Source organism: Solea senegalensis, linkage group LG19 (assembly GCF_019176455.1).
Source record: "Solea senegalensis isolate Sse05_10M linkage group LG19, IFAPA_SoseM_1, whole genome shotgun sequence".
Taxonomy (NCBI): Eukaryota; Metazoa; Chordata; class Actinopteri; order Pleuronectiformes; family Soleidae; genus Solea; species Solea senegalensis.
The window spans coordinates 13,719,995-13,982,795 of record NC_058038.1 but is presented as its reverse complement, the minus strand read 5'-3'; the positions used below and the strand labels follow the sequence as shown (position 1 = coordinate 13,982,795).

At 41.5% G+C, this 262,801-nt stretch overlaps 15 protein-coding genes and 1 long non-coding RNA gene across 62 annotated transcripts; 6 read left to right on the top strand and 10 right to left on the bottom strand.

Moving 5' to 3' along the window:
• Positions 1-13,365: 13,365 nt before the first annotated feature.
• ier2a (immediate early response 2a) lies at positions 13,366-14,494 on the top strand. The gene has a single exon (XM_044050534.1). It carries the CDS (start codon positions 13,502-13,504, stop codon positions 14,075-14,077), a length of 576 nt encoding a protein of 191 aa, XP_043906469.1. The 5' UTR covers positions 13,366-13,501; the 3' UTR covers positions 14,078-14,494.
• Positions 14,495-19,312: 4,818 nt separating this feature from the next.
• cacna1aa (calcium channel, voltage-dependent, P/Q type, alpha 1A subunit, a) lies at positions 19,313-89,695 on the bottom strand. Of its 31 annotated transcripts, none has more exons than XM_044050501.1 (51): positions 88,755-89,695; positions 74,786-74,891; positions 73,980-74,119; positions 66,255-66,346; positions 65,517-65,669; positions 65,126-65,313; positions 61,763-61,866; positions 61,534-61,649; positions 60,748-60,792; positions 60,524-60,607; positions 59,620-59,826; positions 58,789-58,901; positions 58,536-58,648; positions 58,292-58,423; positions 58,091-58,163; positions 57,595-57,712; positions 57,287-57,354; positions 57,066-57,172; positions 55,969-56,019; positions 54,963-55,131; positions 54,058-54,692; positions 53,569-53,918; positions 52,530-52,665; positions 52,207-52,336; positions 51,688-51,747; positions 51,487-51,593; positions 47,797-47,805; positions 46,263-46,362; positions 45,965-46,125; positions 45,741-45,881; positions 45,445-45,646; positions 45,121-45,285; positions 44,816-44,926; positions 43,806-43,889; positions 42,176-42,178; positions 40,687-40,803; positions 40,449-40,514; positions 39,804-39,901; positions 39,560-39,710; positions 39,305-39,432; positions 37,888-37,984; positions 33,595-33,709; positions 33,046-33,153; positions 31,931-32,034; positions 29,688-29,803; positions 29,476-29,608; positions 27,507-27,620; positions 25,943-25,981; positions 24,031-24,247; positions 22,501-22,784; positions 19,313-21,226 (listed from the first exon to the last, which is right to left on the bottom strand). In XM_044050501.1, exons 1-51 carry the CDS (start codon positions 89,078-89,080, stop codon positions 20,420-20,422), a joined length of 7,593 nt encoding a protein of 2,530 aa, XP_043906436.1. In that variant the 5' UTR covers positions 89,081-89,695; the 3' UTR covers positions 19,313-20,419. The 31 variants fall into 31 exon arrangements, with proteins under 31 accessions (XP_043906436.1, XP_043906439.1, XP_043906452.1 ...); XM_044050504.1 differs by having other exon boundaries at positions 25,943-25,978; XM_044050517.1 differs by having other exon boundaries at positions 29,688-29,779.
• Positions 89,696-94,617: 4,922 nt separating this feature from the next.
• On the bottom strand, positions 94,618-96,850 carry alkbh7 (alkB homolog 7). Its single transcript, XM_044051833.1, has 4 exons — positions 96,244-96,850; positions 95,423-95,596; positions 95,129-95,253; positions 94,618-94,988 (listed from the first exon to the last, which is right to left on the bottom strand). The coding sequence occupies exons 1-4, from the start codon at positions 96,508-96,510 to the stop codon at positions 94,868-94,870; spliced, it is 687 nt and encodes a 228-aa protein (XP_043907768.1). The 5' UTR covers positions 96,511-96,850; the 3' UTR covers positions 94,618-94,867.
• A 1,178-nt stretch (positions 96,851-98,028) lies between these two features.
• On the top strand, positions 98,029-108,312 carry LOC122785846 (GDP-L-fucose synthase-like). Of its 2 annotated transcripts, XM_044051831.1 has the most exons (11): positions 98,029-99,528; positions 102,861-103,046; positions 105,405-105,519; positions 105,615-105,743; positions 105,876-105,949; positions 106,254-106,387; positions 106,498-106,562; positions 106,723-106,789; positions 107,641-107,720; positions 107,908-108,007; positions 108,100-108,312. In XM_044051831.1, exons 2-11 carry the CDS (start codon positions 102,892-102,894, stop codon positions 108,153-108,155), a joined length of 975 nt encoding a protein of 324 aa, XP_043907766.1. In that variant the 5' UTR covers positions 98,029-99,528; positions 102,861-102,891; the 3' UTR covers positions 108,156-108,312. The 2 variants fall into 2 exon arrangements, with proteins under 2 accessions (XP_043907766.1, XP_043907767.1); XM_044051832.1 differs by lacking the exon at positions 98,029-99,528 and having other exon boundaries at positions 102,793-103,046.
• Positions 108,313-112,359: 4,047 nt separating this feature from the next.
• Positions 112,360-117,591, bottom strand: LOC122784854 (GDP-L-fucose synthase-like). The gene is made up of 10 exons (XM_044050245.1): positions 117,145-117,591; positions 116,051-116,165; positions 115,827-115,955; positions 115,593-115,666; positions 115,211-115,344; positions 115,037-115,101; positions 113,979-114,045; positions 113,802-113,881; positions 113,470-113,569; positions 112,360-113,377 (listed from the first exon to the last, which is right to left on the bottom strand). The coding sequence occupies exons 1-10, from the start codon at positions 117,297-117,299 to the stop codon at positions 113,322-113,324; spliced, it is 975 nt and encodes a 324-aa protein (XP_043906180.1). The 5' UTR covers positions 117,300-117,591; the 3' UTR covers positions 112,360-113,321.
• A 5,868-nt stretch (positions 117,592-123,459) lies between these two features.
• Positions 123,460-128,744, bottom strand: gtf2f1 (general transcription factor IIF, polypeptide 1). 2 transcript variants are annotated; one of them, XM_044049952.1, is made up of 14 exons: positions 128,606-128,739; positions 128,015-128,085; positions 127,789-127,835; positions 127,517-127,589; positions 127,156-127,349; positions 126,806-126,976; positions 126,497-126,699; positions 126,252-126,399; positions 126,104-126,159; positions 125,838-125,969; positions 125,678-125,748; positions 125,298-125,451; positions 124,787-124,925; positions 123,460-124,259 (listed from the first exon to the last, which is right to left on the bottom strand). In XM_044049952.1, the coding sequence occupies exons 2-14, from the start codon at positions 128,024-128,026 to the stop codon at positions 124,055-124,057; spliced, it is 1,605 nt and encodes a 534-aa protein (XP_043905887.1). In that variant the 5' UTR covers positions 128,027-128,085; positions 128,606-128,739; the 3' UTR covers positions 123,460-124,054. The 2 variants fall into 2 exon arrangements, 1 of the variants encoding a protein (XP_043905887.1); XR_006362209.1 differs by having other exon boundaries at positions 124,010-124,259; positions 125,298-125,464; positions 128,606-128,744.
• Positions 128,745-130,273: 1,529 nt separating this feature from the next.
• LOC122785550 lies at positions 130,274-131,805 on the bottom strand. Its single transcript, XR_006362297.1, has 2 exons — positions 131,262-131,805; positions 130,274-131,108 (listed from the first exon to the last, which is right to left on the bottom strand). It is a non-coding gene; the product is annotated as an uncharacterized LOC122785550 (long non-coding RNA).
• Positions 131,806-132,800: 995 nt separating this feature from the next.
• On the bottom strand, positions 132,801-136,824 carry fbxw9 (F-box and WD repeat domain containing 9). Of its 4 annotated transcripts, none has more exons than XM_044051404.1 (8): positions 136,133-136,824; positions 135,900-136,050; positions 134,615-135,413; positions 134,305-134,453; positions 134,017-134,220; positions 133,873-133,938; positions 133,641-133,761; positions 132,801-132,829 (listed from the first exon to the last, which is right to left on the bottom strand). In XM_044051404.1, the coding sequence occupies exons 1-7, from the start codon at positions 136,219-136,221 to the stop codon at positions 133,687-133,689; spliced, it is 1,533 nt and encodes a 510-aa protein (XP_043907339.1). In that variant the 5' UTR covers positions 136,222-136,824; the 3' UTR covers positions 132,801-132,829; positions 133,641-133,686. The 4 variants fall into 4 exon arrangements, with proteins under 4 accessions (XP_043907339.1, XP_043907340.1, XP_043907341.1 ...); XM_044051405.1 differs by lacking the exon at positions 132,801-132,829 and having other exon boundaries at positions 133,341-133,761; positions 136,133-136,314; positions 136,429-136,824; XM_044051406.1 differs by lacking the exon at positions 132,801-132,829 and having other exon boundaries at positions 133,341-133,761; positions 136,133-136,487; positions 136,632-136,824.
• Positions 136,825-137,010: 186 nt separating this feature from the next.
• dhps (deoxyhypusine synthase) lies at positions 137,011-143,941 on the top strand. Its single transcript, XM_044050040.1, has 10 exons — positions 137,011-137,197; positions 137,784-137,980; positions 139,380-139,532; positions 139,612-139,733; positions 140,616-140,712; positions 140,890-140,976; positions 141,196-141,301; positions 141,396-141,499; positions 141,624-141,749; positions 143,140-143,941. The coding sequence occupies exons 2-10, from the start codon at positions 137,786-137,788 to the stop codon at positions 143,233-143,235; spliced, it is 1,086 nt and encodes a 361-aa protein (XP_043905975.1). The 5' UTR covers positions 137,011-137,197; positions 137,784-137,785; the 3' UTR covers positions 143,236-143,941.
• Positions 143,942-163,811: 19,870 nt separating this feature from the next.
• Positions 163,812-190,503, bottom strand: LOC122785329 (Na(+)/H(+) exchange regulatory cofactor NHE-RF2). Its single transcript, XM_044051073.1, has 6 exons — positions 189,799-190,503; positions 188,173-188,466; positions 173,221-173,448; positions 166,979-167,132; positions 166,270-166,388; positions 163,812-166,181 (listed from the first exon to the last, which is right to left on the bottom strand). The coding sequence occupies exons 1-6, from the start codon at positions 190,018-190,020 to the stop codon at positions 166,017-166,019; spliced, it is 1,182 nt and encodes a 393-aa protein (XP_043907008.1). The 5' UTR covers positions 190,021-190,503; the 3' UTR covers positions 163,812-166,016.
• Positions 190,504-195,607: 5,104 nt separating this feature from the next.
• Positions 195,608-200,743, bottom strand: LOC122784810 (somatostatin receptor type 5-like). The gene is made up of 4 exons (XM_044050166.1): positions 200,426-200,743; positions 198,282-198,959; positions 197,844-198,188; positions 195,608-197,636 (listed from the first exon to the last, which is right to left on the bottom strand). Exons 2-4 carry the CDS (start codon positions 198,945-198,947, stop codon positions 197,571-197,573), a joined length of 1,077 nt encoding a protein of 358 aa, XP_043906101.1. The 5' UTR covers positions 198,948-198,959; positions 200,426-200,743; the 3' UTR covers positions 195,608-197,570.
• A 1,171-nt stretch (positions 200,744-201,914) lies between these two features.
• Positions 201,915-205,196, bottom strand: LOC122785552 (myeloid-associated differentiation marker-like). Its single transcript, XM_044051407.1, has one exon. It carries the CDS (start codon positions 204,954-204,956, stop codon positions 204,102-204,104), a length of 855 nt encoding a protein of 284 aa, XP_043907342.1. The 5' UTR covers positions 204,957-205,196; the 3' UTR covers positions 201,915-204,101.
• Positions 205,197-205,540: 344 nt separating this feature from the next.
• Positions 205,541-207,389, bottom strand: LOC122785441 (myeloid-associated differentiation marker homolog). The gene is made up of 2 exons (XM_044051228.1): positions 206,964-207,389; positions 205,541-206,629 (listed from the first exon to the last, which is right to left on the bottom strand). The coding sequence occupies exons 1-2, from the start codon at positions 207,228-207,230 to the stop codon at positions 206,042-206,044; spliced, it is 855 nt and encodes a 284-aa protein (XP_043907163.1). The 5' UTR covers positions 207,231-207,389; the 3' UTR covers positions 205,541-206,041.
• A 2,644-nt stretch (positions 207,390-210,033) lies between these two features.
• On the top strand, positions 210,034-215,760 carry LOC122785836 (cell death-inducing p53-target protein 1 homolog). 3 transcript variants are annotated; one of them, XM_044051813.1, is made up of 5 exons: positions 210,034-210,218; positions 211,101-211,147; positions 213,124-213,343; positions 214,796-214,940; positions 215,052-215,760. In XM_044051813.1, the coding sequence occupies exons 3-5, from the start codon at positions 213,139-213,141 to the stop codon at positions 215,155-215,157; spliced, it is 456 nt and encodes a 151-aa protein (XP_043907748.1). In that variant the 5' UTR covers positions 210,034-210,218; positions 211,101-211,147; positions 213,124-213,138; the 3' UTR covers positions 215,158-215,760. The 3 variants fall into 3 exon arrangements, with proteins under 3 accessions (XP_043907748.1, XP_043907749.1, XP_043907747.1); XM_044051814.1 differs by lacking the exon at positions 210,034-210,218 and adding an exon at positions 210,634-210,869; XM_044051812.1 differs by lacking the exon at positions 210,034-210,218 and having other exon boundaries at positions 210,901-211,147.
• A 5,441-nt stretch (positions 215,761-221,201) lies between these two features.
• LOC122785837 (LITAF domain-containing protein-like) lies at positions 221,202-224,302 on the top strand. 2 transcript variants are annotated; one of them, XM_044051816.1, is made up of 5 exons: positions 221,202-221,354; positions 222,249-222,363; positions 222,515-222,538; positions 223,218-223,362; positions 223,468-224,302. In XM_044051816.1, the coding sequence occupies exons 2-5, from the start codon at positions 222,264-222,266 to the stop codon at positions 223,571-223,573; spliced, it is 375 nt and encodes a 124-aa protein (XP_043907751.1). In that variant the 5' UTR covers positions 221,202-221,354; positions 222,249-222,263; the 3' UTR covers positions 223,574-224,302. The 2 variants fall into 2 exon arrangements, with proteins under 2 accessions (XP_043907751.1, XP_043907752.1); XM_044051817.1 differs by having other exon boundaries at positions 221,202-221,358.
• A 1,596-nt stretch (positions 224,303-225,898) lies between these two features.
• spag9a (sperm associated antigen 9a) lies at positions 225,899-247,654 on the top strand. Of its 9 annotated transcripts, none has more exons than XM_044050767.1 (33): positions 225,899-226,377; positions 229,884-230,004; positions 231,728-231,798; positions 231,982-232,070; positions 232,279-232,429; positions 234,552-234,638; positions 235,601-235,736; positions 235,945-236,041; positions 236,131-236,252; positions 237,489-237,500; positions 238,022-238,036; positions 238,321-238,378; positions 238,503-238,655; positions 238,762-238,813; positions 238,901-239,037; positions 239,184-239,240; positions 239,396-239,401; positions 240,514-240,669; positions 240,792-240,921; positions 241,333-241,422; positions 241,553-241,660; positions 241,896-242,082; positions 242,176-242,391; positions 242,519-242,729; positions 243,001-243,117; positions 243,280-243,360; positions 243,451-243,518; positions 243,631-243,782; positions 243,923-244,094; positions 244,294-244,407; positions 245,911-246,087; positions 246,603-246,740; positions 246,851-247,654. In XM_044050767.1, exons 1-33 carry the CDS (start codon positions 226,078-226,080, stop codon positions 246,967-246,969), a joined length of 3,900 nt encoding a protein of 1,299 aa, XP_043906702.1. In that variant the 5' UTR covers positions 225,899-226,077; the 3' UTR covers positions 246,970-247,654. The 9 variants fall into 9 exon arrangements, with proteins under 9 accessions (XP_043906702.1, XP_043906701.1, XP_043906707.1 ...); XM_044050766.1 differs by having other exon boundaries at positions 234,549-234,638; XM_044050772.1 differs by lacking the exon at positions 239,396-239,401.
• Positions 247,655-262,801: the final 15,147 nt, after the last annotated feature.

Below are 262,801 nucleotides of genomic sequence, written 5' to 3'. Positions count from 1 at the left end.
CAAAAACCTCACAGTATAGTATGTCATAAAAAATCGGTCAAAAAACTCATAGTATAGTATGTCGTCCAAAATCGGTCAAAAACGTCATAGTATAGTATGTCCTCCAAAATCGGTCAAAAACGTCATAGTATAGTATGTCGTCCAAAATCGGTCAAAAACATCATAGTATAGTATGTCGTCCAAAATCGGTCAAAAAAGTCATAGTATAGTATGTCGTCCAAAATTTAACAAAAAAGTTAGCCGGACATCTGTGCACCTCTGGTTTTGAACTGATCACCTTGCAGATTACACAACTTTAGGGTCATGAATAAAGGCAGCACGCCACCTAGGTTTGGTGATAGTAGGACCTTTCATCTCCTTTCAATCTTCATTTTGGATGTTGAACTTTAAATGTATCTTGCTCTTTATTAAGAATTGAACCCATGAGATCAGGATTTCACAGCAGCTTTCTTGTGCTTTCTTGTGGTCTAAAGGTTTAAAAGCGTGTTTACTTCACTTCATTGAAAGATTAAAACTTATAACCTCAGAGATACAAGTCATCTTCTGGTGGACTGACATACTTGTCTTCATGCTCTTACTCTGAATTTTTTACTTTCTCATCTTGGCCAGAGTTTTTCAACAATTGAACCATTGAATTACGAGGACAAACTGTTAGATCCTTCATCAGTTGACTTATTTCATGTGATCCTCTGTCCCTGTCGGAAACATTACAAGCGCTGAAGATGGTCCAGTGGACAAGGACGTCGCATCATGACTCAAAACACCGTGGGTTCAAATCCCACTGGAGGTATGTGTCTACGAATATATATGTGTGTGTGTGTCTGTCTGGGTGTCTCAAAAATAACAAAACCAAACTACAAACCATAAAAAGCAAACAAAACAACTTCCAAAAACCAAACTGAAACACTCCGTTGCGTGCATGTGTTTGCGTCATTTCAATTTCAACGAGGATTTCAACTTCATCATCGATGACTGCGATAAAGGGAGGAATAAGCTAGCCTTGAAAAGGCTTGAAAAAGCCTCAAAGGTGCTAGCTGGTGTTTTTTGTTGACTAATTTCAGCAAAAACATGAGTCGTCTGATGAGCAAAGAAAATGTGTTAAAGTAGATAGTTTGGGTCTTTGAAGTGTGGTTGTACGAGATTCTGAAACAAACGCAACACTGTAGTGCAGGGTAAAAGTCATACTTTAATACGTTGTCCAAAATGTGACAAAAAAATCATAGAATAGTATGTCGTCCAAAATCAGTCAAAAAAGTCATAGTATAACATGTCGTCCAAATTTTGAGTGTGTCTGACTGTCTGTTTGTGTTTCCGCACTTGCACTTGCCAATATGACCAACAGAGGCCGACAGAGGCTTGAATGGGGTGAAGTCTGCCATCTCTGATTGCCTTGTTTTGTTTTTTGCTTTCTTTGCTTCATGTCACATTGTCATGTTGGACTGGTGCTTTGATAAACTCTTGTGTGTCATGCAAAGTCCCTTTTGGACAATACAGGTTTTTATTCAAAGTGTGTCTTTCTATGTTAGATGAACAAAAATATATCCACTTTCCCTCTTGATATTACCTGAGAATGAAGATACTTATGTGCTGAATTAATAATTAATTTGTATCACTTACATTAAGATGCTATGATAATCAAGAACGGGCTAACTCCTATATATATAACGATGTAGTTTCTGATGTAAATGTGACAAGTTCAGTAAATTCAGATTAATGCTGTGTAATCAGTCTCTTACGTTCTTTTCTTAGAATGACTGCATGCAGTAATCTTTCTCATTTTTCATACTATTGCACCACCCAGTGTTGAGAAGCTGCCACGAGACTGCAGGACATCATGTGGATGAAGACTGCATGGCCACCAGCTCCACAAATCCTTTGGTTGATGCTCATTTGGACTGAAGGAGCCAGAATGCAGTTAGGCCACACATCTGTCTGTCCATTAAAGTCAAAGCAGTGCTAAATGACCCACTCGAAGACAGACCACATATGGAAATGAATGCAAGTCACCTATCAATAACTGACCCATACAGTACAAATGACTGAAAGATATGCTTGCTCCATTGATTGTTCATGAACTGTGTTGTGAGGAAATTAAATTATGGAGTAAAGTAAAAACATAAATCAAAGAACATACACAATACAAATTTTAAATAAATATAAGGATGATGAACAGCACAGTATCTATCTATCTATCTATCTATCTATCTATGTGGAAATATTTTCTACAGGTACGTTAACCCACAATTTTAAACATAAAAAGCTTCCAGTGTCTTCTTTTGGTTTACACAGTACAAATGTAACATTATAACACACATCATCAGGCAGCATTTTGAAGCGTTTCTAATGTACAGTATATACAGTAGACAGACACATATTCTGCAAAAGAATAAAACAGAGATAAAATAGTTTTGTCAGTCTTAACAGAATATCAGTAAGGGAGCAGTAAAATGCATATCATAGTGTTTTACTGCCCCCTAGTGGAGGGACATTAATGAATAATTGTATAGCAGGGCTATTCAATTACAAACTCAGCTGGGCCACATTTTCAAACCGAATTTAAAGTTTAAAACCAGCTCAAATGCATGAAAAATAATAAAAGAACTGCACGTAAACAGAATCTGAGGCAGTAGCAATAACGTTTTTCACCTAAACTAAAAATGTGCGCTGTAGTAGCCGTCACGGTTGTTCCTCTTTATAATTTCAAAAAAGGTGCACAATATCAGCAACGGCATTAGTTTCCCCTTTTTTAAGATGATTTTTTTATTTGTCACATTATGACCTATACACGTGGTCAGTGCTACGGTAAGAATATTTGAGGGACAGTGAAAAGCGTTTGTCTTGTTTTTCTCATTGTTTCCAGTGGGACACTGACTGGACCACTAAGAGGTTGATTTTGGGCCATGTGTGGCCCGCAGGCCACCATTTGAGTAGGCTGGTTGTATAGTATAGGTGTAGTACAGGGTATACCTTTATATACAGTATGTTCACACACACAAACACTGACCTTAATACGTCTGAACTGATTTCACTTGGAGCGCTTCGTTCGATCTTGCTTGACAGACAAAGAGGTAAACAGTAAACTGTGCCTGTGTTTCTAATTTATTACTGTGACCTCAACTTCTGCACTTTAACATGTCATGCAAACATTACACACTGTCATCTGGTCTCGATGTAATAACAAGCATGAACAAGCTTTTCAGCATCCTTTAATGACAGGGTGTTTCAGATTTTTGTTGTGCAGGTGGAAGAAGGCTGACTTATCTGAGTCAATTACAACTCCAAGATCCTTCAGCAGAACTGGAGGCCATGGTAATGCCATCCAGTGTGACTAGGTGTTCAGGTAGAGCTTCCCTAAGGTTTATAGGGCAGAGGACCGTTACTTTTATCAGTGTTAAGAAGTTAAAATTTATGTGTCATCCAGGTCTCAATGTCTGTGGGACATTCCTGGAGCTTTATAACTTGATGACTGTCATACGACTTCATTGAAATGTACTGTACAGCTGCGTGTCTTCTACGTAACTTTAGATTGTGTTTTCTTTTTATAATATTGCCAAGAGGAAGCATGTATAAGGTGAAGAGAATTGGTCCGAGAACGGAACCCTGTGGAACTCCATGTTTAACTCCAGTGGGTAAAGAAAATTCATCATTAAAATGAACAAACTGGGATCTCTCTGATAAGTAATGCAGCTCCTTTGATCTCAATAACGTGCTCCAGCCTCTGTAATAAAATGTGATGGGCAACGGTGTCAAAATGCAGCACTCAGGTCTAACAGTACCAGTATAGATACAAGGTCATTGTCTGAGGCCAAAAGAAGGTCATTGGTGACTTTCAAAAGTGCTGTTTCTATACTGTGATGTTTTCAAAATCCTGACTGAAAGTCCTCAAACAGATCATTTTTCAAGGATATTAGAATTAAATGGGAGGTTAGATATGAGAGTAATTAGCCACAAAATCCAGGTATAGGGTGGGTTTTTTCTAAGTAGGGGTTTAGTGACAGCAACTTTCAAAGACTGTGGCACATACACTGTATGTAAAGACAGATTTATTTGATACAATCCAGCTACCATTGTATTTAGCTCGGATATAATATTGTAAGGTTTCTGCCTTACTATGTACAGTGTGATTTGGTGCTATACATATAACATTGACTGAAATTGATTTGACTGGAATTTAATCTGAAATCATCAGTTGTCTGAAGGCTGTTCATGTCTACTGATGGTTTGTATCATTGAGTCTCTGGCACAGTAATACACTGCAGTGTCTTCAGGCTGCATATTCTGTCCATTCAGAGTCACTGTGTTGCTGGAAGTGTCTACGTCAATACTGAATTTGTTCTTCAGTGAATCTTTATAGTGTGAGCTTCCAGTGTATTTAATTCCAATCCACTCCAGTCCTTTCCCTGCAGGCTGCCTGATCCAAGCTGTGTAATGGCTACTAACAGAATAAGAGACCTGACAGGTGATGGTCAGACGTTGACCTGGCTGCACAGTCACAGAGGCTGGCTGTGTCAATGTTTCACACTTCACACCTGTTAAAAGAATCAAATGTTGAGTTATAAATGATCAAGTTTTCCTGTAAAAGAAACATTTGTTGACTCTGACAAATCTAGAGAGACTCACAGGATCCAGCTGCCAACAGCAGCAGCAGCAGCAGAGCTACAGGAAACATGGTTTATGATGAATCTAACGTGCTGTGAGCTCCACTGTCAGTCTGATGTTGACTTTTTATAGGGTGATACAACATCCTCATCACATACAAAGCACTTAAGGATCAGTCTCCTTGTTTATCTCTAACCTAGTTTGTGCCTTTCCTTCCTGTCCTCTATCTTAGTAGCAGTAGTATTATTAATATTATTGTCCTGACTAAACCTAAAACTTGATACAACTGTTATTTGCTCCTGGTCTCTGTTCTCTGTCTCTACCTTGTGTGCCTGTCTTCCTTTCTGTCCTCCACCTCTCCTCTGTCCCCATTTTTTCCTTTCACCCCAATCGGTCGAGGCAGACACTGCACATATTTGCTCTGTCAGAGATTTCTTCTTACTAATAGAAAGTTGCTTTTTTTTTAATGCTTAGTCTTTCTTCATTGAGTGAACTGTTGTGTTTCTCTTCTCTGTAATATTGAAAGGTTCCTGCCTTACTATGTACAGTGCATTGAGAAAAAGTACATTGTGATTTGTTTTTGTTCATGTCTACTGATGGTTTGTATTATTGTGTCTCTGGCACAGTAGTACACTGCAGTGTCTTCAGGCTGCATATTCTGTCCATTCAGAGTCACTGTGTTGCTGGAAGTGTCTAAGTCAATACTGAATTTGTTCTTCAGTGAATCTTTGTAGAATGTGGTGGATCCTTGTCTCATTCCAATCCACTCCAGTCCTTTCCCTGCAGGTTGCCTGATCCAACCTGTGAAATAGCTACTAAGATCATAAGAGACCTGACAGGTGATGGTCAGACGTTGACCTGGCTGCACAGTCACAGAGGCTGGCTGTGTCAATGTGTCACACTTCACACCTGTTAGAAGAATCAAATGTTGAGTTATAAATGATCAAGTTTTCCTGTAAAAGAAACATTTGTTGGCTCTGACAAATCTAGAGAGACTCACAGGATCCAGCTGCCAACAGCAGCAGCAGCAGAGCTACAGGAAACATGGTTTATGATGAATCTAACGTGCTGTGAGCTCCACAGTCAGTCTAATGTTGACTTTTTATAGGAAGATCACTGAGTTTGCATGGAGTCAAATATGTGAAGCATCAGTGTTGGTGTAACTGGAGCCAATAAAAGAGTGTGTTCAGAGTTATTATAGGAACAGAGTGAAAATCACCTCTGCTTCAACTTATTCAAACACATTTACATTGTGTTTAAAGTGATAAAATAAATGCCAGTTTTGCTTTTGCTGTGAATGATTTAGACCTAATGCACTGAAGTTTAATATTGTTAAACGATATTAATAGTTATATGTTTATTTTATTCTACTATAATTCTTGATTTTTTATATATATATTTAACATTCTCCTCATGTACAAAGCACTTAATGATCAGTCTCCATCATACTTGTTTATCTTCCTAACAGATCACTTTGAGTGCAGGATTACTTGTGGTTCCCAGAGTCTGTAAGCGCAGAATAGGAGGCAGAGCCTTCAGTTACCAGACTCCTCTCCTGTGATAACAGCTCTCAGTGTCGTTTCGGAAGGCAGACACCCTCTCTGTATTTAAAGTTAGACTTAAAACCTTCCTTTTTGATTAAGCTTATACTATGAGCTGGCTCAGGGAAACCTAAAGTGTCTCCTGGTTATGCTGCCATAACCCCTGTGGTGTACTCACACTCACTTCTTTACACTCAGGGGATGAATATAACATTAATCTTGTTTTTTTCTAACCTACTTTGTGCCTTTCCTTCCTGTCCTCTATAGCAGTAGTATTATTGTCATCATTGTTATGCTATGATTAAAATTTAAAAATGACAATGTAGTTCTGTAAACATGTCATAACCAATTCAGAACTGTCCAGACTAAACCTAAAACTAGATACAACTGTTATTTGCTCCTGGTCTCTGTTCTCTGTCTCTACCTTGTGTGCCTGTCTTCCTTTCTGTCCTCCACCTCTCCTCTGTCCCCATTTTTTCCTTTCACCCCAATCGGTCGGGGCAGACACTGCACATATTTGCTCTGTCAGAGATTTCTTCTTACTAATAGAGAGTTGCTTTTTTTATGCTTAGTCTTTCTTCATTGAGTGAACTGTTGTGTTTCTCTTCTCTGTAATATTGAAAGGTTCCTGCCTTACTATGTACAGTGCCTTGAGAAAATGTACATTGTGATTTGTTTTTGTTCATGTCTACTGATGGTTTGTATCATTGTGTCTCTGGCACAGTAATACACTGCAGTGTCTTCAGGCTGCATATTCTGTCCATTCAGAGTCACTGTGTTGCTGGAAGTGTCTACGTCAATACTGAATTTGTTCTTCAGTGAATCTTTGTAGAATGTGGTGGATCCTTGTCGTCTCATTCCAACCCACTCCAGTCCTTTCCCTGCAGGCTGCCTGATCCAAGCTGTCCAATAGTCACTAACAGAATAAGAGACCTGACAGGTGATGGTCAGACGTTGACCTGGCTGCACAGTCACAGAGGCTGGCTGTGTCAATGTTTCACACTTCACACCTGTTAAAAGAATCAAATGTTGAGTTATAAATGATCAAGTTTTCCTGTAAAAGAAACATTTGTTGACTCTGACAAATCTAGAGAGACTCACAGGATCCAGCTGCCAACAGCAGCAGCAGCAGAGCTACAGGAAACATGGTTTATGATGAATCTAACGTGCTGTGAGCTCCACTGTCAGTCTGATGTTGACTTTTTATAGGAAGATCACTGAGTTTGCATCGAGTCAAATATGTGAAGCATCAGTGTTGGTGTAACTGGAGCCAATAAAAGAGTGTGTTCAGAGTTATTATAGGAACAGAGTGAAAATCACCTCTGCTTCAACTTATTCAAACACATTTACTCTGTGTTTAAAGTGATAAAATAACTGTTAGTTTTGTTTTTGCTATAAATGATTCAGACCTAATGCACTGAAGTTTAATATTTTTAAACAATATTGATAATTATATATTAATTGTATTCTACTAACACTCTTGATTTTTTATTTAACATCCTCCTCACGTACAAAGCACTTAATGATCATTCTCCATCATACTTTAAAGAACTAGTTCTATCTTCCCAACAGATCACTTTGCTCCCATGAGTGCAGGATAGGAGGCAGAGCCTTCAGTTACCAGACTCCTCTCCTGTGGAACCAGCTCCCAGTGTCAGTTCAGGAGACAGACACCCTCTCTGTATATAAAGTTACACTTAAAACCTTCCTTTTTGATGAAGCTTATAGTAGGAGCTGGCTCAGGGAAACCTGAACCACCTCCTAGATTTGCTGTCATAACTCCTGTGGTGCAATCACACTCACTTCTTCACACTCAGGGGATGAATATGACATTAACCTTGTTTTTCTCTATCCTGGTTTGTGCCTTTCCTTCCTGTCCCCTATCGTAGAAGCAGTAGTATTATTGTCATCATTGTTATGCTGTGATTGAAATTGATATCCGTATTTTATTTTCAACTATTGATGCTATTGCTTGTATAAATGACAATGTAGTTCTATAAACATGTCATAACCAATTCAGAACTGTCCAGACTAAACCTAAAACTTGATACAACTGTTATTTGCTCCTGGTCTCTGTCTTCCTTTCTCTCCTCCCTTACATTCCTCCAACTCTCCTCTGTCCCCTCATTTTTCCTTTCACCCCAACCAGTCGAGGCAGACACAGCACATGTTTGAGTCTGGTTCTGCCAGAGATTTCTTCTTGCTTATAGAGAGTTGCAGTTTTTTAGTGTGTGTTCATTGTGTGAACTGTTATGTTATGTTATGTACAGTGCCTTGAGAAAATGTACATTGTGATTTAGTGCTACAAATGTTCATGTCTGTTCATGTCTACTGATCTGATGGTTTGTATCACTGTGTCTCTGGCACAGTAATACACTGCAGTGTCTTCAGGCTGCATATTCTGTCCATTCAGAGTCACTGTGTTGCTGGAAGTGTCTACATCAATACTGAATTTGTTCTTCAGTGAATCTTTGAAGTATGAGGCTCCAGTGTGTTTCACTCCAATCCACTCCAGTCCTTTCCCTGCAGGCTGCCTGATCCAAGCTGTGTAATAGTCACTAACATCATAAGAGACCTGACAGGTGATGGTCAGACGTTGACCTGGCTGCACAGTCACAGAGGCTGGCTGTGTCAATGTTTCACACTTCACACCTGTTAAAAGAATCAAATGTTGAGTTATAAATGATCAAGTTTTCCTGTAAAAGAAACATTTGTTGACTCTGACAAATCTAGAGAGACTCACAGGATCCAGCTGCCAACAGCAGCAGCAGCAGAGCTACAGGAAACATGGTTTATGATGAATCTAACGTGCTGTGAGCTCCACTGTCAGTCTGATGTTGACTTTTTATAGGAAGATCACTGAGTTTGCATTGAGTCAAATATCTAATATCTATCATGACGTGTGCTGCTGACTTCTTGGCAGGACAGTCCTTTGGAAAAGAGAGTTAGATCTCAATGGGTTTTTACCTGGTTAAATAAAGGTTAAATACATTTATTTAAAAATATTAAAAAATTAAAAAAATCATTCCGTTCATCAGAATCAGAATCGGAAAATACATATTTATTTAGTACATATACACCGAAGGCATTTGAGTTGTTTTGGTACATTCAAAAATAATTAACCAAAAAAAATAAAATAAATAAAGATATAAAAAATATATGCAGTAACACAAACACAAAAAGGAATTAATATTATAATAATTATTATTATTATTATTATTATTATTGTTATTATTATTATTATTTTGTAATTTTGTGTTAATAAGACCCATAAATCTGAAAGATTCTCTAATATTCTCTAATAAAAGGGTGAATAAATTCAATGTGTGAATTGTTTCGAGCATTTATGTTGCAGTGTTTAAACTGGAATAGGGTGTAAAACAACAGAGACAGACAGATTCAACTGAAGCCTGTGCAAGTCTCCAGTTGCTTTGTTTCCAGAGAAAACTCCACTGCTTGTTCACATGTTTATTTGCCTCTAGTGTGTCTTAAAATTGCCTCTGTCAGTCTCTGAAATTAGAGGGCCCCCAATAGAGTGTGGAGAAAACCAACAACAATTTAACATATTAAAGAAATGCAGATATCTTGAGATATATATTTAGATATTTAAATTTTAAGTTATTTATCTTGCAGTTGAAGAATACTCATTTAGTACACATTTGTACAACTCATTAAACTGGTTCCATTTGTTTAATTCTAGTGCTTCACTTTGAAAAGGAAAGTCCACTTTTGGGATTTTACTAACCCTCTAAGGTAAAACAAAGAATGTGTGAGACTGGTTAACACTATACTCGAATTAATGATTTTTTTTCAAAATGAATTTCATTTTGTTAATATTGTTCCATTTGTATTAATAATAGTCAAGCAGGAGCTACTCCGAGGTGGTGAATCTAATGCAGTTTAGGGCCCCATAAATGCTTGGACCGGCACTGAGATGTGGAGTACGGGCATCTCAGCAATTCAGAAAGGTGCCATCATTATATCAGTGCAAGATTTTGCATGGGTATGAGTGAACCTAGATCACAGTGACATTTGTAAAATTCAAGACAGTATTCAGATGTTTGATTCCGACTGGGTTTATTTAAAAATAAACACATTTCAGATCAGATCTAGAAACAAGTTCAGGTTCTTTCCAAAGTGCACCTACTGTATCTTAAAGTACAACATTTACTGTACTTAAGTATCAAATGTAATTGTATGATTTAAAATGTACTTACATTTAATTTAATTTATTTATTTATTTATTTATTTGAATCAGGGACAATGCACATTTATGAACATTTCTGTAAAAGTGCCAGTTTTAGCTGCAAAGCTAGTTTTCAACTGTAGTCCCTGGGCGTGTGGAGGTGTGGAGATGCCAATAAAAGACATATACATTAGTAAATAAAAAAGTAAAAGTTAGTACATTTCATAAATATCAACAGCACAAAGTGACAAATTACATTCAACAAGTGTGACATACAGAGACATAAAAAAAATAAAAATAAAAATCTTTATCATTATCTTCTAATGAGTGCAATGTTGGTTAGATTTAAGCCAGATTTTCAGTTGATTTTTAAAAAGTGTTATATGTAGGGAGTTCCCGTATAGTGTGGGGGATACTGTTCCAAGTGTGACCGCCTCCAACAGAGAGAACAGATTGTCCAAACACAGTCCTTCTATAGGGCACCTCACAGTCACCTCTGGACACTGCGCCAACTGCAGACTTAAACTTTATATTTTCACTTAGTGGTGGAGGTGCGAGTCCATGAAGTATTTTATATATTGAACAAGCAAATTTGAAATATTTGAAATTCTCAAATAGACGTAATAGTATCAAAAAAAAAAAAGTGAGGCATTAGGATTGAGCTGTGGTGAGTTGTCTTTCAACTGGAGGGTTGTGGGTTCAATTTCTGGCTGTTGTGTAAAGCAGCTCATCAAGACTAGAAAAGCTCTATATAAATACAGACCATTACCAACTCCTCTTCTGATTTTATTTGGTAGTAAGTAACAAAGATAGTTAGAGGAAATGTAGTGGAGTAAAGGTAAATACATACATATATCTACTTATCTATATACACATACATACATACATATATATATATATATATATATATATATATATATATATATATATATATATATATATATATATATATATATATATATATATATATATGAGTGTATAAGTAAATAACAAAGTAACTACAGATACGTGAATTTAAGTACAGTCACATTCCAACACTGTTTTGTAGCTCATGCCACTGCAGCGGCTCCACATCTGCTTTAGTGCCGTTAAAGGACCACAGGGGGGCGCTGCATCACAGAGATGAAATAATGATGAAGTGAGCAACCCCGGTTGTGCGCGCTGCAACGAGGGAACGTGTCTGTGGCTTTCCTGTCGATTTCGATGCATTCCTGCAACTCGTTTTTAGAGTTGAAGCCCATTGAAAATGCTACTCTCCTGTGTAACACTCACGTTTTGATAAAACACAGCCAAACTAGAAACAACAATGTGGACATAGACTCACCATAGCAGGAAAAACTCTAGAATATGTAGAGGCAATGCACCTTTATAGTGTAGAATGGACGGACCACACAGTTGTGTGTTGTCACATTCAAAACGCTTCTACTGAAAATCCAGTGCTGTCTGATCACAATACAGCCTGGAGTGATGATATTTATTGCCCATATTTGGTCTCAGGGAAGTGGCACGCCCTGACGCAATCCTCCCTGCTGTGGCTTTAAATGGCTTCAGGAAACAAGGGCTCCCACTCACGTCATGGGTTTTCCTCTGACTATAGCTCAGCAACAGGATGTGCTGAATATGGGCATCTGTCTTCAACCTCCACCCCTCTTTTCTTTTTTTTTTTCTCCCGCAAAAGGAAGTAAGACAGTGGGGGATGGGTGAGACTGGAAGAGAGGCTGCTTCACATAGCTGGGGACTGAGGTTCTTCATTCCTGGTGGAGGAAACTGGACATAAATATCTGTCCCTGGACACATTGTTGCTGCTTCAGTTGTCTTTTATCAAACAAGCTCTTTGCAGTTAATTTGTATTTATAAAAACGTGTCTTACAAATCAGAATCACATTTATTTACTTGGTTTGTGAAACTCAGTTTGTTTGTTTTTTAACATCAAAACTGATTACAACTGACGTGCTATGACGCTGTATGAAACATTTCACCATTTGACCTTTGTGTGTCTGGTTTATCAATAACGACACACCGATCGTCTACACTAGACGCAATGCAATAGACTTAACAGCTAAATGTACCTTCAACAGCTGCAAATGGGTGCTTTATTAAAATGGATATGTATCACAGGAATTTTGTAAAATCAAATTAGTTGGATTTTTCAGTTAATTTGGGGTACAAGCTTACAAATGCATTATCAATGAGGTCACATTTGAAGATTTTTACAGCAATTGATATTTGTAATAATAATGCATTACTGCATGCAACTGCCGTGATTTCGTTTTATTCGTGACACACACAAACTAGTGACTTGTAAAGCAGTTGTTTTCGGTGTACTGAATCAATAGAATCACTTCATTAAAAAGATTAGTTCAGTACTTCCGGTACGACACAGTCACCAAACTGCAGTGCTGACACTAAATACTCCCGACTCCCCAGTTAAATATTGAGATTTCAGACCTTTCCGTGCTAAATGTTGGAGATTAATGCGAGTTTGGCATTGTTCCGTTTGATTCTTGTGTCAGGCGTCTTGCTCATGACTCTTTCAGTGTCGGCTCGCTTGGAACCTCGCCAGAGCAGGTACTAAAAAAGTACCAGATATTATCGCTGATGGAAAAGCGAGGCGAGTCGAGTGGTAGTGGAAACGCGGCTTATGTGTAGGTGTTCACATAAATGTATGGTATGTACTGTAGGTCACAACATACAATCCACAATAACCGCTATTGTAATTGCTAATGCCTCAAATGTGTGAACAGCTTCTCTTCTTTAGTTTGCTCTGTCCAAAGAAAAGTTAAAAACCACAATTAACTGTCACGCAGACTGCAAAACATTTCATCGTGACAATTTTATAAATATTTTGACAATTTGGCCGTATTGCCCAGCCCCAAAAGTTATGCACTTCAGTTTTAATGTAATGGCTCCGGAAGATAAACAGCCACAGTTGTTTGACCAGTTGTTACCGAAACAGCGGGTGCAAGGCCAGTGGGCGGGGCTATGGTATGACGCAAGATGAATGACGTCAGCGAAGTGATAAGTACGTGTCGCGGGCCACGCACGCAGTTCGTATTGTGTCTGCGTGTGAGGTGAAGTCACGTCCCTGAGGAGAGAACCGCCGAACTAACAAATAATCCAACCTCCAGTTGAGTGACTGTTTACCCGCGGACTCAGTTTGAAAACAAGCAGGAACATGGAGGTCAGCGCCGAGGCCAAGAGGATCATGGTGGTGGCTCTGGGGAAACTGTACAGCTCCCGGAGTCAGCGAGGAGGTCTGCGCCTGCACCACAGTCTACTGCTCACTCTAGTGATGAAATCCGCCCGGGATATTTACCACGAGGCCCAGACGACGACAAGAGAAACTGTTGCACCAGAGTGTAAACAACAACAACAACAACAACAACAACAACAACAACAACAACAACAACAGATTGAGTTGACCACAGAGACCAATCATATGGAGCCCCAGGGTCACGGAAAGCCTCATACTTCACCACGGGAGGACGAGGTGGTCGTGGGTCCATCCACACAGAGAAACAAGGAGAACCAGTGTCCCAATCGCCAGTCTCCACAGTCCAGGAAAAGACGAGGCAAAGCGGCCGCCGAACCGGATTTCTTGCCCTGTAAGAAAGCTAAACTGGAGCAGGGAAACTGCCACCAGCAGCTTCTCGTCACTCCAGCCTTGGTGGACTACGTGAACTGCGGCGGCGGACTGGGAGCACGTCCTTCCCCCATGTCTCTACACAGAGCCGTAGCAGCGTGTTGTTGAGACTCAGACACTTGCGTAGCAACAAAACTACGGGGCAAAAAACTTTCTGACACGGCCAGTAGAGTCTGACCTCGAGGCAACTGGAGGAACCAACCGCCCGGGGACACAGGGTCCTGAAGAGTCCCAGCCATTGCTGTTAAGAGGACGGAATTACGGAAGTGGACGCGAGGACGCGCCGGTGACTTTAAGCCTGGAAAAAAAGTGCTGCAGCGGTGAACGGGGACTGAGCTGAGCCGGACCGTGCTGAACGACAATAGCGGTCGATTCACTTGAACCAGACTTTAATGAACATTAGTTCTAAACTGTGAATGTGTGTAAATGCTGACTGAAGATGGAAGATGTACTCCTGCATTCAAGTGTAACATACAAAGACCATAACTACCTCAGTATTTATTAAACCTTTTGTACTTCAGTAAATATTCTGAGTCTGAGTTGTTTTTAAAATACATGTCACTTTATTTATCAGGTCTTCTTTTAGCTTCTTCCTTTAGGAGTTAAATATGTCCTGAACTGGAGTTATGATCAGCGAGAATCCTTCACTTCATTTCTACTTCAAACACAAATAACAGATATAATCTATATTTCATATCCAGGATTCACATGAACTCATTATTCTAAAGACAACTAGAATTATGGCCAGTCAGAATTGAATTGTAGTTATCTCTTTGGACATGGATTGTAGATATCTTCAAGTGAATTAAAATGTCAAACACTTCACATATAAATACATTTAAAAAAAAGTGACACTATTTTACCAATAAGAATGGAAAGAATATCTGAAAAGACACTTGTGGGTGGGAAGATATGAGTGGGTAACTGAAGTGTTGATATCAGTCATACATGTCAGGATATCTATTAAATGTTAAAACACTTTGATATGGGTTTTAGAAGGATAATGAGGGCTGCATGTGAGCTGTCACTTACAGAGAAAACATGATATGATTGTGTGGAATTGGTGGGAGATAAATCACAGGGACAGTGGGATGTGGGGGGGAGTGTGAAAGTGCTAGTGCTAGTCTGGGTGTGAAGAAGTGCTTCCTTCCCCCACTGATTTGCACAACAAAAGCAGGGACACTTCACTTTTTACTCTCAGGACAATTGAGATCTGGCTTTTCTCACGATGTGGTCTGAATTGTTTGGTGGCAGCAGGCCGTGTGGGTCAGACCTGCAGCTGTGGTGCAGGAGTTGTAAGAAAAGAATTGACTTCTGCAGGGGAGTAAACATATACATTTAATTAATACTAAACCACTTTTTTTAAGTTTTAAACAGCTGTAATATCATTTTTCAGCTATTCTGCACTGCACGACCAGTTATTATAAAGGTTTATTGTCTAAAACACTCTATATAAAAATGTATTTATTCCTTATAAATCCTAATAATTCCTAAATTCATTTGAAAAATTCCTTTGTATTTTGATTTTAATTATTTTGCCCCCTCCTGTGTAGCCCAGAACAGATATAGCAATACAGTCAAGTGGTGGAGTGGCGGTGTGTGACAGTCTCTGTGTGTTTGTGTTGGGGGAAGGGGGCTGACCTAGGAAACAAGAGCAAGGAATGTAGGGGGAGGAAGTGCCCATGTGAGGCCCACCGGCTGAAACCAGATCACCCTAGTCTGTGTACACAGAACTGAGAAGGAGTGCCTGGAACTGTCTGGACATGCCTGTGAAAATACACACATCATACACTTGCAATATGCTGACACACGCATGTCCTCTGCAGAAAAGCCACTATTTAAAGACAACTGCGGCCCAATTCACGGTGTACTGTATATCAGGACAAGCGCAAATTAGAGCACAACATTCCTGGCTATTTTTACTGCCATTTCTGCAACACCAAGTGTTATTTAGAATAGGAAAACTCTTCAAAACAGATCTCAGTCTGATAAATGAATCACAACTTCAGGTATGTTATTTCATAACTCTTAAGTTTTTACCCGTGGGTCCAAACTAAAAAGTTATTGTGATACATATGAGATCAGTTCATGCAACTGGGCTAGTCTATGTTTTACTTAAAGATATACCAAGACATGTTTTAATACTATCAAATAGATTACAATTACCAGACAGATGGCAAATGGACTGGACAATCTTACTAAACATTGTTTTGGTATTACAGGGCCTGAAAGACAAATCTGTAACCTGCGAGGTGCACTTGCTACATCCTCACTATATGTCATTCCAATATGCATCATATCTGCTACGTTAACACTCATACTGAGCTAAAACCCTTGACTGAAGCGGGATTTATTTATTCATATATTTTACAACTGTAACAAGTATGGAAAGGAAAGGAGATCATCTTTATTGTCATTATACAACCAAAATTGCGCCACAAACTTTCGAGGTCGGATGGAGGATTGGAGCCGCTGTGACTGAGCGCGACGCCAACATGACCGAATTGATGGTGAGAGGCAACAGTCCTAACCACGACTACCCACTGTGCCACCACGCCGTAGCCCTCACAGGGCCACACACCCACAGCAACAACTGGCTCAATATTGTAGATAAGAAATGAGGCAAAGCAGTGTGCATTCTCTCTGATTTTATTCTTTAGGAAGAGTTCTGTTTGGAATTACAAAATGCACTGGTAGAAATAGCAGTGAAACAGGTTCAGAGTGCGACAGAAAAGAGTGTGTGAGAGTTAAAGAGTTAGAGAGAGAGAGAGAGAGAGAGAGAGAGAGTCAAAGGTTCCATAGGCAGTTATAATGAGTACATCATCAGATGTGGCTCGCTCCTGCATCCTCTGACCCCAACAAACAAAAGGAGAAGGGAGGATACACCATTTTCTGAACTGCACTTTCTTTTCTTTGTATATATATCTTTTTTTTTTTTCATTAAAAACAGTTCTCTTTTTTTTTCTGGTGTCCTGAACATGGTTGTGTTGTGCCTCAAACCCATGTAACAGAAGACAAAAATTAGACTCTCACCAAAGTCTCTTTTGTGTTTTTATTCTTTAGATTTTTTTTTTTTTTACTTTTAAACCCTTTTTGTTCTCAAAAATAGAAGGAAAAAAAGGAAACGTTGCTTTTTAAAAACATCTATCTATTTATATCTTTTTATTCCTCTGAATTCATTAATCTGCTTTTTCTTTTATGTCTTGAAGATGACTGTTAACCCACGGTGTGGCATGCACATAGCACATGCATTTCTGAAACTAGATATTTTTTATTTTTTTTTCAATGTTTTGTACTTAAAAAAAACTTCTTTTTTTTCAGTTGCGGCTTTACATTGCTTTTGAAGACTCTGTGTGGTTAATCAGCGTGTTAGTGGATTTCACTGCAGCATAGACACAGATGGATGTGGATGGATGGATGTTTGGGGGGGTTAGTGAAACACGCACATAAGCATTCGCACACACATGCGCACGCACACACACACACACACAAACACAGAGTCCAAAATTGTAACAATGATTTGATTCAAACTTTATAAATTTCAAAAAATTCTCTGAAGACATGGAACAGAAAGAAATGCACAAGACACGCACGCACGCACACACATGTTTGCGCAGCATTCATAGTGAGGACACTCAGACATAGACACTCCCTAGCCCCTTCCCTTAACTATCACAACTATAACCCTAACACCTAAACTAAACCCAATTCTAACCCTAACCCTAGAACCAGGTCTTAACCCTGAAAAAGCCCTTTTACGGGGTGACAGAATGTGAGGACCAGCCAAAATATCCTCACTTTCCCAAAAATGTCCTCACTTCCTTAATTTTATATAAGTTTGGTCCTCACAAAGATACCCATACAAGAACATACACACACATACACACGCACACACACACACACCACAACCAGGAGCTACATACCTAGTGTGCTTTCTGATTTTAAGTGTAGTGATGTGAAAAACACTGGTCTGTGACATTCCACTGAGGTTGGAAAGACACTAATAGGCAGTTTTTTTCTTTTTTCTGTTTTTCTTTTTTTTGGTGCGTTTTAGTCCACATGTGTTAGGCCTCCAGGTAAAACATTGGTCAAATCGTTAAAATGATGAGAATAATAATAACAACGTTGGGGCTGACAGTGGTGTGTGTTAGTAATAGTAAGTGTTAGTTTGAGGCACACTGAGAAACACACAGTTGGAAATAAAGATATACACGAGTGATACACGCACAACATATCTCCCGCACCCACCCGCCCGACCCCCCAGGATCATAACAAGGCCCGTAAATCTTGTTTTCCAACCCGTCACTGCACTGTGCATCTCAGTCACCTGTCTTTATGCATGGTGTACACAGATGAGGTGCACTGGTCTTGTGTAACAGCTCTGACTCAAAATAAAGAGAGAGATAAAAAAAGAAAAGCAGAGGGGCTTTGTTTGTCCCATACTGCCACCTAACGGTCGCATGCGGCAGTGGTGGAACTTCACTATAGCAGCTGTAGGGTATAAAACACTCATCTATAATATACTCTTCAGTAAGAGAGGAGAAACCAACGGTGAAGTGGTGTGATTATCCGAATCCTTGTCCTCAAATTGAATTCATCAACTTTCAAAATTCGACATACATTCTGTTTGTTCTGGATCGTCCGTGCCTCGTGTTTCGCCCTCCAACAAACTAACACAACGCGTGGGTGGTTTGGAAAAACGATTTGCTGAGCACGAAATTATACAAAACAACGAATAGGTATGGAAAATACGCCTCATTATCACAATCGTCACGATCATTACAGGTTATTTTATAATCGGTTTATCCATTTTCGAAGGTCAGTGACAAAGAAAACAATGCTGAAGAGTTTCTCTCCTTTCTCCACCTTTCTATTAGTCTCTTTCTCTCTAATGTTTTCTATTTTATCCCCAAAAACCCTGGAAGACGTGAGAGATGTTACTAATTTGTCACACTGGCTCACCAACTTGGATACCACTTTTTTTTTTTTCCCCAGCTTTACCCTGCTTTCCAGTATATCGTTGTCGATTTACCACCTTAGTTTTACAAAAAGTTACTTCCACAAAAATATGTGCAATTACTGCTGTATCAGTGGCAAGCATTTGGCACAGAACATACAGACAAGCGAGCAAAAAGTATCATTTGTTCTGCCTATAGATGCATATAGTTTCCATCCAATCACCCCATATGCTTCTGTCACTTGATATGAAAGTATAGAGAGGAATGTCGTACAGATGTGAGAGAGAAAGAGAGAGAAACAGAAAGGCTTTTTTTTTCAAATTTAAAAACAAAGAGAAACCCAACAGAGCACAACAGAAAGGACTGAGGAACCCCGCCCCCCCCCCACCCGCCCGCCCCACATACAGTAGATTTTCATTGTTGCTATTAATATATATATTTTTTGTACCATTCATGCAGTATTCCACAGGGTGTACAACTCTGCAAGTCTAAGAAACGAAGCGTGTGTGGGGTGCAACAGAAGATTCAAGCTTCAATGTTTTGAAGAAGTAGAAGAGGAGGAAGGGGAGGAGGAGGAGGAGGAAGAAGAAGAAGCAGCTGCAGGAATAGAAGAAATACTGCAGAAAACAGTTGTTGGTTTTGTTTTTTTGTTTCTGACCACCACAACATTTTTGTTTTTCTTCTCTTATAGGTCATTGGTTGAGGTTGGTTAAATGGATTCTGGGAGGAGAGTGTTCTCCAAGGACAGGGGTAAACATCCCTAAAACACCCCGTCCTGTGCACTAGATTTTGACTGAAGGACTTGTCAACCCCGTGCAACAATCCCCAACTCTCCCACCCACTTGGCCTTCTCACCTCATACAGGTGGAAGGCTCCTTGTCAGTTTTGTTCTTACTTAAAAACACAGATGATAAAACTCATCAATATTCAACTGGTGGCTGAGAGGGTTGGATTTGATTCTCTTTTCTTTTTTTTTTTTGCAGCTAACCGAACTGAAGTTAGCTTTGAGGAAAAAAAATCTCGTCTCTGACTGTAAAGTGTCTTTTGTCGAGTCGCAACTCTTGACATCTTGTAAGTGGCTGTAGCTCATTGCCAGAGGCATAATTTAAGACACACAGAGACAAGTGTTCATCACCCCTTCTGCTTGCAATCCTTAAAGACTACTTTGAGGTTGGTCTTATTTGGCATCAAGAGATGAATGCAACAACAACACAAGCAGAACATGGAGGTGCTTTGTGACCTCCTCTCACACCATGTTTCTCCAGATCCTGCCTCAGCATTCTTGTTCCATCCCTTCATCCTGACACCTATCTCCGTATCTAGCCCACCATCCCCGGGACAAGCCAAGCAGTGGAGGAAAAATTGAATACAGAATAATGTAAAAGTCAGTCTGTGCTCTGGCTGAGAGCTTTCCTTTTCCATCTTTCGAACCATCTTTTAGTTCGTTTTTTGTTTTTTTTAACTCCTTATGCCCCTCCCCCTTCCCTAGAGGCTAGCACCAGTCATCGTCCTCCGTCTCGCTGTAGGGTTCATGCAGGCCCTTGCGGGGGCCCCTGGGATGCCCAGCTGGAGGGGGGACCTTGTGAGGCCCAGTATGTGGGGGTCCATGTAGATGTGTTGAAGGTGATGAGGAACGATAGCCGTTGGGGAGGCGTCTCTGGGCAGCTGGTTGCACCTGGCCCTGTATGGGCCCAGTGAGGGCAGTGGTGGGAGGAGGTGCATGGTGGGCAGTCCTGGGAGAGGTGCGACTGGGCTGTGGGTGTGGTGCGGGATGAGGGGGGTGGTTGTTTACAGGGTGTGTCTGGGGTGGAGGGAGGGGCTGGGGGTTATGTGGCTGTTGAGGTGGTGGCAGTGGGTGGTTTATCAGTGTGTGTGGATGAGGGTTGCCACCCTGTATGGCGCTCTGCTCATAGGCAGGTGGTTCATGGTGGGGCTCGTACTCCTGATAGTCCTGGTTGTGGAAGCAGCCATCCCCTTCTATGGAGCCCCCACCACCACCTGTGTCTCCCCAACGAGGTGGGGGATGATGACCCTGGCGGACATTGCCATGGTGGGCCAGAGGTGGAGCGGAATGGGGAGGTCCCTGGCCTTGGGGAGGCTCAGGAGAAAAGCGGCGAGGGGCTTGGGGTCTGCTCTGTGGCCCCCCGGGCGGTGTGGGTATGGCCTTACGGACCACAGGGGAGTAAGTTACATGGGGCCTGGGTGTTGCAGGTGTCTGAGGCAGCTGTCGACGCCCTCGACGTGGCGTACTGGTCCCCGAGGTTGAGGGGACAGGACTTCCGCTGACCGAACTACTGCCCTACACAAAAAGTGAAATAAAGCAAATAAAAAGAACGAACCACGAATTCAATGATGGAACGTGTTGAGTAGAAGAGAGGATGGGAAAGAGAGAGCATGTGAACAAACGGAAGAGAAAAGAAATAGAGAGACAGAGAGAAAGCAGGAGATTCCAGACAGGAAAGCAAGAAAAGGACAACAATAAGCACAGCAATGATAAGAAGAATAAAAGCACCAGTCATGACAGAAGTGGAGGAGAGAGAGAGAGAGAGGTGGAAATGAGAGGCATCAAAATGTAACAGAGCAGATGTGGATAAAAGAGATGAGATTTCAAACAGCACCATACATAGAGAAGCAACATGTCACGCAGAGGAAAGAAAACAAAAAATGACAGGAGAAAAAAAGGGTAAAGGGTTGATTTCTGGAGCAACAAATGTGGACTAGGGTAAATATGGTCACTAAACAAACAGAACATGCGTTTGCATTTAAAGCAGCACTATGTAATGTTCAGTAAGCAACAGTCCCCCCCGCAGCCACAAGTGGTTGTTACATCTGTTGAGTTCAGAGTCCTTTGTAACCAGAAAACAAAACCTATTAATCTCTTGGCCGGAGCTTCAACTGAGCCTGAAACAGAGGTGCTGCACAGACACGTCAAACTTACCAACGTTTTCCTCACTGACTATTGTAAGATGCATGCTATGCTTTGATGCCTTGATTTATTCTACAAATTAAAATAATAAAACAAACAAATAAATCATATGTTAGTACTTTAGTCCTATTTTAATGAACAGTTGTAAAAGTAAAGGTAATGGGGGAGCAATTCAAAAACATTTAGGCGGGGCAGATATAGGGACAGCAGTCACGTATGCAAATATACATTTTTATGTATATTTGTTGGACCATTGGAACTTACATATTCACACCAATAACCCCACAATAATGTGTATGTTATGTGCATGTGGTCAAACATACAGTATATATACAGTATGTGAACATATAAGGTTCACACTGTGCTATCTTTATCATTTTTCTTGAACACATCTCTTGACCTCTAATCTGAGGGCAGCAACAAATAGTTAAGAGCAGCCTTTTAATAACAACGTCACTGTGTGATTGCCACTTTTGCTATAGCCACAACATTCTTCCTGATCAATAATGCCTTCACAGTCATTGTCAGAGCTTTGTTGGCATTGTTAACTACCATCAAACTACAGGCTGCTGAAAATGTGTTTCACCACTGCATTTTGTGTTAGTAGACGGTAGACACCGCATGCACACGAGTACCCAGAATCCCACCTGTCTGTGCGTCATGCACTCGCGACCCTCGCTGGGCGATCGCGACCAGCGTCGGTCCCTTTCTCTCTCCCTCTCTCGATCCTGCTCTCTGTCGCGGGAGGGCTTGTGCCCGTACTCGCCCCCTCGCTCTGCTACGTAGCGCTCCTTGTCCACAGAGCCATGGTGGTGGTGATGGTGATGGTGATGCTTGCGGTCTTTGGACCGACCGCGATCTCGGTCACGATCCCTTTCTTTGGACGTGAGGTCACCCGACTGAGTGGTTGTGCTCAGGTCTGTGCCCAGGCCTGATGGGGGAAGTTTGTTGGAGACGACATTGCGGTGAAGTGTGGTGGAAACACGAAAGAGTGCCATTATAGTATATAACAATATGACATTGAAAGGTGAGGTGCAACATTTTTCTTATAAATGTGACACACATCTCTCCCCCACCTCTCCTCTGTCCCCCATTTTTCCTTTCACCCCAACCGGTCAAGGCAGATTTATTCCTGTTAAGTTTTTCATTTCTCTCTGTCTGTGTGAACTGTCTTCTCTCTCTTATTGTAAAGGTGTATGCATTACTATGCACAGTGCCTTGAGATCATGTATGTTGTGATTTGGCACTATACAAATAAAATTGAATTGAATTGAATCCTTGGCCTGGTTTGTTCATTCAGGCTGCTGTAGAAACATGGTGGTGAACTAAAACACAACAACATGAACTAAAACACAACGACATGAACTAAAACACAACGACATGAACTAAAACACAACAACATGAACAAATGTTTTTGTTTTATTTTATTATATTTTATTCTATATATATATGTATATATATGTATATATATATTATACACTTAGAGAAACATACATTCTGTATGGGTAATATATTCTGCCAATTGCTATGCTCCTAAAAGGACCTTCGTGTGAAGCAAATTCAGCATTTCGTATCCTCAAATGTTAGAAAATAGTGGCTGACGTGAAAAAAATACACATGTACTGTTAAAATTAACTGTACACGTTTCCCTCCAGGAGTCTTTTCAAAAATGTTTTAGGCGTGTCTAAAAATATGGCTTCATGACACAGAGGAGCCACAGTGAGCATAACTCCTCCCCAAACACGGTGTCGATATAAAAACTCTTTTACTGCACGAGTCCCGCTAATGTGTCTAACGTGGATGTAAAAACAGAAAAGCTCTGACGGCTTTTTCTAAAATTCCTAAAGATGAGGAAATGAAGGAGTGGAGACGAACAGAAAGAGGAGCAGTGTGACTGCTGATAAAGAGGAAGAGGGAGAGAGAGGGTGGAGGGCCACTGCTAAGCTTTTAAACACTTAGCAACCTTTTTAATCACTCAAAGGTGGTAAGGATGGTTACTAACACATTTTCCTGTTTCCTATTTCTATCACTTTACAGGGACTTTATAAAAGTACCTTTTAAAGTTATACAGGCTCACTTTAGCTTTTTCAATCTTTCTCACTGCAGAGAATACTTGTGTAACTGTGGTAAAGTAACACTGTACATGGTTGTTTAAGGGCAAATGTTGTCTTTCCTACCTGTGTCAGCCTCCGTGTAACGACAGAGGGAGCGCTCAGACGCACGATGGCTTCGGTCTTTTCGTCGGTGTCCATGCCTGGACGTTCTGCCCTCCTCCGGTATGAGCCGATCCATGTGGTGGTCGTTCGCTCCTCCTTTGTCTCTGTGGCCACGCCCAGACCTGCTGTGGCCCAGGGATGATGCCGAGCGTTTCATGGGACTGTTGTCACAGATGGTCTAAGAGCAAAAGAGAAAGACCAGAAGACAGACATGTTGACTTTGACTGTCGGGTATGTGCCTTCAGTGAGCTGTGTAATAAGACATGTGTGTGTGTGTCATAGGTGCATATGTGTGAATGGACATTTTAACTGTATGCAACAACCCCACCCCACTCCATTCTCTAACCATATAACTTTATAAAACAGGGGTCGGCAAAAAAACAGCCCATGGGTCAAATTTGGCCTAACATCACAAATATTTGGCCCTTAAAAAAACAAGCAATTTTCATAAATCCTCTGCATTTAACTAGATAAATAACACGGATAATTCCCTCAGCATTTAAATGAAACCGTGTCTAACCTTCATAACTGAAACACATCTAATTGCATATTCACTTCAACCAAAACACACGTCCACACTGACTTGCAGTTATCAGCGAACTGTGTAATAGTTATTAAGTGATTGGATTATTAAGTAAACTCATGAATCGATGGCATTCACCAGAACGTTAAGTTCTTATTCAAGGGCCTTATATTCAATTGTAGCTACAGCTAACCTGGACTCACTCCACTGCACCTGCAAATCTGTGCTAGTCCCCACATGTACACTGCTAAAGAAACCATCTGAAAACCACAGGAACTGCCGACCCCTTACTCAAAGAATTGAGACCAAAAGAAAAAAGTCAAATCAAACAGATGATGGCAAATGTCCATGCCGTCCATGCTTCTGTATGTTGCGTTGTAACAGAAAAAAAGAGGGGTCAGTACGACTTGCAACACTGCTCTATCTTCGCCACCTATAAAGCCCCCAATCATGGCACATTCCAGGCTGAACCACTCCTCCTGTTCTCTCTCAGCGTGCTTTTCCTCCAGCCATGCAGGTTCATAGGTGTTGTCCTGAGTCCTCTGCCCGCACGAGAACGTCCTCCTGCAGCGTCGAGGCGGGACAGCAGGACAGAGCCTATGGTGCCATGGGAAAACTGAAAACTGCATCAGGCTACTTCAGTGCTAGATCCTTCAGGCAATTTTTTCCCTGTTTTTTTTTTGTTTTCCTGTATTAGTCATATTCAGTGACAGGTGTCAGGTTGGCAGGTGGGATATATCTGGCCTAATAGGAGTAGCACTGAGAATCCCAACAACATATCCATTCATGCACGCAGATACACAACCATCCTCTGTCTGCATAACTCTCTCTCGCGCTGTTTCTCTCTCTCTCTCTCTCTCGCTCACAGACACTGCACTTGAACACATTTCTTGCATGCAGGTGGGCAGGTGCACATGGAGACATGGACATAGACGGGGAAACATTGACAACATCGTTATAGATGAGCACGCAGGCATGAAGACAAAGACCAACAAAGCTACAGCAGCAGCTGAGACAGAGAGAGAGACAGAGAGGGAGGGAAGCAGTGACTATTCATGATAAGAGGGCACATGCAGAATGCAGGCCAGTTACAAACCCACTATGTTATAAGTGCATTACAGACATGGCTAACAATGCGAACTAAGATGGGTTTTTTGGGGGCTGGGCTTACATTGCACTTGTTCATGCTGAAAAATATTATCCTTAAAAGTTCAAATCAGCCCTCGAAATGACGGAGAAACCACACGACAACGTGTAAAAGAGGAAAGCTACGCGTTTACGGAGCATGTGAGAGTGAAAGGGAGAGAAAACAGAGAAAGAGAGATGAGACCGGGAAGACAGTGTACATACACTGAGGTTACTGCCACGTTGTTTCCCTCTCCTTCGCTGCTGTATGAGCACAGAGAAGACACACACACACGCAGGGCCACAAATACACGGAAGGTGTGGTCACACATGAAGCATACATATAGAACCAGAAAGGGAGGCAGAGGGAAGGGAGAGGGAAATAAGTAAGGGAAACAAGGACGGATTGGTACACAAGGACAAAGAAAAGGGGGTACAAAGGAATAAAAAACCAAACAAAGAGTGTTAGTTGGAGGTTTAACCCAAAAAGAGATGAGGTGTGACAGTGAAAAGAGGACAACAGAAAGAGAAGGAGGGACAGAGAAAGAGAGTCTAATTAGACACTGAAGCAGCAGTGAAGGTGGAAGAGAAACACTTACCACAGACACTGCAAGGTGGTTGGCGTCAAAACACTGTTTTACAGACAAGGTCACCATGAAAATGCTCAATCAACAGCACCACGGTCACAACAGCAATGACAACGGCAATCAGCAAGAGACGCACAAAAAAACGGATAGGCATTTTCAGACACGCGCATGACTCAAAGTCGACTCAAACGGCAGACGACAATGTGACGGGTGTTTCAGGGGCACAGAGAACGGTGAGAGCGCAGAGCAACGACACGCACACAATCTCACACACACACACACACACGTAAAACGCACGTGCACAATCACACTTGTAGCATGCTGGTTCCAGTCCTGGTTCCCCAATTAAAAAGGAATTCATTAAGAGTTTGGTTGAGGCAGGAAGGAAGAGACAGTTTAGTACAAAACAAACCAGAAATAAACCAGGGTTTCCACAAAATAAGGGAACAATGGAAGCGCTTAGAGTGCATGTATGTGTGTCAAAGTGTGTCTGGGTTCTTACATAGATCATTTGTGTGCATATGACGACCAGAACACCCATTGGGATATGAAAACATATATAATGAATGAGTGAGTTGGGTGGTTAAAGAAAAGGGGACAACCACAGATGGAGTCCTCCATGCAGGTGGGAGAATGAGAGACAGACGAGAGGAGAACAGAGAGAGGAAGGAAACAAAGGAAAACAAACTTTGTTTTGCTGTGGTTCTTGTGAATTTAAGTTTGGATGTCAGCGTTTCAGCAAACCATCTCCACATTTTGGTTTGAAATAGTGTCATGATGGGCCACACCGGTGGTGTAGTGGTTAGCACTCTTGCCTTTGGGTTTGCTGCGGGTTCTCCAGTTTCCTCCAACAGCGCAAAGACATGCAATACGGGGATTAGGCAAATTGGACACTCTAAATTGACCAAAGGTGTGAGAGTGAATGGTTGTTTGTGTCTATGTGTCCCCGTGATGGACTGGTGAACTGTCCAGGGTGTACGTCACATTTCTGCCCTATGTCTGCTGAGATAACCTGATGTGAAATGTATCTCAGTGTGGCCTGTGTGGAGTTCTCCACTGTGCATTCAAATAACCACAGCAACAAGGCTTTCAGCCATGAGTCAGACCTCCATGAATCTGATCATGTCAAACAAGGGACGATGAAGGACACACACACGATGAAGGAAAGAGAACGAGAGTGGTAAAGTGAGAATGCTGCTCACTTGGTTGTCGCCTGGGAGGCGGGGCATGGAAGCGGCCCTGCCATGGCCTTCCATTGGTGGAAAGTGCTCAGTATCCGAGTAACCATCCTGCCCCATCTCTCTCATCTCTACCGTCTGCAAACAGAGCAGGAGAGCAGGAGATGGTGTGACTGGCTGCTATGATATAGGGGTGTGGTGGGGGGGGGTTGGGAAAGGTTGTTATCCAAAGAAAGCAGAGAAGGGATGGTGAGTGACTTTTTGGCTTTTTTTTTTTCTTCTTTCTTTCTTTGTTTGTCTCAGCTTTAAATTGTGGGATGAATGGACAAAATTAAAGCCGCCCTACAGACTGTGAGATTTCTGCAGTCTTTATAAAGATCTTTACAAATCACACTGTGCAACATGGATCGAAATACCTCGGCTAAGACATCACGTATGAGGCATGCAGACTCTACGATGCTGACACCTGTTCAGTTGCAGGCTACAAGGCAAGTCACCGGCCATCTCATCAGCTGCAATGCAACGTTGGTAAACAGCAGAAGAGGATGAATCTGGCCATTGTTATGTTCATGTCCAGTGGCTGGTCAGTAGTTCATTTCTGACACCATGTGGGAGCCACGATCAAAGGCATCGCCACTATCGTTTCATGTTGGTCAGTCATATGATGCCTGTGTGGAAACGTTAACAAAATGCTATTTCACATTTGCGGAGGTTGCCGTTAAATATTTAAGCAGCAGGCAAATGCTGGCATGCTCACTGCTGGAAGGTGATGGATTTGAGAGGAAGATCATATGCAGCCCCAAAGGATATGGGGAAACACAAACTGATCACATGATGTGGACCAGTTGTAGGCATACGTTTATTTGCACCTCCATTTTAAACAGAGGTGAGCACCTTCTTCATTGTTGTTTCGGTCGTTATTTGAGATGCAGTGCTGACTTTTTTCAGCAGGTTATTAAAAATTGACTCTTTAGAGGACAGAAAACATGCTCATGGCTTCCACTATAACGATCTTGTGTCTAATCTAAGGGAGAAGGGAAACACAAACGTGTCAGCCACGCATGGAGGTCCACGAGCAGAGAGGTATAGCATGAAGAGAGCGACATGAAGCATTCAGAGGACTGCGATAAAACTCTGAATGAAAGGTGCAAATGTGCAGTGAAGGAAAACTGCAATTAGGAGAGAAAATTACACAAGAAACGGGTTTGAGGTAAGGAGCAGTCAAAGGAAGGTCAGCACCATGTCACTCGTGACTTAAGTCCTGAGATGAGACAGAATAAATTAAATAAAGAAGTATAAACACAACAAGAGAGACTGTACGAGACCTGCGCCTTTGTTAGAGGCTCAATTACAACAGTAAAAGTACAATTTAATGACTTATTTTCAAAATTGTTAAACACTAAGAAGAAACAAGGAACGAGATCCAAGTCGGTGTCCTGATCAACAACTGTTCTTAAACACAGTTATAATAAAGGTTGTCGCAGACATGATGTAATAGCCCAGTGGCTTTATCTGTGTAATTTTCAATCTCAGCTCTTCTTTGGTTTCAGTTTATTTGGTAGCGATGACATGAGAGTCAAAACAAATGTATATGGAAGTGTGTGGGTAACGCTTTATATTAAATTACAATAACACCGCGATAATAGTATGGTAATACCGAGTTTAATTTCCAAAGTAATGTCACGGCTAAAACCTGGTAATGACAAATACAACAGGCTAATGTTAGAACTCAGCCTCCTACGTGTCTCACATACTTTCCATTGTTGTTGCAAAGCTAATTACCACACTTTTACTTCCCTATTACAAACATATTACCATACAATTACCATAGTGTTACTGTACTGTAATGTAAAACGTTCCCAGTGTGGGTTGTTGTTGACACAAACCTGATGTATAACGTATAGACAGATGTATGCAATCAAATGTATGTATGCGTGTGTGTGCGTGTGTGTCTGCGTGTTCCTCAGTGTGTATGTTAGAATGAACGTTCTACCTGAGAGTTGGTCATGCTTCCTAGGCCGTCCTCAGGGTGTCCCTCTGGACTCCAGCTGCCAACTTTCTGAGACATCTCCTGGGCACGGGCAGTCACCCAAGAATGGCTCTCTGGGATCCCCCCCTCCACTGGCCTATGAGACACACACACACACACATAAAAAAAAAGCACTTCCTGCAAAACATCAATCATTAAATCAACCTCCAACTTACAGACTGTTAACAGTGTCTGTTGTCTCTGGTGGTGGAAGGGCGTTGTTAAGTCCCGGGCCCCCGTCCTGAGCAGGGGAAGGTGGCTCCACGCGCTGAAACAGTAATGGCGTTCGATTCTGTGTGAGATAATACAACATGGCCGTCGCCAGCTATCAGGCAAATGGAAAATGGAGGGAAAAGTGGCAGAGCAGGAGCAGAGCTTTTGAAAAAGGGACTGGCAAGACAAAAGAGGTGATGGGAAAGGAGCATTAAGGAGCGGGGCTGATTGAGGGAATAGCGTGGTGCACTGCATTCTGGGATCTGGAGACCACGTCCAGGACAAAGCCACTCGCTCAACGGCTTCAGGTTGGAGGAATGATCAGTAATCAATGATCAGTAATCATTCAGAATTACATGTGACGATGGATGTATATACTGTAATATTGATGGAGTAAGCCCAAAACAATACATTTTAGCTAGAGGTGGAGATGTTTAAGATGGGAGGAGTGAGACGGGGGCGTCATTCAAAAGAGGGATTGATTACATCACGGATGATGAACACTACAAAAGTCCCGTTGAGGGCCACACATGGCAAATTAAACACAGACGTGGAAAGAAATGAATTACACTTACTCACGTGACTGTAATTGAGTGAGTTTGTTTGTGTCATTTTATAAAATGTCTAATTTTACTTTTAATCTAATGTTTTAAATCACATCTGCTACTGAGTAAAAAAATGAAATAAAAACATTCACGCTTTGGCAGTGAATGATGACGACAAGGGAATTGATTAAGGTCCCTGAGTGAGTGAGAAAGTCAAAGCATTTCTGACCTTTGACCCATTTTGACTGACACATTATGTGTCTCCATATTTTATTTTGTCAGTACTTTGATTTGTTTAAGGTTTGCCTTTAATTAAAAACAATTCATGGGAGATTTGTGCCCCCTTTTTGCACGACACAAGAAACCTTGTTATTAAAATAACCAATTACATTTTAAACAAGCTACTTTTTTACTTTAACTGGGGAGTACATTTTTAGTACTTTTAATTTTGTTATGGAAATAGTGGTACTTTTACTTGAGCAGAATATTTCAGTACTCTTTCCACCTCTGGTTAAATATGAAATGCTAAACATTCAGCCATTCATCTGCACCATGTTGCAACTGTACTGCTACATAAACACATTTCCTATCTCATTGCAGCCAAACAACCTTCAGCACAAGCCCTTAATACAATTTAATTGAACGGATATTTACATCCGCAGGTTTTTTGTTCCTACAACGTACAAAAGCCCTTTTTTTCACACAGGTGGAGACATGCATGGCGGAGATGATGCTGGTGTTGGGTAAAAGAAATAGAGAACGAATGGTAATTAAACTGTTTGATGAGTGACACCAAGAACATGCGCGTGTACATGGTTAAAAACCACAAACCTGTTGTTTCACACAAACCTGTTCACCAAATAAGAAATGTAACAGGTGACGACCTCTGTCACTGAATCTCCTCTACCAAGGGGTGAACTAGAGGACGGGATGCAGTGCTTGCTATAATGACGGCAGTGTAACAGTCCTTGGCTAAAGGCATGGGTGATGGGGACGGGGAGGGAATGTTTGTACAAGCAGTCGCTGCAGGAAAGAGTCCAGCTCAGCAAAATGAGGTAAAATAAAAGGTTCCCATGACGCCGAGGTATAGGCACCTTTGGGGCTGTGACAACATTCCAGCCTACAACTAAATTCCTGTAGTCACAAAGCATATAAACGTTAAAATAAAACATTACCTACATTTTTTCTGCATAATGTCAAATACTGCAAAAACAATAAGTGACAAGGTCTGCCCAGCAGGTGGCAGCAGCGTCGTTAGCAAAGAAACAATTCAGGTAGGAGATGGCAGATTGCAAAAGACTGCTGAATTAATATTCTCACCTCCCCCCTGTAGGACACTGAATAAAAACATCAGTGCTTTGGCCACCTCTACATGATCATTTATTTCAATTTGCCATTAATCATCGTCACTCACATCATACCTGGGCAAAGTAAGCAAAAGCTGCAAATATCAATAATGATATTTGATACGAGTACTTTGACTGTTTGGAATATGGGCCATGCTGTTGTGACGTCCTCATGGACACCAGCACAACAGTTGTCACAGCCCAAACTTGCATGAATGGGGCCTGCAGGCTTGATGCCAGTGCGTCAATCTGCCTTACAAGGCGCAGATGCAGGTTGAATGGAGGTCTTTTTTTTTCTGGCTGAGAAAACAATACCTGCTCATCACGAAGAGCCTGCGAGCGCTTGATCTTGCTCTGGCGGTAGTACTCCATGATCATCATGGCAGCGTAGATTTTGCCCACTGTCAGGTCTGTCGCTGCTGAGAGAATGACAAGTTACCCTGCAAGATTAGACCCGTTGGTATGGACCCTGAGCGCAAGGGATGGCAGAGAGGTGTGATGTGAAAAAACACTCACACACAGATCTCATGCACACATGAACATCGAGCAAATGGTCTTTTCACAGACAGATTTTTTTTTTTTTCTGTTAAATAAAAATCACATTTTCCTTTTTTTTCTTTTTTAATTTTCTTTTGTTTAGCTTTATAATAACATATGATGTCACAGGTACACTATTACATCAAAGCACCTCATCTCCAAACAGGCAATGCTCAGTATAGATTACCAAACAATAACTAAATAATGCATCTAGTTGCTCCAGGAATTTGTAATTAAGCAAATAAACACAAATTTAACCAACATACTCATTAAACAAGAGAATGATAGCAAAAGGATCTGTGATATCTGATTGACACAACGTGCTACTCAATTTGAAATCCATTTCCTAGCTGTGCAAATATCTGTGCAAGTGTGATTCATATTTAATACACTGTGTACAGTATTTTTCTATCACAGGTGACTTTGGTGCACAAAGCTGGAGTGAAAAGACATCTATAGAAAGTGGATCTATAGTGGGGCACCCTCTGATCTCAGGCACAGACAGAAACTGGTGAGTGTGCTTACTGTCGCTGGGAGAACAGATGGTGTATTGCATGGTTGTGTGCACAGTTGTTTTGTGTCTAACGTGCCCACTGTGCCTTTACTTTACACTTCTTGTGCCTCTGTTTGTGTTATCTGTTCACAATGTACATATATGTCGTCACGGATAGGTGGCGTGTGGGTGTGCATGAGTGAAGTGATGTGCCAGCTGATTCAGAGGGTGCAGCAGTGAGAGGAAGAGAGAGAGAGAGAGAGAGAGAAAGAGAGAGAGTCTGACTGAGAGAAGCGGTCCTCAGGTGGTGTGAAGAGAAACACTGTTGGAGCACAGGGTGGCGCAGGGTGGCTGCATCCAAGCCGCGTCGCTGCGCCTGCACCCACACTCTGCAACTTACACTTGTGCGGCGTAACCAGCAAATCCAGAGCCTTCTGGGAGAGGTTGGGCCAGATTGCCATCATCTCTTTTCTCAGCTCCGCGTCCATCTGATGCTTGTCAATACCACCTACAGGCATAGACGACAAACACACACACACGTGCACACACACATACGCCCGTGCCCAAGCACATACGATTCAGACACGTGAACGTAAACACACACACACACAAAACAGAAAGGACGTCGCTCAAACACACCAATCAGTCGCACCCATTCACATTGACACAGAAAGATATTGGAGAAAACATAGAAACACGAAAAACAACAGAGAGAGCGCGTTAATACGCAGTAATAATAAATACAGGTGTAGTAATAACTTCAGTGGAAGCTGTGCTCATGCTGAGGGATTCCACAGGACACCAAACTTCAGCTTCACACACAACTCAGCACCACCCTAAATGCACATTCTGGTTCTGGTGTCCTAAAAGAGCCCACTGTAAGTAAGATACTGTAGAAGGGGCTGTGCTGCACAAATAAGTAGATTAGAGGGAAAGCGGGATTCCAAACCTTCCGTACCCTTGGCGATCTTGATGTCGAGGGCTGTGCGGATCAAGGCCATGAGGGTGGAGTTGAAGTGGACCGTGTTGTCATCTGCCACAGGCAGATCCATACGAAGCAGTCTCTGTGGGAGAGCCAATCACGGTGAGGAGTGAGAAAACTGGGACGTCATTCGGACGGCATGTATAGTGAAACCTCCAGGTGACAGAGGGGGAGGGGAATTGAGGTTTATGGCAGGAAGGGGAGTGAGGAGCAGGGAGGAGGGTTTTGGGAAAAGGAGGTTGAAGGAGCTGTGCTTAGTATCTGCAGTGTGCTCTGCTTGTGTCTGTCTGCCTGTGATGACTCACTTTCATTTAGATTTAGGAAACTCTAAGCTCAATTACCTCTTGTGACGTCAAATTTACACAATTTTCAGTTGTTTTCAGCATGAAAGAACCTGTGAGTGTCAAGGTGTAGGATGAAAGTGAATATCCAGAATTGTATATTATATGTTACTTTATCTTTTTAAAGTTACGATGGTATGTTTTTGAAGCGCTAAAGATCTCACAGGTTGGTTGAATGTGCAGCACGGAGCCTTTCGATGAGAAATCAGGAGAACAGGCTGAGCAGCAGCTACTATGATCCACAACTCCCTCTAGGGGTTTGGAGGTTCACGGTGACGACAACAGAGACCAGATGATAAACCAATGAACCAAAAACACCTCTGATCTAAGGAGGAGGGCCACTGTGGTTTTTGTTTATTGGTTTGAAACGTTATTGGTCTTGTTGGTTTATAACAGAAACAGAAGATACACAGACACACACCAACTCACAGATGACAGAGTGACGTTCGTGTGTGTTTGATGACAGAAGACGGCGACAACCCAGACGTGCAGCAATTCATGCTTCCCATCTTATCCTGGTTTGTTGTTTTTCTTGTTTGTTTGTTTGTTTGTTTTTCTTTGCTTAAGTCAGCAGCTTTTTCTTCAAAGAAATCTAAAGTACCCCAGTCAATTACTGCCCATCCCAACCTCATGCGGCATGCAATGCGCACACAATATGCCTCACAGGACAAGCAGCTGCGCAGCTGAACACAGAAAGCATCCCCTGTTGACAACATTAAAATGAGTTTGTGAGCTGTTTTTAACGTGGCTGCTCTTGGCTGGGAAATTTATACATGATGAGGCTGAGCTGCAACAATAGAGCACCGAGCTCTATCACTAATTATCCGATGTGTGAAAAATGGGCACAGACTTAAAGGTTATTAGGTGAGAGAGAGCAGCATTCTGTGGAAAAAAGACAGAAGAAACTAAAGAAAACAAGCATCATGGATGTGTCGTTTTGGTGCTGTGCTGCGTGATTGTTCGGGTGACCGTCATCCACGTGTAACATGTGGCGATAGAATGAAAACATTGATTCTGCCAGACAGTAGATATAATAAAGGTTGACAGGGGAAGTGTGAGGAAGACAGATGGTGGGAAAATAAAAGTCAAGAGCTTATAAGCTAGAGCATGTAAAGAGAACAGGTGCCTAAAAATAGACAAACAAAAAGACAAACCATTTTGGAGGGGACGAGGGGAAAACAATACGCCATACTTTGTTGGCTGAGTCTTAATAAAAGCAGTCCTGCCTGTAGGCTCTGCTGTCTCACTTCAGCACAGAGACGAGTTTAAAAGCAGTGGAGCTAGGAGGGTCATTGTTCTGTGGACTGGTGGGAAGGTTGAATGTAAAGCTTTGATTTCTCTCATTGGCAAGATGCTGAGGGAAGGGGGAGGGGTTTATCTGTAACAGATATCGAGGAGCAGATAAAGATGTTTTGGAGGTTTTGCCAAAACCATGCATGGTGGGGTTTTAGAGCAGTGGGACTTTAGGAGTTTAACTCCAGGGAGGAGGCTTTTAAGAAAACAGGGTGGGGTTAAACTTAGAAGATAAAGGAAAGAAAGAAAGAAAGAAAGAGAGCACCCGATGAAAGGATGGATGAGGTTGATTATTACGAAGGAGACAGAGCTCGAGGTGTAAGAACCTGGGTTAAATAGTACATTTAAAAACAAAAAAGTGGGATTCCTTGACTGTTACATCATAAGTGACTCTCCAATTTAAAGAAAAAGAAAAAAAAATCATCCATAAAGAAGTATAAACGGTGCAAAATGTTAGCACTATTTATTCCAGGTCCGTTGGGAAAAAAGGAAAACGAGGAAGGATGAAGCAATGATCTCCTGTGCCTACAGGCTGTTTGGCCGGCTGTCCCCTGAGGCTCACAGTGATCTGCCAATGACTTGCCATGATGTTGTGGTGTGTAAAAGTGTTTGTTATCACACTGTGCATTTCCATTCTGATAACAATTTATGCCTGCGTTGACTCTGCTATGACAGGCAGGGGCATGTGCGGGTGGGAGGTGGTCGTGGTGGTTGACGGCCATGCAGAGGGCAAATGGAGTGCATAAGTGTGGACGGAAGAAATATGCAGAGATGAAAGGGGGGGGGCTGGAAACAGAATAGAACTGCATTGACGACAGAGCCAAAGGACAAAGAGAAGATTGGACTTGCAGATAGAAAAGCCTGCTCGGGGGCTTGGAGCTGCTACATGGAGTGACAGAAAAAGAACGGCCTCTGTATGGCAACCAGAGGCTCTCTGAGGAAAACACATCACTGACACAAGCCCTTCTGCTCTCTCTACCATGAGAAGTAACAGCAAATGTCTATGTGTGGGTTCGATACGACCTCATTCTGGGTTTGCGTGTGTGTGTAAACGTGTATGAGTTTGCCCCCCATCCACAGGACAGAAAGAGTCAGAGGACATAAGTCTGGCGGACCTTCCAAGCCCTGCTGCACATGCATATTTAGTGGAAGAGTATGTGTCTACATTTGTGCTTGGATGTTGAAATCATTGTTTTTTTTGTTTTTTTTTTAACAAACACACTCACTATATACTGTGTATACTGTATATATCTAAACGAGTGTCCATGATATACAGTACAAACGAGCTGAGAAGGTCCCTCTTCTCGTCCCCTCCTGTGGATACACAACCTTTGCCTGACCCTTCAAACTGATTGTCTTGCTTACCTCCACCCGTCAATCCCATACCACCACACAACGCCACAACACCAATAAGCCCACCCCCACTTTCCACGAAAAAGAAACAGAAACAGGAACAGAACCAAAGAAACAACGACACTAAAGTTTACACCACGTTGAGCGCTTAAGTCCCACCCTCCCACAACCCCAAAAGCCCTCCCAACACCCATAAGAGACTCGATGGGGGTAGATGGGGTCCTTTCTGACCTTGTAGGCCACCCGAGCTGGACACCTCTTCCCAAGGCCTAGAGGAGGACTTATGTGCCTCAGCATGTCATACATTTCCCTGCAACTGATCCTGCCACTGCATCATCAGCCAGTGTCACCAACCCGTTAACAAGAGCACAGAAAAGAGGGAGAGACAGAAATATTGATAAGGGGGAGAAAGAGGAGGGCAGGAAAAGAGGAGGAGGAGAAGGCAGATGCGATGGAAGGAACGTGGAGGAGATGATTGGTTAGAGGAGGGGGTTCAAAGGAGGATTGGAGGGGATAGAAAGGGAGAGACCAAAACAAAACAAAGTAAAAGAACAAAACAGAAAGACAACGTTATTGGGCTGATTTGGACAAAATGTGACCATGTGGCTCCTCTACGAGCTACAGTACTGTAACATCCATGTCAAAGACAGAGAGGGAGCAAATGACAGGGGGAAGGGAGACAACAGGAGGAAGATAAGGACTGGAATTTGAGAAGTTAATGTTCAGAAAAAAAAAAAAAAAAGGTTGTGTGTGTGTGTGTGTCTGTGAGAAGAAGAGCAAGGCAGAGCTTGACAGCACACACCAAGCTGCTCCTGCTCAGACGAAGAAAGAGGGGAGGAAGAGGTAGGGGTGTCAATGCAGTTTCTGTCTTTCCCCCAACCCCCAAAAACCAAGAACAATGCAACACTACAGTGGGCAACCGTAGCTTCCTACATTATAGCCATGGCTCCACAGCAAGCAAAATAAAATAACATTTTATCAAAAATAATTTAAAAGAAAAGAAGACTTATTTTACAGCATGGTAAAACGTCTTAACGTGTATTTATTTTTAAATTTTTTTAATATCATTTATTGCATTTAACATGCTTCTCTGGGTGTCTGCATTGTCCCACACATTCTCTCAGCAGTTCAGAATGCAAGTCGAAAAATGGTGGAAAAGAAGTTTCAAAAGATCAAAAGAAAAACTAAAATATATAAAGCAGCATTCATTCCATTCCTGGATGCTGTGGCTAGCAAGTGTGCTTTAGAGATTTTGTTTGAATGGAAGTCAAACCTTGCAGGCCACCCTATGAGGGCATTTCTTGCCTAAGCCGAGAGGCGGGTCGATAACTCGCAATAAACTGTACATGTCCTTATAATGAATGCGCCCGCTGCAAGAAGAATACAGGGAGTTAAGAGACACAGATATACACACAGGAAAAACACACACACACACACAAACGTCCAGAAAAAAGAGAGAACACTGGGAGGAAAAGCACAAGATTGACAAGTATACACACGGTCTCTAAATAAACAATATGTTTACTTTAAATAACAGACTTTTCAGACACACTTACAAGTGCAGCTATGCAAACAATACACACGCAATAAACACACACACTTCCCTTTTTCTGCCGTCCTCTTTACACCCATCATTGATTATCTACACAATATAATTAAGGAATCCCTAACAGAATAGAAAAGCATATACTTTGGTAAACAGTTAATAGCTGCTTGTGTTGTGCAGATCACCTCCCTCTTAAATGATGTGTTCAGTGTCAGCTTTGTGTGTGCGTGTGCGTGTGTGTGGGTTAAAAACAGAGTGCACGTTTCTAGAAAGGCAATTACTGTATTTACGACATTAGGAAAAAGTGAATTTGTCTGGCTAAAAATGGCACTCAACCCCAAAAACCCAAAAATAACGGAACGAAAATAAGAAACATTGCAAAATCAAGTCCGGTGCTTTGTGGCCGACGGGGAGAGTGGTGGAGAACGGCGTCGCAAAAAATCACCGGCGTAGTGGAGGCAGAAACACGTCATTCAATAAATCACTAGTGCTTGTAGACTGGGACGAGGGCAGGAGTCCAGGCGATCGAGCTCAACTTAACTGTGCGTGGAAACATACTGAATGTCTCCAACAAAGGCAGATTTAACTCTTCTTAACCTTTGATTTATTTCCTCCTCCTTTTCATTCCAATTTGTAATGTTTGAAGGATCCTTTTGTGCACTGCAGTCTACAGGAGAGCATGAGGGCAACACACAGGCACTGGAATACAGATACCATGAAACTTAGCATGTCTACAGTATATAGACAAGGGGTGGGAGGGGTTCATCTGGGAGTGTAGACGTTGCTACGTTAAGTTTTGGCAGTATGCAGATTCCAGAAGAGGGACATAGTTAAGGCTGAGGGTGGGTGACAGTGCTTACAAGAAAAGGGTGACGGAGGGAGGGGTTGTATGACATGAAAGAGATAACTGAGGTTATTCTTAAACAAGTTACAGCTCTATTTGTGTGCTGTCACCTAGGTAACCAAATAAGAACACAAAGGAAAGTCACAGCATTGTGACTCTGTGTGGATAAGCATCACAAGAATCATATGCGTCTTGTGGTTGTACGAAGACTATCAAAAACAAAACTGAGAACCAGAATATTTCTGTGTGTGTGTGTGTGTGAGTGTGTGTGCGCCCGAGGGCATGCATGTTATTACGCACCAGGCAGCAGGATCATACTCGGCCCATATCCTGACATACTCATCCAGGTGGTGAGGTCCCAGTATAGACGAATCTCTCGTCAGATACTCAAAATTGTCCATGATGACGGCCACGAACAGATTCAGCATCTACACGCGATGACAGACCCGAGTAAAAAGTACAAGTAAAACATATATATGTAGATCAGTTGAAAATCTCAGAGATAATTGGGGAAAAACTCATTCTATCTGATCTGAATGTGCAGTGTCTGCTCACCAAGAACGAACAGAAGAAGATGAAGGAGACAAAGTAGAGGTAGGCAACCTGGCTGCCACACTCTGGCTCTGGATTCCCTGACAGAGGGTCACACTCCTTACCCCCCAGACATGACAGCATGATGTCGTGCCACGCCTCCCCTGTTGCACTCCTACACACACACACACATGGAGATTATTTGATTTATGAAGGACTTATAGATAGTTTTAAAGTTTAAAGTTTAAGAAAAATAAAAATAAAGCACCTGAAGAGAAGCATGAGAGCCTGTATGAAGGTCCTGAAGTTGTTGTGCTGGTTGATGGCACTCTCGCCGTCTTCTTCAATAGCAATGTTCCCAAAGAGCTGTCAAACACAATCGTACGATCAACACAGAGCCGATGAGTCACAGATTTGTCTTGATTTGATGTCCTCTTGAAGCAAACCAGGAAATAAGAATACTTCACAGTCATAGCAGAATAGAAGTCCATGGGAGATTGAGATTGCGATCGAGTCGACTTCTCACTTGATTCATAACGTCAGTAACGACATTCACCCGAGGGGTTAATGGGATCGCTCGCTAGTTTCAGAATGTTACGTCAATTTTGTGAATGATGTTGCCATTTAGAGAGAAACAGACGATTCTTCTGGTGGCAAAATCTCTACATGCACCGGAACTCAAGGCTTCAAAACAGGAGTTTAGGTTTCTGTGCGTACTTCCCCACCACTTTTATTATAATAATAATAATAATAATAATAATGATAATCTTTCACCTCCCATCTTGCACCAAGTCCTTAGGATGATTATCATCATCGTCACTCTCCTTGGAGCCACTCATGATCATTACCCTATGAAATGTATTGCTTGCATCCCACAAACACTACAGCATGTTTGAACATCAGGCTCTCCTACCTGCATCCCAATGATGGCATAGATGAAGAACAGCATGGCAATGAGGAGGCAGACATAAGGCAGTGCCTGAGAAGAGACACATTATTCATATGAGAACTCTGTGCATGGAACTAGGCATCCTCTATGTATATATCTAAATATAAAACATTAGGAGATGTTTAATGTTAGTCAAATTCAGGCAGATGAAATCACACTGTACAGTTTCTCTGTGTGTTATGGGGAATAATTAGGTGTAAACCTTGAAGGACTGAACGAAGGTCCAAAGCAAGATGCGAATGGTTTCTCCCTGCCGCAGCAGCTTGATGAGTCGAGCTGCCCTGAACAGCCTCAGGAAGCTTAGGTTGATGAAATTATTCTACAGAAGAGTAACGACATAAGAAGAGAAAGAGAGCCAGAGAAAGAGAGGGGGTGTGGGAAGGATTAGGATTGAAAGGTGAAGCAAATAGGAAGGAAGGAATTAAGGGCAGGTGAAAGGGGGGTAGGAGTAGTGAGTTGGGGTTTGAGGGTCAGAACAAAAGGAAAGTTAGTTCACGTGCAAAGTGCACTCTCTTTCAACAAACGATAAAAATGAAAAGGAAAACCAAACTGAATGAGATTCAAACTCAACACAAACAGAAAAGTCAGGAGCCAAACAAGTCAAAGCAAACCAAACTCAAATCAGCAAGGCTCCAACAAGCTTCTCATATCATTAGGTTAGACAAAACCAAACCAACAACACAGGGAAGGGAATTCATCCAAATCTAGTTTCATCCAATTGGTTTATGTAGGATTATTTGTGGTAGGAGTAGTGAGTAGTTTATGTGCAGGGACATTTTCTTAGGACAACCAAATGCACTAATTCTCTCAAGGCAGAATATGCAATATCTCAAAAATAAAGCAAGCACCTAGCATGCAGATGGGCACTAACACACGGCAATCCTATAGGATTGGCTAACAAAGTCATGTGACATACTGTAGTGATGTCACAGTCAAATAAGCACTTACGGGTGGCCGATGGACCAATTCAGGTCATTACATCCTGTGTGAACTCCTTCAGGGTTCATGTACTTCTACTCTCATCGTTATTATTATAAGTTGGGCTGAGACACCTACATGGCCATATTTAATAAACGATGCCAAGATATAAGGCATAATGACGTTATTTGAAATCTGCAACCATTTATCACAATAAAATAAAATAAAAATCACGGCAGTTGTGGACTCAAAGTGCTTAAAAGGATCTGGCAGCAGGCACGTGCAGGTCACAATACAGCATGTCTTACATTTGCTCTGTGTGTTGGGGGTTGGGGCCGGGGCTCGGGGGGGGGTGGTGGTGTGTGAAAATAAAGGGTTCCTGTCAATGACATGCAAGGTTCCTCATGCTTCACTTGTTCCCTCTGCCAGGGGCGCAGCTTTGGACTCGCTCCATCATTGCTGAAAACATTCTCCCAGTCACTGTCGGATGTATGGCTCTGTATGCTGGAATTTCTAATTCCTTACAAAGTCAACACTAGTTTTCTGTACAGGATGGGCAGGATCTATGGCTGAATATTATGTAGCAATAAATACACTATACAGTGACTGAAAGAGAGGTTTGTAAAAAAAAAAAGAATTCATATAATTATAGTTGAATAGTTCTAGGCGGTGGGGGTCAAGCAACACATGCATTTTTCACAACCACAACATTGGCTGGGATGCATTTCAAACAGATGCAGTAAAATAAATAATCTCCAAAAAAAATTACAAACCATCTACATGTGGATGTTGCAGACATATGGTTTATAGCAGCAAATGTTTGGATTTTTGGTTGGTTCGAAGAACAACCAGAGAGATTGACCAATCCGGTTGTCATGGGTGGACACAGAGGATTCATAGTGCATTTTGATTGGGTGGAATCACAGGAAGTAGTAGATGTTGGTTGGGGAGAAAGGGGCGGGGCGAAGTAGATTAGAGTGGATCGTCGTTAAGTTTGTAGACGATTTAAAGAAAGCATGTGAAAAGATAAAAAACAAGAAAGAAATCAGAAAAGAGACATTACAGAGGTAATTCAGCACAGCAGCAGGTGTCTGTCTGTCATATTCTGTCCATACATCCATACAGCACTGATACCAACGGTCAACGGGGTTGTTTGAAAAATGTTTCAAATCAAAATCATGATTAACGCAACAGTATATGATGGCACAAAACCCCACAAACATGTTTATTAGAACCTGCCTGGTGAGGAGCATGAATCTAAGCCTTGAGTCATTGATTCCTCACACAGACCTGGTAGATTTGACCATTATTGTGCAGCTGCTAAATTGGCTCCGACACATACTGCACTAATTAAAGTGAAATATTATTGGACATTCATTCGTTAAATTGCTCTGGATTAAAGCTTTCCAAGAGGTTGTTACATGTCTTAGATACAGTTGGAGCTTTTGCCCTAGTACCAGACCTGTGTGTCAGGGCGGGGCCAGGTCCAGCTTTCGACATTCGCGTGTCCGCAGAGGTTCATATGATGCACATTTTGTCATTTGCTCATTATAGGGTTTTTTTTTTTTTTGGACGAATGCAAACCCTTCCTAGTCCAGCTGGTGACACACTCTTGAGACAATAAATACGATGGTAACCATGGAAACTGGCTTGAGGTTTCGTGAGGAAGTTACCCGCACATGTGCACGTGGAGCGTGCATGAATGTGCATCAGTGGCTCTCCGTGGACACAGAATGCAGGAAGTGTGACCTGACCCGAAATATGCAAGATAAACTCTCATTTATTTGCTCGGACAGAACACAAAGTAAATGTTCATCACATATTAATGCAGGTTAACCGCCGCGTGTACTAAGGAGAGTTAGCTTCAACCTGGCAATTTGTCTTTCATTTGCACTCTCTTTGTGGCGTAGATTTGTAAAGCCTCAGGATAAGTGCAAATAATTTGACTCCGTGCTACATTATATGAAATCCCCTCTGTTTTTGTCTGGTTTCATGTGAAGTAAAGAATTATCGTGCCCGACTGATGCCTGATGCACTCTACTGACCACGCGGGCTATATCCTATAATCTAAATATTAGATTTCTTGCAGGAACACGCTTCCTTAGCCGGAGTCCAGTCATTTCTCGTCCCACCTCCCAACTGGGGCGATTATATAAGACTTTCAAAAGACGTTCGCGCATGACTGAGCAATGCAAGCCTCAGCCGTGGCCTCTAACTTGTGCTCTCCCTTTACTCCTCGTCTCGTCTGCTGGATGTTTTTCAGACAGTGTGGCAGATGTGCCAAGAACACAGACAGTCCTACTTGTTCACCAAACATACACTCAACTGAAAAATATCTATGTTAACCGCCCTCCCCCCCCCGCAGATCTTTCAAACACACATGGTTCAGAACTTGCTACTTACCCCAAGCTCGGTAACCAGAATGTCAGTGATGCTGCCCAGAACTGTCACACAGTCAAAGATATTCCAGGCATCTTTGAAATAATTCTGTATTCAAGACAAGAGACAGAGAGAGAGAGAGAGAGAGAGAGGGAGAGACAGAAAAGGGAGAGGAATAAACAAGACAGGGGAGGATGTTGTGGAAATATGGGGAAGACGAGATGGTGATGAGTTGACGTGGATTAACCACAACACAGGAAACGATTGAGAAATATTGACAGACAAATGAGCATAAGTCGACCACATTAAAACAACAGGGAAAACAATATGGCAGCATTCAAGCGATTTCAAAATTAAAAAAAAAAAAAAAAAGTGGAAAACAAACAACGCAATTGAGAGTGAGTAAATGAGACAGAGAGAGAACGAGCGAGAGAGAAGAAAACAAAGTGAAAAACGAAGACATGTCAGTATTGGACAGGAACAGGAAAGGAGTCAGATGAGACAAATGGACCATCAGTGGGGGCATGTGGGACGGATGCCAGCAGACAGACTGAGGACAAATTGTACTGCATCAGAAGAATAAAGCAGCCTGTATATATTTGTAATGTATATCAGAAACAAATCCATTAACGCACTCGACCCGTACATTTTCCCTCTCCACCATGACTGCAGGAGCCATGAGTGTGCGTAAGGGTGCACGTTTAGAAACCTGTCCAGCTTCATTGTAATTCAATGTAATCTGTGTTTCTTTTGTTTTTTTGTTTGTTTACCACCCATATGATCAGGAACAATTACACTACAGAGAAATAGAAATATAGAGAAAGAAACAGCGGCGTAGTATCAACGCTTTTGTGGGCTTATTTTCATGACTCTCTTTGTTATTCTTATTATTGGACTGAAAAGACAGCCTGGTCTGTTTTTGTCCAAAGTAAAACCAGAATGCCCTGGTTCGGCATTAAATTTGTCCGCGGCAGCCTTTACTCTCTGACTAATAATAAGCTATTGTGCACATAGACCCACGCACAAACACTCACCAGTGCTCCAAAGGCGATGATCTTGAGTACACACTCCATGGAGAAGAGGGAGGTAAACACTATGTTCAGGTTTGCTAACACTGCTTCATAGGTATCAGATGCTCCATCATACTATAAACAAAAATGCACACACAAGGAAAGTGAGTGTAAAGACATAGAAAGAGGCACACAGTTCACCTCAAACTATTCCAAATTAGACATAACACAACATGTTTTTTTTGTTTTTTATCACAGGAAATAGTGCAAACAGTAACTTAAAAAAAAAAAGAAAAAAGTTTTTGTTTTAAGTGAAAAATGCGGATTACCTTCATCATCAGCACGACAGTGTTGAGCGCGATCATCGCCATGATAGTATACTCAAATGGCGGCGACACCACAAACTCCCACATCCGGTATTGAAAGCTGAGCTTGTTCTGGGGCATGTGTCGCGTCAGAGGTCTGGCATTGATGGCAAAGTCAATGCAGGCTCTCTGCAAAAAAAACACACAAAGCAAAAACCACAGTTTTGTTTACAGTATCTGGTCATATCATTCCTCTTTTACTCCATCGCTCTCTCTCTTTTTTTTTCCCACCCCCAGCAGTTAAAACCTCCCTCGTCTTCCATTCCCAATATCTCTGTGATCCTTCACCTCATTCTTTTCTAAACTGTAATCCTCCATCATCTTGTCTCCCTGCTCCTGGAAGGTGATGATGATAAGAGCCACAAAGATGTTGACGAAGAAGAAGGGGAAGACCACGAAGTACACCACGTAAAAGATGGACATTTCCATCCGGTATCCCGGGCTCGGGCCCTGGTTCTCGTAAGTCGCATCGACTGAATGTTTCAGCACTCTGTTGACAAAAGAAGGAGGTTTTTTTTTATGGGTTGTCAGAAAATCATGCAGCGTCAGCTGTATGTGGCTGTGTTTCGTGTCATAACACTCACTGCGGCCACCCCTCTCCAGTAGACACAGTGAAGAGGGTGAGAAGGGCCCAAGCCACATTGTCGTAGTGGAAATCGTACTTCTTCCATTCCCGCTTCTGCGCCTTCACTTCGTTATCACGTTCATACACAAGATATTCGCCCCTGAAAGACACATTTAACATGTTCCTGAGTAGACGCAAAAGATATTCAGATACCCTTGATACCCTTGTTTTTTACCACCTCACCTGCAGTCGCGCTCAAACTCTTTGGATTCATCAGTGCAGTAAAAAAAGCGTCCCTTAAAGAGCTGCACGGCCACCACGGCGAAGATGAACATGAAGAGCAAGTACACGATCAGGATGTTTAACACGTTCTTCAGGGAATTCACCACACAGTCAAACACAGCCTGGGTATTGGAAGAGAGGGAAAGGCACAGGTTGTAATTGTGGCATCAAATGCTATTAAATGATGAAAGTCAGAGATTATGTAAAGCAAACATTTCCGTTAAAGACAGAAAAAGAACTGTAATCTGAGGTCACGTACCTTGAGTTTGGGAAGACGTTTGATCGTCTTCAGAGGTCTGAGCACTCGCAGAACCCTCAGAGATTTGATCGTGCTGATGTCCTTTCCCTTGCTGCTCCCCCTGCATGTGTACGCACGCACACATATGTACAAAAACAAAGAAACAACAAACACAAAAAGGTCACGCACAGACAAAGCAGTTGAGTCCGCAGGATCAGGGTGAGTGTCGGACGCTCGTGCCCCGGATACCACAGCGGCAGTGGGCAGCCATTACATGAAGGCATTTGTGTCCGCGTTAGCTCAAAATGAGTAACTGCGTCTGGGTTAAATACAGAATATAGCAACGCATGCGGCATTGCTATCATATCACAGTATAGCCTTGTTTTCTAATGTGTGAGGTTAGCACTGTAGCTACATGCTAGAGTCTGAATTATTCCTGGTCGCTATACACTTTTTTTTTTTTAATACTTCGCAATGTATTTCAATGCTTTACAAAGACGGTTAAAGCCTTGTCTTGCACATGCCCAGAAATGTATTCATGCTGCATTGAAACCTTGCTCTTCCATGCTGCAATACTCAATTTATTTTCCTGTTTAACCAGCAGCTTGAATGACGAACACTGTTCTACACAGAGACATTTGCAGAGAGAGTTTAGTCGAGGTCTCACTCGAACACATGAACATATTTGTCGGTCTGCAGCGGAGTGGCGACCTACAGTCAAGTGCAGCCCTCCAATTAAAACAACGACACTTCTTGTAGATTGTTTTAAAAAAAAAACTAAAAACATTTTTACATTTTAGTCGAAATGTGACTCGAAATACTAGACTGAACTGCCAAACTCTCTCTTTTGATGACTCGACCAGATAATAACTGTGAACTCTATCCTACAGCTGGGACCGGCTGGTTTCACAGCATTGTTCAGACAGCATGGAATCTTGTCTTGTTGATGGTTTCAGCAAAGACAAAGATTTTTTTTGGCAAGCATTTCTTACCAAAATGCTGAGCCAAACCTCATTCTTATTTTTAGATTTCTGGGTACATGAATAAGAGGAGAGGAAGTGCAATGAACACTCAAAAATCAACAATAAAGGAGGCTGTACAAAATCGAATGTAATATATATCTATCATATATACATATGTGTGTGTGCGTGTGTTTTTTCTCCCATAATTAATTACGGTTAAAGGTCACCAAGTGTTCCTTTGGAAACAAGGCAGCTGTGTGTAGCGCCGCATGTGTCTGCAGCTGTTAATAGCAGATGGTAGACTGCTGCTGCTTGTGTGTGAGTAGGCTTGGTCTGCAGACATGCAGCAGGTGTGTGGTTGTGTCTCTGTGTGCGCATGTGTGTAACGGCGCGACATAAAGTTCCACGGCATCTAACATAACTAACTAACTCGAGGTTTGTTTTTGCGTTCCATGGTGAACAATGAACACAGGAACGTACAGGAGTCAACTCTGACGGAAAGGGGAAGAGATGTGTGGTCAGGAAAAAAACAACAAAACGAGCACAGAGAGCGGGGAAGGAGAAATGAGGAGGAAATAGAAAGAGAACTTTACCCGCCGCCGCTGTTGGTGATCCAAACGGAGAGATGAGAAAGAGGTGAGAGACAGTGAGACAAAGGGAGAGAGACAAAAAGACAAAGGGTGGGAGAAAGAAACGGAATGGGACACAGAGAAAGGAGGGACTTCAAGAGAAAACATCCACATGAACGACAGAAAGAGAGAGAGAGGAAAAAAAAGAGAACACAAGGCCTGTTTCTTGTTAAATCAACCCTCCCACCCACAAACTACTGATACCAACTCAAGTATACACATGCAAATGCATAAGTTCATTCAGATTTGCTATTTCATTAAAGTATAACCTTTAATATCTGTAAATAAACGCTGTGTTCAAAGCCAAATATGCAGTGTGAGCTGCAGAAATGCCAGAGCAGCGTGGTCACGTATGACCCCATTCTTATAACACAAAAATAATATACAAACTAAAACAAACAGCCCGCTGAAAAGACATTTCTAAATGTCAAAGCATCCCTTAAAGCTAACCACACATTATTGCCAGTTAGCATGTAGCCAGTGTCTGTGTGGACATAAATCTCCGTGCAACTGCAGTAATGTGCAGGACAGTGGTTCCAGACACCAGCAGTCCACAGATCAGGCTAATCAGATTTAAGGAGCGATAAACATCTCCAATGAGACTACTGATCCTTTTTGAAATGCTGTTTGATTTACAACAATTGGATCACGGTGGTATCTGGACGTGTACGGGACTGTTCTGACTGGTTTTGGTCTCCCCGTCATGGATTAGTGTCATTAATCCCCATTGTAGACAAATCAGATTGTATTGGTTAAACATGGATCAATTGATTGCTTGTGAATTTAAACGTGTAGCAGATAAAACAATCACTCCGATCAAATAATTGTACTTATTATACAATTATGTAAAAGTACATGTTCCGCTGCTGTGCTGCTTTTTACGCTCTATTGGTTTGAATTTCCCTGTGGGATAGTTTTCATTTCACTTTTCACATGATGTCACTGCGTACATCTATGTTGTGTCTATATGTATACATTGTTCGGGAAGTGCACGAGTCGGAGCGAGAGCTGCGGTCACCTTTATCACTGACCCACCTACAATTATTGAACACAAAGAGCTCAGAGGGCACAGAGAGAAGGACAAGCACACAGAAACACACATGTCGTGTACCACATTAACAATTACGGGGGGGAAGAGAGTTAGTGAAGAAAGCCCACACATAGAGATGATTTGTAAAGGAAGACTGGGGTAAGAGCCAGTTTTGTGGATGTGGCACCATCACTAGAACCCTGGAGCACCTGCCATGTTTGGGCTTCATTTATTCAAGCTGACCTGGAATCAGCAGTAGATGCTGTTATAATAGTCAACACCATGGAGTCTTAATGCACCGTCATGGACTGAATGGTGTCGGGATGCACAAACAGACATTATCAGTGCATTACCTCACTGGTGAAAGCAATGCAACAGAAACCACAATGAAAACACGCCTCTGGCCTCTGGACTTCAGTTTTTGGAGGCACCAGATTCATCTCTGAACATGACTTCAGGGAAGTGAAAACCACAACATGTTAACAGTCATTACTGAAATACAGAACATGTCATCATATCACACTGTGTTGCACTACAGTTCACACCTATGGATATTGATATTTACAGCCGATATAGGCTCATAATATAGCACATTTGATTTTAAGAGAAATCACTGCTGGTCACTTGATACAATGCAATGACACTTTCCTCCTCTTTTTCTCTTTTGTGATTAAAAAGGCACGTTCTGCTCAGACAACAAGCTGGTACATTTGGGTGGACTAACGAGAAGACATATTTTAATGCTCTCTCAGAGTGAAATATTCTACACTTCTTGGGTGGTAGGGATAGACTCGGAATGGCACTCAATATGCTAACAACTAGCCGCCAGCTAAACGAGGAATCACCTTATACTAACAAGCTGAAATGGGCGTATTGCCACCTATAGCCTCATGAAGGTGGATGCACTTCATTTAGTCATCAATTGATTCCCCACTTGTATACTTGGACAAGGACAGTCGTCCATTAGCATAGTCATGCTGGACAGTCGTCCAACAGCATACTTAACCTTGCATTGAAAATGTACTGAATGGGGGGCTAAAAGTTACCATCAGATTATTGCAAAAGGATGGAATCACAGCAGACCATGACGCCACACACTCAAAGAACAAGTCTGTTGTTATGTGCACATATAATAAGACAATTAAGCGACGTAGTCCAACCACTGCCAAGTGCTCCTAACCCTTGCCACACTGAGTAACAAGTGGTAGTGGTGGAATTCTAGCCCTGCAAAATGTCAAACCCCTTCAAGACGATGGCTTTTTTCTGAAAAAAAACTATTGCTGTTTTTTTCTCTTTTTTTTGGAAAGGGTCAGCTAAATCAGATAAATAGATTCTTCCCAGCGACATCTCCTTGGCTTTCACAAGCTAAATATGCAGCTAAAGGGACTTATGAGCTGTCACAATTAAATGAGCCCAACAAAGACTTTCCACCTTCCATACAAAGCAAGGACGGTCTCCTTTTTGATGTGACATTCCCCTTTAGTGTACTCGGAGCGTACAGCTACTTTATCTGTCTTTAGTTGTGCATGAAACATAGATAGATGGTATCAGACAAAGCTTTTAATGCACTAAACCTCTAAGGTCCTGATTTTGCTCACCCCGTCTCTACAGCTACGCCTCGAAAAGACTTAGATTTTCAAATGCTCTAAGAGTGTTCATGGTGGGCAATGTTCAAACAAACAATCTATTTTTTGAGGACCGTATCTCCAAAACTCATTGCATCAATCTTGTTCTCCCTATCGTTACGTTGTCATCCATCCATCCATCTTCTACCACCTTTAGCATGACACTGTCCAACCTGGACCGAGTTTCTCTTCACTGTTTGTGCCAGGCCCCTTCATAATACATGTCTATACATACGTCTATACATTTGGTTATGCAGTTAATGTCGACGTATTGCATGGTACACCTTCATACATTCACAATATTGCATTGAATTTAACACTGCGGGTCTGCTTCAATCCTCTCAACTGTGCAAGAGATGCACAGCATTGGTTGAAAGACTGAAAGCATGCTTTGCACATTGCACAGTTCTCATAACCTAAGCCGTAACTTAGCACTGTAAACTGTAATAAGCACAACGGGCATGCAAATTCATTTATAGTACCTGAGTTGTCGTGGAAAAGGTTGACCAGCATGACCTGGCCAGGCTTTGCATGGGGCCTTTAATTTTAGAACACCCTGGGCACTAAAGGGTTACAAGTGCAAAGGGTGGTCCTCACGTCTCACGGAGGGAAGAGGGGAATGCTGGGATAGGGGTTGGTAGTGGTGGGGCTTAGAAAATGGCAGGGACTAGAAATGGTGGGACTAAAGCGGAATGAGAGAGAAGCTCATACAATGACCAGCTATAGAGGGTTGGCCATCTGTAAGCACAGTATGTAAGAAAGAGTGTGTCGGAGGAGCAGACAGAGAAGAGAATGAAAGAAATGCTCAGCAAAAGAAAGAAAATGAGTGATAGGCCAGAACAGAGAGCATAGAGAGAGGAAACACTGAGTAATGGTCAATGGAGAAGAGGAGGGGCTGTACTCCAAGGTGCCAGTGAGGTAGAAGACGGGCAAGACAGAGGGAGGAGCGAGAGGAAAAATAAAAGGAGAGGACTGGGCCAAGGCAGGAGGGAGACTTACGTGAAGGCGAAGGCCACCAGAGCACCACTAACCACAATAAAGTCAAGGATGTTCCACAAGTCCCGGAAATAAGAACCCTGGTGCAAGACCAACCCCAGGTCCACCATCTATAAGAGGCGAGAGGGGTACAGTTCAAACGCGGTATACAGGACAAAGAGGGTGATTTGACCTGAGGTTTAACCACAATTTCTCTCTTTTTACCTTTATCAGCATTTCAAAGGTGAAAACCCCTGTGAAAACATAGTCAAAATAGCGTAGAACCTGTATGAAGAGAAAAGGGGAATGATTTACTAATGGAAAAGAGTGACAGCCTGGATGTTTGAGGATGTTTGTTTCACATTGGAATGTGATTTTCTTTTATATATATACATATATATATATATATATATATATATATATATATATATATATATATACATATATATGTATATATGTATATATATATATATATGTATATATGTATACATATATATGTATATATATGTATATATGTATATATATATATGATTTTCTTTTATACATATATATATATATATATATATATATGTATATATGTGTGTGTGTGTGTGTGTGTTTGCTATATAAAAATAATCTACATGTTTTTCTCACTCTGGCTTAAATTGAAAATCCGTAGAAACGGCACAACAATGATGACAATAAAAAGGAAAGTATAGAGGCAGCATGTAAGCACTGATGCATAACATTTGCAAAATGTCTTACATTGTTGCGCGGGGAATCAGGCCAGACAGGGTCCTCAGCAGCCAGGGCCATACTGCTCATGGCGATAACCAGCAGGATGCACATCTCAAAATAACGCAGGGTGCAGATGTAGTGACACGCCCGTCGAAACCTAGAAGCAAATGTTTGTTTGTTTTTTGTTGTTGTTGTGTTTGTGCCATGGATACCATTATGAGATGTGTGTAAGTATAAGGTTATTTGCTAAAGCATCAGCTGCCACTTCATAGTAGATTGATTTTTCGTCACAGATTTAGCTCTGAATCCACAGGTAAATGAGAAATATTGTTTGTTATCCTTCCACTTACGGGTTGGTGGTTGATAGGATGAACATGGAGCTAAAGGGAGGCATGGGCCTGGGTCCTCCTTCACCTCCCTTCTCATCATCATCGTCATCCTTATCCTCTTTTGCAGGCAGAGGCTCTGTGTTGGCATTTTTATTGACTGAAAAAAAATCTTTAGTTAAGGGAGGTATGTGTAACAATGTCTAACATGACCATATGTCATCAGAGATTATGGAAACATGTCCATTTGAAATACCGAGTATGTGCACACAATACATGCTCTCTTTGAATATGTCGTTTACTCTAACAAAAATGCAGCTTGTCGCAATTCAACGGCCGGGTTGCGAGCAGAGCAGCGACCTGTCGCTACGGGTTGGAAATGCAGACCATCATTAACCCTGGAAAGCCTCTCTACCCCTTTAAAAAAACATCTGAATGAGAGAATAAACAAATCAGGGGTCTGCAGTGGAGATGTGTTCAAATTTCGACAGCAGAGTAGTAAAATGAAGTCAAATGAAAAGAAGGTCATCCAAGGTTAGCCACTGCTCTCTCATATACTTTGTCAGTTGATATTTAACATCTCAGCTCATTTCAGGCCAAGTAATCTATACACCGACCAGCTATTTGTCTACAGACTTCCCTCAGAAAATCCACATAGGACTGAGGCAGAAAAGGCTTTCAGAAAGTTCCTCCAATCATCATCATGCAGAAGAAGAAGCTTCTGGGTTAGGGTTAGGCGAAGAGAACAATTGAAGCTGAGCTTCAAGTGGCTTTAAAGCTGCTACGGGAATGCGAAAATCACGTAAGACCATCCGATAAACAGCTGATTCCGAACAAAATAGTGGCGCGTTCCAATGGCGTTCTAGCGCACGTTCAGTATCGAAATGTAAATACAACACAGTACATACTATCTGACGACGTTTTAGAGGAAGCTGAGCTTCCCTTGCTGTCTTTGAGCGATCACCACTGGTGTATGTGCATGGACACGTTTTACCCAAATCATTTTTTAAGCTAAAATAAGACAACACAGTCAAAAAGAACACACATTCATGTTTGCTTTTACCCTGCAGTATGGCGTTTGTGGAGGGAAAAATTGGCATATCTACAGCTGTGTAGTCAGGGTGGGGCAGCCCGACGACACTGTTGGCACGGTGATGTCCGATGTTTCCATAGCTATCTAATGTGACCAAACTCCCGTGAGTGCCATTGTTGGCAAGGTGGAGGGCAGATCCATAGCTGGGAACAACAGTGTGACTAGAAATTGGATTGGGGTGACCCTCGCTCAGTGGGGTAGAGCCAGAGACCAGTTTGGTATTCATGAGGTTGTCCATGTCCTCGCTGTACTGGCTGTCTTGCCTTGAGAGGCTCTTTTGGATGGGCCGTGTGGTCGAGAGGTTAGGGGCACTGCAATCTCTGGACAGATGGATAGTAAAAGAAAAACGGGGGAAAGACCAGCACAAACATCATATTATTATCCAAGGACTGTGACATAATCAGTACACATCCAAAAATGAATTAGCATCATATCTAAAACCATGTGCATTGGACTTACTTTCTTCTTTTCTGGCACATTCTCTTCCCTTCACCATCCGTTTGGTTGCCATGGCGATTTCTTCTTGACCTCCTCTCGCGGCCATCACCAGCTCCCTCCTGCTCTCCTCCTTCTCCACCTCCATCTACTCCTTTGCTCTTGTGTCTCCCCGTTTTGCCACCACACCGACCATCCTCCCCATCCTCTGCAATCTTTCGATGTGACCTGGGCTTCCTGTGCTCTGATTGCCCTCCCCCTCGACTGCCGCTGCGAGTATGATGATGGCGCCTGGGCGGCCTCTCCTCTGACCCCGGCCCAGGTATCACTGTGGCATCCAGTCGGATGTGAGAGGAGTGGTGGTGGTGGTGGTGCTCACTTTTACGGCTCCGCTTGCTCTCCGTGGACTCCCCCTTCTCCATGGGAGGCCTGACCGGGCCCACGCCCCCCCCACCTCCACCTCCTACTTCTCCACTGTGCTCGTGGAGGTGCGTTTGCCTGTGGAGCTCATTAGCAGGATGGTGCTGGCTGAAGCAGAGGTCGGAATTGTTGGCAGTGGTTTTGTTGGTGTTGTTGTTGCGATTCTCGTGGGGGTCAACCACCAAGGGTCGATCCAGGTGGGTCTTCATGTCTGGACGGACTTGCCGAGCAAAGTTCACCTGCAAGGAGAGGAGAAGACAGAGAGGAAGCCAAGAGGGAATGAAGATACAGAAAGGGAAGGAGGGAGAGTTACGTGGAGTTATACTGTATGTCTTACTAGCCCAATAAAATGTGGGAAACGTTAATAACAATTAATAAACTCAGTACATGGGCAAGGTAAGGAACGTGTAACATGATCTTTCATCATCATCATCAACATGCAGTAGTTGCCTTCACTTGTGTACACTGATACCACAAGTCTAGTGGCTTTAGTTTGCCTTGTCCTTTACATTGTTGTGCTCCTCCCTCCCTGTCCTTGCCTTCCAGCGGTCGTCGGAGTCCAGCTCGTTGTACAGGGCCTCGCGGCTGGTCACCAGAGTCTGCTTCCTCAGCTCCTTGGTGCGTTGTTCCCACACTGACTTATTGATTCCCTTGTTGTGGTTCTTCTGTTGCTCCTTACTGCAGAATGTAACAGGGTGGAGAGGGAGGAGGGGATTGGCAGCATTACAGACCTGTACAGCACATGGACACGTCTGCGCAATACTGTACAAACAAATACATGAGAAGGATGTGAAAACCATCACCAAAGTATAATATGTAAAATAGCCAGGACATAGAGACACACTGGGGACCACAGACATTTAACGGGTTATTTGGCTGGACCTACAGCAAGGCAGCTAAACCAAGATTATGGGTGTCTACACAGCTTGCCAAAGCACAGGGCAGCCTCACTTTGGAAAACCATGATGGGACACAAAATGGTTTAAAAATTTGTAATAATAATCTATAATTAACCTTCCACACCTTAATATTTACATTACACATGCCTAATACATGGGGCAATAGGCCAAAAGGGCCCCCCTCCCCCTCCCGAGTCTAACTGGATGTCTGTTATTGGCAAGACTGAAAAAGTTGCCATTTAACCCACGTGGTACAGACTTTCACAGGAACTGCCTGTGACCACCTCCTCCTTTTTTTGTTCTTTTTTTTTTTTTTTCTTAAAACCATCCAAAACATCTATGAGTAATCGACTTTTAACTTCCCCAACAGTCAACCACAGTAAAGCAACAGCCATACTGCGAGGTGCAGGCAACAGAAAATATACTGGAAAAATAAGCCAACACAAAGGAGAGCTAAAGAAAGCCAAGTATGTGAGTTGTAACAAAAGAAAAAAAAGAGTTTAAAAACAACGCAACAAGGAAAAGGGGTGTTTTGAAACACAAAAGAAAGCGAGGAATGGTTGTAAAGTCATTAAACAGAAGGGTATCAGAAATTAATAAACAAATAAATAAATACCAGTCCAGAAAGGGGTCGGTAGCGTTGTGACACTCACTGTGTACTTTGTTGCTGAGGAGGGAAACAGCTGGTGAGTGAGATGGCACGAGAGAACAGAGGGAGGATTTCATTCCAAAATGGGCTATCCATCCACCATTAAAAAAACAGCCTCTCTGACCTGACACAGGTTACTACTTCAATGAAATGTGCTGTAATCACTGACACACTCGAGTAAGCAAAAAACGACACTCCTGAAATGCAGAAACTGAACAAATACTAAACAAATGGGAACAATTTTAGCCAAGACGATTCAGCATTTTGGAATGCAACCACCCTTCACACACACACACACACACACACACAGAGACACACACAAACACCTGCACTGTATTACACATGTTTAACCTGAACAGTGCTGCCAGCTAAAACAATGCTTCCTGAGACACAGACACAAATGCACACAACATGGTGAACTTACAGCATAGAAAGTAATAACAAGTACATGATGATGATGTTTATGATTTTGCATGGTTCGTTGCATCCGTGCGGGATCTGCTGTGTAATACCGTGTGTGTGTGTGTGTGTGTGAGATATGTGGAGTAGGCAAAAGGTCAGTGCTGTCTTGAATTTTTTTTCTTTTTTCTTTTTCCGGACGGATCAGTGTGGATTGTGTGTGTCCCTATGAGTGAGCGTGTGTGAACTTTACCTGGAGTGAAAGGAAAGACCCTCGTGTACACAGAGAAAAGGGATCAAAGTCTCGGACTCTCCTGGCCAGGGGAAGAGCCCAGATCAAACCAACACTATGTGTATGAGTGCGTGTAAGAGTGTGTGTGTGCGTGTAAAAAGAGGCAACACATTTTAAAGGACTGAATCATTATAGTAGACGTATTCCAAATGAGTCGTGGACGCTAAGTTGCACCACTTTGTACGACATCATCCCTCGTGTCAGTCTGATGCCCGATGAATGTGTAAATGTGCTAAGGTGACGGATGACGAACTGACTGACTCCTCGTCAACAAGTGAGGCTCTTCGAAGATTTGTGACATAGAATTCCTGCCATGTGCAAACACGTTTTTTTTAAACTAACACAAGAACGAGCATGCGAGTCAGGAACTCACGCTGCAATGGAGAGGTTGGCGGCAGACAGGGGGCTGACTTCAGCCACCTCCTTGGCTTTCTGCATGGCAATCTTCTGACTGGCAGCCTCCTCCTCCTCCTGTTCATCCTGCAGAGACAGTAATGGATTGGGTGGCAATCCAACACATTTTTTTTTTTTTTTTACGATTTCAGAAAGCAAAAACAATATTGAGATGGTGGGTGAAAGTGGACTGCAGTGAACCTTGGTCAGTTCCTGTGCGTTGGCCAGATTGTCCACAGCGATAGCCAAGAACACATTTAGCAAAGTGTCTGAACAAAGAGTCAAAGAAAATCCAGCATGTGGGTATTTGTTTGAACATAATATGTGTACAATTCACACAAACATATTTTCATCGTCTGGGTTAGAAAAGTAGCTGTGTATCTGTGTATGTGTGTATGTGTATTCAGTCAAATGTGAAGCTTAACTGTGAAGAGTAAGCATGTCTGTCTGCATCTGAAGTGTATGGGTGAGTGCTTGGTGTCCTCCTCATTCCCACTGTCAAGGGATACAGTTGCCAAAAAGTGTGAGGACAATGAAGAAGACAGAAAAGGCCATGCCCTTGTTGACTCCGCCCTGAGACTGGATGCCGTCGTACATCACCATGTTCCAGTCCTCACCGGTCAGGATCTGAGACACGCACACACACACACGGTAACACAAAGCCACACCACTCCAAGGTTATTTCGTGATATGACGACTGAGTGGCGTTTTCATTTAACTGCACACGGTAACAATACACGTGCATCACCTTGACTCTCTCACAGACACACACCTTGGAAACGTAGACAAGCATAAGTGCATGTTCTTCTTCTGACTCATGACATTAAAGAATTCAGAAGAAGAATTCCACATTTAATCATATCCTTTCCTCATGTGCAAATCATCTTTAGTCATTTAATCATATATATAAAAAAAAAATCTAATCTCCTAAACTAAGCTAAGATAAACCTAATCCAGAGCTTTACTCCCTCCTTTAGCCCCCCCGTCACAGTACATCGTCCTCACCTGGAACACTGTCATTATTGCTGCAGGGAATGTATCGAAGTTGGTTGGAGGAGTGCCACTTTCAAAATTAAACCTAACCGGGAAAAAAGAAGAACAGGAGAGTTCGGAAGGACAGGTGTGAGGACAGAGAAGGAGAAAAGAGAACAGAAAGCATCTCGCAAGCACAAGAATCATCTGTCGAAAGGGAAAAACATCACTGACTGTCCTCCGAAGAGCTGCATGCCCAGCAGGGCAAAGACGACGATGAAGAGGAAGAGCAGGAACAGCAGGCTGATGATGGACTTCATGGAGTTGAGCAGAGACACAACAAGGTTACGCAACGATGCCCAATACCTGTCAAACACAAAGAGAGAGCATGTGTTGTAGTTAAGGTTCACATTGTGTCCTTTTATATCAATACAAATGAGAAATAATAACTATTTTCAAATGAAATTCAACAACTCACTTGGTGACTTTGAAGATCCTCAATAACCTGAGAGCTCGGAGCACGCTGATGCCAAATGATGTGCCTGGCTGGATGATGGACCACAGCACTTCAAATATACTGCCACAAATCACCTGATAAAAAGGCAAAGCACATGCAAACATGTGGTTATCCACTGTGGCGAGCACCCGATGCGCCAACATCAGCGAGTCGTCAGTGCGTGACCGCTTCTTTGTGTGTGGGCTCGTGTCCCAAAGCGTCCGGTGAGACTCACAATGCAGTCGAAACAGTTGAAGGAGGAGTTGAGGTAGGACTGTCGGCCCAGTCCATACATCTTTACAAACATCTCAGTCAAGAATATCCCGAGGAAGGTGAACTCAGCAAAATCTACACGGAGGGAGGAAGATGAGAGGTGAGGAGGAGGAAGCAGAGAGGAGACATCAGTCGGCCTGCTTCACCCTGTAAACCATCCATCCATCCACACAAGGGCAGTGCTTCTAATTATGCATTTGAAATATTTTTTTAAATGTATCTTGAAAGACAAATTTGAATCTGAACTTAACTTTTCCTCCATTTTTCATGTATTTTATGAGTAACCCATGCATAAAAACGGAGGTCAGCAGCAGTCAGTCACATATTATTATGTGACGTGTGATGCGTCTATTTTCCTCTAAATGGGAACATCATTTACATAAGAGCTGAAACTAGCTCGTGTTAGTGTTGTTAACTGATGTTATAAATGAAGTGAAAACTAGGCTAATTTTTGATTTTGCAAGGTTACACTGCTACTTATTGACATACTGTAGTCTATTTAAGTTAAAGGTATTATTATTCTCTGAATGAAGCATGAAACTATGACTCAATCTTTCTCATCTAATATTCAAAACACATCTCACTCACAAAATGGTTTAAAATTAAATTCATTCTTTTGCAAAGTCAAGTTGCACGCATACCATACTACACATTCTTGTGCATTATTTTGTTGTTTATATCTGTTATTTTTTCTTATATCTATTTTTATATCTAGGTATGCACAGTATATAGTGCAGTATCTGCGTAATCTGCACACGCTTGCATTACATATCCCTCTGCCCCTCCCACTCACACAGAAAGTCTGAAAGCGGATCCGGCTGGTCATAGTGCACGACAGCCACACACATCGTGTTGAGGCCCACCAAACACAGCACTGTCCAATAGAAGGCTTGGGATTTCACAATGCGCCGAATTAAGAAACGCAGACGTCGCTCCCGCCGCTTGAAAGTTGATCCTTCGAGCTTGGAGCTCTTCAAGCTGGCACGGGCAAACGGTGAACCTGGAAGGGCAAGCAAGGTACATGGTGTGCAATTATCTGTGGCCTGCAAACGTCGCTTCAGACGCTGTCCGAAAAATAGTCCTGCCATTTAAATACAGCGGGGAAATGTCCAGCAAGAGTGCAACTGAGTGCGCTTCATGCCTCCTGCTTCACGACTGAAAACAACTTTACTTGACACTAGTGGAGACACAGTAGATAACAATATCATACATTGTTCCATGGTTTTGTATGACTTAATAGGCGGGTTGACACAAGTCTAACAGACTATATCCTCTCTGATGTGTTGTGTAAGGATGACAACAAGCACACCTGCAGTTTGAGTCCATGCAGAACTAGTGGAATGCTAGCTTTTAGTACGAACAGAACTATGTACGTGTGCATGTGGTAATCTAACATACAGAATCTACAACCACGCAGAGGCTGTGGGTGAAAAAGCTGGAGAAAGAGGGGGTTGGAGGAGAGACGAAGGGAGGAGGCAGCAAGTGCAGTTTGGACAAACAGAAAGTGGAAAGATGAGGGAGATTGAAAAAATTGTAACATGAGCAGAGAAGTGCAGAGCAGCAGAGGAGAGGAGAGGAGAGAGGAGCAGGGTCAAGTAATGCTGATATGCAAGATTAGATAGCATCTGTTTGTACCTGTGGTTTGCCTTCCAGTGTGTGTGTGTGTGTGTGTGTGTGTGTACGTGAGGCTATCTTACCAACAGCCAGATCACTCTCTCCTTCCTCTGGGTTTAGAAGCTCGGCTTTGCTCTTATGGTTCTTTGTGGCTCTCCTGCGGGATCCTGTGTTAGAATAAAAATAAATAAATAAATAAATAAAATAAAATAAAAGAAGATTCTACGACTATTGTATTAAATACATTTGTATAAAAATGAACAAAAGTGCATGCACAAACATTGCCAAACGAAGAGCAAATTCTTACCATCATAGTCATTTTCATTCTCATCATCCGCCAAGATGACCTCTTCTATAAAACACACACACACACAAACAAAAACATGTCAACGTGGTGCATTAGCGCTGCATTAAAACGCATGTGCGATGACTTCCAAAATATAATTCAGTTCTTTTCTTTGTTGTTTCCATCACCAGCACCAGAAAACCTCTTTGGCCCTGCACCTGTGCTTGTTACTCATACCGCCCCGCCTTTGTTTTTAGCTTCTTTATTGTTATGCAGATTATCATTTCAAGAAGATCAAAGATCTCCCCTTTCATCCGCCCCGTTATCCGCTCCTCCCAGCATCCAACATCCAACACTCACCTCTCCATTAAAGGGACACTTCAACAAAAAAAATGCAGTTTTTTTTAACTTATTTTCAGAGATAAATGTGATCGTCAAACGGCCACGCTGAGGACGTCGAGTCGAAGTCACTTCCTTCAAAGAAAATAAAAGCCCTACACCAAGCTTTGGTAAATTATAACAAGTGTTATGAGTAAAGGACCTTCAATACGAGAATTAATAAATAATATTCCAGCACTGTAAGAGAATGTGAAATAAACAAACACAGCGGCATCACAAGCCTCTTAAAACTAAAGGTGAGATAACAAAAATCAGATTTCAGCAAAGTGAGTGAGAACATTACAGGATGGATTTCCTGCATTTTATTGTAGATTTCTTGATAAATAAATAAATAAATAAATGTAGAGTGCTAATATCTGAAACTGTACCGCGATTCAGTGTGTTTTTCTGATCTTAGTTTGCACGTACCAGCTTTGCAGATCCACTCGAGGTAGCCATTCAGTTCCCGTTCAATCTGCTGTTGTCGCCTGAGCTTCAGGAACTCGCTCCTGTTCTCGACGCGCTCCCTCTCTTTGGCAAACTCCCTGCAGAGACACACATTAATGGACATGTCTCAGTGTGCATTCAAATGTTTCACCGTGTCGTTGAATGAACCATGAAATAAACTATCCTTGTAAAAAAAAAAAGAGACACTTACCCGGACAAGACACCCAGCACCAGGTTCAGCATGAAGAAGGAGCCGATGATGATGAGAGGGATGAAATACATCCAGTTCCATGCGCTCCCTGAGGCATCGTTGCTCTGGAAACACACACCATGTAACATATAATAAATTAGTGAACTATAATATTGCGCAAAGTAACTGCTGCATGAATCAACTGTGACGTTTCGGTCCCCCTATGTTAATGTCTGTCTCTGCTGCAGAAAATATCTGTGTCATTTATTAACAAATTAAGATGCATTTACAGGATTTGTACCTGAGTACTCCAGACAGTCTGTACTCTCCTAAATGCGAATTAACATTTGGAGTGACCATCAAATGCAAGTGTCCAGTAAGTGCGACAGAAAGACGAAGGCTGGTGCTCTCACAAGTGCTGTCCACTGGTGTTAGGAATATAAACAACAGCAGGACTGACATGACTTTGCTCATCTCAATAAGTAAATGCATATCTGCCACTCTACTTAGCTGCTCAGCACAGAGTAAATAATGTATAACGAATGCTTTGCTCCCTTCCTCTCAGTCTCTACCATCCTCCTGCCCAGACACACTCCATTTTCTTTATTCAATCATTGTTTACACTCTTTTCGTGCGTCTTCTTCACAACTCTCACAATCCCCGCTTTTACCAAATTACCTTATTCGTTCATTTTCGATTCTTGCCCGATACATTTTATTTCTCCCTTCATTTCTTCCCTCTTACCAATCGCTCCTGTCCTTTGTGCAACCTCTGCATTTCTCCCCACTCGCTGCACAGACATTGATTCCCCACTTGCCATTTCTCACCTCCTGGCTCTCAAAGCCGCCACATTTCTTTTCCGTTCCTCCATCTTCCCTTTGTCCTACATGCAGGCGGGCTTCGCCGCTGCCGTGTGCCCGGCGTATCACAGTCCCTTTTTTCAACCATTAAACTTTTATCGCTCCCCTCCCCGCCAGCTGTAAGAATAACTTGGGCTGAACAGGCCCTTTTTAAATATAGAGCAGCACCAGGAAGAAGGGACATGGGTGGAGAGACAGCGAGAGAGAGAGAGAAGGACAGAGAGGAAGAAATGGAGAAGGAAAAGGGGAGAAGGGATTTGAAAGAAGAGAAAGAGGAATACAGAAGAGCAATGGGATGAATTACATTGATTGGAGCGAGGGAGGGGGGAAAAAAAAGATGACTACAGTAATACTGAACCCTCATCTACCTCAGGTCTCCATGGCAACCATTGCCAGAGACAGCAGGGAACGATATAGTCCTGGGCATGAGCAATGACACTATTCGAATTCTGATGCTACACTATGCACGTACATTTGATTTGAATAAATCTGGGGTAAATTGGTTGTGATTTTGAAAAGTGACAATCATTACGTCCTTCCTTTCAGACATCGAATGGCAGTAAACTGATTATTAACTAGCTATTGACTATCTGGTTTAAGTTTTTGGGGGTTGCAGTCCTTCCAATTTTTCATTGGTTATCAGCTTCACGGCATGATCCCTAATCTTCTGGCATAGAAACAAGGAATTTTAAGGTTACACCGTGGCCAGGTTTCCAGTCCATCACAGGGCCACACAGAGACAAACAACCATCCAGACTCACATACACGGCCAATTTAGAGTGTCCAATTTGCCTAATCCCCATATCTGCCTGTTTTGGGAATGTGGGAGGAGAAGCAGAGAACCTGGAGAAAACCCACGTAACACACACACAGAGGCTTTTGTTCAGGGTCTGGTCACCAAACAGCTGTGCTGATCTTATTTTGTAGCATTTTTCCAAAGGTTTAGGAGCAGAAAGTATGTTTTTTATTCTTTCGAAAATGTCTGAAATTATAAATAACACAATAATATTAGGAGTTGCATTTCAGCGACTTAAATAAATGGCAGTAAAAGTAGAAATGGTCATGATTTATATATTCATCAAACACTTGGGAAATACGGCTATTAAATGAAGACTTGATGATTTTGATGTCATGGGGACTTCAACTGTCTTTGGAGGAGAGCCAAACGTACAAACCAAAGGTTGCCAGAGGCATGGTAAACAAGTGTGTATAGCACTATTTAAACAAACGGCAGTTGAGCAGCAGTGCTGTACACAGAATAAAAAAAAATAAATAAGAACGAGAAAAGTGCAGAATATAAAATAAAAAATATAAAAGCGATTAAACAACAATAAAAAAAAAAAACAGGCACACAACAAACTAAGAGACGCAGGTTCGGCGAGCAGAGGTCAGACTCAGAGAGCACAGAGTGACAGCAAATGATGTTCGCAGCTGTGGCAACAAATGAGCAATGGTTACTCGAGTTCAAGAGGGTAAACAGTTGAAAGTGGAAACAACAAAGCTGATTCTAAATGAGTTACATTAGCATCTGTCACATTGACAGCAAGTGCTCTTTTAAGGGAACAAGTGCAGCACACGCTGGATCAGTCAACAGGAAGAAACAAGACAAAACGTGGATGCATTTTGATCTGCATGGCAAATGGCTGAAGGCCATTATTCATTAGGTAAGACATCAAGTGAAGGTCCGGTCATCCACTGCACTCTTGAAGTAAGACACAGAGGTTTGTTGTAATGATTAAAATGAATACTAACGTGTTACTGGCAGTCTTTCTGCATGGAGTTTGCATGTTCTCCTGGTTCTCCGTTTTCCTCTCACAGTCCAAAAACATGCAATATTGGACACTCTAAATTGACTGTAGGTGTGATTGTGAGAGTGGATGGTTGTTTGTCCCTATGTGTCCCTGTGATGAGCTGGCGACCTGTCAACCGAGATTGGCACAGCGCCCCCCGCGACCCTCATGTGGAGGACAAAGCGGTAGAAGATGGATGGATGGGTGGATGTTAATGGTAATCACATGTGAAATTGATTATCACGTCCGTGTCTGCTGGCTCAGTTTGGGTCTTGGATCTATATAGGTCCAGAACAGTGGAAGTTCAGCTTCCTCTAAAATATACTGTGTTACATTTGAATACTAAACGTGCGCTAGAACGTTCAGACTCAGCTGTTGGTCACGGATGACGAATCGTCATGTCTCCGCATTTAAACTCCTTGATGCTCAGCTTCAACGACACAGAATAGGTTTTTTTTCTCACTGTGGTGAGTTTGTCGGTGATTGGACGAATACGGCAAAAACGTCACTTCCAGGGAAGCTCAGCTTCTCTGGGAGTCAATGGGGCAGTGGGCAGGCGCTGGGCGGAGGAACTGTCAAATATTTTCATTTGTACATAACACACTGTAAATAAAAACACTATTATAGAATTCAATTTTGACATAATTGTTGCATTTCCTTGTTCTAGTTGTTCCAATTACAATATAGATAGTATAAGATGGTCACTGGGTGTGCAAATGTGATGCAGTACATACATAGTAAAGCAGTTCAGTCCAGCCCTCCATGGTGATACACTGGAAGACGGTGAGGATAGCAAACAGGATGTTGTCAAACTGGGTGATGCCATAGTTTGGTCCGAGCCAGTACTTTCTACACGTGGTGCCTTCTGGACACAGCCGTGACGGAGGTTCCTTCCCACATGGAAACTCCTCTCTGATTTCATCTGGAATTACATGTTTTGGGCAATGACTCATAAAGTAATAGCAATAGTACAACATAATTTAAGACAATTTATCACCAAATGTGTTGGTTTTTTTTTACCTCTGTAACTACCCCAACCAGAGGTCACATGGTTTCAAGTGAGGCAAACAGTACAGTACTAACAAGCAAACATGCAAACACAGACACGGCAACTCAGTCCTGTACCTGTGTGATTGTCAAAGCAGGTCGTGTGGAATTTGCCCATGTAGAACTCCAGGCCGATGATGGCAAACATGAGGATGGCAAAGAAAAGCAGCAGGCCAATTTGCAGCAAAGGAATCATGGCCTTCATGATGGATTTAAGCACCACCTGTAAGCCTGGAGGAAACAGTTGACACGGTATTGACATTTCAAGAATCATCGTGACATTGTGTATCATCAATATAACACAAGACAAAGACCATTACTTTGTGATGACATCACAATCGTTCACCGGGACTTCCTGTTCTTTCAAAAAGAAAATGTGCTTTCTAACAAATCAAATGTTGAGAGTAAAAAAGTCTGCAGTGAGTTTTCACGTCATACCGGATACTGCTTGGTGGAAAAGTGCCCCCCCACCCCCTTCAAATATACATCACATATTGTAATAGACCCCTAATTTGATTTTCACCAGAAGCTAAGTGACTTTTATGATGAGCAAGCTTGTCGGTTTGCCTGTTCAGACCTGTAGAGGAGTCAGAGATATTAATAACACTGCAGTGGTGCTGGAACGCACCATTACAGTTAAAAAATGGGCAGAGTGCATCGCTTCGGTTGGAACACTTTGGGTGCATTATGCAGAAAACACAGAAGCTGCATCAAACACAAAATGCTTCTCTGTGCTATTTTGATTCTTAAATAAAACCTGAACCTGCTCTGCACTTAAGAAGTCTAATGTACCCAAGGAATAAGCTGTGGACTTACTGGGAATACCAGATACCAGTTTGAGGGGCCTCAATACACGCACCGCCCTGAGGGTCCGCAAGTCGAAGTCTGAACCCACAGTGGACAGGATCCTAGAGGGAAAGAGACAAATCACACAAACGTGCGCAGAGAGAATCAATATTTAGGATAATAAAGCTTCTCACTGTCAATCTCAGTTCTAACCCTGAGCCTAAAACCACGTCTTAACCCTACAAAATGTCCCCACAAGGTCAAAATGTCCCCTCAAAGACAGGTTTTATGTTTTCAAAGATATAAATACAAGCACACACACACTCACACACAGTACAGCATTCTTAGAGATGACAACCAGACATAATAACATTACATTAACATCACAACTACACATCTAACCATGACCCTGGGGACCAGTCAAAATGTCCTCACAAGGTCATAATATCACATTTTGATGTCACAGCTTCCCACAGACACACACACACCAACATGTTAACACCAACCAACCAGTGCCAGGTCATTACAAGCATGCGGGTGAGCACTGCATGTAAATCCCATAAGATGTCATCAATACAGCAGGGTATCAGGATGAGAGAGGGACAATAAAATGAAAAGGGGGAGTGATAGGGTGGAGAGAGAGGATGGGAGGACAAAGAGGGAGGGTAGATGGGAGAGAAAGTTAGAGGCAAGGAGAGACAGAGCGAGAGGAAAAAGAAGGACAAAGAGCAAGAGAGAGAGAGAGAGAGAGAGAGAGAGAGCAGTGGCAGATGGGGAGTATCAGAGATGCTGACTTGCTTTTTTTCTGCTTATTTTTAATCTCGGTACGTTTTAAATTATTCCACTACGCGTAGCTGTCAGACCACCGCGCAAACGCGCCGTGTTCCGTGCCACAGCAGCACCTGTACGGCTACTCGTCACACGCACAGAGAGCTGTAAACAGCCAGCGTGTGTGTGTGTGTGTGTGTGTGTGTGTACCTGTGAGGGTTAAGATGTTCCCATGCGCCACCAGACTTCCAGTCAGTCCAATGGTCTGACGCACGGCATGAATCACCTCCCCACCCCCACCCCAGCCCATCTCTGACACATTTCTACTTTCCACTGTTCCACCGCTAAGAGGCCCAGTGACACTGCACAACCTTAATCGTGGGTTTGAAGTCAGCCTACTTTGCTTGGAAACCCACGAAATTGACGAGAAGTGAAAAGTAATACCGGCCCAGGATCAATGGATAAAGGCATACTCGGCTGTGGTTTTGAATGCAGCGTTGCATTAGCAGCAAACGCCGCCCGGTGGCAGGTGCTCCATCACAAGTGTAGGCCGGGGTCCTTGTAATGACATTGCATGATATCAAATGCCTTATCAGAGGCTGACTTAGAATGGAGAGGGTATTGGTTTGGTCAAAATGGCATTACTGTATTTCAACTGTATGTAAACGCTGTGTCAAAAAGTGCATCGTATTTTATACAATACTTTCTGCCATTAAAGAAGTCCAAATATCCATGTTAATTGCTATAGCCAATATAAATTAGAGCCAGACCGTTTAATTTTAAAGTAAATGCAATACATACAGCTCTCCACATCACTCAAATATGGTTTAGAAAACAATTTTAAACAATAAAAGGGCAGTTGTTTATAATTTACTGCATGATAAAATACTGTTTAACCAATTTAAAATGAACAAAAACAAAAGGTTTTACTCTGATTCGCAGGCTTCTGGCAACAGCGCGAGTGAAATTACCGTGACTATGATCACTTCTCAGCTTTCAGAAGCCGCTGGAACCGCCGCGTTATGGCCGTACTGCAAAGTGCGCTTGTGCAAATGTGTTAAAGGGTTTAATATTTAACACAATTGTGTCTTTTACAGTTTTGGCAAGTAGGCATAGAACGTCACAATTTGTGGTTTGTTAATTCCTCGTTTAAAAATCGCAATTGCTACGCGAACGCGATTAATTGTTCAGTCGTAATTAGAACTTCCACTATTTAGCCTAATGGACTATAGTCTCTAAATAGAGGTAATACAGTGTAGAGTACAGGATCTCCCTGTGTACTCACACACACACACACACACACAAGTATATATATATATATATATATATATAAATTATAGTATCTCTACACACATAGTGTATCCATTTGAGTAAATCCCTCACGCAAGAATGATGAGGACAATAAAGACGATGATGGTCGTAACGATGATGAGGAAAGTGATGAAGAATTTTTTAATAGCATCTGCTGTCACAAACAGTGTCATTCCGATTAGGGCAGTTCCTCATTCAAACGGTCTCCACGGTGACAGGGCCCTCTCTCATTCATAAGTGTTTCCATGGCAACAGGGACCTTGGCTCATTGATAGGATCTCTGTATCACCTTGGTAATGGGGAGGAGCCTGATTGATTGTTCTCATCCTTTTGCTCTTCTCTCTCTTTAATGTTAATGTATCACAACTCACACAGACAGTCGTACGCCACCGGTGACAGAGAACACACGCGGAAGGTTCTGGTTGGAGATCAAACGTATTGAGTGAGAAAAATGTTCCTTTGCACGTTCACAGTATAGGTCATAACTAATAGAAAGCAATGTTTTCCTTTGTCAGAGACAGGATGTGTCAACAGGCAAACACAGAGGCTTTATCCTGAGGAACACAAATGATTAAGGGGAATCACGTTAAAAACCCTTTAACCACATTTGCGTCGCCGCAATTACGCAACGTTATTATGGTTATTTCACTGACACCGACTGACCCACACACATACACACACACACACACACACTGAGAGCGGAGGAGACAACACATTTGATCAAATATCACAGTTTTAGACAAATACTTGAAAAACTCTAATGTAAATATGTCTATATTGTAAGACACCAGTATTGTCAGTATTGTAATAATGTTCAAATGTCTCTTATTCAGGTACAACGTTGTTTTCTTGACCTTAAACTGTGAAGACACTCTTTTAACATGGAGTAAATTGTAAATAACTGCCAGGTATTGGAAGTTGGAAAGAAAAATGGGCAAAACAACTTACTCAAAGGACATTTGCTGGCCCTTTTTTTGGCCAGACAGACATTTTGAGGCGTAGGTGTTAAAGGGTTAAGCAATACTGTTATTACACAATCTCTCACTGACCCCTTCTCTTGGGAATCCAACACATTATACAAACACAATCTTATCTGTTCCCTCCCTCCGTCTGCTTTCCTGCCGACTTCAGCTAAATGTAGCTAATTATCTTTGTCTGCATCACTGGCCAACCTGCTTCATTTCTCCAGACTCTCAGCTTTTCTTGCCTCCGTGCGTTCCTTTGCTAGCATGATTCAAACATTTCAGACGTATACCCTAATGTGTCTGCATAATTTCGAATGCTCTCTCGCTTTACTGGAATATTAACATCATTTATAGGTGATAAGCTATAGGTGCAAGTGATTGTGTGGCTTTTACGCATCAACCACACACCACTAGCGAATATAGCACATCACAATCGAATGAGCGCAAGTGCACAAGGAGACAGAGAGGGAGGGGAGGATGCCGCGCACGAATATCTGTAAACTAAGGCTAATTGGACTAATAATCAATACTGAGCATAAAAAACAACTCGCTTATTCCCAGAGCCAAGTCTCAGGATTTACTACAACAAATAAGCCAAAACACACACACACATAGAGGTTGTGGAGTGAATAGTTAATCTTTACAGACATGTTAAATGTCATTGTGTGTGTTTTTTAAAGAGGGGGCTGTCTGAAGTAAAGTGTGTGTGTGTGTGCGTGCGTGTGTGCGTGTGTGTGCTTATCAAAGGCTTCAGCCAGAGGTGGGTAGAAAGGCCAAGTAGCCTTTTGATCTTCAAAGAGCTGTTCAGCTGAAAACACAACCACCATTCATGCCTCGGTCCATACAGGATGACAATTCTTAGAAGAGGAGGAAAGAAAGGAAAGAGATGATGATGAAGCTAGAAATGCAGCATCAGGGAGGCCAACTGCTGTGTGTGTTGACTTTACAGTGTATGTAATGTAGAAAATGCACCAGGGGAATGCACCGCATGTGTCTTAACGCAGCTTTAAAGAAGAAAACAAGACCATAACAAGCCCAATGCGACATTTGGGGGGGCCCTATTTCCAGGTGGCACCGCTACTACACATGTCACATGCACGCACACATGGGAGTGATTGTGTCTCTCTCACACATCACGTCACTCTCCCTTCATTCCTAATGTTTTACAAGTAAGCAACAGAATCTTTTTCATTGTGGACATAAAATATCTGCGCAGTGCAAAATAAATCAGCATCTAAGAAATTACAGCTGTAGGGGGCGCTAGCATAGACATTTTAGTCAATAGTAATAATCGGCAGATCTTGGCGTGTTTGCCGATATCTGATATCTGAATACATTTTAAAGTAAACATCTGCCGATACCGATAACGTGCCGATAATATCGTGCAACCCCTTAAAAAAAACAACCCTAAACCATAAAATACATAATAATTGACGATGATTTGAGTGCAGCGCCACCACGCATGGGTGGCAACAGCAGGAGTAGCACAAGGTTTATTAGTGCAGAGTTTGGCAAACTGGTGTGTCATGACTTTTCCTATTATTTATTTCAGAAACCCAAAGAAAATCAAAGTCTGTAACCTACGACACAAAAATGGACGATGCTTCAAAGCTCTCCCTCAATGCCCTCAAAGTGAGCTTTCAGGGGAGCTTGTGTGCTATTCAGTGCTCCCCTGTAATCCGAACCAGGATAACAAGACTTATTAAGTGTGTTGTGTGTCTGCTGTTTACACTGTAAACACAAATAAATGCATTGTTTGCATAAAAACCCTTTGAATTAGCATTTTATTGATGTGTTCTTCTTTAAACTCAACTGATTATTTTATATCTCTTCATTTTTAATTCTAAATCTGTTCGACACCACAGGACGTGCGGTCAACCACACTTCATGTCCTAGGTACTGGACAGGACATATATATAAAAAAAAAAATAATAAATAAAAAAAATCTATAATTATTAGATTTAAACACTAAAGTCAAGCTATTGTCTGAACTGGAACGTCAAATTACTGTAATTACACACATCCACGTCCTGAATCCCGCCTGCAGAGAGGGTTAAAGAGCCTCCACATGGCAAATCTTGTCGTTTTTCCGCCCAAATCTAACACAGGAAGTAGCTTACACTGACAATATTCACAGGGTTCCTAGGTAGTTCCTGGAAACATGAAAGCTTTAATGTGGTCCACACATTAAGGGAGGGAAATAAAGTGATGTAGCAACATCTCCACTATACAACACCAGTAATGCCTGTGCCTGGAGCAGATTACTTAACTGCTGCGTCATGCTTGCTCAGAGGCTTACATTTTCAAAACGTAGAAATTTCCCATTCTAGGGGGAAGGGGGGAGGGATTAAGTGAGAGCTAAAAGTTTTAAAGATGGCTTCCCTTCCTTCGTCTCGACCTCTCCCTCCGCTCTCTGCCTCTGCGGCTGTTGCACTGACACTCGTCTTCTCTTTTACAGTCACTCTGCTGTGGCTCGCTGCGATAAACCTGACTTCATGATTGCTCTTATTAAAGCATCTGGATAAACCTGACTGTGTGTGTGTGTGTGTGTGTGTGTGTGAGTGAGGGGCAATCATGAGTTTAACTGGAGCTTTTTCAGCAAAGACGCACAAGGTTTGTTAAGTTCATGTTAACCCTGAAATCACCACATGCACATACAGTACATGCAATGACTTCAAAACAACGAACAATCCTTTCCATTTCCCACTGTTTCACAGCTACTAGTATTCAACTACTAGTATAAAAAAAGATGCATTCATTTACTGCCACAGTTTTAAAAGACAGAATCGATGTCATTTGAATTTTTGCCTTTTTTTTTACAGTTTCAAGTGGGAAATCAGCTTTGTATTATGTCAACATTACACATTTACCGAGATTGATGACCATCGAGTACTTTAAAATATGAGTTTTTAGCGTGACCTGCTATTATAGTAATTCCTACTATTTCAGGTTTATTCAACACATCACACACTTTCAGTCACATCGTTCCGATCCAAATGTCAATGATCACAGAATTTGACAGACGGAAGCACAACAAGGCTGGCGGTGCCCTGGGACCTTTGCACAGTGATATACTGCACATGCACATTCTAAGGCCTTAAGGAAGGAAAGCCATTTCATAATTAGCTCTTATATATGAAGAGAAATCAAAGACATTGAGAATGCATTCATGAGTAATTCTATTAGTGTGTCATGCTAATCCCATCATGTAAGTCGCCTTGTTGACACCGCAGTCCTCAGACTTCATCCAATTTCATCTCGTCGCTCTCAGCTTCAATTAATGGTCACTTACGGTGCCTGTCTCCATTGTCTTCAATCTGTCAGTGGTGTACAATACAAATGTCTGTACTATAAAGTGCATACATGCTACACTGTTAGTAGTAATAGTAGTAAATGTTTTGTTTAATCATATCTTATGACATAAGATATGTCATATCTAATCATATCACGTAAGTTTCTTTTTCTTTTATCATATAGCTTTTTATCCACACAGAAGTGGCGTTGCGGGGGCACTGGAACACTATTTTTGGAAAATGACTCACGAGCGAGGGGTTCTCAAAACGCCAGCCTTGCGTTTTTTGCGAATATACAACCAATTTGCGACTTATGGTAACTTTTCTTCATTTCTTCCCTTACTCACCCTAACATGGCTCATTCCGTCTCTGTTTCTGTGATCGAGTAGAGCTTTATTTAAAAAGCGTGTGTATGCAGAGGACACACGGTGTGTGTACTGAAATCCTTAGTTCAATCCTTGAACTATTATGTACATGCTTAACACATTCCACGTAATCATTCTGATAAACGACAGATTTTCTGAAGCAGCTTTTTCCAACGCTCACGTCATCTTTTCTTACCTTCTTCCTACTTCCTGTTCCCTGTGTACCCCTCCACCCCCTGTCTCTGTGAATATTGTGGTGACATTTGTTCACTACCCAGGTTGCTGGCTGCCTGTAGTTCTGCTGTGTGATCTCGCTGCTGCCTCGCCCAGAATGGGGCCATTCATTAGAGCAAAGGAGCAGGGAATGACTGTGCGTGCACAGACACACACAGAGAGACAGGTTCGCACAGCTGTCCTTTTAAGGACTCTCTTTGATTTTCCATTGTCTTAGCCGTTAGCCTAACCAAAGAGTTATCCTTAAAATAACTATAATACAAATGTTAGCCCTTAACCCTTAGTACTCATGTGACCCAGATCTCTGCCGCAGGTGCAACCATGGTAAATTGCCGTGGGAATAATACACAACTCAATATGGACATCCTGTGCGTGTGGGGTTCTTTCGCCTTCATATGTGTTGTTCAGTCAAAGTTGTGATTCATTTTATATCACATTTTGAGTCGTTATATAGAGTAGCAATAATTGTGGCGTAGTCACAAAATTATTCTAATTGTTCATCATGTGAACTTTGAACTGTGACGTATTTCCAAATTTCCCAAATTTGACAAATTCAATCAGATTACTTTTTGCTCAGGTGTGTTCATGTATTTGGTGAAAATTAAAAAAAATATACTGTATATGCTGTACATTTTAACATAGTAATGGAAAAAAGCCGCCGAAATGCTCTGTGTAGGACCAGGTTTTGGTTTCCATGAGGACTCCTGGTCCTGACAAGCTCAGTGTTTATGCCAGAAAAGGTTCTAAAGGGGTAACAAATACTAGTACACACACACACACACATATATCAGTGTGTGTGTTTGAATCATGTCTACTTACCCTGTGAGTACCACCACAAAGTCCATGACGTTCCATCCGTTCCTTAGGTACGAATTCTTATGGAAAGCGAAACCAAGTGCCAGGATTTTAATTCCTGACTCGAAACAGAAGATCCCAATGAAGTACGGCTCTGTATCATCCTGAGGGGAGAGAAGAGAGAAAGACAGAGAGAGCAAGTGAAGGAGAAGTGGAAGGAAAGAAGACACAAACAGCAGCTTGTTCAGTTTAGGTTCCCAAAATGCATTTTCATACATTTCTGAGGACAATACATTCATTGTGAGGTTTTTTTTCTTTTGTAACTTTGTAACTCGATACACCATTTTACATTCAAATAATAATAATAATAATGAAATGTATTTATTTCTAATGGGAAAATAAAAAGTCAAGAATGAGCACATATTAATTACACTATGATGCCCCTGGACACAATGCAGCGTGTAACAGTGCTGTGGCAGATGCCGTCCACCTGTGTCTGGTACACCTTTTGCTCTTATTTTGTTGACACTGGGAAAAAAAGAAACACCTGTTCATTTCCATGTGTGTTTCTGCCGAGGATAAATCAGACCAGAGAACTGCAGGCGAAAAGGAATCCCATTTATTCCAGGGAAGCCCGCTATGTTGGGGAAACATGTACGTACCTTCTGTTTATCTTAATAAATCCTTACATTACCCTACATATTTTTTTGTTGCAGCTCAAAGAACATTTGTGTCATTAGATTAGATTAGATTTCAGAGAACATCCTGAACTCTGAACTTTGTCATGTTTGCGTAACACCCACACACAATGCGGTGCCTTTTAAACTTACCAGGCGTTCAGACAGCGGCGTCTTGTCCCCATCGGGTAAATGTTGTTCCAGAGCCAGGACGATGCAGTTGGCAATGATGGTGGCGAGAATCATCCACTCAAATGGAGTGAGGAAGGTCAGTCAAGGATTAAACACTTCACAACACATAAATCGAAACAGTTTGGCAAAATACTGCTCATCACGATGAGTAATGTACTTAATCGGGACACAATGTGCGTCACCTTTCATTTTTCCCAACAACTTATACTGCGTTTAATTCTTCGGCTGTGCTTCGGTGACTAAGTGCTTCAGTGTGTGTCCACCCAACCAAAAGTGGAACACCATTTGGAATAGCGCTAGGACTTAAAAGTGTCAACATTTCCACCTTAAATTGGGGGTCAAGTGACAAGTACGCCTCCATGAGAATTCCTATTAAGCTTTCTGACAAAACACCTCAAATAACGACGATGACAATATCCATACTCTCGTGTCCAAGACGAGAAGAAAGGTGCGGGCCAGGACAGGAGCTTAAAGAGACTGCAGAACGGCCTCACGCTTTTTTTTGACGCACACATACCTGGTCCTGACAAGGTCAGTGTTTATGCCAGAAGAGGCCCTAAATAGAAATACAAGTACACACACACACACACACACAAACCGTCACAATGACTCAGTTCAATATTTTCTGGTCACACACACACCACCCACACAACACAAAACAGAAACACAGACTATATGAACGTGTGTGATATTGTGCCTGGAGCACGAGTGAGATTTGTTGTGACTTCACCGTTTGGCTCGATGTACATAACGTCTGAGCCGTTAACTGAGAGAGGAGGAAGTATCTCATTGTGCATCTAATTTTGTTCATCGCATTCTCTACCATCCACATGCAGCCGCTCTCTCGCTCTCACACACACACACACACACACATACAAACACTAGCAGTGTCTTTTTTTTTTTTTAAATCAATCCATCCGTCTAAGATAAGGAGCTACATTTAACAGAGGAGTCAAAGCGAGTGGACACAGTGAGAGCGAGAGAGACCAAGTGGAAATGATGATGAACGAGGGATCGGGGGTGGAGTGGATAGAGGAAGGAAAGAAGGAAAAAAAGAAAGAAGGTGAGGACAGAAATTATGATAATCATAATGAATTATTGCCATGTAGTATGTATACCAGCAGCACACAAATGAGGCACTTTGTTGCCACTCTCCCTCCTCTTCCTCTCCTTTTTCCTACTTGCTTGCCTCCTTTGGGAGCAACCATTCCCACGAGAGTGGGGGAGGAGGGGGACAGAGTGAATGGTGAAAGAGCAGCTAGCTATTTATGGATACATTCATTGTGTGTGTTTGTGTGTTTGTGTACACTGTGTCTATTTCATCATGCACAGGTCTCTGTTTCCTAAACGCTGTGCTAGTTTTGTGGGGGGATCGGAAGGAAGTGAAATGTGGCTCAGGCCTGCCTGACCCTCACCCGCCAACAATGTGAGTGGGTGTTTGAGTGGGCATGTGTTTGACCATCCACACAACACAGGAGCACCACAGGCACCATAGCCCCGTGTGTGTGTGTATATATAGATATAAAAATGTATATATATATATATATATATATATATGTATATGTATATGTATATATATATATATATATATATATATATATATATATATATATACATTAGATATATAGATTAGATAGATACATTTTTATAGAATCTATTTAAAGCATTTTTTTTAAATGACCATGACATGTTGTGACAATACTGTGGGTGTTGAAGAAACATCAGTCGCAAGGGAGTGACGCTTTCCTGTGGCCCAATCAGCTGACTGTCGTTGGTCTAGCTCCACCCATATCATACCATTACTCTGGTACACCAAGGAAGGGTACCGGAAAATGGAAAAATATGTACCAAAGAGAACCATTCGTCTTGATGGAAACACGGCTGTTGTAACACTGGGTATAAAGGCAACTCCTTCCCTGTTTCAGAGCCTTTCTGTGGGTGGCAGCCTACGCTCTCCATTGTTTTGACTTTGAATTGGAATGAAGTCATCGTTTCAAATGCTAAAGGTCACCGTTGTCCATATTTTACATATATCCCCTTTGAAAGGAGTGTTTGGGGCAGCAGAATAACTTGGATTCCAGCTTGCAGCCCTTGGCCTTTTTACTCTCAATCTGTCCTGTTAATCAAACGCAAGAATGCCCAAAACATATTTTTTTCTTTTGAAAAAAACTGACCAAATTTTATAATTCCTTGTCTGACCCTTGCTAATCTTTCATTGCTACAGCGATATAGGAGCTGTGCTGATGCCATTTTTGGCACGGGGGGCGGAGTGGAGCTAAATCTATTAGTAAGCACTAACTGGTAACAAAGGCTGGAAGTATGTGGTGGCACATTCCTGGTACCTCATCAGTCGAAATAAGACATTTCAAAAGAATCCAACCCATTGGTCTGGATCCACTCTCTCAGTTTCATGCACACGTTCCACAACAAATCCGCTAAGTTAGACTGAGTCACGTACACTAAGATACAACCGGATGAATCTGTGGTTTGAGGGCGAGAGAGCGAGATATGGAGCTCATCACTTCATTTCTCACCACTCATGTTTTCTTTGTCCCCCACTCTTCTGCCTCTCTCCTGGCCTGTAGACCTGCATTACGCCATCGCCATTTGATAAAAAGGAATGTGAGAGAGAGACGGAGCCAGAGATGCCGTGTCAGCAAACGCATGAGGATGCTTACAGCAAGATGCAGAGAATGGGGGTGGAAAAAATCAGGTTGCATCGGGTAATATACGGAGAAGCTGAAAAGGGGGAAAAAGACAGAAGGAAGGACAATTTCCTGTGGGCACAAAATGATTGAATAGAGTGAGTGGTGAGGAATAAAAAAAGAGACGGAGGAGGACAGCAGAGAAGGGGACGCAACGGTGAGGAAGAGGGGGGGTGGGCAGAGATGAAGAACAGGAGTGCTGAATGAGGGATAAACTGAGAGATTGAGAAAGAATCGCATTTGTTTCTTTAGTTTCTTCTCCTGTGCGGTTTACAGTGTGTGTGTGTGTGTGTGTGTGTATATATACTCTCCATATACTCTCTGTCAAAAGTAGGTTAGTGGAAGAATACACATATATACACCATATGCTGTAAAAGGAGGGGGGGGGGCAGGAGAACGTGTGGGAGACGATACATCATACTGTCACATACTGCCTTCTTTAACCTGCAGATTTACAACTGGAACACGGCCGTTCCATCACATCAGCATTACATGTGCGAATGTTCTTCATCATCTCAGAACAAACGCGCGTTTGCACGATAGAGACACGCATGCTACACACACACCGTAGCCAACCACTACACCTCAAAAGCAGTATGTGCGCACACACACACACACACACCATCACTGCAGTTCACGACATTACACTCGTCTGCCACTGAGTCCAGACCAGCTGCTTCCGTTTGGGTAGGTGCTAGTTTTTCTATTAATAAAACAAAGCCTGATGGCCCAGGCCTTTCTCCCTCTGGCACTCACTAACTGGAAACTTGGTTTCTTTCTAATAAACAGCAATTACTGTATAATGTAGTGTTCCCTCGTAATGTTTTGCAAGGAAAATGGTGGATCGATAATGCCGAACACTGTATTATGAACTTCAAACGTCACAGTGGGCCTGGCTTTGCAGTTATACGAACGAATGAAGCCAGAGAAGTGAGGACAAAATCATCAACGCCTCACACATTTTCCTCTATTGTATCTATTGTGACAGTGGTGTAAATGACTAACTGTTCTTTCTCAGTCTCATCGGGCTTTCTTAAGAAAAAAACAAAGCTTCTTTAGTCGTCTCTTTGCTTCGTAACTTCTGCTGGCCAGTTACTCATATGATTACTTCATTTTCTTGTCAGCAAAGCACTGATTTGATCAAATGAACGGGATTTAAACACGTCTAATTATTTGTAAGTTGCAGGCACAATGCTGCTGTAAGTCGTAACGCCATTTTAAACATTCTTATGACTGCGGTGCTCTTGTTTAGGTCAGGAAGTAACGCCACTCTCAGGGAAAGATATTCGTTTTAAGGTTTCCCTCCCTATCATCAGATGAGTAGCAGAAATACTTGGGTGAAATTGGGTTTATTACAGTTGCTCCAGCGTAAAGATAGAAACTTAAGAACAATACATACATTACAAGTGCGCTGTAATGCAGACACAAAACGTAGGTTGGAGAGTCATTGTATATTTTATAGAAGTTAAATATCATTGTTATTATTAGATCTCCGGGGCCTCTATCGCCCCCCTGTGGACTTCTGATTAATTAGCATAACATTGCGTTCTCCATGACCTACTTTTTTCACCCCCCTCCCATCCCTAGTATCACACAGAGAGAGAGTTGTCTGCTTTTTTGCTAAGAACTGTGGTAAGTTATGTGTTGCTTATCTATGTCTTTTACTGGAGCGATACTCCTGGAACCTGGAGGCAAACTGGCACATGCAGACACAGTCAGACGGGGAGGGCTGTTGGCGGAGCACGCATTAACAATAATTGGATTACCACGTCCACGATTGTGAAGTTCTGACACCCACGTCTATTTTTAGCAGCAGAATTCACCTTTTTTCTTCTTTTTTTTTTTTAAATGTGTGCATGTGTGTGGTGTTTTCAGCCGTATGAGGGCGCATCACTTTACTTGCACTGTGGGCTTCTTCTGCATCCCCTGTCATTGCCACACTGTGTGTAGACTGACACACAAAGATTATCACTAATCGGGATTAAAAGCAAGTAAACAATAAATGAATGAATCGTGCTAATCGTGAATGAAGAAAAACATCGACATTTCCCGCGAGCGACTTGAAAATCGAACTCACCGGCATGCAGTGCTTGAGATCTATTTCTTATGGGGAGCTGCGTCTTTCGGCGTGAAAAATGACCACCGAGAGTTTAGACACGCAGCTGCACCTGTTTCAGAATCTCAAAAGAATTCAGTCAGCACTATACTACCGTTAATCGCAAATAATTCGGTCGGGATAATTGTGATGATAAAGGCTTTTGAAATTCTCAATATTGCGCTGAAAACAAATTGTGGGACTTAAGCATCGTGTTGGGCTGCGCTGCCCAATAGATGGGAGTGCCTGAAGGCCAGTTTAGCCCTGCTTGGCCTCCCTCATTCTGATTCCTCATCAGTCAGTGTGTATACAGTCACTCTCTCCTCCTCCTCCTCACTGCTTATTCCATATGGCATATGTTGTGTCTCTATCTCACCCCTGCCACAGCCTCTCGCTCTTCACCCACATACACAGCCAAGCTGTCATGTGTGCAAGATGCTGCTTCTGTTGTGTGTGTGTGTGTACATCTGTGTGTAATGTATCAGTGTAACACATGCGACATTTTAGTACAGAAACATGGTGCAGGTGTGTTGCTATACATGTTTATCACACCTGACGGTACTTACTGATTAACCTGCATGTGTAACAGTTGCAACACCTGACTTAAGAACACACACACACGCAAAATCAAAATCACTTTTACATTTTTTCTCTCTCTCTCTCTCTCTCTCCTCATATCCCATATGCCAGAAATAGCTCTGCCCCCAAGTCCAAACTAGCCTGCAACAGAAACTGAATTATTCATAAAGCGCCAGAATGCACAGCTAAGAGAAAATGGAATGAGAAAAAAAAATGGAAAGATGGAAAGAAGAGAGAGGGAGAGACAATGAGAAAAATGCAATCTGCATGGACGAGCAAATATGACCTGTGACTACAACAGGTTAAAGGGTGGTAACCATAGTAATAAGGATGTTTGTTTACATACAGCATCATTTAAATTGGTTTTAACTTGTATACATTGGAACAGACTCTCCATCCTCACTGGAACAGGGCTTTCTATGAACAACCTCGATACAGACCCCTGTGTTTTTTACTTTTAACTTAACTTAAATCAGAGAGATTTCAAAATGGAAGTCCATAAAAGTGCAATAATGCACTAAGACTGAAACGTATGCACACACACACAGGGTTTGACTCAGCCAGTCAGCAGATTTTGCCAGTAGCAACTGGTGCCAATATTCCTGTTGAGATTTATGCCCTAGTTGCTACGCAGCAAGCATGTTCCCATATTGATTTTGCCTCCATGCCTCAATTGCCATGTATGTTATAAGCGCAGTATATCAAAAAAAAGAAAAAGAAAATGGCAAACGCAACACATTTATCAGATTTTCAGAAGCTCAGTTTACAACCTGAGAACAGTGTAGCTTTGCATTCTTTACCCCCTTCCACCTCCCCTTCACTAAATTGCATTTAATCACTCTTAACCTCAACGTAACCTCGCCCTAAGTTTATTTTAAATACCCTTTCTTCTTGACAGTGGATAGAAATCACAGCCACAAACTATTCCATATTTGTATTATTTAAAAATCGTATCTACCCATCCATATCTACAACATCATTTACCTTCAGATAAAACATCAGCTGAGGTGCTGTGTGATGAGTAAGTTGAAAAGTTAGCAATCTGCCTCAAAGTTAACCGCATTGCGTACAAAAACATCGCAAAAAGGATTTTAAGATGAAAACAAATAAAAGCAAAAAACAAAACTGAGTTCACAGTGACAGGAGAGAGGCAGAGGAGGGGAAACAGAGAGAGATGGGGGCATGTTGATTCCTATAACCTTGGGTTACCTCAGTGTTCCTCCATCTCAGTGTACGAAGGGTGGGAGGACGGACAGATATTTCAGATGATGATTGGTTACATTACCCTGCAGAGGATTCAATTGAAAATATCAGACTCTATATTCTAAAAAAATAAATGCAGGTTGTTGAATAGGTTACTTTTGTCGAAGAGGGTGGGCGGGGGAAATGGCCTTGTGTGGCCTTGTGTGGAAGTGTGGGGAAAAACAAGGAGAAAAACAATGTAAATAGATTAAGTTTTCTTATAAGTTCAAATTTGAGTGTTTGTGTGTGTGTTTGTGCGCACACGCGTGTGTGTGCTCACATGCAAACCTGCTGAGGCTGCCTGTAGGGACTCAGGATACGGATCAATTCACACATTTATTACCAGACAGTCAAAGGTATGAGGTAGGCAGATTGAGCCCAGAGGGCTCTCTCTCTCTCTCTCTCTCTCTTCCTCTCTCTTCCTCTCTCTCTCTCTCTCTCACACACACACACACACACACACATGTTCAGACACACTGACACATGCACTTCTCCAATAGTTCTGAGTAAACTAAATGGAAGACATGAAGTTGTCAAGGTACTCCCAAAATGTCAAAATCACAATTTAAAAAAAAATGAATACATTCATAACAATATCTTTACAAAAGGCTAAAGAGGCCAAATCGATGCAGTGTGGCGAGTGAATGAAATGCAAAAGTGCATGACAACGACATAGGGTAAGAAATCATGAATACTGTGACAATACTGTGTGTCCTCTGGCTGCGGTAGAGCTGCAACAAACCTGAGAGTTTGTTTCTGCACCGCCTTGTGTTTAATGATTTATAAGCAGACAGGCAGGTTTATTCTCTCTTCCTCTCCATTGTTTCTCATTAGTCTATCCCTCTGTATAATGTCTCTGTTATACTGACTCTCCCCCTCCTTCTTATTTTCTATCTCTATAGTCCCCCTCTGCTCTCTCTCTCCCTCTCTCCCTATCTATGCCACTTATGTGAAAGTGAAAGGGGGTAATATATACAATCAGCACTAACTTTTTCACTCCCTCTCAAAGGGCAAAGTCGTCGTAATAAACCAACAGCCTTCACTGTATGCAATACATACAGTAGCATATCTTAATCTTAACCAATTCCCCCGGAACAGAAATTAGTTTCTGCATTCATTTGGACCAGGTTTTGGTTCTCCATGAGGACTGACATGGTCAGTGATTATGCCAGAAAAGCTCCTAAAGAGGTAACAAATACAAGTATATATATATATACACACACACACACGCTGATATTAAGTCTAAATAATTTAGATTCTGCAGTGAACGTAGACTCTCCACAACCACCTAAAAACACCCTCTGTGTCTCTTCATCTAACTCTCGTTCACCTTTGCTTTCTCGCTATTTGTCTCTTTTAATCAATATACATATATATATTATAAATTATATAGCAATTAAATTGTGTATATATATATATACATTTATATATGTATGTATATATACATATAAATATATACATATATACACACATTTATATATGTATGTGTGTATATATATGTATATATACATATGTATGCACACACAATTTCATTGTGACGGCTGAGTGAAACAGCCGAGCCATGAGATTAATCTCAAAAGTCTTGAGCGGTCATTTGTTCGCTCATTGATTCTGGGTAAAATAGCATCAGACAAGGACGGAAATTCACGCCCCAACATACAGTAAATGTGGCTTATGCAACATTCACGTCTTCGCACATTTCTCCTGAATCAAGAATATTTTAAATGACTTCTGCAACTGAACATCCCTCAACATAATGTAATTCATAAAAGAAGAAAAAGAAACAAAGAATGAAAGAAAAAAATAAGAAATCACTAATATTGTGTTTCATATTGAACACTTTCTTACTATAGATAGCTGGAGCATATATTGACTTACTCTCCTTTTTCAACAGCAGAAGATATGAGGCATCTTGTGTGTGTGTGTGTGTGTGTGTGTGTTTGTTTGTGGGTCTATGTCCACGTTCAAATGTGCTACACTCTGTCCTGCAGAGTTACACACTACGACATTTGGAGATGGTTCCTATTTATATTTACACAGAAGCAACAGAGGATGCATTAAAACCCTGTAGGGTTACAGGGTTTACGGTAACCCTTATGGATTTGCCAAGGTCAAATGGACATTTAGGGTCAAAGGTAAAAAGGACAGCCAATAAGGATTTCATTTCTTAGGCCCTTTGAGATTACACTTTTAGTCTCAGCTTTCCGCTTGCATGTAACATGATATATGTCGAAGAACATTATATAGACCCTGGGAGCACAATCGCTACATATGCTGAACGCCCCACTGCTCACACAGTAGTGCAAAAGCTGTCACCAGAGCCCAATAATACTGCAGCAGTGTATGTTTGTCTCTTTGTCCGATAAGTAGGTAACATGGTCGATGATACAACATCACATACACGTTTGTTACAAGGCAGAAATCAGAACGATTTAAATACGAATAAATAAATGGCTGCTACGTTCAAACTAACGCCAAATGAGTTGACACAATGCCGCTCGAGTCTGTCAGACCCGCTCTCTTTGTTTCGTTCACATGCTGCGCACAGGAAGTGATTCATTTTATGTAAAGTCGCACAGCGGTAACGACAGCATTGTGCAAATGGTGTGAGTCAGCTGCAAACATGTATTATTATCCAATATTATTGGAAGGAAGAGCTCACAACAACGGTCCATGAGTGAATTCTACTGCTGTTTGCTTCTTGTCTCCGCCTGCCACTGCGGTGCTGCTGCACACAAACAAACGCTCCCTCAATCAGGCCTGATAGTTGTACAAACGTTCTTTCTGGTCATGAACAGAGGCCGAATAATAACATCAACAACAACAACAAAATCACCCAAAGTTACACGCCGCACCTTAAATGTTGATTTAGATAGAATTGAATAGGCCCGTGCCTATCGTCTCCGAGTCCTTTCATTTTAGCGGTGAACAGAATAATAAGAAATATGGATTTTCATTTTACAAGTGTTCTTCTCCTGCCAAATGACAAACAAGTAATCATCACCCGTGGCACTGTGGATAACACTGAAATACAGGGTGTTGTTTTAACCTCAGCACAATAACAGACTCAGCACCGTCCATCTGGACAACACAGGGCCTCAGTTGCTGCCTTTGACTGGCCCAGGTGTAAAACTAGATGCTGACGGTATAGTCTTCCTCACTTTACTTGACCAGTCTTTCTGGTGACTTTATGAAATTGGTACTAGTAACATTTAGGGACTCTTTTTCTCGCCCTCTTAATCTGATAGATGCAGACTGTCCTGTGCAGCATGCATATAGCAGATTTGTAAGGAAGGTCACACAGTAATTACCACATAAAATCACACTGCTCTTCAAAGTACCCACACTACTGGTGAAAAACCTCAAAATACCAACTTACAAAAATAAATAAATCAAACATATTAAATAAACTATTATTACTATCAATAGTCCCTCATTGGCTAAGGCTGAGCATGAGCCGTGTGGCCACAGCACATATACAATGTTTGTTAGATGCAAGAATGAGGGTGAAAAGGACGGATATTATATAAAAGAGTGCACCATTTATCAACTAAAATGAAAAGGGCTGAACTATGCAGTGGTAATTCCAATTAAATAATGAAATATCCATCTGCCGTGTATAAAAGTGGATGTAAGCAAACAGTTACATTTATATTTTATTCCCATGGGTCCAGGGTCTGAACACAACTAAATAAAGCTGCGGGTCATAATTCTGCTGAACAGTGATTCCACTGAGACTCACACATCCGGTGAAACGAACAACAGTTTCAGCTGAGTCCACTAAATCGCCATGCACCTGCCGTAACACTCTCTTGGTGACTGTAGGAGCTAATTAATCAATCAGTTCCTTCATATTTTTAATGAGCTTTGTCACTGTTCTCAGCAACAAGATTAATAGTTAAATGACCATTAAACAGTCAGAAACAACGACGACAACAACAACAACAACAACAACAACACAACACTTACAACTAAAAATAAGTAAGACATAACCAGAGAGTGTACAAAAAATTATCTTAAGCTCAGTTGCAGTACTTTAAATCACAAAATGTTACATGATATACCATTTCTGAGTGGCAGTTAGTCACCAGGGGGCGACTGAAAAAGAATTGAAGGAAGTCTGCGGAAAAAAAGCAAGAACATTTTCATGTCCCAATCTCTTGTTTCAGCTTTTCATCAATAGAACATGATGTCAATGTTGTAAATTATTTCTGCATTTAGAGGAAAATGGACACCAAAGCACAGCACATACTGAGTGGACACTGTGATTGACAGCTAGTATAATATGTCTTTTTTATATATAAAACCTGAGCTTGCTTAGGTTCTTCATTCAGCCACGTAATAATATCATCTCTATGACAAACTTAGGCTGTGCTGCAACAGAGCACATTATAGAGAATATACATACATACATATATATATATATATATATATATATATATATATATATATATATATATATATACATATGTATATATATATATATATAGAGAGAGATAGATATAGATAGATATAGATATATTTTTATATATAAATATATATACATATTTATATATATGTATATATATATGTATTTTTTTTGTTCACCTCACAGTTTATTACAATGCAACAAAAAAAACAACACCACAAAGAGCAGCCTCAGAAATCAGAATCAGTACCTTGACATAGACTCAGCAAATATTGAAATATGAGCTTCCCAATTGTGAGAGGTATTACAGAGCCATTATGTTGAGTTGTCATGTCTGACTCATTGTATGAAATACCAGCGGTGTGCATCGGAAAAGACTGCACAAATGTCCTGCATACATACAAAATGATGTTTCCACATTTCAGGGAAAGCATAAATTGATTATAACATGAAACCATCCTCGACAGCTGCTTTCCGAATCAGGAACAACCAAACTAGTCCCACTCATTCACACCTAACAGTCACGCCGAAATCTTACAATGAACTACGTTCAGTTATGTATATCAAAAAAGCTATTTAGAGAGCAACGCAGCTTAGCTTATTCATTTCACACTTTTACACAGTACAGAACACACATACGGCCCTACTTGTGTTCACAGTTATTTTTCACACAAACACTGGCGGATGCGGTGCCCTGGTGTTCTGGGTCTAAGTCTGACTGGACCTTCACCACCATCATCCCTCATCTCCCTCTCTCTCTCTCTCTCTCTCCCTCTCTCTCTTTCTCTCATTTAATCACCTTATTCTTCTTCTTACGTTACATGAAGATGTTAAGATCTCGATCTTTTACTACTGCAGACAATGTGTCAAAGAACAGTAACAACCAGTATGTTTACATGCAGTTTAATCAAGCTAAGGCCGTAATCTGACTAAGACAGGCAACTTGAATACATGTGGAGGAGAAAGTCAATTTATTGGCCGTGTACATCTGACTCCACCTCTGTAGGGGGCACTGTATCTCTCTATAAGCTAGTGCGTGTTGAATCAATTTCCAGAAAAACAAACAGCGAACGGCGAACCATGATACAAATTAGACGGAGCATGGCTCTTGTGGGTGCTGCGTTGTCCAAAGAAAGACGCCGCCATATGATTTCCAGCAACAGTAAAACACCAAGTCCAACTCCAGTCCGACTAAGCGTATAATACATGCACAAGTAGTCAGACTATGAATCGCAATATCCAGGTATGTTAGTTGGAGTAATGAGTTTACATGACATTAAGAAAACCAAATTATTGCATTGACTGTGTACTTTGCATGACAGAAGAGCCAGCATGCACATTAATGGAACCCCGAATCCCATGCAGCTAAAGGGAATTCGTCCATCATTACACACACATGCTTTTCATTCAGTAACATCTCAACATTCACTATAAATTCACCCCTTCCTATGAAAATTAACCACACTATGGCCAGCTGGAGTCACTTTAGACAGTATTTCAATTGAATATGAATACACAACATCAACATTCCTGCATGCACTCGCTCAGTAACGCAACGCTGCCATTTAGAATGGTGAATAGATGTGATTGAAGGGCAGTTTAAATAGCTCCTGTATTTCACCCCATCAGCCCAATTAGTGCGTGTAGTTATGTCACGACTCAAGCATCACAATGGATCAATACAATCATTACTCCAATTTCCGCTCCCGTCATTAGCACACGGAAACTTACCTTCACAGTTTCAGACAAACACACACACAAATTCTGAGAATGAAGAAATCAGCCAGTTATTTACACTATCGACACACGCACGCACAGACACACACACACACACACTAATATCCATCTAAGAAGGGAATAGAAATTAAATAACCTATTATTGTGTAAAAAAAGAACCCTCCATTAAAACTGGCACCACACAACTCAGTAACAGTTTCTTGCCTTTGGACTTAAGGCTGTGGAAAACCCTTACAAACAATAAACAGCATTTGACCAGTGCAATATTAACGGAAATATATTTGTTGTTAGTAGTGGCAGATTTTTGTTTGTAGCCATGGTCCACCGATGTATGTGACTGTCTCTAATTTTTTATAGAGGGGTTTTACAGCACGTTTAAAAATAAATAAATAAAAATAAAATAAAAACATGCACTGACCAGTGGAGCAGCACTCTGTTTTCTAGATTTTATACAATGGCAGTAAAGATTGTGTTATATCCTCACACTATATCTCAACAACATTGTGTTGTGAAGGTAGTTCTGACCTTACCTGAACTGCAGGTCTAAGGACAAATGATGACCTTATGTGAACTGATGAAAATGGAATTTGTGAAATTGGACTGTTTATAGATTAAATGTGTTTTGATGTGATCTGAAGTAGAAAGACACCTGCATCAGGCTTACATGGAAGCACACACACACACACAAACACCATTGTACCTGTGCATGCAGCCTGCTAATGCCTCAACAACCAGCAAGAGGCCTTTAACCTAGTGTAGCCTACTTGCTGACATCAGCAGCGCACGCGCACACACACACCACTACCACCACAATCAACGGGAATGTATATCAGGCAAGTGCCAAACGACTGTGACATTAAATTACTAACAAACAGTGATCCACAGCCTCATAAAGAGAGAACCCCCCTCCCTCCCCCCATGTCCCCTTCCTCTTAATTAACCATAAATTAGCTGACATGAAAAGCATTCCCTGCCACCCTATGACTCATAGGCTCGTGTTGATGCATTTTACACCTTAGTCATTTTGCATCAATGTAAACCCTGCGATGTGTGGAATTACAGAAGCATTTAGTCAGACATCTGTCTGCACTTTAATCCTACCTGATCCTATAGGGCCACAGCACAGCTTCTACTCACAGTACAATGTCAGGGAAAAAAGGATATGGCCATTCGGTGATCTTTTTGGCGTATTTTCTCACGAAGTTATCCTCGCTGAAGATGAACAGCGAGCGGTTGACTGTGAAGCAGTTCTGCCGCACGGGGATGGGGTTGTAGAGGGCCATAGTCCGGGCTCTCTGCGCCATCGACTGCTTATACATTCTCTGGCCCCCGGGCCCACCGGGTGGACCGTGGCCATGTCCGTGGCCATGTCCGTGTCCGTGTACGTGTCCGTGAGCGCCTCCTTGCCTACTACCACCGCGGCCACCTGGGCCCCCTCCACCGGGGCCTCCGCCATACCTGGACGGTACCTCGTCTCCGAACCGCGCCATTCTCTGGACACCGAAAGCCAATCTTCACGAAGCAGCGGAGAAGAAGACCAATGCTCAGCTGTGCAGCCACACAACATTACATCCCATCCGGATCAGAACGTCTCATATGCACAACGGGTTGTCTTGTGAGATTGTGCTGAACACAGTTCTGCAGCTGTCGGTGTCAGCAGACGAGGACGCCCATGTACCGTCTCAGCCAACGGCCAATTGTGGGTGTGAGGAAATTAAATGTGTGGTTGGCTTGGCTGTCAGGGTGCACTACAGCGATGTGTGTGGTGTCTCTCAGTCCTGGTCCGTTCGTGTGTCCGTACACAAGATTCGCCCCCAACATGAAATCACGGGGAGACCGTAGTGAGTTAACATGAATGTTCCATGTTCTCCGGGGTTCATGCCTGTATCAGAGCGCACCACAGCCTCCTCCACCTCCGTCAACGATTTATTCCTTTACTGTCATGATGGCGTGTATAATGACAATGTAAATATCACACAGGCCTCAATAAATCAGATTGTGAGAAACGAATCTGAATATAATTAACAGCCTATACATATAGCCATAAGCGCTGACGTTCAAGTTGTTGTTTTGGGGGAAAAAAAAGTCGCGTTACCAAAGACTTAGGGGGGCGACTACTGATATTTATTTAATTATTTATTTTTTGAAATATCCGCAATGTTTGCTACAGTACGTGGGAATAATGTGGCTCCTCGGCGTTGCCGTTCTACCAGCGCGCTCTGACAAGCCCTGAGCGCAGGAACAGTGTTGCATTCATTCACTCGACATTAACGAGTCAAATTTCTAAACGCATAATGTCGACTCGACAAGAAAAAAGGGGGACAAAAATACCGTTTCCCTTTGCAATGTCGGTGTCATTGTTGTCTCGCGCCGTGGATGAAATAATTGCCTCAGACGATTTCGGCCGCGTCCTCCTTCGCTGCGACCGCAATCTTCTGTCCGTCACCTGGCTGCGCCGCCATCCAGGAGATGAGGAAGGGACACACGGACGGTGTCGTCAAAGACAAGGGTATAACGGCCGCTTCTCCGCCGTCTTACACCCTCTCATGATCTTGGTTTGGCTGTTCGAGGTGCAGCTGTGCCGAGAAAGTCCCTCACCATCCCCGCCCCGAAAGGTCTACCTACGTCCGCAATAACGCGTCCTTCTCTCACACACACACACATACACTCTCTCTCGCTCTCGCTCTCTCTCTCTCTCACTCTCACTCTCTTTGGAGAACGGTAGCGCGCTCTTCACGGCCTCCTATCTCTCTTCCTCCGGCAGCCTCAGGGGGAGGAGGGGAGGGACAAACAGACGGACGGACGAAAGGATGGATTGATCCGTGAAGGGACGGAGACAAGACAAATAAATAAATAAAGAAAGAAAGAAAATAAATCGCACTGCGCGCGAAACCGTCGCGTGCTTGGCGGGTTCTGCGGCTGCAGCACATCACATGACGCACGCGGCTCGTCCAACTTCCAGACCGTACAGTTCACGGATGGAGGCACCGTCTATCGCCTGTTTATTTTAAGGCGCTTCGGGTTATCGCCCTGCCCCAGTTGGACGGGACGTTATGGACCCGTCCAACTGCAAATCACTTTCACGTAATGCGTAAAATCAGCCTGCTGGCGCAGAGGATGATGGAGTGACATGTACAGCGGTGCCAGTGTGTGGTTTGTTATTCCCTTCCATTTCAGGAAGACTTCGTGTGTTCAGCCAGGTGTGTGTGTGTGTGTGTGGAGGGAAGGGGGGGGCTGTTGGCATCATGCAGCTAGTGCAAAGACAAAACTGCAGCCCAGGCTGACAATGACTGCGCTCACACAGGGGCGTGAGTATACGCGCGTCAGAGTGAACGCGCGCGACTCTGTCTGTATTTGTTAGGGAAGGTGGAGGGGGAGGCTATTCTTAGCAACAGTCATTTGGAAATTAATGGACGAAGAGAACTCACTCTTCCATCCTTCCTTCCCTCCCTCCCCGAAAACGAGTCGTTTTTTCCTCCTCTCCTATCCCCTTTCCTCGCCTATCCCCTTTCCTCTCCTCCTTGTTCCACCAGAACAGTGGCTCCTGTTCAAGGTGCGATCATGTGCTATCACAGGCAAAACACATATTTTTAATGGCATAACTGAACACAGGCTACTGCAGGCAAGGCCCGTGGACACTGTTTGCAAACGGACAAATATCACTATTTTAACCTCAGCATTCTGAACAATGTGCCTCTAAATACATGGTTTTATTTCAGCTATAAACGGCTATACATCTATACTACAGTAGTTTTGTTCAACCCCCGAAGAAGAATCGAACACATCACAGGACATTGTCTTAATCTATTATGTGACTTAATTGACTGGGTCCAGAAATAGCAGTCCCTGTGAATGGGAAATGATCATTCACATACACAGTGTACAGATTTAAGGGTGACCAGGAGAGTTGATTCACCTCTCCAAGAGACCGAGACAGGAGAGAAACCCTGCATGAACGCAAACGCCAATCGATAACAGCACAGCCTTAAATGTCTATCTGATATGTCAGAACGGGATCGTTTTGCTTTGTGTCCACTTACGCGCTGAGAATGAGACCGAGCCCACCACAAGGGCATGCAAAAACACACATTTGAATTCCCCAGCTTTTCCAAAGGCACAGAACTAGATGACAGTGAATTAATCATAAGAGGGGCAAATAAATCATGTTTCGTCTTTGTGGTTACATCCGAAATCAAGCAGCATGGCAAACCGTAGTGTCATTGTTTCAGGACCATGGATAGCGACCAAGAATAAACTGTGTTATAATGTCAGGGGCATGGGCAACTCTTCAACATGAGATATAATCTTCTAATATAGCACTCATCATATGCAGCTTTTTCGTCCAAATAGGTACCACAAGTACTACAGCTGGTACTTGACTAAATCACATTGTGTAAAAGGAACGACTAAGCCTATGAGCTGCAAAAACTGAGGGAAGGAGCGCTCAGGGGAGTTTTAAGGGGCTTTAGTCCAGACTCTTAAGTCTCTCTGTTCAGCCATTTGCAGTGTTGTACAACTGGTGTGACAAAATGCCAAGACAGTGAAGATTGTTGCAAACTGACCAAAGAGATCCCCATATATTAGGCCCTTGTATGTGTGTTCACAACTGTATGTTTTTACACTTGGGTGTGATGATGCCCTTACCCTGACGAGCTGGAGCCTTTGAGGAGCAGCAGCAGCAGCCTGATATTCCACACAGCCAGCACAAGAAGCAGTGGAGAGCAAGCCATGCATAAAACATCGCAGACATTCTGCAGATGGAAATACACGATAAACATGGTATACATACATCATGATAAGGCATCTTTGTCTTTTTGTGTAAACTCTCCTACATTTGTCATTGACTAAAATAATATCCCTCTGCATCATCTGAGGGAAGGAAAACATGTGATGCAAATATAGCAAATTGCCCAAACTTAAAGTTGATAATGTATGGTTTGATTTTATAGAATTAACAACCATAATATCATAAATTTGAATGCAGCAAAGTGTGACGTTACTCTCTTGTGTGCCTTTCCCCTTCACAATCCTAATCATGATACAGAGAAATACTGAAATTCCACGATGGAGGTTATTGGCACATTTTGGAACCAAGTAATGTTGTAGGCTCTGTCCGGATGCTTAAAACTGTGATAAAGCAGTAGTGATGACACCCTTCTATAATCACGTCACGATTACGCCCAGCTGCAGGAAGATAATTCAACTTTTAGAACTCAATTGAAAAAGGGACAGCAAACAAACGAATCATCCCAACTTAGGGTTAGGGTCACAATTCATACGAAAAGACTTTAAAATGCCCATGTTCTGTAAAATGAAATACAGTATGTTTTTACATGCAGTGGAACCACATTTCATTTTAACCTGGTTAAAAAACATGACAAACCGTATCAGGATTGTTTGTCTGATTGATGTATAAACAGTGGTTAGCTGTGAGGCAGGAGCTCTGAGGCGAGGACCTAAAAAGGAGTTTCGTGACTCAATGATTCATAAGACTGAATAATTCAATGGCTGGATGCATGTAGAGCACTCCACCCCTGCTGAACTCCATCCTCCACCAACCCAATGCAGACTTATATGTGAGCCTCTGCAAGATCAGTGCTGCTGACGTATTAAACAATTGGTTAGAACTGTGTTATTTTACTGCTGCAGAAATATACACCCTTATAAGGAGGGAGGTGATGATGATTCCTTTGCCCAGCATTAAAAAAAAAAAAAAAAGAACTGGGTCAAATGCTGGATGCTGGAAAAGAAAATTGTTTTAAAGGCAGTTTTAAGGATGATTTTCTTGGCAATTCAATTTGAACATTATCAAAAACGTGCAAGAGGGGGCATAGCAGGCAGAATTTAATAAATAAAGACGTGGGTTTGATATAACACATGATTAATTAAATAGAATTCATATATGAATAGGACATCACACTATATCAACCCAAACAAGCTTCAAAGGGGGAAGCCTGTAAAATATGTACAACAGTGACCTGCGGTGTTTAAAACGGTTACTGCAAGCCAAATTCAAAACCTGTGGTTGCCAAAGTTTTCAGAGCACGGTAACCAAGAGCTGCACGGATAAGTGGAGTTGCACTGTGTTCATAACTTTCCCAAATATGTTTGATTGATTTTAATTTGATTTTAAATATTTTTAAGTACTTTAACATAAAAAAATTTGGCATATGATCAGATCTGGGTTTTTTGCATAAACAAAGAACTAAGCTAAGTATTGACCTTATACATTAAAAAAAAAACACACACTCACATGGCCATTTTCTGAACTTAAGTTGTCATTAAAGCAGAACCTGCAATTTTTAGTGAGCTCATGATGTTGATTGCATGTTTTTGGACTGTGGGAGAGAACGTGCAAACTCCATGCAGAAATGCCCTTGTTCCAACCTGGGCTCGAACCCGGCTCTTTTTGCTGCAAAGGCAAGAGTACCAACCATGTGGCCCAGATATTCCTGTGTGTTTGACAAACAGAACATCGCAACTTTTCAACTAACCTCTGTTCCGTTTATGGAGGCCATTACCATGTCAGCAGCTATGAGTGCAGTCAGTTGATGAAATGGATCATAACTAAGACAAACATGAGACAGAAAACTCGTCAGAGAAACACTATGAAAAGCCTTGAAAAGAAAATGCAGGAAAATGTGAGTGGAGAAAAATAAAAAAAAACACCTTCAAACAGAAATGCAATTAGCTATGTATGAAAGTGTGTTTGGTGTTTTTATTCCAGATGTCCACACTATTATTTACTTAATTTTAGATTTACTTCTCTGTATCTCTCTCCGATCTCAATTGACTGCGCCGGGGTCATCCTCTCAGAGAAAATGTTGCAGCCTGTCGACACGCATGTTTGCAGTTCCAAGTAAGCGGCGATAACCTTGGGGGTTACGATATCCAATTTTAAGATCATTGGCATTTGGAATGGAATGATGTGACTTTAAGTTGGTCTTACATATTAGCCAGCTGTGCGTGAGTTTGTCTCGTACAATTTGTGTATGTAATGCTCAAGCATAGTAATAAAGAGATGGAATAGGAGAATAAATTAGAATTTTTAATTTAATAAAACCAGTCATACACATGACTATTAGAATTTACTGAAATCAATACACAAAGTCGTCTTCGGCCTCCTCAGTCTCATTTTTTATGAGCTCACAGTGCTCAGGACAGCCCACGACAACTCCCTTCCCAACATGTCTTTCTGGGATTTCTTCAACAATGAAGATCCCTGACACAGTCCTTTAAATTCAAGTTACATTATCCTTATTGCAATAGTGAGGGCATTAGCCTGGAAGATTTCGACAGATCACCGAGATGCGACGGTGCCGAGGCACTCTCTGTCCATTGAAAACAGAGTCCTCGTCTTTCAGGATTTCATGAGTGAAGTTGTATCTGACCTGGTCCCTGTGAGAGAAAAGACTATGATTAAAACTGTAGTGCGTAACTTTTAAATATAAACACATGTCCGCTAGGTTCAAAACATTGTCAAATTAGTTCACACAATGCAACATCAAGATATTCTATTTATTAACTGCAGTGGATACCTCATTATATATAGGGAGCGTCGAGGCAGCATAAGGTCCAGCCATTCATTGTTAGCATCCTCCTTCACCAAACGCATGACACTATCCGACAGAAGACTCAACCCAGCAATAGTGTTGCCACAAAACTAAAAATAAAAATTAGAAGACGGACAGACAACATGACAGAGTTAAGACCACAGCATTAACCTGACACATTTTTCCCCAAAGAATACCATCCATTTTTATCATTTGTAATTGACATGATAATCTTTTATCATAAGACGTTTAGCAGAGACAGAAAGAAAAATGAACTACCTTAATACTGTCGATGTGAGGCTTGATGTAGCCCTTCTCGTCCAGATCTAGAACATGGACAGGTCCGAGGAGTGGACTTCCCTCAGGAAACGCTACAGATCGGACACGATTCAAGACCTCCTCGCACATTGCTGTCCACCTTACACGCTCAGTCTCTCTGTAACCATGGATGGCCTACATGTTGAGAAGTAATTGAAAAGCAAACAAAGTTGGCATCACTGCTACTTTAAATGCATTTGTCATTTAAATCTGTAACTGTATTTCAAGACGAAATCATGATGTTACATGTGACATGTCCTTCTTCCTGTTTCATACAGACATAAGTATTTGGAATATAAATTACTGTCTGGTATACAGTATTCAAGTGACTCAGTGAGTGCGAATGTGAGTGAATGCGTTTGATTTGAGTGAGTGACAGCATTTGTGGGTGTGTATACGAGTGATTGTGATGGTGTGAGTAGTGACTAATTAATTGAAAGTATCTTTCTTTCTAAATGAGTGGTGAAGCATAATCCAAAGAAAACATGTGAGGTGTGGGGTAGGTTTAATGGCAATACACTGCTGTATTCTTATGAACTATAAACTTATTTTCGGGTGTTACACTTTGTAGATGGTCCCTGCGCTCACGTCACCGATGACAACACGTTTCTTCAGCTGGAAGAATAAGGTTGTAGCTTGCGGTCTACCTCACTATTAAGATTCAAAATATGTGTCTCAACAACGTTACACTTAAACGTTTTTGAAAGCGTAAATTCGAATGTGTGAATAACTTTATTAAAGACTTGCCATAAAGGTGTACAGACAGATCCGCCATGACTTACATCGTCCCAGTGGTCGTATTCATAGCGTTTCTTCTTCAGGCCCGGCTCCAGCTCTCGTAGGAGAGCCGCCTCCTCCTCCTCTGAGATGAAGGCCGTCCTCACCTCCACCTGTGAGACGATACTCTGCACCAACTCCCGGCTGGAGCCTGAGATTAAAGCCTGACCTCCGGAAGCTAACGGGCCGCTGCTAGCATGTGAGCTCAGACAAGGCTGAGAGCAGGTGTAAACGGGTTTATGGATTCGTTTTAACAGCGTCAACAGTCTCATCCTCGTGTCTGAAAGGTTGTTGATCCACCTCGCAGCACAGCCCCCCTTTCCTTAAGTTGCGGCGAGGTCTTGTTGGCGGATGTTGTTGTCACAAAATTTCGACAGACGCCATGATGGAAGCGCAATGTATTGTGGGCCTTCTTCTTCTTCTTCTTTATGGCGATTGCAAACAACGATATGGCGCATTACCCCCACCATCTGGTGTGGTGTGTGGATCAAAACGTTAGTTTGCATGTTCTCCGGTTTCCTCCCGCAGTTAAAAAAACAGGCAGATTTGGGGATATGGTAAATTTGACACAATTGACCATAGATGTGAGTGTGCATGGTCGTTTGTCATCAGAGCCGGACCATCTGGTGTGGCAGTGTGGATCAAAACGTTAGTTTGCATGTTCTCCGGTTTCCTCCCGCAGTTAAAAAAACAGGCAGATTTGGGGATATGGTAAATTTGACACAATTGACCATAGATGTGAGTGTGCATGGTCGTTTGTCATCAGAGCCGGATTAACGCAAGGGCAAACTAGGCACGTGCCTATGGCCCGATTGGCAGGGAGCCCAGACAGAGGGACAATCAAAACCTAAAAATGACTTGGTCCGCGTTTCAAGACGATTTACGCCCCTCGTCCTGATGACGCGACGCTGTCAGGGCGTTCTGAGGACAGTCTACTCCGATCGACAGTCGCGCTGGGGGCAGGTGGGCGGGAGAAGCCGTAGCGAGTGCACATGTCTACGGCGAGGTCCGGCCGGGGGTTCGCTGTAAACCACCTTCGCCCCGAGCCCTTCCAAGCCGATCGAGAGTCGGTCGCGGCGCACCACCGGCGGAGGAAATTTCATGTCAAACTTATGTAGTCTAAAACTAATAAGCGTTTTAGTCCAAAAGACTAAAACTAAGACTAAATCTAGAATGGCTTCCAAAAACAACACTGCACAGTACACCATCCAGAGAAACATCCAGACCAGTGGAGACAACTGCTGAACAGTCCAGACCAGGAGCTGAGCTGCTGGGTGTTGAAAGCCAGAAAATGGAAGAGAGGTGATGCTTGTCCATGAAAATAAACCTCTTTACCACGACAGCACAGTTTCTCTTACTGCAAATTGTATTGGTCTTTGTATATTTGACTACTTACTATTCACTATTCAATTTAATCAACACATTTAATTAAGATTTTCTGCAAAATGCAATAGCTTACAACATTTATCTTATTTGCTCTGTTTACATAGCAATTCTGACACCTATTGGTGATTTACTGGTACTACTGCCTTGACAATGACACTTGCAATGGATAAGATAAGGATAATTTAATAGCATTTAATAGAGCCTTGTAGTAACGTATAAATACGGTAATAAAATCAAAAAATAGACTGTTTAATATACGACACATGACTTATTTTGGCATACAAAAAACCAAGTCGTAACCAAAGACTACGCTATGTAAAATGTGAATTAACTTTTATTAGTAACTTTGGTAAGTTTCAGATTTCAATTCATAAATAACATCGATGGAGGGGGGCCCAAAAAATATAGTCTGCCTAGTATAGTCCATTTATTTAATCCGGCTCTGCCTATGGATGCTGTGTCTGACATCACAGGCTGCATTAGCGTTAGCAGAGGGGTAGCTGCGTAAGTTATGCAGCTATCGCAATATCATGCGCAATATCAATCCTTGAGAGAGGTAGCAAACAATTTGTCCGAAGTTTTTTCCAAAATGTAAAGTATCATTGAATAACATCTGACACTTTTTTCAAGTCTATCATCTTTAGTGCATTGTAATAACTGCAATGTATCAACGCTTTAACCCAGAGAGCCGCTTAGGCCTCTGGGGAAACAACAATGTGCCCTGTCCGCTATGCTACTAACTCTTGTTATAGGGATTCCACCGATTCTCTGGGAAACGTTGTCTGGGCTGCACGACCTACGACCTGACTCCACAACTGAGACCCTGTTGACCTCCTCCTTTCAACCTGTAAGTATAATGTACAAAGACTGATCAACCTGACATGAGACGCAGTATAAGGCCAATCTGAACAACTATCCGCTACTTCCTTCCTTAATGACTGTCCAGAACCGCATGGCCCTTACTGTACGTTTATTCCAATTAACACTGCCCCCGACAGCCCTGTGACCAGCCCTGGCAGGACTCGAGCTGACCAAATGGCAGGAGACTTGGGCATGACCTCCATGTTTGGCAAATGGAAGGGGCTGATTATGTCCATTATGGTCTCCCTGGCTGTGTTCATAGCTGTACTGGTCCCTTGGTAGGTTGTTGTTGCATTCCCTGCATCCGCACACTGACCAACATGGTCATTATACTGCAATGATGAAAGAAGCTGACCATGGTGATCCTCCCCCCTACCAAATGCCCCCTACGTTGACCAAACCAACATTGACATTGGAGACGATAGCAGGGCGACCTGGACTACTTTGTGTGAGTACTTTTCTTTTATACTCAGGGGAAATCTTATTATCCTCATCTTATATCTCATCTAAAGGAGGAAATTGGATTTTTTTTTGCCCGCTCACAACAACACCATACCAAATAACAGTTCATAAGGAAGTCCTACAGTGCAGCCGCTGGCAAGGAGGGATCAATCTGGGTGCAGCTTACTCGTGTTGACATCGTGCCAACAGGCTGGCCACCAACAAGGGACTGCTAAGTCTTAACCATGGCTCATGTCCATCTATTGGTCCATCTATTGAACCAATCACACTTACCTTACAATAACACATACCCGTAGACTACAATAAACCTTAATTCTCCTTATCAGGTGCTCTTCTGAAATTATATTACATGTCATTTTAGAGAAGTACAGCAGCAAGTAATTTCACTTAGCGGAACCCACAGCTGTGTTTTGTATTTTGCTCGTTGCCCGTTTGTTGCTTGCAGCAATAAACCTTTTAACTATAGCGAAGTTTCCTCTCCTATCTCAAAATACGAAACAACAGAACCTGCCTACGGCTAACGACTTTCGGTGATTTTGGATGTAAGTGTACGTTCGCCACTACACCGACTGTACCAAAAAGTAAGTGCAAGCTCAGAGGAGACCTGTGCGTTTACAGAGGAATGACCTGCATGTGCACGTGAGACAGGCCTCTTCCCTGTCTGTTTATAAATCTCTTCGTAAACTCATCTCTTTTCATCTTTTCATTCACTGTTTTTGTTTTTATTGTGCTTAATTCCACAGCTGCTACTTTTACCCATGTTTTATGTAATTTAACCTTTTTTTTTTTTAGATGTCTTTTATTGCCTTGTGTGGTCTTTTTTTATGTCTTTTTTATTTTGTCCATCAGACAGGTGCTAAACCTCAGAGCACAATGGTAGACTGGAGTCGAGGACTGTAGGCAGCTGTTCGAGGCACACATATGAACAATATCGCCATAATCAAGTAGAAGAAGGAAGTTGATATCATAAGCTTCCTAGTTCTGATGGGAAAAACATGACTTGTTACTGTAAAAGAAACCAAGCTCCACCCTTAATTTAGAAACAACATTTCTAACATGCACTTTGAACAGCTCCCCATCAATATTTAAAAAAGGTTAAAAGATTTTAAAAGGGACAATAAAAACCCTGTTATGATAGATTACTTGATCGTTTAACAACCCTCACTAACAGCTGTGACAGAGAGTAAAAACACTCACATGTGCTTGAGGCCATCTTGGATTTCTGTATAAATCTTGACTCTCTCGTTGCAAAGAAATAAACAATGTTTCAACAACTCATTTGAAGAAAATCCCTAATCTTCACCGCTGGGATCCTTGTCTGGTGAGAGAAAATTTATTTTTAATCATTTGGATAAGTAATTTAAGAAATTAATTATTATTAATAGTTATTTGGGATAAAAGTGTGCACACTACTCAGGAAGAATGGGGCATGGACTGGCCATCGGACATACCGGTCAATGCCCATGGGGCCGACGCACATTTTTGGGCCGGCCTGGGGAAGTCATAATTTTATCAAAAAAGTTTATTTATTACCCAAGTGAAAAAAAGTACTTTATTGTATTTCAAGTATATTTATATTTCTGATAGTATGTTGAAAATGTACTTACACAAACTCTCTTACTCTTTGTAAATATATAAAAAGTATACTAGTGTCACGCGGGGCCACACGGTGGTGTAGTGGTTAGCACTCTCGCCTTGCAGCGAGAAGACCCGGGTTCGAGCCCCGGTTGGAACAAGGGCCTTTCTGCATGGAGTTTGCATGTTCTCCCCGTGTGTGCGTGGGTTCTCTCCGGGTACTCCGGCTGCTAACACTTTTAACATACTTAACAATAATATTATTATTATTATTATACTATATTACACTTGATAGAAATATATTATCTTAAAATGTACTTTAAGTGAAAGTTATGTGTACTTTCTAAAGTGTACTTTTTGATTTTTGATATATTTTAAATTGTATGCTCAAAATTGCCATTGTAACATACACTGAAAGCACATTTCAAAAGTACACATTTTAATATCAACCCTGTAATATTATGTTTGAGTGTATTTTAAGTTACATTTTAGTCTAATTATGAAGTGAAGTTATTCATGCTAGTACTTCAGGACATTCTTTTAGAAAGTGTTCAATAGTATTACTATAAAAAAAGGCACTTAAACCCATTTATGAAACTTTGTGTTGGTGTAAAGTACACAGATAGCAATTATTGCAGCTGTTCTGTAATATGTAAATAGCCTATTTCTACAAGGTGTACTAAAGTACCAATATTTGAAAATGTTTAAAAGCCATAATGTAAATGTTCATACATGTGTTGGATAACTTTGAAGAGATAGTACAAGTTTTTTGTGTTTACAATGTACTGTTCTAATTAAGATATGGTACAAATACATTAAAATATATTTTTTCACCTAGAAGTATAGTCCCACATGTCTTTCAGCCTTTAGTATACATTTGCAAGTATATGCAAGGTAGAAAGTAATATAGCAAAGAAATAATAAAGTATATTGACTATTAACTGCAAAGCATCCTTTTTTAGTAATTGGAATGAGCCAAAAGTATAATTAAGCATATTATTAGCACAGTAAGAATATATTCAAAGTATAAAGCTTATATATTTTTAAGACACGAACAAATATTTTTTAATTTACTTATAATCTAAACATAGTACACTTTTATTTTACTAATTACGCATATATTAGTACATATAAAGCCATATGCTTAAAGTATACAAAATATACTTTAAGTTGTTCCACTTTAGCGCATAAAAGTACACTAAATACACTTCAAGTTGAGCTTTTCTACACTTGAAGTATAATGATTAGTGTGGCTTCAAGTACACGAAAATATCCTACATTTTAGTACACTTAGCGCTCTTATTTTTCAGCTGGGTAAAAGTGCTTTTTATCGATTTGAGACACGAAACGCGGCGGAATTGGAGTGACGTGAGTATGGATCAAAAGCGCAAGGGGGCGCAGCAAAACTCAGGCCGTTACAACGAGTTCTACCTCAGCTGTGGGTGCAGGACCGCCGGCGTCATCATCATCATCAAGTGCAGAAGTGCAGGGGACTGTCGGACTGGCCCATGTGCATGTAGATATTCAGGTGGATTCAAATAAACAAGAGAAATAATGCTATGAGTAGACTTGGTGTCCAATTTACAGTGTTATTTTTAGCTTGCCAGATGTTTGCAGGTGTTACCGCTTACAGTCATGTAGACTAATATTAGTGAAACATTGCTTTGCCGAAATGGATGTTTAATCACCAGTGGGGTTGCAGCGATTACTAATCATGACTAGATAAATCAATAAAAATAAAAAAAAACATATTGATTATCTATTTTGAAAAATGCAATTTTTTGGTCCCAGTCCGGCCCTGATCACCATGTCTGTCAGATTTTGTTGCATCTGTATTTCAAAGTTCTATTATGTCTTTACTGTTGTGTTCCGTTATAAGGGTAATACCAAATGTTGACACTTGTGAATACATCAAACCGGAAGAGCTTTACACGCTATGCAATGTTGTTGTTATAAAGTGAAGAAAACGGCACATACGAGTATTACGAGGTAGCGAATACTACATTTACCATAGTCTTTCGCAGTCTAGGTCATTCACATGAGGTCACACTCAAATGGAGTTGACAAAACAAATGCTCTTTTAATGAGAACAATGGCCTTTTTGACAAGGTAAACAGTCAAAACATACAGCCATTGTCGGTGACTCCTGATCTGGGTTGTACCATACGTCAGGACATCTGAATTGAATATAAAAGAGAAAAAGACAGCCTCCACTATTTTAAGGCTTTGCATAATATGATCTCCTTCATAGGTCTATGAATCTTTTTTCTTTCTTCCTCATCTGCTCACTAGTTTTTTCCACCAGTATTGTCTATTTATCTATTTTGTCTTTAATCAGTCCCCTGGAAAAGACAGCTAAGAAATAGAAGATGGCATCAGGGGAGCAGACAGAGCCGATGCGTGTGCTGGTGACAGGTGGATCTGGGTTGATTGGCAAAGCCATTGAGCATGTGGTGTTTAAGGAAGGTGGGAAACGTGAGGGAGAAGAATGGTTCTTCATCTCCTCAATGGACGGAGATCTAACGTAAGTTGCCAGAGTTGTAAGTTGATTTTTCACATTTTGTCCTTACCGGGTGTGTGTTTTTTGCTCTTTTGTCTCTTGAGAATTCATAGATGGAGTTTATGCTTACAGAGGCCCTTATTTATCAAATGTGTGTACACGCGCACGCTAATTTTCACGCAAAGATGCGCATTTATCAGTGTGGAAAATATCAGCTCAGACCAGACGGTGCACGCAAGTTTGAAATAGCGGCGGACTCGGAGCGCAGGTTGTGACTGTTTGGATAAATGTTATCGCATGTTCAGAGGTTCCAAACTTGTGGATTTTGCCACAACGGGTGGCACTCTGCGGCATAAACACTGGCACGCTGGCACCTCAGTGGTCCTCACTGTCCTCACTTCATGGGTTTGAGTGACAGCTCCTGCCGCGGCAGATACAGGCTTTAAGACAAGGTACTGTATAGTCTCAGTTTGGACTAACTTCCCAGACAAAGCAATACGTTTATTAAACGCAGTGTTTTAAAGATGTTTTTCTTAAAAATATTATTATTGTTAAGCCTGAGCAGATACAGCACTGAGATGTGCTCTATGAATCTATAATTGCTGCTCTTTGCACCACAGGAAGTCATTCCTGAATGTGGCTATTAAACTGTACAACTCCTCCCTCTGATGATCGGACTCCTACATTACATTACATTACATTACATGTCATTTAGCAGACGCTTTTATCGACTTACAATAAGTGCATTTAAACATTTGGGTACAAATAAGAGCTAGAAGTAAGAGCTTCAAGTAAATGGTAATCTATAAAACAAAACAAACTAAACAAACTCATCCTCACTTAATTTCTAACTATTTGTATATTGTATATATTTCCAGATTGTCTACTTTATTATTGTATTATTATTATTATTATTATTATTATTATTATTATTAATAATAATAATAATATTATTTTAATATTTTATTTTATTTGTCGACTGGCTACAGGCAGAGATGGACTGGCCAATCGGGAGCACCGAGAGTTTTCCCGATGGGCCGATCAGTTATTTTTTTTATAAAATCGTAAATTTACGAGATTAAAGTCGTACATTTATGAGAATAAATTAGTAATATTCTAACCTCTTTTTAGCTGGAAGTGGTCCACTGCAGGGTTATCGGTGGATGAGTCAGCTGCTGCTGTGCTTGCTGGACCTGAACTCCTCCTGGATCCGAAGTCTTAATCATCAGTCGGATTGTTACTTTAGAAACCACAAAACCCCTCTGAATGGAAAAGCAGCGATTTCCTCCAAGTCCGCCTGGTTCTTTATCCATCGGTGGAAAAGATGCATTTTCTAAAACAACATGTTAGAATATGACGACCTTAATATCGTAAATTTACGACTTTATTCTCGTTAATTAAGATTTTAATTTCTTTAATTAATTCTTTAATTTCGTTAATTAAGACTTTATTCTCGAGGTCTGTCTTTAAGAACAAATGTTTTTTTGTCAATGTGGCCACAATACTCCGTCGTACTTTTAGTGTTATTACAAACAGACAGCGATTTGTATGTCGGTAATCAACCGGCAAAACTAAACCCAAAGTAACAACATGAAAAGGTCGATAGGATAAACCGGAATCACAATTACCGCAACATGGGATTTCTCTGGGTGAACTGACGATCTGACACAGCAGCAGTGACACATCCAATTAACCACACTGAGAGCAGCTGTGCAGGTGAGCCAGAGCTGCCACGCCCAGCCAGAGAGGGAGAAAGACGAGGAGAAAAAACAACAACAACAACAACAACAACAACAACAACAATACTCCACCCACAGTCACAACATCCTGACTTCCCTTGATCCCACTTTTCAGGCTGAAGGACACTTTTTTGTTTGAAATTCCGACGATACTTTTCAGCTTCTGAAGCTTCTCTTCGTGGTCTCGAAAATATGAATATATGGGGGCTTGGAATTCAAATTACAAGCATTTTCAGCCACATAGGCCGCATGTGTACAGTTTTTTGCAAGTTTGCTAAATGAGGGCCAATGTGTGCCAAAAAGGAAAAAAAAAAGTAGTGAGCACAGTCTTCAAAATACAGATGTATTATATTTTTACATAGTATAGGTCTATTTTTATTGTTATTATTATTATCATTATTATTATTATTGTTGTTATTGTTATTATTATTATTATTATTATTATTATTATCATCATTATTAATAATAATATCATCATCATCATTATTTTACATATTTCCTTTATACTGTTTACTTCACGCTCCTGCTTGGACAAACAGGAATTCAAACAGACAGTTATCAAAGCTGAGTTTCTTGTGATCTTTAAACAAACAATTGCATAAAGTCTGTCTGCCTGTCTGTCAATGTATTCAAATATAAACAGGGATGTTGAGCAGACCAGAGCTGTGTTCGAGAAGTATCATCCCACTCATGTCATCCACCTTGCTGCCAAAGTGGGAGGACTCTTCATGCACTTGAAACAGAACCTGCAGTTTTTGGTGAGTTCATGAACCCCCACTGTAAAAGTGAAGTCTTGTATCTATTGTCTTTGAACTGTAATGGCCAGCGAGTGACAATCTGACTTCTTTTACAGAGAGAAAACATAAAGATCAATGACAACGTCCTGCATACTGCCCATGAGACGGGTGTTAACAAAGTCGTGTCTTGCCTGTCCAGTTGTATCTTTCCTGACAAAACTACATATCCCATTGATGAGACAATGGTAAGTGCAGCTACACGTGTGGAGTGTTTTTGAGTTACTGAGTTTTTAGAATGTTTCAGTGACGTATCTCAGTGCTGTGTGTAAATGATAAGAAAATGTAAAAAAAAGATTGCCTTATTCTCACTCTCCAAGATACACAATGGGCCACCTCATGAATCAAATTACGGATATTCGTATGCCAAAAGGATGATTGATATTCAGAACAGGTAAGCACCAGGTGTGTGTGTCTAATGTGTGCATTCATCTGACACTGAGACTAAGGATAAATGACTGGAGGATTAGTGCTTGACCAGATAAACCGGTTCAGTTGTCTTTTGTTGCTTTTATTTAACCTGTGCTTCCACTGCTCTGTTGAACTTAACTGAATGTATACAATGAGCATGGTACCCATGAACTACTTTTTTTCATGGATATGACAAATGCATTTGTGTGTCATTTCTGTTTTGGCAAAAGACAGAAATGAACAACTACAAGCATCTGAAATCTTCTCTCTCTTCTCTGTGGTGACAGGGCATACTTTCAGCAGTATAAGCGTTGTTACACATCAGTCATCCCAACCAATGTGTTTGGTCCCTATGACAACTTCAGTCCAGAAAATGGCCACGTGCTCTCAGCACTCATGTGCAAGACACACAAAGCCAAACGTGTGTAACTCACAACCACAAATCCATCTTCTGTAACAGTGACTACAACCACAGATAAAAAAACCACACAATAACTGTAGAGGGTTGTTTTTCTTCTTTGTCTCTCACAGAAGACGGAACCCATGTGAAGGTGTGTGGCACTGGAAATCCACGAAGACAGTTCACCTACTCTCTGGTACAGTCTCAGTGTGCTACTGTCAGATAGTTCACAGTATACAATTAATACAAACAATATATATATATATATATGTTGCTATTTAAATATCTTACAACAGTATGAACGTATTCCAGCATGTTGACTAACAAAGTCTTCCCATTGTTATGTTTATTCTCAGGACTTAGGCCGTATACTTGTCTGGGTCCTGAGAGAGTATGACGAGGTGGATCCTCTTATCACTTCTGGTGCGTACACTTCTCACTCTGAATGTACATTACGTGTATTACACATTATAGTCATCTTCCATAATATCAACTGTCTCCGGCCCTCTCTCACTCCTCACACCACTGCCATCCTGATCCAGAGCCTTGTCACTTCCCGTTTGGATTATTGCGACTCACTTCTGTCTGCTCTCCCTCAAAAACCCCTCCATGAACTCACCACTGGTTCAGAACTCTGCCGCCCGTATCATCTCACGAACCCCCTCCATCCATCACATCACACCTGTGCTACAGCAGCTCCACTGGCTCCCCCGTCACACATCACATCAGTTACAAAATACTGCTCCTCACTGTAAGAGACAAACACAACTCAGTAGAAACCAACTGAAACTGGCAACTCACAAAGGCCTCTGTGTAACCGTGGCATCACATCATTTGTCTACAGAGTGTTCCTCATTATATCTTTGTTGTACATAACACAACTGGGGCAGAGGACCGATAACACAACTACACAGTCCTCCCTGTATTCGACTCTAGGTATCAGCAGAGGAAGGCTTAGGTGCCAGACATCTTGACCTGAAGTCTCTCCCCTCTCCCCCTTTTCTCCAAAACCTTAGATAGACCTTAACTCTGAGATTCACTGGACAGAAGATGCCCAACTCTTAACGTCTCCTTGTTCATGATCGGCATTGTCTCGGTTCTCCTCGGATCTGAGCTGCCTTCAATAAAACCTTTCAACTTAACTCATCACTGAATCCAGAGGTTCCATCCTTGGTCATCTCACTTGATAATCAAAATCTCCACAACAATCCAATCAAGTCCAAACTAAAAACTCACCTGTTGTTGTTGTTGTTGTTATTATTATTTATTTCCAGTTGGGTCAGAGAAGGAAGTTTCCCTCAAAGAGGCCGTGGACATGATCGCAAAGGCTTTGGACTTCAAGGGTGAAATAGTCGTATCCTTCAAACATTTTCCAGTAATCCAGACACCAACACCTGCTCCCACAGGCTGGTTTCAGGATTCCTTGATAATGCATGAACTGTTCAGAAGGTGTTCTATTTTGAGCAATCTTAAAAACCATGTTTATGAACCCGTTAAGTTTAAAAAGAATAATGCGGTTTACCCTTGACACTTCACACTAGTATGACACCACTATGTCCGATGGTCAGATGAAGAAGACAGCAAGCAATGACAAACTGAGACGCTACCTTCCTGACTTCACCTTCACACCGCTTGATGAAGGTCAGAGTTCATCGTACAAGTTAATGAATGTGGGTCAATATTGGCCTGTGTTTTAAAGTAACTGTTTCCTTTTATTTTATCTGTCCTTCCAGCCATCAAGATGACCTGTGACTGGTTTGTGGCCAATTACGACATTGCGAGAAAATGATGTGATGAAGCACTGAGCTGAAAACACTGCATGTTCTTGCTGGTGTTTTTCTTCCTCTATGTTTTGAAGTGAACATCTGCATATGAGCAAACATACAAGAGTTAATAATTACTTATGCTGTTGATGCAAATGTATTCTTCTGATTTACTGATTGACATCTTAAAGGTGCAGGGAGGGGCAAGATGACCATTTTGAATCATAATACCTCCTTTTTTTTACAGTGATTATGTTTTCTAAATGAACTTTCAAATTTAACGCAAAATCTGGTGTTCATGTACAACTACAGTGTTTGCTGTTTTTCTTAATTTCAACCTTCAATATCTGGCATTTATTTACAATTTCAACATACAGTAAATTGTAAATAAATGCCAGATATTGAAAGTTATTCTGGTAAAATGGACAAAAGCACTTACTCAAAGGATATGTTATTATTATAATAACAATAATAATTCATTTAATTTGTAACACACTGTATATTTTTTTTGTTATAGCTCAAAGTGCTCCAAAATCAATCAAAAGGAGCCTGTATATCTCTTACTTCCCTAGTCCCTCATTCAAACTCAATAATAAAATAAAAAGTCAGATGAAGTGAAGTACTGAGTGCTGTCCCAATTTCACTAAAAGCATTTGTGGCTTATGACCACACAAACTGCTTTTCTCCCCCTTTTTTGACCCCCAGTCGAGGCAGATGGCTGCACATCTTTGAGTCTGGTTCTGTCAGAGATTTCATCCTGTTAAAAGGGAGTTTTTTCTCTCCACGGATGTCCATGGTGTTTGCTCACTGTGTGAATGATTGAGTTGTACTAGAAATGATGACAGATTTCCCAAAGTTTACCTGCTGCTCTCTCATTCATGTTGTTGGGGGATATTTAATGTCTATATTGTTTTTACGGCCCGTTATTGTCGCCTTGTTGTCTCCTCTCATGTCACAATGATCTCTCTGATATTTTTGAAACTGGCAAAGAAAAAGATCGTTCTTGTTTTTTGTCATTTCCATGTAGATGTGGCCTAAGTTTCTAAAGTTCAAGTCCGTAATTGTTTCCTTGTGATGTTGAAGACATTTTCTTATATGACAATTAAGATAAGCCCTGAATTGTTGTAACGTCAGATGATACAAGATAATCTGTTATTATAGAAAACAATCTTATACAAACTACATGAAACCTACAACTTAAGTGTTGAATGTTGCAGAAATCAACTCTCAGATTCCACACAATCTCCCAACACAATATTGACTTTGATATTGACACATCTCACAATGGCAAGTGCATACAAAGATCAAGGCATTCATATGTCACACCTCACCACACAATCTCCCAACACAATACTGACTTTGAACATTGTTCAATATTGTCAATCATTGCAGATTACCCTCACTGAGATATTGCACATTCCATGGGGGAGGGTGCTGTTCCAAACGCCCTGTGTCAATCTCCACTGACATAGGGCAACAGGTGGGGTCACACCCAGTGTTGTTTTAGTCATTTCTATATGTGATAGTTTTAGTCACGTTTTAGTCATTTCTATATGTGATGGTTTTAGTCTACGAAAAGTTTTTAGTTTAGTTTAGTTTTGTTTTTTTTAAAAAAAAGAAGTATAGTCTTTTAACAAATCAATTTAGGTCAATAAGTATTGGAGATTACTGTTGGGCAGAAACCTTTATTCTCCATATTTCCACTTTTCAACATTTGTTTTCATGAATTGATGCCGACTTCATCATACAAGTGTCACACATAAGTTTGACATGAAATTTCCTCCACCGGTGGTGTGCCGCGACCGACTCTAGATCGGCTTGGAAAGGCTCGGGGCGAAGCTGGTTTACAGCGAACTAAAGCACTAAAGTACTAACCACTAACCAACCGTGTGGCCCCCACTCTGGATCAGTTATCACAAAAAAGACATTCCTTCTGGCTTGGCTCTTTCTGATCATTCCTGTGTGTTCTTTGACCAGAACATCGCAAGTTTTCCATTAACCCTTGTTCCGTTTATGGAGGCCATTGCCATGTCACCAGCTGTGAGTGCAGTCAGTTGATGAAACGGATCACAACTAAGGCAAACATGAGGAGACAGAAAACGCCCTCAGAGAAACACTATGAAAGGCCTTGAAAAGAAAATGCAGGAAAACACAGAGCAAGTGGAGAAAGAAATAAGCACAAAGCAAGCCTTTGTAAATTTAACTGAGTTACTCAAGACTAACTTTTTTCCATGGTTGATAAGCTTAACTTTCCTGCCCAGGTACCACAAATGCAAATATGGCAGTCAAAGGTGGCAGACATCAAGACATCACCCCATTCACGCAACGAGCCTCTGGCGCCCTCTGTTGGTTATGTTGGCAAGTGCAGAAGAACAGACACACACAGCCACCAAAAACTCCGTTGAGTGAAGTAATTAGCCATTTATGAAAGCTTGCTTGAGGTTTGAATTCCAGTTGTCCACATTATTATTTACTTAATGATTGATTTCCCTCTGATGTCAATTGAGCAGCTACAAATACCAGTAGAGTGAGAAGGCGAGTTGGACTATGGCTGAAGATGCAAATTAAATGCCCATTAAATATTTCAAAATTTGCACAATCACATTTTGTTCCCACACCTGCAGCAAGGTTCCTGCATGCAGTCGAAAGACATATGCAACACGTGTGTGTGTATAATTATAATTCATTTATTTGTATAGCACTTTTCATCAAAATGCTTTACATTACAAAATAAAAACATACACCATGAAATGTACACAACAACAAAATTAAGATAATGACAGTAAAAACAAAATGTTTACAGTCAGTGCTACAGAAAATATACACAATAAAAACCGGTGTGATCCTAAAGCAGCATAACAATTTAAAAACAGGAAGTGGACAGTTAAAAACTACTAATTAATAGGGGACATTAGGGGACTGGCCTGCCTGACCACAAGAGGAATACTGCTCCACAGTATAGGAGCCCGATAAGAGAAAGCTCGTTCACCAACTCTTTTCTTTTTCACAATTGGAATAACCAGACAGCTACTGTTCTGTGATCTAAGTGAACGTGTGGGCACATTAACACACATAAGTAAGAAGGTGCAAGACCATTTAAGAGACTCTGCCCCAACTCCCGGCTGGAGCCTGACCTGACCTCCGGAAGCTAACGGGCCGCTGCTAGCATGTGCTAGCATGTGAGCGCAGACAAAGCTGAGAGCAGGTGTAAACGGGTGGTTTATGGATTCGTTTTAACAGCGTCAACAGTCTCATCCTCGTGTCTGAAAGGTTGTTTATCCACCTCGCAGCACAACCCCCATTTCCGAAGTTTACCAAGCGCAATGTATTGTGGGTCTTCTTCTTCTTTATGGCGGTTGCTAACAACGATTTGGCGCATTACCGCCCCCATCTGGTGTGGAGTGTGGACTTAAAAAAAGACGAAGAATTTTATGTTGTATTAATAACAATGCAAACTAATAACGTTAGTTTGCATGTTCTCCAGGTTCTCCGGTTTCCTCCTGCAGTTCAAAAAAAACACAGGCAGGTTTAGGGAGTAGACCAATTTGAAGTGCATTAAAGGCCGTCAATATTAGTATAATGTGTATCCCCTTTAGTTAATGTAAACTAAAGACTCGCATACACCCGCCATGATGAAATTGATAATTATGTAAACAATTTATCGTGATGCGGATACACGTGGGAGCCACAGGGTGGCGCTGTTAATCAATAAAATGCTGATGACTGAACCCTACAACAGGACTGTCGTGTCTGCTGCATGAAATCACATCGAAACACAACGTTATTTCTCTCATTTGTTGTAAAATGGGACAACAGTATTGGTGGAAGTGAATGAATTGTGTCTACCACTTACACAATAAATACCTAAACATTTATTTATTATTTGTGTATTTCGGTCATGACATTTAGATCACTCATCACATAACAGTGCAGTTCACACAATATACATAACCGAAAGGGAAAAGTAGGAGAAGCAAAGCTTAACCAATCATCATACATTTCCTTTTTTTTTTTTTTTTTTTATGACATTTTGACAAAGAAAACATGTTTCAGCATCCAGTAACACTCAGAGATATAGTCTAGCTCTAGACAGTCAACTCAGACTCCATGTGTGTCTGAACATGTGTCCATGCTGTTCCGTCGCGCGTGACATTCTCGACTTGTTGCCTGGCATATTCAACTTCCCAAAAGTCACAAAATAATCCAATCAATAGAGGTCAACGCATCATATATATTTTTTTCATTTTTATTTATTTTTTTCTCCTTAGTGATTTGCTTCACCGTGGCAGCTAAATACTACTCATGTGTTGACATTTGTCTCAGTGTCAGCTGTTGTTTGGGTACATTTCTTTTTTTTTGTTTGGTTACATTCGCTTCCCCTGCCATTTCCCACAGTGTCTACAGATTTCTGTCCCTGACCTTTGTCATACTTTCCTTCTGTGTCATTCTGTATCGATTAATAGTCATCTCTACATACTTCTTTTTAAATACACTCAGTTTTGTTGATTTTTTCATCTCCTCATCCATATTGTTCCACTGTCTGACCCCCGTGACCGATACAGTAAAGGATTTTAATGTAGTTCTTACCCTTCTCTGCCTAAACCTCATGTTCCCTCTTAGATTGTGTCCCTCCCCTCTGTTCAGGAATAATGTCTGTAGATTGTGAGGGAGGTTTTTGTTGGCAGCCCTATAAATCATCTGTACTGTGCGGTATTTTATTAAGTCATAGAATTAAAGTATTTTTGATTTAACAAATAGTTGATTTGTATGTTCTCTGTAACTGGCATAATGTAGGATTCTCAAGGCTCTTTTTTGGAGTATAAACAGGGGATAAGTAGTGGTTTTGTAAGTGTGTCCCCAGACCTCTGCGCAGTATTGCAGGTATGGAGAGACTAGTGCGCAGTACAACAAGTACAGTGCCTTCTGGTTTAATAGTTTAACATGTAACTTAGGTTCGAAACATAATCACCGTAAAAAAAGAAGAAGAAGGTATTATGATTTAAAAAGTTCATATTGCCCCTCCCTGCACCATAAAATAATTTAATACATTTAGAGAAAGAAATGTCAATCAGCAAATAGGAAGAATAAATTAGCATCAACAGTATAAGTAATTATTGGTCATCGTATTGCAGATGTTAACTCCAAAACACCGAAGAAGAAAAACAGTGTTTTCAGCTCAGTGCTTCATCACATCATTTTCTCGCAATGTCGTAATTGGCCACAAGCCAGTCACAGGTCAACTTGATGGCTGGAAGGACAGATAGAATAAAAGGAAACAGTTACTTTAAAACACAGGCCAATATTCATCCACATTCATTAACTTGTACTATGAACTCTGACCTTCATCAAGCGGTGTGAAGGTGAAGTTAGGAAGGTAGCGTCTTAGCTTGTCAATGCTCGCTGTCTTCCTCATCTGACCATCGGACATAGTGGTGTCATACTAGTGTGAAGTGTCAAGGGTAAACCGCATTATGAGGAGGTTTTTTTGTTTTGTTTTTAGCTTAACAGGTTAATAATCATTGTTTTTACCTCAAAATAAAACACTCAATAATAATGCAATATCAAGAAATTGTTTTTCACTGAGAAAGCCACTTGTTTACGAGTACACCTGTCATAATAAAACCAGCCTGTGGGGGCAGGTGTTGGTGTCTGGATTACTGGGAAAAGGATACGACTATTTCACCCTTGAAGTCCAAAGCCTTTGCGATCATTTCCACTGCCTCTGTGATGGAAACTTCCTTCTCCGGCCCAACTGAAATTTAAATAAATGAACTTAGACAAATGCTAATAATGAATTAAACAGTGTGTCAACTTTCTCACATTTTATTGCGAGTGAGAAGTGTACTCACTGGAGGTGATGAGAGGCTCCACATCGTCATACTCTCTCAGGACCCAGACAAGTATGCGGCCCAAGTCCTGAGAATAAACACAGCAATGGGTATTAGTTTGTTAGTCAACATGCTGACATGTGTTCATACTGTTGTACGATATTTAAATAGCAGTACACAGTGCTTAACAAATTCATTAGAACCTGTCATAGAAGCGAGAAAACGTAAATATTTTAGAAATCTTTCGAAAACTTGTTTAACCCTTAGGAAATCTGAGGAAATGCCAATCTAAAGTCATCTTTTTACACCCACATTTGAGCCGGCTCACTGGAGTGGGCGCGGTTGTGTAGGCGTGTAGGCATTATGCACATTATGCTCGGTATGTGGTCGTGTAGGTTATAGGTTATGTCAGTCAGTCAGTCAGGTGCTGTGCCAATCTCAGCTACATCGGGTGATAGGCGGGGTACACCAGTCCATCGCAGGGCCACATACAGCTAGAGACAAACAACCATTCACTCTCACACTCACTCCTATGGTCAATTCAGAGTGTCCAATTGACCTAATCCCCACATTGCATGTTTTTGGACTGTGGAAGGAAGCCGGAGAACCCGGAGAGAACGCACACACTGGGAGAACATGCAAACTCCATGCAGAAAGGCCCTTGTTCCAACCGCTGCAAGGCGAGAGTGCTAACCACTACACCACTGTGTGGCCCCATATTTAGTGTATAACAATAAATATTATTTGCTGGCATTCATCTTCTTGTGGGTTGTTTTGGCTCAAGGCACCTGAGCCAGTCTTGACACAACCACTAAAACTAATATTTCTGTTCAGGGATGCAAGTAATTATTGATCAAGAATTAAGATTTAATTAGATGAATTCAATAAATTAATTTCTGCAAAAGACTATTGCAGAAAAATGATTTTGATAATTACCAATGCTTTTAATTTAGGACAGCTGTGCCAACTGTGGGTGGTGGTCTAATAAATCTGTTAAGCACTGAATGTTTTTATTTTATTTTATTTTTTTATCAATCATATACTGTGAACTATCAGACAGCAGCACACTGAGACTTTACCAGAGAGTAGGTGAACTGTCTTCGTGGATTTCCAGTGCCACACACCTTCACATGGGTTCCGTCTTCTGTGAGAGACAAAGAAGAAAAACAACCCTCTACAGTTATTGTGTGTTTTCTTATCTTTGGTTGTAGTCACTGTTACAGAAGATGGATTTGTGGTTGTGAGTTACACACGTTTGGCTTTGTAGGTCTTGCCAATGACTGCCGACAGCACGTGGCCGTTTTCTGCACTGAAGTCGTCATGGGGACCAAACACATTAGTTGGGATGACGGATGTGTAACAACGCTTATGCTGCTGAAAGTATGCCCTGTCACCACAGAGAAGAGAGGGGGAGAGAGATAATGAAGACAGACATTCAGTCAGCGGGAGCTTTAAGGAAGTTAAATTAAGGTAAATGAAGGTTATATAGGTTAAATAAAGGCAACAAAAGACAACCTGTGGAACTGATCCGGTTTGTCTGGTTAAGCACGAAACCTCCAGTCATTTATTCTTAGTCTCAGTCTCAGATGAATGCACACATTTGACACACACACACATACCTACAAAGCTGCTTACCTGTTCTGAATATCAATCATCCTTTTGGCATACGAGTATCCGTAATTTGATTCATGGGGTTGCCCATCGTGTATCTTGGAGAGTGAGAATACGGCTTTTAATTAGTATTCGTATTTTTAGAATAAGTTTGTTTTGTTTTTCATTTTTTAGCATGTGGGTAAATGATTTTTTAAAAGTTCCTTTAAAAAAACAAAACTCAGTGACTCAATCAAAAACACTCCACACTGCACTTACCATTGTCTCATCAATGGGATATGTAGTTTTGTCAGGAAAGATACAACTGGACAGGCAAGACACGACTTTGGTAACACCCGTCTCATGGGCAGTATGCAGGACGTTGTCATTGATCTTTATGTTGTCTCTCTGTAAAAGAAGTCAGATTGTCACTCGCTGGCCATTGCAGTTCAAAGACAATAGATACAAGACTTCACTTTTACAGTGGGGGTTCATGAACTCACCAAAAACTGCAGGTTTTCCTTCAAGTGTATGAAGAGTCCTCCCACTTTGGCAGCAAGGTGGATGACATGAGTGGGATGATACTTCTCGAACACAGCTCTGGTCTGCTCAACATCCCTGTTTATATTTCAATATATTGTTTAAAGATCACTCTGAAGAGAGACCAAAAAAAAAACTCAGCTTTGATAACTGTCTGTTTGTCAGAGTATTACGGCTGCTTTTTCCAGTACTATGTTTAAACATACAGTGTCTTAAATCCTTTTTTTCAGCACCACCTAGGACAGCCTTTTGTATTTAACAAATGTATTTATTGTTTAAAAAATGACGCTATTATAGTTATAATTGCGCATTTCATATTTTTATTTGAAAATTGCTTTCTCACAAAGCAATATTGAGGTTATTTGTATCGCTAAAGCAAAAATGTTGCGGGGCCCCCAGGGAAATTTCTTCCTCCAAAGGGGGGCCCAACAGAAAAAGTTTGGGAACCACTGACCTAGGCAATCTGATGAAAAGAAAATCACCAAATATATCAACACACCTGAGCAATAAGTACTCAAAAAATCTCATGTTTAAAATCGGATTTGTGAAATGAGCAGTAGCGTACTGTGGGGTTTCAGTCGGGGCCTTTTTTTTTTAAACTGACACGCGTCAGTCAAAGTAATAACCAAATAGGAAATGGCAGCTTCAACGAAAGGCCAGCAATACTACTAGAGAAGGTCCACGGAGCTATGATGCGTTTAATGACATATGGAAAATCCAGCTCAGCTTCACAAATAATAACCATATTCTTTCTGGAAATATAATCATAACATACTGAAAAAGTAATTGAATTCAGACACACATTAATTTGATTATTAAAAAAAAAGATAATAAAAAAATATATAATAACAATAATAATAATAATAATAAATACTTTTTTGATATTGTCAGGGCCAGCAGAGAAGGCCCCGCTGGCCCTGACAGCCCACCACTGGAAATGAGTGAGTCTTCTAGTACTTACTGAGTCTGACATGGAGCAACTGTAACAAAACAATTTCCTTCGGGATATTAAAAGTATTCTGATTCTGAAAAAAATGTGCCGTGTAAAGTAACTTACGTTAGATCTCCATCCTTAGAGGAGATGAAGAACCATTCCTCTCCCTCTTGTTTCCCACCTTCCTTAAACACCACATGCTCAATGGCTTTGCCGATCAACCCAGACGCGCCTGTCACCAGGACGCGCATCGGCTCCGACTTTACCGCTGATGCCATCTTCTATTTTAAAAAAAAAAAAAAGAAGAAAAAAAAAACTTTCCAAAAAAGTTGGTGTCGTTGCGAAAGTACACTTAATTCCACCCGAAAGTCGTTAGAGATAAGCAGGTTCCTATGGGCTTGATCATCAATCACCAAGGCAAGAAAGAGTTATGTTTAGGGTTGGCTGTGCAAGTATTGTTGCTAGTTGGTGACCCCTGGGAGGGTAAGGATTTAATTTTATGACATAAAAATTTAGAACTAAATGTCAAATATTTCAAATGTAATCTCATCTGTGTTGCTTGCAGGCAGAAGTCTGTTCTCTTCTGACAGCTCAGTGGTAACAGCCCATTTTATAGGTGGATATACTTCAGCAGGTAGGCGGGCAGTAAAGGGAAGTGTTGCTTTGTAATTACCCTAATGGTCTAAAATGTCTTATACATTGTGCATCAATACATAGTCATGATATATTGTACATTATTTGCAGTTGATTAATTGGCTTGTTCTACCTGTTCTTCAGAGAGGGAAACTTGTCCATTGGGAAAAAAGAATTTGTGGCAGAATTCAAGGCGTTATTCACACTTAAAATGTTAAAAAGTTACATCTGAAGGACTGGTGTATAACCATGCAATTATTTCACACAGTTTTGACATTGTAACAGACAGTTTTCATGTAATTGTACTGCACAGATCGGATTGTTTACTTTTGCCCCATGGATGGTGACTTTACGTGTTGATGGGTTTGAATTCCACAAAAGCCTGACTGAGGTTTACTCCCAGATACAGACAATATCTGCAACCTGACTCTCACCTCCTGGAGCACAAACAAAGTAACCATGACAGCCTTGCCAGGTCATCCACAATGAGTAAAGATGCAGAAACTAACAATTTGTATCACAGTCGGCAGCAAAAACATGAAATAAATACAAACAAATCACAATCGTGTACACCGTCACTGGAACGGTCAAGACTGTCTTCAGTAAACTGTAATGCACAGTCCACATGTGGACGGTGCCTTAATGTGTTGATGGGTTGGAATGCCACAAAAGCCTGACTGAGGTCAACTCCCAGACACAGAACAAACGTGAACGGCCTGAAATTTATACCTTGACTCAAGTGAAGCTAACAAACTGACACCAGGTCACACAAAACTGGTTTTGTTTACTGTTTTTTTGTTGGGATGGGGTTAATCCATCCTATCTTCCAACTGAAACGTAACTATGGATCGTTTTTTTCCAACCCCTGAAACGTCAACATAACTATGGGTCGTTTTGTGCTGCAAAGAAGGCGAGTCAAAGGCCCCAACTTGCCACACCTATATGACCTATACTGCATAGAATACTATACCTATACATCTGTCATTTCTGCCTTGAGGAAGATTTTTGTGCATTCACAGTCTTCATTATCCAAAACAGACCACATTGTTTTCTGTTGCGATCTGGGTGGACAAGTTTCTGCCTCGTAGCGTTGGAATCCCACAGAAACCTCACGTGTAATGGGCGAGGCTCCATGCATAAAGATGCAAATGAAACACAACCCCACTGGTCTTGTGGGAATAAAGTAAGTATAATACTTGATAGTTAGCCATTTAGAGTTATCACATTGTTATAACTTGCATAAGGAGTCGGACTACTGGCAGACATTTTAGAGCAGATAGGAAACAAAAAGAATATACAGTAGGAGTAGGAGTAAAAATCAAGAGATACGACTCTTTTGCCAGAGAAACCCTTTTGGATTAGTGATACCCAATCACTGGATTGTTGCATCACATGATGAAGATGTGTACACGTGTACACCGTCACTGGAACGGTCAAGGCTGTCTTCAGTAAACTGTAATGCACAGTCCACATGTGGACGGTGTCTTACATGTGGAATGCCACAAAAGCCTGCCTGAGGTCAACTCCCAGACACAGAACAAACGTGATAGTGTTACCAGCGTTTCGTCGGCCTGAAATTTATACCTTGACTCAAGTGAAGCTAACAAACTGACACCAGGTCACACAAAACTGGTTTTGTTTACTGTTTTTTTGTTGGGATGGGGTTAATCCATCCTATCTTCCAACTGAAACGTAACTATGGATCGTTTTTTTCCAACCCCTGAAACGTCAACATAACTATGGGTCGTTTTGTGCTGCAAAGAAGGCGAGTCAAAGGCCCCAACTTGCCACACCTATATGACCTATACTGCATAGAATACTATACCTATACATCTGTCATTTCTGCCTTGAGGAAGATTTTTGTGCATTCACAGTCTTCATTACCCAAAACAGACCACATTGTTTTCTGTTGCGATCTGGGTGGACAAGTTTCTGCCTCGTAGCGTTGGAATCCCACAGAAACCTCACGTGTAATGGGCGAGGCTCCATGCATAAAGATGCAAATGAAACACAACCCCACTGGTCTTGTGGGAATAAAGTAAGTATAATACTTGACAGTTAGCCATTTAGAGTTATCACATTGTTATAACTTGCATAAGGAGTCGGACTACTGGCAGACATTTTAGAGCAGATAGGAACCAAAAAGAATATACAGTAGGAGTAGGAGTAAAAATCAAGAGATACGACTCTTTTGCCAGAGAAACCCTTTTGGATTAGTGATACCCAATCACTGGATTGTTGCATCACATGATGAAGATGTGTACACGTGTACACCGTCACTGGAACGGTCAAGACTGTCTTCAGTAAACTGTAATGCACAGTCCACATGTGGACGGTGTCTTACATGTGGAATGCCACAAAAGCCTGCCTGAGGTCAACTCCCAGACACAGAACAAACGTGATAGTGTTACCAGCATTTCGTCGGCCTGAAATTTATACCTTGACTCAAGTGAAGCTAACAAACTGACACCAGGTCACACAAAACTGGTTTTGTTTACTGTTTTTTTGTTGGGATGGGGTTAATCCATCCTATCTTCCAACTGAAACGTAACTATGGATCGTTTTTTGCCAACCCCTGAAACGTCAACATAACTATGGGTCGTTTTGTGCTGCATGTGTTGGAGATCTCAGAGATATCCCGGTATCTGCTGCTGCTGCTGCTGCTGTGATGACCAGTAATTCCTGTTTCATTGTGTGATGATGTGCACTGACAACCTTTCTCCTTCTGTGGAAGTAAAATGACAGAGAGAACAAACCAAGGAGCTAAACTGAGTGTTAAAGAGACGATATTTTCTCACTGTTGGATGGAGATGTTTGTCTGGTTAAGCTGGGGGCTTCCTGTGGCTTTAGAGCGAGAGAGAAAGGGTCCCGATGTACGCCACAGTGATTAGCCGGTAAGCCTCAGACTATATCCCCCTTTTTAGTTCTTTCTGTTACAGTGCCAACCTTGCGTTTGCTTTTAATAATAAAATGTTAGACATGATCATTGAACTCCGTCTCCTTCCCTCCCCGAGTAAACAAACCTAAGTGTCCTTTCGTTTTGAAGGTAATAATTGACCTTTAGTACTGGTCCAAGTTAACTAACCTACATGATCTAGTTTAATTTTATAGTAGCTAGGCTGGTAGTTGATTTTTAAGTAAGTAACACAAGAATGGGGACAAATACAATATTGAGGTCTAATCCGGCTGTCCTGTTTTGTATAGGGACAGATAACAATGAAAACGAAGGGAGATATTGCTGACTTTTTTGGAAAGAGGCACAAATCAGGCCCAGACCACTAATCTCCTGTATGCTTTAGCTTTACTTGCTGAAAATATTTCCACTTGGTTATGCAGATTGTTAATGTAAAGTGGGGGACCCATGTCTTGCTGATGACTATTGTGATCACAGTAGTGTGTGTGTGTGTGTGTGTGTGTGTGAGACAGACAGGGAGATGCATGATTTTTTTGTTGTTTTTTCTGTAGACATCAATAATGACTGGCCAGACCTGTGGAGTGCTAAACAAACAGAAGACTTCAAATCCAAGAACCCCTCGTTGGGATCCAAAAACGAAAAATTGGGTAAGTTAAGGTAGATTGCTAGTTTGGGTAACTTCTGAAACAGTAGGCACAGATGACTGTGTGTGTGTGAAAAGGACCATGCACATGTACAGCTGTGGATACAGGAGGAGTTACATAGTTTGTTTATGCTTCACAGGATGTCTGGTCTGTAGCAGTGTGAACTTCATTGGGATTGACAAGGAGCAAGGTGAATCACTCTCAAGAGAATGTCAAGTGTCTGGCCAGGGAAGTAGAACAACAAGTCTGTCAGGGGAGGAAAAATGCGTTTTCCAAGGCCCACACTCAGGCTGTGAAGGTGGCAGAGCAACAGAAAGAAGCTGCCACTGAGAATGCAGTGGAGACTATGACTGAGTCCTACATGAAGGAAACTGCAGCTGTGTTTCGAACAGCCTACCATCTGGCCAAAAAGAACTGACCCTTTTCTGACCATGAGAGCCTCATTGAGCTGCAGGAACTGAATGGTGTAAAAATGGGCTCAATACATAATACATTCATGTTACGTCAGTAGCATTACAGCATCATCCACTCATCCAATTAGCTGTCCTAATTGATGAGGCATCACAAAGCTGTCATGACAGTTTCTATTAAAGCATCAATTCAAGAACTGGAAAATCAGAGAGCCGATGGCATAGTACAGGCGTGAAGAACAAGTTACTGTGCAAGCGATTTAACTTGTGCACAGACCAAGCACTGGCTGGGACGCAGGACCTACTGGAAGAGCCCAGTAGTGAGCCCAAGGACCTAAACCCACTTATGAACTGTATGAAAACATTCCCCGTCAGTACAGCAGAGTGTGAGAGGAACTTTAGCCTTATGAACAATATAAGCTCAGACAAGAGGGCTGTCCTTCTGATCTCAAACATATCAAACTTGATGATGATTACTATCAACGGCCCACCAACCTCCAAGTTTGATCCTAGGAAACATACAAGGACCTGGTTGAAGAGCCATCGTGCTGCCCCCTCTGTGCATTCTAGACAGTGCAGTGTGGAATATACTGTAGTATGAGCAAAGGTCAGAAACCCAGTGCTGGGTTGAGAGTGTATACCACTGTTGATGTGTTGTAAATGCATATATTTTTGTTAACTGTTAACTCAATATTGTTGTTTAGTAACATATTATTTTGTTGAATGATTTACCGGTAAATGAACATGTTCAACACAAAGCATTCATTTAAAAAAGTGACGATATTCAATATTTGTAGCGATATTTATATATATCTAACGAAGTATGCTATAAAAATGATGAAATATGAACAAGGATGCATTGTCAACTTCAGATTTGAGGTCAGTCAGTCAGTCATTATCTAACCGCTTTATCCTCCACCAGAGGGTCGCGGGGGGTGCTGTGCCAATCTCAGCTACATCGGGCGATAGGCGGGGGTACACCCTGGACAGTTCGCCAATCCATCGCAGGGCCACACACAGCTAGAGACAAACAACCATTCACGCTCACACTCACTCCTATGGTCAATTTAGAGTGTCCAATTTACCTAATCCCCACATTGCATGTTTTTGGACTGTGGGAGGAAGCCGGAGAACCCGGAGAGAACCCACGCACACACGGGGAGAACATGCAAACTCCATGCAGAAAGGCCCTTGTTCCAACCGGGGCTCGAACCCGGGTCTTCTCGCTGCAAAGCGAAAGTGCTAACCACTACACTGCCGTGTGGCCCCAGATTTGAGGTATTTTATTTAAATAAATGTGCAAAAAAATAACCGAAACACCATGTTTGCCTCATGATAAATACATTTTACATTCATCCGGGCTGCTTGTGTGAACAGTAGTAACTACAGACTGCTCCTAATCAAGTCATGATCATTTTATTATAGCTGATGAAATCCAGACAAGCAAAGCAGGAGGCGATATCAGCATACGTCTTGGGATAAAAAAATCCTGTTTAAGAATGAAATAGGAAAATAAGAAAATAGGATTTGACAACATGTAGCCCACTCTCCCCCTTTTAACATGTTTGGTATTGTCTCAGTTCTCCTCAGATCTGAGCTGTTTCCAATAAAATTTATATTTTTATTGGAGAAGCAGCAGTCTGTATGTGAGGTCACGTTCTACTCAAGAATATTTACATTGTGGCAAGATACACAACATGAAGCTTTGGTACCTGTGCTTCACTCTCAACATGCAAATAAGACATTCAAATGAACACTTGCATCCACCCTCAGCCTGGGTGGAGGCAAATGTACCCCCCCTTTATTTAGGATAAAAACAGAGGAACTTTGACGGCAGCACTTTTTACATTTTTATTAGAAAAACGTGTAAGAAAATCACATTTAAGGACTTATCTCCTGTTCCAAGTTAAACACTTTACAGAGTCTGGGGTGTTTCTCACTCAACATCAACAGTCTTTTTTTTATTTAGTGTGACATTTTGTGAAGTGAAAAGTTATTTCAAGATAAGTAAAGGACAGATCGATTAGCAGAATTGGTTTATATTTGCATTGTGTTTCCATTCATCTATTATCAGCTGAAAGTAAGGACCCCGTTTTCGTCGTCTTGGTATCACCCTTACAGCTACTTCAGGAATGGATCCTCTACCATGGAGTCTGACATCACCATGTTTTTACCACTATCAAGAACAGAAAAACAAATACTAGCTCTCGAGATGTAGCCATTTTTACGTAACCCGAAGGCAGCTTCAGGGGAGGGTATGGGGCCTGCGATCGGCACCTTCACTACAACATACCACTAAACCTTACACACTGAACCTCCAAAAAATACAATTGAATGAACTCTGAATACATTTTCAAACTCTGATCCTATGGCATGTCACAGCATTAGCCATTTACATTTGCACACACCTAACCATCCCTTCAGTCCATCAGTTATTCGGTGAGGTAGAAGTGCATTTTGTCATTAATATTCTTGCGCTCAGGATTAAGGCGTTTCAGGATCTGTGCCAGCACGTTGACAGTCTGCTCACTGCTCAAGCCGGTGCGCTTGGTCTGAAATTTCTTAAGCAGATCTTTGGTCGTCATCGGTTTACGGATCAGATAGCGCCGCACAGCTTCCTCCGTCAGTTGCACATCACTGTGGGGCATATGAATAGCAAAGAACATAAGTTTTATCCTGTTCCCAGTCCCTGGATCAAAATATAGACACAGATAGTTTCAAAACTATCCCCGTAAAGACGTCATCATTTCAAGAAATATCTGTCCACGCGGAACGCCCAGAAACAACACAAAATGCTGTAGTACAGCCCCTTAATATCACCATTTTGTCCCTTGCTTTGTCTGAAGTATTTATTTTCACAATCTCACAACAATTGTGAAGGGGAAAAGAAAACTGGTTTCTTGAGGAGTGGTTGTATGAAGTATTGACACAGTGCTATCTATGCTATGGGCACTCCCTGGGTCTAGAATCAGCAGAAGGCATGTATGCACGCAATAAGTGCCAACTTACAAAAGGCTTATCTTATTGCTGGCTTGTCTACTTTAGAGAACACATGAAACCAAAACAAAGCCATTTCGGGAGGCCACATATTTCAAATCCATAGATGTATAGAATGCACCACGCCGGCACAGGGTGTGTGCACAGCTCAGTTGTCAATATATCACCTGGAGCTTGGGGTGGATTTTCCCGATGGAGGTTGAGGCGTACTCTTCCCAGAAGGAACAGGACTCTGACTGCTAGGCTCCATCTTCAGCCTTTTTGCAGCTGGTGAGTCAGTGCCAGGACCCTGAATCTGTCGCTTACCTGTGCGGGAGAGAGATTTCAATGAAATGAGGGGCCACAAGTTCTAAACAATGACCACTTTTAAGAGAACCATCTCCCAAGCTGTAGATTTCACAGAGAGTGGATTTTTTTTTATTTCCGCGACCAGGTGGATGCTAAATTAATTGTCATCTTATTTTAGTTCAGGATTAATTAATGAGCCACAGGCATCCTCCATAATAAAAATACACCAGGTGGGCTCTTGGGCAGACAGAGGACATAAGGAGGGGCTGTCTGCTCGACTTACTTCTCTGATATTATATGATGTATATGTGACAACTACAATCTGTGGTTTTAAAAAAGTGATGGGGGAAGTAAGTGCCTATGTGTAAAAGTCACAACATGCTACTATACCTTGCTCTAACTTGCTAGCAGCTGCACGCAGTGTATTTGAAGTGGAGGCGGAGTCTATGGATGGTGTCCCAGGGCGACTGCCAGTCCTGGAGCTGCCTGCAGAGCCACGCCCTCCACGTTTTGGTGGAGTGCGCTTTTTCTGAGTAACATGTCCCTACATGTTTGGTCAGCACAAATAAGTAAACAACATGAACACATTAATGCAGAACCATTCATACATTCACAATCACACAACGCATATTTCTCATTAAACTAGAATGAACGCCACATAAAAAGTTTAGGGTACTTGTCCCGGCTCATGACAAAAAACCAATTAATTATTATACCAATAAATGACACAAATATCCATTAACTCAGCCACAGACACACTCTCTAATCACCATGAACAAAGCAGAAGCCGTCTCTCCCTCAATGTCGCTGTCATCCGAGGTGTCTGACTCTCCGCTGCTGTCTGTTACACACAAATCAAATAAAGTCAATTCAAGCTGAAAGGACTGTCATTTACGCCTCTTCTTTAAGTTGTCCATTTGAAGATTGTACCCTTTTTCTTCTTCTTTTCAATTTGGACTGGGGTTTTCTTCCCTTCCTCCTCTTCTTCCTCCTCTTTTTCTTCAGCGTCATTCTGTTTTTCTTCCTCGCTCTCCTCTTCACTTTCAGATGCCTCATCAATGCCTATAATGAACAAATATTTAGTTTTCATTTTATAAACTATAGATGCATATATTGCCATTCTTATGAGATATTATTCATATTCATTTATATATATTATATGTGGCTTGATGCGTTCAGTAATTAGACAATCTAACCTTTAGGAAGTTCCTCTCCTTTGTTGGGCTTTCCTTTTTCTGGCTCTTCATCTGAGCTAAATTTAGAAACAGAACTTCATACTGATCAAAAAGGAAGCATACAGGTTTATACATTAGCAATTATGTGCAACAACACTATAGATCTGACCTGCTTTCATCTGACATGTAATCCACCTCTAGACCCTCGTAGTCACCATCATCACTGTCTTCCAAAGCCTCCTTATCACTGCTTTTTGGCTTCTTCTTCTTAGCTCCTTTACCTGTGTTTTTCTTGACCTTAGACTTGTTCTCACCATCTGCCCAATGAAGACATAGGTTGAGGGGAAAAGCAAAAACTCACGATGACTGAGGGAAAGAGGACGTGGACACATATGGCTGTTTCTTTCAACTTACCATCTCCCATACTGCTGTCACTGTCATCACTGCTCATGCCCAGGTCATCCTCTAGGTCATGAATACACAGGTCACCCCCTCTGCCCCCCTTTTTTTTCTTCTTCCCCGATTTCTCTGCCTCATCTCCCTCATCTTCACCGTGCTCCTGCTCCCGGAGACGCCTCTGAAGCATGATGCTGAAGTGATTCACAACCTTGTTCCTCCTGTAAAAAGACCGGAATGACTTGTGTATAAATAGTTTACAACCACTGCAGTGAGGTAAACTCTTCCTCTACAAACAGAACCGTCCCCGTTCATCCCCTTTCCCACCTGCCCCACTCCTCCTCAGCCTCCTCAGCAGTGAGAGTTCGGTGTTTGGCCTGTGGGGTAAAGTTGTACCAGCCATGAACAGGGAAGGCTTCAAACGCTCCATCGGGACACTGTGTGAAGATGTAGTATGATGCATTTTCTGTAACGCCGCCCTTCTTCAGACCTTTAAACCTGTGACAAACATGCACACAGACAGAAGGACAGCAAACAGTTGGGATTACCTATCAAGCCTTTAAATGTATAATAATTACTACATAAAATTGTGGGTCGTAAATGTGTGTGCTCCCCCTGAATGCAATGTAGTGCAAATGTGAGAAAATCAATAGATTTAGAAATGCATCCCTTCTCACCTCTTTCCAGCCTTGCCATTGACCTTGAGGATCCAGGGCTGGTCCTCAACTTTGAATTCACGTGTCACAATTCCAAACTTCTTGCGTCGTGCTTCCTCACGCTGTTTTTTGCCAAACTCACTTCCGGCTGCACCTTCTGTTGTCTCTTCCTCCCCATATATACGACGAGCACTCATGTCTCTTTCCATTCGAGCCTGGCAAGGGAGAGTGGGGGAGGTGTTGCCATCAAGAAATGCTAATGTGATCTAATTAATCACACAGCTTGTATTTTTTTTCCACTACTGACCCTGTGCCCCACCCACTGGCTGGTATAATACAAACTGCCATCCATCATGTATATACATGCTAATATGACACCCACCTGTGTCCAAGTTGAACAGTTGACTCTGTCTCCTGCATTGAAGGCCATGATGTTGTACTTCTTGCTGGTGTTTCTATTGATCAGACAAACAGAATGCAATGAATAATTAACTTGTTTCTGCTACTGAGACCCTTGTTAGTTGATGATATATCATCAATTACATCACACTTGAATTATTGAAATAAATAAAGAATTGCACAGAAAATACTACAAAGTGGTGACACATGGCAACACTTTTCTGTGGATTTTTTTCAACAGTTGCTGTTACTCACTTGGGGACACGCACAGTGTATTCTGTGGCTGAGGAACTGCTGCTCCCCTGTAAGAAAAACACAAAGAGGATTTCTTTACAAATGTTTGTACCATCTGTACTGCAAGAACAGGTCTCATTTAATTACAGGAATGTGATGCAGGTAAACAGTAGTGAATGATGCTGTGCACACGTGTGCCTTTGTTACCACACTGAGCACAGGAGTAAAGAGAAAATACACAGCTTACCAGTGACGTCATGACCGCTTTTCTCTTCTTGGATTTACTCACGTCAGTCACCGAGATTCTTGGTTTAGTTGCTGTAAAAAGAACCGCGTTGACAATTGATTTAAACTAGGTGGAATGTAGAAAATGGGCTAATTAAGCAACTACGTGTATGCATCACATTGAAAACTCACGTAAATCACATTACATTGCATGTCATTTAGCAGACGCTTTCTATCCAAAGCGACTTACAGCGAATCACGTACGCATTATTTCGGGTATCAAATAGTGTACACCACAATAATGTGCACCAGTGCATCGTTTAAATTAAAATCTGGTTGAGGTTGACAATATCGATTAATCTTGGTAATTGAAACACTTGATAACGTATTTTACTGGGCTGACTGAAAAATAAAAATAAAATCTACTTTAGTATGGTTTCCTGTAGCTGTAGCTCTTGGTGCTAAGAGCGGATTTACGTTTAGCGGCGTTACCACTGCTAACGGTTAATGGCCAAACACATGTTTGAACCAACGGTGCATTTATGTGAAATGAAACACCACCCAATAACGGGCGGCACGGGCATTCGTAAACCCCCAGTACAAGTATATTTACCCAAACGTCGTTAATTTGCCGGTATTTAAGTGTGGAAACTCATTCACGGATGTTGTTACGGTACTTTATGTTGTCGACTGGAAACCTCGACTGTAATCGTTAGTTCCTCTTCCGCCTCGCCTGGTTCACAGATGCGTACGTCATGGCTGTGGTGGCGTGTCTGACTTGCTCGCGTCTGGCTTGTTGTATGAAGTGTGTGTGTGTGTGTGTATCGTACAAGAGAGGGTAAAAGGCGGGTGTTCTTAATCACAACGGCACAGTTTCTGCTGCGTTTTACTCGTACCGCGTCTCTATTGTCTTCTCCCTTCTCAGTTTTCAGTCGTTACTCAGACAGAGAACGACTGAGAACCTGCACAGCTAGAATAGTTAAAATAAAATGATTCGAATTCATCGTAGACACGAAAACTAAAGCGGTGTGTGTCAGTTTTATGTAATCACGCTGGTAGAATGTCAATATCATTACCAACAGACACCCAAATTGTGCAGTGGTGTGTTTCACAGTGTGTTGATAAAATTGTGCAACATATTAAAAACATTCACTTTTAATAGAAAACATTTATTTAAGTTTACAATGAAATCAGAAAGATTCTTTAGAGACCAACAGGAGGAGAGCGCTATACTGGTTAAGATCAAGAAGGAAAGTGCAGGAGTAGAGAGTGCTCAAGACAAGTTCGGGGTAGATTTTAGAGAGATGGTGTTCTTGAAAAAGATGAGTCTTGCAGAGAACAACCTTGACTAAGATGGTCTTGTGTGAAGGGGTGGCAGAATGAGACATATGAGGTTATCTTAAAGATAAGTGATCAGCACAGAGGAAAGCAATACCTGCTGACCACATACTGCTTATCTTGAAATAAGGGGTCAACAGTTGGCATTAAATTGAATTCCAAGTCTTGCTTTGTATTGTTCTGAAGCTGTTGAAGCACTTCTACACAAGACAAATGTCCCTCTCGGGCAGGGGTCTCAAACTGGCAGCCCGTGGGCCACATGTGGCCCTCCAATCGATTTCATGTAGCCCTCCAAACAATATGAAGTTGTAACGTTTTTTGTTGTAATGTTTTTATTTTTAAATTAATAGATTAATTTTGCATTATAAATATGTTTTTTTATTGTTGCATTTTAAAACAAGCACTTATATTTCAGAATTATCCAATCCAATCCAACTTTATTTGTAAAGCACAAAACAAACACAGTGGACCAAAGTGGTGTACAGAATAATGGTACATATAGAAAAAGTAGTTAATACGGCATATTGATATGTCATTTTGAGCTCATAATGTCCATCGCAACTGTTAATTTTCCCAAAAAAGTTGGGCTTTTTTTTTTTTACTTGACTGGCCCCTGACTGACCAGACGAGACAGTCAGTGGCCCACAGGTCATTTGAGTTTGAGACCCCTGCTCTAGGGACAACAAAGTATGTTTGACTCAATTTGTGTTGAATATCAAAAAGTCAATATTTCTTTACATTATATTTCAGTTTCTGTATTTAAACACAGCTCAGGGGTTTGATGGTTATAACTCAGGATCCAGAACTGATTCACAGTGGATGCTAAGTCTGATCTTATATATTGTTAAGACTGAAAAATGAATGAATGAAAAATGCATAGGCTACTTAAATAAGCTGCTGGTGCTCAATAAATAAATGAATGTGGACCATCAGACAAAAATGTAAACTGACAACAGGTTATAATTGAATATGCAATACATGTTCAAACAAATGTCACATATGAATCACATGAAATTAAGTACCAAATAAATGCCATAGGTAATTTCCCCATTGACTTCAACTCAAATTGGCTTTTCTTTGCAAACACCAAGCCTCAATATATTGTTACTTTTGCATTGGCATCCTCCGGCAAACTGGAAGACTGTATATGGGTATAGCCTGCTAATTGTAATTAATAGATGGAAATTTGAAATGATCAGTGGTCACTAACAATGATTACAGTCCATTACAGTGGACAAATAGACAGCAACAGCTGCATTTACAATTTTCACACAGACCTGTTAACACTGTTAGCAGCCTAACATTTCTTTCAAATCCTGTGTACACTAACAACAAAACTGATCAATTCTAAACAGACAATACATAACAGTACACCTGAAGCACAACATATTGCCTTGCCTGATAATATTTTCAACTTCAGTGACAGGAGAGTCTGTGATGTGAGTGACATTTCCACGGCTGTGTTCTATGACCTTTCACATCAAAAAAGTCTTTGAACCACTGGCAACGGTGAATCAAAAGGGGGTTTACAGGTCAAAAGGGAACGTCAAATGCTTTTCTGACCAGACACTTGTGCACAACCTGTGCAGACTCTTTGGATGAGGTACAGTAAAGGAAAACAACTTTGAATCAATTTCCAGCTACTGCTTTAGGCGTTGAAGGAGGTCACTAAATCCAGATCCATAGGAAATTTGGAGCCTTTACACCGCGGAATGTCGGAAAAGACGTGCACCAGCAACAGTGTTCTTCAGACAAATAAACTGATCGACCAACTGCGGCTAGAGGCAAGCATGGAGAGAATCAAGGTATGTAAAATGTTAATCGACAGCCGCTCATTATCACATGCATTTATTATGTACTAAAATAACCCTTAATTTCGTTTGAATTTAATAATAAAATGCTTGGAATCTAGTTGAAGCCAGCCTGTTCACCTTTGTCCCAGCAGATATCCCTGACAGCAGCAGACTTGATCCAGTACTGTAAGGATCACAGACACAGTGACCCTCTGCTCACTGGCATCGCCAGCTCATCCAATCCTTTCAAAGATAAGAAGACCTGTGTGCTGCTTTGACAGTCCTGACAACAGATTATCATCGTAGACCAGACCATGTCAGTGGGAGAGCAGAATGCACATTTGACTACCACATTTGGTGCGGTGTGATTTAGACGTGAAGACGACAGCATGACATTTTTCACTTAATGGCTTTAATTTATTTATTTGCTTCAGCCCCTGTATTATCATTATTGTGTCCTTAAAAGGCTTTTTCCTCCTGGGAGCTGCCCAAATCAAGTAAAGTTGAGCAAAGATGATCCATATGGTGTGTGAAGAAATCCAGCGAATGAATCGAATGCTAGTTGTTCAGACCATTTATTGACATCTTCTATCACTCGATTTGGGTACATTTAAATATAACTGACCATTTAAATCAGGGTTTTCAGGATGTGGCTGGTCAAGTGAAAAAAATGTCCAAAGCCCCGCCAAAAACTGGTTAATAGAGGTGGACAAAATATATTAAAATCATATCATACATTCATGATGTTGCATTTTGTTTTGCTGTGGAACAATAAAAGAAAAAAGTCTAATTATGACACAAAATAAATAAAATAATCACGCAAGGACAACTATAACTAAAACAACTTAGTGTTGAATGTAATCCATTTAATAATGTAATGAATATATAACCCATTGTATTATTATTACTATAATAAAATATTGTTCACCGTTTACTGCCAATTACTAATTAACATACTCAGTATTCTGTCTTCATTCTATCCCTTCTTCATTATTATGTGCACATATGTTGTTACAGGATATGTGAAGTCATTGTGGGTAAATGTTTATATTTGCATGTACACCAAACCTCACCTTTCTTGTAGAACCAGTGTTTTTTTCTCTGACAATTAGAGGAAAAACAACCTCAAAAGGCCTGTCTAACAGCTTAAGCGAGCCTTTGTTTCTCTGTGCTCATTCCACGATGTAGCGTCTCTAGCAGCCCCGCCTTTGATCCATGGGCTGCAAGTTAGAGAACTCTTCAAAAACATTGTCTTTAAAAGATCTGAGTTTCACAAAATGGTGGCTGTGACAAGTATAAGCAATATCTTTTCAATATGAGCTTATTGTCGGTAGCGATAGCTCAACTGAATCAAAGAGGGTATTTTTTTTTAAAATTGCAATATAGCTATACAATTGGTTGCGCTCTTTTCAAAAGATATTTATTACACATTTTAAACATTTATCTCCTCGTGATGTGAGTTTTTTCCTCCAGTTTCCTCCCACAGTCCAAAAACATGCAGAGGTTACATGGACACTCTCCATTGACTGTAAGTGACCGGAGGAGTGAGTATGAGAGTGAATGGTTGTTCGTGTCTGTATGTTTGCCCTGCGATGGACATGGCGACCTGTCCATGGGGAGACCATGCCTTTCGCACTTTGTCAGCTGGGATCGGCTGAAGCGGCCTCGTGACCTTCATGTGGAGGATAAAGCAGTAGTCTGTTTGTCTGTGCAGCAAAATAAAATAAAGTGTATGACCATGTGTTGTACCAACTGTCTGAATTTGCATTTGTTCATTTCATTTGTTAAATTAGCATATTAATATACCCAGCAAACTGCGAGGGAGAGCTATTTATGTATGTATGTTGTATGTAGTAGCAGAGGTGGGTAGTAACGCACTACATTTACTCCGTTACAAATACTTGAGAAACTTTATGGATAAATTGTAATTTTAGGAGTAGTTTTATTGCAACATACTACTTTTACTTTTACTTGAGTATATATTTAAAGAAAGAATGGTACTTTCAAGCCGTTCCATTTGGCTAAGTGACGATCGTTACTTAATTTTTAATAGCTTTCTTTATTATTATCTGAATTGGATAATCCTAATTTATTGTACTTTTAGTTAAAGGGTGATGTATTTAATTTCCCGTAGAATGACCGCATTTATTGTTTTATTTAAAATATTATTATTTAATATATCTTAATTTGAACATTGCTGTTTAACATTATGTTGTGTCTATTTTGTACCATTTTTGTTGCTCTGAATATTTTAAAAATAAATCAAAAGGCCTGAAACTCAGTACTTGTGCTCTTGAGTAGTCTTTTCACTGCATACTTTTTTAATCTTACTCAAGTAATTATTTTCATGTGTAATTTTACTTCTACTTGAGTCATTATCTTAAAGTAACAGTACTTTTACTTGAGTCATTTTTTGGCTACTCTACCCACCTCTGTGTAGTAGTAGTGGTAGAAATCCTGAATTCAAAAATGCTGCAAGATCAGTATAGTACTGAAAGCTTCTGGTTTTGCCTCCACCTGCTTTTACTGCTGCCACATACTGTAGGTTCCAAGTGTTGCTCTTTCATTTCCTGGGCCTCCAGACTTCTACAAACATATCCCTTGTTGCTACAGCAAGGACTCCAGCATCCACACTGAGCTGATGGTTTTTAGAAAGACACAAGAGGGGAATGGGTGAGATGGTAATGAAGCTGGGAACATTTCAGAAATGATAAATATAATATTTTTTAAATTAAATAAAAGCACTAACCCCGTTGACTCCGGCTTCATGATACATTGTGCATAATGTCCTTGGAGGTGCACAAGGAACGTGGACCTGCAATACAGAGATTTATAAAGCAGTAATTTTGAAGCATAGTTGGCCACATAGATGTAACAAGGACTTTATTTCTACCTTGAGAGTAGAATCAGATGAACAGGTGTAAAGGCTCCCAGGGGACCTGTGGATGCCAGTAATCAGAGCTTTGTGTCCCACATCAAATTGGAGCAGGGGTTTCAAAGTTCCCTCTTGCATGGAATAGGAGTGGAGCAAGCCATTGTTGTCTCCTGCCCATACTTCACTACCACTGTAGCTCATGGACAGCAAGTATGACTTCAGCTAGAAATGGACAGGTTGGTTTGAGTTTATGTTTATGTTTAAAATCAGGGTATTTTCACCATGTGAGTGTTTGGGTGCATCTACCTGAATTTTCTTCAAGCCTTTGCCTGCCCTACGGTCAAACACAGCCACACTACAGTCTTTACTCCCAGAGATAATGTACTTGTCATCTGCAGCTAGGCACATTACAGCACTACCATGGAGACGGAGACTCTTCACCAGGGGTTCAGCCGCTGGAGATAATATTGTAACATAAAAAAAGAACGTGTCACTTTATTATGAATTTGAACAAAACAAATGTTGATTCAAGTGTTAACTGTACTATGTTCATAAAAGCAAACTCAAGCATACTCATCATGTCTGTCATGCAAGTTATATTTCAACACTCCCCCACCTCTGGTGTCATACATGCTGATCCTCTTGTCAAATGTCCCAGCGAGCAACACATCCGATTGATAGGACAGGCAGAGGACAGTGGCCCCAGCTCTGATTAGACCCCTCTCTGCACCACCTGACTGCAGGTCCCACAGCCTCACTGTGCTGTCGAAGCCCCCTGAAGCCAGTAGAGATCCCTGAGATGCCAGGCACCAGACCCAGCCCTGATGAGTACTGAAGTTTCTTGGACCTCCCAAACTGTGCAGCAGTGCACCACTAGAGTTTGTGTGAAGATCCCACAGTTTAACATTCCAGTCTCTGGAACCAGTAGCACAAACTGTCCCCTCTCCTCCTACCAGGAGGACTGAGTCAATTTGGGCAATGTGGTCTGTTTGAATGGTGATGCATTCCAGTGCTGGTGGTGTGGGCTGCATGTCCCCATTATCACTTTCTACTGCCACCTCCACCCCTTCATCACCACCACCACATGCAGCCTCCAGTGCAACCACTCGTGCCCCTTCTACCTCAGCCCCTCCACCATCTCCCTGTCCTTCTGGAACTGGTTCTTCTCCCTGAACTGCCCCTTGCTGCTGCCTCCCTTGATTCCTTCCCTCCTCATCTTCTTGGGTGTGTTTGGCTAAAAGATGTGTGTGGCTTGTCCAGCTGTTTATAAGCTGCTCCATCTCGAGGCAAGCAGTAGGCCAATCAAAATCCTCCCTTGGCCCCACTGGAAAGGGAGTTTGGGTTCCTGTTAACTTATGAGCTCGGAGTTGCCAAGCTGTGATGTCCTTACTCACACTACCTAATGCCTGACAGACCTAGAAAGAGGAGAAGAGATTCAAGATAATCCCAAAATCTGCAAGATCTGTCAAATGAAGCTTCTGATTTATGGCATGATGGGGCATTTTTGAGTGATTTTACTATTACAAGGGTGTACTTGCACATGCACATAGAAATAACTATATATATTACAAATATATACAGTACATATAGACATGTTGCATGCAGGAAGCGCATATCCCATCAAACTGATTAACAACAAAGGTGTTTTTAAGGGCACTTTGTGTTTTTATTCATGGTACAAGTTATTTGCAGCAATCTCGCTACACTACCACAATGCTGATGTTGTCTCTGTCTTGACACAAACCAGTCACTTCCAGTGGGCAGTGTGGGAATGTTAGCGGGCAACATGCGATGGAAACACAGCTATACTGAGAAAGATGTTGTGCAGAGGTGATAGGCATTGCTAGCATAGCATGAACTAATTTGACACTAACCATTGTCAAACAACTAAATTAACTTACCTTTGGCAGCACAGAGGTGACGCACTGTGCAGGTAGGTGTGAAGCAATTTGGATTATCAGCTCCCATGGTAAAGACAACAAGCCACTTGTCTCAGCCAAAGGTGAGGAGGGGCCAACACCTGCTGAAGATTGGTGACCAGCAGGCTGAAGACTGGAAGGAATACAAGGACAAGCATGACTTGTTTATCATTGTCACCAACTGCCACTCAACTGAGGATAAATCAAAGTCTTACCACTCTAGATCTGGAGGCTGTTTGCTTAGCTGTTCCACTGGGTCCGGTCCACCCTGCTCATCGTACGTTGATGCCACCGATTCATTCATGTTTTCCCTGAAAATGGCTGACAAATGCAGGGCGAAGCAGCGCGAAACGTCCTCTATACTGTTTTGTTGGTTGCATGTGTTAAACTGTGTAATCTATGGACATAAATCCAAACACACTGTGACATTATTTTCCAAAAAGCCTACTACAAAAATTGACCACAAGTGAAACGCAGCACGCAGTTGGCTTGCTTCAAAAAATAGACACACCTGACCAGCCAAACGTGACCGTCTATTCCACTCTGTGAGTATATCTCCATCGTAGTTCCCTTGAGTATATGCAACAAAATGGAGGCAACAGTCGCTATGTAAACATAAAACTAGAACATGTGCATTGTGCGAAAAAATGGAATAGGATATAGGAATGCTCGATACTCATGCCGTTGACTTTGAAGTGCGTTTTCCATTCGTACCTTTACATCATTGTCATTGTGGAGACCAGTGCTTTGATGTAAAATTATAAAAACAAAAAACAGCTAGACAATATTTGTTAACTGACTCGGAATTGTCGACCAATAAACACATTAAATTGCATAGATTGCTGATATATTGCCAGTCGTCGAATGTCGGCGAAACTGTTGACTGACACTGCATCCGGTGCACGATCATGTCGTCATCAAATTGCGCGCTTGTCACAAACACACGTTCAACGTGTATTTATTTAAATGTATTTATTTATTTACATGTTTTAATACGTGTGTGTGTACACACCTATGTATGGACATACAGTATTCCCGCCACACATAAAACCTTTTATTTAGACTAATTCATTTAATTAAAGAGGATTGCTAAAGGCAATTTAGTTAAGTTTGTTCCTTCACACTTTCCGTAGTGAGAGCTAGCGCACACCCCTCAAGACATTCATTGAATGTTTTCAAAAAAATAGCTTTCACGGTTTTCACTAACAGCCTCTTTCTTGTCCTGTAACGTCAGTTCTCCACTTAACCATCGTCATATTCTTACGTCTCTTCAAGAACCGGTAGGTTTGGACCCGTCCTCACTTATTTAATTGTGCTTAAAGACAAACTCCTAGTTAGCTTGTTTCGTCACATGGACCCTGTATTTTCTACACGATTCCACATTGTAATACCGGTTCAGATTTTAATAACCTTGCTAATACAAAGCTACTAGAGTTGGTCTTAGCTCAGCTTCTACACGGTACGTAATCGAAACATGTAGTTGTACTGTAAATGGCACAGAGGTGGGATCCAATGGCGGCTGGTGATAACACATGTTAGAAAGAAAAGTTTACAAAAAAGCGCTACTTGAACATAAATTTGATAAAGGTGAATGGAAAGGAAAACATTTTGAGAGCTTGAGAGTAAATGACCAAGAAGGAGAGTCGGTAGAAGAGCCACAGTGGCACAATATTTGTAATAACTCAATAATATTGGTGATTCTATAAAACAACCCTTGGTCAACCCTTCAGCAGTGCAGTTTTGTGCTCTTACTTTGCATCTATAAGAACAGTGCTGATACTTGTAACCACAGACTAAGAAGATCATTGTGCACCTGCCTGATTATAATTTATAACCATGCTACTTACACTTTTTTCCCCACTGAAGAGATGACAAGCAACGCCCCCTCTCTTGCTATGGAAGCCGTCCTCAAGCCCTCTTGCGACCTGCCGGAGGACATGACCAAAATCAGAGGCTATGACTTCAACCAGGGCGTTGACCTCCATGCAGTGTTGAAGTCCTACCTCACCACAGGCTTCCAGGCCAGCAATTTGAGCTTGGCCATCCAGGAGATCAACCGCATGGTAAAAGGAATGAGTGTTGTTTGTGACATCATGCACTAGAGCAGAAACAATTAATCCATTATTAATCGATTACTAAATTAATCAACAACTATTTTGACAATCGATTAATCGGTTCTAAGCTTTTTTCATGATTAAAACAAGATTTCCGATTGTTTAGCTTCTTATATGAGTATTTTCTTAATTTCTTTGCTCTGGATAACAAAGAAATCATTAAAGTTAATCATTTTGGTTTGTGGACAAAACAAGACATTTGATCATCATCATTTCCAGGTTTGACGAACATTTTTTAAAGGTTTTCTGATATTTTACGGACCAAACGATTAATTGAGAAAATAATCGAGAGATTAATTGATTATGAAAATAATCGTTAGTTGCAGCTCTATTATCCACCTTATTTCTATCCCTCATGATACCTTGGGTATAATGGTTTCCCATGGTGACTGGATGCTAGTCACGGTGAACGATTGTGAAATTTAACATGTGGTAACTTCACCTCTTACACCGCAAAAGGGATGATGATCATTCACTGCCCTCTACTACACAGTCAATTTTGCTGTGTGAAAGTAACACTAAAAGTGTCAACACCAGTTCTGATTAGGACAAGATAAAATTGTGGATTTATGTCAAGTTTCTTTTAATGTTCCATTAACTCTGCTTTATTGTGTATAACAATGCCATGCAACATTATCTTCCCAAAATAATAATAAATGTAACACAATTGCAAACAGTGTTTTAGTGTTAAACTGTTGGATTTACTGTGTATTGTTGATGGGAGGGCAACTGGAAGAAGTGGTCTTGGCCAAGATAGAAAAATTTTGTCACTTTATTAACTCCGTTGCTACAGATGATGAAACTTAATCTAGAAAAGATTATCAGTATTTATTTTCACAGTAAGAGCCTTGGTGTCCCCAATCACCAAGCCTGAGTTTTAGTTTCAACATCAGGTGAAATACAAACTGTAGGATGCTCATGCTTTGCATGTACAGTGCGACCCTGCAGCTGCACAACTGCCACTGCCACCACTGTGTTTCACCACTGGAAATAACTAAATCACTGCTGCTTCTGCTCCAGAAGTTCTGCCCATAATCATTTCTGCAGTTGTACCTCCAGGATTACAGTGACTAGATTTTTTTTCCTTCTCAAAACAATGGAGGTGAGTGGGATTTTACTAGGAGCCCCTTAGCAGTAACATATTGTAATTTCCCAAAATACAGGGAGTGGTCTGTCCAGAAGCTGGTAATGCTGTCATTCTGAATTTATTAAAATCAGGGAAATTAAAATAAGAGCCATTTCTGTTGTCATCAAACAACATATACAAGTGTGTTTGTTTTGTTGGGTGTTGAAATTACCTTTTTTTTTTTAAGACACAGATTTGGTAACCTGTCATCAATCTACACAGATAGAGAAGCGTCTTGAGCCAGTGGAGACAGAGTCTAAAGAGTCTGGCGAAACATTCCACACCTCAGGCTGCACCATCTTTTTGGGCTACACCTCCAACCTCATCAGCTCTGGTGTCAGAGAGAGCATCCGCTATTTGACAGAGCACAAAATGGTACAAAATCATACACTTTTTGTAATTATGCCGGTCTGGTCTCTGCTCCCACATAGCATAATCTCTCATGCTTTGTTAGGTGGATGTGATTGTTACCACCGCTGGAGGCATTGAGGAGGATTTGATCAAATGTCTGGCTCACACATACTTGGGAGAATTCAGCCTGCCTGGCAAGGATCTTCGTCTGAAAGGGATTAACAGGTTGGCAAAACGTGGTAACTAATTATGCAGATCATGGTGGTCTACCATAAACATTACGTTTTACACTTGGCTCCAACAAATTACTTTGACGTAGTGGGCAGTGCATTTTTTTTTTTTTCAAATGATTAGCTCATTTGTGTGATTATATTCACCTTCTAAACCCAGCCTCACTGATCTTTCCCAACAAGAAAGCAAATATGCACATTTCCTATATTGTCAACTGCTACTTAATAGTGAATTTAAACAAATGTTGCCAAAGTGTGCAATGATGAGATAAATACATGTTCAAGTACAAGCATGCATGGAAAGATGTGAGGTGTTTCCATTGCAAATCAATGGGACACACAAATCAAGCTGAACAGTGCGGAACTGTAGATAAGTTAAAACTACTTAACAATCCTAAAAACGTGCATTAATCTCCAACAATTACCAGGAGTCTGGTGTAAAGTCACTAGTCACTCGTTTGTGTGTGTCGCGAATAAAACGAAGTCACGGCAGCATTGAGTAGGTAGACAGACAGACAGACGACTTTATTGATCCCTTTGGGAGGTTCCCTCGGGGAAATTAACATTTTATTGTAGTGGAGATGCAACCTAAACCGTGCCGTGTTGTGCCGTGCCGAGGCGAGGCGAGTAGAGCCGGTGGAAATACGCCATAGGTGAACTTATTTGACAATGGTTTGAATGTAGTGGACATTTTCTTTATATTTTAAAGTTGCACGCCACAGCTTTAAGTAGTATGATATAAACATTGCCAATGGTCAATGTTTGAATGTGATATGATAACTTTCAATGCATATGTCTGGTAGAGTTTATGCATCAGATCCTAATTTGTTTATACATCCTTTCTTCCTTTCCATCTCTCTGTCCTTACTGTTTGAAGGATAGGGAATCTATTGGTGCCCAATGATAACTACTGTAAGTTTGAAGACTGGCTGATGCCCATCCTGGATCAGATGTTGTTGGAGCAGAACACAGAGGTGGTGGATTTGGATATGTTTTTTTATTTTGCACCCATAGCTACTACTACTACTACTGCTAGTGGTAGTTAGTTGTATACTTTACACAACAAATCATTAGTCTCTCCTCAAAAGTTATGTAGATGTTTCTGAATTGGTCCTTATATTGTTAATGTGATGTGGCAAACGTTTTTTCAGGGAACTCGTTGGACCCCCTCCAAAATGATTCATCGCCTTGGCAAGGAGATCAATAATACGGAGTCTGTCTACTACTGGGCGTACAAAGTGAGTCCTGTTTTTGTCTGTCTTATATTTTCAGTGGAGGTTTGTAATGACATGATCAGTAGGCGACAGAATCACCCAAACGCTCAAAACACAACACACAAATTCTGACAATAAATAATGATCTTTCATCCTGCTTTCTTCCCTCGCTATTTCTGATGAGTACATACAGTGTGGCCTGGCCCATGGATCAGTAGATGTGCTGTTATATTCTGTTTTCAGAATGATATTCCAGTGTTCAGTCCTGCTCTGACGGACGGCTCTCTGGGAGACATGATCTACTTCCATTCTTTTAAGAACCCTGGCTTGGTCTTGGATATAGTTGAAGGTATAAAACTTTACAAGTACAGAACTAGATCACCACAAGGGTCTTAGTTGGTCGTATGTGGACGTCATATTTTGTGAATATGGACTTGTTTCAGATATTCGTGGGATGAACAGTAAGGCAGTGTTTGCCAAAAAATCAGGAATGATCATTCTGGGAGGAGGGCTGGTCAAACATCACATAGCCAATGCAAATCTCATGGTAAGTCAATTTAATTTCACAGCCACTATCAAGATGCAAAAGGAACAACATTCATTTAATTTGAGAGAGCACAACAAACCTCCTCGCAAACACACTGTATGGCTTGTCTTCTGTCTCCTTCCAGAGGAATGGAGCCGACTACGTGGTGTTTGTAAACACGGGTCAGGAGTATGATGGCTCTGACTCTGGGGCCAGACCCGACGAGGCCGTATCCTGGGGCAAGATCAGAACAGATGCAAAACCTGTCAAGGTACCGATATATGTATCCTGTCAGTGTTGGTTAGGACTAGACCAAGAGCATTGTCAAACTATGTTCTCTCGTCGATTATCGTATTTATCAGAAGTTATTATATATTAAGTGTGTCCCCTTCATTCTCTTCACTTTTCATATACCTCTCAGATACCTTTGACGGTGAGCCTTTACATAATGCATCTTAACTGCTTTCTGTCGTAAAGATAATCTTCTTTTCATTTTATTTTGTAGTTAACTTTAATTTTACCTTGAATGAAACTCCTTGAGAGTAAACATCAATTTTGCAAGGGTGTCCTGGTGCAATGACAGTGGCTTATATAACACTAACTTTTAATGTGTTATTTTTTTAGCTCTTACGTGACATGTAGTCGCTCCAATGATTTTCAGACTCTATTATACCTTTGTGACTTGTGTACAATATGAATATTGAATGTCTAAGTGGCAAGATGTTTTATGTAGTTTCACACATGACTAATACACATACATATCTATATATATATATATATATATATGTGTATATATATATATATATATATAGATATAGATATAGATATAGATATATACTGTGTATATATATATATATTATTGGATTTATACCTATACCGATTGAATTTTATTTCAGGTCTTGGAGGACACACAAATCGTATCGTCAATTCAAATCAGACCTGTGTTGCGTCAGTATCTTAGATCAGATATGATGTATATCCAATATGTGACTATGTGTCATGAGTGAGAACAGTTATATCAGAATTCAAGCAGCCTTTTCCCCCCCCGATACTCATGCACTGAATGTTTTTGCCTTTGACCGGTGCTGGCAGTGGTCATTTGCTGGTGTCATATATATCTGCACTGAGGAAGTGTGGCAAAGAAAACATGAGGAGGAAAGTGTTATCCTCTAAAATTACATCTCACGCAAAAATATGCTGCAAAAGCTTCCATTTCTGGATCGATAAAGCCATCTCGTATCAGACATTTCTCCTGCTACAATACTGACTGGTCTCACAAATGTGTAATTTATGTCCAAAAGTAAGGAATATGTGCCATTTGAGAGGGCAGTCAAGAATGTGAACCATCAAATTAAACCCTACATGAACTTCATTTTAACTTATTTCCTTCCCACTGAAAGTTAGAGATAAGAATGAAATAATGGAGCTGGTTTGTTTAGCAGATGTCACAAGTCAACAAGGAGTTGTAGTCCCAACTTTGGCCTCATGGTGGCAGTGTCTGCACAGCATTTGGTTCAAGGGCACAGTGTGACATCAGAGCACCCAAACACAGATATGGAAACCAGGAACTGGTTTCAGTTGATAGTCGCTGGCATGCAACATAGCACAAACACAACGCTATCACAGAAGAGTGACGCTGCTTTGTTGTTGTTTGTTCCCAGGTGTATGCAGATGCCTCTTTAGTGTTCCCTCTGATAGTGGCAGAGACCTTCGCTCTCCATGCTGACAAGCTGACTGCTGACAAGAAAAGCGACTAAATGGCTGCCTCCTTAACTGCTGTTTGAAACACTGGCCAGCTCATTTGCCCAGTTCATATATACGGAGTCGGTCTTCTGAACGTTTCCATTGGATTCACATGGTCATGACTTAGCGCCTGTAAGAAGCAACATTACCACGTGCGATGCTGCAAGTGATAAAACTGTATTTTAAGGGGATGTGGTGGTGAGGGCTTCCTGTCTTAATACCTTCAGTTCCAATATTGGCAGGTTTAAACATGTACACTCGTTTTGTCTTCACTATCTACGGCAGCTGAAATCGCATGGTAGCAGGATATAGCATGCACCGAGAAGACCGGCAAGAATGCATCGAAATGTAGCTGAACTTTGTTTCTGGATGTGTAAAGAGAGGGAGGGAGAGAGAGAGAGAGAGAAGGCACATGAGAGGGAACACTTCCATTTAGTGCTGTTTTGTTTGGCCATGTTTTTGGTTTTTATTTACCTCATTTTTCAAGGATGAAAGATGTGCCTGTGTAGCTCAAAAAAAAAAAATCATGATTATTCAGTGGGGTTTTAATCGGCTATTACAAATATTGTGTGTGTGTGTGTGTTAAGGCCATAAGGGTATAGGACTGTGACAATGACTTTCACTTTTATTATGTTTGGAGTATGTTTTGGTTTCTGGTATAAAATAATTGCCATGTATGTTTTTGCTGACCTATGATCTAAATTAAAAATATTAAAGTTATATGCTCCTGAGTTGCATTTTAAACCTAAAGGAACAAGAGGAGGACTCATAAGTAGCTTGTTGTACCACAGAGAGTTAAACTCTAACAAAAAACTAACAGAAGGTGCCTGGACTGGTTATTGTACAACTCCGTTTACCACATCTGTCCTCGGTGCAGTTGTTCGTTACACTTTTGGCAGAAATTAATTAAAGTAAAGCTAATTTCTTGGCAATAATGTAAGAAATGTGTAAAGTAAATAAGTATTTTAAATTTCAAGTGTTTACGGGCTGGAATATTAGGACCCCTTTGCTTTTAAAGCATTACATCGTACATTAAGAACGTGGTTAAAATCGACCGCATAATCTCGTAACAATGATAGACATTTCCCAAGACATTTCCCATCGTAATGCATCAGTCTGCTGTTGTGGGAATGGACATTTCCTGTGGCTAATCACTGCTCCCATATCCTCTGCACACAGTCATTGTTATATTCCCAGCCCGTGCTGTCCTTGGAATGGAAATGGCAATATAGTACTTGTTGTATCACGTGTGTATATATTATAGTCACTGAAGCTTAATGTTTGAACTGTCACAGTGTCTTTTTTATTTAGTGGGATTTGTGACCTTTTCTTTTATGGAAACGGAGCTGGAGAAATGAAATTGGACCTTGGATAAGGTCAACCTTCCCAACAACCTCAGCCCCATGTGTCACATACAGAAGTTGGGCGTTCCTGTCTCGGTACAAACTGCTTTTCCATTCAGTCGTCCTATCATTTCCTATTCACGGTGGCACTAAGTGTGTGTGTGTGTGTTTACCCAGGGCCTGACAGTTAAGAGATTTTTTTCTTGACAAACATTTTCAGCTCTATAGGAACTTATGTTTGCTCTGCCACTTAATGGAAAGATTACAGAGAGACTGAGAGGGCTGAACAGAGGGAGATCGAGTTTGTGTTTGTGGATGAGCTGTAGTCATGCTGTGATAATACTCTGGCGTCTGTATGGCGTGGAAAGTGTTTTCCCCCTCCTCCTCCTCCTCCATAGTGGAACAATCGGTATACTGTGTGATGTACATGGCTGTGGCAGTCCGCAGCAATTATGCCTTCTTCTTCTTCTCCCAGCCGATTTGGTCACTTCTTTTTAATGGCGAGAACTGAAAACCCAGACAGGGAGGGAGACCAAAGAAGAGGGATGGAGCTGACCTGCTGTACAGCTGTAGGGTGTGGATTCGTGAAGAGTGGAGGGAAGAGAGAGGAAATGACACAATACTATATTTGTGCACATTTACATATTCATACTTAAAAAAAAACAAGTAAGGAAACTGTGTATGTGTGTGTGCACATGTGTCATTTCCAGTGATAGTGGGTGGTCTTTGTTCGTCTGACTTGCTGTCGGTCATTATTTTATGCTCAAAGAGCAATAAGAGAAACTGCACGCTTGTTTGCCCTAAGTTTTAACTCTCCCCTTTTTCAATAGGTCAATCTTTATTTATCTAGCACCTTTTATACACTGTATACACTCCCAGACACATTCACATACCTCAATACCTTTATTAATATATCCAACTAAATTGTTCATATCAAATTTAAAAATGTAATTTAAGAAAACTAAAACTAAGTAAATTATTTGAATAAAACTTACTTTAAAAAATTATGTAAAACATGCAAGACTTAAATGGGCTGAAATATAAATAAAGTGTTCAAATAAATAGAAATTCAATTGACAGGTACATTACGTGTGCTTTCGTAATTGTCATCTCTTTGTAGAGTGTATTTATTTGTACTGGACACTTTTGTGAGCAGAGGTGATTTACCTTATCTCCACCTCTGTTTACCTGTTATGTTGCCATGGATACTCACTACTCAGAAGCCCATTGGTCAGCTGGTAGCAGCAGGTGAGCCGGTGCAAGTGTGTGGGAGGAAGAAATATCATATTTACAGAGTGAGGAGGAGCTAACTGAGATAGAGGGGTACCTAACCAGGTGTCACAGGGAAACAATAGGGCAATAAACATAAAGACAGCCGGAGAAGTCTTTAGAGAGAGGTGTGTGAGATAGTGACATGGAATGACAGGGAGGTGACGTAGCTTTTATCTGTAACTCTTGCTGCTTTCCCAGAAACAGGAAGTTGTCAGTTGAACCGCCGTCTCCTCCTCTGACGCAGCTGGCTGATGCCGATGACGGCTTTGTGTCAATGTTGCTATAGTAACCACTCAGCAAGGCCAAACATCCGGATGACTGCTCACTGTCCCGTCACCTTTTTTCTTTTTTTTACTCCTTCTATAACTGGTTTAACCACACTGGTCGCCATGGTGACAGGATGTGCAGGTTTAGAATTTCACATTAAACTTCATATTTGGTCTATATGATGTAGAGACAAGCTGAGACGTAGGACTTCCACACTGCAGTCACTGTACGTGTCATAAAACATGTGGCGCAAACAAAGAGACAACAAACGAGCCAGCGAAGCATGATTTTCTTCCTTTGTCTTTTTTTTTAAATCTCTAATTCAATAGTATAGAGTGACCTTATATCTTTGAGAAAATGGCTGCAAGACATCTGGACCTTTAGAAAACAAACATCACACGTATTTACTGCAACCCTTTTTTCCAGGAATTACATGAACACAGGAATAGATGAATAAATATTCTCGGTGAAAAGACAAACATGTCATGTTGGAGGAGGATTCTCCACTAACTGGTAAGTGAAAAGTTCTGATTGATGACTTACTATTTTGACTCTTTGTTGAGCAGTAAGTAATCATGCACAGATATCAAAAATAAGAGTTCCAATTGACTTTGCATTCCTTAGCGGATGAGATTCAATTTGTAGTTTTTGTAAATGTTTTTTTTTTTTTTTTATCGTCTTTTCGTCCCCTTGTTCATGCGAAACACGTTTGCTTTCGTTTTTATCGGCCTTTCGGGAGAAAACATCTACCTTTGTGAAATGAAATAATTATCCTCAAAGTTATTTTTTTTAACTTATGTTGGCAACATGACACTATATTTTATTGTTGCCTCATGTCTTTTTAAAGTTGTTGACTCTCTTTGGTGAGAGTCCCATGACGACTTTCAGCTTTGCAGCTGTGTAGAGTAGGTGTCATACCTCGGTTCATAGAATGTCAGACGTGAATGTTGCATAATTGTAACGCAAGCTCTTTCTCAAGTGACACAACTGGATTGAAATGATTCCGTTTCCTGCCTCATTCTTGTCTAAGTGCAGGTTAATGCCGAGGGAAGGACAGATTTTGGTGATGATCCAAACAGGGATATGTGTAAATATTGACATGTTGCACTCTCTGGGTACCTTTCCGTAGTTGTTATTGTAACCCAGCATTTCAAAACTTGCTGAGAATGTGTTTTGTCAATACAGAATTTAGGTGAGGAAATGGAGACGTGCTTAATTAACAAAGCACAACACACACACACACACACACACACACTGCTTTTCAGAACAAGTTTAATTTAAATCATTATTGGGACACACACACACACACTTTACATTTTGCTAAAAGCAAAACATTTAAAACAAACAAAATCAAAGGAAAGCGTCAAATATATTTTATTATTAAATAAAACTTTTATACAGCCATTACACTTTGCCTGTTAATGTTCTTAATGCAATGAGAAAAACCGAATGGCAGTGTAAACATCTGTTGAGGGGATAAAAAAAGGAATGACTTAAGTGACACAAACGACTGTTTCAAACAATTGTAACGACAACTTTAGACGTGTATCACATTCATTATAAAGGCATTCATTAAAATGGTATTAACGTGTGTGTGTGTGTGTGTGTGTGTGTGTGTGGAAATGAGACCAGTCCCCTGTTCCTGCTGAACTGAGCCAGCCGACGTCACACACTGATTATCAGCACAGCAGGCACAGGAGACCGACCCAGCAGGGGGTGAGCAGGGGGGCAGACAGAGGTGATCTCTCTGTCTCTCTCACACACACACACACACAACAAACTGACACTGATGCTAATGTAAAAATACAGATTAGGAGAATATAAACGCACACGGACGCTCGCGTACACTGAAAAAACCTTCCGGGAACTTCCAAGCAGCCGTGTGAGTGATTGAGATGAATGACAACGTGAGATGACACACTGCTACGCCCCTGAACGCAGCACAAACCGTCTTCGACACTAATGAGACAGCTGACATTTAGCAGACATCGACACACACACACACACACACACATAAGCTGCAACAAATTACCAGTCATTACGAGGAGCTTATAGAGTCATACCTGTTCTTGTACACACACACATATATACACGCCTAAAGAACCCTCTTGTCCTCAGTTCATTATCATCTACCAAAACAATAGTGAGTTGTCTTAATATGACGCAGAAATGGCTCTGGGGCCCCACAGTAGTGGCCCTTTTGTTTTGCACTCAGCAATGTCTCGCTGAATGGTCCGAAGTTTGGTGTTGACGTTAAGTGTGCGGTCGTTCGCTGCCCCTTCCTGACCTTTGTTCTCCTCCCTGCAGGCTGCAGCCCTGTGGCGGCAGAACTTAACCACTGTGAACATGGCAGACACTCACTGCTCACATGTGGGTTAAGTCCTGCAGCCGCACAGCTGGGTCATTACGTCGGTTTGTGACGGCGAGTACGAGGGAAGGTGTGCGCGACTGCGTGCGAGTTTGCGCGCCCCAGCGTTAGTGTGTCTGTTGGTTTCTTCATGTCAGCCATTGGAAATCCCTGGCAATGTGATTCAGTCCTTGAGTCTCAAAAATCACCCTGCCAGGAATTCCCCTGGTCAACAGAGATGACTTCAAAGCACACGCACATACAAATAATGAAGACCAAACTAGACCGCCTGCATCATTGTCGTCTTTCATACGAAAGGGGTCTCTGTCTTGTTGCCGCATTATGTCCGTCCCACAACTGCATCTCTGTGGGCAGGAAGCCTGATGTTGCCGCATCTTTACCACATCACTCTGTGTCTCCTCGGCCCTCTGTGTGTGCTCTTGTCATCTCCCGGGCTTCACAGGGCCTCCAATAAAAATAGCCTTTCAATGACAGAATGAATAATTAGATTATAAGGAGGAGGAGGAGGAGGAGGGCAGTCAAGTGGCACTCCCTTTAAAGACATTTACCCAGCTCTGTTCTGCTTCTGCCCCTTCATCTGTGCCCCTTGTGTGGAGAGCCACTGGGCTGTGTTTCCTCTGCTGCTAAGCCATACACCTAATTCTCTTCAGACATTTCTAGGACATTTTCACACTGGGGTTAAAGGCGGTGTTAACTGTATTTGGATGTCATTGCCTCTTATTTCCAGCTGTGAAGTAATGTCTGCCAACGTCCAACACCTTTAAACAACAACAAGGAAGAGAAAAGCACATTGTACCCGCAGGAGAACAGTACCTTACATTGAGTTTGCTTGTCTGGAAAATAATCCCATGGGATTCCAAACTCTATATTCACAATGTTGGTTTTACCGCCGTCCTCTTCCTTTATTTTCAGCAACACGAAAATTCCACCATGTTCAAGGTATGAGTCAGTCGGACACTTTTGGGGAAGTCCAGGCTCTAAATAAGTCTTAGCTGCCTGTCTGTTCACACTGTTGGCCTGCCTGAGAGCTGTGCCAGGAACACAGTGCACTCTGGGCACTGTCACTATCGCTGCATGATTGTTGTTACAAATCCGCTGCAGTCAGGTCTGACAGTTTGGAAAGAGCTTCCCAAAATAGCCGACTTCTTCTTCGGCCCCTCTGCGCTGCATCTGAGAGACTGTTCGATATTACAAGTGTTGCTCAGCTCAACAACGTGCTGTGCTCTGAGCTGAACCTCACCCACAATGGGAACCCAGTTTCATGGGCACGCGCTCTCTGCTTTCTTCAAGGCCGACGCTCTTTCCTTCATTCTTGTGGTTCAATCAGCCCAATAACTCCAAACGACATCCAGACTGAACACAACAAAAACTACGAGCCCTTCCTCTTCGTCCACTTGCTCTTTGTTTAATATGTAAACACGCCTCTCGCTCACAAACAACAGGGCGGACTACTTTTTTGTTTTTGAAGAACTTATCAGTGTCACCTTCCCAGAGGAAGTCATTCAAAAACTGAAAAGTGTTTTCCAAATGTACTTCTAATAATTCTACACTGTTTTAATCATGTCCCCCACCTGGTCTGTCTCCTAACGGCTTATTGTCACAATAAGTGGTGCTGTGTGAAGATACAAGGTCGTTTAAGGTCCTCGCAGCCATCAAAGACAGCACGCAAACTCCTCCATCAACTGAGAACCCTCTATCCCGCCACCCTTTCATCTGGCAGGGTGTTATTTTCTCTGCCTTTTCATCTTTTCCATCGGTTTCTCTCTTTCCCTTTGCGTCCCCCATCCCCACCGCCAAACCCAGCCGTTCATGTCTATGAGCTCATTCCTTCCCTTCCCCTGCAATGACGGCATTTGGTTGACGCACGCTGTCCGAGTCCAGCACCTCACCTCAAACACTCAAACTTGTCTCACGTTTGCAGTTTGGCCGCTCTGCTGTTGCAACTCTTCACTCACTGGATGTTTATCGTGGCCGGAAATAATCATATGGGTTCTGCCGCATGGGCAGGCCTGTGGCAGGTCATAATTGTGCCAGCGTGTTGCATCCTGTTGGAGGCATAGAATAGGAAAATCTGTATCACTGTGAGCGACTATCGCCAGCAGACATACGGGGTGTATTGTTTACACTGTGCGTGTGCGTGTGTGTTCTACTACGTTTGTATGTGTACACACGTCCTACGGCGGTGCACATGTAGACGTGGCCACAGTTTTCTCCGTCCTCTTCAGCCAGAACTGACATTGCCGTTTACACAAGGGCACGCGGTTAAGTGGAAAAGCCTCTGGGTGAGACAGCTGGATCCCTCCACCTCTTGTTGTTTCTACACATTTCTTCTCTTCTCCAAAGCACACACACACAGACGCATTAAGAGACGCACTCTATCACCAAGGCATTTTCTTTTGCATCTTTTAAATAATGTTGCATTTGTGCTGATGCATTTACCGCCTCGCTCTAACCAGCCATTTAAAAGACATTTTCAGCCGTCACTCGGTTCTTACTCACATGACAACGTGTCAGACGTTCTCTCCTTACACCATGCCACCTATGCTTAGTAAAGCATTCATCATTTATGCCATATTGCCAGTTTTACGGATCATATTGGGCTTTATGATTTATTCCGGATATCCAAGCCGTTGATTTTAGCCAGAATCAGTCTCTAGTTCTCACTGTGTGTGAATGCTGTATCTTTCCACTGCACCAGAAACTTTACCAGAAGGTGGCTTTTTTTTCCCCAACTTAATCTTCATGTGAAATCAGTTTGTCCATGTCTAGTGGTTTAGGACATTGTGTCAACACTGGAGCACAAGGGCTACAATAACACCTGAATTCCCTCCTTAAAGTTCAAATGTGCCACGTTTGCTTTTCATAAAGGCCGCCGTATCCATGACACCTCTTGAACACACTCGCCTGATAGGTCCAGACTAGAGCATATGGCACCCAGGGAGAAAAAGTGGAAAAGTAACGTAAAGGTGTTAACTGGATCACCAAAGGCCAAAAACGTGAAGAGATGAGCGTGGAGGGGAAAGATGTCTGACGCAGCAGAAGCTGTGGCCTAACTTGCTTTCAAGTTCTTTTCCAAACAATGTTTTCAGTGTGTAATCTGATTAATTAAGAAAAACAGAAGCGGATAAGTATCAAGAAACTCCTCAATCATTAAATTAAATTAAAAACCACCACCGCAATACCTTGTATTAAAGTTACAAAACACATGCCACTGACTTAAACCTGGATCTTTGAACCCACACACCTCATGCGGCACCACACCCTGGTCTTGTGCTAGCAGATGGAGTGTGTGTCTGGGTATGTGCACGCACGTGACTGAGATTGTATTTGTTTCATGTTGCGTGTGAGGGCGTAATTATTGCTGAGGCCGTGACATTCAGTGACATTCAGACAAGGACTTGTGCTCTTCTGCTATGAGGCTTCGTCTCTGATTTACTTTTACTGGAATCAGTGGAACGCACCACATGTGCGACATTAGGCCGAGAATAAAAAAAGTATTTTCGGCTCCAGATTAAAAAAAAAAAGAGAGAGACAGAGAGGGGGAAAAAAAATCAAAGTCTCAAAGACTTTTTGGGCTGTAAAGTTAGCCTCAGCAGTGAAGAGCCCAGCCCTAGTACGTGGTCCGCTCCCAATGTGTGTAACCCTATCCACAGCCTGATTTGTTGCCAAACACCCTTACCACCACCAGCCCTGTACTTAGTGTACAGCCGCCCTGCTGCCACTGAAACACACATGATGCACAAATGGATTCAGAAGCACCGCATCTGCTAACACACGCACGCACATTTTATTCCACTACGCCACGGTTTCCTGAGCCTGGGCCCATTCCTACAGATTGCTGCTGGGCACACCCACCCACCCCACCAAAGCCAAACTTGCTCTCCTCCTTGTGCCCCCACTTTTCTCCATCTATATCTCCTTCCAATGCTCCCTACATCCATCCACCCCATACTTTCACTTTATTCATTTTGCCTTCTGTTGTAGTTTCCTCACAGTATTTTCACCTCTTCCCTTCTCTAGTCTTAAGATTCCCAAATTTGGGCTAAAATAGCTCTTTATTATCTTGTCTTCCCCTTTGTGTTTTAGTCACATGTCTCCTTGGCTCAGCTCAATTTGGTCAATGCCAACATTCGCAAAAGGGAACCTTACAGGACGACAGAGGCTGCCGGCCGTGAACTGTAGTTGAAACTGGGTTAGCTACAGTAGCTGCTAGATTCCCTTCCTTTCATGGAGGTTTGGGAGCTCACGGACTTACAGGGCCTCTGAACAATGAGAGGAATGTTTCAGCGCCTCTGGCCTCACTTCACTACCATTACATCTCTCTGCTCCGTTTCTAAAACTTTTCATGACCCACTCTACACCCGCTCTGTAATGCCAGCAATGCCCCCACAGACAGGCACCAGACTGATGGACATGTAGACAGATAGATGATACACATGCGTAGACAGATGACATACGTACTGTAAACAGACAGCGGCAATGAAAGGCAGACAAACAGGTCCAGACATACCTATTATGTATTAAGTCACTCAGATGGGTGGGGATCTAATCTTTCAGTCAAACAGTCGGGCAGGCAGACAGAAATTAGGCCGTCCAATTCAAAGGAACTATTTACGTCTGACCTTTGTAATGGAGCCGGTCCACAGTGGCAGACCTCAGATCAGGACAATATTCCAGCGCCAGTATTACGGCACATTTGAACCGCAGGGCGCACGCGTTCATTTTTGCTCAGTGAACGTCTTTCCTGATCAACAGGTTGCAAGAAGTGAGCGTGAAGCGCTTCTCTGTGGAAGACCCGGGTCAAGACAAACAAGGAAAAGAAAAAAAGGGATTTGCCAGATCATAAAGTCATAAAACAGTAAAACATCAACAATAAACTGCTCAGAAGACGCATACACAATGCTGCACCTACCCGACAAAACCTTTTTTTTTCTGTTTTTTTGTACTCCTTTTCCTCATGTTCCCTGTCCTCGTGTGCTCCAGTGTCAACGCTGTGCAGTCGAAGTTCACAGTTGTCGTCCAACCGCTCCCTCCGGTCTCTCAGGGTCTCTCTCTGTCTCTCTGTGTCTCTCACTCGCTGCCTCTGCTGTCCTGTCAGTGTGTCTTCTCCTCTGTCTGTGCAGACAGGAGTGTGTGTGAACGCAAGTGTGTCTGGGAGCCAGACAGGGTGAGAGTGAGGGAGTGGGCGGACCCATCCCAGAGCAGGGGATTCCTTTATGACGATGTCAGAGGAGTGGGGCCCTCCCATTCCCTTCTCTCTCGCTCCCCTCCCTCCTTCCCTGTGCATTACTGAAGCTGCTGGTAGAACACAGGAAAGGGGGCAGGGAGATAATTGGCCGCACAGCTGCTAATAAATGAGCAATGTCTGTTTGAGTCAATACAGCAGGCAGGAGGAAGACTAAGCAAAATGTGCACTGTCTCAATGGAAAACGTACGCTTGTTTGTTAAACTTTGCAATAATTTGGAGATGCTCTATGCTCTATAATATGGTACAATAATGTCATAAGGTGAGGAAGTACAAATACCTCCTTACTTTACTTAAGTACAAGATTCACGTGTCTGTACTTTACTTTTTTGTTTAGATTTCTAGCAACGTTTAATTTTCAATCCACTACGTTGCAAATCAGAAGAAGAACAGGTATATAGTGTTTTTCTAGTCTTGATGAGCTGCTTTACTATAGTTTTGCCATTCACACGCTGCAACATGGGTCTTGCTCAAGGACACGTATAGACTAGCAGAGCCAGGAATTGAACCCACAGCCTTTATTGAAAGACAACTCGCCCTACCACTGAGCTACCATTGCTCAACTTTTTTTAATACCTTTAGTTTTACTTGTAAAACTTAAGCACATTTTATATCAGAAAATGACATTTGATACTTTAGTAGAGTAAATGTCCTATACTTTAAGACTTTTACTGACTATTATTAAAAAAAAAAAAAAAAACTTGACTTTAACTTCTACCAAAGTCATTTTCTGGTAAGATACTTATTCAATTATCCCTTAGTACTTTATACAAGACTGTGTACTGTATCGTATCGCCGTCGTATAGTACTTGTCATTGCCTTGAAGGAAAACACAAAAGAAAATGAGGCCATGACGAATAATAGAAAAGTGCTGTCTCTGTATCGGGCAACAAAAGCTGTGGAAACTGTTTAAAATCTAAATTGAATCGAGATGATTTTACACTAAATACAAACAAGTGTGTGTTAAAGACACACAGCACACAACCTTTTCAATCCTGGAGTCATAACCACAGTTCATGTCCACCAAAAAAAAAACAGCTGCCAGTTGCACTTTAATGCTGAGAGTAGGAGTGAGACAGCAGAGCAGGCTGATTGCCGCAGCTCTCCTGACACTGGACACTATTTCAATATGGAAATCCTTTTGTGAGATCTATGGATGTGGGTTAGATGTTCATTTGAATGTGCTACAGTTTGTGCTGTAGAGAGGAAAACTCTTTCTCCTCTCTGCCTCACTGATAAAAGTCATAGAATTGCCAATAAGCGGTTTTAAGCTGTAGTCAAGCAAATTCAGGACTCCTCAGTGGAAGAAAACAGCCTTGTATCAGAATCTTTGCAACATCAGTTTGGTTGTTTGCATATGTGTTTGAGTCAAAGCTTGTTTTGATCTCACCTGTCAACAAGCCACCCCTCCCCCCAGCAGAGAAACAGTAACACAAACTTTTGAGGGGGAGCGTTTATGACTTCCCGGTCGTTCCCCGTTACCTTGGTAATGTGTGTGTGTGTGTCTGTGTATGTGGTGTAGTCCCACACACACGGCCACGCCCCTGTGTGTGAGCGCTGACGTCACACATTCCACACACGCACACATACACACACTTGCGTGTGTCTCTTAGCAACACATACACTCCAGTACTCCAGTTTGGAGAAATGACTGCGACGATAAGACACACGAGTGCCACACACGGTTCATCTTCGGACGCTAGAGTGTTTTTGTTTATGGACTTCAGTTTCTATGTTGTCTTCATAGGGGATTTAGAACTTTGCCACACAGACCGCGCTGAATGCTTTCTGCCTGTTGCTGGGTTATCATGGTAACGACAATCGTACATTTCTCTTTCTCTGTGTTTCTGTCTACGTGAAATGAGTGGGACAGTGTAAAGAGTTAACTAGGTTTCTGATGTGATAACCCCAAAAAAAAGAAGAAGAAAAAAAACTTTCCATCTCCATTCTGTGGTTGACGTAAACCATGCAAATTCCCCCCTCATTTTGCCTACTAGACGTCACAATTAGTATATAGCCACATGCAACATCAGTGCTGTGTGACTGAGATGATACAACTCTCTTCTCTTTATAGAAAGACTCTTGGTTCCAGGCTAATAACAATTCTTTTATTCTGGCTGAACTGTTAGAAATAAGCCTGGTATTAAACAAAAAAACAAAAAAAACTTACACCACACCTTGCAACATTTTCACCAAAGCCAATTTATGCAGAACAAACTCTGGTGCACAATGTTCTGCAGTTTTTCCTGCTGTTTCTTTTTTGCCCTCAGGTCGAAATCTCTTCTCAAATTTAAGTCCAACATTTTAAAAGATGACAGGTGTACAAACATGAGACTGCATGCTGGCATTTGTGTTAATACGCACGCACTTTGTGTACTCCATTGTTTGTGCTTGTGTAAAACAAAAAAGTAACAACACCAACCTTTGAGGTCATGGTGGTGGATTGCGTTCATAGGGGAAATATGTACCATTCTCACTGGTGTTACATCAGAGGTCATAGAGGTCACAAACCTATATGTGTGTGTGTGTGGTGTGTGTGTGTGTGCGCGTGTGCGTACATATAGTAATACATGTCTTTTTGCTATGTGCGATTACATCACATATGCCTGATGTGTGTTTGTACGGCATCAACTGGTCGCGCTGGACATTCGGCTGAGTGACCATCTTAGACAGTGAGTCACATAGAACAATGACTGACTCCAATCTGGGCCACAGGGTCTGGGAAAGAACTTCCATTTGGTTGTCATGGTGAGTCAGATCCAATTATGCAACCAGCAGTGGAAAATGGTTTTGGGGAGAGAAAGAAATGCAGGGGATTGGGAGAAAGAGCAGCTAATGGTGCCAGCTAATCTGAGAGGCGGTGTATCTGTTTTACTCTTACTAAACCAGACACTTATAAGCAGAGAGAGAGAGAGAGCGAGAGAGAGAGAGAGAGAGACAACTGCACTTACACACAGATTCTTTCATACAAACTTGATCTTGTCTTGCTCAGGGCACTTTACAAAAAAAATTCTATTAACAATTCAACATCAAACCAGACCTTGACCTTTTACCCAAACTTAGATATAAGCTGTCAGTTTTAAACATTACAGAAAAATAATAATAATACTGCAGTCATTGTACAAATGCATAAAAAGCTGTAGTATGTACATTAATAGTAGTCTGTTTACAATCAAGTTTCTTAGAATAAGCTAATTGTTTATTAATGGGGTATTTATAGATGGAGGCTCAAAGGAACATGTTCATGTTCACAGTCAATCGCAGAATTTGAAACACTAAACGCTGCGGTCTGTTTCATCCCCACATTCAGAGAATCTGACGTATAGCTTTTAAAAGCAGCCGTCAACTAGAACAAAACTTACAGCTTTTCTGCTCATTATGTCAATGATTTTTCTCTTTGCAGTCATTCTTTTAATTTCATTTGAAATATTTTAAAGTGCCCCTACTGTCTTGTTTTTCCATGTAACTAAAGTCAAACAAATAATGGCATATGTACAAAGGCCGGATGTCACTTAACCTGTATCCCACGACCGTTAATAGCATGTGTTTTTTTCCATATAGCGTACTGTGTCACCAGCTGTTGCTATTAGTGGTTTAAATCTATCAAAGTTAAACATCAGTATGCAGCATGTAAAACAACAACCAGTCTCATTGAAAAACAGTTTTCTAGGGTGAGGATTTTTTTGAAAATGTTTTTTTCAACCTCCTTCCTGTAATCTATTGTCTACAAACTTCTAAAAACATGTTGTGTTATGTGTGCGTGTGTGTGTACTTGTTACCTCTGTAGGACATTTTCTGGCATAAACACTGACCATGTCAGGACCAGTAGTCCTCATGGACCCCGAAACCTGGTCAGAATGAGGCAGAACCCCCTCCTGAGGGACTGGTTAAGTTTTAGGATTGTCAAAAAGGATGGAAGTCAATGCAGTGTCCTTGGAGGGATAGCTGCATGAAGCAGTGTGTGTGTGCATGTGTGTGCATGTGTGTGATTGTCATTAAAAGGCAGCTATGAAGCAGAATGTCATTTTTTTAAATAATTATTTCCATCCATCCTTCCACACTGCTGGGAAATGAAATGCACAAAACACCGTCAGTTGGATCATAAACAAGGTTCCATTACTTCTTGAGCAGAACCAGGAATGTCAGGCCCTTTTCATTCATTTACTATGTGTATATATATATATATATATATATATATATATATATATATATATATATATATATATTTTTTTTTTTTTGGGATAACTGAACCAGCAACCTGTCACCAAACATCATCCCTCTCCTCATCACCTCCTCACTGAATTAGCAGGCTCTTACTCCCACACACTTCTTCTCCATCTCAATTTACCCCTGACCTAATCCCGGGACATTTGAGGTCATAACTTTTCAACACCTCATCAATGCAGGTCTGGTCTCTGGAAACCAGTCCAGAGTCCTAAAGTCCTCAAAAAGACGAGCACAGGCTTAAAGCAGGCAGCTATGAAGTTGAGAACGGGTCCACTTGACTTTGCCTGGTCTGCCCTTATTTTCCCTTTTCCTACGCTCCCTCCGTCTCCCTCTCCCTCTCCCCTACTTCTCTGGTATTTATGTATTGGCAGTTGCTGTGGAGACAAGACACACAAACACTGTGGCAGTAGACAGGAAGTGCTGAGGAACCACAATGGCGTCACTGCGGCTCGGCACTCGCTCTCTTCTTTCTCTCTCTCCCCGATTGCCACAGCCAGCATGCATGCTCTTATCCTTAGCAAGCTCTATACGGAGACCACACTGCTCTCTCTTTCTCCTCTCTCTTGCTTCTCTCATTATTATTAGCATTGCTTTCTCAGCTGCCTCCCTCTTTCTTGCTTTCTTCAACGGTGCACCACATTAGCTGTTTTAGCATTCGGAAAATCACTGTCTGATTTGCGGTGTCTGGAATGCCTTGGTGTTAGCTGATGTGCTCAAAAGCTGCTGGCCATCGACAGTTTTAAACGTTAGACCTGTCTACAGGGCGTTGACTGCGGGGAAGCTACGTCTCACTTTGAAAACTGGGTCAAGAATGTGTGTGTGTGTGTGTGTGTGTGTGTGTGTGTGTGTGTGAGAAGGCCTGTGAGAGGGTGTGTGTTTGATTAAAAAAAAGGTGTCAGATTATATATGTATATACTGTACACTAGTGGTTGTGTGAGTGACCACGAGAATCAACAGGTGAATGAGGCAGATATAGTGAGGCCAGAGCCACAGAGAGAATACAAGGAATGTGTGTGGTCCTATTGCAGACTCTTACATCAGATGGGCATTAGTGTACAGTGTACATCCCTCCTGTTCTCCCTCTGTCTTTTTTACACATCCCGACTCTAAATATACTCCTCTGGAAAAACCCTTTGAAAAGATACAGCTCTCTCATACTCCACATGCTAAAAATATCCAGCCAAGACCACCTTTGCACCCCCCTCCCTCCGTACTTTTTTCCCGCCCCGACTCCCCTTGTTTGCTTGCTCGCTTCACCTCTTGCTTGTTCACTCCTTTTCACTCAACACCAGTCCATTATCCACCACAGGCTCTGTGATGAGACTCCCTTCTTTTGTTTTGCTCCTATAACTCTTTTCTTCTTGCCACCCCCTTACTCACAGTGGTGCCTCCTTTCAGACCCTGAAGGCTGCAGCCATCCATCCATCCACCCATCCATTGCTGTTGGCTACTCTGACCAACTCAGAGGTCAGAAGGTTTCAAAGAGCTGCCCTGGTGTTGAAACCTGGTGAAGCAGACAAGTCCTGAGCGCACAGTTTTCTTGAGGCGCGCTCGTAGCATTGAAGGAAAGCAAGCGAACAACATCGAGAAGAGAGGCAAAGATGCTTAAGATCTCAGTGCGTTTACATGCACGTTAAAAGTCCAATTTTAGTCCGACTAAGACAATAATTCAGTTTTCTTAGTGTCACGTAAACACATTATTCCGAGTAAAATCAAGCTAGTCTGAGTCAGACAAACATACCTGGATAATGCGATTCATAGTCCGATTACTCCTGCATGTGCGCGTTTAGTCGGACTGAAGTTGGACTTGTCGTTCGCTGTTTGTTTTTCTAAGACGTAAAGGTCGACAGGAAACCGATTCAATACACACTACCTTATAGAGAGATACAGTGTCAGCTACGGAGGCAGACGTATACACGGGCAATAAATCAAAAAGCCAAGGTGAATCAATCACACTGGAGTGATTGCACTTAAAAATACAGATGAAAGCATCAACAAACATGGCTGTACACTGCAGCCTCTCTGCGTCTACTATCTCTACTGTTGGACATGAGCAAGTTACTCATGCATGGTGATAATGGTAACAAGTGTTTATGAGTCCAAACAACGTTTGCTGGACGTGCCGTTGCAATAAAAAGAGAAAGAAGAAGAAGTGATTATCAGGAGTGGCTATTTACAGTGAAGCAGCTTTGCACAGCGTGACTGTTTGTGTGCAGGGAACTGGTGAAAAGTGGACTACTGTACGTGTATGACAGTCATTTTCTCCTCGTGCGTTATGGTCAATGAGAGAGGAAGCCTATCTGTAACCACATGGTGTTTCTGTTCCTCCATTCAACCGCTGACATCATCTGGAGTGACACATGGCCGGGTGACTTCCTCCATCTCATTAATCATTTGTGTGTTAACAGGCGCACACACACTCTCCAACTCCTGCACCCTTTACATCTTGGCACCACATTCCAACCTCTCTTGTTAGCGTTTCAGGTCCAACATTAGCCTCTAACTCTCCCTCCCCGGGCTGGCTTTGCCCTATTAGCAGTGACTTTTGACCTGCCTGATTTTCTGTCATAAAACCTTCAACCTCCATGTCTTCCACCTGCTGCTCACCTGCTGTATGGAGGAATGAAGGAATGACCTATATTTAACCCTCCACAAACAACAACCAAAAAACAAACAAACATGCATATTGTTTTTAACCAGACAGAGTTTTTCGAAGCATGAACTTATACTTGCCGCACTTAGGTTGTGAAAATGAAAATGGAGTTAGGGAAGTGAAGCAATCCACAGCCGTTGGAGGACAGGTGATATTTCCAGCGTGTTATCTCTGTGAAGATAAACTGAACAAGTAACGTAGAACTCTGGCTGTTTCAAACTGAATTTTAACCACTGGAGATGTGGAGAGACAGTGAAGGGAGGGGAAGGCTGCACACAAAGAAAGTGAGAAAGATCATTTCTTTTATTCTCTTGGTTGGAATGCATGTGGTTATACTTTGAACATTAGTAAATCTTTATTTTGTTTGTGCTGAATTGTGAGCAGTCAGTGTTATGAACTTGCAGTACACAGTCTTGTATAAAGTACCTAAAGGAATACTTTAGTAAAAGCACAAGCGTCTTACGAGCAAATTACTTTGGTATAAGTTGAAGTCACTTTTTGACATTTACTGTACTTAAGTATCAAAAGTTGCTCAGTGGTAGGGCGATTTGTCTTTCAACTGCAAGGCTGTGGGTTCAATTCCTGGCTCTGGTAGTCTATATGTCTATGTGTCCTTGAGTAAGACACTTAGCCCCATGTTGAAGTGTGTGAATGGTTATGAAAGATGTGTGACTATAGTGTAAAGCAGTTCATCAAGACTATTAAAGCTCTATATAAAAACAGACCATTGACAACTCTTTAAAGCAAATGTTGAACTCTCAAAGACTCAATTCATTTTCTCAATAAATAAACATGATGTGACTGGATAAACTGGTTTAAATGTACAGTTTGCCACCAAGCAAACGGTTTCTGCACCTCGCTTGTGCAGAACTAGGTGGCCTTCCCACATGTTTAGGCATCAGACAATAAATGGGTGGTTTAGTAAGTTAAGCCAAGGTGTGCACAAACTGGGTGTGTCCCTGTGTGTGTTTCCGCTACCCCCACCCATGAGCAGGGTGCTCTTGGGAGAGGGTATGTGCCTGCACTTGTGCCCTCTGGCTCCGCTGCTTCCTCTGCCATGTCGCTGTGTGCAACAGCTCTTTGCCTTTCATCGTTTTCCCGTCTTCCCCCATTTGAAATGTTTGTTTTGATTTTCCTGGGCTTCGTACAAGTTTCTTCAACTCATTTGTCGCCTGTCTTATCTTTTTTCTGCCCTCTCTCGCTCTCTCTTTGTGCTTGTTGGTGTAGCTGTCCTTATTTGGTTTCCCTTTGAGGGAGTGGGAGTGTGAGTATGAATGTGACTGTATGTGTTTCCTCCTGACTGTGAGTCATTGCTTGTCTGACTCACGAGAGCTAACAAAAACACAGTTGCCATGGGAACCCCCATCTTTCTTTCCCCCCTCCTTGTCAGTGTCTGGTTTCTCTCTCTCTCTCTCTCTCTCTCTCCCTCCCTCTCTCTCTGCGGGCACCGCTGCATCCCGGGCAGCCCTGGCACTGTTTAATGGGTGGTTCTCTAACTTGGGTGGGATTGTGGTGCGGATGTGGTTTATATTTTTGAGCAGGACTGGAGTACAGCGAATGAGCCAGGAGACACAAAAAAAAAGCAGAAGAAAAGTAAGGCGAAAATGCAGGTGAAAACTGGTTAAAATAGTTGATGATGAAAGTCCAGGAGGCTGCAGGAGAACAGAAAACTAGGGAGTGCTATATGCAATCACCTATCATCAAGAGTAAGTGGAAATACCTGCATTGACTGAGGCAGGTGAAGTGCCCACCTGTGGCTCTATTCATTGCTTTGGCTGAGAAATTGCAGGCTGCTTTGAACTGAGCCTGTTCTTTGATGTGCTGGTGTCACCACTCGGCCTTGCCATAACCTCCAGGGAGCTGGATCATTTACCCACGTGTGGCATTACGCTTTGACAAATATCAGTTAGGGCACTTGATGTACCCACAGCCTCATGCTATCAAGATTTGGCCTACTTCCTACTTCCTGGATTTAAAGTGCCAGAGGTGCGCCATCTAGTGGACAGACAGCATTGCGCTTGTGATGTGACAACTGTCATTAACTGACAAATTCTGTTTCCCCACTTGGTCAAATGAAGAGTTATGATAGTAAAGAGCAGTGTAGGGCTTTTATTTTCTTTGAAGGAAGGGACAATTTGTCAAATTCATTTGTTTGTTTTCTATCCTCTGTTGTTGTGGGAATGAGACATGTATCTCATCCACTGTTGGATGATGGAATAACACATTTATCTGTGGAAATGAACATTTTTGGAGTGACATGGCCCTTTAATGTTGTAGAAAAAGGGTATATGTGTAGCCCTTGTAAATCTGTCTGATTGCTTCATGTGGGACTGATTACTGAGGACAGTGAGGACAGTGCTCTACAATATTTTTTAATGATCTCTAACCCTAAACCCAGTACCCGTCCAGCTGCATATAGCCTCTTTAAGTCAAAATTGTATTAGCATTAAATCAACCTTAATTACCAAAAGTAATATTTCTCTCCATTTAAAAATACTAGGCATGTTATTGAATTTTTATTTAATGACACATATAATATGTACATCACAGACTGATCTTCCTACATGTTGCTGGGTAGATTCTGTACCAATTTTAAGCGCTTGAACAGTTGTTAAAACTGCATTCCAATTCCAATTGCTTTTACATTAAAGTCTAATTCCTGAAAAACAAATAATATCATGATGTGTTTGTAAACTAGCGAATGTTCCGCTCAGCACATGCTAAATACTACTGAAACTTAAAAGTCAAGTGATAAAAACCTGCTGTATGTGCATGGTTCTTTCATTAGTCTACTGAAGAAGTGACACACTCGAAGATAGTTTAAAGCTACAGATGCAGCCAAAGAGGTGTAATGGAAGTAAAATACACATTCGAAACACAGACACTTCCACGGCTCCTCTTTCCGCAGAGATTCACACACTCATTTTGACCTCCATTTAACCTTTGTGTGGCCTGAGAGCTGACAGCAGCTGGCTGGTGGAGGAGAGGGCTGAGAACACACTGAAACTGTACCCCGGCATAATCCTCAGCAACAGAGAAGCGGAGAGTGTTGAGGGCAGAGGGGAGAGAGAGGAAACAGGAGCAAATGAGACCAATAAACTGGAGGAATGTGAAAGGAAGAGATGGGCAGCAGTTTGAGTTCTACAAAGAGGCTCAAAACAAAAAGTTCACAACAACTTCCAAAAATACAAAAACATACAAAAAGAAAGAAAGAATGCAATTGTCACACTTTATTGAAATAAAATGCAACCTGCCATATGGTTTTAATCTATATACATGTGCATGTTGGTTACATCAATTTGCTGTGACTGTCACAACATAAAGTGAACCCTGTACGTGTTCACAGATGAGGACAAGATTCACCGGTGCCAGGATAGTGTGAGAAAGGTTGTCCACAAGCGTTCTCTACCTTTGCACCCCCTGCCTGCTACACATATCAACACTGCTTCTGTTTCAGCATGGACACATAAGGACACATTGAGACCCAAATGTGTGTGAGCATAAGACAGCTGTCTCTTCATGTCATAATCCTCAGTAAGCTCCATCTCTTCCACTGAGATGCTCCAGAGCATCTCTGACCTCGCACATTGCCTTCATCCTAAAACACTTCATATTCTTTCCCGTCCCTTATACCTCTGCCTAGGAGATTATATTTTTGGCCGCATTTGTCTGTTTTTTTTGTTTTTCTTTTTGCGAGCAGCACAATTTAAGACAGATTTTAATGACATTTTCTCTGGGATGTTCTGTAGGTTGGATGTGGTCTGACTGATTTTGGCAAAATGTGCTTATACTTGAGAGAATGGAAGCCACTGTCAACTGTGTACACTAAAGCGAAACAGAAAGCAGTGAGTTAGCTTAGCGTAGCGCTAATACTGTTACATCTGCATACAATTTGCATTTATATTTCTAAGCTGGTGCCAATTGGAAAAATCGACGCACCCGTCGTTCAGCATTGTTCTAAACACTTTCCTTTTTTTGCACAAATGAAACAAAAGATGTGTTTATTAGTAGGCAGATTTGGGTTAGTGCTGGTGGTTTCTCCCTAATTTCCAAGCTAAGCTAACGTGCTGCTACTTTCACATTTGCCATACATTTCAATCTACATACATACATAACCCTGCCTGAAAGTGTAGCTCCCAAAATCTTGGAATGTCCCTTTAAATAGAAACACACCTCCATGACACTTCCACATCAGTGAAATCCCTCTGCTTGGACTTCATGAACAGAAAGAGGTCAAAACCAAACAAAGCCGGACAACACACGTACTTTTATACTTGTCATGTCCTGAGAAAATAGATTTTAAGTTCACCCAATTTATTTTGTTGTACAATGTCTAATACTGACTTAACGTTGGCTGCCGTAGCCTTAAAATATGTGGTCGTGCAATCCGAGCAGCTGTCGACCTTTCCATTTATCAGCCTGCTTTCGCATCACAGTTAAAAGTGAAATATCAATCAAACAGTAACTGAAAGTGACACCTGAATGTTGGGCTTATTGTTCTTTCCTTCACATTCGTCCTGAGTTATCCCACAGGGAATCAATCATTAGATTTTTTTTCTTAACATATTTTTTTTGTTCATTTGTCGTTAGGGACATTGTGAGACGATGAAGTTACATCTGAGGAAACTCCTACTCTAGTGCCAAAACATATTGAATCCATGTTTGTGGTGTAAGTGTGCCCTCTGCTGTACATGTAACGTTCATCAAGCAACTGAACCCCAGGGAACTTTACTAGGACACACTTTCCATGTTAGTGGTGTTTTACGGAAAAAGAGGTTAGTGTTGATAAATGACAAACTAATGTAGATCCTCTCTGATTAAAGCTGGGCTAATCTGACGGGGATTAGCTGGTGCATATCACAATTACTTTTGTCCACGTAAGAGTACAAATACACGTAGAGTACATGGAGAGCGTCTCGAACTCGTTCACAGTGATCTTCTGACTGATGGGCCAAAAAACGTCCGACGCGTTCACAATCATTAATGTCACAGTGTCCACAAAAGTATTTCAAATAAAGTCCACGGCGTTCATTTGTAGTTGTTTATACTTTTAAATATAAAAATAGCCGCCTCCCCCTGTTTGTCTGAAGTGCTCCTCTGGGAGGAGGCAGCGTGATTAGAGAAGAAGAGAAAAAGCAACAGGGATTCATGAGAAGTTAGAGACAGTGCTTCCACTTGATACAAGTACACATCTGCGAAGCTGATCCTCCATTTTGTTTTGTTTTTTTTTTCTTTTCATTTTGAGTTTATCAAAGTCTAGATTTGCAAGTTGCACTTTGATGAGGGTTAGATGTTTTAATTATAGGAAGAGAAGATCTTCTTTTTTTTTCCCTCTTTCTCTAAGAAAAACATGATCTGCGCAGTTGGAAGGGAAAGCGCTCTGTCCTCTGGTCTTTGAAGTATCCTCAAAGAGGAATGTCTCAGAAATTACTGAAGAGTTCGTATTTCCTCATCCAGTCCATCTGTGGTGCCTTCTTCTTTGCTTTGGCTTGCGCCTTCATCTTTTCCTCTGCTGCTGTGGCGCTTAGGCTCAGGCCCATCTCGGCGAATGGGTCCAACAGCTGGCTGCCCATGTCGTCTGCCAGCTAGACCGGAGAGTGCAACATTATCAAAGGGTTAGGGTTGATTCAAAGACAGAAGGGATGAGAGGACGTACTTTAGCATCACACCCACCTGTGTGCTGTTGCCCTGGCTGCTGAGGTCAGAGCGTGTGGACCTGATGGACTGTGTGGTGGAGCTGCCGTTGATCTGAGGGCTGGGAGAGCCATTGGATATTGACGGCCCATCATAGTCTGTGACATCAACCAGTCAAACAATGCATCACAAATCACTTCACCTTACATTGTAGTCATTGTATTGTTAATATGATCCATATTACATTCTTTTAATAGAAACAATGTTATGGTTATTATCTGACTATTTTTATTCCTTATTCATTCAAGAGTCTATGACGAGTCCGGAAGGATTTGTTATCTTCTTTGTAATTATTTCTGAGGAAACTATAGGAATACATGAGACGCTGTGAAGGAAGCAGGTTTGCTTGCATTTGATTGTTTGTGTAACTTTCCATATGTTTGTCAGTGCAGCTTCACGTGAAAATGTAAAATGGAAACTTAAAGGTCCAGTATGTAACATTTAGGAGGGTTTATTGGTACAAACTGAATATGCTTCCCATAATTAAGGAAAAACAAGCAGCCACAGCATGCCTTTCACCAAATATTACTAATAAACTGTGCTAAATTAGGAACCTTGTTTTGTTGAGGACGCTAAAATATCTCTGATTACTTCCTTGTGTGGTATGACTTGACACTGTTGCATCTTGGAAGTTTGAATGTGCAGTATTTCCTTTAAAAAAAAAAGAAGATAATGGTTACAGTCCTACCTTTAATATGACTGACTGTGGGGATAATCCCCCTCTTCTTGAAGAACTCATCTGCGTCCGGATCCACCACCAGCAGCCAGGTCTCGTCCCCTCCTTTCTTTATGAAGGCCACTACCTCTGCATGTCGCATGCCCTCAATGTTCACGCCATTTACCTAGAGAACACAATCAGAGAAGACAAGTGTGTTTTCGGTAAAAAAAGGAATATGGGTTTTTGTTGCGATCGTTGGTTTTTACAGCTATTGCCATCACTGCACCGCACACTTAAAAAAAAAGACTAGGAACCGTTTACTCTACTAACTGATTTCATTTCCAGTGTATTCAGATACCTTGTTCTGGTCAGATAACAATTTCTGTCTCACTGAAATTTCTTCATTTATTTTAATTCAGTAGTGAAAATGTGGATTGTTATTATTTAGAGTAATGTGTATACATATATATATATATCTATATATATATAGATATATATATACATATATATATGTATATGTATTCTTTTTTTTACATTAACCTTCTGAAACTTTTTTTTTTAATTTTGAGTTAAAACAGCAAATCCCCTTTTACCAAAAACCTCACCAGGTGATTAAACCAGCAGGTAGTGGTATTTTTTTTTTTTTTTGAACATACGGCATGCACCAACAACGTGTGCTACTTAAGTGACCCAGTAGGGGGAGACATGCATCAACATACAGATTCATACTGATGCTGTTTTTTTTTTTTTACTTTCTGAACTACTCTGCACAAACTTGCTCAAACTCTTGTTATGTATTACCAATTCTCACAACAGTGAAGGCATTTAGGACAGCGACGTGTCATAAGGTCAGATAAAATAATCCCTCATCAGTCCTACAATGGGGGGACATTTGCTCCAAAATGTGCAACAATAGAAGAAGACTTTTCACACAAATTGCTATAAGACCAAAATAATACAATAGCCTTTTTTTGTATGGCCATATCTAGATGTGCATTTGGAGTCCTGTGTTTCAACTGCTATGTCTCGACCTTGGCTTCTCTGTGGCCGGCAGCTTCGCACCACGTCAAGTTAGTGTTGGTACACATTTAATTATTGATGGCGCGACTGAGCTCCGGCTATAGTGGGGGTGTTGGGTGTCACAGACCTGAGGGCAAATTAGTTTTTTTTTATTCAATTTAATTTACTGTGTTTGATACAAAGAGAAAAACAATAAATAAAACAGAGAAGGAGAATAGAAAGGGTCTGATTTATAGGTGAGGAAAATGTGTAGAGAATAGGGTTGGGGATGAATGTGTATTGAGACGTGCCATTTAGGGAGGGAGGGAGGGGTGCATGTAGAAAGTGGGATCAACACATTGGAAAAAGCTCCTCTCCTCAGACAGGTCAGATCAGTCAGCCAGGAGGAAAACAAACAGACAGTTTGATAAACCGAGAACAAGCATCTTTGTATTCAGCCCAACAACAGGTGTCGTGTCATGTTTCAGAGCCTTTCATTAGCAGCTCGTCCCACATAAGACAATCCACTCTGTTCGCTGCCCACTGAACTAATTATTACATGCTGAAGGAACAGTCCTGAAGCTTATTTCTCATGGGAGGTTTCCTCAGGAAATCTCTTAAAACTACTATGTGTGTGTGTTACCTCTTTAGGACCTTTTCTGATATGAACACAGACCAGTAGTCCTCATGGAGCACAAAGCCTGGTCTTAAAGTGGCATAATTAAGTGATGCTCTGTTAAAATTAGGATTAGGATTCACATATGATTATTTTGTGAATTGTGGTTAGATTAAGATTAGAGTCAGGTAACAACTGGTTATAATTAAGGTTAGGGATGTACACAGCTGTGAATATGATGCATGCGATTTGTGTGTGTGTGTGTGTGTGTGTGTGTGTGTGAGTGTTATACATGACTGAAATGTTTCCTTTTGAGAGTCCAGGATATTGGAAAAACTGTTCCAGATGAAACAAAGACTGATTCAGTAACTGTATGGCATTGTTGCCCGGCAAACAGCCGTCATGTTTTTCCCTGTGGAAAGAGTGAATGACACGTGATGTGTCAGCAAGTATTACTAGGGGTGGGTCAACATATCGATTTGGTGATATATCGTCGTCCTTCTTCGTGCAATACCTCTAATCTCAGGGCAAATATTGATATTTTAAAGTAAACATTCCCTGCCAGTTTTACTCGCCAGGCATCGCGACTTCATGTCTCCTCGTGGCCGTGCTGATGAAATGAAAGAGGGAAACTTGGGAGGAAGAAGCGGGAGTTTATTGCAGGATAATGGCAGAGAAAGCTACATTAAGAGATGTCCCGTCCACGTTCAATACATAGACTATTATGCACTTTGTTGTGAATGAATAGAGAAATCCTGCACATTGATTATCACAGAATCGTTGTGTCGCGATATTATTGGTATCGTGGACCATGTAGCGCGTATTGTATGGTGAGGTACCATGTGGTTCCCACCGCTAATGCGTCCACACAAATGCTTTGTCAGTCAAAGTGAAACTTTGATTTGGACTTTTTGTTTATAAAAACAAGCCAAGCAAAATTTAAATGTGACATATTTCCAAATTTCACAAATTCAGTCCGATTTTCAATCCAATGCTCAGGTGAAGCAAAAAAATAAAAATCACTTTCATCAGATTGCCTTTCGGTTGTGCTGAAAAAATGCACACACGGGGAGAACATGCAAACATGCAAACTCCATGCAGAAAGGCCCTTCTTGCTGCAAAGCAAAGAACGCTAACCGCTACACCAACCGCGTGGCCCCATTTTAATACAGTAATGGAAAAAAATTATAAAGATACCTCTGAAGACAATCTTTTAATTTAACATGTTCAATCTCTGACAACATATCAGGGTCCTATGTTGCATTTCATGCAAGTGTACATGTGTTGTTTTATCACAGTGCAGCTGATTCATGGGCTGTCATGGAATTAACCCCGTGTGTATATGTGGGTACAAAAGTCATCTTTGATGTCGCGCTGTTGTGGTGTCAATACCTGCGCCGCCGCACCTGAGGCAGAAAGCTGAGCTCTCATCCTAACGTAGCACAGTGCTATCTGGTGCTGATACACCTCCAGACTAATGGGGTGTGGCGAGAAAGAAAAAAAAAGAGGGATCTGTTATGGTCGCTCACCTCGCTAACAAGCCGCTGACAGACGACACACACACAGACACACACAGCCAAGCCAAACTAGATACACTGAGGTACAGTTATTAAGCCGGTGTGAAACCACAGATTTACCAGAACTCTTCAAATCGAATAAAGTATACATTTCACAGCATTCCACGGGATATGAAAGATGAATACACATCACAGAATGAGCCTCACTCTAAACATGTTTCCTCTTTACACATAAAGTACTGTGTAAACGTTTTAAGTCGCCATCAGATTTGTTGTTTTTGCAATGCTGTAACGACCACACAGTGTATGTTATTTATCTATCTCTTTATTGGGACACATCCAGAAAATGGATGCATGTAGTTTTACAATAACACCTTTTTCAGATGTAAGGCCAGGTTTATTCACGACATGTTGCTGCATTACATACACATGTTGTATGAGTTAAACTCATTGACAGCTTCACATTATTCCACTACAAATGCAAATTTGACAGACTTTTGCACAGTGCTGTGTATAAAGCCTACAACTTCTTCTTCTTCTTCGGCTTCTCCCTTTAGGGGTCACCACACCGGAACATCTGCTTCCATCCTGTTCTCTCCCTTGTGTTACAACTGTCCTCCTTTATAACATCCTCACTACCTTTACTCCTTGTATCTTCACCTGTCTCACTGTCATTCACACACACACACACACAAACTTAATCCCTCCATCTCTCCAGGCTCTCTCCCACCCGTCCCCTACTCTCACTACAAATTACAAGACCATCTGCAAACAACATAGTCCACAGAGACTCCTGCCTGACCTCATCTGTCAACCCATCCATCACCATCGCAAACAAGAAAGGGTTCAGAGCTGATCCCTGACGGTAATCTGTCTCTCCAGTTGCACTGTTCTCGTACATGTCCTGCACCACCCTCACATACTTCTCTGCCACTCCCGACTTCCTCATACAATACCACAGTTCCTCTCTTGGCACCCGATCATTAACTTTCTCTCCTTCTGTGTGCGTCTCCATCAGCACTGTCAACGCAAAAATCACATCTGCGCTACTCTTTCTTGCCATGAACCCATAATTTTGAAGTCAAACTACTTATTAAACTACTTATATACTTATTGGTGACCCCTAAAGGGAGAAGCCAAAAGAAGAAGGTTCACTTATGGCTCAATTTGCAATAAACGTGCAATTTGCTAATTGCATTGTTTCAAAATACAATTTCAGTTTAATTCAGCAGCCCTATACCAGACACATGTAAAGCCTGCAGTATATTCCCAACTGAACTGTGTCTAACCTTTGTCTCCGTCCTTGGTCCAGCTCTGCAGTCTGGACCCTGATCTACAGCCAGTAAGGACAAAGGTCATGGGAATGAAGGGTGAATGTTGTGTGTGTGTCCCTCAGATGAAAAACTGCTTATTCAGATCATAAGACTGCTGATAACATGTTTTTTTAGTAACCAATGGGAAAGTCGACTTGTCGCCCATACACTCACATATTAGGGAGATTTATGGAATTTCATAAATCTTCAACTCAGTACATTTGGTACCTGTTGAAGACTTCCCTGTTTTTCCTGCATCTTCACTTCACTCCTTCCTTTCACTGTCGTCAAACGCTGCACATCTGTCTCCATTTCTCTCCATGTTTCACAAGAAGGAACATACATGTACAGTACGGCCAACCCCCTTCCTCCCCCATGTCTCTCTTCCCTCTTGCCCCAACAATCACACTGCTCTATACTCGCCTCTCCCCTCTCTCCTCCTGTCTGACACAGTACAGATCGAGTCCAGACGCCAGACACGAGTGTTACTCCTGCCACTTTAATTGCAGCGGTGTCAGTGTAAATACAAGGAGTCACATCTGTGTTCAATCAGTAACCTTAACTTTTCTGTACCTTTACAGACCAGGTTCCAACACTTTGTTTAGATAACTAATCCCAGTTTTTGCCATGCAAGACATGAAATTGAGACCATTATTTTTCGGTTAGTCACGATCTTTCTTTGTGTTTAACCAGAATATGCACTAATAATGTTGGTAACATGAACAAAAACACGGAAAACGGATACCCCTGCATTTCACATCATTTGGTCGAATATTTGATTGATATTCAATTGAATGTCTGTTATTTCTGTAGAACAAGTGAAACAGTCCGTTACACTTAACTGCAGTCTAGTATATATTAATATGCAGAAGTCCGGTCATTTTGCCAGTGGGTAGCTGGTCAGAGACGTCTCTGCTATATACAGTGGAGTAGTTTTCTATTATTAAATTAGATATATGTGGAGAGAAGAAGACGTGCTTTCATTCTTTTAGCTCAGCGTCTTAAACCATATTCTAAATATTATATCAAGCTTTCTTAATGTAATATTTTCTATCACATATCCTCAGAGTGGCAAAGCTGAGGATGGACAGGGTTAGGAATGAACATATTCGAGGGACAGTTCAGGTTGAATGGTTTGGAAATAAAATAAGAGAAGAGACGTTGAGATATTTTGGTCGGATGCAGGAAGGAAGGACAGTGATTGGATGATCCATTGTGGCGACCCCTAAAGGAAAAAGCCAAAAGAAGAAGTAGAAGATCCTCCATGTCAGGGTCATGGGGGAGGACCAGTCCATCGCAGGGCCAACATACCGAGACAAACAATCATTCACTCTCATACTCACACCTCCCATCAGTTTAGAGTGTCCAATTTCCCTAATCCACATGTTTATGGAGTGTGAGAGGAAGCCAGAGTACCTGGAGCAAACCCATGAGAACATGCAAACTCTGCAAAAAGCGGGATCCAAACCGACCACCATCATGCTGTGAGGCAACAATGCCAGCCACCACTATGTGGCCCATACTAAAGAATTTATAAAATGGCTCAAACGTACCAATGCCACGAATATCACCATCATTTATCACCTCAGTCTGTACAATATTCATGATACTCCAGTCTGTGTCTATGATCCTGTACTATCCTGTACTTGATGCTCTACTATAAGCATCACATACCCATAAAAGCCACTCTACACTGTTTCACCCACACACATACACATTTGTGGTGCAACACAAAGCTTTTTTGCACGACATCATCGGGTTTCTCATCTCGTGTCCACACCTCTGCAGATCTCCCACGCCTTTCATCCACACACTCTTTCTTCCTACCTCAATGAGTCTGTCCTGCGGCCGCAGCCCAGCGTGGTCTGCAGGGGAGCCCGGGTCCAGAGAGCGGATGTACTGTCCAGGTCGCGATCGATCGCTGTGGAGGTTGAAGCCGTAGCCCATCTCAGATCGCACCAGGTGGCACAGACGTGGAGCGAGCTCGGACGGGTTGACCTGCAGCCGCGGCTGGGACTGCGCCTTGGTGTGAGTTTCGGCCTGAGCGAGAGCCTCCTGGAGGAGAGTGACAAAAATAGACATTTGTAATGTAATAAGTGTCATTCGGGAATTCTCTAATCATGCAGGGAATTACTATCTGAACTGGGATTATAGCGGTTACAAGTACTATTACTATGATCTTTGGTCTTTGTGAACAGAAACAAAGTAACTTTGTTTGTATGCTGCCTCCTTCATCTGGGCTATCAAGCAATATTGTCAGATCTGATTGTGTGGGATGGGGGGGGGGCAACTTTTAACATTTTTACTTCCATCTGTAAAGCAAATAACTTTCTGTGTGCGTGCAGCACAGGTGACACGAGATTTAAACATCACTAAAGAGAGAGAGAAAGAGAGTCCTTAACCAGCTTTGTGTGAACTCATTTAACAATGGCTTAAATGTAACGCACATTTGTCCTTTTCCAAAAGTGACACACTACAGTGTTGAAGAGACCTAAAACAGGGACATGGCGCTTTATGCAGAGCGTGTGATGATTTCCGAGACGTGCCAAGAACAAATGGTTCAGTTGCTGGTCATTTATCACAAGCCTGCAGGGCGAACCCGAAAATCAAATACCCCAATCATCACTCCATCCACTTTGACGACTGAAGTATTAATGATTAGTGAACTGTAGAGCAACAGTCGCGTAGAGTGTTCAGTCGTAGGTGTCGCGTGTTTTAATAGCTTTTTTTTCATCTGTGTCTAAATGGCGTTTGTTCCAGCCTTGTTGACGACATTTAAAGCTAAAACATTAGCTGTATGACCTACACAGACCAGAGAATCCGTTGTACACATACATCAGATGTGTTACACAACCTAATTTTTTTTGTTCTTTTCTTTTTTTTTTACAGAAGCAGCATCACGGTCCAACATGCTAAAAATACATATGAAGTATGTGGGCAGGGTGAAAGAGACACAAAGGTACTGCGGCGCTCCGGGAGAAAATGACGACTGGTGAGGACTCGTCGATCAACCCAGTAAGTACTGCGATGTTATTGCAAATAAACCACGACTGTGTCTCAAACACCGCATCCCACTGCAGCTCCCAACCACAGATGGAAACATGGAATTTCATTTTTAGGCACTGGGTTCCTCAGCAGTGATATGGGCAGCTTGCCCTGAGAAGGAGGGATGGAGAGAGTGAGAGAGCGAGAGGCAGAGATGTGGGGGTGGAGGGGTAACGGCAGAATAATTCAGAGCAGCTCAACTTTCATGAATCCCTCCAGGCCCTCCTTTTCCTGACTAAAGAGGAAGTATTTGGGCTGGGCAGCTGGGGTGGAACTTCCAAAGGAGAAAAATGTATTAAAATAAAATCAAATGTATTAGCATTCTGGGATCATCAGGGCAAAGGAGAGGGAAAAAAAAATGGCACAAAGAAGAAGAAGCAGAGGAGGGAGAGAGTGTGTGGGAGGGACAGAAAATTAGACGCAGCATGGAGGATTGAGAGAGAGAGAGAGAGGGAGAGAGAGAGTGCAAGCTGAGAGTGCAGAGAAACACGGCAGACAGATAAATGAAGACGACAGAAGTTTCCAGTAACGGGGACGGGGAGAAAAAAAAGTTTGCAGTGGAACTCCTCTAACATAAACAGCGGGAGTAGCACAGCTGGGAGTCATTATGTGGGGGAGTCGCAAGTGTCTGCCAGTCTAACCTCTGACTGCCTCTCAATGCCTTTCTGCACCCCACTAATCATCCCCCGAGGCCCGTGCCATCTCTTTAACTCTGTGCCTGTGGCACTGGAGTGCTTTTAGGGCACTTATGAGTGGGTCTTTTTTGTGCTGTGGGGTTGGTTGGTTTTGTCGTAGGCCTATGTGCCATAGCGGGGGGGTGGGGGTGGGGCGACAACAATGACCCCCATGTGTGTCCTCTTCTCTGAGCACATTAACCTGAGGGTGGAGAAAACTGCGTGGCCTGAACGTAACCGCAAAATCTCTCCGAGCCATGAGATCACCAGAGGCCGCGCAGTCACCGTGTCTGTTTGAACTGCGGTGGTGTTTCGTGGCTTTTTTGTGAAAAACAACAGAACGAGATGTGACATTTTTTCCCCCCTTCGTCAGCAAACTAGGTTGTCATTAGGAAAGCAGTCGGTTATCAGCATTGAACACTTTTTCAAAACAAGGGTGGAGAAGCAGCAGGAAAAAGATCCATGTTTTTTTTTTGTTTTTTTTTGGACAGTGACTGCAGGGCTGCTCAAAACAAGGTGAAACGGAACATTTGGCTGCTCGTCTGTAGTGGAAAACAATATGGAATATTTAGTGCCTGCTGCAGAGCATTATAGAGTCTCACATGTGGTGACCCCAGTGTCCTCACTGTCGGAGGATGTGCAGATAAAGAGAACATGTGCCACCACATGGATTCTTTGTTTCTCTGTGAGCACACACACACACACACACACTAGACTGGGTGTTACAGTACATACACATAAAATGACTTTTTGAATGTGTTCATAGTGATTGATTAAGGCGGAGGTGGCATAAATATCAATTTCTGTCAATATCTCTTGCATTTCTCATCCAAACACAGCCAAAGCCTGAGTCACCTGCCAAGTTTGAGGTCTTTAAAGCAACATGTTGGACAGTTATGCGATAAACAGGCCGACCGTCAGTTGTTCCTTGCAATGTATAGATAGGTGCTAGAATTTGGACTAAACGTTACAGCATCAGAACACAGAATCAAGGCTTTTAACGTTGCGCAACTCTTTAATTCTTGACTTTATTGCACTTTAGCGACAAGATTCTAGTTGTCATAAAGTTGAATTCTGATTGTTTTAAGTCCAGTTTGGTTGCGCTGCGGGTGTCAATGTTGGTCTTTGTCCCTTTTGCTTTTATCGATTTCGACATTTAGGGACAGCACAGCTCTGAACCGAACAGAGCAACAGTGCGTCTGTCTGTGTCTGCATCTGTGGATTCACGAGTCCTGACTGCACGGGCGAGTCTGAGTTTTAGTCGGTGTATAAGAATGAAGACATACAGGTTCCATATTTAACACACACACACACACTGAAACACAAACACTATATTTCCTTCTGCGTGTGACCACTGGCAGTGGCGGTGGTAGTGGATGAAACTAGATCGCAGGTTGATGAATAATTGAACGGTGGCCTACTGCAATAGATGGATCATGATCACTAACCCTTTTACAGCCAAGGACCACTGGCTCCCTGTTGGGTCACAATAATGGGCTGCATGTTCATGAACGTGTGTACATGTCTTCATTAGGCTGTGAGAACAGGTTTGGATAGATTGCGGAGGCTTACGACTCGGTTTTGGGGTTAGAGTTAGAGTCAGAACGACATTTAATTAGGTTCTCGTTTGCAGCGCCACTCTTCAAATTCTCCCTGGATTCTAAATTCTAGTAGCATTCTAAGACAAACGGAGGCTAGGTTAAGGTTAGGGTAAGGGGTTAGGGAACGCATTATGTCTATGAACGTCCTCATACACATACAATTTGTGACCCACCATGAGTGAAGCAGCCACAAGTCAGTATTTTCGTTTTAAATGCACGTCGAAACTTGTGTTCCATCAGATGATCATATCATAAGATGTAATGGGAGCATGTGAGCATCTGCTATTAAAAAGAATCCTACACAGAACACTTTCAAAGTGGAAAACGAGTTACTGGTAGTCAATGGCCGTTCCACTGTCTCTTCAAATGATCGTTTAGTCATAGAAAGACAAAGCGGCTTTTGTTCACATTTAATTGTCTTCAATTAACCTTAATCTAATGAACATGGATTAAATCAACAGATGGTTTAAAACCCCACGTCCATTTTGTCCATCTGTCTCTAATTGCCTGTCAGAGAACTCCCACAGAGACACATGAAGAATGTGCATAATCAACCAAATAATTGCATTTAATATTTCAAATGTGTGCGTTTTTTTTTTAGGTGTTTGTGTTTCACGGAATACAATTGAAGGAAGCTTTTTTTCTGATATGAATACTTTGTGTTCTTTAATGTCTGATGTGCCAAACTTTGCCTTATTGCATCTGTTAAATATGTTTCAATGTTTAAATATGTTATAATCGATATGAATACTCTCTATACCGAGGAACATGATTGAAAGGATCACACCTGGACGTTTCCCACAATCAGCAGCAGCAGCAGCGATGCCTGCAAAATCAAATTAAACATGGTGCACTGAATGGAAACATTGCTGACATTGCATGACACCCCATGAAATGCAAACAAGCGCCGCACAGGGGACTTTTGCTGATGTCATGGTTGATAACCTGTTGCCACGGAGACAGCAGCAGTGTAACCAGTCAAACAAGTCCAATCTGTCAGAGTGCGTGAGCAGCTTTATCATCAGTCGAGGAACAAAAGAGGTATACGCACTATACGTGTCAAGGGTGATAAATCACCCGGAAATCACGCGCTTCTTAAAAGGTGTCACACATTTTGCGTGTCATATTTATGATACAACGTGTGTTTGTCCTAAAATTTCATGTCAAGAAATATCTGCTGTGAAAAAGGAGGCAAAGAGCCACACTGACTAATGCACAGTGGGCCGAAACACAGAGAGAAGGGAATGACAGCTGGAGAAAAGGAGACTAAAAATGAAAATCAAGGAGTGGGGGGGGGAAAGTGACAGTGATCTTGGACAGAGAGCAGGATTCAGTGAGATGGTGAGAAATAGGGCAGGCAGAGAAAGAGAGAGAGAGAGATGATACGAGACATGCGGAGAAGAGGACGAAAGCCAGAGCGAACATGAGAATGCAAGAACTGTCCAGAGATCTCGATAACCAACAAGTCTTCCCACTGGTGTTGAGATGTGTTGCATAACCGCTCTGTGACATAAAGAGAGCTGTGTGTGTGTGTGTGTGTGCTACCTGCTGTTTCCTGGTATCATACCAAGCAATGTTAGGGTGGGAATTAATTAAACACTGCGAATAAATACAACTTACTTAAAAAAAAAAAAGAATTCAGTGTACACCAGGAGCTGCAGCAACCTGATCATGCTGCCATACCGGCTGTGTTTCAGATTTGTCCCGATTGAAATGTACAATTCCGTCGTTTACAAGGGGCGCAAAATGAGCCGATTGTGTGACGTCGACAGGCGTCAAGTGTTGTCCAATACAAAGCTTCACTTCCACTTCAGTAGTAAACAAACGCTGCACATTTACGCGGGTTAAAGGCAGGAAGTGGTGACCGCTTGGACTGTTCATGTCAACACAGATCCAGATGACGATCAGCATACGCGCGCTCGTCCCGAATGACATTTGTTTCCGAATGGGCTTCATCGAATCAGAGTTTTCAGACTGGCATGTTTACACGTCATATTTTAATTCCGATCAGGCTTTTATTCTGGTTACTTGTGCCCATGTAAACATAGCCACTGTTCTGCAGTGTATCCAAAAACAACAAGACCTTTTCATCAGCTTTGATTTGTTTTACTGTACGTTGTCTGTGCCCAATACAAGGCCAGTACTCCTCATTATGAAGCCCTGGTTTAAATGGTCCAGCAAATATTTCACAATAAAGGCCTTGTGGGAAACAATTCATCGAAACAAGGAACAGAAACGCTTGTTTTTTTACTTTAAACAGATGCAGAACAGGACACGTTTGTGACACAGGCAACAGCGGCCGACCGACAGAGATAGACTTTTTTCACTTAATCCACAAATCTAGTCAAATAAACGAATAGCTTGGCATTTTAGGAAATATCCTCATTCTAAGAATCGCAACAGGAGCAAACAACGGAAACCTTAGGTAATAAAATCAGTAGAAAAATGTAGTTGTAATAATATGCTGTTTGCTCTTTAAAGAGGCATAATTCTCTAACAAGTATCCAACATCAAATTCAGAGAAAGCATATTTTAGTGAGGTTTAGGCTGTAGTTAGCTTTGGACATGTGACCTTGTTTACCCCACGCTAACCTAACCAGCCAAGACGCAGTCACAAGATCAACAGCGATCTTCTAATCCAACTTTCAACATCAAACTGTTCATATTTAAGTGTTTTTTTTCCTTCTTGTAAATCTCAGTCTGTAGATCTTTTTTTTCCTTCCCCTGTGTGAGTCATTGTGTTTTGATTTCTAGTGACAAGAATTTGCTGCAGGAATATTTACCAGCAGGATCTGGTCTTACAGTATGTCTTGATTACTCATGGATGTGTGTGTTCCTGGCAAAGATGTTGTAGCAGGAACAATAGTGCAGAAGTCGTTGAGTACTTTGGCAGGTGTGCAAACGTCTATTTGCAGGTTTCTGTCACTCATTATGCAATGACTGCAGATGACAAGTGAGAAGGAAAGCCATTTCTTACCCTGCCAGTACGTGAAGGACAGACGGCTGATGAGCTGCTCGCTATACTCTTTGACAGTGGGACCTAAATATCTGATGAAGCAGGCATGGATGTTGGTATTTGTTGTCATGCAACAGCTGCTGCAGACGCCTGCAGCTCCACGTCTAATGAGTGCAAACACATTGGTCTGGGTGTTGTTGCTCGCCCGTGCCTGTGCCCGCTTCTCTTATGGTCGGAATAATTAGCACCGACCAAGACTCTGTCTCTCGCATCCCCCCCAGAGGGTCACTTCGGCTCCAAATGATTGGTCATCTCAAAACAAAAGTACATTTTTGACCTTGTTTATCTCCTGTCGCAACGGACACTGCACGAATCGTACTCTACACACTCAAATGTCAAGCCTTGCTTGTCTTTTGACGGTTCAAACGTAGGTTCGACATCATTGCAGCAAATTTACGAGGACTTACAATATGCCAAAACTCTAATGACCCATAATCCCATTTACTGTTTTCAAGATCAACAATGAAATATGGACAGAAGCTTTAACAAGGCTTTAAGAACAGAAAAGTTGTTAAAGCCCACAAGAAATAAATGTTTTTTTTAAACAGTAAGGTGAATAATAACTGCACAAGGCCTATTGCAAGTTTAAATCAAACTGAAATAATAAATAAAAAGAATTCTCATTATTTATTTTTTGACACAGCTTATGTTTTACACTGTATTTATATATTCAGTGTAATAACTCTGACTTAAATACTAAATAGTTCAAATACATATTTGCATTTCAATAAACACATCTTTTCATTTATTCAATTATTTTTTTCTCTACATAATTTTACCAAACATGACAAAACGCTGTATGAAGCTGAATGTTCCTGTATTTCTTATGGACACACATTTAAAGAAATGATATACACATGCTTATCACAGTGATTACATTAAAGAGACAGTCTCTCACTGTCTTTCACCAATTCACTTTTCCTTTAGCTTTTCTATTTGTTTCAAGAGTCAAACCCTCGATGTCACAGTGTTTCATAGCGTCCTTCTTTGTCCCCTCCCTCTTATTGTTGAGTGCCTCATGCTAGAGCCTTACATCACTTTGGAGAGTAAAGAGTAAAGAGGCTGCCAAACATGGCCAACATTTCTGCTTATTCGCATTTAAATAGTGTGGGCTGCTGAGTGCTGCTATGTGTGTGTGTGTGTGTGTGTGAGAGTGTGTTCTCTGGTTATGTTCATCTATCTATTTTTTTAACATGTGTTGGGCCAGCAGTTGATGTTGCTGATTTTAAGTGTGTGTGTGTGTGTGTGTGTGTGTGTGTGCATCCACACCCTTGTTATCAGTGCGTTGCAGATATCCCTCATCCCCCGGAGCATACGGTGGCGGCTGCTGATTTGCGTGTGTTTTTTTCTCACTGTGCAAACAAAAACGTGCGTGAGTTTAAGAGTTTAAGAGTTTAAACGTCTGAATACAATTTGATGATCACTTAATGATCATTTAAAATCATTTTTGTGCACACGTTTCTTTCAGGAGAAAGAATTGTCTTGGTCACGGCAGCATCTCTGACAGGTCTGCGGGAGGGTGTAGCTACACTAAACTCTCGGCTTTAACTCAGTGTAAATATGATATGGAATAATAAAGACTTTGCCATCTTAAATTCCAGTCTGGCTTGAGTGGTACAATCTGTGGTACAGTCTGCTGTGTTCTTGAAGCATTTGACTCAACGTTTACTTGAATGAAACTCAGCATTTTACAATGAATTCATTTCAAATAGTTTAGTACTTTTCTTTTTTTTGCCAAAATGTGTTAATGTTCTACAATGGCAAAGAGACACTGAAATAGTTTTTTGAAAACAGGATTACTTAACTGTCCCTCTGAACTCAGGAGTACCTCACGACGATATCCTCGGCCCACTTTTTATTTTTAAACATCATTGTCTTTTGGGGAAAAAACAGTATAATATTTATCTACACAAAAACAATACAATACAAACAGTTTTGGTGAAATGCAATAAACCCTTAGGGTAGCTTGATGATTATTATTATTATGGGATGATGCTGTAACATCTTTTCATCACCACAAATTGTATCTATAGCAATTAAAACACATGCAATCTGAATTATTTCTAGATGCCGTTGTTTTATTGCTCTTGGGTTAGACTATGGGAAAACAGACCCACCAATTTTATACTCATTGAGAGGTTTTCCTATCCCAGTAGCACATGTTTGGTCAAAATACGGTGCAGTAACAATGCTTCTCTATCTCGCTTTGCTTATTCTCTTTTAAGTATTAGTTATGGGAATATGGTGGGTAGGTCAGCTGAAGGCAGGCTCAAGATTGAGCATTGTGCAGCCTACACAACAGCATTACTGGACAGGAGAGGGGGAGAAAAAGAGTAAGTCCTTGAAAGCACTGTAACCAGCTTTGTGCATTCTACTCTTACAGTATCTGGTCATGGTTTGGCAAGCGACGCGCGCCCTCAGTTTCGGCCTTCCTGTCACCACTGTGTTAGTTCACGGGTTTATTTCTAATCCTGACACTCACTTTGCTCTGTGCCTTCACATATTTAGTTTGCGTCTGCTCACTGCCTCACTCACAGCTGTGAGCCAGCACACATTCCCACACACTCTTTAAGAAAAACACACTTAGGCATTTGTTTCTGATCCGGTCCCCTCCGGTATCTCGCACCAGTTAAATCGTAGGCCTCCTTCCCCCTGTCCGTGGGAGAAGAGTGGACGTAATGGGAGCGAGGCTATTGTATGCTTATGGATCAACGGGGAATTCTGTAGATGGAGTGGAGGTTTTGGTTCATGTGTGTGAGGAGAGGAAAGGATGTGATCAAGTATGAGAGAAATCCCCTCGAATTGATTCTTTGTGCTGAGGTTGTGAACATGCACTCTCTGGCAGACTCACACGGATCGATGAATCACACCACGCCCAAAGAGACGGTCAAGTCGGTATCTATTGGTCGAACAAGGGGGACGTTTGAATATATTATCAGCACTGCATGGAGAGATAATAGACGGTGACACACAGCTGTGTTCACTCTCACACCCCCACAAACACATTAAACACAATGCACTCAGTTTTCTCTCCCCCAACACCCGTCCGATTATGACTTTTTCACATCCAACAGGCCTTGTTTTTACTCCAGGGTTTCTCTCTCTCTCACACACACACACACACACACTGAATGCAAACCCCTGCAAAATGATGTAACGCAGTTGGTATTCCAACTGGGGGAGGGGGTCAAACCCGAGCCCCAGATGTTAGTGAAAAGCAACTGCTCAATCTCACCGATGTAAGGTCACCTGAATTCAAACTTTGGTTCAAAGCTGAAATGTCTTCACCACTTCACTAATATAATTTGGCATTCCAGGTTAAATAAAGATAAAACTTTTTTATGCAACTGTTCCATTCATTTCTTTGTCTCCTGCTCTATCTTACACATGAGGGTCGCGAGGACCTGGAGATAATCCCAGCTGACATTGGGTGAAAGGCAGCGTACATTACAGGCAGCTCGCTATAGGTCCATCGCGGGCCAACATACAAAGACGAGCAACCATTCACTCTCATGTTCACACCTACAGTCAATTTCGAGTGTCCAATTAACCTCTGCATGTTTTATGACAGTGGGGGGAGGGGGAACCAGAGACAGACCAGTGCTTGAACTGGCGACCATCTCACTGTAAGGCAACAGTTCTCGCCACCACCCCACCGTCTGACTCACAATTGTCCCAGTATCATGATATGATATAACACAATGCCCTTGTTTGTCAGAGCAGCAAGACATAGCCTCACATTTGGCAGGCAGAGATCACAAAGACTAGGACTACATCCACACAACTCTGGTGTTATATGCTCTTTCATTAGCGGGGACATTTGTCCACTTATCCCAGGCGAAATGAAAAACGCAACCCCAAGGAGAATAAGAAAGGGAACGGATGAGACTCTCGCGCAGTCAACCATCAACTCATTTTGTGTCGTTATAAACTAATTATCGTTATGACAGGAGGTAGTGAGACACGTGTCAGAGCAGAGAGAAAAAAACCCCCAAACATGTTTGTATGTGAGTGTCATTGTTACGTGGTCATTGCTACAGCAGTTCTTTCTCCTTTTCTTTTTTAATGAGACAGACGCTCGTTCTCAGAGAGCTTGTGTTTGTGTTTATTCAATCCTGACCCCATGAGCTCATGCCCTGACCCTTAAATGCTGTTCATCTCTGTCCATGGGTTTCTCACGCAGATCATGATCCACCAACTTCCCTTCCCAAATCTTGAAACATGTCACAATAGCTCACACAATCACTGCACCCTCACTTTCAGCTTAATAAACATTGAGTTTAGTTTTTTTTTACTTTAAATTTTCTTTTACCGACATCCAGTCACATGGTTTTTGGTTTGACCGCCGATACTAATTATCATTTCAGCTCATCTCTGGTCTCAAAGTGTGCGTGTCCTCTAACTTGTGTGAGCACAGACGTGTGCAATTGTCGGTGTTTTGTACTTTTCCACATCGCTGTGCTTTTCTCCGTGTCTTTGTCTATTTAACAAAAATGTTGCTGTCTGTTTTTTTTTTTGTTTTTTTCTTCTTTCCAGCACTCCATTTCTGCTGTGGACCGTCACCATAGCAACGGCGGTGTGGTGTACTTCCGAAACAAGCCTGATGTGACAGAACAGGAGTGCAGTCGGACGACTGGAAAGAACAACAACAAAAGACCACAGCACTGTATGTTTGTGTGCGTGGTGATGGAGGCCTCACCACCAACAGAGACTCAGACCAGAAAGAGAAAAGCAGAAACTACCAGTGTCTCTGTATGCATGTCACTCAGTTATGATAGATTGTTTTAATTCATGTTTAAGAATTTACTGCAGCCCTGTGTTCTTTTAAAGCTTGTCTTTTAAGTCTGTAGAAAAAAACCTGTAATTGTGTTCATCTGACTTTAACTATGTGTGTGTGTGTGTGTGTGTGTGTGTGTGTGTGTGTGTGTGTGTGTGTGTTTGTTTGCAAGTTAAAAGGTCACAGTGAGAAAGTGACACCTGGCACTTTATCTCAAGTGATGCACTGGCATGACACACCTCAGTGCATGTGTGTGTGTGTGTGTGTGTGTGTGTGTGTGCAAAGGAGGATACAGACAAACACAGAGCGCTGACACCTCAGCTGTGTGTTCAGGTAAAATGATGCATTTCATGTTCAAGTCATAATGTTCTTTGTCTCTTCCTTGCCACCGTTCAGCGTGTCTGATGCCGCCGGCCGGCTGCCACCCTGCCCTCCCCCGAACGACAGAGCGAGGAGCGAGGACAGAAAATCGAGAGACGACAGAGAAGAAAGTGAGTGAAGTGTGTCCGTGCCTCAATTTGAAGCAATCTCCTCAAACACTGATGGAGTCAGAGCAGAAAGACATGTCTTTCTAGTGTCTTCCACACTCTGGAGTTTAGTTAGGTGTATGTCTGCAATTATTTTCAATGGTTGTTAAATGTTCGTCACTATAAATTATAACAACAATCGGTTACATCTCAATGTCCATACATATATGCATATGCTGTATATACTAAAGCTTTTTATTATATTGCATGCTGGTAATTATTGTTTTAGTGGAAGCAGCTATGTCTAAACTTGACAGGGTCGAAAGAGGGAGCTGGAAATACAGAAAAAAAGCACTAAGCGAGCGCAAACGTCCACCAAGGCCACTCAGTTTCTCAGCGTCATCGCACTCAAAAGAAGATCTGTGCTCAGAAAATCAAATTCATTTTTCCGCGCACCACAACATAGAGCGCCAGAAAACTTGGCAGAACACAGTGGCATGAACAACAACAAAGCAGGCCTCACCTGTATACAAGCTCCCGTGTCTACCAGGATTATATGAGGTTATGTAATTCACAACAATAATGGCTTATTAGGGTCTGAAGATTAGATTTCTTACAGCCTAACGTGATTGATACGTAATCCTGCAGTAATGGGAAGATGGCGAGGCCGGGAGGGAAATACTGAGTTAAAAATGAAAGGAACAAACAATAAAAGGGTGGTTGTTGAAGACACAACCTCCCATGTCTGCAGACTGCATGCAGACATAATGATGAAAACAGATACAGAGTTTGTGGGTCAGCAGTCGCCCCTCCACCCACTGTTCTGCTGTGTCACAAATCATGATCGAGGCAAACATGAGAGGAATGCAACAAAAAGGAGACCTGGCAGATGAGTGGTCATAAAACGGAGGAGAAATACTGGTGGATTTGTGTAACCTGGGGAACACAAACACAAATACGCAGAAAACCTCGGGCAGGGATATTTATTGAGCAAATGTGGAAGTGATTATAGTCGCAGGTTTCTTGTGTATTCATGTACCTGCCTCTGTGTAAAGAGAGACGATGCTGTGTGTCCTCATGGACTGAGACAAAGAGAAGATAAATGTATTGCTTTTGCATATTATTCTATTGTCATATTTGTCATAATGCAACCATGACAATTCTCAGGTAAGTCCTGAAAGGAAAAAAGTGTGTTTTCTTTCATTTATATGTTGATTCACTCTGTTATTTATGAGTGACATCATAACCGATGACAACTTTATGAAGAGCCATGATGAAAAAAGCTGAAAACGTATAAGAACTAACTTTAAAATGTGTGTATTGGCCACGGCTGACTAATGGTCAGCAAACTTAATTAAATCCCTAGGTTTCAGAAACACCCACATGCACCTGTCCCCTTCACCTGCAGGTTCTTTCTCTCCCATCTCGCCCTCCACTCCCCCCACTTCACGGTTACATTCAATATTCAAATGCAATCTCTCCAAAGTGAAATGGGATGGAAGCGAATGCACGACACGGACAGTGTGTCGCTTCTGTCGCTTCCTGTCACTCTTTCCCTTGTCGAAAAACAAAGAATCAAATATGAGCAGAAACAAGCTGCTGTTTGCACATTCCCCAAATATAAGAATAAGGAAAAAAAAATATCTCACTGCAAACTGAGCAAAGTATCATTCGCTCCGCCCTCTGAGTTGAGGTAATTACACTCCGTTGATTGCCAAAACTCCTCACCAGCCGCACGGACAGAAATGCTACTACAAAACAAGACATAAAGTGCTGAGTCTGCCTGTTACAAGCTTCCTCTGAGATTAGGCCGGACAAAGAGACCTCCAAATTTTGACAAACACAGAGTGACAGAGGAAGGTTTTAATGCAGTAGGCACTTTATTTTTAACCAAACAGTTTGAAACCACTGTTTCAACTAAATCGCAAGGATTTGCCCTCTGAATTTGCTGCTTGGCTTTTGGCTCCCGCTGAACTTTCTCTCTACAGTTTCAATTTTTAATTGGAAGTCATTAAATTGGAGAGAAATTGGAGAAAATGAGAAACCTCTGCGCATTTCCTGAACTTCAGCTGGGTCAATCCAACCCGACTAAGCACTGGGTGGGACTCCTCCCCGCAGCCATGGGTCACAAAGCCAGAGCCGAACAAAGACAAACCCACACACACACACACAGAATAAACTGACTGCTGTCATTGCTCACAAATTGGCAGCACAATCCTAAGTGAAAACACATGTTGTGTTGATAAATGCAGAAAGCAGAAGTGGAGCAGCCATCGCGGCTCACTGATGGAGCGCACGTGAAACTGAAGACGGTCAGACCTTCGTGTTCCGACAGAGACACAGCGAACGGAAACACATGCTGCTTTTCAATGTCAACAAGGCAAAACCAAACAGTGAATTACAAAAACAAAAACAAGACAAAAATGACTAAGTACAAATAAAGGCAGAGAAGATGAGATGTTCCCTCTGGAATATCACAATAAATCACTTGTAATGTGATATTTATCTTTCATATACTGTATATTTGACTATTTCCAAGGATTTCCTCTTCTACAGGGTCACTGTGTTGTCTACGTCCAGATTCCTAACATCGAACAGGACCCGCCCTCTGACCTTTCTTGCCCCCTTTGACCTCCAACACATCTGGAATGCTTTCAGGCAGCCATGTTTGTCCCGTGGGACCCCCCCACACACGCACACACAGACGTGCGCGCATTCAGAAACAGACACACACAGCACATGTGCATGGAAGGCGACAGAACAGGATGGAAACTCGCATAACATGGACATAATCGAATCTGAAACTGGCACGGCGGCAAGTAAAACAAGTCTGTGGTGAAAGCTTGAGGAGAATCTGTGACTCAAAGTGACTCACTATCTGCAATCTGTTCACTAACGTGTGGAGTGTTCTTTAAATCTCGGAGAAATCGCCAGGAAAGGCGTCCGTCTGAGACACCTTGTATTTTTAGTCTGAAAAAAATATGTCCAAGTTATTTGTTGATTTCCTAAAGGAGAGGAGAGAGAGGACTTATTTGACCGCATATAGGTTTTGAGATGAACTTCCAGGGACCTGCGCCTCATCTCAGGTTCAATTCATGGAGTATAAGCAACTTCAAGTTAAGAAAATAAGGGGATAAACATTTAATAACATGCTCAATCTTATTACCCTTAGTCCCATCTTGACGGAGGCCCGTCTTACCTTTTTTGCGGCTTTTGACGGTGCCCTCCTGGAGGGCTTCTGCACTGGGCTGCTCAGCGAGACCGGCTGCTTGGACACCGAGCCGTTCTCCCGCTTCTTGCCGGGGGACGATGGGGCCGAGGACGGGGAGGGAGAGGGCGATGGTGTCGGGGAAGATGACGAGCGAGGGCCCTTCCCGAGAACGGCCATCTCCTCCGTGGCTGTGAGTCGCAGGCTTCGCAGACTTTCATGTGTCTCGTGGTCCACCACCAGTAACCTTGTCTCCTGGTCTACGGCTTTGATTCTCTGGACCACCTAAGTGGAGGAGAGTTTTTGGAAAAAAAACAAAACAATCATTGATATATAACTTGAAACTAAATATTAGAACTCCTCCACTAACACACCGCTATGGTGGCCTTCACAGACCAGAAAGGTAGACTGTCCTCCAACGAAATGTAAAACTATGGGTCATATCCAGGAATTACGTACTCATTTGGTACGTTTTGAAAATAGGCGCCCCTAGTGGTAGTATAAATAACAGCAATCTGGTACCTTGGGTAGTAGCTTCAATGATGTTTCCACCTGCAGTTTGCATAGTGGTTAAAGCATTGTACCTCAGTGTGATTGACACAGGATTGACTCCCACATTAGACTTTTACTACTTTCTATTGTCTTTTTCTGTTACTGCCTTGCTCTGTCTTTTTTTTAAAACCCTAACCTCAATAACACTTGTGCCTCATTAGGTTAAAAAAATACTCAAAATGTACATCCTGACCGGTGTGTTTGTTTGAGCTGCTGCAAGAAACACCTACATTTTTATACTTTTTATACATTTTGATATTTTTTTTGATTATACATAGTTTTTAAGGCTACAAAACCCAAGTGATTATACGCTCCTGATCGTATTAATTCCTGTGCTTTTAATGTAAATCGACTTTGGGTTACACAAATAAAATGTAATATTATTATTTTTACAAACATACTTGTGGGTAGTAGCCACCTTCATTCAACCTCTGCCAATAAACGGTTACATTCTGGACATTTAAAAAAGAACCAGGCCTGGGAGCTTCAAACACAAAGTGAAGCCCATACACTGGACTTGTTGGGACATTATTGCGCAAGCCTGCTGACTGTAGCTATAATCTGACCAGCAGCCCAGGCCACAGTGAAACAAACAAACCCACATGCAAACAGATGTGGAGTCAGTTTGACCATTATGGAGTTCATGTGGACAGATTTACAGTCGTGATATTTCAAGACATCTGCAGGATCCTGCGTGTAAACATTCATCAGTGGCCTGCTGGTTTCACCAGAAGTGATCATGTGGAACAATACTAACAGCTTATAATTATAATAATAATACAATATATTATTAAGGAGACAATCTTGTCAGTTCACCTGCAGTGAGTCCTTCACTGGTACAAACTGTCTTTCCAAACAACTATCAAGTGAGTTCCAGTCACGTTATTTATAGCAACATGTGGTTGTTAGTAACTAAATAACTTTTGACTCATCACACCAGGATGAGGAAAGGAAGAGTGTTGTTCGTCAGGGCCAGGGACGCACGCGCCAGCGCGGTGCGTGACCTGTTGATGACCTCCAGCACATCCACGCGTCCTGTGGCGAATATGAACGTAGTCCTCTTACCTGATGGTGTGTCTCTCGTTCAACGTTGGTCCCATTCACCGCAACGAGTCGGTCCCCCGCGCGCAGTCCCGACGCTTCTGCGGGGGAGCCAGGCTCCACTTTGCGGATGAACTGTCCACTCTTTCCCTTTTCGCCATGCAAGTGAAATCCATAGCCGTTGTCTGCTTTTGCCATGACACAAAGTCGCGGTTTCCTCTCGCTGGCCATTTCCCCCTGTCGCATGAAGCCCCCCTGCAGAGTTCAGTGAGAGGAAGATGATCGAAAAATGCAAAGATGAGGTTTTTTTTTTAAGAGAGCGGGCGCACGACTACCAAACTTCCACAGAGCGAAAACATGTCTGCCCGAGACGCACGCTCTCTTCCAAACCAGAGGAACAGAACATACGAAGTTCACAGCTTTTTACAATCCAACAGCACGGAATTCAACTACTGTGAAAGTTGAACTTCAGCAAATGATGCTACCACACGTCTATCGGCACGAGTGTCTTTGGGTCCAAGCTGACGCGCGCGGCTGGCGACTCCGAAACTGACCCGTGTGCGCGCGCACAGAGCTCAGCACCTCAAAACCAACAGACGAGCATCATCCATGTCCATGCAAACGTGCTCAAATGTTCAACTGCCCCTCGACGTTCATCATAACAACCGCTCGGAGGACACGCGCTCCCCAACTCCAGCCGAGTGTACTCCGCGTCGAGTGCGTCAACAGCACCACCAGCAGGTAGGTGGTGCTGTCAGATTACATGTTTCTTACTCACAGCGAGTGGAAAATACTCAGGACAGAGACACAAGATTGAAAGTGATGCAACCCTGCCCCCTGGTGGTGAGAGCATCATCAACAATGTGCAACGTGAGACATAACCAATCACCTGCGTCATGACTTCACTTTATGATGGCGAGAAAATGTAATGCATTTCCCCAAGAATGTGCAGTTCATTAAGATTAAGAGCGGTAAATTGAGGAGGATGAGACTGAGGAGATGAGGAAAAAGAAGGACAAGAGATAAGAAAAGGACAGGAGATGAGAAAAATGAAAGAAAGAATGTGGAGGACTGGGTAGTTTTCTAACTCCAGAGGCACTGATGCAACATCATGGATGCACGCTGCCGTTTAATCCCATAGGAGAAGTGGAAGTGACAGAAAAAGTCAACACGTTTTAAATTAAAGTTTTAAATTGGAAGGAGTTGAAGTCGGCTGAAAAATGATGTCATTGTGGTATATCACATCTTTACTATCGGACCAAGGCCCATGAGCATACAGTAAAAACCAAGACAAATATAATAACATGAAATACAGTAAAAGAAATTAATAAATAAAAAATGAACACATACACATTCACCCAGATATTAAATTAATTTAAACATTAAAGTAACAGAGTTTCACTAGTGCTCACTAGTCCATTTGTCTTTATGCATATCTCTCTCTCTCTATCTCTCTCTCCCTCTCTCCCTCTCTCTTTCTCTATCTATTATAATGTAACAAACACAGCTGAATTTTTTACAAGGGGGCTGTGTTTTAGTGGTAAAGGGGGGTCATCTTTTAACTATCATCTTTCAACAAGGACAGGGTTTGATCCCGGCTCTGCTAGTCTACATGTTCATGTGTCAACCGCTTGTGTTGGCTCTGCCAGGAGTTTACGAATGCTGTGCAGATGTTTGATAGTATGTGCACAGATGTTCTATATGAATGTGTCTTCAAAACTAGTAAGACTATACATAGCATTAATATTCAGTGTAGTTTTCACAGCATAACTCTGTGGCTATAATTGTAGGTTTTGTTTAGAGGGCTCAGAAATCCTGTTTAACAGTTTCAGGGACGAGTGGTGGCTTATTCTGTTATAATTCTTGTCCTAACACTAGTGAAATCATATTTCCATCTGTTTTTGTTGTTGTTGCTGCTTCTTTTCTTTTTGAAATAACAGTTTGCAGTGCCGTTGCAGTAAATACAGTTTCGTCGTTGCATAGTCCATTTTAGTCAGGAGGCTACTTTTAGTTGTCATTTTTACCACCAACGCCTACAATCCACAATCAGAACTAACATTTGTGACAGAGGTTGTTGAGGTTGTTGAGGTCATGGGGGATGGGGTGACCACAGGATGCTCTCTGTTTAACAGAAAATGTTACGGAAAATAAATGAACTGTGGTGATGTGATGACCTGTTTTCTGCTTCAGGAAAGACATGAGTTGATAGTCATCAATCAGCACTCTCTCTCTCTCTCTCACACACACACACACACACACACACACACAGAGTCTGGTTTCCATGACTTCAGAGGGACATTCCATCCATTGACCTACACTCATTTCCTGTAACGCTAACCATAACTACTGCTGGCCTAACCCTAAGCCAACCATACAACATGTCTTCACCTTTACATCATGGTGACCTGCTTTTTTTGTCCTCATAAGTTAGACCCCATCATGTGTAAACAGATTTAGGTCCCCACAATATGATTAATACCTTGAACACAAACACAGCGTTTGTCAACAGGGTCAGCCAGCCATATGGCTCAGTGTTTATACAAATGAAGACAGTAGCTGCCATCGGGGGCAGAATCCCCCAGAGACACAGCGTCCTGCAAAAGACACAATTATAAACAAACTCCATTTTTTTTACCTGAGGACAAAACAAATAGCAGTGAATTCTTGCAAAGCACAAGCACGTCTCGAGTGAGAGTGTGATAATAGATGATAATAGAAACACACATGCATCCATTGGAGTTGCAAATCCATTCCAATTGCAATGTTTTGACTGTTTACCGCTTAGGTTTTAGCTGTCTCTTGAAATAGGCTCCACCCCTCTCATCGGGGTGGACAAGGGCACAGCGCTTTGCTTTAATTAACCACTCTGGGCAAAACACCCTTTTCTTTTCTTCCTTCTTATGATTTCAGTGGCCCTCTGTTTGCTGACTTTCATTTGAATTCCAAATCAGCACACACTGCACAAGGCTGCGAGACAGCAGTGCTGATTTGTTTGCTCTTGCCATGAATAATCCTCATCCAGGTGAGCCTTACGATTACGCCGCTTAGTCTTTACAACAATCACTTGATCAATCATACATCTGTGATTGTCTCGTGTATTTCCTTTGGCAGACTGTTCTGGCGTCTGTTTGTTCAGCTGCAGAACTGATTCGCAGCACTTTTGATTAAGTGTTACATGAAAATCTGCTGGTTACTGCTGCTTTGATTGTGCCATGAGTGTGAAAAACACCTCTCCTCCTGTAACTCCTCATGTTCCATTCATCAATATTCCATGTCATGTCCTCTGTGTCTTTGTTAGTTTTCATTCAGACTACTACTGTACATATGGTCGTTGGCAATGTTTTGCTCGATACAGCACAAGACACTTGTGGGAAATAACAAGGTATCTTTTAATAATAAGGCACCTGATAATCATTTATGGAGCAGCAACACACACAGCCAGGCTCTTTGGATAGACTCCATTGTTTTGCCTTTGTTAAGGGGTTGTACTATGAGTGTCTGTTTAAAGAAACTAAAAAAGTTGGAGGACACGCAGTACCGTATATTTGGCCACATTAAATACAAGAATCAGACTTACAGTATTATCATTGTAGACATGCATGTATCGAACTAAGGTCAGTCTCAAATGTTTAAAAGACTCGACATAATAAGGACAATCTGAAAGTAAGTGGAAGAGCATGTTTTGTATTTACTACACTAATAGGACAATTTTAATTAATAAAATGTCCTCATTCTGATTAGCTATTGATTTTGTGATCAGCACTAACAACGGCAGTCTGAAGACACATTTAAAAAGTCTGTTGTGTCTCTGCTTCTGATGTTTTTAAAAGCCAATTTGAGCTCTGTGTATCTCTCGAGGGCTTAAAGGTACAGTGCGTAAGATTTACCAACATGTATTGGCCAAGTTGCATGTTGAAGATGTAGAGCCTTTGCCCCCAAGTATAGGGAGACTTACTGTAATAGCCTTTAGATATGATGAAAACTCATAATGTGTTTAGTCGGTCCATTCAAAAACTCGGCAGCCACTCCATATATAGTTATGAATTACTAATAATAGAAAATACATTGAAGTGATTGTATACTCAAAAAAACAGTATGATCATTGTATATACACTGGACCTTTGAATTATGCAGATATTGAGAGGTATACAGCAGCATTTTCCTTTGACCACCTTTACTATATGTCTATACTTATAGTTCAGATCAGGAAATTGTTCAGAGGCAGAAAATTCATTTCATTTTCCCAAATGTGCGCCCTTAATTTTCCAGTATTAGTATCAGGACACACAAATATGTCGGCGCTCTTGGGACTTGAGCCACTGTTTACATCTCCCTCACCCCCTCCAAAATAAATACTTGAATTCCTTTCCACACTGTCACCACACTGAAAGACATGCGGTTTACTTAGTGAGACAAAGCTCCTCGCCCCTCGTCTCACTCGTCTCACCGACTTCGCATCGATCTCCCCGTGTCAACAAACAAGTGATGTTTTCTCAGTCTGTTGTTGAATTTCAAGCAGGTCAGGTCCAGTTTACGCCGGCCCACCGAGAGTGAGCGTATCGATGAGCGCGTCCTTGACGTAGAACGAGTCAGACATACCGAGCCCATGCATAATACAAACTTCCCCATTGCATGATTTCATCAAAAAATACTGGTTTGTTTATTTCACATTGAGATTGTTGGAAGTGTAGAATGACCACAAACACTAAAGGAGCTCCGAAGGGCCCACAGTGTGTCTCTACCCTCATGCCGTGCCATAAAAACAGGTTGTCAGTAAATACACCTGAAATAAGGGCTAAGGGAATATGTGACAGAAATACAATAATGAGGGAAAACATGAAGGTGTTTAAAACGAGCAGTGGAAAAGTCACGGAAAATAATAAACATCGTAGAGTGCTTTTGAATTCATTAATGTCCCCATCTTATTGTTTTTCACTAAGCTTCATTTTTAATTTACCTTTGCAGCATTAGTTGATTTTTAATAAATCATTTCTCAACCACCCCTAGCCCAAACATATCTTACCTCCCCATATTACATAATAAACGTTGCCTGTCATACTGCTGAGCGTCAGTGTTTATCGTCCAACAGGGACTACAAAGCTTTATGTTCTAATTTTCTCATTTTTAAATATATCTTGGTGAGTACATGTTAGGTGCCAGGGGGGCTGGTTACCCTGTGAGTGTTCTATGTGCAGCTTGGGAAGCTGTGTGTTTCTTTTTCTTTTTTTCTTATTAACAACGGTATGTGTGATATTTTCTCCAGTGGATAAAAGGTGCATTTTTACTTTAGTGGCCTGAGTTTGGTTTGATGGCTGTTGGTGTTTTCCTCTCTCTCATAGGCCAGTCGGCTACTGTTGGAGCAGCTTGTTTTAAGTTTACAATATTATGCTAATTCACTGTAAATCATCTTTTTATATAAGGTTACGTTCCAGTTTGTCTCTGCCTTTCGTCTTATATTATATATTACATAGATATAATATTATATATTATATTATTAATATATTATAAATATACTAAGGTTTTGTTTTTACATTGTTACACCCTGCATCCCTTGGACTTTACAGGACGTAACAGTACAGCATTTTTTTTCCCACATGCACAGTTCATGTTTTAAATATATTTAAACCTACAAAACGTCATGTTATGTAATGTACAACTACATTTAATTATTCAAAGACTAAAACAAACCCTACAGTATGCAACACTGAACATATTTTCTTCTCCTTTAATCCAAGTATCCACACTTCTTATCATACTAATGTAATGTTACTGATGGCTCAGTGACAACATTAGCCTTGCTACTCTTTTACAAAATGTCCACGCCACACTGTTGTTGACATCGTCACATTTATTAACACTGAAATTACTGCTGTATCATTAAGCAGGGGGAAGAACAATCAAACGCCGCCACCAACAACACAATAAAAATAACAGAACTTGTGAGCTGCCCCCATTGTGCCCCCATTGAGAAAAGAGACTTTTCTCAATATACTTTGCCAGTAACACTTTTTCCAGATTATTATGATTTTTTATTTCTGTGGTAAGCATTTATGCACTATAACACCATAACACATAATACATCTGAAATGACTTGCTCCCTCTAAATTTTGTAACAGAAGCTCCTTAACATGTTGTTTTTTTTTGTTGCAGGACATTGTGTGAAGCTGCCACCTTTCTGTTTCAATAACGTACAAAAACATAAGCCTGCCATGACAATCACAAATCACAGCGACAATACACATCTGGTGACGAGATGTCCACAGAAAATAGCTTTGCGTCATGCAAGCGCGTGTCCGCAGGAAGACCACAGAGAAGTTCATGATGTTGTGAGCAAGCACATGAGGACAATCGGTGAAAACAGAAGAGGACACAAGGGAGAGGATGGAGGCAGATGATCCGCTGTGGCGACCCCTGAAGGAAGAAGCCAACAGAAGAAGAAGACGGCGACCGCAGTATCCATGACGAGAACACAAAAGTCTTTTTCTTATCTGTACAAGGACATGGAGCTCAAGGCTCCACAGGCATGTCGGAATTACCATCTTCTATCCTCTTTAAATTCACAGTGTTTCTTACACAAATAAATCTCTGGTCTTCTCTAATCTGTCCAGTCTCCACAGCTCTGTCTTCCCTCAAGTCACGTTTCAACTGCGGAGCTGCTGCAGTGTTGCCCGGGACCTCCTCAGTGATGATGGCGTCAAATATCCAAGCTCCTAGTCAAGTAAGACAAGCTAAACAAAGAGTAAGAACATGATATGTTGGTCAGGTCTTCTGATCCAAAAGATGTCGTCATCGATTCACCAATGTCAGAGCGAAGAGATTCATCCATTAGAGATGAATAACTGGCAATCTTTAAGCGTTTTTCACAGCTTTGTTACAGTTAAAAACAAAATGTCACAAGAAGCACACCAGACTGACGGGTAACAAGCTTTATGATACCCAGTGGAACAGATATCAGTCTGATTACAACACATCAAATTTAATGCTGTAAATCCTCAAATTTGAAAGAAAGCAATAAAAGACTGAGACACTCTAATGTTTGTCCATTTAAGGTCCAACATGCAACATTCAGTGTTGCACAATCCCAGGAAACATTATAATATTTATATGAATCAGACGATGACGGCAGGGGAAGCCCTTCCTAAAATTTCACAAAATAAATGGTCAAATATGTGCTGTTACATTTACATCTCATTACTCAAAGTTTGCTATAACAATCAACTATATCATTTGTGTATGAAGGTGTGAAAATGAGCTTCCCCCGTGTCACAGACCATAGCGACCGCCATTGATGTGATTATACAGTGTAGTAGAGTTCTGATTCTTCAGCAGAGATTGACGATAACTATTAACTCAAAACTTTCTGCACAGATGTTCTTAGCGCCGAAATGTGCATATAGTGAATTCATTACGGCAACGGGTAAACATGTAGAAATTCCTGTGAAATGCATTGAACAGCAGCAAATGGAACAGATCACCGACGGTTGCTTCTGATTTGATCAAATATAAAAAACAAGTAGAAGCAAAAATGCCCGTCTTTACTCGTGTTGACGATAAAAGCCTCGCTCATGCTGACTGAGAATGTGCAGCGTCTTAAATTCCCATACTGAGATCAGTTGTTGACATAAAACAATACAAAGGCATAAAGTACAAAAACAAAAATGCAGGCCTTCACCGTGAATGCTGTAAATAGCTGTTCATCCAGCATTACTCATTTGGTCCCCACAAACCATAAAGATGCACCAAACAAAAACGGGTCCACAGTAATTCCACACGAGCACATGGTGGGTCACAAGAGTTCACTGGCCATTCATTGCTGCTTTTGAAGTGAACATCTCTCTGTCCGAGTTCTCCACCTGGAGAGACTGCAGAAAAACACTGAATGTTACTGTTGAGGGCGATAATCTGAGACTTGGGCTTCATCAATTGTTTGCACTTGCACTTGCACACATTGGCAGTATGGATATCACTATAATATGCACATCTGACAATTTGGCAAAAAGATGTGCAAAGTAAATTTATATTTTCTCTGCATGTGATTTGAAAGAAGAAAAAAAAAAAAGGTCTTTTACCTTGGGTGCAGCCTGTCTTCTTCCCATCTGCTCTGTGGCGCTAACGCCATTTGGTTTGTGAAAGCAGAAGACCTTCTGGAAGCTCTGCTTGAAGTTGTCAGACAGGAAGCCGTAGAGGATCGGGTTGGCGCAGGAGTTGACATAGGTGAGGATGACCAGGACGAAGTAGACCGTAGCGGTGGTTTTACTCTCAGGGATGATATAAACCAGGTTGACAATGTTGGTAATGAAGAAGGGCAGCCAACATATGACAAACACCAACACGATGATCACCACCATCTTCGTCACCTTGCGCTCCGACTTGCGCCGCTTTGTCACGCCCGCGCGCACACCTGCGGACCTCACCTGAAAGTGACACGGTTCATTATTAGACCGTGACATAACATAACCACATGAAGAATTTGGAAAACCGAGTGACTGGGTCATCTTTCCCATTACCTTGATGACAATCAACAGGTAGCACAGGCTGATGACAAAGAGGGGACCAAAAAAGCCCAGGATGGATGTATAGAGGATGAAGGCAATGGACCACAAATCACGTGGCTCAGGCCAGGTTATGTTGCAGGTGTTGAACTCCTCCTGAACATGCGAGTAAATGGTGACTGGCAACACAATCAGGAAGGAAACAACCCACACCATGATATTAAAAATCTTGGCCACCTGAGGATTCCGCCATTTGCTACTGCGAATAGGATAAACCACAGCCAGGTAGCGGTCAATGCTCATTACAGTCAGGCAAAAGGTGGAGCTGAACTGGCTCATGGCATCAGCAGTCATGCACACCTTGCAGAAGAAATCCCCATATGGCCAATAGGAAAGTGCACTATTGGTGCCAAGGAAGGGGATTCCTAAGATGTAGAGTTCATCTGCCAGGGCTAAATTGAGAATGTACATGTTTGTCACCGTTTTCATCTTGACGTAGCGGACCACCACGTAGATGACCAATGTGTTACCCAGAAAACCCACAATGAAGACAATGGTGTAGATGACTGCAGTGTCCACACTGAAGGGTAGCGGCTCCGGCTCGGTGACGTTCTCAGGCATCGATGTCCAGTTGTGGCCGTCCATCTTGAAGTTTGGTGCGCCGAGATCCGTTTGGATCATAGTAGGAAATAGCTTACGGTGGGGAAGGAAATACAGACACAGACATACAATTATAACATGCTCGCTGGGAAAGATACCCATATTTACCAGGAAAGAAGAGCAAGTTGCCACTGAAACTGCACTTTTCTGCGCTTTCAGGCAGAATAAGCGGTCAGTCAGTGAGAAAAAGCAGACTCCTAAGATATAGACTTAAGTCAGGTGAGTCCTTATGTGGCTATAACCTGTTTTTCCTTATGTCCCCACTTGCAGCCATGCTTGCAGTGACGGCCAGCGTTGTTCCATGCTGGCGCCAGTCTGTTTTCAGTGCTTCATACAACTACACTTGAAACCTGAACTGTCACTTTAAGCACATTAGATAAGACGTCCACAATGGGGGCAGCCCACATCTTTAAAGAGCTAATGTTGTCAAAAATAAACCAGATTTGATCAGTTAGCCTGTTAAGAGTGGGTTTTTGGGCCACACCTGTTTACAACAGATAATGAAAATACCTTCTGTAAAGAAACTGATATTAAATGCTCCAATGATAATTCTGTGAGTCCTTGTCACTTGTGAACGCAGAATGAAGGTGAAACATTCAACAGGAGGTTAAAGGTTTCAAGGATGATGACTTTTAGTACGAAATGGCTGCTCTGATGTTACCATTATGTGCAACCATTAACCATTACCATAACAAAATGAATATTTCTGTGTCTCTTTGATGCTGTTCACATTTTTACAAACATACTAAATGATTGTGGGGTCACTATTCACATAGTTTTTTTTCTCTTTTCTTGATATTTACTTGGTGTTTGATGGCCACAATGCAATTTTTTTATTTGTCTATAATCTGTGTGTATAGACTACATCCTGATGTTTCCAGACAAATCGAAAAAGGATACATTGACAAATGGCCAACTGCAAAACTAATCCAATAATAATCCATGCTGCCTCATTGAGAATGGCCTTTCTCCTTACCTGTGCCTTTTGGTTGACCTTACATACAAAATAAACAATAATAATAATAATAATAATCCTAGTGATAGCAATCGTGTGACTGTCGGTTGTCAGACATTTCATCCCGAGGCGATGAAAATGTGTTGCACCAATAAATGGTCTGACGTGCAGATTCACTGAACCGCGCTCCAAAACACGGCAGTGACGCGCAGCCCCCAGCATGTTGTTGACAAAACAAACACGGCGAGTCCCCTTCAGACTGCATCGGGCTTGACATTTTTGTCCACCAAACTATTTAAAAACCACATTAATAGCTATAGCCCACGGTCATTAGAGTCATGCTTCGCTCGTTAAATGTGAAAATAATAAAACTTACAAGGGGCGCAAAGCCCCGCGTCCTCTTTTGGAAATAAATGACTAAAAATAAATGATGATGCCAACATGTAATTCGCGCCCACCCCCTTTCTCCAACACACTGAGTTTAAATTCTATTGCACAATCACGTTGAAAATGTCACGACAATAGTTGATGGGATTCAACCTACCTGTGCGTCCTATCCACTCCGTGGTCCGGTGGCGTTGCGCGCGTCTCCTCTGCTGGTACGGTGTTGGAAACGCGCACCTTGTCTGAGATTACAATGGACTCTCTCGTTCTTTGCCCACGTCTGTTGAAAGAAGAACCACCTCACGCATGACTTTTCATCTTGACGCATTTTCTCGGTGTCGGAGCGATGAACTCTCAAGAGAGAGCGAGAGAGCGCGAGGCGCCAAAACTAACGCCATCTGGAACCGTCCTGGAGTTTCTTATCACTCAGCTCGTTTTGCGTGAAGGGAATGAAATGCCTTTCTCTTGCTCTTCACAAGTCGACCCCTGATTACTGAACGCTACGCACAGCGGGTATTTATTTGGAGAGCGTCACCCAGCCTCCCGCCCCATTGGCGGTTGCAATTACCTAAACACTGACTGTCAAATCCAGATTTGCGCGTAAAAGTTCATCTTTTCCCCCCAGTTATTTTCCTTTCCTGTGTAGAGACTTGAAACGTGTTTGACCATGAGAAGGAATCAGATAATTCATAACTGCAGGGAATAACTCACCTTGATGGAGATATAATTCCATGTTGAGGGAGAGTTTATGGTAATTGCACAGAGAAACTGCCTACTTTTAAGCACCCTTGCTTCATGTTGGTGTCATCTAGGTCAGTGAGTCCCAGACTGGGGCACTTGTACCCCAGGGGTAACAAAGTGAAATAAAAAACAAACATATAAATAGACATACAGTCAAATTCAATACTATAAGTGCATGGCTGGAGGTCAAATGTCTGAATTGGTGGGGCCTGTGGAAAAAAAGTTAACTTTCACTTCAAAGTTAAGACTTTGTTTTTAGGGTTAGGGTTTAGGTTTAGTTGTGATGATTAAGGTTAGGGCAAGGGAGCTTTTCTGGCATAAACATAAATGACCTTTCCTGGACCAGTAGTCTGTAATGGAAACCAAAACCTGGTCCTAATGAGGCAGAACCTTATTTCTGTGTAAGAGCTAAGATTACAGTTGTGCCTAGGCTGTCTAAAAGAGTGGAAGTCAGTGCAGTGTCCTACGTAGAGCTCTGTATGAACCTGCATGCATGTATTTGTGTGTGTGTGTGTGTTTGTGTTAGACAGTATGTACTGCATTTCTGAATTTTCCATAAAGCATCAAAGAGGATGATGAGGGAAAGTGGGATGTTGATGCTGTCTTATAGTTTATGGGTCCTGTTTGACAGGTTTTAACTCAACTAACTGGGCAGTGGCAGGTAAATACAGCGCTCAAGATTACGACATGGCTCATTTACACCGTCTTTTATCCTATGCGGGTCATCCTGGACCTTATTTTCAAGGTTACACAGACTACATTGATAGTGGGTTTGATGATGACGACAGGTGCAGTGTAAAACAAGAGTTGTGAGGATAGTGTTAATCTGTGGGAGAATCTGCGTCTCATCAATATTTCAAAGATACCAAATACCAGCCAAGAGGACAACATTTCCTCAACCACCTTTATTTAAATGTAGCGGTTCATTTTTATTGCATTATCTGCACGGCTCTAATTTCATTGCATAGATTAGTTTTGTTTATACTAATAATTGTCAATGATAGAACAGAAATAACAGCAGCAGATTAGTGGACCAGTTTTCCTACTGGCTACACTGTGACAGAAGATTTAATCCTGGAGCTTTCACTGTTTCCTGTTCATGAAAGCTGACTGTACCCAGTCCAGCGTCACCATTTTTAAAGCATATGATTCATATCATACATAGATATGGTATATAACCAGACTTATACCCTCACTTGCCACTTTATTAGGTACAACTAGGCATATGGAGATAGCCAAGATCAAACTGACCACGATAATGGGAGAAAAAAGTGATTTAAATGACCGAAAATGACAAGGTTGTTTAGTCAGAGGATAATGGACAGTTTCAAGACTGAAGAATTAAGATTTACATAATTATTCCACAGGGTAATTTGCCTTGGACAGCAGTGCCACACCAGGTGACGTTTAATATAAAAACCCACATACTTGAATCATACGAATCAAACAGATCATTTCATTGTGTCGTCAACAGTCCATTTGGTGTATTTAAATTCAATAAAAACATTCAGAATTTCTGAAACATAAAACCAGGGATATTAAAACCTAGGAAGACGCCTAAAAACAAGAAAACTGCACAAGATTTCCCGGGAGCTAACAGACATAGAGCAGGTTGTTTAATGAGAAAAGAGAGCTTGGATTTGGGTTTGATTGATCTATAAAAATCCAATGGGTAGCTATCACATGACAGGACGGTAACAGTAACATAAATGTCCATTTGTTCCAGCCAAATTATGCAGAAGACCCTTTTAGAACGCACAGCATGTCAAACCTTGTAAGCGATGAGCTTCGGCAGAAGACCTGTGTGCCTAATAATGTGACCTGCGAGTGTAGTGTTTACACAAACAGACCATTTTTTTAGTTTTTTTTGTTTTTACACTCTTCCAGTGGTCTGATCTTAACTGTGGTGATTAATATTCACAGTGTTCACGCTCAGCCCCAGAGGGCATTGGGAGTCTGCTGTGTTTGATTTAAAGGCCACTGATAGAAGATAATGACCACGAAAAAGGAAACGGGGTCGGTGTGACAATGAGTGACTCAGCGTCTGTTGGTTGACTCTCTGTTACTCTGTCAATTGGACTCACCTTAGAGGATCACAGTATTAACATACTGGGTGTTGAAAGACTTCAGGTCTTTCCAGTTACCATGTGTTCGGTGCAAATGTGTATGCACTTAGTAATAGATTTGTTTCTCCAGGTAATTATTGTCACCTCAAGTACTGGTTTTACTGGTTCAGATAAAACTTTTTTGTAATTTGTTGTAATTCAAATCAAAGCAGACCCTGCCCTCTGTACACTGCGGTCTCATCTGCCACATATAGACTCGTTGGTGGACAGACTGACTTTTAAAGAAAGGAAAACTTTGCACGCTTCACTTAGTTTTTCCTGGAGTTCACTCACACAGATTGGTTTACAGGGTGGCACAATGGCTGCAGGATTACAGGTGAGACGTGGATGACGTTATTAATTTCCAGATGATTAAAAAAGAAAAGAATTGATGCCCACAACAAAACCTAGAAAGAAAATAAGCTTTAAAAAAGAAAACATGACACCAAGTGACAAATCCAATGCAGCAGCTGCTGTTGAATAAAGGATTTGCCAGTTAACTTTTCCCACACATTCTTTTATTTTTTATTTTTTTTTGTTAATCTGTAAATCTCTTACTGGCTCTCTCCTCTCATCCAGGCTGTGACTCATCTGTGGCTCATCTGTGCAGTTTATGGCCCCTGTTGCCTATCTCAGCATGAAAACAAAATAAATATATATACTGTATACTTATATATCCCAAGATATAACACCCATAAATGGAAAGACAAAAAGCGTGCATGCAAAAATACATTCACCTTTTGCATAATTTAATTATGTCTTATTATCACCACTTCAGTGTGTATATTAGGATCCAAAGTTCTGCTCGGCTAGTTTACTGTTATGATAATGATGCCACTTTTAATCATTAACCATTACCATGTCTTTGCACATACTGTAGATATTATGAGTACTCACTTTTTTGTAAAAACATTAGCACAAAAGGCACAACATTTGAGTCAAGACTTGAGTCAAGGGGGCAAAATAATATGTCTTGTTTACATTCATTTATTACTGGTTACTAATAAAGAACACAATGCGCAGAGAGTAGACGGCGTCCAGGGTGTAGACAATAAAGTTAAAGATTGTCATGAAGGTGATCACCACCAGTTTATCCCAGGAACAGAAGTGGCCACAGTTACTAGGTCTCTGATTGCCACGGAAACTGTACAGTGGCCAGATCACCATAGCTGTCGTATACATCACTGCTGCCAAAATATTATAGACCACGACAACCTTGTCAAATGGGATTGGAAAAAAAGAGATCAGCTGTCCAGTGGTGAGCAGAATTATGGCTATGGAAAAGATGAAACACAGGGAGTACACAGCCACGCACCATTGTAGTCCTGGTGAGCCAGTGTAATGGTTTATCTCCAAGGATGTGAAGATGAGACAAGCGAGGAAGGTCTCCAGCATCTTCATTATGCCGGGCAATGTAGAGAGAAATCCACTGATCTGTCCACTTGGATGAAGACGTGTCAGAACCACCTGACTTGCATACAATCCAAAACAGAGCCAGGAAACCACCGATGCAGCGATCTGGTGGTGACAGGCGTGGCAGGTGAAAAAAATGGGGTAGATGATGGAGGTGGTCAAGCACAGGAGGCCAGCCAGCATCGCAAAGGCGGTGGTGAAGTCATCCCAGGCGAAAGGTAACTTGGCACTAAGCGTGGTGAACTCCAGAATGAGAATGAGAAGGGTGAAGAAGAAACAGAAGCACCAGGTGAACATGCACCACACCCAGTAGGACGATGGGTTGTGTCCCGCGATTGCCACCAGTATGAAACACACACAAGTAAGGATGGTTGCCATTATTCGCATGATGCCTACCGGCTGGGTGACTGACCTCAAATCCACTTGAATCATGGCTGAATGACGGGATAAGTCTCTGTAACCCTGGATTTTTTTTTGCCAAATTCAGTTTAAGTACATCCTCAGTGCAGCCTTGATTTTTATATTCAAACCTGTTCCATGGTTTTTTGTTCCACCAAATCCATGCAGGCAAGAGACCCAGCAGGTGTGTCCAAAACTGAAGTGTGGTGGAGAATATTCAAACAGAGAATCCTGGGCTCATCTGTGCAGTTTATGGCCCCTGTTGCCTTTCACAGATTGGACAGTGGATTTTTTTTATGCTGCCTTAAACACAAATAGACTGGACTCTGATCCTCAACATAAGGTCAATTCAGACACATGACCAACAATGATGGGCGTTGGTCACACACAAGAAAACTTGTGTGTGACCAATGCTTTTTTTTTGAGGACAAATGGAGGATGTCTTGCTTATAGGGATTAACACAAAAGAGTAAAGATGTACTAATGTGTTTGCATTAGTATTGTGATCACATTATTAAAAAATAGTGTTGATATTGTGCACAACCATCGTGAAGATGTACTGTATATAAAATGAAATGACTTATTTTCTAAAAAAAAAATGCAACACAAATACAGGATTTCAGAATATTGTTCTTGACTTTATTGTCTTTCTCTTCAGTCACACGTGGTTATTGACAGAATATACAAGTGGAAGGTGTTTCCTTCCTCATGAATGTCCATAACAGAAAAATGGGAGTGGATATGGATAGTCTGCATGTGTGTCATGCAAACTATGACACACCTGTACAAACAAACTGTTAGAGGGAGGAGTCTGTTCCTATTCACCATCAATCTTTGAAGGAATTATTCAACCATTGAGGATACTCATTAATTTAATTTGAATACTCATTTTGGTGTAAGCACGCACAATAACCTCACACTTTGGAATACCTTTTATTCACAGTTCACATGAAGAATTTGACCAAACAACTTTGCAATTGCAGTAGAAGAAAATCAACAAATAAAAACAGAATGGGAATAAGAATCTCCCCAAAGTTTAAAGCAAGTGTTGCTTTATGTCCTGAAATAATTCATCACATTCCCTTCATGTTAAATATTTGAGATTTGATTATATATAACTATGTTCTTCTGATGAAAAAAGTCAGCCTGAAGGAATAAACTGTATCCACAATGTAAGCAACAAGGTTGAAACAGGTCATGAAAGTGATAACAACTAAATTATCCCATGGACACAAGAAGTTTACACAGTAGCTGGGTCTGGGATTATTTCTCAAGCTGTAAAATGGCCAGATGACCACAGCTGTGATATACATCAGCACTGCCAACACATTGCAAAATAGCAGGACTTTATCAAACGGTGCAGGGAAGAGAGTCAAGAGACGGCAAATGGTAAAAATGATGATAAGTATGGCAAAAATGAAGCAGATGGAGTAGACAGCCACACACCACTGGAGTCCAGGAAACCTCGAGAAGTGGTTGTAGTTCAAGCAGATGAAGATGATGCAGGCCACAAATGCCTCCAGAACCTTGAGGAGACCCGGGACTGTGGACAGAAACCCACTCGTCTCACCAGGTTTGGCTCGAGTCAGTCCGACCTCAGTGGCGTACAGGAGGAAGGCTACACAGGAAATGACAGAGGCCCCGATCGATCTGCCACAGATAGAGCAAGTGTAGAAGATGGGATAGATAATGGATGCTGACAGTACCTGAAAGAGAAATCACATTTACAGCTACATCAATGAGTTGTGTGGTGTTGCTGGAATTGTGACCTTTATCTAAGCTCAAATATTGCATTAACTTAAGTTTGGTTTGGTTCATTCATTCATTCATTCCCTTTACCACGTTTCTTTTGAGGGTTGCAAGAGTAGCTGGAACCAATCCTGTGTCCACCCTGGGCTCTGGTCTATGTTAAATCACATTTCCTCTACAACAGCTATAAGTTTTAATAACATACATAACACTAATGCTGAATAACCACCTGCAACAAAAAATGATCTTGACAATATCCTAAAAGACAAACAAAAAACAAAAAACACACACCATTAGAGTGGCTAACATGGCAAATGCTGTGGTGAAGTCATCCCAGGAGATCGGCAACTTTTGGCTGAGACTGGTGAATTCCAGTAAGAGTATGACGATGGTGACACAGAAGCAGAAGCACCATGTGAACATGCACCACGCCCAGAAGGACTGAGATATATGGCCCACCGATGCCACCAAGCTGAAGGAGATACAGGTGAGGATCACCTCGCATATCCGCACAATGCCTACGGGTGCCGCACATGCCGTGAAGTCCAGCGTGACCATGGTGATTGTAATCCTGTGGTCAGTTTACTGTGGTCGTGGATAGATTCTCCTTTTCAATCTCTATTTTTCCAAGAACTCTAATGTCTTATCTCCTCATTGTGTGAGTTCTGCCTCAATGTGGCAGAAACAGAAACTATAGCAGACTCTATACCTTCGCTGGCCGCTCCCTCATCAACGCCCCATTAGACCGCCGCCCCCCCTCAAAGTCCAGTAACCATGTGTTCAGTGCAAATGTGTATTATGGCTTAGATGGGAGTATTTGTAGAGGGATGCAGTTGTCCATCAATCATCCCATTTGCTTATCAGTTACAAGAGCCTTGGTCATGGAAAGAATTATCAGGGTATTACACCTGATGATTAATATGGAGCTGCGCTTTATGACACAGACCTCTGCCTCACTTTACTCTATTAGTCAAATACAATGTTTGCTTACTTCGCGGCTCACACACCAATCCATAACTGAAACCTGTAAATGTGTTACGAGAAATGTGGGAGGATTCTGTAGTAAATATGACATTTTAAGTGCTGAGAGGGGAGGTGATGACTTTAGGAGGTTATCGTTTGCTTTTACTGTATTGCTGTTGGTTTGAAACAAGGATGGAGGTTTGTCACCGTGGGTGGTGGTGGGGGGGGCGGAGTCGGTGCATGTGCAAAGTACAGTCCGTGTGGGTGGGGGCAGCAAGGCTATTAACAGAGAACAAAAACGTTGTTCCGGTACTTTATGGTGTATCGTAAATAAAAGGTGACATGACCTGTAAATATGAGCACACAGCGGCATTTCTTGCATTTCCCAGGTTTAATGGAACCTCTTTGTTACATCAGGAGTGGCACAAGCAGCTACACTAGCACTGTCTCGTCTGTCCATCCTTCCCTTCTGTAACGGGCTGTATGTAGGAGCCAATATTGAGTTCATTTACTTTAGAGTTTGTTTAAATCATTAATGCAGGATTACTTGTCACAGGGTAATAGTATGTGAACAGTTAAAGTACTTAACTGTTGGCCTTAAGCCTTTGAGTAAATATCTTTGTATGGAAAGGAATGTGGCTTTGTGGACCTTTGATGTCATTTACACTTCTATTTTAACTTTCATACCTTTATAGCTATGATAGAGGGATAGGTACGATGTAGAAAATATCTCGCAATTTGCCTCGGTGGAAGTGTCTGTTAGAAGCTGTGCTAAGTTTGGTGTAAAAAAGGTATTTTGACTGAATCTATAAATTGTCATTTACAACCTGGAACATCGAGGAAATATTTCTATGTTGTTGATCCGCACATACAGTACATACGAGTCAAGCCCATTGGAACCTACTTACAGGTACCGACCTTTGGGTGGCTTTGGAATTAAGTTTACGTTTGCCATTACGCAGTATATAAAAATCAACCGAGCGAGTCTTCTGGTTTCCTCAATGCAGGTAATCAGGATGTAAATATCTACTATTTGAATAGGTACTAGCTGGTAACTCCACTGGTAAGAGGATGTCTGTTGTCTGAATGGAAGTCTCTGGGACTCTTTAAGGTCTGTAACAGTTAATGAACTCAATTACTAAATTCTATTCCTATTTTGAGGATATAAGTGAGAAAGTACAGCACCAGTGTGACTGACAAATGATTTGAAGCTGGAGTTGTGTCGTCTCTTGGATAAATTTCACCTTGTATATTATCCCTCCTCTTTATGTCTCTTTGTGAATGCATTTGCTGAGATGGGGCATTTATCCACTGACAGCTTAAAGAGGATGCTTCTTTTTGTGCTTCTGTCTGGATAATGTGATGTGGGATACAAAAAAAAATGTTTTCTCTTTGAGTTACTTGCTGGCCTTCCTTGACTTGTTCTCTGAAAGTTTCCCTGTAGAAGCAGAATAAAAAAAAACAACAATAAACTAAATACAATACAAAAACTGAAAGGACAATTAACATAAAACATTCAGTTTGATGGGGGAGTGTAGTCTGTTTTAGTTTTGGGAATGTTTATTCAGAGTCAGCCTTTTATCTTCTCTCAGATATGCAATAAAAACAAAATAAACAACAAAGGAACTGTGACTAGGGATAGGAGGATGCCACTTTTTTGTGTCCGATACCGATATCACAAACTCAAGTATCTACAGATACCGATGAAGCTGTTTCATTTCAAAAACATAGTTCTAAGAAAGAAGAAATAAACAGCCCCATCGTTTTTTATTTTTTAGTTACATATTTAGAGTCTGCATTTTTGAATTGTATCAGATTTTACAATTGTAAAATCTATTATCCGATCCAGTGATTTTGACCAGTATCGGACCGATGCCAATACTGACACCGATACCGATTCCCATCCCTAACTCTGTCATCTCTGTGTTAAATCTCTCATCAGGCTGAAGTGTCCCATGTTTTCACTCTCTGGGTGTGGGGTGGTAAAAGACTGAGGAGATACAATAGTATGACATTTTAGAAGTTAGAAATCTGTGTAGAATTCTTCTGACATCTTGTGGCCACAAGAGGACAGACTTTCCCCTTGGTCTGAGCTCAGAACACCTCCCCCCTGCGTCCGCCTGTGTGATCAATGGCTGCTCTTGTGCAACACACTCCATATGTGAAAGGCAATGTTCCTCTGGTCTCAGTATCCATGGGGTTGAGTTGTGTTTAGATCAGTCACATTCACATAGACAACCTGTGGTTGGTAATGTAAAATGTCTTTACAAACATTTTACATTTTTATTTTGAAATCCTTTCTTGTCTGTTCTGGTTTAAATCCTGCCCCTTTTTGCCATATTTGGGCTTGTTTTCCCCACCCTAATCTTTTCCATCTGTGATCTACCCTCTCTTGAGAATTTGCCCATGTATACCCTTCATTCTTGGCCATTTGCTCTGTTTGTTGCTCTGTGTCTCTCAGTGGATTTTCTACCAGCATTTGGTTTAGCTTTTGTCCATGGTTGTTTCCCTTAGATTTGTGTGCATTTTCCTTGTGGGTTGTGCCTGTTTCTGGATTCCTGTCTGCCATCTTGTCTTCTGACTGTAAGCCCATTTCACTTAATCATAAATTCACTCGGCATTCGATCTCTGCATGTGGGGGTCAAAGACTAACGACAAAGAAATAGATATATTCTCTCTTTAAAAAATGATTGTGGGGAATAATGCATGAAAGAGTGTGGGTATGTGACTAAAAGGTTTCTGAAACCTAAACTGAAACAGTATTTGTGATGTCAAAACAAAAGAAGTCCTTCATTAGAATTGTTTTATTAAAATTGTATTACAAGTTGGTTAAAGTGACGCTGTGTCACCCTGCAGAAGATGGGAACACAAAATTATAAACACCTATTTGATCATCCTATTTCCTGTCGATTCATTTGTCATGTGATTAGGACCCACACCCACACGCTATGTGGTGTAAAATGGAAAGTGAAAGTGAGTTCATTTCCTGTCACTGTAAGACTAGTTAGACTACAAGAAAGTGGAGCCAGAAAGTAGAGACAAACATATTACCCTTTTTTTTCTGTCAGGATATGTTGTGTCACGTGTGTGTGTGCGTGTGTGTGCGTGTGTGTGTGTGTGTGTTTTAAAGGGATTAACTGAGACTGTTCAGTGCCAGGGTCTTCAAACTAAGAACATTTGGAATCCTACGTCTCTAACAACCCCTTTTACCTTGATTTCATAGCTCTTATTACAGTACGTGTTAATAGCATTTTCTGGGGTAGTGTGCTATTACATTTCTTATGACTCACACAATCACATGGGACATGGAGAATGCGGGGGGAGGAGACAAGATACACTTCCTGGAGCAGTCCTTCTAGTTTTACAATCACTGTTGCAACCGTGTTTAACTGTGCCACATTCTCAGTCTTTTTCTTCTGTTGACACTTCTGTTGGTTTACTTCTCCTTCTCCCTGTATCACACAGGACCAGGCGGCTCCTGGAGAGAACATTTTATTGGTGAAAAGTCTCAGGTTGGTGATTCTAAATTACACATTATGTAAGTTACTGTATGGCTTTGAGGAAGAAACATTACGTTTATCCCTTATTTAGCTGAAATATTTCGCAATATATAAAATTGTATGAGCGTTTTTTAGTGTTCACATTTATTTATATGTAAACATTGATGATGTTTCATGCCTTATTTCGTCACACTGTGTAAACAAACCAGGGTGTGGCGTATACTGTATAAAGACTGTGGTGAATGAAGATGCTTCATCAGTACATGTGGCTCACGTAGCCATGATTGAGTTAGAATGGATTTATGGTCTTTTGCAAGGGGTGACTGTGTCTGCTCACTACGATGAATACAGTCATCTTCTGTTCTCAAATATTTCAAAATGCCCGAATTGACTGACACTGGTTTAGACACCAGTGTTTAACCACATCCTTACTGACAATGAGGATGTGGGTGTTTGCCCTGACTGATTCCACTAAGCAAATTACATCCTGCTTCCTGACTTCATTTTGCAAACTTTATTATTATTATTATTATTTTATTTAAAACGACTATATTGCAACTATATGGTTATTTTTTTTCCAATTTTACATCACTAAATTTTAGAGATTAGTCTGTAGCTAATTCATTATCACATAATAATAATTATCATCATCATCCATCCATCCATTTTCCACACCCTGGAAAGTTTGCCAGTCCATCGCAGGGCCACAAACAGCCATTTACTCTCACATTCACATCTATGGTCAATTTAGAGTGCCCAATTTACCTAATCCCTATATTGCATGTTTTTGGACTGTGGGAGGAAGCTGGAGCAAACTCTATGCAGAAAGGCCCTTGTTCCAACCAGGGCTCGAACCTGGGTTTTCTTGCTGCAAAGGCAAGAGCGCTAACCATTACCAACCGTGTGGCTCTAATAATAATCATCATCATTATCCTAATCATATAAAAACAAGACAACACAGAACACCAGTAATCCAAATAAATGAAAGCAAATGACCAACAAAAGCAAGCAGTGCTGGAAAGTATTTATTCATTCACTCATTCATAGCTGCCGCGTTATCAAGCCAATCCAGGCTGACATGGGGCAAAAGGTGGGATATAGCCTGGACAGGTCATAGAGAGACAATCATTCACTTATACACTCATGCCTATGGGTAATTTAGAGTGTTCAATTAACCACAATTAACCAGCCATAACCAGCCTAACCAGACATAAACCAGCAACCTTGTTGTTATGAGGCAACTGTGCTGGCCACTGTGTGGCCCTTTGGAAATAATAATAATGATAACAATAATAATAATAATAATAATAATAATAACAATAATAATAATAATAATAATAATAATAATAATAATAATAATAATGAAACTGATATTATTATAAAACAACACTTACAGAACAAACGGCAAGTTCTCACCCTGTAAAAGTAGAACAAGTTCTCACTGAGCCTCATCTCCCCAGGTACATTGTTCCAAATTCCAGGAGCCCTTTGATTTAAACCTCGACTTTCTGCTTTATAGCTTAGGGGGCAGGCCCATAATAACTTTAAAAGTGATCAGTAACATTTTAAATCAGTTCTAAAACAAAGAGGAAGCTGGTGGAGGGAAATCAGATTTAGGGTCATGTGACGTTAGGAGCATATGAAATGTGTGTGGTGAAGTAAATGTGAAAAAGGTTCCCCTTCCATGGGAAAATGTCCGTTGCGGTACAACTGAAAAACCTGCAAATGTGCTGTTTGTCTTTGATTGTTTCACTTCATTTTTTTGTAAAGCACAGTCTTTCACTACCCCTTTTATTACGTATGTATGGAAACTAATGCTTATGTGTTCATACGGATGCAACAAAAGCTCTAAGAAGTGTTTTGATGATTGATGAACAGGGGAGTGCTGCAAGATGTTAAAGACTGAAATTCTAAAACCAGAATTATAACGTGTCAAACCTACACTGTTACTTAACTGTAGTTAATATTGCACATTTTCCTGTGTCCAGTCAGAAAATCTAAAAATGGAAAAAGGATACCCACCAAATGAATCGGCTCCACCCTACCCGGGACCACCAATGAACTACGGGGCACCTTATCCTCCGCAAGGCTACCCGTCTGCACCTCCAGCTGGTTACTCACCTGTACCACCTCCACCTGGTTACTCGCATGCACCACCTCCAGCTGGTTACTCACCTGCAGCACCTCCACCTGGTTCATACCAAGGAGGTCTGTTTCTAAAGTCACTGCTGAAATTAAACAGCAATGCTCTAATTAGTGTTTGTCTTTCTGAGGCCTGACGTCTTTATTTGATACCCTTTTCTATGGGAAAACACCTCTGTTTGTACAGCCTGTACACACATTCACAATATATACAAAACAACCATTGGCCAAAGGGCATGAAATGATTTATTTTAGTTACCAAAAAAAGGGGAACACTGCTGAAATATCTCTTCTGAACCTTCTTTTCTTGTTTTTTTTAAAGCGTCACCTTATTAGTCTGCATATCTGAGGAGATGCTTCTCGTCCAATACCACACATATCATAAAACCCAGTAAACCATATATCATGACATTCAGGCTATATGCATTAATGATTGACAATTGAAACACATCTGTGAGCAGTGAAGCAAAGTCGTGGGGGCGAAGTCATCGGCGTTCGTCCAAACGGATCTGAAGAATAGACATTTGTTCCCTGTGTGTGCTTAACAAAAAGCTATTGTCAGTTTTGTGTGCGTACATGTTTGTGGTGGGTTGTGAGGACAAATTCTGCCATGGGGACATTTGCCTTGTCCCTACAACTTTAAATAGTTAATACTTATAGTTAATACCATAGTTTTGATGGTTAAGATTAGAATTGAGCTTTATATACATTTAGGGTTACAATTTGGCATTAAGTTGTGATTTTTAACAAAAAATTGTCTCTACATACACATTAACATTGGTTAATGTTATCACTGATAACCGCGCTTTTTCTACCACCGTGTCTCAAAATTCCCTCTGTGAATGTCTTACATCTTTATATATCAGTATGTTACATTTTTAGCAGTGAAGTGTAAAATAATGTATATACACCAGAAACCATCACTGTTAAAAACAGTTACTACAATCCCAATTCAAAACGTTTTTAACAAAGAGCTGCACCAATACTTAGCATTACATTGTTATACAATATTTAACTTAACTCCACAAATACCTCACTGTTACTGTTATTTACAGCAAATGACCACAAAAAAAACATTTGAAGAGCCAAAAGTTGTTTGCCGTTATAGATAGGCCAGAGCTAGTAGAACATCAGTGTTTCATCAATGCATCGTGCACAAACTGCAGATTATATTTAGATTATATGAGAAGCAGGAAAGTAACGGTTTTCATCTTGCACAAGTGTAATTATCGCACAAATACGATAGTTATTGTGCATTGTCGAGTTTTCCCGTAAAGCCAGTATTCAAATTGAACAGGTTTCTTGAATCTCTGATGACACATAATGGTCATGTACATTTCTCAGTTGGCCCCTTTATGTGCAGTCTGAGATGGAGATTAATCGGGTAACTAGTGGCAACAGAGTGTGTTTAGAGCAGCGTCCTGTCATCTCGTGTGCGAAATGGATCTCGAAGGGGAGGCGGTCTGCTGGCACTGCACTCATTTAATATTTGATGTATTTTTCATTCCTCATCTCCAGTGACTCATGTGATAATGAGACCTGCACTACATGACATCCCAGGACAAACTCTATGTCCCCACTGCAGTCAGACTGTGGTCACCAGGACGGAGCACACGCCGGGCCTGTTGACCTGGGCCATTTGTGGCGGCCTCGCCTTATTCGGGTAAAGACATTTCAACTGTGAACGTGAAATTACAGATGGGCCTTAATTGCTCCCAGCCTCTCTCAAATGATCCTGTAATAAGACTACGTCCTCTCTGTTTGACTCCTACAGTTGTTTTATTTGCTGCTGCATCCCGTTCTGCATTGACTCCTGCCAAGATGTAGAGCATCGTTGTCCATCTTGCAACAAAACCGTCTACATATACAAGCGGATGTGAAGCGATCCCTGATGTATGGATCATTATTATATGAAAAAGCATCTACAATATTGTACCCACAGTTCATCATTGAACTCTATGAATGTATATGAACTGTAATAAGATGTGATTCTAGGTGCCGTTCTAGGATATTTTCAGTTATTACGAAGTATTATGATTTGTAGACGTTAAATCAATGCAATTGACATGCAATATGGGGATTAGGTCAATTGGACACTCTAAATTGACCGTAGGTGTGAGTGTGAGAGAGAACGGTTGAATGGTTGTCCGTGGCCCTGCGATGGACTGGTGATCTGTCCAGGAGTTGGCACAGCACCCTCCACGGCCCTCCTGAGGAGGATGAAGTGGTAGAAAATGGACGGATTGGGTGGAAATCAAAGCATGTTTTTGTTTCATTTTTGACGTGAAATGAATTGGTGCCAGTTGTAGAATGAATTGCTCTCGTTTCTCCAGTTGTCAATGTACAGCAGTTATTTGCCAAGTGTCTTACATTTCCATGCTTGTTCCAGAACCAAATATCTTTCTATATTTCTATCTCTATATTTCAAAGCATAATGGGTGCTCATCGATGGCATTTTTATTAAATCTTCTATTGTAACCACATTTGCAATTGTGCAGCTGCATGCAGGGGCCTGAACTGAGCAGAGCTTGTTCACTGCATGTCCATTTACACAACCATCTATTTTACACTAGTAGCTCTCAATCACATGGTGTCCTCGCTTCAATACATGTGTAATGCGAGGGTTCGATATGTGGCGGTTCCGATCTCTTCTGGATAAAAGGAATAACTAGACGGGGACAGATGAACGTTTGAGGAGCCCTCTTTACTTCACCTCACAACAACTTCCTGGCTACCTGTCACATGTCACTAAACTAACCAATAGCAGGCAGGGAGGACCCAAACTCAGATAAATGTGAGAAGAACTATGCTGGCTCATTCCAGAGGTTACTCCATCTGTATCATAAGTCACTTTTTACCTTGATTAGTCAGTCACTGCATTTATATGCACAGTGTGTAGGCCGTGTATGTCTGACTCCTCCGTAGGTGGCGCTGTATCTATAAGCTAGTGCGTATTGAATCAGTTTCCTGTTGACCTTCATGTCACAGAAAAGCAAACGGCGGCGGGATGGACGGTGAGAGGGATCGCCGAGTCAAGTCACCTTTATTTTAAGAGCACATTTAAAAACAAACCAAGGTTGCCAAAAGTGCTTTACAGAGTTAAAGGCAAAATATAATTATATGTATATATATATACATATATATATGTGTGTGTATGTGTATATGTATATATATATACACTTTCATCTAGATTTTTCCATTTTTTATATAGAAAAGGCCCGATCACACTGAGTTTCAGTCAGGATTTAGTTTGAAAAGCAACCTGTTATTAGACCTCAGAGCTCGGGATGGGGTGTGAAAAAGAAGGTGGGTGGACTAGACTCGCAAATTTAAGGATAATATTCTATAATCCTATATATCCTATAATAATCCTATATATCCTATAATTTTTTTTTTTTAAAAAACACGGAAAACGTTGGGTGTCTGCTTTTGTGGGCTTGTGTACAAACCTGACACACCTAAAAGCAACCTATTATTAGACCTCAGCACTTGGGATGGGGTGTGAAAAAGAAGTTCACTGAGGTTTGGTGCCGCAGCAGAGACAGTAACATTTTAAAATCAATCCTAACACGAGTAGGAAGCCAGTGGAGGGAACATTATCACATCACATTATCCAGATATGTTAGTAGAGTTTTGTGACCATGAACCGCTCAGCAAAGTGTTTTACTGACATTATAAATCAAGTCAAATGTGGTCATCTTCTCACAGCCACACATACACATGCACTTCTTTTTGCACCCCCAGTGGAATCACCCCGTGATGGCCAATCAAGATCATACAGGTTTCAGACACTTTATAGACCCAGAGTCTACAACTAGTTTTCACACATTGATTTTTCAGTCTATGGCCGGGCTACTCTTTGTCACCCTGTTCCTGTCATGCATGAGTACGAAGTCTGTGGTAAGACGGTAAATATTGGCCCCGCCTCAAACCACCTCTCACCCCACTTCCACTCCATTTGTTTGATCGCAGGGAGCATCTGCCACATTAAGTGCAATCTGAAATCAATTAGCTTCAAATGGAAATGGGTTTTGGAAGCATCAACACTCATTGAGAGTGGTCATCATTCAGCATGCTGTGTAGAAATACTGGCCTGTACCACCAACCTTTCATACTCGTTCAATATTGTCAGAACAAAGTTATGAACAGTTTGATTTGGGAGCAACAATGCAGCTACGGAGGAGGGTCCAGTATTGTTTTCTTGTTGTTTTTTAAGGCTCCATATGGAGGATACACCCCTCCATATCTGAAATGACTCTATGTGTTAACTCATTGCAAAGAACAAGCTCCACAAATCAACGCCATTCGGTTCTGAAGGTTGTTCTACTTGCAAGTCTATTTAAATCCCGACTAGTCCCATTTACAAATAAGAGCATGCCCTCGCGGGCCACAATCCTGACCCATGCATGTGTGAAGATTCTATTGGCTACCAAATCCTAAGCAAAGCATTACATTCACCTATACTTGACCTATCATGTTGTACAAGGAACCTCAAGGGACAACTAGTTTAACCCAGAGTCCTGGTCCATGTTATCTTAACTTAAACATTGGTTGTTATGCCGGACACCACGGGGACGCTACAGCTGTTCGTGTGAAAGAAATTGAGCTGTCACATTTCAGAGCTTGACTGTAAATGATCTGTAGAAACAATGTCCAGTAATACGTGCTGTAAATAGACAGACCTAGCATTTCTACTTTCTGTTTAATCCCAAACCCTTCTTGTCATTTTCCATCAGCAGAGACAATACCTTCTCTCTGGAGCCTGGTTTGGGGTAAAGCAGGATGAGTTGGAGGGATCGGTGAGAAAAACATGACAGCTACCACGTCTTGTATTTGGCCATTGATGAGTGGACACATTAACAGTCAATACAATTACGTTGGGATTATGTCATTGTTTGGAGCTGACAAACATAGTGAAGTCTCATTAAATCAAGCGTTTTACTTTCTTCTTTACAATTCTTTCATCATATTCTAATTTAACATGATCCATGTGTTCATACTTTTTATGAACACATTTTGTGGTCTGCTTAGGTATGGAATCCTCTAATATCAACAAATGAATGGCTCCCAGCACAACACAGACTCCAACAGAAACCCCACCCAGGCATGAAAAGCAGAAGAAAGTTGCTTTAGTTACCTGATCAGTATGACTAAATATGGCACTGGCAGCTGCAAGCATAGAGAAGAGGTTGCCGTTCAGTTATAGTGTGTCGCTATAGAGAATTGTTTTTGGAACTTAAGTTAAGCCCCTTTGATAAAGCTGTCAAATAATGTTCAGAACCCAAGATTCACAGATTGCATTCACATCCATCAGAATGTGTCCTTGGAGACTCACACACTGACTCTTCCCTCTGTATTGCAACACTGAATCTCCTGCTCTTACTACAGTTTACCATCTTGAAGGTTAAAACACGAGCAGCACTAACAGTCGAGAGCAGTCGGTGTGGAGCGACCACAGTCATCATTGTGTGGCCAGAGAGAGAGAGAGAGGGAGGCCACTGCTAATTTGTTATGAGTATAGCAAATGTAGACCACCACACACTGAAACATAAATGAAACATTTGTAAATGTGGGCACACTTCCTGTTGCCAGTAGGTCGCGCAATGACTTTGATCGACGTGCAAGGATAGCGTGCATCCTTGCATGTATTGATTGGCCCTAAAAACAACATGAAAAGGATTAGAGACGGGGTGGAAGCCTGCCGCGCGCTATTCCTGCAAACATACTTTTGGCCACTGCCATGGTTGCCGGGGGCAACCTGCATACAGATCAAAGGAAGGTGAGGGTGGAGTCTGTCTGGGCGGAGACCCGCTGCGTGGCCAGCAGAGGTGAGGGACTCGAGTCGCAAAATTGAAGGACTTGAGACTTTCTTGACTTGATTTCGACTTGACACTCATGTCTGTTGAGTGACTGGACATGTAGAATAATTAGATTTTCTCCAATATTGAGAAAGTTACAATTTTTATTTAAAACATTGGGTGTCTGCGTTTGCGGACTTGTATACAAACCTGGCAACCGAGCGACACCAGCACCACTACATGAAATTCCATTTGACACTTCAAATCCCACAAAGGAAGGTACGACAGGAAGTCAGCTGGTTGCTATTTTAATCTAACACTAGCTGGATAACTCTTCGGTCAAAAGCAGGTTATGATAAATGCATGGAACGTGCTGTTTTTAAGACTAATATTTAAAATTCATCTCCATAGGGTTAATGAAGGCCTAATAGTCAGTATTCTTTATATTTTAGGCTCTGTAGTATTTATTATTTTATGTTTTTTTTATAAACAATTCCTTACATAAGTGCTTACATTGTTTGAGTAATACAATGTTTCTGTTACAGATTCAACTCTAGCAGTTCAAAGTCTTTTTTTTTAGCATATTTAAATGTAGAATATCTGGGAAATCATCTTCATCTTCGATATTCACACGACTTGACTTGTAACTCGCTTAATTTAAAGCAGGAACTCGACTCGACTTGCTTGATTCTTGCAAGAATGACTTTGGACTCGCTTGAGACTCGGTGGTTAAGACTTGAGGTTTTCTTGTGACTTGCATTGCTCCCATCTCTGGTGGCTTGTGACTGTAATTCCAGCAAATTGCATTGGATTGCCCTAAAACAGAATGACTTCAACAGCGTAACCACCTTTCGCACTAGGTCAGCCGGGCTTGGCTCCAGCTCCTGTCGCGGCTCTTCATTCATTCATCTGCTACCACTGTTCCCCTTCAGTGGTAGCAGATGAATGACAGATGAACAACACTATCCAATGCCTGGCTGTATTACCACGGCTGTTTTTCAGTGCATTCCAGATAAGTTGGGTAATATTCTTGTCATAGTCCTGTGACCTGTGAGTGTGAGTGTCCCTTGAGTGTCCCCAAACCCATATTAATTGTCACCAGGTCTCCGTGTGCCAAAGTCATGTGTTTTACTCACACTCACTCAGTGTGGGAAAGAGAACGTCTCGACAAACACGTGCGCACGCTGACACTTTTTGCCGTAACACTTTGGTAAAGTTGATTAGTTTGTGTTGTGTGGTTTGTTACTAAAACCAGTGATCAGTGAGAAAAACATGACAGCTACCACGTCTTGTATTTGGCCATTGATGAGTGGACACATTAACAGTCAATACAATTACATTGGGATTATGTCATTGTTTGGAGCTGAGAAACATAGTGAAGTCTCATTAAATCAAGCGTTTTACTTTCTTCTTTACAATTCTTTCATCATATTCTAATTTAACATGATCCATGTGTTCATACTTTTTATGAGTGAACGCCAACGTGAAGAGCAAGAAGTTCCAGATTAGTTGGAACAACAAAATCATTTAGAACATCCACTCGTCTACTTCCGAGTTCTGCTTTCATTCCACTTCTTCTGCTTATTTCCTTTTTCTCTTAATGATTAATGCTATGTGGGAAAGACAACCTTCGGTGTGTACTTTTTTGAATTGCCGTTGCAACGTGTACTTTCACAAATTGCACCATCTCGTGATCTGTCCCATTGTGCGCTTGCGCAGTACGCGACAGACACTGCAACTTTTGCTCAATGAACTCGCTTCGTGGTTTGTGCATTTATTGTGTTGTAGTGACAAACAGGTAAAGAAACGAAAGAGATACCTGAGAAAATATGAATACTTCATCAATACATCATAACAACATAGCCTGCCAGTTTCATTCAGGGTATTCTGCAGTGCAGATCAACTCTTTTATTCATTGACAATGTATATTGTGACAGAACTGGTGATTGGCAACTATTTCCTATAATTTTACTACACATTTTCAAGCAACACCTTGTTCCTACTGAACCTGCATCTTTCTCTCTCAATTTAAACCAGCACTGGGACTGAATAATTGTCCTCACGTGTCCAGTCACGTGAGAAATAGGAGGAGAAAAGGGGGAGGAGGTATTGTACATCAGTATCTCTGGGTTGGAGTAGAGAAAATATAGTCATTCCTAGTCAGTTTTACAATCATTGAAATCTGCAGCCTGTTCTATCGTCATTACTGTTCTTTTGGTACCACTTGGTTTCTACTATCCTTCTACTTGCATCACTCTTAACCGGGCAGCTCCCACCGGGTAGGTAATTTTCTTTTCTTTTTTTTGCTACTTATTAGTTGTGTTTTCATTACCTTATATTGTCATTGTTTGTTTATAAACATAAAAATTAAGAGTTTGTGTAAGAAAAAAAACAAACTTTGGAACGAATTAGACTATAAAATCACTTATTTTAATGTTCCATTTTTACCTGATTCGATATGGTTTGATTCAATTTGTTTATATTTGATTATATTTGATTTAACACGCATGCATTCAGCCACATTGTCCAAAACAAAACAGGGTGTGGCACAGGCCCACTGAAGACGGTCACGAATGAAATTGCTCCATGAGTGCATGTGGCTCACGTTGCTCTAATTGAGTTAGGATGGATTTATGAGGAGACAGACGGAGGCTTGCAGGACCTGAAAAACTGAAAAAGACATTTTAAAAATAAAATGCAAGTGGCTCGTCAAAAATATAGCCGACAAATTCTAATCAACCAATGTTAATGTAAACACAAGAATGGTATGTTGGATTAATTAAATGCTGCTTGCATCGCTGAAAGACGATCTGGGATCCACTGTCCCATCTCTCCCACTTAGCAAATTATTATGGTGAATTATATTACATTATATTATATTATATCATATCATTCTATATGATATGATATGATCTTATGTCATACTATATTATATCATATTGTATTAACACAGTGATTTGTCTAATGTCCAATGCTTCCATGATGTGGTTTAGAAAGAGGAAATGACATGTGTAGTTGAACATCCCCTGCAAAAGTGAATTAGGCTCCTCCACTATAAAGAGGCTGTTTTTGGCTTCACTGATGAACAGGCTGCGATGAAAGGCCAGTGTCCGCCTAAAAAAACAGTTAATCAGCTATAAAATAAATGAATATTACACATTTCTTATGTCCAGTCAGGAAATCTGAATATGGAAAAAGGTGACGCACCAAATGACTCAGCTCCCCCATATCCTGGACCGCCAATGAACTATGGGATGACTGCACCTCCACCTGTTGCATACCAAGGAGGTCTGTGGTTACTTGATCCAGTATAGTGTAATGTCTCATTCTAATACGCCTCACTGAAACATGTGTTGCATATGTTATATTTCGATCTCTCGAATGTTACTCTTCCTGTTCCTGTTTGATCTATTCTCACCTTGTTCTCTTTTTGCTCCAGTCCCAGCTGCGTCTGTCACACCAGGTGAGGAGATGCACCTGCACTTTAAATAACCCAGTAAAGATTCATGATAGTTTAACTTGTGCCATGTCCCAAAGCATGCACACACACGCACAAACGATTTTAATGCAAAACGTCAAGAGTGTGATGCAAATGGATATTTCTGACTGCACTGACCCCGACATAATGTGCCACTGGCAGGGAAATCAACAGACTCCAAGTTATTACATTTGTTGTGCAGCCTCTACTGGTCTTAAAAAGACATTGCTTCCTTGACATCTTTTTTTGTATGTTATCTTACTTTGCAAAAGCAGGGATACACTTTAGAGAATATGAGATATAAACAAATACACCAGGCTTGTGTCAGTTTTGCACTTGTTTTGCATTATAACTGTTAGAATTGCTTTGTTTGACTGGTTATTTCTGTTGTTGTTGTTGTTGTTGTGGCATAATTAAAAAAAAACAACAATTTCTTCATTCACTCTTTTTCCTCCTCTCATTAAGTTTGAAGATATTACAATACTACTGCTGAAGCTTGATCTATTGTTACCATATGCAGGGAAATCACCACACTCCAAGTCATTACATTTGTTTTGCAGCCTCTGCTGGTCTTAACAAGATATTGCATCCGTGACATGTAAATGTATCAGGAAAAAAAACAAATCTTTATTTTACATGTTTTCCCTGCATATCTTATTCACAGTGACTCATATGGTAGTTACCCCTGCACTACAAGGTATCCCAGGACAAACTGTGTGTCCCCACTGCAGTCAGACTGTAATCACTACGACGGACCACACCGTAGGCCTGATGACCTGGGCCATTTGTGGTGGCCTCACCATTTTGGGGTAAAGGAGTGTTTTAATGAGGAACATGCATGCCCATAAATAATCTCTTGTAGATTCAAATTTGTGATAGGTTAAGTTACAACTCTCTTTGTTTGACTCTTGTAGGTGTTTTCTGTGCTGCTGCATCCCGTTCTGCGTTGATTCCTGTAAAGATGTGGAGCACAGCTGTCCATCTTGTCAGAAGGTCATCTACGTCTACAAGCGGTTATGAGACTGACTGTATGTGGTTGATAAAAATGTACGCAGTAGCTTAAAAGTAGTCCTCCTCTAATCAAACGTGCATGTACTTGAAGCTGATGTAATGCATATATAAGGAAGGTCCCTCTCTAACCTTTGACCTGCTGAGCAGTAACAGAATACATGTAACTGAGGAAATGTAGTTGCAGTTGCAATTGAAAAATCAGTAGTCAGATTTTGGTAACAAACACCGAAGTGGACTCCAGCCTATTAACAACATACAGTACATGATGTGTAGGCCTGCTATATTTTTGGCCATTACTAACCTCTTCTTCTTTTCCTTTGGTGTTCTACATCAGTTGGCGTCCATAGTGTTGCATTGCTGCCTCCTTCCTCACTTTCCCTTGCACACCTTCACCTATATCTCTACCATTTACTACTACTACTAATGATAATAATAATGTGTAAACATTCCTGAATGTCTGTTATAGCCGCTTGAAAGCAGAAACGTCTTGGTGTCCGCGCTACCTTCGAAAACCTTTTGCAGTGTTGAAGGTTTATGTTGTTCATTTTAATCCACGGAAAAACAGAGATGGCGAAACGTCTCCATCTGCTGCTGCTCCAATTTTAAGAGAATCATTTGCACAGCAATGTAAATCCATGTAGTTACTTCTCTCTCTGTGTATGTACTATAATTTTTTGTCATACTGGTTTTAAATTCAAATGTAATGCTGTGTAAAATAAATAACACTGTGACCCCTGTTTTTAGTCTACAGTTGTTTGAATGTTTTTTTTGTTTGTTTTTGGCTTATGGCATGATTTTTTTAATTTTATTTTTTAGTACACTTTTTGAAGTCCTACATCTTATAGTTCTTTTATACTCTTGTTATGCACTTTGCACCCTCTGGACACCTTTGTGTTTTCTTTTTTTTTCACAAATCACAAAACCACACAAACATTCAATCATTACTATTGAAAAAAGTATTGCATATTTGATAATTTTGAAAAGGGCTGAAGAGATTCCAGTAAAAAAAGAAGTTGCAATCTAATGCAATCATATTAATTTTGTTGCTAATTTTTGACATATCCAATACTCTAATTAGTAATCAAAATAATTCAACTGGCATTTAGTGGACTGTAGTGGAAATTCTGAAAGTCTCAATTTGACAGTCATTGATTTGACATTGTGTTTCAAGAAGACACACATAGGCAATTACAGTGGTGCTTTGAATGTGTTGGGTATAACCTTCACCATGTTATTCATCTTAATTGAACAGTTCGTAATAAAGTCTTTTAAAGGTAGGAAATGGAACTAAAGGCAGTTTTCAGATTGCTTCAAATTGCTTTGTTTGACTGTTTATTTCTGTTGTTGTTGTTGTCATTGACATAGTTAACAAAACATACTTTTTTCCCTCCTCTCATTAAGTTTGGAAATATTACAACAATGCCTTGTGAACAACACACAATGCTGCCATTGCAAAAATCCTTACGTTGGGAGAGTGCGGTGACGTAATCACGTGATCTAGTCAACAACTCAGCTGTTGTGATGGTGCGTTCACGAGCCCTCGCCACTCCTCGTATTTCAAAGATGTTGTGTAAGTAGAGTAAACAATCAGATAATGAACAGTAGGATTCAACAGTATTTTTTATTAATTATATTGTTATACTTTGTTGAATTGTTAATACATTTCTAATAGGTTACATGGATGAATTCACCATTCCACAAACTCTCAGCTTCTCTTTGATTATTCAACTTTCAATCACCCAGAGTTTGTATGTTATGAGCAAAATTAAATATATTTGACACATGTGGATGGAATGTGAATATAATTCAGGGCAAAAAGATTTGGCCAAAAGGGTATTATGATGAACAAATAAAATCAGTCAATACCCTGATGAATGTCGGATAAATAAAGGTTGTTTATGCTCCCGAGTGAAACTGAAATGAATTAAAATAGAGGATGCAAGTTTTAAACTTCCTTCTTCGCTGAACATGTTTTTACACAGTGATTATTTCTCTCTGTTGTGGAACAACAGTGATGCCGTATCCTTGTGTGGTTAGGGTGTTTTTCTATCTATATCCTCTTTAATACTGTTGACATGTTTGTATATATTGTATTTTATTTTTCAAGGTTTTTTTACTGCTGTTCTAACACAAATATACCTTGATTTGGACGGATAAGTGAAGTCTATTATTCCTTATATAAATTAAAAGTTTTAAAAAGTATTGTTCCCTGGACATACTACATTTACACAAGATAATACATAGTAGGCTTCTTTCTGGTTTTGATATGTGTGTGTGAAGCTGGAAAGTCAGAGTTTTATAATAGCACTTGAACGTAACATGGGACAAGTGAGGAAAAAAAGAGGAAGACATCCACGTAGCCTGTCTCGCATTGTAATGATACGGCGGTGTAACGTCCTAAATGTGAACGTTTGTACAAGAAAACGCTGCTTTGGATAAAGCGGGTGACGGTGCTCATAGTGGAGGGTTTACGCGGGTGAAGCCACGTCCGTCGCGGTCCTGTTCGCTAAAAAATGGAGCTGGAAGACGGAGTTGTGTACCAGGACGACCCGGGGACATCAGCGATGATGTCTGAGCGGGTGTCGGGCCTGGCCAACTCTATCTACCGCGAGTTCGAGAGGCTTATCGGCAAATACGACGAGGACGTGGTGAAGGAGCTGATGCCGCTGGTCGTGGCCGTGCTGGAGAACCTGGACTCGGTGTTCGCGGAGAACCAGGAGCACGAAGTGGAGCTGGAGCTGCTGAAGGAGGACAACGAGCAGCTCATCACTCAGTACGAGCGGGAGAAAGCGCTGAGGAAGCACGCCGAGGAGGTGAGTTCAAGCGAAGACTTATAATACTCTGCTCAACATCTGTTTTTTTTCCCGTGGGTTAATTGACCTGAAGGCTGTGTCAGGTGCTTTGTCCACTCTGTCTGCATCCCTGTGTGCTGGATAGAGGTTTACACGTGGCTGAGCAGTTTCCGTGGTGTTTAGTGGGGATGTAAACAAGGCAGTGTCATGGTTAACGTCAGTCGGAAAAGGGCCCTCTCTTTGTGTCTGCTGCGTTTTCTTGCCCAATGGTCACTGACGTGAAGTTCTACTGTGTGCCTCAACAAACACACTTTACAAACTTAACCTCAACATACAGCCACTCCACTGTCGTGTATTGCGTCAGTCGAAGTAGAAGCACAGGTGCGACCCTGACTGAGGAAACAGCAGGTGACTCAGCGTTTTGAGCCGTCACTGTAAATCTCACAAGCCATTATATTAGGTACACTGAACATTAGTGTGTGACAATCCCAGCAGATCAGCAGTTTCCGAATGCTTGTATCTGGTGTGAAACTTTTATATAATCACCATATTCAAACAATTGTCAAATGGGGTCACACAACTCCCTGAGTTTCTCTGTGTAGTTGTGTTGACATCTCATCACATAGTAAAGCTAGATTGGCTGAAGAAGCCTCCACAACAAGTTTCAGAAGTGGCTTCTGCTGCGAAAAAATAATCTTGCGCAATCATATTTTGGCCTGTCACATTTTAACAAATGTGAATGTACAATATATACAATATTGGAAATGTGTGGTCCTCCAATAGAATGCAAAGCAAATGAAAGCAATTCCCAAAATACCTAACTAGCAGTTAAGTGCCTACATGTGCTAATGAATGCTGCTGTTCCTGCACCACACAGCTCCAATTTTAGAAGTACTCTGGATGAGTAACATTATGTTACATACAACGCATAACTTGCTGAAGTTCTGTAGAAAGCAAAATCTGGATGTCTTGCACAAGAGAAGGCAAAGGGCTAGCTAGCTACCCTGCAATAGAAGTTATTTAAATCACCTTTCTACTTCATTCCGATGCTTGGTTATGAACATCAGTATGTCGTGTTGACCATCTCTGCGTAGTCGAACAACATTTGGTGAGCAGCTTTAACCTTTGCCAAGGCTGCTCTGTCTGCCACTGTGTCAGTATGCTCTCCTTTCTCTTAAGGGTAACATTTATTTTCTTGGTCCATTACCTACACCCACAGAACATTTAAGTTACTTTTTGAGTTATCCTTCTCACAAATAAAGAAATGTGGTTGAAAAACATGACCTCTGTGGTGCATTTGCAGAGGTTAAACAAAATGGACAATGAAAATGAGAGCAGGCGAGCAGACAGAATTATGTAAAGAAAGAGCTGCTTTCGTCATGAATGCCACGAATCGCCCCACTCCAGCTTTACCCAAACTATCTATTATGATGATCATTTTACATGTGTAGAATTCACTGTACTTGTACGACCACCACACTGCACGACCGGCAGTCAATCATTCACCCACTTTTGGCCGAAATATTACATCATCTGTTGGAAGAGTGGTGGAGTAAGTGCTCACATGCTTTACAAAAGTAAAATTACATTGTCATTTATGTACTGTAGCTGCAGGAACCTATTTGTCAAAACCTGAAATTAATACCAAGAGCATTTTTAAACATTTTACAGCAATCAACTATTATTATATAATATTGATCCAGTTGTTTACTAAAGTGCTTTTATTCACTAGTGTTGCAGCAGAAACGGAAATTTCCTGAGGTTTTAAATTAGAAAATACTGTGTCCTAGTCTTGATAGTTCTAGACTAGATTCAACATCAAGTCAGCATCTTCTGTTACAGTAAGTTAGGCATGCGGGGCAGGTTGTAGTCATATTGCTAACAGATCACAGCCAGATGTTGTGTTTGTGTTATGGGTCATCTGCTTCCTGTTTCTTAGCCTCTGTATGAATGGTGATGTGATGTGAATCAGACCTTCTATGCAGTGACACTGAAGCAGTGTGACATCCAGACACACAATTAATCTGTAAACAGTAAAAACACACTGAGAATCACAGACTGCTCTGCTTTTGTTTGCAGTAAAATGTACATGGTTGTTTTGACATTGCATCAGGAATGATTGCTTAAACATAGACCTGAGTTGGAGTGAGGTTGAGCTTGTTGTAGAGCCTGACATGGTGTTACTTCCCAGGTCATGGGTTCTTTTGTTAGACATCAGCAGAAAAAAGGAGCATTCCCAGCTTGCATTTATAATTTCTCCTGTTTTATGTTAAATTCTGGCATTTCATTCTGACCCCCCACTTCACATGAGCAGCAAAAGAGAGTTACATTTCTATTTGAGAGGGCATTTCAAGGCAATTAAGAAGCTGGAATTTTGTTAATAAAGTTATCAAACGATGAATCTTTGGATGAAAATTAATTTAATTAATTGTTCCGGCTCTATATTTTTCCATGTTTATTTGGTTTTGGCGTCATAATTAAAAGTTGTTAAACGCACAAATTTGGTACACTTAAAAGACAAATCTGTAGACACAGCAATTTGGTGCCGAGCTGCATGTTAAACGTATAATGCATAGTTTCTAAGTTTTAACAACCTACTAAATCTCCTGTACGTTCAAACCATCAAATGATGTCAAACATTAATTGATGAAGTCAACCTTCTCCATATGGCTCTCCCTGTGTTTAAGCAGTATTTCGATTCCGTGTCACCCGGCAACATTTCCATGTTGCACACATTGGAGGCAGAATACTCCTTCATACACCCTGTCCTTGCACTGTTGGTGTAAACACATACATGCTCCTTCAGTCAGGACTGACAGAGGCCGTTTTCAGATGAAGTACGCGGCAATGATGTAATGTTGCGTCAGTTCTGTTAATGAAGATCAAAAAGTAGAAGAACAAAAATGTCATCAACAACAAAGAACCACCAAAGGTTATGCATGTGACTTTTTAAAGCACAGTAACATGTATGTGCCCAGAGGAAGGAGGGCTGCCACATTAGGGCCTTGGCCTGCTCAGCTGGACAGGATGTGGACACTGACAAAACACAATCTCCCATTCAGAGGTCTGGCTAGAAGGAAAGTGACGACCAGGGATTTCCGAATGAATCAATACATTTCAAGATCCTGTCCCTTCTGTCTTTATTTTAGTCTGCATTTCCATTGACATGGTACATGGTGTGAAATGCTATGTGACCTCTGCTTATATGTAATATGTAATAAAGGATCAGCTCTTATTTTTGCATGTTGGAAAAGAGCGCTGAATGATATGGAAAAATATATAATTATTGCGTTGCCTCACAGCAAAAAGGACGCTGGTTTGAATCCGAATTGCCCTTTGATGGACTGGCAATCTGTCAAGGGAGTACTCCGCCTTTTGCCATATGTCAGCTTGGATTGGCTCCAGGCGATTAGACAATGAGAAGAAAGACCTCAGACTTTCAGATTATCAGTGACAAATGATGTATTTGAGATACATTTTTCTTGAACCTGACCTCCTCTTGTGTGTCTGTTTGTATCTCGGAGTAGAAGTTCATTGAGTTTGAGGATACTCATGAACAGGAGAAAAAGGACCTGCAGAACCATGTGGACAGAATGGAGTCCCACTCCCGACAACTGGAGCTCAAGATCAAGAACTATGCAGACCAGAGTAAGCACACACTTAACATTTATGCACATTGCGCACAGATGCACATCATCTCTGTTCTCTGCTATGTTATGGAGAAACGTTGTTTAATTGACGTGAAATTGCTGTGACGATAGATATTTTATTTTTTTTGTGTAGGAAAATCTATTCACCATTTAGCTTTTGCAGTTGTTTTGCTTGCACACATGCGCAAACACACCCGGATCTCTTTCCCCCTCTTTGTATTACAAAGATTTATGTTATTCTCCTACTTGTAATGTGCCAATGCCTTACCACTTTCATCATGTTGGTGGGTTTAGGAATAGAGGTGAAGCAATTAGACGTAATGTTCTGTCAATTATGGAAATAATGGATTCATACAGTGCCTACTGGTCTAGTTCAGAATCAAATGGCAGCTATGTGTTTGGTATATTCTCAAAAAAATTTTCCCTTCTCTGTAGAAACTGGCACTCTCCATCTAACTAGTGGGTCAAATCATCCCTCTGCCACTAACACTCAGCAGTAAATCATTGGAGTGGATCCCAGAAAGACTAGCAATGCCTTGGGGCAAAGCTAATGAGGATCCTAATAAATATACTAATAAACTAATTCATCGTTTGTTCCAGCACTGGAGTTGTTTACATCTAGGACAGAGTTTACAGCTACTGTAAAGTAAATTAGGTGTTTTTTTGTTTTTTTTTAAAAAGTTATTCTCTTTTATGTTGGTGTTATTTTTCACTTACCTGACACTGAAAAGACAAAATAATTTACTGCTTATCTTTTGTAGTTGTGTCGTTCTATTTTCTCAGTCCCATGAGAGACACTTGAAACCCTCGCTTGCACCAACACAAACACAATGAGATTGAATGGCTGAGTGATTTTGAGATATATGCTGCTAATAGGGCTGCAACTTACTCTTATTTTGATGATCGGTTAATCTGTCGACTATTCTTTCTTTGATCAATTAGGCATTTGACCCATAAAATATCAGAAAATGTTAAAAAATGTTGATCAGTGTTTTGATGGATGTTCGCAAATGTCAGTTTTGTCCACAAACCAAAGTGATTTAATGATTTCTGTTTTATGGAGTAAAAAAACTGAAGCTAAAAAATCAGCAAGCTTGATTTAGTGACTAAAAAGACACTTGAACCTAACAATCAATTCTCAAAATAGTTGCCAGTTAATTTAGTAATCATTTAATATTAATCAATTCAATATTTCAGTCCTAGCTTCTGTTCTTATGTATTGTATTAATATACAATACTCTGGACTACCCAGTAAAGTTTTGACAAATTTAGCTTCCATTACTGTCTCAATACATCCGTTTTATTTCTGTGCTGTCTTTGTTTTTACAAATCTAACCCGAACCCTAACCCTCATACTTTATCCATCCATCGTCTATCCCAGCGAACATTGGGGGAAAGCTGATAATAAAATTTTATTAAGATCATTAATCTCATTAATCCCATAATCTCTGAATGGTTTAGGCTGAAACCTACATAGTAATAGGGGATTACCAGTTGTTAGCTTTTTTATTTAGGTTTTTAAATAATGCTTTTTTTTTATGAAATCCAGTGTCCAAAGTTTAAAAGGTTTCATAATTTCAGGTCTATAATCTTGAACCTTTCTTCATGAGTATTGCGCTATTGTATTGTATGTTATGGTCCATAATTATCTTGATTTTTTTATAAAACACATTATGTTTTCATGTCGTGTGCTTCCTTCTGCTGAGTCAAATCTGTTTCAGTCAGCAGGTTAGAAGAACGGGAGCTGGATCTCAAGAAGGAATACAACTCCCTCCATCAGAGACACTCGGAGGTAAGTGGGTGAGGGAGAAAGGAGATGTTGTGGAGTTGCAATCATTTCGGCCAATTTCACACTGGATGCATAGCAGAAGATCTACAGTAGCTCTGCTTCAGTTGGACAGAGCAGTGCTGCACATGCATCCAGTGTGAAACCAGCCTCAAGTTTCCTCTGCCTCCTCTGCTTTGACTTCTGCAGATGATCCATAACTACATGGAGCACGTCGAGAGGATCAAAATGCAGCAGATCAGTGAGACGTCAGAGTTGAGCACAGTCGGCCGAGTCAGGTAAGATCGCGTGAAATGAGTTTGTGTCAGGGAGCAAAGGTGAAGCCCTCAAGGAAGAAAGCTGCCTTTATTGGCAAATGACATGACTGACCAAACCTTTGAACAAGTCTATGTGATGAACTGATCTTTTAAGATGACATGATGAAGTTGATGTTTTGAGAGGCAAATGATTCAAGGTTTTATTTTCTTATCCCTCTTACCACTCCAGGAGAGAGCGGCCTGTTTCTTTGGGGATTTTCCCCTCGTCTGGTGGGGCGTCTCTACTAATCCCAGATGCCCAGGCCAGAGCAGAAACACCGGGCACAGAGGCCTGGAGGTTCACCGACCCATTACAGCCAAGGTCCAACACCAGCCTGAAGGTGGGTGTGAATGGCACCACAAAGCATCCTGTAAATGACAGCTGGTGGAAAATAAAGATAATGCACAACTCATGTCATGGTCAGACTTTAGGATGTCTGTGTCACACTGGGGATTTAGAAATGAAATGAATCATGCTTTGATTTTGATGTCTGAATAAGTATCAAATGTTAATTGTTCTGAATTGTGATCATTGCATCAGTGGTGCACAAAAAGCTTTAAACTAAATTGTTTCGTTTTTTTTCAGATTCCAAAAATGTTTTCTGTGTCAATGCAAAATTGCATTCCCTGCTTTTGCTGTTGAAGATTTTTGTCGTCTTGGCTCTGGTTCCATTTAAAAATAAAGAGCCTTTGATGGGGCTCAGGCGGGCTTTAGCGTATTTTAGCAGGTGTTTCACAAGACGATCTGTGTTTTCAGACGCCCTCCTCATCCTCCTCCTTAGCCACTGATGAATATGCAAAACTACTCATAGTGTAGCTGTCAAAAGAGATCATCAAATGTGTCTCATAAATAATAATTGTAACCGTCTTCCTTTTGATGCAGGTGCAGCTAATGATGCTGAGCCTTGTCTTCACTTTGTCCATATTAGTGTGTATTTTCAGTGATTTTATTGTAATGTGCTGTCGGCTACAATAGAGCAGAACGGTGCTAAACATTTTTGTTATGTGGGCTATGTTTGGGTCTGTGGCAGTTAGGACCTGGACGGTGACAATGTTGTTAAAACCCACCACGAGTGAAGCCACTATGTGGCTCGCAGCCAGTCGCAGAGGAGAAAGAGGCAAGCTGCGATGTGATTGGTTGTTATATAATCAGTGCTACAGGATGTTTATTGTTGAGTCACGGCCTTTTGAATGTGAGTGACTTTGATATGCAGACAGCCTCTAAGAGTTGCACAGAGATGTCATTCATGGGAAAAAACAAAACAAAACAGTTTTAATGACATTGTGCCTATGCATGCATGTCATCCGTGATCTAATTTTCATGAAGTAAAAACATCTCATTGCTTTGCTTCAATTATTATAATTAGATTATAATATAATGTCGATATCCTTACATGTAGTTTAATTTCATAGGGAATAGAACAAGGCAACAATGTTTGTATTCAGGTCTATTTTTAACCACGTGTTTTCAAATGGTGTGTGGTTGCTTGTTATATTTCAACTTGGCTGCGCTGGCCACAGAGATATTCCTTCTAATGACAGTTGAAACCATAGTAATGAGGCAAACATTTTACACCTTCTTCTCTGTAGAATTGTGGGCTCATACACGGCTTCAGCAGCCAAAGTTCTACCAAAGGTCTGGCAATACCACATTCCCACCTACTGTTTCTGATGCTCTGAAATGGCTTCACAGGAAAACACTTTCTAAACATTAAAAATAGAATTCCTTTTTACACAGAGAGAAGTGTATTAACTTTGTCTCCGGTATGAACAAGCCACCACTAACCTTTCATTGTATAGAGGGTGAGGTCAATCTTGCTTTAACGCGGACTTGGACTGAACGGTTTTACTTTTATCAAGCAACTACTGATTCCCACTCCAGATTAAATTATTTGAACTGGGGAGTTCTGGGGACTTAATAGATCATTCTCACAGCAGACGTTTTGACATAACAAGCACAGGCGTTACTGACAACATTAGCAATCAATTATCTGACAGATCAATAATTAAGTAAATCAGGACAGTGAGTCAACATCCACAATCAAACTGAGGAAGCTAAATTGACCACAGGCATCATTAATGTGATGATTTAAAACCAGTGATTTTCCAACTTCGACCTGTCAAAAAAGGCCCGTAGTTGCAGATTCCTTTTCTGTCATCTAATTAATCAATTAGTAATATTTTACATTAATCACATTTCTTTGAAGTGCATCATCCAGAGAAAAGTATTTCCAATCTGGATAAAGAAACGATCAGGTCTTTGTGGTCTACTGTAGTTATCTGACACGATGAGCTACAGCCACTCATAGACACAGAGGCTCACACTCGTCTTTCTGTTCCGTCGCTCACAATTGTGCTTCTACAGTCACTTTCACAGACATGCATGCTTTCAGGTGTTTGCATTTCTCCTGATCTGCTTCTGCACACACGAGCTTCATTCTTACTCTTCCCCCCTCCAAGCAGTTGGACTTTGTCGACCCCCCGAGGGAAAGGGAGGGTAAGAGTGCGCAGGACTCTACTTGGGGGAATTCACTGGCTGACGACTGCAAGGTAGTTGGATGATGAGTGGTGGCCGCGGTGGCAGTACAATCGCATCGATGGGCTCCTTCACTCTGTTGTGTCATCTTTTCAAATCACCCGCGCTATATTGTGCTACATGCAACCATGTCTGTAGGCTTCATCGGCATTTTTCAAAATAAGTGCATAAAATAATCAGCTGTGCCACAGATGGAGCTGGTTAATCATTAATCCATAAGATTCAATACCAGTGTGGTTGCATCTGGCTCTTTCCTTTCATTTTGAATGCATGACTTTTTGTATTTGTCAGGCCGCTCTGTATTTTCTTTAGCTGCTTTCGTGGAGATCTCTGCTGTGATCATCACTCTTTGTACATTAACACTTGCATTTTTTAATTTTAACAATGCTGTATCTCATGCTGTAGTGGTGTAACATTCCACTTCAAATGATCTCCTAGGCAATTTTGTTGAGTCTGTGTCAGTTGTGTTGTGTGTCAGAGTTAGACTAGCAGCTCTCATTGTGGCTTCAGTAGATGTTGTGTGACGCCCCCTGCAACTTATGCAGCTTTTATGTGGACGTTGTCTGTGTTTGTGTTGTTCGTGTGTTGGTCTCGCTGCACCACAGAGACGTTTAACCATCCAATCAGTTCATTTCTTTCTTTAGTGTTTCAGTGTTCTCTGTTTTTCTGACCTCCAATTTCACAAAATTACCTTCTGCCATTGCATCTTAGCTTGTTCTGTTCAGGAAAAGTTTATCAGACATTTGGTTTTAAATGTAGACTTAGGTTGAAGTCATTTTTAGCAAAGTGAAATCCGGCCTTTTTTTTTAAGTTCATCATTTGCATTTTATCTGTTTTAACACCATGTTTATGTTCACCTTTTCAACCGTAATTTTTGTGTTCTGAATATTTTCAATATACTGTTGTGTTGTCTTAAACCTAGACTTCATGCAGCCGTCTGTAAACATTGCCATTAACTGGTCACCTGTGCTCACAGGATGAGTTGTCGGACTTCACTAACTCCAAATCAGCCACACCAATGTCCACCACTGTCTCAGACATGGAGAAGGAAGACGGAAACAATAAGAGCACTGAGGTGCAGGCTACACCAGGGACCAGAACCGTATCAGTGGGTAAGGTTGAACATCATGAAGCTTTTATTTGCAGATCGCCATCGAGCCTGGTTTACATGCATTGGCTTCCGCGCAGTTCTCTTTTTCCTTTTGGTTTAGTGTGCAGTATTAATGCTGTAGAACTGTCTTTTTTTGTTACCTCTATCTAAAAATACCACAAATCTGTCTCCTCCTTTTGGTGTTCTGGCATGTTCTGTGTCCTCTGAAGGTTTGCCTGAAAACAAGAGCAGTGCAGATGTGCAGGACATTATCGAGTCCACTCCTGAGCTGGACATGGATCACGGTGGATACAAACAACACTGCAGGTACTGCAAAGAGGTCTCTGTGTGACTGGTCTTAAAGAAAGTATCAAAGGGCAGCAAAGCCTCATCTCTTGCTGTCATTACTCTTCCAGTACCCCAACTAAAGGCATTGAGAATATGGCATTTGACCGCAATACAGACTCTTTGTTTGAGGAGCTGTCATCTGCAGGCACCGGGCTTATAGGGGATGTGGATGAAGGGGCCGACTTGCTGGGTGAGTAAGAACAGTCTTTACCGTGGCACTAACATTGGATAATGTTGCAGTGATTTGGACCCACTGGGTAAAAGGAGCTTATGTACTAAATTGACATTCCCTTTGCACTTGAATATTTGCAAAACATTTGTGCAGTTAAAATATGACCAATGTTGTATGACAATTATACAATGGCCATGGGAAATTCTACACTGACATTGGTTGGTCAGGCTCTTAAATTACTTTCTATACTGTGAACTGAACTTGCATATAACTTACAACATAAGTATATGTCCACTTTCTTTATGTTCTTTGTTGATTAAACCACTATTCAGAGAACTACCCTAGCTTTTTTTTTTACAATTTACAATTTGGTTCATTGCTGATGAAGACCACAAGTAACCTTTACAACATAAATTGATGTATAGAAGTAAAATGTAAAACATATGATATGAAGTGTGTATTCTTAGATATATACGTTGAGGTGTGGTGATATAGAAAATAACTTACCTAAAGAAAACGCAACTGTACTCTGTAATAACCCTGGATTTAAAATGGCTGCTTTATTTCTAAAAAGCTGTTGTACTGAAGCTTTGCTAATATTTTTGACTATTAGATGCTGTTCTCCTCCCTGTTACTCCGACACTTGTTGTTTTCCTCATTGCTACACAACCTCCTTTGGTCCAGCTGTTAAAGTATTCCACCTGGATGCATGGGGTTTGAGTTGCTGCTGTGTGGTGTGACTGCTGCATCTTGCTCACGCGTGGGTCTCGCTAATGTGTGTCCCCCACACTGCCAATATTATATGTATAACTTCAGTTTCTGATTTATCGTTGACTCTGACAGAAAATGTCAAGTGTGATTATGTTTATGTAGAGAGAGAGAGAGAGAGAGTCTGCTCTTCACCTGATAGAATTATTACAGCTGATTAAAATCGTTCATCTATTCAGAAACTGCTGTTTTTTTGTAATCCTGCTGTAGAATATCAGATCTTTTCTCCATTTTTGCTTGGAACTGCGCACCATGCATGAAAAATAGGCCAGATGCAGAAATTCAAAAATAGATGCGACTCTCCTGCAGGCAGTGTGAATAATCTAATCTGTTAACACGGGCGTCGAAATTAAAAACAAAATGGGATGCAGCATTGATGCAGACACAACGTTTCTGGTGTGCACCAGGCCTTAGCCATCTACCCATGTTAACGTCACCTCTCTCTCTCCCTGTGTCTCATCCTCTGGCTTTTGTCCCTAATCCCAGTGGAGTACTCTGGTGTGTATGACCTTAACCATCTCTTTGGCATATTTTTTTTTTCTCTAAAGTCCCTTTGACCCCCCCAACTCATTTGTTACTTTCTGCCATTTCTCCCATCAATACAGTTCACTGCTTATTCTTCTTCATTATGTTTGTTGACCTTCAGTAGTGCAAACTCAATAGTTTTTCAACTGATTACTTTAGACTTTTGACTCTATTTAATACAGTTTGATGCATGGATGATGAGAGTTTAATGCTTCCTTTGAACAGCTCTTCTTTGAACAGCTTAAATATTATTTTGCGGTTGTATTTTCCTCTGCTTATTCTCTTTTCTGCTGCCTTTGTCAAACGTAACGAGCCTTAGAGATCTGGCAGCAGCATCTCTTCCTTGTTTGCTTGCGGAGTCAACGGCTACACACTCAGCTCTGACTCCTCCATCATTTTGGTCATTCCACTGTCTCAACGTGTTTCCACATTTCTCTCTCTTTCTCTCTCTGCCTTATTCTGTCTGCCTGACTTGGATTGCATGGTTATCTCAGACCTTAGTTTGATTGGTAAGACCTCACCCGCTCTTTCCATCCTTCTCCTGTCAGTCTTGTGATGTGCTGTTGGTTTGTGCGAGATGTGTCTTGTTCCGTGTTAAACCTACAGTAAAAAATATCTCAGTAGGAGATATTTTACATTTTATGTAGTGCCTTGTTTAATATGGTCTTTTAGTAGGAATAATCTACTGTGGTACATTTTAATGTATAGTCCTTGTGTAGTCACCTGCTGTAGTTGGTTGTCTTGTTGTTTCTTCGTGCAATAAAAGTCAAACATCAACATGATTTTTGTCCAGGTATGGGTCGGGAAGTTGAAAATCTAATTCAGGAGAATTCACAACTACTTGAAACGAAGTAAGAAGGAAATCTAACCCTTTCTTGTCAATTTTTATATCCACTGTCTGTAAGTCCTCAGAGGAAAAATGATCATGTATAACCATTTGCTGCATTTAAATGTCTCTGTTCCCCCTCTCTCCAGGAATGCCTTGAATGTGGTCAATAAAGACTTGATATTGAAGGTGGATGAGTTGTTGTGTGAGAAGGAGATGTTGCAGGGAGAACTGGAGGCTATACTGCAGGTCAGGGCCAAGCTGGAAGACAAGAGCAGAGAGCTGGAGGAGGAACTTAAAAAGTAAGTCATAGTATAATATAATGATGATGCTTGTGTATTGTAAAATAACAGAAGAACATTTACTGTGTGTGTGTGTGTGGGGAATATAATGAATGATCTTTTTCAGAGTGCGATTGGATATGGAGGAAGTGAAACAGAAAACTAAAGATGAAGAAGATGTGAGTTGTGTAGCTTTACCTTTCCATCAAGATACAGCTCATTCCTGAAATACTTAATGTATACCTGTGTGTGTTGACTGTGTGCAGCCACAGAATGACGTACCTACGGCCCAGAGGAAGCGTTTCACTAGGGTGGAAATGGCCCGAGTGTTGATGGAGAGAAACCAGTACAAAGAGAGACTGATGGAGTTGCAGGAGGCTGTGCGGTGGACTGAGATGATCAGGTGCAAAACAAAGGGCTGCAAATTTGCACGCCAATATATAATCTCATCTCTGTTTATAGTGAGGTTACTGTACAAAACCTGTACTCATGTGACTTTGAAAAGAACTGTCAACACAACCTTTATTATGCTGTTCTCTTTTGTTAAAGGGCCTCGAGGGAAAATCCAACACTAACAGAAAAAAAGAAGTCCAGCATCTGGCAGTTGTGAGTAATTTCAAATAAAAAGCAATATTAACTTCCTTTTTGACAGGGCTTTAGTTTGACAATCTTCCTTAGTTAACTTTTTGTGGCAAATTATTCAAATACAGTTTTTTTTGTTTTTTGTTTATCTCTTCTCCAATGTGCACTTGAATTGGCAGCGTTAGGTAAAGATGGTTTAATAAACCCTTTTCATGCCAAACCTCTCCTATACCCTCAAAGAACTGCTCCTCCTTTATAAATAGATCCAAATTTGAGATACATTATTCATAATCCGTCTCAGTGTTCAGTCCATCAGTTGTTATCACAAACTGCTCAGACATGACTCTCCTTGTGTTCCTGGATTTTCCTGTCTCCTGCCTGCTGTGTGCCCTCTGGTGTTTTCCTGCTCTGGCTGCTCACAGGGAGCTTATGAGGGACAGAGCATCCCAGCAGCCTAAATTCACATTTGTGTCCTATATTAAGGCATCTTGTACCTAAGTAGGCATTTTAATATTATTATTATTATGAATAGTCCTGAACCCCATAAGTTATTCTATTTCAGTATTTTGTTTTTATTCCTACAAATACACTACTGGAGGCTATTTTAATTTTAATCAAATATATTAATTCATTGAAAATATTTGTCCCTATCATTTCTGCATAGAGGTGTGTATGTAACAACAATGTAGGCTATTAAATGTTTTTTCCCAGGTCTATTTATCTGTCCCATGTATACATGCTTAATTATTATAATATATATCGTTTATATGTGGATAAATGCTCCTGGTATATATTTATTTTCCTTACTCTGGTGCCAGTGACATGGACAGAGTGAATACACATAGGTTGAAACTATCCAACTTGAGACTTCAACACTGTTTAGGGCAGCCTGTGGCCAAGGGGAAAGGGAACTTGACTTGTAACCGGGCTGGGTTGTAAAAAGGGCTGGGGTACCCCTGAGCAAGGTACCCAACCCCCAATGCTCCCCGGGCGCCACTCAGTGTGGCAGCCCACTGCTCCTACTTCTAGGATGGGTCAAAATGCAGAGGAATACTTTCCCTAAGGGGATTAATAAAAACTAACTTTAAACTTTATGACATAAAAGGGATTTGATAGGAAGTTCTTAGCTGTGCCACAATTCTCAGCATGCTGTATGTCACTGTACTATTAATGTTGGTGTTTATTCCTTGGGTGTCTGGTTGGTTGGTGACCCCCCCCTCCTTCATCCTTGCTTTTTTTCCTGCACACCTGTCGGCACTGTTTCCCTCTTGGCTTTCTGTAACTCCACCATCTGCAGCTTCAGCAGACTGTTTAGCTCCTCCGCCAGTGGCCCTGCCGGAAAGAAAGTGGAGCCCCAGAAGTACAACTCTCCGGGCAGCCTGGTAAAGAGGAGTAGCACCTTCTCCCAGTTCCCCACAGAGAAGTCCAAGACCTTTGATTTCCTCAATGAAGAGTGAGTACTAGAGTCTAGTCACTCTAGTTTTGGTGCTTTTTATCAAGGGGGACATATTTAAGAAACTCTGACGGTGAACATGTGTGTAGTATAATGTATACTTTCTACAACTGCTATTGTAGAAAGGACCAGTGCAGTTCTCCGTCACGTAAAGAGCAGAAAAGAGCCCAGTACAGACAGGTGAAGGCTCACATGCAGAAGGAGGATGGACGGGTCACTGCGCATGGTTGGAGCCTGCCCAGCAAATACAAGGTGGGAGGTGAAGGGTTGGAAATAAATTAAACAGAAGAAATATAGCTCTGTTTTACTGGATCAGTAATTTCAATGTTGTTCAGTTACTTTTTTGTAATTTAAGTTGTCCAGCATGGGCTGATAAAAGAATCCATTAACCTTTGGTGTTGATCTTATCAAGGGAGTGGTCAAAGGATTTTTTTTTTCCCATTTTTTTAGATTAGACATATTTTCCCATTCAGAATTGAGAAGAATTGAGCATACATAGTGTGCTATTATTCATTAATGGATCGCATTTGTTGCTTCTACACCACTTTCTTTTTTAAATTAAAACAAACCTATGTAATGTTTCCAATATGATGAATATTTAAAATGGGCATTAACATAATAAAAGTAAGTATAAGCCGACATTTGTGTCTTGTATTCCAATAGGTGGCAAATGGTGGACAGGTGGAGAACAAAATGAACTTACCTGTACCAGTGTACTTGAGACCTCTGGATCAGACAGATGCTTCTATGAAGGTATATGATTAAAAAAAACAACACATAAAAACATGTATTTACAGTCTATGCTATGTGGCTTTTGTGCATTTTATCGGCTCCTGAGGAAGAAAATAAGGTAATTTGAATATATTTGCTTTCTTTTTTCCAGTTGTGGTGTGCTGCAGGGGTCAATATGTCAGGAGGAAGGATTTTAGAGTTTATTAAGCAGACGGAGGGTTCTCAGAGTAGCCTGGACCAGCTGGAGCATGACAATAAGGTGAGCAAATATACAGTATATATATATGTATGTGTGTATGTGTATATATATATTACATTACATTACATTACATATACGTATATATGTATATATATGTATATATGTATATGTGTGTGTGTATATATATATATATATATGTATATGTATATGTATATATATATATATATATATTCATTTATATAATTGTTGTCACACAAGATGCAAAGCTGTTGACTGACTTCATATTTGATGTTAGGATCAGGAGAAAGTGGACCAAGAGAAGGAGCTGATTGTCCAGGATGAAGTGTCCAGCAGGGTGTGGGTGTGCACTAGCACTCACTCCTCCACCAAGGTTTTGGTGCTGGACGTCACTCAGCCCTCTGACCTACTTGACAGCTTCTATGCTTGCAACACACATGTGGTCTGCATTGCCAGTGTGCCAGGTAGGTTGATTGTCTGTGGGCATTTCAGTGGGTTACTGTGGATCTGATTCAATCAGCAGTGGATGTGACTGTGAGGGATTTTCTTTTTTTTAGGTGTACTGGAGACTGATTATCCTACTGGTGAGGAAGTACCCCAGGATGTGGATCACAGTCAAGGTGATGGGGTGTCACTGGCCGGCAGCGTCGCCAGTATGGGCTCTACAGGCAGCGATGGCACCATGGCAGCAGAGGGGACCACCGCCGTCCCTCAGACAGCCAGCTCCAATGTCACGGACCAGCCAGCTGAGCACACTGCCATCTCTGGCTTAGGTAGTGATGTACTGGAAAGATCTTACTCAATCCACCTTTGACAATATTAACATTGTTGCAGGTAAGTTCAATAGTTTTCCTTGTACTTAACCATTGCTTCTCTATTTTATTTTTTAAACATCCACAGTGGAGCTGTCCAGAGAGACTAGTCCATCAGAAGATGGTGTTCTTCCTGCAGAAGAGGCAACAGAAGCAACAGAGGCTAACGCTGGTGTGGGTGAAGAAGGAGAGGAGGACCAAGGAGCAGATCAAAACCAGCCGGGAATCTACACGGAGCACGTGTTCACCGACCCGCTTGGGGTGGGACCCACTGACTCCTCACCTACTGACTCGCAAAGGTGAGGAATGGAATTCTAGATTTAAATCGATGAAAGTTTTCTTAAGTACTCAAGTACTCAGTCAACATATATGTATATGTATATGTATATATATATATATATATATATCTATCTTCCATTAAATACATTTTGTGTATCACAAAAATGTGTGTTACATATGCGAGTCTAGAATAATATATTCCCCTGTTAGCCGTAACAGAATATTGTAGTTTTTAAGAGGCATGGCTCTAAAAGAATGCTGCCTAATGAAGCTTCCTCCTCTGTGATCCAGGGGTGCCGGGCAGGATGGAGACTCGTCTTTGCCAAAAGACTCAGACCTGTTGGAGGGAGAAGCCCAGAGGATGAGCAGTGCCCTCCCCACCATGTGGCTGGGAGCTCAGAATGGATGGTAAGTACAAGAACCGCCACTAGAGGGAGCTTGTGAAACATTAAAAAATAAGTAAATACCTGAGTGAATACAGGTGATGAAATCGAATTTGAAATCCACTCAAGTATTGGACTGTTCTCTGTCCAGCCTGTCTTTAACTCACCTTTTCTTTATTCTATCAAGTCTGTATGTCCACTCGTCCGTGGCACGATGGAGGAAGTGTCTCCACGCCATCAAGCTGAAAGACTCGATCCTCAGCATTGTGTGAGTACTAAGTTGGTTGCGAAGTACAAAGACTTACTTTTTCTTTACCTGGAGAAGAATGTCTAAAACGGCATCTTCCACACGTTACAGGCATGTTAAAGGGAGAGTCCTTGTGGCGTTGGCTGATGGAACGTTAGCTATTTTCCACAGAAACATTGGTAAGTCTTTAGCGTCTCACTTTCAAGTTTAGTTTTTGCATTTCATTCAGTCAGACAAAACCTCCGATTTCATGCCAAGAAAAATCTCAGTTTTCCCTTTTATTCCTACCAGGAGATGGTCAGTGGGACCTGACCAACTACCACCTGTTGGACCTGGGTCGGCCCCACCACTCTATCCGCTGTATGACTGTAGTCCATGACAAGGTGTGGTGCGGCTACAGGAACAAGATCTATGTCATCCAGCCAAAGGCCATGAGGATAGAGGTACAACTGTCACACGACTCCATAAATAGTAAAAAGGAGCAAAAGTCATCCTGTTTTTCGGCTTGCTCCAAATGAACAAAATTTTGCATAAAAACCTTTACATTTACGCCCCATCATCTCAATCTGTTGTGCCTGAGCAGAAGTCATTTGATGCCCATCCTCGCAAAGAGAGCCAGGTGCGGCAGCTGGCCTGGGTAGGAGATGGCATCTGGGTGTCCATCCGACTGGATTCAACCTTGCGCTTATTTCACGCGCACACCTACCAGCATCTCCAGGACGTGGACATTGAGCCCTATGTTAGCAAAATGCTTGGTATGAAAATGTTCATCTTTATACCATGTAGTCACTTCTATCCAAAATCCTGGTCTCATCTCTTACTTTTACAGATATAAAGGTGTTAAATCAAATAATTCCAAAGTTTTACAGATTAAAAAAAAAACCTGAGAGCATTAGCCCTATATTGTTTATAGAAGTACAGTAATATTGTTTGAACATGGATTGTGTCTTGCAGGTACGGGAAAACTGGGCTTCTCATTCGTGAGAATCACCGCTCTCGTGGTGTCCTGCAGCCGTCTTTGGGTGGGGACAGGAAATGGTGTCATCATCTCCATCCCGCTGTCTGAAGGTATCACTCTCCCTCACTGATATCTTACGGGCTACTCGGGTTCTCTTTAGAACGGCGACTTCATTTTTATTAGCCTTCATTTTCATGAAGGTGTGTGCCATTAACACCTCCACTGTATTAAATTCACAAACCTGCGTGAAAACATGCGCAGTGTCAGCTAAAGGACAGGCTTTGAACCTGGTGAAGAGGGAGCTGGGCTAGAAGTGAGGAATCCCTCACCTGTGGTGATCTCTGGATAGTGAAACATTTTGATCAGAGATGTCAGTTTCCTCAGCAACACAGTTGGACTCTTAGAGAGAGGATGAGGAGCTCAGAGAAGAGCTGTAGCCTGTAGGAGATCTTGAAGGTAAATCGCAGAACATATTTTTTTGACATCTCATCTGGCCTGGGAATTACTTAGATACCACTATAAGGATCTGAAAATGTTGTGAGAGAGAGGAAAATTTGAGCTACCTTGCTTTCTACATGCTGCCATCACACCTTGACACTGAAATGTTGGAGTATTCTCACTTTTTCCTTGGAAAAACACAGTATGTCATGTCTGCCACTAGAGGTCTCTCAATCAAAACAATAACACAAGTCTTTGGTTGATGAGCATGGATCATGGGAATGTTCTTGTTGGGCCCCCTGTGCTGTAACACTGTCTTAAATGAATGCTCCATCAGGTATATGTTTGAAAGAGACTTCAGTGGAAACAAGTGGCTCATTCTTATCAAACTCCTTGTTTCCTGTCCCCTTGGTGCCGTCTTCCACATGCTCTTTCATACAGTACCTCCTCTCCCCGTCAGACTGCAGGACATATGTACTCTCAGCATGGACACTCTAATGTGCCTCAGGGATGAATAAGCTGATTCAGCGTCATACCTTTCACAGCTGCATTTCTTCTCTCTCTCTGTCTGCCATGCATTCTTTTCTAGCCTCTTTCATTTCTCTCAGGGCACATTCCGTAAATGCAACAGTCGTTACCTCCAAGGTGCTGCTTGTTGAATAATAGATTCGTTGCTGGGTTGCTATGGATACAAGTCTCACAGTCACTGCACAGGTCTCTTCTCCAGAGGAGAACTTGGTTGTCTCTCTCTCATCAGTCTCTGAAGCATAGAGTTCTCATATAGCATTAGTGTCTCACTTTGTTTGTTTATGTTCTGAGGAACAATGTGAGCAAAGGGACTCTTCTGCTGTCAGACTAATGTGAACCACTGACCGCTGTGTTGTCTGTCTAAAAGATTGTGCAGGCCAGATTTTTTCAGTTTTTGCTCTCAACCATAGATTTAATCATGTAAGCGGTGTGCTGGCCACAGCCATTTGTTTCAAATGTTTTATTCTTTCATTCTCTTATTTATTGTTTGTTGTTGTATTGTATTAGTGTTGTTTTAAATTCTCTGCAAATACTTTATTTACGGACTTCCGTAAATAAAGTCTCAATATCTGCAGGTAATCTGAAGGTAATCTGCACCTTTTTGACTTCAGCAGCTCTTATTATTTTATTTCATTCTTATCCTGCAGCCAACAAGACAATGGGGATAGTGCCAAATCGGCCCGGCAGTGCTGTACGGGTTTATGGTGATGCCGCTAGTGACTATGCCATGCCGGGTATCTTTGTGCCATACTGCTCCATGGCCCACGCCCAGCTGTGTTTCCACGGACATCGAGATGCTGTCAAGTTTTTTGTCACTGTGCCAGGTACGCGACAAGTACAGACCAAATAAGAACTCTGCAAAAAGAAACACTATTTGTGGATAAACAGTTGGCAACTTCCAGTGCGTACAAATTAGGCTGCAGATACACTTGGACGTGGACACTATCTAAGTATCTAACTAACCCTAACCCAATCACATGACTCTCTTTTGACCAGTGCAGTGGACGATTAAAATTCCACTGCACGGAACGAGTTTAAATGAAGATTATAGATATGGTCACTTTTGAAAGACAATGTAAGCAGGTTGTCAAAATATCTGATTTCAGCAATGTATCAGAAATTGGGTATAAACACCTGCAAGGTATATGTAGCCTTAGTGACATATGAGACTGCAGATTGTACAAACAGAAGTCTCCTCTTCCCCTTTCCTAAGCATGTCAGGCACATCAAGTACATCAAGTTTAAGCTCTTTCTAGATTGTTGGGCTTCTCTTGTGTTTATAGTATTCTTAAGTATATCAAAGCTGTTTTCTGACTTTAGTTGTTTTCTTTTGTCACAGGACAAGCAGTTCCTCCTGCCGGTACCACAGATTCAGGCTCTGATGACCCTGTGTCTGAGTCATCTGACACGGCGACCTCTGACCCCAAGACATATCTGGTCATGAGTGGAGGCGAAGGCTACATCGACTTTCGGTTGGGTAAGCACGCCGGGCATCCATATGAATCCAATTCTGTGTTGTTTGCAATGATGTTGCACTTTGTGAATGTTGAAACTGGTGTTAGTTTAAATTGCTATCGTCGCCCTCAGGTGATGAAGGCGGTGAGTTGGACGGTTTATCAGAGCCGACCGCCAGCCAGCAGTCGACGCCCACCAAATCCGAGCGGAGCCACCTCATCGTCTGGCAGGTCACAACTTGTAATGATTGAAAAAGGGAGACAAACTATTGTGTCAGTGCCAGGATCACCCTCCACCTCCTCCCGCATGTCCTCCTCCTAAGTTTTTAATTTGATATTACTGATTGTTCTTAATGCCTGAATAGTTTGACCACTTTATAAAAGAAAACTATTATTTTTAGTCCACGTTTTGTACAATATATTCTTTATGAAATTGAGATAAGTGAGGTTTATGTCATAGAAAACGTCCATGGTCGAATTGTGTCCTTTTGTCAGTCTGCATGTCAGAAAAACAGGTGCAGAGAGGGGGAAAAAAAAGAAAAGGCCAAGTGAGTGAACGAGAAGTGTGATTGTTTGTCTCCTGAAAGACAGAGAGGGAAAAAGCACTTAAAATAGAAAAAAGAGGAGGAAGTTTGGATTTGAGCTACAAATATTTTTATGACACACGTAAGAGTCACATTTGTAAAACGATGCATCTGTATATGTGCGAGTGCCTGGTGTCTGAATGGATTCACTGATTTCCGTCCTGTGTTGGGCTTTTAATTATCTTTTTATTGAGCTGGAGGTCAAAAATATGCTAGATCATAGTACACGCAGAACTTCTAATGGTTGTTTTTATAGGCTGATTACTATGCTGTCTGCTTGTTAGAGAAGCAAATGCACGTACAAGAGGTATGTGTATATATAGATGTATACATATATGTATATATATATATGTATATATGTATATATATATATGGATATAGATATATATCTTTATATATATATATATATCGGTATATATATAGGTGTATATATATATATATATATATATATATATATATATATATATATATATATATACACAGTTACTCAAACAAGCTTTTATTTCACAAACGAAGAGTAATACCGTAACTATATTAAAGTTGCTGTCAGTGAAATCCTTTAGTTGAAATAAGTGCTATTTTTCCAGACAGCTATCATTGGGTTATTTACATTATGTTTTAAGAAAAAAGAAAAAAAAAAAAGTAGTATTGTGTTATTCTGACTAAAACCTGGAATTGAATAAGACATTTTAAACACGGTAGCGTTACTGAAATAGTACTTAATTAAAAAAACTAAATTTCTACATAATCTGACTAACATACCTAGAGAATGTGGTTAGGAGATGAATTACTACTGCATTTAACGCACGGTAGAAAGGACAGTAATGGTGCTCGACATGGTACCGACCAGCCACCAGCCAAACTTGTTTACATCAACTGGAACAAAGTGAAGGGGGCATAATGCCACCGCCTATCCTAGTGGAGTTGGACACACGTCAGTCGATGAATCAAGTCCATCCTAGACGAGAACAGTTGTGTCATTAAATGACGTAGTGGAGCTACAACCGTACACAACTGTGCATGGAAACCTACTTTTCATATCGCCCACATCACTTTGTCCAATCAGGAACCAGAACTCCATTGATAGCCCTTTCACACCGCCAGGGTTTCCGTGCCAGTTCCCGAAACTAATTTTGGTTTTGGAAGTTCTTCCTTGCGAACTGTGACATCATCAGTGGGCGTGTTTACTTCTGCTCGAGTAACGTCCCCCCACTTTGGTTCGTCTACAGAAACATAGGAAGTGCTAAAGTTAAGCCAGAAGATAAAGAAGATCGCTAACAGCAGCTTTAATATCTATTGACACTAAATCCTATTTTCCATAGAGTTGTGTTTTGTAACAGTCAAAGCAGGTAGGGTACCTTAGGGTTCACTGTGAATATCAAACACAGGTTAGCATCAACCTACATATGGAAATCCCACATTTTTTGTTCAATTGTGTGCGTGTGTTTATTTTTCAAAGAAATCTGCCCGTGTCACCAGCTAGGTGCTTCCAGTTTGCTTCAGCTCATCGGCACTTTAAAATGTTAGATGTTAGTCGCTTGACATTTTGGAGGAAACACCCGTGGTATCGTAGTCTCTGCTCCTGTGTGCTACTGTTATAAAGGGAACACATTTGTGGCAAGGAGACACCTCAGTGACCAAAGGACGGACAAAAATAGCACCGTGAAACTATTTCCCTTCTATCTTTTCCCATTTTAAGTCTTAAGTTTAATATGTTCAAGGTTATCCGTGTCCTTTTTTTTTTTTTTGAGAAACAAGGGAAAAATAACATTTTAAAAAAAAATTTTTGTGTGGCACCTTCTAATGGACACTCGCACGGCACTAAAGAGTATCTCTTTATGGCCTCATTCCTTATTTTGTTGTAACAAATATACTTTAATGCCAGAAAGGCAGATGTTATTGTTTTGTTTCTTTGGGCGTTTGAGTGTATTTTGTTGATGGAAGGACTCCGACATTAAATCAGGTGTTTTATTTTGTTTTTATATCTGAAAATTTGGGCCAAAAAACACTTGGTCTTCTGTCCATTTCAGAATATTAAGTTTATATTGTGTTTTTGCCATGGCAGTATTTATTTCCTTCGTTATCGAGCCTGTCTTGGTTCAGAATGTAACTTATACGAGCAAAATAGTCCACAATGAGTTTACATGATTGTTCATAATGGATGAATAAACGGAAATGATGTGATCCTGTCGGGACATTTTTGACACACCGTGAGATCGATGTGTGCAAACAATAACTTTCAAACACATTCATGTACTAAGCTATGCATGTTTAGTTTTTGAACACTGCTCTGTTTTCAGGTGAACCTGTTAATTGCCACTGTTTTGGGTGGGCTGGTGTGTGTGTGTGTGTGTGTATGTGTGTGTGTACAGTACATGAAGGAGTCTGAATGCGAGGCGAGACATTTGTCAGTGTTTGTGTGTGTGTGCAGTGTATGTGAGTTCACTGTACGTCCATCTGTAACACCCCCCACCCCCCCATAGCTACCATCACGGTGGTTTCTCTGGTCAGTGTTTGCTAAAACAAAAAAAAAGCCCGGAATCATAGCCTTATTTTTAACAATCTATTAAATCGGCTCAATGGAGAAGTTGCTGTTATTGTGTGTCTCATTATCACGATATTTATTGGTGTATTAGGCCCCAAACATCTATATACGTATACATGTATATACTGCATTTTATGTAATCTGCAACTACAGATGTTTCTTGGGAAAAGCAGGCTTACTGATTCCGAATGACGTGTTTCAGAAACAGCAGTAAAAGTAGTCAGGAAAGTGTTATAGCGTGCACAAATTTGCTCACATTAATGTTGCACATTAAAATTTCCCTCTGTGATCTGTAACAAAGACGTTTTGGTGTAGTAACTATTACTATGCTAAGTACAGAGCAACAATAATAACTATGTAACCACCAAAGGGAGCGGTTGCTGGTTTGTTTGTTCTTTTAATGGTATGGATCCTCTCCATGTTATTCAAATATGATTTATTTTTTCCCCCAGAATTTATGACTCTCTTTGCATAATATGAAGTTTAAAGAAAAAAAAAAAAAGGCAGAAACACATGGCACAGCACAGAAGTACCAGCTCATCCAGGACTCCGCTGTCCACCTACATCTATTGTCATCGGACAATGGACACTCTTTTAAGGATGAGAATGTTCACATTCTGGCCAGGGAAGGAGTGAATGTCGTCTATGTCAACCTGGAGGAACGTCACTCCACAGGGGCGATGGGCCAAGACATGGACGAACAGCCTGATGCACATGTCAATCGTAAAGTCCAGACTCTGTCTCTCGGATGACCCTCTTTAAATGCCTTGACTGAAACTGGGTCAGAGAGGTGAACGAATGAATCTGTATGGTTTAGCTAAACAGACCTGAAGCCTGTTGAATGGGCGGTGAAACCTCTGAAGATGACCTGGATGACTCAGAAACCTTCAGACCTGACAGTAAAGTAACAACACGGTAATGTATGAATATGGTTGTAGTGTTGTGCTAATGTCATTTTGTTTCTAATGTAACTTCCAGTTGCGTATTAACAATGGTAATGTAGTAATAAGGGGATAGTACTACAGTAATACCATGTCATTTCCAAAGTAATGTATAGACTACCATCAGTGTCCATTGAAATGTGTCCCTTAAGTCACACAGACTTGTTTTAATAGTTATTACCAATCTATTTGTTAGTGTGTCATAATCTCAATATAGTACAAAATCATCACCACACTGTTACCATATAGTTACTGTATTGTAATGTAAAGTGTTACTAATGTGTCCTGAATGCATCTCCAATGACTGCGTGTGATTGGATCTGGCTTCAACCATGATTTATTCAAACACTGATGTGTTGTTGTTTTTTTTTAATCTCTTTCATTCATTCTTTACAGGAACTACTTTCAGCCTCCTTATATCACTAAAGCCACATAATCTAATCAAAAAGGAATACGTTCTCGGGCTGCTCGTGTCTGCATTTGCTCAGACAACGCTGTGTTTTCTGTTGCTCGACATGAGACAACGCTGCCGCTTCGTACTGGGAGGCAACATTGTTTTGTTTCCCCCCTTTCCCCCCCTCTGTGTTCTGAGTTCATGCTATATTTCCCTCCACCAGCAGGAGGCTGTGCTGTGCAACGTTTCTGGAGGCAAGCGTCATCACCATCACCATCACCACACATAACCATTTCCATGAAATTACATCATAGCGGAAAGCCCACCTCCCACCTCCATGTCTCTACATCCCACCTCCTCCTGCTCCTCCTCCTCCTCCTCCTCCTCCTCGTGTGCGTGGGCTGACAGCAGCAAGGCCTGCACACACATACAAAGGGGTTTCTAACGTCACAGTGTGTGTTGTTGCCCAAAAAGGGAATTCTGAGCTACAGCTACAGCTGAGCTGCTTCAAAACGAGAAGTAATCGCAACTTCCTGTGCATATATATGTATGTATGTATATAATGTATAGACTTTGTATGAGAAGGTCTGAGCCCTTATGGATGGAGGTTAAAGCAAAAAGTGCAATCAAAAATGAGGGGTAGATGTTTAAGGGACCTATGTTAGTAACATATGGAGTGTTGTATGCATGTCTTACTGTTTTTTATAGTGCTTGGGAGTAATATAATCCAAAGGTCTCAGTACGTGGACGCACACTGTTATGGAACAACCCCAGCTGTGTCCTTGTTGTGTCTCTGACTGACTGGCTGTCTCCGTCTCATGAAAGTAAATCTCCCATCAACAGTCAAATCATCACATGTGCTTTGTTCACTATTGTTGTTGTGTTTGTCGGCAAAATTCTTCATTGAGTTGGTCCTTTCCTGTGTTTTTCCTTATTTTGACGAGATGATCTTTTTGGAGGAGGGTGAAAGTCGACACCTGACCTCGTGGTCGTGAGTCAAGGACCTTTGGTGCTATGCTGTACTGAAATAAAAGAGGTTTTAGGGTATGTTCAATCCACTTTTTTGCTAGTTGAATGGCTTTATTGGTGAATTAATCACACGTGTTTTGTAATAAAGCAGCCAGGCTACCTGAAGGAACGGAAAGAAATGAGTGCTGGGAATTAAAAAAAAAAGATGTGGAAGCAGGCCATCTTCAGCTGCAGCACAATTTCAGCAAAAGCCTCCTGAGGGAAAACAGGCGTGGGAGGAAGTAGTGAAAAATGACATCCGAGAGAAGACGGTGTGTCACGCTTCTGTGCAGCCGAGCACCACTCAAGTCAACAACTGAGAGCGCACAGGTATGGATTTATACACAGACGGATTACAATTGTGAATCTGCTCTTGTTTCTTACAGATGTGTCAGAGGGCCCTCCTGCATCCACAGGACACACCCACGTCCAGTCATTACAGTTAAGTCTATTTCAAAGTCGATTTTGAACCGTTGCAGGGATTAAGTTTAAGCACTCTTACGTCTACATATTGCACATTTCAGCCAACTGACCTCTTTGCCCTTTGCCCGACTGACTTGAGCTGATAATGTCACATTAACGTTTTAATGCGACCGCGGCCCATAGTACTTTGTTTTTTTGTCTCGCGGGGAGACAATTCCGTCGTACCAGTCGCAATTTGGATTTGTGAGGACAGCATTCTGCACAGAAGTGATAACACTTGTATCGTGGTGGTAATAATGGTCTATTGTGTTTGAATGAGCTTCGAGGTTTTAGGAGTTCCCCTCTCATTGTCCTTTAGCATCAACATAGTTGGACGGGTCACCAAATCTGTATCAGTATAGGAGACAAAGAGTGTTTGTGTTTGCGTCATCATAAGTAAAAAATCTTTATTTACACATAGTGAGAGAACGCCGAGATGCAGCTGATAAACAATGCTACATATACCTGTATTCTGAGCTCTTTCTCTCTCTCTCTCTCTCTGTGTATTTGTTATCCAGTGTAATTGGAGGTGTGCAGTATTCTACCATGATGGGCTCAGCACTTTCAGAGCCAACACAGTAAAGCACCACAGCGTTCGCAGCGAGCACATCACCGAGCAAAGTGCGCGAGTCTGCCGCAGGTGAGCTCAAACCTCTTTTCTGGACAGATGAAAGTGGATGGACAACATAGAGTGTGGTGTTTGTGTCGGTGTGTATGCCTAGTTCTAATGAATCATCAAAGTGCTGAGGGAAGTGATGCTGTGTTGAAAGAAGGGGCAGAGTTGAGTGTGACACCATGTGCTGGCTGGCAGTGAGGCGAAGGGTATATATGGGTGCAAGCCAGTCGGCTCCTGGTCATCTTTCTCCCTCTCCTCCTCCTCCCTTCCTATATTTAGGGGAGGCTTCTGAAGTACATGTAAGTCAGTGTGTGTTTTAACCTTGTTTGTGGAACTTGAAGAAAACCTGAATCTTTACTTCATCATCATCATCATCATCATCGTCGTCCAGCCTGCTTTTGTCTCTCATGTGAGAAAACAGAGATTTGTGTTCCGAGTGAGCGTGTAGGGCTAGTAAAGCGAGACATGACTGTGTAACAGAAATGAATTCTACTTTGTTTGTATTTGATCCATTTGAATACACACAGTCCAATCTGTTTCAATCCACATTGGTTTAAAATGCAATTCAAATCAGATTTCCAAAAAATGCTTGCTCGGCCTGAATGCTCCAGCTGCTCAGATCACATTTTCTTTTGCAGTCGTTCCAAATGCAAATCACTATGACGATATCAGAACCTGCTGATGGAAGCGCTGCACCCTTCACGGCACACTGAGAGTATTGCAGTACGTCATGCGCCAGTCTCCCTTTTATTGCCGAGTTCTCCGTGTGTCTCGTGACCTGAGAGGGCAAAAAAAAAAACCTGAACAGCAACCCATGCATATACAGTAGGTTGGTGATGTCTGGACTTGGATCACGTTCATTTGAACAGCGTGGGCAGTCAGAACACATTTCCCTCTAGTCTGAGTATAGACCGGTTTGCAGAAGAAGAAGAAGAAGAAGATAAAACGCACACTGTGTATTTACGATTGGCAACCACTGCACTGACTGGCTACAATGAATTATTGAGCAGACAGACATCAATAAAGACTAGTGTCTGTGTGTGTGTGTGTGTGTATAAATATCTGTGCAGTGTGTATTACGTGGCTGCAGTGTGTGTGTGTGTGTGTGTGTCAGTGAGGGGCAGGGCGAGTTTCTGAGTGACATCACCGGCCAGCAGAGCATGACAGGCAGCAGGGAAACGTGGATAATATTACCCACACTCCTCGCTGCTTTATTTATCCCCACTGCCTCAAGGGTCTGGTTACTCTCTCACTGATGACGTAGATGTAATGCTCTTATCGCTCTCCTCCTTCCCTCCCTCCCTCCCTCTTTCTCTCCGTCTGTTTCTTTTGCACGTTGTGTGCGAGTGGATTCCAAACTTCCCATTCCTGAGACTGATCGTCGGTCACAGTCTCCCGTGTTTGTGCTTTGGGGTGAAAATGGTGTGACACTTCACTTCTCGGCGAATTCACTTCACTGCAGCTGCACCAGTCTTATTTAGTTGGACACGTCATTGTCTTGTCTGCTCTCTTCTATAATATTGACTTAAAAAACAACCTAGAAAAACAGCAGAAAATAGAGCCTGCAGAGGACGTGCATGTACTGCATGTGAAGGTTGTTGCATAGGAAACGGGGGCCTGGATAGTGCAGGTGCTGACCTGCAGGTCACTCACAACGCATCGACCATTAAATGTGTCTGATGTGGCCCCCACTGGGGCTCTGACCTCTGCTGACCTTTCCCAGAGGGCCCCCCCCATGTCACGTTCATCTGAAAACCTCTGGAGAGACTCTGGTGGAAATGTTGACCTCCTCCATCATCATCAAATGCAGCAGCGAGCCGACATCCTCCTGTGTGAGTGTGTCTTTGTTTAATTTTCCTCCCTCCAGTTTGGCCTTCAGCTTATGCACACTGATGAATACAGATGATGCTAGATCTTACTGAGGGGGCCGTGTAAATCTAAACGTTCATGTGAACTTTGTTTAGTTTGGGCTTTTTATTTGATTTATGATGAGGTTTTCTTTCCTTGCCTTGGTCGCTCTGGTTTGGTTAATTCTGTCTGTGTGTCTGTGACAGTATACTTTGTAATGTATAGCCTATGTATTTGGGTAAAGGTTCATTTTTTTTGGAAAAGAAAGGAAAGCGTGCATCTTCGTTTTCCTTCTCCACTTTTGGTATATTTCTGTAACAGTGTTAAAGCGCCACCCACAGGCCGGGCATATGTACTACATACTACAATATTATAACAGCGATTTTTCATTTCTTGAAATGAAAAAAAACAACAGAGGAAATTGTCATATAAGATAAGGCCCAACTAGCTCACAATGTTAGCTTTATGCTATTAACAGTTTTCTTGTATTTGGTTAATCTGGGAAGAATTGCCTTTAAACTTCACTCTACCTCTCTGTGTTGACAAGAATTGGGTCACTGTCCGGGAACCCTCGCGTGGACGCCAGACGAGTGGCGACGGACACAGTTGCTCAGATTTATAGGTCAGAAAACAATCTTTCACGATCACACGTGCATCACGTGGCCCGTGTCTTCTTTTTTTGGCGTTCTTCGTGAGAAATGGAATGTGATGGAGCCATTTGAACGAGTCACAGTTATGGAGCGGCTCATTAAAATGCAAATGTACCCGATTGTGAGAGCGACTATTATGGTGTCTGTCCTTGAATGTGACTTCTGTCGTGGATCCCCGTATGTCGCTGGCTTTTGTGGCTGTTTAGAAAATGTTCTGTTCAATTGTCATTCCCGTTCAACAGAGACGATGTTGATGATTTCTGGGTGAAGTAGAGAAGAGTCAGTCGTGTTGAGTGAGGGCACGCGTATTATCGGATATCGGCAGATCTTGACTTGCACGCTTGCGCCCTCTACAACGATTATTTTTTTTATATTGATTTGTTTTGCTCACTGAAGAAGATTTCTCTCTACAATTTCACGACAGATTAGACTGAATGACCTCTCTCTCAGTTTGGCGCAGGGAAAAACGTATATCGCTCTCGGCCCAAGCTCTCACGATATAACGGATATTAGTCCAATATCGTGCGTCCCTATGTTGAGTTCAACCCCTGCAAACCACGTGTGCTCCAGAAAGTGTATTCATTGCAGAGATACACTGTTTTGCAAGGTTAGTTGAAGCTACAATGTCCTGATGATAAGCGAGAGCTTGTAAACTGTGAGGATTTTATATTGTCTGTTAATATTAACGCCTTTAAACGACCCGGTGTGAACAAAGGCCTCTCTGCACAGAGTTTACATGCGTTTGTGTTTTCTCCACGGGTTCTTCGGGTTTCCTCACACGGTCCAAAAACCTGCAGCGGTAAAATGGACACTGGTTGTTTGTCTCCACTTGTCCACGGCGTACCTCACCTTTGTGATGTCCGCTGGGATTGGCACCAGCAGCCTCGTCCATCCTCATGCGGCGTATAAAGTGGTGGACAAAGGATGGACGAAAACAGGGATGTGAACTCGACATGTTAGGGACCATTTCTTTTGTGAGAGCAGATCTTTTTGGCATCTCCCTCTGTTGCTTGGCAACTGTTCTTTTTAAATGAAAGCGGCCTTGAACGGAGCGACTGCGAGCGCGCTCGCTGGATGACGTTGCTCATATGAATTCAGCAGTTGAAAAGCCCTAATGATTATAATACACATTATCATGGCGTTGTGACATGATGTTATTTATTATTCATATTTCATTTTATTTTGTGGTCAAGTGTGTGGCGTACACACAGATATCTCCACTTCCTCCGGCGCTCTACAGCAACACAATACAAAAATGTCTCCCACTATCTCCCTCTTAACTTATTTATGACTCCCTCCTGTATATTAGTGTTTGTCTTTACCTGAGGGTCATAGACACGAGATTCAGTGAGCGGAGAATCTCAGCCATGAGAAGTTTATAAGAGCGAGTTTGTGCCTCATGCGCCTCCACTCAGCGCTGCATGTTAAATTCTATTTATTTAATGCCTAAAACTGCCTGAAACACAGAATACTAATAACTACATTTTGACAAGAAAAACAAACAAACAATGCAACGTACTGTGTGGCTTGTAAAAAGTTGGAAAAGTAACAAGTTTCAGGGTGTTTTGATGCTCTTGTATGGATTGCTTATAGGAAAGCGTCTCTGCTCACGTGCAGACGTGCATGAGCACATGCTTTGCTTGTCTTGTACCATGATGTGATTGACTGAGCGTCTTTATGTGCAGCAGCAGCAGCAGCAGCAGCAACAGCAGGCGTGTGGTGAGTCAGAGAGTCGGGGAGATGGACAGAACACAGACAACCGAACAGATGGGGACAGGACGGTGAGACATTTACTATAGGAGCGCCAAATGTCTCCAGTGAGGGAGTTATTGTTGTTTTTCACGTAGCAAGAAATACCCAGCTACAGGACAGTATACTCTACCACCTAAGACATTTTTGAGGGTAAAAGACGAGAGGACGAGAAGAGCGGTGAGAACTTTGAACTGTGATTAAGGAATTGAGAAAGTAATGAAGAAACGCGCAGTGTACAGTCTGCCCGGAAATCAGTGTTATTATTAGAAGAAGAGGACGGACCTGTTTGTTTGTAAACAACAACGACACACATTCTGACTCAAACAAAAATCAAAATAAATCTAGTGAACCAAACGAGCTCTGAAATGGGCTAAATCCACACTCGGTCACTGTCTGTAGCTGAAATGTTGAATGCATTCAAATGTCCTGTATGGTTCCTTGTGGTCCTCATCTGCTGCTTCTCTCTCTCTCTCTCTCTCTGATGCCTGCACTTCCTCAGCCTCCTGGGCGAGTGTCTGTGTCTTTGACGTGAGTGAGAAAACTGTCAAGGATGTGTTCCCATGACAACCCCCATCCAACATTAGCAGCATGAAGTGTCCAGGTATACCCGCGCGGGTGTGTCTGTGGGTGGGACATTTTTCAAGACAAGGGATTTGAGGTTTCTTATGTAGCAAGTTATCCAACACAGTCAAATGAATGTGTATTCAAAGTATTTAATATAACTGTCTGTGTTCATAAGTGTCCAAAAGACCCAAAAACTACTTTTTCAAACATCACAGCTTCATTTCACGGACGTCTTGAGGCGTTGCTATGCTACTGTTTCCCCACTGAAACATCATGAGAGGTCGTAAACTGTGGCAAATTATTCTTTTTTGTTTTCTATATTTGACACGAGCCGCGCTGACAGAGTGTTACTGACTGCTGATATAACGCTTAGGGAATTATATTGAGCTGAAATCGTTGCGAAATAGGTCCTCCTGAGAAATAAATCATGTTGCGACATGTCTTTTTAAGTAGCCCGATGACTCAGTCACGCTTCCATTCTACTTCTCTCCTCCTTCACCTCTGCTCTTTACGTCTCCACTGCATAGAAGAAGAAAATCTCTCTGCGTATTTGTTGTCGGTGTCATTTGTGTTTTCTTGCGAGACCCAACACGTCCTCACAGTTGCAGTGTTGAGCTACACTCTCAGTGAAAGTCAAACGTATAGGCCTCCATGTTGCAGGGACGTGAGCCTGCGTTATCCAGCTATATTTATGTCCGTTCTCTTTCGTCTGTGTCCGCCTCCGACACGTTAAATAGCTCAGGAAGAATGATGGCTTTTAGGATTTTACTGAATGCCACACACATGCTACTGCACAGCTAACAGCAGGGCAGCTGTGGGGGAGGGTGGGGGGTTCAATTTATTAATTTATCTGCCAAGGTTGGGCTGCAGGAGTGGAATGTGGCTGCCTGACCTCTGGGGCGCCTCATAAGAGCATCAGTCTCCTTCATGACAAGCTGAGGTGAAGAAATAATGCATCATAGCTGGAGAGGGGGCGGGGCGATAGAATGCGATACAGGAACAGATCGATGGCAGATTGGAAATCAATAACTTGGTGTTAGGGGATATTTGGAGGCTGAGAATAACTAGACTCTGTTTTATGTGGTGTCATTTCATAAAAAAACCAAACTGAAACTTAATCTCTGCTAAAGACAAACTGAAATGCGATTACAGGTTTAATATTTCCTTGGATTATATTTGGAACACGTGGGGAAATGTCAGATTATCACAAGGCTGATGAAATCCAATTCTCCTGACTACATTACGCATCTCACAGAAGAGTGACATCACGCCGCTTTTGTCCTTTCCCGTCTCTCTCTCTCTCTCTCGACGTTTGAGTGCTTGTCCTTTTCATCCTCTGCTGGAGTATCGCACAAAAAAAAAGCCTTTCATGAGGAAAAGTTGGTTGGGTGTGAAAATAGCAATGTTTGTGAAAGTCCTTGTGCACTGAGGCGCGGCCACCACTTCCAACCCTGAGGGACATCTTTACAGTGATTGTGCGGCGCCTTTCACTTGCACTTTTGCTCCACTTTGGTCCACACAGCGTTCCATTGTTCTGCTCCGCCACTTCAGCATTCATGATACATTTTGAATGAAGAGACGAGGCACGACCTTTATATGGGCCAGTGCTGTGTTGAAACCTGTGTTTGTGTGCGCATGGGTGTGTTTTTAGACGAGCGCCACAGGCGTGTTTTGTCATTATGCTTGTCCTCCCGCTGATGTAAGCCTTATCTGGTTGTGTAAACTTGTTACGACACGGAGCGACACTTTCTTTTCATTGCAGTGGGATGGCAACTCTTTCCCAAACCCCACAATAAACAGCCGGGATGTTTATATGACGTTAGCAAAAAAAAAAATTGTGTTATTCCAAACTTTTAATACACGTCTTAGTCTGACTGAAATGATTAACTTTATTGATCTTGCACATGTCACAAGCACAGGCAACAAAATGCAATTTGCACCCAACCAGAAGTATTAAATAGCACATGGTGGTGTATTAAAAGCAAAACGACTATTGTTGCGGATATGAACAGGCTACAACTATACAGTTGAACAATAATGCAGTATGTACAGGTGTGTATTGTGAATATTAGAATGTACAGTGGATTATAGAGCTGAAAAATGAATCGATAATTGATTCATAATCGATTACTGAATGAATCGACAACTATTTTGATAATCGATTCATCGGTTCTAGACTTTATTCATGATTAAACGAAGATTCCCGATGTTTAAGTTGTTTAAGCTTCTTAAATGTGAGTGTTTTCTTCATTTCTTTGCTCTGGACAAAACAAGACATTTGAGAACATCATCATTTCCAGGTGAGACGACCACCGATCAACATTTTTTAAGGTTTTCTAAAATTTCATGGACCAAGCGATTCGGGATAATAAACGATAATGGAGAAAATAATCGACATATTAATCCATCATGAAACTAATCGTTAGTTGCAGCTCTAGTGGATTACGCACACAATTACGATTGCATGCAATCTGTCTCAGACTGGCCTAGGCTCTGTGCGCATGATCCACACTTCCGCCAGAAACAGTGGAAGAAGCTACTAAATAGAAGCAGAAGACAACAAGAAAAACATGGCAAAATCCAGACCATTGCATTTTTGGGCTGACAAGGAGTCCAGAGTGTTTAAGCAGTCACATATACTTGAGGGGGACGGCTGAAGAGACTGAGTGCTTGAGGGAGTAGCTTTGCTTTCACCCGAGGCCATGGGAACCAGCTCGCTGCAGGCCTAGAAAGGTCAGCTGAGAACTCTCTAACACCAACCTAGCTAAAGCTTATACAATAGCAATACGGAGAATGGGAAGTTATTTTAGAGGAGGAGAAATAGTGGAGAAAGTGAAACTTCATATAATGGTTTAAAAGTGAACAGCTATACACACACACGTGGACCTTAGAACACAGAGCATTTAGGCGTTTTTTTTTTTCTTTTTCAACAAGTTCTCAATAAAAAAAAAATCAATAAAAATGTTTTGAATTTGTGAAATACATCACTCGACAACACATAAGAAGAAGGTAACATATAAACATATACATATATATGTATATATTGTTTGATTGGAAAGTTATCTATAAAAAATCTAATTATAGGTCAATATACAGTATATCAAGATCATTTTAAGGTAAAAAAAAAAAAAATCAAATCACCCTCAACGTCCTGTCATGTTACTTGCTCTCTCTTTTATCAAAATACTGCCTTCGTTTCAAGGTAAAATGGCGCACACAGTCTGATCTGTGAAGGCCCACAAAACTCGTACTAAACTAGTCTACTAGAGTAGTCTCTCCCTTGATGAAGCGCTGCTGAATATCAATACCCACAGTAAGGAAATCATTACGCAGTGCTCCTCAGTTCCCTGCAGGATCGAAGAAATCCTAACAGCATCTGACCTTCAATGATCACCTCCCAACTTGAGAAACATGCTGGCTCTAATTGAATCCTGTCGCTCTGCACCTGATACGAGGACACGGCATCCCAGCCCGTCTACCCAGTCGCCCTCCATAAATATTTCATTCTGTATTGACTCTCCCCTGTCAATATTTCTGATACGTAAAGGCGGCTGTTAAAATTCATGAAGGATATGGGTCTGTATGGGTCAAAGAGCCCCTTAAATGAGCACCAGAGATTCTCCTGCAGAGATTCTCTGGAATCACCGGCGATTTTTTTGCAGCGGTGTTGGACGTGCATTGACCCAAACTGTTAGGCACCTGCGCGGATTTTGTAAAACAGCAAAAAGCTGACCTGAATTTAATTGAAAAAGGTTTTCTCCAGGCTCTTCGGTTTCCTCACACGGTCCAAAAACATGCAGATTTGGGAATTACTAAATTGGACACTCTGTGTGGCCCCTGTGATGGACTGGCAACCTGTCCAGGGTGTTTTGCCCTTTGTCAGCTGGAATTGGCGCGAGCGACCCTCATGTGTGGAGGATAAAGCGGCAGAAGAGGAGTGATTGACTCCTGCCGGCTACATTCTGCTCTGCCTCTAACTCATTTGCTCCCCATAGTTTGTTTTAAAGCAATGCCGACCGTACAAAAAAAAAAAGAAGAAGAAGAAAAACCAAACAGAAATAGTATCTCTCATATTGTGAAAATGATTTTGCGATGCTGTGTTGGACTGGTCGCTGTCCCATAGCTTAACCCGCGCATGTGCTGGGTCACTTCACACTCGTAAAGCGTCAGCAAAGCTATTAATGTCTAACTAATCCATTCTCAGTCCAGCAGCGTGCCAGGGTGCTTGCCCAATCATCAACAGCAGTGAAACTGCTGGCTTTCTCTCCGGCAGCTGCATCACATTTATTTATCTCTTCCATTTTGCTCTGGCTGTCTCTCTTCCAGTTCTCTCTCTTCTCACAAGCTTCCTACCTTTTTTTTGAATTCCTCCTTTATTTCTCTTTCACACTTGGTCCATATGTTGAGCCATAATTTGTGCTCCTCATCTCATTTGCCTTTTTGGACACTGTAAACCTGTCAGGGGGGAGCTGCTGCTGCTGCTGCTGCTGTATTGCTGCCTCAGTGCTAAAATAAAAGCAAATACTCTTGGAATTGGAGGAATGCAGAGGAGAAGAGAAGACATTGTGAGAAACTCATTCTCCGTTTTATTTCCTCATCATGGCTATATCCTTTATCCTTTATTCCTCACAAGCAGAAGTTGTGTGAACAGTAGTGAAGGTCATTTTTTATTTGTTGGTATCAAAGATGAACAAATACCCCCAAAAAGAAAATTACCTTT

Bases quoted from the DNA above. Each gene is read 5' to 3' on its own strand.
- LOC122785552 (XM_044051407.1), bottom strand. From the start codon at position 204,956: ATGATTCAAGTGGATTTGAGGTCAGTCACCCAGCCGGTAGGCATCATG.
- alkbh7 (XM_044051833.1), bottom strand. From the start codon at position 96,510: ATGAGACTGTTGACGCTGTTAAAACGAATCCATAAACCCGTTTACACC. The intron at 95,597-96,243 runs GTAAGTCATGGC...CTCAACATGTAG, and splicing joins AATACGACCACTGGGACGAT to GCCATCCATGGTTACAGAGA. The intron at 94,989-95,128 runs GTATCCACTGCA...TTTCTCTCACAG, and splicing joins CGCTCCCTATATATAATGAG to GGACCAGGTCAGATACAACT.
- spag9a (XM_044050766.1), top strand. From the start codon at position 226,078: ATGGAGCTGGAAGACGGAGTTGTGTACCAGGACGACCCGGGGACATCA. The intron at 232,071-232,278 runs GTAAGATCGCGT...TTACCACTCCAG, and splicing joins AGCACAGTCGGCCGAGTCAG to GAGAGAGCGGCCTGTTTCTT. The intron at 238,656-238,761 runs GTAAGTCATAGT...GATCTTTTTCAG, and splicing joins CTGGAGGAGGAACTTAAAAA to AGTGCGATTGGATATGGAGG.
- cacna1aa (XM_044050501.1), bottom strand. From the start codon at position 89,080: ATGGCGCGGTTCGGAGACGAGGTACCGTCCAGGTATGGCGGAGGCCCC. The intron at 45,286-45,444 runs GTGAAGGATCAC...TTTTTTTTGCAG, and splicing joins ACAGTTTAGAAAAGAATGAG to AGAGCCTGCATTGACTTTGC. The intron at 32,035-33,045 runs GTAAGTTGCAGA...TCATTCTCTCAG, and splicing joins GCTGGTTACGCCGCACAAGT to CAGCGACAGACCTGACAGTG.
- LOC122785836 (XM_044051813.1), top strand. From the start codon at position 213,139: ATGGAAAAAGGATACCCACCAAATGAATCGGCTCCACCCTACCCGGGA. The intron at 213,344-214,795 runs GTCTGTTTCTAA...CCTCATCTCCAG, and splicing joins ACCTGGTTCATACCAAGGAG to TGACTCATGTGATAATGAGA. The intron at 214,941-215,051 runs GTAAAGACATTT...TGACTCCTACAG, and splicing joins GGCGGCCTCGCCTTATTCGG to TTGTTTTATTTGCTGCTGCA.
- dhps (XM_044050040.1), top strand. From the start codon at position 137,786: ATGACAAGCAACGCCCCCTCTCTTGCTATGGAAGCCGTCCTCAAGCCC. The intron at 137,981-139,379 runs GTAAAAGGAATG...CAATCTACACAG, and splicing joins TCCAGGAGATCAACCGCATG to ATAGAGAAGCGTCTTGAGCC. The intron at 140,977-141,195 runs GTGAGTCCTGTT...TTCTGTTTTCAG, and splicing joins TCTACTACTGGGCGTACAAA to AATGATATTCCAGTGTTCAG.
- LOC122785846 (XM_044051831.1), top strand. From the start codon at position 102,892: ATGGCATCAGGGGAGCAGACAGAGCCGATGCGTGTGCTGGTGACAGGT. The intron at 105,520-105,614 runs GTGAGTTCATGA...CTTCTTTTACAG, and splicing joins AACAGAACCTGCAGTTTTTG to AGAGAAAACATAAAGATCAA. The intron at 106,388-106,497 runs GTGTGTAACTCA...TGTCTCTCACAG, and splicing joins CAAGACACACAAAGCCAAAC to AAGACGGAACCCATGTGAAG.
- fbxw9 (XM_044051404.1), bottom strand. From the start codon at position 136,221: ATGAATGAATCGGTGGCATCAACGTACGATGAGCAGGGTGGACCGGAC. The intron at 136,051-136,132 runs GTAAGACTTTGA...TATTCCTTCCAG, and splicing joins CAGCCTCCAGATCTAGAGTG to TCTTCAGCCTGCTGGTCACC. The intron at 134,454-134,614 runs GTGGGGGAGTGT...TATTATCTCCAG, and splicing joins CAGCATGTATGACACCAGAG to CGGCTGAACCCCTGGTGAAG.
- LOC122785441 (XM_044051228.1), bottom strand. From the start codon at position 207,230: ATGGTCACGCTGGACTTCACGGCATGTGCGGCACCCGTAGGCATTGTG. The intron at 206,630-206,963 runs GTGTGTGTTTTT...TTTCTCTTTCAG, and splicing joins CCATGTTAGCCACTCTAATG to GTACTGTCAGCATCCATTAT.
- LOC122784854 (XM_044050245.1), bottom strand. From the start codon at position 117,299: ATGGCATCAGCGGTAAAGTCGGAGCCGATGCGCGTCCTGGTGACAGGC. The intron at 115,667-115,826 runs GTAAGTGCAGTG...TCACTCTCCAAG, and splicing joins ATCCCATTGATGAGACAATG to ATACACGATGGGCAACCCCA. The intron at 114,046-115,036 runs GTAAAGTCTCAG...GTTTATTCTCAG, and splicing joins GACAGTTCACCTACTCTCTG to GACTTGGGCCGCATACTTGT.
- gtf2f1 (XM_044049952.1), bottom strand. The intron at 127,590-127,788 runs GTGAGTAACAGC...TCTGATCAATAG, and splicing joins TACACTGTGCGTGTCCCCAA to AAACACCAGCAAGAAGTACA. The intron at 126,160-126,251 runs GTCAGATCTATA...TTCTAAATTTAG, and splicing joins TACATGTCAGATGAAAGCAG to CTCAGATGAAGAGCCAGAAA.
- ier2a (XM_044050534.1), top strand. From the start codon at position 13,502: ATGGAGGTCAGCGCCGAGGCCAAGAGGATCATGGTGGTGGCTCTGGGG.
- LOC122784810 (XM_044050166.1), bottom strand. From the start codon at position 198,947: ATGATCCAAACGGATCTCGGCGCACCAAACTTCAAGATGGACGGCCAC. The intron at 198,189-198,281 runs GTAATGGGAAAG...TGTCACTTTCAG, and splicing joins ACCTGTTGATTGTCATCAAG to GTGAGGTCCGCAGGTGTGCG. The intron at 197,637-197,843 runs GTAAAAGACCTT...GTTTTTCTGCAG, and splicing joins GAAGACAGGCTGCACCCAAG to TCTCTCCAGGTGGAGAACTC.
- LOC122785837 (XM_044051816.1), top strand. From the start codon at position 222,264: ATGGAAAAAGGTGACGCACCAAATGACTCAGCTCCCCCATATCCTGGA. The intron at 222,364-222,514 runs GTCTGTGGTTAC...TTTTTGCTCCAG, and splicing joins ACCTGTTGCATACCAAGGAG to TCCCAGCTGCGTCTGTCACA. The intron at 222,539-223,217 runs GTGAGGAGATGC...TCTTATTCACAG, and splicing joins AGCTGCGTCTGTCACACCAG to TGACTCATATGGTAGTTACC.
- LOC122785329 (XM_044051073.1), bottom strand. From the start codon at position 190,020: ATGCGACAGGGGGAAATGGCCAGCGAGAGGAAACCGCGACTTTGTGTC. The intron at 173,449-188,172 runs GTAAGACGGGCC...ACTCTCCTCCAG, and splicing joins CGTCAAAAGCCGCAAAAAAG to GAGGCTCTCGCTCAGGCCGA. The intron at 166,389-166,978 runs GTAGGACTGTAA...TTGATGTCACAG, and splicing joins CACAGTCAGTCATATTAAAG to ACTATGATGGGCCGTCAATA.